Source organism: Sminthopsis crassicaudata, chromosome 5 (genome assembly GCF_048593235.1).
Source record: "Sminthopsis crassicaudata isolate SCR6 chromosome 5, ASM4859323v1, whole genome shotgun sequence".
Taxonomy (NCBI): domain Eukaryota; kingdom Metazoa; phylum Chordata; class Mammalia; order Dasyuromorphia; family Dasyuridae; genus Sminthopsis; species Sminthopsis crassicaudata.
The window spans coordinates 261335099-261578891 of NC_133621.1; the positions used below are offsets into that span (position 1 = coordinate 261335099).

A 243793-nucleotide genomic window follows, 5' to 3' on the forward strand; every position below is an offset into this window, starting at 1 on the left:
GTCTTTTATATTCTTAGCTTAGCCAGTGAGTAGGAAGATACAATTAAAAGGAGGCTAGGAGGATATGGCTTGAGAACAAGAGAAGAGAGAGAAAGCATGGTGTAACAAAAGAGTTCTGAATTTTGAATCACAGGATCTGTAATTTAATCACAAATATGTTGTTATTACTAATATGACTTTGAACAATTAATTTCATCCACCTCGGTCTTTTTCTTCATCTTTAATAGTTGGAATGCATTAACCCTATTCCTCCTAATTCTTAAAACTATGAAAAATAACAATAAATATAGGGACTGGACTTTTATTTTATATAGTATAATAAATTCCCAAATAAGGAAAGACCACCCATCAATGCAACTTCACATTCTGTCTGTAATTAGTCGTCTTATACTGTTACATAAAGAACTTAATAATTAAGTAACTTGCCCACTGTCACAAAGTGTATGACCAAAATGATATTTGAACCCAGGTCTCCTGAGCTCTGAAGTCATCTCTCAATCCATTATATCATTTTGTTTTTGTAAAATAGACACAATAGAAAATATTTTTTTAAAAAACCATATATTTTCCTTATTCCCTTTAAGTTTGCTGATCCCATGATATTGGATGCAAGGTTGGCTTGGGTAGTGATATTTTAGATGATAATGATGGTAGGTAAATAATATGTTAGTCTATAAACCCATCCTGTTTTTTCATTTATTTTCTGTCCATTAAATTTTCCATGTCAGTATTTGCAATATTCTATATGTCCATTTACTTTAATGACTATAATCTTTAAAGAAGGGAAGCATTAGTTTATGTTTCAAATAGATAACCTCCCTGTCCTTCAGTTAAAACCTCCAAATGAATGAAGAAAAATACAGAGTGGTTTGGCTTTATTCAGTGCCAACTCTGGTCCAAGAAAAGCACTTCCCCTAAATATTTTGTGGGTCCTTTTCTATCTGAGTCAGCTGGGATATGTCAGTAAAAGAATAGCTAAGGACAACAAGATGATGGACAATATTAACATGGACAGATAGTGACAGCTTTGTTGGAAGGATCACTGCCAATTGTTACTGAAAGAATTAAACAAATAACTTCAATTATATTGGTCTGTTCTAAATCTATTCTTTTTTCTTCAAGGTTTAAATGGCATTGGGACATAAATCTTCTGAATGTATACATGTATGTATGTGGCTTTATATATATATTTCTCCTCTGTGTTTATCTCTATACTTTTTTAAAAGTAATCTTCATTTTTCAAATGATGTCTACTGGCTCAATAATAATAAAGATTTATAATTTTGTGTCTCATATCTCTGATTCTTTTCATAGAACATTAGAAATAAAAGCTAAGAGGACATTTAATACAAGCACTTCAGTTCACAGGTAGAGAAACTAAGGTCTAAAATAATAAAGTAAACTTGTCCAGGATCACACAGGTACTCACAAAATTTATGTTAGAAGTGAACTTGGAAGTCATTCTGGTCCAATACATAAATGAACAGGATTCTACAATATGTCTGACAAATGGTCTTCTATTCTTGACTGGTAGAACTCAGAAAACAGATACAGATTATTCACATAATAAATCAAAGAACAAAGAGAAGGAAGCATATAAACAAAAATATTTACAGATCTTTTTTTAAAAGAAAAAAAAGGAAATAAAAGAGTGCTCATTGAGTGAGTGATTCTGAACAAATTGTATCCTTTGAATATGATACTATGAAATTGTTAAAGTAACAATTTCAAAGAAAACTGAAAAGACTCGAATGAACAGATGTATGGAGTATGATTAGAAAAACCAGAATAAAAATGTATATAGTCATAGCAACATTGTTTGAGGAAAGAAATCAACTTTGACAGACAAGATCTCTGACCAATGCAAATGACCAAAAATTTATATACTTTTTTTTAAAATTTATGTAATAGAGATTTGTGACTTTGAATGTAATATTTTTCAGGCTTCTCTCACGGCATCCATTTGAAGAAAGGTCCATCATGTCTCATTCTTCCTCAGGCTACTTTCTAGACCTCTTCTACAAAGTGCAAGCTTTTCATTCTAAAGCCTTACTCCAGCCCTGAACTCTATGTTTGTAAGTAATCTCTGTCCTTGTTGACCTCTCATTTTAATTGGATGACTTTTTCCAGAATCCCTCAGGCCAATCATATCTTATGCTTCTATTAAGCTGCAATTCAGATTTCTTCCAGCATCATCCCATAGTAGGTAACACAGTTCCTTATCTTCCCCTTTTCAGCCTCTTTTTATGTCTCATCTTCTACCATTAAAACTTAAACCCTTCAGTTTGGAACTATGCTCAAAAAGTTATCAAACTGTGCATACCCTTTGATCCATCAGTGTTACTGCTGGGCTTATATCTTAAAGACATTTTAAATAAGGGAAAGGGACCTTTATGTGCAAGAATGTTTGTGGCAGCCCTCTTTGCAATGGCCAGAAACTGGAAACTGAGTGTATGCCCATCAATTGGAGATTAGCTGAATAAATTGTGGCATATAAATATTATGGAATAATATTGTTCTGTAAGAAATGACCAGCAGGGTGGTTTCAGAAAGGCTGGAGAGACTTACATGAACTGATGCTGAGTGAAATGAGTAGGACCAGGACATCATTATATATCTCAACAACGATACTGTATGAGGATATATTCTGATGGACGTGGCCATCTTCAACAATGAGATGAACCAAATCAGTTCTAATAGAGCAGTAATGAATTGAACCAGCTACACCCAGCCTAAGAACTCTGGGAGATGACTATGAACCACTACATAGAATTCCCAATCCCTCTTTTTTTGTCCGCCTGCATTTTTGAGTTCTTTCACAAGCTAATTGTACACTATTTCAAAATCCGACTCTTTTTTAACAGCAAAATAACTGTATGGACATGTATACATATATTGTATTTAATTTATACTTTAACATATTTAACATGTATTGGTCAACCTGCCATCAGGGGGAGGGGGGAGGGGAAGGAGGGGGAAAATTGGAACAAAAAGTGTGGCAATTGTCAATGCTGTAAAATGATCCATGTATATATCTGATAAATAAAAAGCTATAATAAAAAAGGAGAATTTAAACTCTGGGAGAACAGGGAATCTCTTCCTTGTTAATTATGTTTGTATTCCTAGCACTTACTTAGCACAATGCCTGAAACATCATAACTGCTGAATGTATATTTATTGGCTAATTATATGTTGTATATAGAGATATAATTTATTGAGATTTTGTTCATTAAGTTCTGAATTTTTACAAAGATGTCCAAAAAAGGAGGACAAGGCTGGACCTCAAAACCAAATCTTTTGATGTTAGTCTTCCTTCTAGTATGCCAAATTGCATAGTGTTTAGCTTCCTGAGACTTTTGATAGAATGCATTTTTTTCTATTTAAAAATATTTTTTTCAATTACATGTCAAGATAGTTTTTAGCATTCATCTTTGTAAGATTTTGAGCTCAAAATATTTTTCTCTTTCTTTTCCCTTTCCCCCTTCCCAAGACAGCAAACAATCTATTATACATGCACAATCATGTTAAAATATTTCCACATTAATCTTGTTGTGAAAGAAGACTCAGAACAAAAGGAAAAAACCCCAAGAAAGAAAAAAAGAACAACAAAAATTAAAATAGTATACTTTGAACTGCATTCAGACTCTGAATGTGGTCAATATTTCCTATCACACCATCCCTTGGAATTAATTGTCTTGGATCATTGCATTGTTCAGAAGAACTAATCATTGCACAGTGTCGCTGTTGATGTGTATGGTGTTCTCCTGATTCTGCTCATTTCACTTAGCATCAGTTCATGTAAGTTTTTCCAGGGTTTTTTTTCTGAAATTCTCCTGGTAATCAGTGATATTCCATTACATTCATATATATAACAACTTGTTCAGCCATTCCCCAACTAATATGCATACCCTCAATTTCCAATTTTTTTCCACCACAAAAAGTCATTATAATTTCTACTGAATCTGTATCCTAAAATGGTCATAAAAAGGGAAAAGGACTCACATGTACAAAAATGTTTTTTGCAGCCTTCTTTGTAGTTCCAGTAGGACCTGGAAAGTGAGTGGATGCTCATCAGATGAAGAATGGCTAAGCAGGCTGATTTTAGAAAAGCCTGGAAAGACTCACACAAACTGATGCTAAGTTAAGTTAGCAGAACCAGGAGAAAATTATATACAGTAACAAGAAGATTATGTGATGATCAACAGTAATGGCTTTGGCTCTTTTCAATAATGAAGCAATTCAAGAAAATTCCAATAGACTTATGATGGAAAGTGCCATCCTCAGCCAGAGAGAAAACTATGGAAATACTGTAGGTTGAAGCCTGGTATTTTCACCTTTTTGTTGTTCTTTGTTTATTTGTTTGCTTTTTCCATTAGAAACACTGCTTATATGATCACACTTACATGGTTGATACAAGACATCCTGCTTCCAAGAAAATAATGTCAACATATTATGGAAATATCTTGATGAGATTTTTAAAACATGCTCAGAATATTCTATAACTGTTTCCAGTCTACTAGCAAAGCAGTAATCGTCAATGAGTTCTTTAGTGGATCATTATTGTGGGAAAAAAGTTTAGGGAATTTTTGAAGCCTCCTCTTCCCTTTCTCTTGATTTGACTTCTCTTTGGCTGATTTCTCCCTGATTATTGGATGAAAGAAGGGAGATAATTCTATAAAAAAAATCTGTCCCATTTGAGATAAACTTGTGGTCCCATAAATATGAGACTTTATTCTCTGTCTTCATGTTTGTTCTAGTGGGAGTTGGAGCCTATAACATTACGAGTTTCAAAAGGCCAGGAGAATCAACCAGGAGAGATTACAAAAGTAGACTCCACATAGTGGAGTCGCAGTGAGCCTGGGTTCAATCGCCAGAGGAGAAATGAATGACCTTTAACACTGCCTTATCAGGCAAAGATGAAACATTTGGCTGTAAACTTGTTAGGATCACTATGATATCCATGCTAAGCCTGAGCCCACTCACCTGGACAACAATAAGGTAGCACACAGGAGCTTGTGCCTCTGAATTATTAGCGAAGAAGAGAAAATATTTGAACTTTTCTTACTGCCATATTTTTTTGTACAATTATCCTTTAGAAGAGCCAATTTATACTAATTGGTTAATGCTAGTTACTGGTGCTAATGTAAAAAGTATATATCTAGAATGGGGACTCCAACTGACTGCAATAACAAAAAATACCTCAATACTTCAAGCTATCTCCTAGAACTTTAAGGGTTAGTCTAATATTGGAAGAATAAATCCAGAAAACATACTCACTACAAAGAGAATTTTAAAAAGTCTTTGCTCTTGAAAAGCAGACATTGTAGCAGGACAAATACCATATAAGATATTGTTTGTCCTTTGTTTTTGAAAAGAATCAGTGGTTTCATGGAGTAATATCTTGACTTCCTTATGAATTGGATCTAGGTGAGGCACAATTACACCAATCTTCAGACTCACTCTGTCTTCCAGAGTCATCAAAATTAAGTGAGAAGACAATAGTAAAGGCAACTAGCAATGGTCTGGGATGCAGAAGAAGAACCTGGTGTCTTCAATGTAGGACCAAGTCCCCATAGCTCTTGTTTCAGCCACCTTCATAACCCTTAGACTAAATTGTTCTTAGGGGAAGTCTTCACTTGCTTAGGATAGACATCTTCCCATCTCACTGACAGGTTTGTGTTAATCTGATTTAGTTTCTTTGCTAAGATGGTTTTACCAAGGAGTGGATGTTGTACAGGTGAAAGCTAAGATACAAATGAACACTGAAGGTGGATGAACAGCCTTGAAAAATCTCAGCAAGTCCTCACCCCAGAGATGCTAGTTCTCCCTGAGTACCCATACAAAGCAGATAGCAAGTAATCTTCAGGGGAAATTATCTAGAAGATGGAGGATAGACCAGAGAAAATAGATGTTTCTTGCAGAAGGTGACATTTGAGTTTATTTTTAAAAGAAGAAAAGGAATCTAAAACATGGAAGTGAGGAAAGAGAGTATTCTAAGTATAGTAGAAAAAAAGCAAGAACAAAGACACACACACACACACACACACACACACACACACACAAAGAGATAGAGGGCATTGTGTAATAAACATACAAAAAAACAAAAACCAGGACAACTGGAACACAGAGAACATGTAATGAATAAAAAAGCTAGAAAGGCAGATAGGGGCCAGATTGTGAAAAGCTTTAAATGCCAAAGTTATCACATCAAAAAACATGTACTCTAAAGAAATCTGTTCCTGTGGATAACTCAGTAAACTCTAGCTGGTCATAATAATGGTAAGCCTACATTATTACTTTCAGCAAAGGATTTAATACTTTCCACCCGGAATATATACAAACGTTCATTTTTTTAATCTCTCACTGCCAATGTAGTCTTTGGTTGTGTATCAAACCAAATTCAAAACCATACAAGTTTTTTTTGGTTTTGTTTTATTCAGAATCTTTAAATCTTCCCCCTTCCAATAAAAAGCCAATAGTCTGAAGGTCTTCAGAGATATACTACAAGGATGTCAGCTTTAAAGGAAATCCCCTAGAACCTACTCACTGTTAAATTCTCTAACAAAATCCCATAGGACATGAATGGTATGAAATCCCTTTTCATTCCAGAGTAATGACAGTTTCTCTCATGTGTTACCTTAAAACAAGGAATGTCCAGGATGAAGTTTTATATCAAGAACTTCTGCCTTTAATATGGATAGATGATCTTCAAAAATTGCAACAGCATTTCTAACAGGTACATTAAATTTCATTACGTTACACTTAAAATGAGTCTCATCTGGTATCCATCTGGCTATCCCTCTATCAGTAAAACTGCTATAGAATTTGTGAGAACTTCCTTGTACACAGAGTCCCACAATGGCTCATATTTTTGCTGCCTAACTACTTAAAATTTGCCTCGAGTGTACATGTGTAGAATAAGAATCACAAAGGACTATATTTTGCCCTTAATTTGGAATGTGAAGAATAAAAATATTTTGGTAGCAAAGATAATTATCTGAGTAAATAATTGAAAAAATCTTATGTTCATGTCTCATTGTCAAAACCATTATATAGAAAATGGAGACAACAAAGCATAGGAAACACAGTGGATATAAGAGCATAAAGTAAAACACCTATATATAATCCAAAATGCTACTACACCTTATGTGGCTTTGGATTTTATTTTACCTGCTGGCCCACAGTTTTTTCATCTGGAAAATGAGATTGAAAAAGATGAGCTTTCCTTTCAAATCAAAATTTATGTTTCTAAAGTTTTCTATGAGATTTGACTTTTTCTAACTCATATCACATATCATTCTGTATACATTTGTTTTTGTGTCTAGTGGTTTCTTGGGAAAATCTAGATGTCATTTCCCTCATCAGAAAGGATCAGTTGAAAGAGTATGAAATGTTTCTACCTATCTATTGTACCCCAACGGTCTAGCAAAACATTTAAAACCTAATAAATATTTAATAAGCATGTTTTTACCCATTCATGGACCCTTCCTTTGCTCTTACTATATTCTCCCTTGTTTCATACTTACTCCAGGGATTTTAAAGTTATATGCCATATCCCCATAACTCTAACAATGTCATCTTGGGCAACTAATTTAAATTCTATGGATTTCAATGTCTTCATCTATTTAAAAAAAACTAAGTAAATAGAAAGAGTGTTGTATTACATGGTATTTCAGGTTATTTCTAGTTCTTGGTCTAAGATCTTATGTACTCAAGCAACAAACAATTATGAAGCACTTTGTGTGTGTGTGTGTTAGATATTGTGTTAAGGTTCTGAGTATATAAAGATAAAAAATTAAAATGTACTTCCCTCACAGAGAATATGTTCTTTTAAGGGAAACAGCATGTGTCCATATAATGTACATACAAAAATATGTATTAGGACAAATTAACTCCAGTAGGAAGACACTTCTAGCTGGAGGAATCAGGAAAATACTCATGTATGTAGTGCCTGAAATAAAGTAGAAACTGTCAGAAAAGAAGCAGAAATTAAAAGATAATCCATTTCAGGAACATGGGTTAAGCTATGCAAAAGCACAGAAACATAAAATCAAGTTTTTGTGTAAACAAAGAAAGAGGGCCAATTTGGCTGGACCAAAGTATGCATTAAAGGAATTAATATAAGATAAATTACAGAATATAATAAAGAAAGCAATCTATAATAAATAATAGAATATATAAGGAAAGAGAAGGCCCTGGACAGAGGACTGAAAAACACCAGCATTTGAGTGAAATGAGCAGGACCAAGAGATCATTATATACTGTAACAACAATACTATATGAAGATCAATTCTGATGGATGTGGCCCTCTTCAACAATGAGATGAACTAAATCAATTCCAATAGATCAGTAATGAACTGAACCAGCTACACCCAGTGAAAGAACTCTGGGAGATGACTATGAACCACTACATAGAATTCCCAATCCCTCTATTTTAGTCCTCCTGCATTTTGGATTTCCTTCACAAGCTAATTGCACACTATTTCAAAGTCCAATTCTTTTTGTACAGCAAAACAACTGTTTGGACATGTATACATATATTGTATTTAATTTATACTTTAACATATTTAACATGTATTGCTCAACCTACCATCTTGGGGGGGAGGGGGGGAAATTAGAACAAAAGGTTTGGCAATTGTCAATACTGTAAAATTACCCATTCATATATCTGGTAAATAAAAACTATTTAAAAATAAAATATAATGGCTGGGTTAACACACACAAAAAGAAAAAAGAAAAAACACCAGCATTTGAGTCTAAAAAGGATAGGCCAGCAATGTAAGCGGAGAATCAACTGAGATCAGTAACATGAAAATCCAGGAAGACGTGAGCAATCAGGATTACAAAAGTGGTCAACATTAAGAAACACTACTGATATGTAGATAAAGTTAAGTCTTGAGAAAGGGATTTAGAAATTAAGAAATTATTGGTAAATTGAAGAGATCTGTTTCACTTCTGTGATGAAGTCAGTGTTTAAAATAATATTTTTCTCTTAAAATATAGAAAAATAAAATGCTAATTTAGCAATATGTCTTTTAATAGGTTATTGTGGAAAGATAAAGATTATTCAAAAATTTTAAAATTTTTATATAAATATAGGTATTTGTTAAATTAAATACTCAAATAGATTTGTGTCCTCATCAATTAGAATTTTTTCTCCACAATGCTAATGGCAACTTATATATGATTCAAGTGAAAACATTCTGGAAACTCTCTTCACTTTCTTTTGATATTATAAGGATTCTAGAGGAATGCTGTTGTATTTCATGTCTTTGACATTCTTTGTCAAATTCTTGCTTTCATTTATAGATTAGGCAGTCAACAGAACTTTAGCAAAAGCATTGTGAGGCATTGTAAGAAGTGGAGGGTGTACAAAGAAAAGCAAAGAGTAATCATTACTGCCCAAAAAAAATCACAAATAAGAAAGACAACATGCAAACAAATATGTACAATAAGGTATAGATAGGATAAAATAGAAATAAACTGCCAAGGGAAAACAGTATTAAGGAGAACTTGGGAAAGGCTTCTTGTACAAGGTCAGATTTTAGATGAGAGTTGAAAGAAGTTAGGAAAACCTGAAGGCTAAGAAATAGAAATAAATAAATATATATATATATATATATATATATATATATATATATATATATATATATATATATATATATATATAATGATCAGACCTGTGCTTAAAGATCAATTTTAAAACTGAGTGGAGGATAGACTATGGTGAAATATGAGTTGACAAGGATACCAACCAGAAGGTTATTGCAATACTCCACTTTCTTTTTTGACCATACTGTTTCTCATGAATTGTTCATTAAAATTCTTCTTTGAAAAAAAATTTCAATTGAATCAAACTAATCATGGGGCTTACCATGGTCTACTACTTAATAATCATTTTTATTTTCTCAGACACCATAGTGCACTGTACTATGCTTTTCCACCATACAACCCTACTAGAATATTAGTATTTAAAAGCAAGTCCTTTTTTCTTTGGGGATGTTTATGGTTGTTAAATTATGAAGATTTCTCAGATTATTAAGCCTACTCTTCTCCTGTTTAATTTCTTAACCAGCCAATTATTCATATGAATACACACACACACACACACACACACACACACACACACACGCACACACACTGATAAGAAAACTCTGGAGATTATACCTTTAAATGAATGTCATAACCTAGACAACAGACATCACTCACACACTTGGTTTTTCCTGTGGGAATGAGTGGGATGGGGGGATTTTTGAGTTCTCATTTTTCCATGAGACTTGGCAAAATTTTGGAGCTTTAGGCAAGCAGCACAATAGAACAATGTCATCTATAAACAAGAACATCTGGAGGACTTAATAATCCATGGGAAATCCCTCTTCAACTTGGAATCTGTGCTGGATCTCCTCCATCTCAGTGGTGAATGCTTTCAGAAAGCACAATATCACCCTGTTTTATACCTTACCTTTTATTTATGATCAGAGGGTTTTCAAACAAGATTATTTCAACAGAGAGAAGAAAGTTACTTTTCTTTGAGCTATTTAAAAGTTGGAATGGATGAGAAACAATAACTTCTTCACTTTCTCTGTAATTCTTTTTAAATGTCTGGTCCATGCTTTTTTTTAATTTTTTTTTTAATTTTTTTTCTTCTTTGTCTAGAGAGATTTGACATTATATAATCTCTATCTGTGTTCTTTCTTTAGTCACAGGCGCAGCAATTTGCCAGGTCAGAAGAGGAAATTCTTCCTATTCAAGACTAATCTTAAAGATAAATGCATGGAGAGGCAGCTAGATGATTCAATGGATAGAGCACCAACCCTGGAATAAGGAGGATCTGAGTTCAAATTCACCTCAGACACTTAGTACTTCTTATCTATATGAAATTAACTTAATCCTAATTGCCTCACATAATGATGATGATGATGATTGCATGGAGGAGAAAAAGAAGGAAGAAGGGGAGTAAATGTCTCCAGATTACCTGATAACCACATGCCCACCTTGATCCTCTGATTGGTCAGTTTTATTATTTATTTTCCAGGATCTTCTTTTCAATCACCTTGCTTCCCTCTCCCCAAAACCAAAGACCATGATCTGGGCAATCAACTTTTTCAGCACTCCTCAGATTCCTAGATACCACATGTTTCTGCTGTGTGAACTCCTGTCCAGTTCTAGAACAAGAAATAGAATCAATGTTACCATTATTCCTGTCAAACTTCTTCTCTGAGACTTCATCCATTATCCCATAATATTCCAAAATAAAATACATTTCTTTGATGACTATTCACCTCCATTTATTATCTCATAAGCTTCTAGAAGCCAGAAACTATTTTTTTCCTTTAGTATTTGGACAAAATCATATTTATATATTTGTACATTTGTGCCTATATTTAACTTAGTTTATAGCCCTTAATAATTTTTCAATTCAATCATTCATAGTACTTTCAAGCTTCAACTTCTTAAAATTGCTTCTTATGAAATGTTTCACATTCCTTCATTCAGGTGCTTAAAAGCTGAAACTTATAGATATTGGACTGAGATTTGGGTTATATTCTAGAGTTAACAGAAACTGTCAAGGTAAAAGAAGTAGGGTTGTTGATCTATTCTTCTATTTGAATTCTCATTGACAAGTGAGTTATTCATCCATGGAGTTGGCAATGATTATATATCATATTATTTTTTTATTTTTCCAAAAAAAATATACTTCATACTTGTATAAAAGAGAGAAAAACACAGAGGGATAGAAAAAGAAATAAGAAAAAAATCAAAATTTCAGAAGAGGAAGGATCATTAAAGAGGCGAATAGAAAAAAAAAAATCACAACATAATTTCTCATGGAGCATCTTTGGAGTATTTATTTTATGTTCATTAAAACTACCTAAGGTTCCCTCCTTTCTACCCCATTATTCATTATTGAATCCTCATGCAGAAGAATTGTCCTTCTTTTTGACATTCCATTTAATCATAAGATCATTATTACTTAAATCTTGAAGAGATCTTAGACTAAAAGTTTTACATCTAAAAGTTCATGAATTGCTCAAAGTTACTGGCTTAACCAATAGCAGAACTAGGTATTGAAATGATTTTTGCAGACTTCCCAGTCAATTCAAAATAAGCTTAATCTCTTTTTTTAGCTATCATGTCTCAGAACTTCAGTTTTCTTCTCTGAAAATGAACACAAGTAGTTGGTCTCCAAAGTTTCTTTCAACTCTAAATCATATGATTTTTAAATCCTGTACCATGGCTACTGGGATAAATAAGTGCTTTGTCTTTATGTGGAACTCACCTTCCTACTATAGACATGTTAAATGAGGAAGGATTAAGTTTATTCCTCTAATCACCATGCATAGAATTAGGACAAATGCATGAAAACTGAAGATGGAGTTTGCCTTAACTTAAAGAACACTTCCTCTCATCAAACAAGCATTTATTAAAGGAGGGATATAATCATTTATATAATGCTTACTATGGGCCAGGCACCGTGCCAAGTGCCTTACATGCAGTCCTCCTTTTGACTCTCACCACAACTTTATAAAATAGGTGCTTTTATTATCTTTCTTTATTTGATGTTTGCGGAAACTAAAATAAACAGATTAAGTGACTTACTTTGGATTATATAGCTAGTAAGTATCTTAGGTTACATTTGAACTTGACTCTAAGAAGTTATTATGGGTAAGCTATAAGTGCTGAAGTAGCAGTGATACACAAGCAAAATGAATATCCATTCACATCCTCTATTAGTTTATATTCTACTGCTTCAAATCCTGCCTCTGCTGTTTACTGCCTATATAAATATTGGGCAGGTCACTTAACTCTGTGAGGTTTCAGTTTTCTCATATATAAAATGAATGTGTTGATTAGGTATCCTTTGAAGTCTCTCCAATTTTAAATGCATACTTTTTTTCTTTTTCCTCTTGCATTCATTTTTTAATATTTTAAAATTATTTTAATTAAGTTATTTATTTTTAATATGCATTGCTTTGTGAATCATGTTGAGAGAAAGTCTCTTTGTAGTATTTCATTTTTCCAATTACACGTAAAGATAGTTTTCAATAGTCATTTTTGTAAGATTTTGAGACCAATTTTTTTCTCCTTGCCTCCCTTCCCTCTCCCTTCTCCAAGACAGCAAGAGATCTTATATAATTTATACATGCACAATCATTTTCCATATTAATCACATTGTGAAAAAAATCAGGACAAAAGGGAAAGACAAGATTTTTTTAAGTGAAAAAATATGTTTCGATCCACAGTTAGCTTCCTTATTTCTTTCTCTGGATATGAATGGCCTTTTCCATCTCAAGTCTATTGGAATTATGTTAAATCATTGCATAACTGAGAAGAGCTAATTTGATCATAGTTGATATCACAATTTTGCTTTTACTGTTTACAATGTTCTCCTTGTCTTGCTCACTTCATTCAGCATCATTTCATATAAGTCTTTCCAATAAGGCTCTTCCTCTTACAAGAAAAGCTGTCCAAAAGAGCTAAACACTGGGTACACAAATACAAAAAACGTGAAAACCATTATCCTGAAGGAGCTCATTTTTTCATAGGAAAAAAAACAAAATAAAAGAGAGATGAGCCGAAAAAATGTATTGGACAAGGAATAACCAGAATTGCTGAGTGCAGCATAAAAGCAAGTGACTGTCAGTTCTGATGGATGCTCCCCTCTCCAACAATGAGATGAACCAAATCAGTTCCAATAGAGCAGTGAAAGAACTACACCTAGTGAAAGAACTCTGGGAGTTGACTATGAGCCACTATATCCCAATCCCTATATTTTTGTCTGCCTACATTTTTTATTTCCTTCACAGGCTAATTGTACACTGTTTCAAAGTCCAATTCTTTTTGTACATCAAAATAACTGTTTGGACATGTATACATATATTGTATTTAACTTATACTTTAACATATTTAACATGTATTGGTCAACCTGCTATCAGGGGGAAGGGGTGGGGGGAAGGAGAGGAAAAGTTGAAACAAAAGGTTTTGCAATTGTCAATGCTGGAAAATTACCTATGAATAAATTTTTGTAAAAATTAATTTAATTAATTTTTTTAAAAAAGCAAATGACTGCTAGATCTCATCTAAGAAAGATATTGTTAATTTGTTTAGGATTTCTGCAACAAAAGAGTAAAGTATTTGACAGGTGATTTAGAATGCTATAGTGATAGTATGAAAATAGTAGAGAATAACAGCCAAGTGAGGTAGGGACATATTGGAAAAGTTATTTTATGAGGTCAGTTAGAAAGTCTGAATTCAAATCTGGAAGATCTGAATTCATATCTGGAAGAGCTAAATTAAAATCTGGTTCCAGATATTTACTAGCTGTGTGACTCTAGGCAAGTCATTCAATTTTCATTTGCCTCAGTCCTTTCATCTGTATGTAAAATGATGATAATAATAATGTCTAATTCCCAGAAAAGCATGAGGATCAAATGAGATTTTAATTATAAAGCACTGTGCCCTATGTAAATGTCAATTGGTTTTGATGTTGGTATGAACTTTAACTAATAAGTAGTTAACCCATCAATAAAATTTTGAAAGCCAGAAGAAAAAAGAGTATTAGCAATTCAATCAAAGATGTTAACAAAAAAAAAAAAAAAAAAAAAAAAAGGAAATGAGAGAGTTTGGCTTGTTCCTTTCTTGAAGAAGCTATTTTGGCCCTTTGGGATCACTATTTACATTTCCTGATGTTCATTAGTCATCTTTTTAATAATGAATTCTAGAGTCTTCCATAAATTGAAGTATAACTCCCCAATATCTATTTTGCTTATTCCTTTTCTTTTTTCTTTCTTTTTCTTCCTTCCTTTCTCTTTCTTTCTTTCTTTCTATCTTCCTTCCTTCCTTCTTTCCTTCCTTTCTTCCTTCCTTCCTTCCTTCCTTCCTTCCTTCCTTCCTTCCTTCCTTCCTTCCTTCCTTCCTTTCTTCTTTCCTTCCTGCCTTTCTCCCTTCCTTCCTTCTTTCCTTCCTTTCTTCCTTCCTTCCTTCTTTCCTTCCTTTCTTCCTTCCTTCCTTCCTTCCTTCTTTTCTTCTTTCCTTCCTTTCTATCTTATTTACTTTTTGGAAGCTTAGACATTTTCTCTTCCATAAGTCTTCTCCCTCTTATAGCATGATCTTTCTAGGACCCTAAGATGTTGGTCATGTGAGCATAGTAACTTGAATTTATCAAAGCCATTTTAATTTGTCTTTCACAACTCTTCATCTTGGATTTTAACTTCCTCTTCTCTTATTTAACTTATCCTCCTATCTTATGGAGCAAAATAGGAACATTTCTCAACATCTTGATGAACTAAAAATGTATAAAACTCTTGAACACAAAGTAATCTAATAGAACAAAATCCCCACCTCCTTTTAAAAGGAGAAATAAAATATAACTAATTATTTAAGGCCATGCTAAAGTAGACAGACAGTTTCATCACCATTGTTAGAACTACTTGTTGTTATGGGATAAGAGAAAAATTCAGTCTTGTCTATATGGTTGCCTCAATGCAGAAATTTGGTCTAAATAGATTTCTTTAACAATTTTTAAAGTATTTGATCACTTTCCCTTCTCTCCTGCCCTTGAACAGTGAATTTTTCTTATTATAAATCATGAAATATGCTCACATTTTCTCCTTTGACTCATTTCCCCTTTTTTTCAATCCCCTTTCCTGTGAAATATTTGATTATCATAAATTGGCAAAAAATGCTATTAATTGTCTGCATGCTCAAAACAAACTTGAAAAGTTATAAAGATTTAATCTGTACCTGAAAAAGTTAAAGCTAATATTCAGCAAGAAAAACCTTTTTTTACCATACTAATAAATTATTTACTTCCGTTTCATCTCCTACCTTTGACATTCATCACATGTCAGTCATCATGTCACTCTGCTGATGAGTACACTTTTCCCAAGAGGTCCCATTCCTATTGGAGGAGAGATTTTCCCAGCTTAATCATTTTTTCTATCTTTTAAAGTCCAAAGATAATGCTCATTAGCAGAGAAAACAGAAACAAAATAAGCTTTCTTATTCTGGGAATCTAGCTAGGAATCTACATTCTGTTAATCTCCCTTTTCCCCTAATATATTATTGGTTTTTAATCCATTCTTTTCCTGCTCTCAGCTTTCCTTTCTAAAATCTGCTTATATGAGTTTCCATGTGAGGTACTATTTGTAATGGACCATGCTCCATTTTTCTATTAATTTTCCATGTCTTTACTTCCATCTTTTGTATATGTCTTTCCAAAGTCCAAATTGTGCGATGAAATCCCTCTTCTTTTTATCAAGCAAAATATTCTGGATTCTTTATATTGATCTTGATATGGGATGGTCTCATCAGCCTGTATTGTTTTTATTGTTCTTTTCTGCATGTCCTTGAGTGTATAATTGAGAACCAAATGTAATGCTTATGTTATGATAAAACCAGAGAAGATTGTAGTGGGTGATTAACTCCCTGGTCCTAAACACAATTCTTCTCTTAATGAAACATAAGATCTTGATTACTGTTGACTCCTCTTGAACTCACTGTTATAATGAACACTATATGAGCTTCCATGCAACATTGGGGGTTGGCCAAAATCTTTCTCTTAAATCTGATTTATTCTAATGGGTACATTTATCTTCTCTGAACATGCATTAAAAGAGGTTATGAAAAATTAGCTTTTCTTTCAATACCTAACCTGAACCTACTTAATAATCAGACAACATCAAGATCAAAAATTCAATACGTTAATAATCTTTATGAAATTTCTACTCATGTATTATTATGACATAAATCTAGCCATTGGTTCTTAAAGATTAAATCAATGCATCATACATTGTAGTAGGATCAAATAAATTCCACTGCTAATGAACTTTATGTATCCTTTGAGAATCAGATTAGCTAATTTAAAAGGATTCATGATCAGAAGGATTATTCAGCTTTAGAAACTCTCTACCAAACAGTTAAGAAATTGTGATCCTGATTGGTTGAAAGAGTATCAATGATGATAAAAATCATAGATCCTTGAAATGTTGACTACTGTACTGAACCAAATATTTTGAATGGAATCTTCAAGTCAAACAACATCTCATTTTAGCAAATGAAGAAAATGAAGTATACGAAAGTTACATCTACAAGCCATTCAGTAGAAGAAAAAAATATGTTATAAAAATTAAAAGTATAAAGTTGGGCACAGTAACTCCTAACTATTGTTCTAATTTCCTCTTCATTAGTGGCGAGTTCTCCCTTTTCATTTTTAAGACTAACAATTTGATTTTCCTCTTTCCTTTTTTTAATCAGATTTACTAAGGGTTTGTCTATTTTGTTGTTTTTTTTCATAGAACCAAATCTTAGTTATATTAATTAATTCAATAGTTTTTGGGTTTTTTTGTTTGTTTGTTTGTTTGTTTTACTTTCAATTTTATTAATCTCTCCTTTTATTTTTAGAATTTCAAGTTTCGTGTTTGTCTGGGTTTTTTTAATTTGTTCCTTTTCTAGCATTTTTAGTTGTAAGCCCAATTCATTGACCTTCACTTTCTCTATTTTATGCAAGTAGGCCTCTAGAGATATAAATTTTCGCCTTATTACTGCTTTGGTTGTATCCCACACATTTTGGTATGATGTCTCATTTTTGTCATTTCATTGGGTGAAGTTATTAATTATGTCTATGATTTCCTGTTTCACCCAATCATTCTTTAGTATGAGATTATTTAGTTTCCAATTATATTTTGGTCTATTTTGCCTTTTTATTGAATGCAATTTTCATTGCTTTGTGGTCTGAAAGGGATGCATTTACTATTTCTGCCTTACTGTATTTGATTTTGAGGTTTTTATGTCCTAGTATATGATCAATTTTTGTATAGGTTCCATGAACTCCTGAGAAGAAAGTGTACTCCTTTCTGTCTCCATTTAGCTTTCTCCAAAGATCTATCATATCAAACTTTTCTAGTATTCTATTTACCTCTTTGACTTCTTTCTTATTTATTTTGTGGTTTGATTTATCTAATTCTGAGAGTGCAAGGTTGAGATCTCCCACTATTATAGTTTTGCTGTCTATTTCTTCTTGCAGATCTCTTAATTTCTCTTTTAAGAATTTAGATGCTGCACCACTTAATGCGTATATGTTTAATGTTGATACTGCTTCATTACTGATGCTACCCTTTAGCAAGATATAATGCCCTTCCTTATCTCTTTTAATTAGATCAATTTTTGTTTTTGCTTGATCTGAGATGAGGATGGCTTTTTTGGCTTCACCTGAAGCATAGTAGATTCTGCTCCATCCTTTTACCTTTATTCTGAATGTATCACCCTATTTCAGGTGTGTTTTCTGTAAACAACATGTTGTAGGATTCTGGCTTTTAATCCAGTCTGCTAACTGCTTCCTCTTTATGAGGCAGTTTGCCCCATTCACATTTATGGTTAAAATGACTAATTCTATATTGCTTGCCATCTTGTTAACCCCTGCTTATGCTTTTCTCCTTTCCTTCCCTCTTACCCCCCTCTCCAGTATTAAACTTGTGAGCACCACTTGCTTTTCACAGCCCTCAATTTTTAGAATCCCTCCCCCACCTTAAAGTTCTTCCCTATTTTACCCCTTTTCCTCACAATTTCTGTATTCCCTTCCCCTTAGCTTACTCCTTCCCTCTCACTTTTCAATGAAGTGGAAGAAGTTTCACCATAAATCGAATATGTCTATTGATAGACATTATGTTCATCTCCCTCCTTTCTTTCTCTCAGATATAATAGGTTACCTTTGACTCTTCATGAGATGTAGTACCACCACTTTACCCTTTTTTATGATATAATTTTCTTTCCACATCTAGTTTCTAGAACAAATTATACATGTGTTTATTATACATATCTTTATGGCACAAATGTAGTTCTCAAGATTTCTTTTTACCTTTTTAGAAATCTCTTGAGTTCTGTATTTGAAGATCAAACTTTTTGTGTAGACCTGGTTTTTTTCATCAAGAATAGATGGAATCCATTTATTTTGTTAAATGTTCATCTTCTTCCCTGGAAAAAAGATGCTCATTTTTCCTGGGTAAGTTATTCTTGACTGCATCCAAGTTCCTTAGCCTTTTGGAATATCATATTCCAGGCCCTTCGCTCCTTTAATGTGGATACTGCTAGATCCTGGGTTATCCTTATTGTGGCTCCTCCATATCTGAATTATTATTTTTTAGCAGCTTCCAATATTTTTTCCATTGTCTGATGGTTCTTGAACTTGGCCACTATATTTCTTGGCGTTTTGAGTTTAGGGTCCCTTTCAGTAAGTGATCGATGAATGTCTATTTTACCCTCTGTTTCTAAAATGTCTGGGCAGTTCTCTTTGATAATTTCCTGGAAAATAGTGTCCAGACTCTTTTTTTTTCCTCATATTTTTCAGGGAGTTCGATTATTCTTAAATTGTCTCTCCTGGATCTGTTTTCCAGGTCTGTTGTCTTCCCAATAAGGTACTTGACATTCTTTTCCATTGTTTCATTTTTCTGGTTTTGCTTGACTACTTCTTGGTTTCTCCTTGAATCATTCAATTCTACTTGTTTGATTCTAATTTTTAATGATGTATTTTCTTCACTTACTTTTTGTAATTATCCAATTGAGTTTTTAAGTGAGTTTTTTTCTTCTAGGGATTTTTTTTCCATTTCATCAGTTTTATTTTATTTTATTTTATTTTATTTTATTAGTTTTATAATTATTCATTTTTGACAGTATATATGCATGAGTAATTTTTTATAACATTATCCCTTGTATTCATTTTTCCAGATTTTCCCCTCCCTCCTTCTACTCCCTCCTCTAGATGACAGGCAATCTCATACATTTTACATGTGTTACAGTATAACCTAGATATAATATATGTGTGTAAATCCAATTTTCTTGTTGCACGTTAAGTATTGGATTCCAAAGGTATAAGTAACCTGGGTAAATAGACAGTAGTGCTAATATTTTACACTTATTTCCCAGTGTTCCTTCTCTGGGTGTAGTTGTTTCTGTTCATCATTGATCAGCTGGAAGTGAGTTGGATCTTCTTTATGTTGAAGATATCCACTTCCATCAGAATACATCTTCATACAGTACATCAATTTTATTTTATAGAGACTTGTTTTCTTTTTCCAACTCACTAATTTTGTTTCTCAATGATTTGATTTCTTTATCCACTCTGTCTTTAAATGTGTGGGATGACTTCTCCATACTCTCTTGCCAAGCTTCCCTTTCCTTTTCCCATTTCTTTTCTAACTCTCTTGTGAGAGCCTTTTTGATTTCCTCTTTGAGAGTCTTGTGTATTGAGGAGCAGCTCATATCCCCCTTAGGGGATTCCTCTGGATGCAATCTGCTTTTAGTCTCCTCAGGGTTTGAAGTCTGCTCTCTATCCATACAGAAGCTGTCAATGGTTAGAGCCCTTTTAAATTTTTTGTTCATTTTGTCAGAGTGGAATCAAAGAAAACAAATTGACAAGAGAAACAATTGGTCTGTTGGTGGGGGATGGGGCTGGATGGTGTTACTGGACTTCCTCTACAGACTGCAGGGAGATAGCAGCAAGGCACGAACAGGACAGTGATAGCTGTGCTGAGTCTGCGCTCTGAGGCTCTAAGAAAGCGCTGAGTCACTCCAGGTGGGGGTGGGGGTAGCCAGGTCCAAGAGACACTAGCTTTCCGGGATTTTATTCTTTACCTCCTGTGTTTCCACCTCCCCTGCAGATCCTAGCTTGCTGCCAAGACGGAATATCCACACTGGGGTAAAGGTTGTTCCACAGAAATGGCAGAGATCTCACCCCTCCCCCTTCAGGTCTGAGCAGTGTGAGCTGCCTGCCTCTCTCTCATTGCTTGCCCTCAGCCTGCGCCCAGTCTGTTCATCCCCTCCCCTGAGCACAAACCTTTTCTGGTGAATTTCAAGGATGTCTTCTGTTGGTAATTATGTGTGGGTTTTTTGTTTTTGTTTTTGTTTTTCCGGTCAAGCATTAATTCTGAGGCTTGTCATGAAGTAATTTCTGAGAGAAAACGGGGAGTTCAAGCAGCTGTCTGCCTCCTCGCCGCCATCTTGGCCAGTGAGTCTCGTTATCTCAAACTGAAATATCTCCATATTAGTAGATAGTTTCCAACAATATGGCATGCCTGGGTTAGAAAACCTGAGTTAAATTCCTCCTTCTGAGAAATATTAGCTATTAAACTCATTTAATATCTTAGTGCTCCCAAGTATCTTTTTAGGATATTCAAGTTGTTCTTGTTCATTTTTCATTCTTGAAGAGAATCAGTGACATCATAAATGATATTCTGACCTCCAAACACATATATTTGTATGTATTTATGTGTCTACATATATTTATATTTATATCATATATACACATAATTGCACATGTGTTTCTGCATATATACACATATAAATATATAATGTGTATGCTGTAGTCTATTGATGTTCATTTATTCACTTATTTAATTTTTATACTCTGTACTTTTTTTTCTTTTCTAAGTTAATATTTCATTTTTTCCCAAATTACATGTAAAAACATTTTAACATTAATTTCTCAGAGCTGAGTTGAAAATTATCTTCTCCCTTTCCCTTTTCTCGCTTCATTGAGAAGATAAGCAACTTGACACAGATAATATATGTGCAGCCATGCAAAACATAATTCCATATTAGTTATATTATGTTCACCTATTCATTCACTTATTAGTTTCTAACATTCTATTCTTTACCACAAGCTGAGTCTGAAAGTGCCATTTTCCTTTCCTTCCTTTTCCCCAATATTTCCTTTGACATTTTAGAATTTTTATTCCACCAAATTAATTTAATTATTAATTTTTGTATATCAATCTGTCTAGGTCTTTAAAGCATGACACTGGTAGTTTCGTATAGAATTACATTTATAAATTACCTTTGGTAGTATAATTATTTTTATTATATCAACATGGACATGAGATAATTGTTCAGAGACACAAATTATGTTAAATAAGGCATAAAACAGGGTGACGTATACTTGTTAAAGTTTTTCATTACTAGCACAAAAAAAGTCTTCTGGAAGAGGCATTATTGATAGATAGAAAGACTATCTCGCGCTCCTGGTTGAAGAAAATTTTGAGCTCATAGAATAAAGGTTCAGAAAACTCAATCTATAGAATCAAAGAATCTCAGAGTTGGAAGGTATTAGAATTAGAATTAGAATTAGAATTAGAATTAGAATTAGAATTAGAATTAGAATTAGAATTAGAATTAGAATTAGGATTAGGATTAGGATTAGGATTAGGATTAGGATTAGAATTAGAATTAGAATGGATTAGAATCCATTCTAAAATATATCCCAAAGGTGCTTATTCAATTTTTACCTAAAGACCACTACTGAAAGTGCTCTCACTTTCTTGGAAATCAACCAGAAAATTCTAGGGCCAGTTTGTACCAGGTTTAGAAGAAGTAATTATTAAATTTTCAACATGAGTATTTACATCCCACGAATCAGCAAATGTTATGAATCAGAGGTGGATTTTTTGTTAAGGAAATGGTGGTAAAAATGTTAATAATTCAGATTAAACTTAATGTTGCATGCATTTTTAAAAACTGGTTGTGAAATACCTGCCAGAATATCACTAGAAACAACCCATTCCATTTTAGATAGCTCAAATTGTTAAAGAGAAGTTATCATAATCACATCTTAATCTGGCTTTATGAGGCTTCCAAATAATTCCTGGTTCTGCCTTTCTTTATATGACATTTTTTTCAAAACTTAAAATTAGATATTAAATTACTTTACCCCTGGAAACTCCCCACAAAGTTTCTCTTAATTTTCAAATTTGATAATCATGAAGCTGATTACCCTCATGGTTGACCTGGATGCTTTCCATGTAGTAACCAAAAATGGAAAATATTAATCTAGATGTGGCTCTACCAGGGAACAATATAGATGAACTAGAAACCACTTTGTCCTGGACCTTGAATGTCTTTTAGTACAGCCTTAGATCAAATAAATTTTCCCTATAGTGATAACTGCTCTATTTTTTTTAAACATATTAATTTCTGAATATATATCTTCCTGTTCCCCTTCTTTAAAAAAGCCTCTACTTTAATTTTTTTAATTTAAATTTAAAAGAATAAAAATTTAAAAACACACTGCAAGAAACAATACACTCATCACATATAACAATACAAACATTATTATTGATTTTTTTTTTCAACAAACATGTCTCACTATAAGATCATACAAACTTACAGTCAACTGAGACACAAAATTCTCCCCCCCCCCAATTGGAACTAGCCATGGCTACTCCATCCTCTATATGTGAAGCTGATTTTTGAATCTGTGGGAAGCTTTGTATTTAACTCTTTAATGTCAATCTTGGATTTTTTTTTCCATTGCTATAATCAAAGTCATCTAGGTAATGCAGATAATAGAATCCTTGGCCAGAATTAGGAAGATCTGAGTTCACATGTGACCTCAGATTCTTATTAACTATGCAGCTCTATACAAATCATCCAATCTCTGATTGTCTTAGTTGCCTCACATGAAAAATGAGAATAATAGCACCTATTTCCCAGAGTGGTGTGAGGATCAAATAAGATAATATTTGTGAAGTGCTTAACATAATGTCTGGCACATGGTAAACACTTAATAAATGATTGCCTATCCATTTCCTTCTTTCTACTCTGTTGAGATCCAATTAAATAAAATAAATAATTATTAAGCACTAATAAGAATTTATTAAGATAGAAATTAAATAATTCTGCTCCAAAAAAGGCTTATATTCTACTGAATGAAACTACATATGAACAAATAAATAAATAAATAAATATGATATATGGGGAAAATAAATAGAAACTTTAGAAGAAGATCAGTAATAACTGGGAAGGATCAAGAAAAACTTTTTGTAGAAGACAGCCCTAAAGGCTAAAATTTGATATAAGTAAAAAATGCTAATGTGTGGAAAGTGAGAATCCCAAGCAAGTTAGTTAATGTCTTACACTTCTTAGCTTTGTATCATCTTCAAATGGAATATACCTTTTAGCTGTGTCTTTTATTCTAGTTTCTTTTAAACATGTTAGCTACCACAGAACCAAGCAGAGATTTCAGAGCACTCTAAAAGAAAGGTCCTTTCAAGATGACATTGAAGCATTACAGGCTGTAGACATTCAATCACTTAGATGTATTATTATATAGCTTATGTTACTATTTTGTCCATAAAAAAAAATGGTTGTTACCCACAAGAAATGAAATTACACATTGGAACAATGTGTGCTTCTATCATTTAGAAATTGTGTGAACTCATTGATAAGAATATACCCTCCAATGACACCATTCACAGCCCATGCTGTTTCCTTTCCCTTTGCTAATGCTAATGTTTGTACTCATTAATACTCTATGGAATAAATCAACTGATAAACATTTATTAAGCACTTATAGTGTACCAATCATTGTTCTAGTGTTGAAGATACAGACAAAAAAATCCAGTCCTTGCCCTCAAGGAGTTCATATTCTAATGGGGAGGCAACATAGATTTTTAAAAAATATATACAATGTAAATGGAAAGTAAACTCTGAGAGCTGGTTATCAGCACTGGGTGAATCTTATCTCAGGAGATGAGCTTTGAGCTGTCTTGAAAAAAATTAGAGAGAGAGAGAAAGAGAGAGAGCATTCCAATCCTGGAGAATAAACAAAAAGCAAAGGAATTAGAGTGTCATGTGTAAAAGATCTCCCCTACATGCTGGAGACATTTTTTAATTTCTTCTCTATATTTTATATTTTGTGAGTATAGCATTCTGTCAGTGCATCTGTTATCCCTCATTCTTAATATATGACCAGCCCTTCCCACATCTTCCATGCATAAAGTTTCTCTGTCATGTCCTTTATATCATAGAAGTTCGTTATTGGAAATAATGCAGCTTGCTTGGTACTACCAATTCTCTCTCACTTGTCATTTAGACAAACTGTAACTGATTTTTCAGAGACAATAGTGTGTCAAGTTTTACAAACATACAGAATCAGTTTGTGATCACTGAAAACACTGTGAATATTCCAAAATGTAATTTAATTCATTTTTGTCTTTCATGTTTGATTCAGGGACCCAAGCCATGATTCTTTCATCCTCTGTCTGTCTCACTGTGTGTGTCTCTCCTTGTATCTCTGTGTCTGTCTCTGTGTCTCTATATCTCTCTCTATCTTGGTATCTTTCTCTTTCTCTCTCTCTCTCTCTCTCTCTCTCTCTCTCTCTCTCTCTCTCTTCTGTCTCTTTCCTTCTGTTTCTCTGTCTCTCCTCTCTGTATGTCTGTCTCTGTCTCTTTCTCTCTCTGACTCTCTGTCTCTCTCCTCTCTCTTCCTCCATTCCTTTTCCTCCTCTCTCCCACCTCCATTTTCTTTCCTTCCTCACTCCCTCTCCTCATATCACAGCATAAACAATTTGCTTTTCTCTCTCTTATACTTTACTATTTTACTAGGACTTCTCAATTTACCCACAAACCACCACATACAAATACATAACATTATGTTAGAGAAAACAGTCTTTAAAAAAACTATAAGAAAAAGCAAGTTAAAGGTCATCTAATCCAAACTCTCACTTTAAATTTGGAGAAACTGAAGGCCTATTCAGGCAGAAATTGAATCCACATCTTCTGCCTCCAAATTCAGTCTTCATTCCACTGTATCATCCTGTTTCTAATTCAAAGTAAACAAATTTCTCTATCTTTTTTGATGACAATTATTAACCTTGAAAAAATCAATTAGCTACCTCTTCTCAAGTAAAATGGAACAGTGATATATGTTCAAGCTCCAAATCTGTGTAATGAAAGTAGTGGGGTTTTTTGTGTTTCTAAGGTCAATTCTTATTGTAGAGCTTAATAGTCCCAGGAGAAAGAAGCAAGACAGACTTCTTTGTTTCAGAAACCTCCAAGAGTATTTTCCCAATAGTGCATATGGTTTTAGAGATATAGGAAAACTTAAGAGATTATAGGACTTGGAGTTAAATGGAACCTAATTTAGTTCAATCTCCTCTAATACAATCCATATATCTATCTTCTTTAATGATAGTTGTTGACCTTAGTTCTCAGTTTGAAGATGAAGAAACTGAAGTCGAGAAAAGTGAGCACAGAGGTAGTAAAGGGCAAAGTCAAGATTTTGACACAGATCTTGTCTCAAACATTATTCTCTTCAACTATAGCTCACTGACTCTTTGGTTCAGAAATCTTATTTCTAATTGAGAAAATCAGCTGTTTATTAAATATTCAGAATCAAATTGTCAACATACTGAAGTACCTATGGTCCTTTTCTAATTTATAGCTAACTAATAAAAATGTCTCAGGGGTGATTTACTCATTTAATACTTTTAAAAACCTTTTCAATGTGGTATAGTTTATAAATGCCAGGGCTGAACTATGCACTCAACATATATTTTTAAAACACCCCAATAGAATAAAATCACAATAACTTTAGGTTCTGTATTAAATGAATTTTGAATGGTGCCTTAAGCTCTAACCAATTCAGTAAGGTTTGTGTATAAACCTTTGTATTATCAGAAAAGAAATCAACCTACTCCTCTAATAAACATAGTGTCTGGCACATAAGTGCTTAATAAATGTTTGTTAGTTTAACTTACCTTGATAAAAAAATTGTGTTTGTGTATGTCTGTATATCTGTGTTTATGTGATTTCCTCCTCATGGGAAATAAATGTCTGCCAGTCTCTAATGTTAAATACCTGTACTCATTTATTACTTTATCCAAAGATACTATAAGAAGTCTGGAAAAGAATACATATCTACTTCCCAGTGCTGAATGCTTAGAATTGACCTACACTAGATTAGACTTTTATGATGAAGGAGTTTTCCAATACTGGACATCTCTACTAGAAGATCTATTTGCATTGACAATGCCTGTAGCTTAATCTCCATCAGTGATCATGTCTATACTGATGCATTAAGCACTAGACAACCCCCAAACAGCATTATTATCTACGTTTATCTGTGTGTGTCTATGAAAGAGATAGAGATAGAGAGACAAAGATTGAAAGAAAGACAAACAGAACAAAGATTCAAGAAAAGAAAAAAAATATGGAAAGAGGGAAAGACATAAAGGATAGAGGGAGGTGGTCACTGGGACATCAAGTTGCAAGAGAACTGTTTAACCTATTTAAGGGAAAATAGAATTTTCCCATTCAATTTTGCACAGCAAATTCTGGATGATCACTGGTCAACTATATTATTATCATGAGAATTCCTTTTGATGTATGAGTTGCACTTAGTTACTTACATCTTTTCTAACTCTAATATTTTATGATTCTGTGGTCCTTCAATTCTTCTGAATTTTATTTTTAGGACACCTGACCATAAAACTTGTAAAGAAAAAAACTATTCTAAAGTAAGATGACTAATTTAAGAGGTAATGTGGCTTAGAAGAAAGAGGCCTGAATTAGAAGTCAAAGGACCTGAATTCTGAATTCCAGCTCTGGTATTCATTTTCTATACAATGTTGGTAAATTTGCCTATCTACTCAGCTTCATTTTCTTAATCTATAAAAAGAATAAGAGCAGAGTGTGTGTTATAATAGATAATATCTAAAGTTTTTTTCAGTTATAAGATTTATGGCAATATGCATGGACTAGAAAAAGACTGGAAATTTCCTCCTGGGAAGCAAGTTCTGGATTTAGTGCCTGGACTTTGTGATACTTTCATCCACATTGGCTGTGATCTAGATAATGGAGGTTGCCAAAGGTTTGACATCTGTTTTTTCAGTTGTACCGCCCTGCTTTCCATGTGATATCAGTGATATTTCAACAATTTTTTTCTCAACTTAAAAATACAAAATAATATAAAAACTGATAAAATTACTGAGTAAGAGAGAAAGAGAATTAAAATTTGTAAATCATATGTTACAGACATTACCTAGTTTTATCCTCATAACAACTCTGGGAGGTATGTGTTATTAATTCTATTGTTCAAATGAGGAGACTAAGGTAGACAGAGATTACAATCACTTAATTAGTAAGAGTTTAATGGTGAATTTGAACTCAGGTCTTCTGACTCTAGGACATGGTTCTCTCTTTTATACCACTTGAAACAAAGTAAGTAAAATCAATTATTTTAATATTTCTATGGATATTTATGCCCATGATATGTTTGCTACAGCAAATTATGTAGATTTCTAGCCATCTGTACTTCCTTATCTCAAGAGATTATTGTCCAGGTGTTCACATAAATTCTTCTCATGAGGTCTATCCAGTATGTCAAGGAACTTTCTTTAGCTTCTCTGATATGCATATATATCATTGAAGCACGTGGTCCATCCATTAGTGATCTTACATTTTCACTGCAGAGGTAGCCCAGCTCCTTTTTTTCAGCTATACATTGCTCTAATGATACCTATCTTACAATTTTTCTTTCTGCAAATCTTAATACACAATGTTCAGCCTACCCATGCTCACTGAGATTATAATTGATCCTGTATCATTTTCTTATCAATCCTATTTATAGTTAATGAATTTTGTCTGGTAATTGGCTATGTCATGATTCTTTGCTTTAATTCAGAATTCAGCTACTTTGTAATAGATTAGTTTAGAAATCCAGTTCTCTTGCTAATCACCTCAAAAATTTCTCCCAATATTGGAGAAATCTGGATTGCCAAAAGGAGTTGGACGTAATATCTTTACACCACAAAGCTATCCTTCAGGATGCTTAGTTTGCTATCTAAAGTAGTCTAGAACCTTATCTTTGACCTTGAAGGTGGACTCAAAGAATCATGTTGCTCTCAATCCCATGATGTCATCTATGCTGTTCTATTCTCTATTCTGTACTCCCCAAAACCTATAAAAGAAGAGCTATTTTTTTGCTCAACATCTTTGGATGGAAAGTAAGGCAACCACTGACATTTTATTCTCACTTTACTGTAAAATATTATCTTGTTTGGGAAAACTGCCTCAGCTTACTTTAATGTTAAATTTTACTCATCCTGCCATCATCTGCTTCTCCATTGTCATTTGGGTGACCTATACTTTTAATTTTTGAAAATTATAATATTATCTAACTTTCAGTTATGCATCATCAGTTGAATTTAATTCAATTTATGTTTATTATGTGTCTCAAATATATGGCAGTGTATTAAATATTATATAAAGACAAAAATTCAAAGATCTTACATTCTAGTGAAGGATGAGTAAGTAGATGCAAAAATATACAAAAAGATTTTCAAAGAGATCATAAGATTATAACTTAAGAGCCAGAAAAGTCTTAGAGGTCATAGAGACTCATATGATTTTTTTTTAAATAAATGAGGAATTAAGACCAAGATTTATCTAGGATAGTGGCTAAAAAGTATCTGAAATTGGGTTTGAACCTGGGTCTCCCTAACTTCATATCTAGTACTTTATCCACTATGTCAAGATATCTCTCATGATGACTAAAAGAGAAGTTGCCAATAATTGGGGGGGGGGGATTAATAAAAATCTCATGCTGGAAGCTGCAAGCCAGCTGAGTTTTGAAGACACTTAGGGATTCTATAAGGTGGAGGGAAAGATGAAGAGCATTATGAACTTGCAAACCAGTTAATTAAAATCTTAGGGGTAAAAGACAGAATATTCTATTAGGCAAATAGCTAATAAGTCAACATGACTATAATATGTGAATAGAACATGAAATAAGACCAAAAAGGTAAATGGGATGTTAGGCTGAGAATTGGGAGTCATTGAAGATTTTTGAGTAGGTATACGTCAAATCTCTTTCACAAATACTATAATTATAAATATTTTTGTAAATCAATAAATATTAAATAAATATTTATGTTACATTTATTATGAATAAATGTTTAACTATAATACTATAATTGTTACATTTATGCTTATATACATATAATAATTGAATCAATAACAATGAATAAAAATACATGAATGAATAAAATAAAATAATGAATAAATATTATGTATATAATTATTAGTTTAGTGCTTGTGGAAGGTAGATTGGAGAGAGGGCAGAGTAATTAGGAGACAATTGTAATAATGTTGTTATTAACATTGTTATCATTTTTTAGTTGTGTCATATTATTGTGTCAAATTCTCCATAACCTTATTTGGGGGTTTCTTGAAAAGATACTGAAATGGTTTGCCATTTCTTTCTCCAGCTCATTTTATAGATAAGGAAACTGAGGTAACTAGAAAGCAGTGACTTGTCTAGAGCCACATAGGTAATAAGTATCTGAAGATGGATTTAAAATCACAAAGATGAATCTACCTGACTCCAGGCCTGATGCTCTTTCTACTATACTACCTGTTATACTAGTTGAGGTAAGAAGAAATTAAAGCCTGAACTAGAGTAGAAACCATAATAAAGGCATAGCTAAATGGTAAGAAATAGAAATAAAGAAGATTGAAAAGGGGATGGATTTGGGGAAAATATGAGCTCCATTTTTATCAACTTGAGTTTGAAATATTTATAAGATATACAGACAGGAATATGAGTTCAGGAAAAAGATGAAAAGTTAGAAATATATACTTGAGAGGTAACAAACATTATTGCTCCAAGAGAGAACACAGTTACTGAGAATATATCTAGGAGACAGAACAGATACATTCAAATGGAAGTTTCAGAAAGGTAGTCTAAAGGCAGATGAAAAATAACTGATAAATAAGCAGGACAAGAAAACAGGTATAAGAATGTAGAATTGATATAAATTCTACATGGAACAATGTAATATCAAATTTTAGAAAATCTGAATTTATCATCTCAGCAAAAGAAAATGGAGGAAAAGTTAGTCAAGAAAAGTGAATTGTTTAGGCTGGGGAAAGGGTGTAATGCATATAATCTTGCACCTGAATATAGAAATAACTAAGTTGAAATCAAGGCTTAGCAAAATCTGTCTACTTGTTTCCTCATCTATAAAATGTCGATAATAATAGCACCTACTTCAAAAGGTTGTTGTGAGGACAAAATGTATTTGTATGATACTTTGCAAAACGAAAAATTATGTATAAATGCTAGCTAAAGTATTGAAATTATGAATGTAACTTTAATGTATAACGTATAATATATTGACCTTTATGCCTTCCAAAGACCTTTCATATTTTAAAAAAAATCCTTCATTATAACAAAGAAATAGAGATAAGCAAAACAAATCTAAACAAAACCCATATCGAATAACATAAACCTTATTTCAGGCCATATCATAGTTGATGACTCATTTATAGAGAGGAAAAAGGCTTGTATCTTTCAATTTTTTGAAGAAAAAAATCTGTTACTACATTGATTAGATTTGTAATGTTTTTCAATAGTTTTCAGTATTTTGATGTTGTTTTCCTTTAAATATCATTTCCTAATATTGTCATCATGATGTAATTTGTTTTCTTCATTCTGATTTCTTAGACTGTCATTGTTCAGTTATTTCAGTCATATCTGGCTCCACTTGGCATTATCTTGGCAAAGATACAAAAACTGGTTTGCCTTTTCCTTCTTCAGCTCATTTTATAGATGAGAACTGAGGTAAATAGTGGCTTGCCCAGTCACACAGCTAGTAAGTGCTGAAGCCAGATTTGAACTCAAGAAGATGAGTCTCCCTAACTTCAGGCTTAGAACTCTGTCCATTTTGCCACATAGATACCTGTACATTATTCAAAGACACTTAAGTATTTTTAAGTTGTCTTCTGCTGATCTATAAGTACCCTCAACCTAAATTTCACTTTGCATCTGAAACCGTACTAAAATTAACACAGCCTTTATTATTAGACATCTTATGTAGCCAGTATCCAGCACAATTCCCTAAACTGAAACACTGTTCAGTTCAATGCTTTTATCTTCCCATATGTGTTCTCTCCCATGAAGAGAATGTTAGCTCCTTGAGGAAAGAGACTGTCTATCTTTCATATTTGCATCTTAAGCACTTAGTACAATAGTCAGCATATAATAAGCAGTTGAAATATTTTTATTCATTCAATCACTTTGCCCTTGCAACTGCTTTTAAATTTTCTGTAACTTTAGTTTCTATAATGTTTGTTTTTAGAATATCTCTATAATTTGTATAATTAAGTATTCTCTCTATAGCCATAATTGGATCTCCCTCCATTCTTTTACATCTTTTTTGTTAATGAAACATTTTATATTTGGTTCAAATATTCATCTGATGTAATATATTGATCTAAATCTAATTTCTGCCAAAGTGCTTTTCATTCTTTCCCAAAGTTTTTCTTGGATATGCAGGGGATAAATAGATATAGCTAAAGATAAAGATGAAGACATATAAACAGATACGCACACACACACACACACACACACATATATATATATAGAAAGATAGATATATAGAACATATATGAATATATATGTGTATGTGTGTAGTAATGTGATTTATGTAATTTAATACATATGCACACAAAATATATAAATATATTTACACATATATATGTATGCATTTACATATAATGTATATGTATTTTAATATTTCTGGGAATGTGTTACTCAATAAAAATATGTTATTTATGAGGAACAATTTTGCTTGACATATTTTTTCAAATTTTTGAACTTCTTAATATTGAGCAAAAAATGTTATTAATATTGTACTCCTGAGTTTGTCCCTAAAGTAATTATGGTTTCTGTCAATTTTCCAAAGGGAATAAAAATGGGATACACAAAATTCCAGATTTTTTAAAAATTAAAATTACTCCCTAGGTGCAGTTGCAAAGTACTTTAAATGACTCTGTATGGAAATTATCAGCTTGAATTTCCTATGTCTCAGACTGAAGCTACTATTGTCTCCTCTGGAGAGAAGAGATGAACCATTCCAAGCCCTTCTATATTTCTCTAAGATTCCAAGGGAGATTGAATTTTTAGCTTTTGGTTGCCTAATGTGTCTTTTGGCAGAAGAGCCCCTTCATGGTGACCGCAACAAAAATTCTTGCCAAAGAGTGTATAAGTAATTATTCTGTGAGGAATTTAATTGCTCTTCATAAACAACTATTCCTCCATTTTTCTACAGACTGGTCATGTCCCTGTAGTCTATAGTGAGTGATGACTTCTTAATTTTCTCCCCTTTTCCCTAAGCTGACTTAGAAGAATGTTAGTGACAAAGTCAATCCAGCAACAAACATTTATTCAGCATTGACTATATTCTAAGCACTGTGCTAAATGGTGAAAATATAAAGAAGACAAGCAACAGATTCTGATCTGAAGATTCACATTTTAATGGAGAAAATAACATGGAACATAATTAAATACTTAGTACAAAACAGATAGCAAATGGTCTTTTAATAGTTTCTAGCTTAGATTTTTCAGGGAGAAAAGGCAAAGGAAACATCTGGGAATATCTATTTTGAACCTGGTTATCCAGAAAATTGCTGAGTCACTCCTATCAAAAAAAAACAAAAACCTGGAATTAGTTATTTGGTATTTCCTCCCCTGGTCTCCCCTTACATTGGTAATCTTTTGAATATAAATTTGAGTTATCATTAACAAATAAGCATTTTAGAACATGAAAATGTATTATATAATAATATAAAGGAAGGAAAACAAAAGAGAAGCCTCAAAATGAACCATTCAAAGATCCTGTGATATAAATCCTTGTTCTCTAGCTGTACAATAAGACAATTCTTTTGATTTAGTGTCTCTGAATATAAGGAATTTTCATGGCTCTTTTTCTTTTATTGAAATCAACTATATGAGACAGCAATCTATATGAGACATCAATTTTGCCTTAGACTTGTGAATAGTTTAATGAGTAGAGTGCCATGTGTCTCTGGAGAAGTCACTTAACCCCACAACTTCATTTTCCTCATCTGTAAAATGGGAATAATAGTTGCATTTACCTCAGAGGATTGGTGTACCAAATGAGATAACCTGTAATGCACTTCACAAATCTTAAAGTATTATTTAATTACTAGGTACAATTTATTATAATTATTAATACTATTAAAACCAGCATTCTCTTCCCATGGGATCTTTCTGCATCCTCACCTCTTCCCTCTTCCTAGACTTTTCCTATACTTCTCTCATCCAAGTGCTAGCCCCTTGGTCCTTTTTAATGTTTTCCATATGCTTACTAGTCTAGAGTACCAGAATTCCCCTGTTCCAACTACTTTATTTTATAGAGGAGAAAAATTAGGCACAAAGAGGTTAAATGACTTGCCAGTATTAAAAAACTTTAATCAAGTCAAGAAGCATTAAAGTATTGACTCCATATCAGGCACAGTTAAATATTGATTTAACTCCATATAAGATATTGTTTTTAATAAAGAGCAAAATAAATAATATAAAAATAAATAAATAAAAGTAAAACAAAATGAAACAAACAAACAAAAAAAGATTCTTCCCTCAAGGAGTTTAATTTTAATGGGGAATGGCAACCACAAAATGAAGATCAAAAGTTGGTGAGGTTTGGGAGGCAGTAGAGTAGGTAGAAAGAAGTTTAAAGAGTCAGGAGCTAAGATCCTAGAGAAGAATGGAGGGATAGCTCCCATGATTAAACTAGAGGCTCTTCTGGAATAAAGGTCTGGTTATAGGATCAGGGAAATGTGAAAAAATATCTGGGTTATTGACACCAACTATCCTCCCACAAATAGACAATATTCTATATTATAGAAAAAAGTGTCAATGAATGCTTTGAAATCTATGGAAGATACAAAATATGAACAATGATTTTTAAGAAAGAAACTAGTGGGATTCCTATCATATGTAAATTTTTGAGTACTCTAGATAGACCGTAGAGTAGTTTTCTTTATTTTCTTGTCCTTTTTGTATTTTGCAACATGGTTTACATAAAAATATGTTTTTCTAGACTTCACCTGTATGATTGCTTATCTTCTAAATGAGTGGGGGAGTGATAGGAGGGAGGGAGAGAGTTTGGAACTCAAAATTAAAAAGTAAATATTTTTAAAAAAAACTAAATTAAAGATCTTCAGTGAGGGAGAATCCACTCCAGTCAGAGGCAACCCATTATTCTTCAGGGTTGACCTAATTGCTAGGAAGTTTTTCCTTACATATCCTTCTCCATTTTATTCTTCCATTTTACTGATGAGAAAACTGAGGTAAACATGGTAAAGTGACTTGTTCTAAGTCACATAGCTGGTGTCTGACATTAGATTTGAACTCAGATCTTCCTGATTCTAGGCCCAGTACACTATCTATTATACCATTTAGCTGCCCCATTATTTACTCTAAAAAAAGTAAACAATAGTGGCCTTGCAGTATTTTCTTTAAAAGATGTTATTTGTCATAAGAAAAAGAGCTCTGCATCAGGAGTAAGAGGACCTGAATTCATATCCTTGCTCTGTTACTGACTTTTTATGTAATATTAGACAAATTATTTAAGTTCTCTATAAAATGAAGAGGCTAACCTCTAAGGTCTTTTTTAGCTCCAACACCATTCTATTACTTAAAGATTTTCAATATACTCTGAATGAAGATTGAAGCATAATGTTTCACTTTATTTTTCTTGCTTTTTTGCAACATGTTTAACATGGAAATATGTTTTTCATGACTTCTATACAATGGGCTTTTAGATTTCTTGTCTTCTTAATGGGTTGGGGAGAAGCAAAAGGGAGGAAGAGGACTTGCAACTCAAAATTAAAAACTGAATGTTGAGAGAGAATCCATTTCTGTGAAAGACAACCCAATTCTCTTTAGGACTAACCTATTTGCTATGAAGTTCTTCCTTTCAATATATGAAGAGAAACAACATTTATTTAGAACTACTCTGGGCCAGATGTGTTAGGCACTAAAGGTATAAATAGAAAAGTTGACAACTCATGCCCTCTGTCAATTGAGAAGAAACTTGAAACCTAAAAGGGGGTTTAGAAACAATTTTACTAAGTTGGTTCTTCGGAGGAGAAAGATGGGAAAAGCTGTGACTGACTTCCCTGAAGGGTCTGTAAGTTTTATACTATATAGAGTTGAAACAAGGTATCAGCTGAGTGTTCTTCACTAGACAGTTTCCAAAAAAAAAAAATCATTTCCAAATAGAGCGCAGAATATTCACAGGTAAGTCTAAATGACAAAACATAAATTTTGGGGGGTGGATCCAAAACAAGACTTGGGTGGGATCCAAGCATTTTTTAAGCAATCTCCAACTCTCTTGGATGATCTCTGGGGTCAGCATGAGCTATGCATAAGTTTTAAGTTAAAAAAAAATTAACTGTAAAAGTCTAGATTAAAACTTTTAACAAATAATAAAATAGTTTCTCTATACCTGAAGAAATATTTATTCTAATTAGTGAAGACAACAAGATAATTATGCAAGGGACTTATGGCCAAAATAAAAAAGAGTCTAGAGAATAGACACACAGGACTGATTAGTGGAACCATGGGGCAGTTAACTGACATGGCCTTTTCCAGAAACAATGGTAGTATGGATTTTATTAATAAGTCTAGAACAAGAGGCAGAAAGTATATGGAAAGATTTGGGTGGGGATAGGGAGAGAGAAAAAAATGTGCCAAAGATGACCAAATGATCTGAATGGATGACTAAATGAGTTGGGAAGCTGACCCCATGCTATGGGGGTCTCTGTTCAACTGAGTACAACAAATATGTTTGCATTCAATCTGGTCTCAATCAAAACCTAAAATTTCCAAAATTATTCCTACTTCTACTTTCTCCAATTAAATAAAACATATCTAATCACTGGTACATAAAGGTAATATTGTTCAATAAAAATGTTGAACAAGCTGATTATAGAAAGGTCTGAAAATATTTACATAAACTGATGCTGAGAGAAACAAGCAAAACCAAGAATACATTGTACATGATAACAGCAAGAATGTCCAATGGTCAACTGTGAAAGTCTTGGTTCTTCTCAGTAGTTCAGTGATGCAAAGCAATCCCAATAGACTACTTTGGACAGAAAATGTCATCTGCAACCTGAAAAAGAACTAAGAAGATTGAATATAAATCAACACATGTTGTGTTCACTTCTTTGCTTTTTTTTTAATCTCTCCCATGGTTTTTCCCTTTAGTTCTGATTTTTCTCTCCCAAAATAATTCATAAAGCTGTGAATTAAAAATAAACTAAAAAAAACAAACTAAAATTTCCCAAAGTATTCCTAATTCTACTTTCTCCAACTAAATAGAACATATCTAATCATTTTTCCAGTAAATAACTCCTAAAATATTTTAAGCAGATTTCAAATTCTCCTTGTTTATCTCCTCCCATCTCTCAGTCTTTTCTTTTCAAGGAAAACATTTTCTCTTCTTTCAATTCATCTGGTGAAACACATGACATAAACTCTTATCCCTTCATCATTCTGGTTATTTCATTCTACATGATCTGTAGCCTAGTTCTTCATGATACCTAGAAGTTTGCCCAATCTCCCAGATGTGGTCTGACTAAATGAAAGTATAATGAAATTATCAACTCTCTGGCCTATGTTTCTCAATTAAATATAATGTTCCATTAGTTTTCTTGACTACCATATCATTCCAACAGCTTCACTTGAAGTCCCAGACTTCATTTCAGATGAACCACTATTTAGACAAATCTTCTCTATTTTGCCCTTGTAGAATTCTTTTTTTTCTCCCATGTCACACTTCATATATGACCCTGTTAAATTTAAACTTATTTAATTCCATCCAATGTTCTGACTTATCAAACTTTTTTGAATCTTAACTCAATCATCCAGTGTGTTAACTATCTCTCCCATTTTGTGTCATGTCATGTTGTGCTTCAAATATGTGCCTTAAAAAGAGAGAATGAGAAGATTCTTGGAAGATGGTGAACTAGATCAGAAGATTTCAAGCTCTGCAGATTTCCCCCCACAAACAAAACAAATTTGAGTCTCAGGTTGAACATAGACCAAGGGGGAAAAAAAGAAGATGTGGGGCAGAACAGGGGTCCCAAGAAGACCAGTAGAAAAACCCAAGGACAGAGAGATCAGTTGAAGGGCAAACATCTCCAGACTAGTTCCTCAAAAACAACCCATGGAAAGCCCTGGATCTAGCTGGAGCTCAGTCCAAACTCCCTCCAGAGAGCATGAGGAGTCCAGAGTATGAGACTGGGACTGAGGTAACCTCTACTGACTAGAAATCCCAGGCTCAGCTATGCTGCAGAGACACAATCCTGGATGAGAAGGTAGCATCACCCAGCAGTGAGACTCAGATGCTGCTGGTTGCTAGCATTTGCAGGAGGCTAGAGCTTTTGTTTTGGGATTCCAGGTCAGAACTGAGAGCTGAAGTTTTAAAGCTAGAGGCAACATCCCCTCCCCCCGAATTATAGATGCTTACACTAATTCTTCTCATTTTAAAAATAATAATAATGAAGAAAGAACCACCCATAGAAACTTGCTTTGGGGATAGGGAAGACCAGGATTCGTCTCCAGAGGAGAACAGTGATATTAAAAAAAAAAACAATAATACTCTACTATCCTAAAAAGTAATGTTAAATAGCTACCTGCCCAAAAAAGAATTTATAGAAACTCAGAAAGAAAAAGATTCAAAAATCAAGTGAGAAAGATTGAGGGAAAATTTAAAATAAATACTAAAGACCATTTAAAAAAAAAACAAGGAGATTATAGAAAATAACATCAAGAACTAGCAAAGGAGATAGTGTCTTACAGAAGAAAATAATTCTTTGAAAATTAGAATCAAACAAGAGGAAGCCAATGAAATTATATGAGACCAAGAAATAACAAAATAAAAATGTTAAGAATGAAAAAAATAAAACAAACATGAAATATCTTATAAGAAAAACAACAGAACTGGAAAATAGATCAAGGAGAGAAAACATAAGAATAATTAGATTACCTGAAAGCTATGGCCAAAAAATTAATCTTGACACATTGATGCAAAAAAATAATTAATGAAAATTATTCTGAAATGACAGAACAGGAGGGGGAAATAGAAATAGAAAAAAAATCTATCCATCACTACTTCAAAGAGATCCTTTGTGGAAAATACATAGGAATATTATTGCCAAATTATTGCCAGATCAAAGAGAAAATTCTGCAAGAAACAAAAAAAACAGGGGGCAGCTAGGTGGTGCAGTGGATAAAGCACCAGCCCTGAAGTCAGGAAGACCTGAGTTCAAATCTGAACCCAGACACTTAATACTTCTTAGCTGTGTGACCCTGGGCAAGTCACTTAACCCCAATTGCCTCAGCAAAAACATACTGGAGCTACAATAAGAATTGTACAGGATTTATCAGTAGTCATAATAAAACTGCAGGTCCTGGAATTGTATATACTAACAATTAAACGAACTAGGCTAACAGTCAAAAATATTGTATCCAGCAAAAATTATTCGTAACAAAAAAGAACATTCAATGAACTTTGAAGATTTTCAGGCCATTCTCTCAAACAAACCTGAACTTAACAGAAATTTAACATATAAGAGCCAATATCAAAGATTTATGTCAAGGAACTCAACATGGACAAATCATTTATGTGTTGTGAATGGAAATGTATACCATATATTTAAAACTGATATCAGTAACTGGGTAGCTCAAAAGAAATATTGGGACAGAGTTGAATATTATCTTTTAAAAAAGCAGAACTGTCTAGGAAAAAGTAAAAATAATAATTATGTTATATAAATGAGGTACAGTGGAAGAATAGACACAGAGGCATTAGAGAGAGGAGGGCTTATGGTTATGAAAACCTCAAATGAAAAAAAAATGAAAAGACAAGCAGGAGATGTTTCATAAAAGAAGTGATACTTAAGCTGAATCTTGAAGGAAACTGGTTATTTTAAGAGAGAAAGGTGAGCAAACATTGAGACATAAAGTCAGCCTCTGCAAAGGTAGGGAGAAAGGAGACAAAATATTCTATGTGAGAGAATGGGTGAAGGTGAGTCATGGACAATAAACCACCCATTTTGGAATATATCTAAATATTAGATATTTTCCTCTGATAATCAGTCTAAATTTACTTGTTTGAAACTACCTCCTAAGTTTTGTCTTCTGGGAGCAAGCAGATAAAACATATTTCTTCCACATGGCAACTTTTCAAGTCCTTGATGAGAGCTTTAATGTTCTGCTTGAATCTTCTTTTTCCCCAGGTTTTTACGGTCCTATTCCTTCAAAAGATTCTCCTATGATACATAGACTAAAGGCCTTTCCTTGTATTGATTGTCCTCCTTTGTATATCTCTAGGTTATCGATGTAACATAGTTACCAATGTACTCAAATCTGTGGCATCCTGAAATGAACACAACAATCCAAATGCGCTCTGGACAGTTCAGAGTACAAAGGGACCATCACTTTTTTTAGCCTGAAATCTATGCCTCTTTAAATGCAGCCTCAAATTACTTTCCAGATCCTATACAACTCTTCAGCTTGAGGAGGTTCAGGGAAAAGAAAAAAGGGGGGGGGGGGAGGAAATCCTGGCTTTATGGTGGAAAGGATTTGAGTTCTCCTCTGCTAGTTTAAGAGAGTTACTGAAAACCTGTGCACTCACCCAGACAATTTGTAGATGAGAAGTTGCAGAGATTTTTAGTGAAACTTGGAATGCTCTGAGTTTGGGATTACAATTCACTTAACTACACTATAGACAAACAGAAAGGCCAGAGACATATATACATACAGAGACAAAGAAACACACACACACAGAGAGAGAGAGAGAGAGAGAGAGAGAGAGAGAGAGAGAGAGAGAGAGAGAGAGAGAGAAAACAATCATTAAGTTCTTATTATGCACTTAAAATTGCATTGTGCTCGGTATACAAGTACAAGCAAATAAAACAGATAGTTCCTACATTTTAATTCTAAAAGACAGTATATAAAGCAGAGCTAAAAAAAAAAAAAAAAAAAAAAAAAAAAAAAAAAAAAAAAAAAAAACAAGCAAGATGATAAAGAAACAATCTGGAACTGTATTAAGCCTGGAGTAAACTAATCATAGCTGGAGCCCCTCTGGAGGAGGGGCCCTATTGAGGAAGTCACAAATTAGGAGACCACAGCGTCAGGGAGAAATTTTCTCCAAGGTGTGAAGGGGACTGGTAAAGGAGTTGAGAAAAATATAAGTTAGTTATTCTTCATCTCCCCCCACAAATTTTCCTTTTACTAGATCATGACCAGTATTCTTAGACCTAGGTGTTAGTTTAACACCAGTATAGTATTCCCCAAGGTTTCTAAATGGGGACCAGAGCCATAAGAGCTGTGAATCTATGATGGTAACCTGGGACCTATTTATTCTCAGGTGTCTCTGACAGATGGTTGTACAAACTCCCAAAAGAAAACTCTGAGAGTGACAGATTCCTCAATTCAGTTTCTCAGGAAATTGAAACACTTTTTTGTCACAAGTTTTCGATGGAAGCTTTGAGCTAAAAACAGCAGAAAGAAATTCCTAATGGATTAAGTGCTGCAAGGGCATGTAACATTTCAAGCCCGCAGAAACAGAGTGGTAAAAGCATTCTCTCTCTCTCTCTCTCCTCTGAGTAATGAGAGAAACCAGATCCCTCTATCAGTGATGGAAATTCTCTGTGATATTGCCTCCATAATTGTTGCTATGAGCTATACACCAGCTGTAAATGTGATAGGGAATGAGATAAATACACTACTGCACACCATTAAGCATGGCAATTGATCATGAAGTTAGGATGTGGCTTTAAAATGTTTGAATTTTTGAATTGGGAGGGACCTAAGATATCTAGTACAATGTGCTCTTTAACAAAGAAGGAAGGTAAGGTCTGGAGATTGTTTAGCTTGCTAGTGGTAAATTCAGAATTAGAATGACAGCCACATATATGATTCAGGAGTCATCCTCCTTCTTCTTTCCCCTATCCACACTCTTGGACACAAGTTTGGGTACAATGTTCTGGGAAAGATAATTGAAACAACAAAACTTCCCTAGGACTCCAGGAAGAGGGATATGAACAAATGAATCAAATGTACCTCAACTGGTTTGCTGAGGAAAACAAATGTTTATAACTGGATATAGCTGGGGCAATTCCCCACTCCTAACACATATAAAAAACTTCCTAAGGAAGGAACAGATTACTGATTATCTTCTTATCCTCTAAATAAATATTATTTTTCTTTCAATATTTGGATTGAATAAGAAATAGGTGCTAATTTAAAGGACATTTTGGAGAAATATGACTAAGACATGTAATATTTCATTTTCTGGGTGACTGCATACTATCATTCAACAGCACTCCACAGAAAAGTCTCTTCAACATCCACTCTGAAGTGTTTTTTTCCTTGCAGTAGCACAAACTGCTTTTAGCAACTGCTTTCTTTATATTTTTTATTAAGTTAATGGGTCATTGTAAAATGAAGAATTCAAAGGAGTAAGAATTATATCATTCCATATAGTTTTCATTAGACTTAGATGGACTGAATACTAAATAGATTTTTAGATAGTAAACATCTGTATAAAAATGTCTGTATACATATATACACATGTACAAAATTTCCTCTTTGGAGTTATTCCAACAAATTGGAACTCTTTTAATTTATTTTTTGTTTGTTTTTGGAGGCAATGCCTAGGCACACAGTTAGTGTTTGAGGTCTTATTTGAACTCACCTCCTTCTGACTCCAAGGCTGATATTCTACCTAAGAGGGAATCCTGAAATTCTAAAAATCCTTGGAGAAAAAACCTTCAACTCTGCCTCAGTGAGGGAACCCACCCCAAGGGACAAACAGTTTCATCCTTGTGATCTAGGTAGAATCGATTCAGTCCTGAAACTCATTAAATTCTGTTAAAATCCCAGCCCAAGCTGATGAGCCAACTCGGCTGTCCCAGCCCCCACTAAGACACTCAATATAAAAGAGCCAAACTAAAACCCTCTCTTTGCAGAGATTCCAAACATGCCAGCTCTATGCTTGGCACACCAAGGAGCCTCTGTCCATTAAAATATTCTTTTCCATTGCCACCCTCTCTTTACCCTCACCTATTTCCCTAACCAGACTTCATGCCTGTCAGGATTTTTAACCTTACTTCAAATCCCCATAATAAACTCTTTTATCAATCTAGGTTTTTGGATCTGTAAATTCCTTTACAGAGAACCTCTGAGCTGCCAAAACTCCCTATCCTTGCACTGAATTCCATAGGGGTGTAGGGGAGTCAAATCTCTCTATTTGGTTCCCTGCACCTCGAACCTGCCACTAGACCTTATCATTTAACTGCCTAACCATAAGAAATCCTAATTTCGTTTTAGCTCTCTAAATCTAAACCTTATCACATTCATTATGTCACTAAATACTCTTAATTTAATTTTTATATTGAATTGTGGGAGGGAAAATAACTCTGAAAGCATCATTTTTTTTTTGAGATGTTGATTAAGCACCTATTATATTCAAAGGCTACATAGAGGCTAGGGATTTGCATTGGGTCAGGATCTGTAATTTCACCCATGCCAAGAATTACCTATGTTGAAATTTCTTCTACTTATGCAGGAAAAATAACCCATAGTAACAGATGATTTTAGAATTACCTGAGGATAATCCTTCTGTAATCACTGATTATAATGGTCTAATCCTGAATTGTTTTTATAAATCCCTCCAATATCAATAATAAATCAACATAATAGCTATTTGTTGTGCTTCTTGATCACTATATTGCTGATTCAGTTCATGTGGATGTTACCCATGGAAGTTTGGTTTGTGTCTTTCTATTATTGAATTGTGTAATGTTCTTTTCTCTAAATTATAATCCTTCTCTGGGAGCAGATTTCTTGGGGACATTCTGGAGGCAGCCTTGGCTTCAGTTCAGTTTCAATAATCACTTCAAATGCAGCCAGGAGTTAAAGTCCAAATCCTTTATTGTCTCTTCCAAAATCTTATCTCTTTCACTTGGGGCTCAACTAGTTTTCTGGAGACCTTCCTTTCTCCTTGGTTCCGGAGAGCTCTCCTCCTACTGTCTCTGAATCCAAAGGTTTGTCCTTCAGCCTCCAGACAGCTTCAGCCTCTCCTCCTCCCAATGTCTCCAGCCAGCCCAAAGCTGGAAGTGGGAATGAATCTTGACTCCTAATCCCAGAGAGTGGGCTTGTGGGTTTCCCTGGGCTTGTGGGAGCTCCTTAAAAGTATGTTCTCTTAAAGGTGTGAATCTTGTGGAATTCTAGTAAGTATATTACTTAACAAGAGAACTGTTAAGTACCATGCTAAATTAGATAATTATTGTCTCTATTCATTCCAGTGACTTAGCACCTTGTAAGAATTCTAACAGAATTGTGTCAGTCCTGTCCAATTTTTCATGATCCAATTTGGCATTGTTTTTTTTTTTTTTGTTTTGTTTTGTTTTTTTAATTATAGCTTTTTTGTTGACAGAACAAATGCATGGGTAACTTTTTACAACATTGTCCCTTGTACTCTCTTCTGTTCCTACTTATCCCATCTCACCCTCTACTCCCTCTCCTAGATGGTAAGCAGTCTTATACATGTTAAACATGTTAAAGTATATACTAGCTATGATATATGTGTGCAGATCCATACAGTTTTCTTGCTGCACAAGAAGAATTGGATTCAAAAGGTAAAAATAACCTGGAAAGAAAAACAAAAATGTAAGTAGTCCATTTGACATTTTCTTGGCAAAGATACAAATTGTGCTTTATCATTTCTTTATTCAGCTCAATTCACAGATGAGAAAACTGAGATAAACAGAGTTAAGTGACTTGCCCAGGGTCATACAGCTAGTAAGTCTCTGAGAGCAGATTTGCACTCTGGTTTCAGGTCCATCCACTGTGCTACCCAGCTGCTTTGATCCTTGGACTTTTTAGCAATTACTGATTTAGTTCCTAATTTTTTGCAATTTCATAGATTCTATCCTGAGATCAACCATTTTCAGATACAGTTGAAAAATCCAATATCATGTATCTTTCAGCAACCTAGACTAGTGCCTGGTGAAGTTATAGCTTTCTTATTCCAAAAGTATTTCTGTAGGTGTTAGATTTATTTAGCATAGACTCTGAGAATTTCTATCAATTTTATTTCTATTTCCTGAACGAAAGCATAAGCTTTTCTGTAGAAGTTTATGGTGATATTTTTATTTAAATAACGTATAAGTTTTGTTAGAGTATATTTCAAATATATTATAGGTTATTTTATAGTTCTGGAAATGTATACACTAAGACCAGTATTACTTAAGTGCTAATTTCTTTAAAAACTTTATTATATATTTTAAAAGTAGATCTGTGGGTTCATGGGCATATCAACTACTGATGATGAAATTTCTACCACCAATCCACATCAATAACTGTTTTGTATCTTATATTCTTTAAAAAGTTGCCTCAGAACACAGACATTCATTGTTAATAAGTCAATAAGCATTTGTTAATTATATATACACCAGGAATTGTACTAATTACTAAGGATACAGCAAAAAAAAAAAAAAAGGAAAAACAAGACTCTTTTCTTAAGAAGCTCATAGCCCATCGGGTTGGCCACATGCAAATGACTATATACAAACAAGTTATTTGCAGGACAATTAGGATAATATGATGGAAGGAACCAACATTAAGGAGAATCAAGATAGGTTTCTTATAGAATGAGATTTTATCTGGGATTTGACAGAAACCAAATAATAGATTTTTTTAAAAATGGAAAGTTCACCCATTAGAAATAGTGAAAATATATTAAGTTAAGAGATGGTGAGAAACAGCAAGGAGACCACTTCACTGGGAAGGTATAAAACAGGAAAGATAGAGAAAAGCCAAGTGATGAAAGGCTTTTAGAGTGAAATAGAAGATTTCATAACCTATATCAGATTGATTGCTGTCTTGGGAAAAGAAGAGATAAAGGAGGGAGGGTGGAAAAAAATCAAAACCCAAAATCTTACAAAAATAAACATTGAAATGTGGTGATTCAAGGCAATTTCAACATACTTGAGATGGAAAATGCCATCTGTATCCAGAGAGTGAATGATGGAGACTGAATGTGAATTGAAGCCTAGTATTTTCAACTTTTTGTTGTTACCATTTCTTTGCTTGTTTTTTTTTTCTTTCTAATTTTTTTTTCTTTTTTGATCTGATTTTTCCATATGGAAAAGATGAAAATATATTTAAAATATATAATCTTGCTTTCTTGGGGAGGGAGAAAAATTTGGAACACAAAATTTTACAAAAATGAATGTTGAAAACTATCTTTACATGTAATTGAAAAAATAAAATCCTATTGAAATATTTTTTAAAAATTTAAAACATAGGATTTTATATTTGATTCTGGAAATAACAGGAGTTAGTTGAAAAGGGGAGAAACATGGTCAACCCTACATTAAGAAAATTACTTTTGATAGCTTAATAGTTGGAGAGATGAGAGTCTTAAGGCAGGATGACCATGCAGAATGCTATTACAGTAGTCTAAGATCATAAATCTACAGTTGGAAAGTATCTTTTAGATCCCAGCTTTTTAAACTGTGGTTCATGGCCACATAACTGAATGTGTCACAAAATTATGATTTGTTATCGGTAAATGTTTGATTTATATACTTTTTTTATATACTTGTATATATTTTTATATATAAAAATTTCCCCAGTGAAAAGTAGCATGAGTGGAAAAAGTTTAAGAAGCTCTGCTCTAGATCATCTAATCTAAATACTTTACTAGTTTAGGAAACTAAAATTTAGTGCTTAAATGATTTTCTCTCAGACACTCAGGCAATAAGTGTCAGAGCCAGGATATTTGATGTCAAAAGTGAAACTAGAAACTGTTCTTCCTGATTCCAAGGCCTTCTCTTTAGCTGTTTTCCATGTTGCTACTACTTATAATAATTACATATTTTTTAAGTTTTAAGAAATATTTCCTTCAAAACAGTATGAAATAGTATATTTTGTATTGATCCTTCTCCTCTTCCTCCTTCTCTTCCTCTCATTTTTCATACAAGAATACTGAATCTCAACTCACTAATGTTTATTTACTTAATTAATAGAACTTGAAGCCAGATTTCAATCCTGTTTCCTGACTGCAGTTCCATTGCTTTCTACTAAGTCACACTGCCTTTAAATAATTTCCTTTGTCCTCAAGCAGCTTCCAATCTAGTAAGATTGTTTTAAGACATAGGCACAAATAACTTATAAATAATTTATAACAAATAAATCAAGATATGATAAGTGATTAAGAAAAAAAATGTAGGGGATTTATTTGTATAGGAAATAGATTACAACAGAAGACAAACAAAAATTCTACATATTTTTATCTGACTATTTCTAGGGTTGCATGCTTTTAAAAATACTCATTTTGGTAGATATTTTGATTATTTTAATCCATTTCCTTTTTCAATGTTAATTTTTCTTCAGGATTTGATATTTTAAAATTTTTTCCCATTTAGATGCATCCATTTCATTAATTAATAATGTGAAAATATTAAAAATATGTATTTAAAGTTGTGATATCATTTAAAAATTTTACCAACAGCGATGCAATCTATAATCAGCTAGTGCTTAATAAGTTAGTCAATAAACATTTATAAAAGTCTACCTATGTGCCAGATACGATACTAAGTGCTAAGGATATAAAAGAGGCAAAAGTAGTCTCTTCCCTATTGGAGCTCGAAATCTGGAGAAACAGTTCACAATGTAATAGAGAAGTTTACATATCATATTTTTTTCTTCTCCAACAATTCTCCAAGGATTCATTTCTATAAAGATGATTGAAAATATTGTTACAGCTATACAATACAAAATCCATATCTGTTTTGCCAAACAATGAGTAATCACCAATAATGATCTCAATATGTAGAATTTAAGCAGGAAAATCTGTAAATTAGCCTTTTTTAACTGTTCAGGTAGTACACATAACAGCTTCACATTCTTTTGTATACTTATCCTTGTTTTTAAGTTGATAAGTAATTACAATCAATTGTATTCTTCCTCCTTCTTTTGTCTTCTGCCTCTTCCTCTTTCTTTTTTTTTTCATCCTCCTCCTCCTCTTTTTCCTTCTTCTTCCCTGCTTCGTCCTCTTCCTCCTCCTCTTTTGCAAAACCTTATGTTCAACATTTTTGTCTCTCTCCCACCTTTCCCCTCTCCTAGACAGAAATCCAATATAGATTAAACATGTGCAATTCTTCTAAACATATTTTCATATTCATCATGCTGCACAAGAAAAATCAGATCAAAAAGGAAAAAAACCACAAGAAAGAAAAAAAGCAATTAACAACAACAAAAAAGATGAAACTATTATGCTTTGACTTACATTCACTCTTCACAGTTCTCTTTTTTGAAGTGGATGGCTCTTTCTATAACAAGCTTATTGGAATTGTCTTGAATCACCTCATGTTGAAAAGAGTCAAGTCCATCACACTTGATCATCACATAATCTTGTTGTTGCTGTGTACAATGTTCTCTTGATTCTTCTCATTTCTTTTAGCATTAATTCATATAAGTCTTGCCAGGCTTTTAAAAAATCAGCCTGTCTGACATTTCTTATGTAATAGTAATATTTCTTTACATTCATATACCAAACTTCTTCAATCATTCCCCAACTGATGGGCATCCATTCAATTTCTAGTTCCTTGGCACTACAGAAAGGGCTGCTACAAACATTTTTGCACATGTAGGTCTTTTTCACTTTTTATATTTTTTTGGGGTATATAGACTCAGTAGAGACACTGCTAGATCAAAGGGTAAGTACAGTTTGGGTATATCAGCCACGCTATTCAATCACTTCCACAGACTCCAAGATGAAATATAAAATCTTCTTTCTGGCTTTTAAAGCCTATTTCTTTCCAACCTTTTTATTCTTCTTCTTATACTTTATTTATCTCCAAGTACTTTGTAATCCAATGATACTATCTTTTTCTTTTTCTTCTTAAGAAACACTCTCTTCCAATTTTAACATTTTCATTGACTGACCTCCATTTCTGTAATTCTTTTTCTTTTTATCTCTGACTATTGGCTTCCCTTAACCTTCAACTTAACCACCAGTTTCTTCTTGCTTAGTATTTCTTTCAAGTCACAGATACAATTCCACTTTCTATATATCTTTCCCTGATACCCTTTAATACTAGCAATTTCTATACGTTATTGTCTCCAGTTTATCCTGTATATAGCTTATTTATGCTATGTTGCATGTTGTCTTGCACATTAGACTCTAAGGTTTTTGAGGACATGAGCTGTTTTTACCTTTTTTTATATCACTGACACTTAACTTAGTGTCAGACACAATTTTTGTGTATTTTTGTATATGTGGACATATTTTGTGGATTTTATATATATGTACACAACAAAATTGATTCATTCATTCATTCATTCAACAAATACATGCTGAATTTCTATATAGGCATTTTCTTCTAAGAATTATAAAGAGTGAGAGCTTTTCTCCAGATTTCCCTTTGGTAATAGTTAAATAAAATGTGAATGAGTAATAAGAATAGAAATTTAGATAAGAAAACAAACAAAATTTTGGATCCAGTCTTCTATTTTATTTAATTTTTTTTTAACTGAAAAATCTGAGAACAAGGCCAGGCCTTGTTCTAGCCTGTTTTTGTTTTTGTTTTTGTTTTTGTTTTGTTGTTGTTGTTGTTGTTGTTTTAACTTGAAACAAGTCACATGATAAAAATGCAGTCTTTAATGTTATTTTAAACAGTCTCTCAAACTTGTTATCTGATAGTGACCTAGACACAGGATTTTTCTTTAGTGTATGTGCCAAATTTATCAAAGAAATGAGACAGCATTCATGGCAGAAAGAAATCTGCTATATATTTTAATGCTATTTTGAAAAAAAAATAATTTGATGCTTAAATTGGAAAGCAAGAGAAAAAAAAATCTAAAACTTTGGGTTCACAAATAGGTTAGTGATCTGCTTTGGTAATAAGAAATTCCTTACTAAAAGTCCCATATTAATGAAATCATACATTCAAATAGCTGAGTGACATAGTGATAAAATTAGAAGATTTGAGTTCAAATCCAACCTTAGATACCCACTAGATGTCTGACCCTAAGCAAATCACTTAACCTCTGCCTGCCTCCATTTTCTCATTTTTAATTGGTTTTTTTTTTAGTTTTCTCAATTTTTGAAATGGGATGTACCATCCAGCATTGTTTTGAGTATTAAATGAAAAAATATTGTATTTATTTATTTATTTATTTATTTATTTATTTATTTATTTATTTTGTTATTATTATTATAGCTTTTTATTAAAAAAAAAAAAAATATATATATATATATATATATATATATATATATATGGGGGGGGGGTAATTTTTCAACATTAACCCTTGCAAAAACTTCTGTTCCAACTTTTCCCCTCATTCCCCTCACCTCCTCCCCTAGATGGCAGGTAGTCCAATTTATGTTAAATATGTTAAAGAATAGAAAGAAAAAAACCTAAGAAGGAAAACAAAAATACACGAAAACAATAATAGAAAGAGTGAAAATGCTATGTTGTGGTCTACACTCAATTCCCATAGTTCTCTCTCTGGGTGTAGATGACTCTTTGCATTACTGAACAATTGGAACTGGTTTGAATCATCTCATTTTTGAAGAGAGCCACATCTATCAGAATTGATCTTCATAGAATCTTGTTGTTGCTGTGTATAATGATCTCTTGGTTCTACTCATTTAACTTCGCATCAATTCATGTAAGTCTCTCCAGGTCTCTCTGAGATCATCTTGCTGGTCATTTCTTACAGAGCAGTAACATTCCATAACATTTATATACCATAATTTATTCAATAATCAATTCTCCAATTGACGGGTATCCATTCAGTTTCCAGTTTCTAGCCACTACAAAGAGAAAATATTTTAAGTAAAGATATTAGCAAAGTGTGCAGCATATATTAGGTTCTAAATAAATGTTTATTCCCTTCCCCAAACCCTCAAATTCACTTTTGAACTATGAAAATAGATTATTGTTGCAGAGAAATCAAGAGAATGCAAGTTAGTCATTGGCTATGGATCATAATTTAAAGTCTAACAAGTCATAGACGTTATTCTAATACTTTCATTTTATATATGAAGAAACTGGATCCCAGAAGGTTGTCATGTTTTAAAAGTCACAATGGTAGTGATAAAGTCAGGATTCTTACTTAAAAGTAAGTTAAAACTGAAATTGGTCTTTTTTTTTTTCCTAGACTTTTTATATTTTAAAACAAATAGGAAAAAAACAAAATAGAAAAGGAAAAATACAGAAAAAAGAAAAAAAATATTGTCTTGTACATATCAAAATATAAGGGAGGATCCAAAATATGTAACAATAAATTTCCATTTCAAGAAAGCATATATAATAGTAGAAAAAATTGTATTCAGAACTGTCCATGTTTTCTTTGCTTCCTTATAGGTTTTCTTTTGTCCTCTATATTTTATTCTTTTTTTCCCCTTTTCCTCCTCCCCATCTCCCCCAAGCAGACTACAGTTAAGCATGGATATATTTATGTATTCATATGTATATACACTCATACACACACATACACATAAATATATACATGTGCATCTACACACATGTATACATATACAAACATACAAATACATCTGAAACAATATTTATATAGCTGTCATATAATATAGATTTGTCTTTTGATTTAATCTTTTTAACTTTAACCATGTGTGAATTTTGTGTTTTTGTTTTTGTTATAATGTGTTAGTCAACATAGAGGCAGCTGGGTAATGCAATGGATAGAATGCAAGAATTGGCGTCAACAAAATATAAGCTCAAATCTAGCCTCATATATTTACTATCTGTGTGATCCTGGTCAAATAGCTTCCATCTAAATTAGTTTCCTTAACTGTGAATTCAGTACAATAATGGCACCTACCTTATGGGGTTGTTATGAAGATCAAACAAGATTCTATTTATAAAACACTTAATACAGTGCCTAACACATAGTTAGTACTTAATAATTATTTGTTTCCTTCCTTATTACATCATCAAAATATCATATATTTTACATCATCAAAATATCAGATTATTTTGGTGTTATATGAATTAGATATCTGAATAACTTATAACATTTTCCCCCAGACATTTTGGTAGCAAGCTAAACTGCTTCTTACTAGCCAGGGAAAGAGAAACAAAGGATCATTTTTTAAAAGTCCAACATAATAGTCCAATTTAATATAAATAAAAGAATAAAGAAATGTTACAATAAGTTGGAAAGAATTGAAAAACGGGAAGTTATGAGACCAAAAAAAAGTTTAGAAGGTGAAAATAATGAAATATATATATATATATATATATATATATATATATATATATATATATATATATAAATGAAATCCAAATCAGAACCAGCTTTCCAGAATGAAATGAAACACAATTTACAAGGGGAAAAGGAAATAAAAGGGAGCAGATTTACATCAAACTTAAGGCCCATCAAAGGGTACTAAACTAGACAGACTTGACATAAGATGCTTCATATAGAGATGTGTGTTGTTAAAAATGGAAAAATAATTAAAAGTAAAGTGGTTAGAATGTAAACTTGAAAGATCTCCAACTAATGAACAGAAGAATTAAGAAAAAAAGCCAATGACCTAAAAGGGTTGGAATAAATGGCACTTGAAATACAACATTTCAAATAAATAAAAATTGGAATTTGATAGTATAACAATAAGGTTCTAGTGAAAAGAGATGAAGGAATACCATATATAACCTTTGTTCCTTTACAAAGTTCATCCTAATATAAAATATTTATATCCCTGGTCACATATGGGGACTTAAATAAAAAGCAGAGACCATTTTCTCTGAAAACTGATTATCTGGACGTTTTTGGAATGAAATAATATTGCTCTCCACTTTTTTTTAAGTTCATGATGTTAAATCTTGATTTGTGTAGCATAAAGGCTTTGAATATAATTTTCTATTTTGAACTTTTAGAAAGAAGTAAAACTAATTAAATCATAAAATAGTATTGGTTCAATTTTAAATTTGGTTGTTAAAATTGTGTTTCCTTTGTTTAAAAAAATTATTTAGGTTGTATGCTCTTCTAAAAATTTCCATATCATTGCTGCCCTAGTGTGATTTATGAATTCAGCTCAGATTCTCTTTTTTGAAGTGAATTAGTTGTATAATAAGTGGCTTTACTTCATTCTTCATTGAGATTGTCTAATAATTTCTCTGTTTGATAACAGAAGAAAATGGTTATCATTTTAAGTTAATATCAAATTTGTTAATTCAAAAATGAAATTCTAATATATATCCCCAAATTTTGTTTTTTAGGCTTCAAAACACACATAGCTGAATTATTTTATTAATAATAATATGGTTTAGAATAATTATTTGCATTTAAACCAATCAACAATTTTTAAGATTCTACTGTGTACCTACCTAGTAAAAAGAGAGAAAGAGAAATACATAGGCAAGAGAAGCAGGGAACAGAGAGACAAATTAAGTAATCAATTTATCCAAAAGACACAATTTAAAGAATGTATTTGACCCTGAATAATTGATGTTAAACACATAGACTAATAAGAGAGTAAAAACCCTGATCCCATGGCCTTCTTCTATTGTGTCCGAAGTATTCTGGATCTTATGTGTTTGAAAACTTTAAATAATCTTGGAACTATAGGCTCTTTTAAACAGAGGGTTCAATTCAAATCTTGGCTATTTCTTATTATTTGTATGATCTTAGCAAGTTGACCTACTTCCAAGGACTTCCATAGTGTCATTCTTAAAATAAAGGAATTGGATTAGATAGCCTTTTAAGACTATGCATCTATGCATGTGTTTTGAAAAGAAGAAGCTTTATAAAACATAATATACACATATATAGGCATACATAGTTTTTAACATTCACCCTTGCAAAAGCTTGTTTTTAAATTTTTTCTCCTTCCCTTCCCCCATTCCATCTCTTAGACAGCAAGTAATCCAATGTTAAACTTGTGCAATTATTCTATATATATTCTATATATTTCCACAATAATCATGATGCAGAAGAAAAATCAGATAAAAAGGGAAAAAAAGAAAAAAGAAAACAAAAAGCAAACAAACAACAACAACAAAAAAAAAAAGATGAGCATATTATGTTGTGATCCACTCTCCATCCCCACAATATGCTCTCTGGGTACAAATGGCTCTCTTCATCACAAATCCATTGGAACTGACCTGAAGCACATAATTGTTAAAAAGATCAAGTCCATCACAGTTGATCATTGCATAATCTTCTTGTTGCTGTGTATAATGTTCTTTTGATGCTACTTACTTCATTTAACATCAGTTCATATAAGTCTCTCCAGGCTTTTCTGAAATCATCCTGCTGATCATTTCTTATAGAACAATAATATTCCATAACATTCATGTACCATAACTCATTCAGCCATTCTCCAACTGATGGGCATCCATTCAGTTTACAATTTCCTTGCCATTATCAAAAGAGCTACTACCAACATTTTGGCACATGAAAGTCCTTTTCCTTTTTTATGATCTCTGGGATACAAGCCCAGTAGAGACACTTCTGGATCTAAGGGTAGGCACAGTTGGATAGCCCTTTGGGCATAGGTCTAAAATGCTCTCCAGAATGGCTGGAACAGTTCAGAACTCCACAACAATGTATCAGTGATTCAGTTTTTCCAGATCCCCTCTAGCATTTATCATTATCTTTTCCTGTCATCTTAGCCAATCTGAGAAGTGTGAAATGGTATCTCAGAGTTGTCTTCGTCTGCATTTTTCTAATCAATAGTGATTAAATCTATGCCTCTATGAATCTTATAGAGGTGCAGGGATGCCCATCAATTGGGAAATGGTTGAATAAATCGTGGTATGTGATTGTGATTTAATACTTCTCTGATATAAGAAGTGATGAGCTTGATGATCTTAGAAAAACTTAAAAATTCTTGTGTGAAATAATGAAATGAGCAAAACTGAGAGAACATTATATATAGTAATAGCAATATTGACTAGCACCCAAGGAACATTGTATACAATAACAGCAATATTGTTTTAATAACAACTTTGAGTGAATGTCATTTTGACTATTTGAAGTTACTTTTCCTAGGTAATCCAGTTGGCAAATGTCAAGGTAGTAGAGTGCTGCACTTGAATCAAAAGGCCTTTTGATTACTGCATCTGACACTGGAATGCTGGGGAGGTACTTTTATGATCTTTATTGGATTAAAGATTTGGAAGTGGAAGAGCCCTTAGAATCCACCTTGTCTAACCCTTTAATTTTACCAGTGAGGAAACTGAAATCCACAGAAGTGACTTGACAAGATCACATAAGTAATAAGCAACAAGCAGAATGTGAATTCTTATCTTCTGACTACAGATCCAGTTTCCTTTTCACTGCAGCCTTCTCGATTTACTCATCTGTAAAAGGATCAGGTGGAACAATGGATAGAGCACTGGACCTGAAATCAAAGGCTAGTTCAAAAACTAGCTCAGATAGATAGTAGTTGTGTTAACCTGACTGAGTTTCTTAAATTCAGTCTGCCTCAGTTTCCTCATCGATATCAAAGGGACAATAATACCTCCCTCCTAGAATTGATAGGAGGATAAAATAAGATAATGTAAGATGCTTTTCAAACCTGAAAGTACCATATGAATGCTAGCTAATAGTGTTATCCTCTAATTTTTATAGATGAAATTGAAACTTGAAAAGGTAAGTAACTTGTCCAAGTTAAAACAGTAGTAAAATCTGAATACTGGTCTTTTTAACTCTAGTCCAATACTCTATCCATACCTCACTTATTCAAAAATAAAAATGTACTTATGTCTTGCTTTCAATTTTAAATATCATTTTCCTCACAAAAATCCAAGGAGGTAAGCAATGCAATCATTTTAAATTCCATGTATAAATAAGTAAAGCTCAGAGAAGAATGACTTTCTCTAATCACCAGCAACTTTTAAAATTGAAACTTAAATCAATCACCTATCAGGCTGTCTCTAGGTAAAACCATGTCAAAAAGTCTGGGTCTCTTCTGCCCTCATTTGACTCTGTGTAATACCAGGATGATCCAACACAAAAATATTGGGTTTCATTGATTTCATTCTCTGAGATAATTGATGTACTCTCTCCTGTACTGTGTTTCTAGTGTCAGGACACCTAAATGTGATTCTTTACTCTATTTTTAATTAAGCAGATAAAGGAAGAGGAAGTTAATTATTGATGAATTCAACTCAGGTGATTTAAATCCCTCAAGTTAGCTCTTATTATCAGAGGTTTTATGACAAGATACTGAGGAAGCTAGGACCATCACAAACTATCATGTTTCAGCTAACAAAGCTCAATACTTGTGTTTCTCCCAAAGAAGAAAGTCTACCTTTGTAACAATGGGCAAATCACTTACCCTCCTTTAATACTCAGTTTCCTCATTTGAAGGATAAGGATAATAATGTACCTCCTATTGCATTGTGTTGTGAGGATCAAATAAGACAACTGTAAAGTGTTCAGTGCAATATAATCGTGATGATGATGATGATGATGATGATGATGATGATGATGATGCTTCTGTCACCTCTAAATCTATTATCTTTTCATAAGGTACTGCCTCTTTGATGTAAAGACATTTTGGTTGCTGAAAGCAACATGAATTCAGCTTGAGAAGAAACTTAGGCCACCTGATAAGAGTGAGTGAAAAGAGATATAGACTTCTGAGAGAAGCAGAGAAAATATTCTCTCTTAGAGGAGAGACTGAATATAGAGATAATTACAAGATCTATTTAAAATATATGACATTAATTATATATATGCATATGTATATAACATATTTATAATGACTCTTTAATTAAGAGTCATTATTATCCATCAGCTCATTAACATATGACTCTTCAGGATTTGATGGTTATAATTGAGACACTATATCAAATAAGGATTTGGAAGTGATGGGACAATTATATAAAGATTGTTGGGTCTTGTCTGAATGAAATGTAGAAATTTTTGATCCTTCATTTCATAAGGTGGATGTGACTCATCAAACATGATGCCCAGATTTGAGGTATTAGTAGCTCCAGGAGATGAGAAGCTCAGTGCAGGGTTTGGAATATTCTAGGGAAAGAACACATCAAAGGCAATGAAAGAAGCTACTTATAAAAAGTGAAATTCATAAGTTTATTGATAGGAAATTTTAATGATGTAGGAAGATGTTTGACTGAAAAAAAAAAAGAATAACTACTAGAGGACTAGAAGCTGACTATAGGAAACTGAAAGGCTGCTTGAGTTCGTTGTCCTTTAGTGCCATCTTGGTTGATTGTTGTCCTTCATTCTCAAAGAGGACCAAAATGATATCACCGTGTTGGAGTCAAAGTACAGTGTGTGAAACTATATATGATAAGATCAATATGATCTTGGAAAGCACAAATAATCTGTATGAATATAGCACCATCTATAGCTGGAGAGAAGGGAACTATTAAGAGAGGTTGAAGGAAAGGGAAAAGATAAAAAAAATTGTTTTTACCAAGGACTATGATGATAATGATGATTTTGCTGGGAGAAACAAAAAAAATTGCAGTGCCCTGACAAAAATCCTCTGTGCTAGAGTGAAGTGATATTGATTCAATTACCCCAAACTAGCAGAAAATAAACTTTGTCTAACAGGAAAGCTATGAGAACCAAAAGAAGGGCAAGTGATAGAAAAGTGTCTTTGCTTAGCAAAGGGTGATATGTGATGCAAACAGAAGAGATGCTGGTGACTCTGGACTCCAGAATCCAAGATTTTGCTTGTCTGCCTCCTTCATTTCTCCCCTTAAGGACCAACGATTTTAATTTATCCTGACTCTGGCTGACCCCTAAATCCTCCAGGGAGCAAGTCCATACTCCACACATCACTACCCATCTACCCACTCTAAGAAAACCCTAAAGGTCTGCAACATGAAGGCAACACACACACACACACACACACACACACACACACAGAGAGAGAGAGAGAGAGAGAGAGAGAGAGAGAGAGAGAGAGAGAGAGAGAGAGAGAGAGAGAGAGAGAGAGAGAAAAGAGATTTGGTTGTCATGTCAAACATGCCATACAAAGATAGTATTATTGCTGCTCTTTATCCCTTGTTCTTGGAGAAGACCATGACATTGGGGAGTTAATGCCATGATATGCAAGTAAACTGAAATGAGGAAGGGTGCAAAGTTACCATCCTTTAATGACCCTAGAAGTCTTTTGAAACTTGTTCCTGTTGTATATGAAAGTAATGATGCACACATTTCCCTTACTAAAGAAATATTTGGCACAACTGATCTTTGGAGTTACTATCTTCAAATAGAAAAGATTAGCTAAGTCTATAATGAGCACATTTAGAATTATTTATTGGCTGGAATAAATAAAATATGAACCTTGTTACAGTTCAAAGCATCATCTGAAGGTAACATGTTTCAGTTTTAATGAAATTGTGCATCTCCCAGCATGAAAACTTCTTTCGCTGATGAGATCCATAAACTGCCTGCAAATTATAGTCTTAGAAACTTGGTGGGGAGTTTTGAAAGGTCTATTGACTTACCAAGTATCTTGTGAATAATATGTGCTTAAAACTGGATCTTGAAATTGTTATCTTTATTACTCCATGTTTTTTGTTGTTCATCCTCCATTCTAAAAGAGAACCAATGGCAGCTAGAGGATGATTTCTTGACTTGGCAAATGAATTGGACTTAAGTGAAGCAGGACAATGCAAAGCAATCAGCTTCACGCTCTCCTACAGGTCATTAGATTTCAGTGGCAAGGCACAAGTCTCTATTCCAAAATTAATCCTCAATTAACTCTTTCAATTATATTCCTCTCAATTATATGCTAAGGTAGTTAATGTATTATAATTCCAATGATTGAAATTAATAATCAAAAACATCACTTTAATATGGCTTTAGGTCATATTCATAATCTATTCATTCTGCTTCAGCTGATAGACCAGCTAGATGGTCTTAAGTGGCTTTCCTAGCATTCCTGACCAGCTGCAATGCCCCTGAATGTGTGACTTTTGACCTATTCTTCTTATGTCTTTTCTTGCATCATAGTATAGTGAGAACTAGAAAGTTATATAGAAGCATTAATTTCCTGTATATGATTACATTTCCATAAGAAGCCCTTTCATGAGTCCCCAATTACTTCAAACTCAGAAATATATTGAGTTTTCCTCCTACCTAAGTCCTTTTTTTTGTTGAAGTTGATAATTTATTTATTTATTATAGCTTTTTATTTACAAGATATATGCATAGGTAGGTAATTTTTCAGCATTGACTCTTTCTAAACCTTTTCCAATTTTTCCCCTCTTCCCCCCACCCCCTCCCCCAGATGGCAGGTAGGCCAATACATGTTAAATATGTTAAAGTATAAATTAAATATAATATATGTATACATATCCATACAGTTATTTTGTTGCACAAGAAGAATCGGACTTTGAAATCATGTATAATTAACCTGTGAAGGAAATCAAAAATACAGGCAGACAAAAATAGAGAGATTAGGAATTCTTTGTAGTGGTTCACAGTCGTCTCCCAGAGTTCTTTCATTGGGTGTAGCTGTTTCAGTTCATTACTACTCTACTGGAATTGATTTGGTTCATCTCATTATTGAAGAGGGCCACGTCCATCAGAATTGATCATCATATAGTATTGTTGTTGAAGTATATAATGCTCTCCTGGTCCTGCTCATTTCACTCAGCATCAGTTCATGTAAGTCTCTCCAGGCCTTTTTGAAATCATCCTATTGGTCATTTCTTACAGAACAATAATATTCCATAATATTCATATACCACAATTTATTCAGCCATTCTCCAACTGACGGGAATCCACTTAGTTTCCAGTTTCTGGCCATTACAAAGAGGGCTGCCACAAACATTCTTGCACATACAGGTCTCTTTCCCTTCTTTAAGATTTCTTTGGGATATAAGCCCAGTAGTAACACTGCTGGATCACAGTTTGATATCTACCTAAGTCTTTACCTGATTTTGTTTTATTTTATCCATATTAAAAAATAAACCAACTGTTAAGGAAAATAAAATTTCCACTTAATTATATCCATACCAATCATTCAGCTCCTATTGTTCTCCTAGATAAACTGCTATCTTTTAAAGACACCATAGTTTCTATTTAACTACAACTGTTTAAAGCTTACTTTATTATGTTTTAAGGTAGATCTAGATGATAAAGTAGACAGAATGCTAGATATGTAATCAGGAAGACTCAATTTAATTTAAAATCTCCCTCAGACAATTAATATGTATGACCTGGTCTGCCTCAGTTTCCTCAACCAAAAGATGAGTTGGGAAAGAAAATAGCAAACCATTTCAGTATCTTTGCAAGAAATACCAAAGGGAGTCTGATGAATTTTTGTGGGTAATTTCAACTATTCTCTAGAACTGAAGCTTTACACTACTCATTCACCTCATCACATCAGCATAAGATAAAATCAATAACGACTTGTCTGTGAAAAATGATGTAAATTATATATATATATATATATATATATATATATATATATATATATATATATATATATATATATATATATATAATAGGAAAAGGAAATGGAACCTATATAATATATGGATAGTCTGAAGATCACAATGGTGTCCATGAAACAGAAAAGAAAAAATGAATAAGAGGAAGATCTCTAGCACGAGTTGTTTCTTTACAAAAAACAAAACTCAGGATAAAAGAATGAAATCATGGAGAAGCTATTTGTACAAGTGAAATGAAAAAGGGAAGGAAAGAAGTAAAGGAAGAAAGAAGGAAGGAAGGGAGTGAGGGAATGAGGGAAGGGAGTGAGGAAGGAAGAGAGGAAAGGGAGGGAGGAAGGGAGGAAGATGAGGAAGGAAGGGAGGGTAGGGAGGAAGAATGGGAAGTAAAGAAGGAAGGGAACAAGGGAGGGAAGGAGTGAGAGAAAAAAAGAGAAAGAGGGAGGGAGAAAGAAGAGAGAGAGCACAGAGAAATTTATTGAGTGTTTACTATTTGTAAGTCACTAAAGTAGTAATCTTAGTAAATTGGTGTAACTCAAAATTTATTATCCTGTCGATCAGCCTAATAATCTCATCAAATCCAGCTCTACCCTATGTCCATCCTCCCAAAATGCATTCTTTGTTGTAAAGGGAGAATCCTGAAATGAAAATGGAAAGATAAGTAGTACAACAGTCATTGGAAACTTTGGATGCCTGGTAAAGGAATCAGTATAATATCCGGTAAGAAGTAACATGAAGGTGTGAGGGATGTAGAAGACTTTTACCCAAAATGACTACTCAGAGATCACTCAAAATAGAAAGCAGAAAGATTCTTTATTAATAAATTCTCATGAGAATGAGCAATTCCACTGCAAGCAGGGAAAGAGAGAAAGCTCGCAGTAGAAGGGCTAAAGAAGTAGTAAAGACATACAGTTTTTATAGTTTCTGTTACAAAGGATTACATCATACGTTGGGGAGCATTAAGAAATAGATACCAAAAGCAGATTAGAACAGAACATTTTCAGTTTCCCTGATTCTGAGAGGAATCATCCATCAAATCTTCAAACTTCAGAATTCTGAGCTGACAGCATTTAATAATCTAAATATTGATAAGGATAAACATCATCATCTCTGGTTAAGTAAATGTGTCTAAAGTTTAATATTGGCTAGCACATACCGTACTTATGTAAGATCACAGAGACATAGGAATAATAATGAAAAAGATAGAATACAGAAAAAGAATTTAAACATTCCTGTAAGTTCTTCACCTTATCTCTCCATTGCATGCAAAGGACTGATTGTTTTTCTTTCTTTTTTGAAAACAGAGTCATATGATTTTTTTTTTTTCTTCTTTGATTATTTCTTCACATTTGGGATAATCAATATTTGAATGTAGTCATCTATAGATAAGCTCTGGTCTCTACATATGGGCCAAAATTATTGAAATAATGATAACATTTGCTAAAACTTAGCAAGCTTTTTAACAGATGTGCTACTATTTAGATTTATATATGAGAACTATTCCTTAAGAAAATTTGTCTTTCTAAGTCAACGCTAGGGAAACTGTGCCTCAATCCCATTGTACTATCTTTACTCCTAACCCAATTAACTACTCCCCTATCATAGAGATAAGGTTAGAATTAGCATCTTATTTAAGATTGAAAATAGTGAGAAATGTAGCAATTATTTCTAATGAAATTATTTCTCCTTGTTTTATGCCTTTAATGATTTTATCAAACAAAGCCTTCCCAGCTCTTACAAGGACAATGAAAATCCTTAAAAATAAATAACTGATAAATAACAAATACAGCATAATTGTGTGATTTGCATCTTTTATGGAAAATGTAGGACTACAGAGATAAGTTCTCCTATAAGTTGCAATTCACAAAAGCTTGAGTATGTCCTTCTTATACTTTACTTAAGGATTCTTTCAATAAGTTTATAGATCTTATATTTTACAAATACAAGAAAGAAGATTTTTAAAAGAGGCTTATATTTATGTCTTCTTAATTGCCTTTTTAAATAGTCATACTAGTGATGACTTTTTTTAATCATTTGGTATTTGTCATTTAAATAATTTTAGATATCTTGACAACTGATCCTTCAGAGATTTCAGACATATTCACTTACAACATGGATTTCCTTCAGATATTTAATCTGATCAAGGTATCAGTTTTAGGAAAAGAAATGTATTGAGGTTAATGGCTTTCCTTTAAAATTTCAGTGTCCTCTTTTCTCCTCTATATTTATTCACTGTAAGGTAGAAAACATGAACAATTCATCAGTATTTAGGGGTTTTGGGGGAGCTGACCTTCTGAGTCACAATTATCACAATTATATAAATAAATCAAAACCAACTATATGGTTGGTATCTTAAAAGAACATAGACTATAAAATGTGTACCTGTATAGAAAGACTGAGGATCTATACCTTGGGCCTGACAAATCAGCATGTGCTCCCACTGTAGCCACACGGTTTTTTTAAGTGTTGTATAATGGAAAATGTAGGCCCCTTTAGACTAAAAGTAAACAATTGCTATAAAGTAGTGAGTTCTCTCTAGACCACAAGTATATTTAAGTAGAAAAATAACATCCTACCATGCAATTACTTTAGCTAGCTGTGTGAGTTTGCCTTAGGCTGGAAAAAAATCTCAATGGTACCAATCTTGCATGGAGAAGGGCTTGGAGTACATGAACTCAGAGAACCTTATAAATAACATAGAATGAATTTGTATACCTGCCAGCCAAATCTATGGCTAGTTCCATCCCAATAGAGTCCTAGAAGTTTTGAGTTAGAAGAAACCTTAAAAGCAATATATTAAAATTCCTAACCAAATGCAAAAACTGTCTCTGCAACACTCTGGAACTCATACATTTCCATTAACAAGTAATTTATTATTGTCAAGATAGTACACTTGTTTTGGAATAGTAGCAATTTTTGTAGCCCTATTCCAAGACCCCTGAAAATAAAAATGGATCATGTAGGCTGAATAAGCCAATAGATATATTCCTATAATCCCTTTTTTATTCTTGGAAGGTCTTATACCAAGAACACATTGTTATAAAGATCTTCTATAACCACCTCCTTGAAAATTACCCACAATAGTGGTACACTCACTAAACTCCCACTGACATTAGCAGACTGAGTCCTAAGAAAGTAGATGACTACTCCCTTCAGGGTTCAAGAGGTAATTTTGAGGAATTTTAGTGCCATTACTCACAAGCCCTATCCAAGGTATTCCCCACTGATTATCAAGTAGTCAGGGAAAATAAATTAATTTTTGGAAAGATGCATTTACAAAGGTAGTATAATGATGACAGACAGAGAGATAGATTATAAGAAAATAAATTAAAAAAAGAGAAAAGACTCTTTAACAAGTACATAGTGAATCTGGGCACAAATGGGCTCAATTTTTGAGAATTCAGGAAGCAAAGGAGTATATTCAAAGCCTCAGATTACAGGAAACCCTATTCTCTTTTTGTAAAGTCCTTATTAATTTATACCAAATACAAATTAATGAACATAGGAATATGGTGTGTTGGAAGTTGCAATGGATTTGGAGTTGGAGAACACATGATATGTTTAGATTCTGTCACCTAATAGCTGCATTATATGCAGCTCCAAGTCTCCTTTCATCTCTGAAAGATTATATCAGAGAATAATCAAAGTTCCTTCTGTCTTCAAGTCTGTAAGTCAATTAATTTCTTTCCTTTTTCTATTCTACTCAACCAACTATAACTCCTACTTATCATTCACAGGTCTTGCCCATGAATATTCTCTCTTTGGTCATATAGTGATATTCAGAAGAAGTAAGATTTTAAAAGTTGCATTAATCAGTTTTCTCCTCTAGTCAACCCAGAAATGAGAGTTTTTGAGTAGAAACCTATCAGTTGAGGAAATAGGTTATGGTATATTTTATGTTACAGAATATTATTTTTGGGAACTTCCGGCCAAGATAGTAGACAGGACACATACATCTATTTAAGCTCCGTCTTGCTCTCAAAATGACAAAGCCTTGGAATTACTGCTTGGCCACAAAAACCCACAAATAATTACCAACAGAAGATATCTTTGAAATTCACCAAGAAAAGGTCCATTTTTCCTTGCAGGCAGGAAAGATCAGGTGCAGGCTGAAGGCAGGCAGTAAAGAGTACAGAAGGCAGCTCATACTGAGCAGACCTGAGGAGGGTGGGGTGTGATCTCAGCCATTTCTGCGGGGAGAACTTTACCACATTGTGGCTACTTTGCCTTGGTAGCAAGCCAGTAGATCAGCAGATAAACACAGAAGGTAAAGACCATAACCCCGAAACACTAAGTAAGATCTCTCAGGACCTGGCCACACCCATCTGGAATGTGTAGGCATTCTCTCAGAGTCTCAGAGTGCAGACACAGCTCAGCCATTGCTGTCCTGTTAGTGCCTCATTGCTGCCCCCTGCAGTCTATAGAGGAAGCTTAGTAATACCATCCAGCCTCCCCCCCCAAAAAAAAAAAGCAGACTGCATTTTTTTTGTTAGTTTGTTTTCTTTGATTCTTCTTTGACAAAATGAGCAAAAAATTTAAACAGGCTCTAACTATTGAAAATTTCTATATGGATAGAGAGCAGAGTTTAAACCCTGAGGAGATTAAAAACAGACTGTCTCCAGATGAATCCCCAAAAAGGGGTATGATGTGATCCTCAACCCACAAGACTCTCATAGAAGAAATTAAAAAGACTCTCACAAGAGAGCTAGAAGAAAAATGAGAAAAGAAAAGAGAAATTTGGAAAGAGGGTCTGGATAAGTCATCCCACTCATTTAAAGACAGAGTGGATAAAGAAATCAAATCTTTGAAAAACAGAATTAGTGAATTGGAAAAGGTAAACAATTCCAAGGAAAACAGAATTAGTGAATTGGAAAAAGAAAATAGTTCTCTAAAAAATAAAATTGGTAAAATGGAAAAAAATTCCATAGAACAAAATAATTCACTTAAAAACTCAATTGGACAATTAGAAAAAGAAATAATAAAGGGAGTGAATAAAAAATTCATTAAAAATCAGAATTGAACAAATGGAATTGAATGAATTGAGGAGACACCAAGTCAAGCAAAACCAAAAAAAAATGAAACAATGGGAAAATGTCAAATACCTTCTTGGGAAAACTACAGACCTGGAAAATAGATCTAGGAGAGATAATTTGAGAATTATTGGACTTCCTGAAAAATATCATGAAAAAAGATCCTGGCCACTATTTTCCAGGAAATTATCAAAGAGAACTGCCCAGATGTTATAGAAACAGAGAGTAAAATAGACATTGAAAGAATTCATCGATCACCTACTGAAAGGGATCGTAAAATCATAACTCCAAGAAATATTGTGGCTAAATTCCAGAATTGTCAGACCAAGGAAAAATATTATAAGCTGCTAGAAAAAAAATCAATTTAAATATAAAGGAGCCACAATAAGGATTACTCAGGATCTAGTAGTGTCCACACATCAAAGGATCGAAGGGCCTGGAATCTGATATTCCAAAGGGCTAAAGAATTTTATATGCAGCCAAAAATAACTTACCCAGCCAAAGTGAACATTTTTCCCCCAGGGAAGAAGATGGACATTCAATGAAATAGGTGAATTTCATCCATTTCTGATGAAAAAACCAGAACTAAACAAACTAAATTTGATCTCCAAATATAGGACTCAAGAGAAACCTAAAAAGGTAAAAAGAAATCATGGGAACTATATTTGTTTTATAAAGATAGATAAAGAATACAAGTATAATTTGTTCTAGAAACTAGAGGTGAAAAAGAAAGTGTACCAGAAAAGGAGTAAAGTGAGGGTAGTACATCTTACAAAGAGGCAAAGGAAACCTATTATAATCTGAGAGAAAGAATGGAGGGGGATGAAAATAGTGTGTATCTTACTCTCATCAAAATTGGCTTAAAGAGAATAACATTAGATATATTCATTTACAGTGATACATACAGAATAAAGAAAAAAGGTTGGAGCAGAATTTACTATGCTTCAGGTAAAATAAAAAAGTAGGGGTAGCCATCCTGATCTCAGATCAAACAAAAGCAAAAATTTATCTAATTAAAAGAGATAAGGAAGGGCACTGTATCTTGCTAAAGGACAGCATAGATAATGAAGCTATATCAATACTAAGCATATATGCACTAAATGGTATAGCATCTAAATTCTTAAAAGAGAAATTAAGAGAGCTGCAAGGAGAAATAGAAAGCAAAATTATAATAGTGGGAGATCTCAACCTTGCACTCTCAGAATTAGAAAAATCAAACCACAAAATAAATAAGAAAGAAGTCAAAGAGGTAAAGAAAATACTAGAAAAGTTAGATATGATAGTTCTTTGGAGAAAACTAAATAGAGACACAAAGTATTACACTTTCTTCTCAGAAGTTCATGGAACCTATACAAAAATTGAATCTAAAAACCTCAAATTCAAATGCAATAAGGTAGAAATAGTAAATGCATTCTTTTCAGATCACAATGCAATGAAAATTACATTCAATAAAAAGCCAGGGGAAAATTGACCAAAAATTAATTGGAAACTAAATAATCTCATACTATAATCTCATACTAGAAACTATAATCTCATACTAGAATGATTGGGTGAAACAGAAAATCATAGACATAATTAATAACTTCACCCAAGAAAATAACAATAATGAGACATCATACCAAAATATGTGGGATGCAGCCAAAGCAGTAATAAGGGGAAATTTTATATCTCTAGAGACCTACTTGTATAAAATAGAGAAAGAAAAGTTCAATGAATTGAGCTTGCAACTAAAAATGCTAGAAAAGGAACAAATTAAAAACCCCCAGTCAAACACTAAACTTGAAATTCTAAAAGTAAAAGAATAGATTAATAAAATTGAAAATTAAAAAACTAATGAATTAATTAATATAACTAAGAGTTGGTTCTATGAAAAAAATAGTGATAAACACTTAGTAAATCTCATTTAAAAAAAACAGGAAAGAGGAAAATCAAATTGTTAGTCTTAAAAATGAAAAGGGAGAACTTGCCACTAATGAAGAGGAAATTAGAGCAATACTTAGGAGTTAGTTACTTTGCCCAATTTTATGCCAATAAATTCAATTACTTAAATGAAATGGAAGAATACCTGTAAAAATATAGCTTGCTCAGATTAACAGAAAAAGTAAATTAGTTAAACAGTCCCATCTTAGAAAAAGAAATAGAACAAGCTGTTAATCAACTCCCTAAGAAAAATTCCCCAGGACTAGATGGATTTACATGCAAATTCTACCAAACATTTAAAGAATAATTAACTCCAATGCTATATAAACTATTTGAAAAAATAGGGATTGAAGGAATCCTAACAAATTCCTTTTATGACACAGACATGGTACTGATACCTAAACCAGGTAAGTTGAAAACAGAGAAAGAAAATTATAGACCAATTTCCCTAATGAATATTGATGCTAAAATCTTGAATAAAATATTAGCAAAAAGATTACAGAAATCATCTCCAGGATAATACACTATGACAAAGTAGCTTTTATACCAGGAATGCAGGGCTGGTTCAGTATTAGGAAAACTATTAGCATAATTTATAATATCAATAACCAAATTAACAAAAACCATATGATCATCTCAATAGATGCAGAAAAAGCATTTGATAAAATCCAACATCCATTCCTACTAAAAACTCTTGAGAGTTTAGGAATAAATGAACTTTTCCTTAAAATAGTCAAGAGCATATATTTAAAACCATCAGTAAGCATCATCAATGATAGGGATAAACTGGAAACATTCCCAGTAAGATCTGGAGTGAAACAAGGTTGCCCACTATCACTATTATTAAATATTGTATTAGAAATGCTAGCCTCAGCAATAAGAGTTGAGAAAGGGTTTAAAGGTAGGTAATGAGGAAACAATTATCACTCTTTGCTGATAATATGATGATATACTTAGAGAACCCCAGAGATTCCATTAAAAAGCTATTAGAAATAATTCACAACTTTAGCAAAGTTGCAGGATACAAAATAAATCCACATAAATCTTCAGCATTTTTATACATTACCAGCAAAATCCAACTGCAAGAGATAGAAAGAGAAATTCCATTCAAAATAACTGTCGCTTGCATAAAATATTTGGGAATCTATCTACTAAAAGGAAGTTAGGAATTATATGAGCAAAATTACAAAACACTTGCCACAAAAATAAAGTCAGATTTAAATAATTGGAAAAATATTAAGTGCTCTTGGATAGGCCAAGTGAATATGATAAAGATGACAATACTTCCTGAACTAATCTATTTAGTGCCTTACCAATCAGAATCCCAAGAAATTATTTTAATGATCTAGAAAAAAATAACAAAATTCACAATGAAGAACAGTCAAGAATTTCAAGGGAATTAATGAAAAAAAAAATCAAATGGAGTTGGCCTAGTTGTACCTGATCTAAAACTATATTATAAAGCAGCAATCACCAAAACCATTTGGTATTGGCTAAGAAATAGATTAGTTTATGAGTGGAATAGATTAGGTTCACAGGACAAAATAATCAATAACTATATCAATCTAGTGTTTGACAAATCCAAAGATCCCGACTTTTGGAATAAGAATTCACTATTTGACAAAAACTGCTGGGAAAACTGAAAATTAGTATGGCAGAAATTAGGCATGGACCAACACTTACCAGACACCAAGATAAAATCAAAATGGGTCCATGATTTAGGCATAAAGAATAAGATTATAAAATAAATTAAAGGAACATAGGATAGTTTACCTCTCAGACTTGTGGAGGAGGAAGGAATTTGTGACCCAAGAAGAACTAGAGATCATTATTGATCACAAAATAAAAAATTTTGATTATATCAAATTAAAAAGCCTTTGTACAAACAAAACTAATGAAAACAAGATTAAAAGGGAATCAACAAACTGGGAGACCATTTTTACATTCCGATAAAGGACTCATTTCCAAAAAATATAGAGAATTGACTCTAATTTATAAGAAATCAAGTCATTCTCCAGTTGATAAATGGTCAAAGCATATGAACAGACAATTTTCAGATGATGAAATTGAAACTATTTCTACTCATATGAAAGGATGTCACAAATCATTATTAATCAGAGAAATGAAAATTAAGACAATTCTGAGATACTACTACACATCTGTCAGATTGGCTAAGACGACAGGAAAAAATAATGATGAATGTTGGAAGGGCTGTGGGAAAACTGGGACACTGATGCATTGTTGATGGAGTTGTGAATGAATCCAACCATTCTGGAGAGCAATCTGGAATTATGCCCAAAAAGTTATCAAACTGTGCATACCCTTTGATCCAGCAGTGCTACTACTGGGCTTATATCCCAAAGAGATACTAAAGAAGGGAAAGGGACCTGTATGTGCCAAAATGTTTGTGGCAGCCCTTTTTGTAGTGATTAGAAACTGGAAAATGAATGGATGCCCATCAATTGGAGAATAGTTGGGTAAATTGTGGTATATGAATGTTATGGAATATTATTGTTCTGTAAGACATGACCAAAAGGATGAATACAGAGAGGTTTGGAAAGACTTATATGAACTGATGCTGAGTGAAATGAGCAGAAGCAGGAGATCATTATATACTTTAACAATACTGTATGAGGATATATTCTGATGGAAGTGGATATCGTTGACAAAGAGAAAATCTAATTCAGTTCCAATTGATGAATGATGGACAGAATCAGCTACACCCAAAGAAGGAACACTGGGAAATGAATGTGGACTACTTGCAATTTTGTTTTTCTTCCCAGGTTATTTTTACCTTCTGAATCCAATTCTTCTTGTGCAACAAGAGAACTGTATGATTCTGCACAAATATATTGTATCTAGGATATACTATAACATATTTAATATATATAACACTGCCTGCCATCTAGGGGAGAGGGTGAAGGGAGGGAAGGGAAAAGTCGGAAGAGAAGTGAGTGCAAGGGATAATGTAAAAAAAAAAAAAAAAATACCCATGCATATGTTCTGTCAATAAAAAGTTGTAATAATAAAAGAATATTAATTTTCTATAAGAAATGATCAGCAGGATGATTTTAGAAAGGCCTGAAGAGGTTTATATGAACTAATGAGTAGAACCAAGAGACACAGTAAAAAAAGGTTATATAATGATCAATTCTGATGGACAGAATTTTCAACAAAGAGATGATTCAGGTCAATTCCAATGGCCATCTGCCCTCAAAGAGAAGACCATAGGGACTTAATTGTTGGCAAATTTTATTTCATCATATATTGAAAGTAATAAGAAATATTCTTCTTTGGGCCTTTTAGTCATTTTGTTTCTTTTTTTCTCAATTTTTTTTCTTTTTGATCTGATTTTTCTTGTGCAGCATGATAAATGTGGAAATATGTATAGAAGAATTGTACATGTTTAACATTGTATTGTTTGCTAAGGGAGGGGATAAGGAAAAAAGGAAGAAAAACTTGGACACAAAGTTTTGTAGGAAGAATGCTGAAGAGATATCTTTGCATGTATTTTCGAAATAAAAAAACTATTACTAAAAAAAGAACTGAAATAAGAAAAAAGAAATCAGAGAAATGAGAGAGGTTAAAAAACTTTTTCCCTCTATTTTCTTTTTTCCCCTTCTGCTTTTATTTGAATGACCTTCATTTGTTATTCGTTATTGGAACCACAAGATTATAAAAAGGGAGAAGGGAGTCCCTCCCACTCAGCTCAGCTATTGTATTCATGATGTAGTCATATATGATGAAGGTTCAGTGTGTAAGCAAAATGAGTCTGTCTCCTCTGATCCTTTTTTTGAGATATAAACTTCATTGATAAAGTCAAGAAAGAAACAACTAATAGTTATATAAAACAAACTAACCACACTTTTTTGACCTTTAAGTAGCTGGATAAATGTTCAGTTCCATTTGAAGAGTTGGAAAATCCCAATTTAAGAGGAATTTGTGGGAAAAGGGAGGAGGGGATGGCTCTTCTCTCCACCCTCTCATTTCCATGGGCTATAACAATTAAATCTGATGAGCCAATGAGAAATAATGTCAGGAACATAGAGAATTACTTGAAAACAATGAAGTTCTCTCTCACTGTTCATCATTCCCTCACCTACTGCTTCTATACTGTTCATCTCATTAGGTTCAGGTCAAAGGGATCCCACCTTCACTACTGCTGATGATACTGTGAGGGCTCAACTCATGCAATCCCAGCTCCTTCTTAGTCTGTCCTTACACAGACTATGTTTTCTTTTTTCAGACCTTTCAAAAGTGACAAGTCCATGTCCTGACTCAAAAATTGTGGCAATCCAAATCTTTCTCAGAGCCTTTTCTTCTGAATTATGAGTCCAAGAAGGTCTACAAGTTTTCAAAGTGCTATAACAAGTTTTATAATTTCAATCTGATCATTAATAATGAATTTCTAGGAATGAATAATGGAAGCTATTTTTACATCCACATTTTGTGTGAAAACTATACCCTAAGAAGGCATCTCGGTAAGGTAAAAAGTTTTGAGGGAAGGTAAGCACAGCTAGGGCCAGGGATAAAGATTTAACACATTTCTTCAGCTTTTGTCTTTTTATGTATGCTTAATTACCTAAAAGGAGGTTGCAATAATGAAAAGATCAATATTTTTATATATAGTGTGCTATAAAAATATATTGAGTTATAAATACTTAAATACTTATTAAATTATTTCATAAGTAAATAATACATAAAAGTATATCATAAAGCACTAATTATCTCTGACCAAAAGAATAATTATATATTATACACGTCACAATGAAACAAAGAAGGTTTTGGTAACCACAGTATTTTTAAACTATTTATAAATGTTCATTTAAGTCAATATCTAAATATAAAGACTTTGTCCAGGGAACAATGAAGCTATAAATTCCTAGGGGAATTGAATTCTATCAGAATTTTCTCACTATAAACTATAGAGGAAAGCATAATAATGCAGGATTTGAGGGCAGGTATCTAGGTTCAAATTCTGACTTTTCTATTTCTGTGACCTTTGTTAAGTCCCTTAACCCTTCTTAAAATAACAAGTTTGAATTAGATGACTTTTAAGCAGCAATATCCTAGCAAATGTTTAAAATCAGCTCTCCAGGAAAAAAAGGATGCATCACACACTTTTAAATGTAATCTGCAATATTGTCATTTTCTCAATCACTTTCTTAAATTAAGCCCTAACTTATAGCATTTACTACTTTGTGAATGTACATATTAACAATAAAATTTAAATTACACCAGAAAGCCAGTCAGAGCTGACTCCACTGTGTCCCTATTCTAGATCTGCCTGCCTGAAGACATGAGTTTCAGTTGAGTAAATGAATCAAAGCTTAAGAGATATAAACATAGGAGTTGGCAAATTTTATTTCATCATATACTTGAAAGTAATAAGAAATTTTCTTCTGTGGGCCATTTAGTCATTTTGCCTGGCAGTAGTCAAGATAGAAATAAGCAAAAAAGACTGATATGAAGATTTATGTAGTTTAGTTTATCCTCCAATATCTTTTGCAAGGAATGAAATAAAGAAATTTTACTGACAACTTAGTGAAATCCTCTGAAATACTTCAACAAATATTTGAGATATAGTGACTTCAATTTGAAAGTCAACTGGAGAGTGTATCAAATAAATACATATATATATATGTATCAAATATATATATGTATCAAATATATATATATGTATCAAATATATATATGTACATACATACATATATATATATATATATATATATATATATATTTGAAAAATGTGCTTCAATGTTAAGAGAAAAAAAGGAAGGAGAGTCTTGAAGTTTGCTTCATTTATATATGTAGTAAATATCTTCTTCAAAAAGAGAATTTGTAACCTTAAACACAACCAGAAAGAACATTTTTAAATGAAATTGTATCTTAATCAATATAAAATAACTATTCACAGATATAGCAATTATTTCTAAATCATCTTTCTCTGTACAATTAGACAATGAACTAGCTAGAGCAAAAATTAAAGTCAACACAAAAGTGTAAAGAAAAGTATTAAACACAATTATAAAAGCTTTAACCTGAATATTTTAAAGAGCAATTCTGGCTGAAAAAATAGGAAGTGGATAAAGGTAAAGATATTGATCACCATTTCTTAAGAAAATTTAATCAACATAAAGGAGTTCTCACAATAAAGAGATTAAAACAAAAAAGATAGAACCAATCTAACTCAGCAAACACTGATTTCTGTGCCAGAGAGATGTAATAGCTAAGGGCCAACTCTGATTAGAGTACAAATCTATCTCAATAACATCACAGAGGATGATAACTTAATATTTACCAGAAGTATTGTGCACATCAAACAGCAGAAACAACAAAAAGCAGTATAAAGTTAAAGAAGTAGCAGAAAACCTGGTACGGATCAGACCCAAGTGAGCCAAATCATTCTCAAAGCATTTACAATGTAAAGTATAAAGAAGATAACAAATAGAAATTAAAATAGATGTGTCAGCACTCCAATATAATTTATTCTTATCAATAACACTTAGAACCGTCTCATTTGAACCAAAAATCCTTAGTCTCTAAAGAACTATTAGAGGAAGTAGAAATGGTTCTTCAAAAGATGGCACAGGAAAAAGTTCAAGCACACAAAATAAATCTATGTCAGAAAAACATGATTTTGAAACCGTCAAAAAATTATTTTCCAATAACTTCAAGAGGTGAAGATAATAATTGACTGGGAGTGAGAGATAACAAGGTTTGTCATTATTAATGGGGTTGAAAACAATTGAGGTATAAAAAATTAATTAAACTACATTTTCTCACTTCCATGAAATAATTTATTAGATCCTATATACATAAAAGCATATGTCCTTGATAAATACATAAAAACAATAGAGAAAACCTATAAATAATTCTATAAAACATACCAGAGCTGCATAGTTATAGAAATGATTAAAAGGAAGAAAGCAAACAATATCCCACTGTTTGTCAGTTTGCTTGTTCATTTTTTTTCAAACAAGCACTTACCTTAGTTAATAATAAAAAAAAAAAGTATTGAATTTTTTCTTCTGATAAGGTGTTTCCCATGAGTATATCGAAATCATCTAAGAAACATCAATAGGTTCAACTACAGAGATATTTTTGTCTTTGTTCCATAAAGCTTTTGTCAATATCACCCAAATAGAGTGTCTTTATTTGAATCCAATCGCACAGGAGAGATTTACCAAACTATATATACAGGAAAGGTCAATGACTTAAAAATTAAGTGGCTATCAGTGTGCTTATATTTCTATAGTCTCTCTAATAATTGGTGCATGTGAGGTAAAACGAGTTAAATTTGCAATTCTCTTATTTCTTATGCTATGATATTTAATTAGATAAATGATTTAGTGATTTAGCTATCATTATCTCTATTTTTGAATGGGCACTGAACATGGATGATGATATAAGACCAAGATTGTAGAGGTAGAAGAAACTAAGATATTTTGAATTTGAAAAATTATGCAGCATTTCTGTGTTTGTTATTTAAACTAAAGTATTTATTATTCCTTTTTAAAAAATAGCCCAGTAATTTCTGGAAGTATTACCCTACCCAGTAAATATTCAGTGATATTTTCAGTGCTAAAAATAACATACAAAAAGAAAGCAGTTCTGATTTTTAAGGAATATACATATTCACATGGGAAAGCAAAACTTCAGAGAGATTTTGTTTTTATTGTTTTATGGCTTTTAATGGAGATTCAGAGAGAGATGATGACTTGATCTACAGGTCAGTCAACTAGAAGTTGAGAAGTCCAGAAGTAATGTTGATATTAACATGATTACAATGCCTCGAACAAGAAGCAGATGGAGGAATTAAAAGTCCCCACATATTGGACAGGGCAGATGTCAGATGACAGATGGCTTGAGTGAATACAGGTTAAGATAGATATGAAGTAGAGTTTGGCCTAGAGTCAGCCAAAAACAATAGAGCAAGCATTTTTATAATCATTCAGTTGCAAATTGAGTACCATATTAGGATTTCAAAAGTTAGGTTGACTAATTCTACCAGGCTCTGAAGACAAGTTTCCTGGAAGGTTCAGTCCAGAAGAGTCTAGTTTAAGTAAGGAGTTGGACAGCAATGGTTGTATGGTTGTATGATTGTAGGGTTGTAGGGTTAATGATTACATAGTGCATATAAGTCTTTCCATGTTCCTCTGCAGTTTTCATTTTAAAATATTCTATTGTAATCATATACCACAATTTTCTCAATCATTTCCCAATTAATGAATATCCATTTCATTTTAGATTTTTGCCTTCCCAAAATGTGCTGCTCTGAATTCAGGAATATATTCAGCCTTTTTTTCAGTCTTTTACACACATATGCCTAGAAGTGAGCTCTCTGGACAAAAGCAATAAGCAGTTCTGCTTTCTGCATTCTTCTAAATTGTCATCTAGAATGCTTTGTACAAAAATAAGACTTTACCAACAATATCTGTTTTTTTTTTCCTATAGTCCCTTGAAAGTTTTTGACATTTCTTTTTTACTGATATCAATAAAGCCTATGAGTTTCTTGATTTGTATTTTTACTATTTATAATTTAGTTATTCAACATGAAGTTTTCTGAAAATTATTTTTATTTAAATATTTGACAACATATTTTGAGAAATGACTTTAGTTTTATATAGTTATTTTGTCATATATATAATATATATATGTCTTTTATAAAATTGTTCACAAGACATAGTTTCTGGCTAATTAGCCAATTTATTAATTATTCTAGTTTAATTGTTGGTGGAGTTGTGAAAGTATCCAGCCATTCTGGAGAGCAATTTGGAACTATGCCCAAAAAATTATCTAACTGTGCATACCCTTTGATCCAGCAGTGCTATTACTGGGCTTATATCCCAAAGAAATACTGAGGAGGGGAAAGGGACCTGTATGTGCCAAAATGTTTGTGGCAGCTCTTTTTCATAGTGGCTAGAAACTGGAAGATGAATGGATGTCCATCAATTGGAGAATGGTTGGGTAAATTATGGTATATGAAGGTTATGGAATATTATTGCTCTGTAAGAAATGACCGGAGCAATACAGAGAGGCTTGGAGAGACTTCAACTTGGAGAGACATCAACTGATGCTGAGTGAAATGAGCAGAACCAGAAGATCGCTGTACACTTCAATGCTGTATGAAGAGGTATTCTGATGGAAGTGGATATCTTCAACATAAAGAAGATCCAACTCACTTCCAGTTGATCAATGATGGACAGAAACAACTACACCCAGAGAAGGAACACTGGGAAGTGAATGTAAATTGTCTATCTACCCAGGTTACTTATACCTTTGGAATCTAATACTTAATGTGCAACAAGAAAAAGGTATTTACACACATATATTATATCTAGGTTATACTGTAACATATGTAAAATGTATGGGATTGCCTGTCATCAAAGGGAGGGAGTAGAGGGAGGGAGGGGATAATTTGGAAAAATTAATACAAGGGATAATGTTATAAAAAATTACTCATGCATATATACTGTCAAAAAATTATAAATAAAAATTTTAAAAAATTATTCTAGTTTATTTTAATTTATTATTTAATGAAAAGTCAATGACACTCTCAATTGTCAAAAACCACTGGAACCCACTCAGTGCTTAAATGCCCTTGAAAAAAATGGGTTTTCTTCAAAATGATAATCAATTTGATTTGTTAAAATAAAAAATAAAAAATTAAGAGAATGAGAAGTAGATTTATTCTAATGAGCATTTGAGTCTTGGTCTGAGAGACTTATCTCTATCCAATCCCGATGATATAATCTAGAAAAAAGAGAGAATCCACTTTTTCCCTGATCTGTCTGAAGAAAATACAATGGGCTAGAATCCAACAATTAAATTAAATTAAATTTTCTTTTCCTTTTGAACATATCTGAATAATCTACAGGGGCTGATTTCTGAGTGAGAAAATAGAAAAAGGGAAAACTTTACTCCTGATTCAATAATTAATTATTAATATAACTGAGAAATAATAATTTCAATGCTTTTGTTGGAGATATTGAATAAACATTTTCCCTAAATATTCAGAGTACTCACTCACTTCAGTGCAGACACAGATCAATTAAAGTAAAGAATTGTTTTTTTTAATGCTTCTATATGGCTGAGAAACTGCTATATGGAATCAGTCTCTGAAGAACCAAAGCTGTTTCACTAAGAAAAATGAAAGGATGATGGGAAGTCACATATAGACTTACAAACATACTTTCAAGATAACTTGTGCAGAAGTAGTAAATATATATGATATCATCTAAAAAACAAATCATTAGGGAAAATGACAGATCAGTCAGGAGTTTCTTGACCACTATTACTGTCACCTTTCCAATCTTCCATCCCCATCGGCAGAGGAAGAACAATATGAAGACAGAAAATACTTATATAAAAACTTCAATGGCATTCTGCCACTGCTGTTAGCCCTCCTAATCTACATGCTAATAATGGTGATGATGCTATCTCCAAGACACTTTTGGCAGAGGACTATTTCATTCCACATTATATTACTATTGATCCTCTCATCCTGTGTTATTATTTCAGTAAAGACAAATCTGAAAAATTCAAATACAGATCCCATTATTTTCTTGTGCTTTTTTTTTTAATTTTTCTCCCCCGTCCCCATCCCCAAAATCTGTACTTAACCATTTTTATTCTTGAATTCTCTGGAAATTTTCCTTTAACTTATCATTTCCAATGCTTGTATAGGTAAGCCAAAAAAAAAGATTAGTTCCTTACACTTAATTCCAACTATATCAGCAGCATCAATAGTTTACATTTATATTGTATCTGAAAGGTTACATGTACTTTTACAAATGTAATCTTTTTTTTCGTGTAATCTCTAAAATAATAACATCTCTGTGACATGAATACTGCAGGTACTATTTTTTCCCTTTTTACAGATGAGAAAACTCAGATTTCAAGATGCTCATCACCTGAAACCCCCTATCTTGAGGCTCACAAAAATTGATTCCAGACCTAATGAAGATGTCTGTTCAATGTTGGCTTTATTGTAGCTCAGAATTCCCAAGGTAAGTGATTATAATCCTTTCAAAGAGATGAATATGTAGAATTGTAGGATTTCTCTCATTCACTTTTCCTTTTACATGGTCATAGTGTCAAAATTATTCTTTTGGCTCTATTATTTTTGTCCTCTTTGATTTGTTTTGGAAAAGAATATATGACTTTTCATACTTTAACAAATCAGTTGATCAATGAGCATTTATTATCCATCTGTTAGTGTCAAGTACTAAGCTAGGTTCTAGAGAGACAGTTGTGAAAATGAGATGCTCTGCCCACAAGGATGTAAACAAATAATGGAGGGACAGTGGCCAAGAAAAGGAATTTTGGTATAAATAATCACAGAGATGGTAAATGAAGCTATGAAGTAGTTGATTACCAATATTTTTCCAGTAGCATTAGTGGTATTGCTTTGAATATTGTTTCCAGAGCCAGAAATGGTCAGAGTAAGGTGGGGTTACTCCTTTAAGTGGTAAGGAAGATCTTGGCCAAAGTTGCTAAATAGTGTGCCATTATATTAATCACTACAAAGTTGAAATATTATCATCATAATTGTATATAATTTGGTAACCTAACAATATAATTATTTTCAACTTATGTGTCCTCAGATTCATGATTCTAGGCACAAGAAATACTTTCAATAAGGAACAAATACCCAGTAATATTTCTACAATTTAAAAAAAAAGTGTTTACCTGGGTTACATTCAAAATACCCATGTAATAACTTTTCACTGTCTCTCTTGGAAAGGAAAAATGGACTCCCTGGTGTCTTTTTTGGCAGGAAATGGTCAAATCCCATGAAAAATTATCTGTATGATCTGCAAACTATCAACAGTAAAAAAAAAAAATCTCATTTTGTTTTCTACATTTCTTTTTTCAATGAGGGGACATGAAATGTAGACATAGAAACTAAGGCTCTTTAATTTTTTGCCATACTGTTTTTTTGAATGACAAATATTGGTTTAAAATGGAGAGGAAAATATATTTCTAAAAAATACATTACCAATAAAAAAGAAGTAAAAAGTTCAGGGCCTCACAGAAGTATATTTTTGCTTCCTATGTAGTTTTTCTGCTGGTAAAATAACCAACAAAAATAATGAACCTCAAAGCCACATGTAATTATGCCTACTTACCCTCCACAGCTGCCAACATTTCATTTTTTTTCCTGACTGGCTATATGAATATATTAAAAGATTTTTTTCCTCTGTGTTGGTGGTAAGACATATCTTCTATGAAATTTATAATTCTGTTTCCAAAGTCCTATATGAAAGTGCACATGCTGCAGAAATGGCAACCTGTAATGTTTGCTGTGGTTTACAATGAATCAAAGCCAGTTGCATGACTCATATCCAATTCTGGGTAGGAAACCTCTGCAAAAGACTTATGATTAGATCTAATATTCTTCCTCAAAACAGAAAAATCAAAAGCATTTCTCCATTACTGATAATCAAGAGCTTTTAACTGAAAAGCAAATTCATTTTAGAAATAGAGAAAGTTTACCTTTCTGGGTACCTTCAGCTCAATTCACAATGGGATCCTAGAGAGAACTTACTCATTGGTTGGATCAGCTTTCATGATCAAAGATCAAAAGCCCGATTATAGTAACAAGAGAATACTGAAGTGGTTCAGCAGAAACCAAGAAAATACCTCTGAGGTCATATTTCAATCATTTACCAATTATTTACAAGATATCCTAGAACTTTCTAAATATCAATTTTCTTTTTAAATATCAACTTTTGTTAGATTATATACAAAAACATATATACACATATACATATATACATAACAATTTCATATTAATTATATTATATGCTTTTTCAAAATATTTTCACTTACCTCTTGATTGACCCTTATAAAAATTACAGGATATGACTGATTATCATGGATTCACAGCTACTCCTTGTGTGACTTTGAGTAAGTTTATTCACCTCTCTCAGCTTTTTATTTATATTTACCAACTCTTATGTGTGTATGTATTGCTTGTTTTCATAATTAGAAGGTAAACTCACTGGGAATAGGGATTACTTCATTCTTTGTACCTGTATCCTCAGCTTAGTATATTTCTTGATATATATATTAGGTAATTAATAAATATGAATTGACTAACAGATTGATGGGAGAATTGGAGTAAATGAAGTCTATTCTTGCTCTGAATCTACAAAACTAAGGAACTACTTCCTTTGTGACATTAGACACTGAAAAAAATAAAGCTTAATCTTCTCATGTGTAAAATGGAAGGCTTCAACTAAATGATCTCTAAAACTCCTTCTATTCTCAATTTATAATCTTTTAATGTTCCTGTATACAAACTGAAATGCAAAAACTTGAAAAACTCCCAAAAATAATATTTATCATCATGGACCAGGAATTAGAATGTCGAGAGATTCCTGGTCTTCTATACTGTGTGCTTGTCATTTTTTCTTTGTTTGTTTGATTTGTTCTGTAAATGTTTTTTAAGTGCTGTGGGAAAATACAAACTGAAAAGTTTCTCCTTTGTGGAGATAGTGAACTCATCTGTAACTGATAAGTTTTGAGAGAGTTATATGTGTTAGTAGCAGTACTTGAAGTCAGGCGATTGTGACTTTAAAGCCATTCCTCTCTATTCATTTTGCCACAGTTTCTCACTGTGCACATATTACTTGCACAAATATACAGTGTGTCCCAAAAGTTTTAGTGCCATTTTAAGCTTATTAAAGCTTCTTACTAAAGCATAAAATTGCACTAAAATTCTTGAAAAACTTTGCATATAGTTAGAAATCTTTATCTGTATACCTATGCATGTGTATATGCTTCTATGTACACTGAGCACCCTGACACAATTGTTCAGCTCCTAGATTTCATCAAACAATAATTCATTTTTATGACTTTGCATGGAATGGAATTTTGTGAAAGCATTAGTATGGTACAATTTGAATATATCAAAAATCCAAAATCATCCGTCTTTTATTTCATAATCCTTTAGTTCTAAAATAACTTTTATATGAGTTTAATTATCTTTATCTCATAGACTATAAATATTCCAAAAAGTTAATTGATTTTCCCTCACAGATGAATATATTAAAAGATTTTTTTCCTCTGTCTTGGTGATAAGACATATCTTCTATGAAATAGAAGTGTATAAATATCAGAGCTGGGATCTGTAGTCAAGTTTTCAGATCTTTCAATCACTCTGAAACTTAAATTTTGTGGCTGTGCCCTTCTTATCTTCAGTGGAGCATCTCATAGTCCAGATAAACTTTTTTTTAACACACTCAACCTTTTTTCCTTTATTATTTATCTCATAGACTATAGATATTCCAAAAAGTTAACTGATTTTTCCTCAATCACACAATGAGTAAATATCAGAGGTGGGATTTTGATTTAACTCTTCAGATCTTTCAACCACACTACTCTGAAACCTAAATTTATTGCTGTGCCCTTCTTATCTTCAGTGGTACATCTTATAGTCCAAATGAACTTTGTTTTGTTCAACATACTCTTACCTTTTTTTCCTTTATTATGTCCTGGACAAATCGTCTTCAGAGTAACTGATGCAACCAGTTGGGAATATATAAGACAAGCATGTTGGACTAAATGATTTCCAAATTTCTTACGAATTATGGGTTTTGAGTAGAATGGTAATTCTTAAATTATTTCTCATAAATTTATTTTTCAAATCATGGTTTTCTTATAAGATACTTCATATCTTCCATATTTTCAGCCTTTTGACCATGCTTTATTGTTTATTGATGTCTCAAAAATATATTAGCTCCCATTTGACCAATTCTAATTTTTAAGAAGTTATTTTATTTAGTAAAGTTTTGTACTTCTTTTAACATATGGTCAATTCTAATCTTTAAGGAATTATTTTCTACAATATATTTTGTGCCTCTTTTACCAAACTCTTGTTTTATTTCATAATTTTCTTACATAGCTCTAATTTTTCATGAATATTTCCTTTGCTACTCTTCATTATATTTTTTAAATAATTTTAAAATGTTTTGTTCTATTTATTCTCTTACTTTAGCACTTCTAGAAATTCTTGTTGGGCTTTTGTCCAATCTACAAATGTTTTTAAAGCTTTGCATATAATTGTTTCCAAGTCACAGTCTTCTTCTGAGTTTGTGTCATGACTTTCCCTGTCACCATAACAGCTTTTTATAGTCAGGTTCTTTTGTTATTATTGTTGTCATTGTTGGTTGTTCATTTTCCCACTCTATTTCTTGACTTTAGGCTCTGCTTATCTCTGGTGGGATATGACTAACTTAAAAATTTTGTCATTCAGTCTAAAAACCTGTAAGTTTTAAGTTCTTGCAAAGTGGCACAATCTGGGGAAAGTTCTGGTTATTATTCTCCTACTATGCCCTCTGGTCCTTACCCAAATAGGGCACCTAATCCCTCTCAACAACAATTATTCCTTTCTGCCCTGGGACTGTGACCTGCAGCTAGGTAATAAGTTACAGAGCCACAAAATGGTTCCCCATCTTGTAGCCAGCTATTCTTTTGCTCCTAGCTAGTCCCCAAACCAGTATAAATGAACTTTTTTTTTCTGTCTTCCTAAGCTTCCCTAGGCTAGAAAAATTAGTCACTAGGTCTTTTTTGTTATCTTTTCTGCTCAGAATTTTATTTGGCATTTTCTGTAATTATCTTGTAGAAAAAAAATTTTTGAGGGGGGTAAGTTTGGCAGTTGTGACACTTCAATATGTCATCTTTTTTTCCAAATCTAATATTTTATAATTCTATGAAAATAACAGCTGAAATAGGTTCCTCTTTATTGAGGACCAAAGAATTGTCACTAAATAAACAGGTAGGTGGACAGAGTGTTAGACATAAAATCAGGAAGACTTGTGTTCAAATCTTGATTCACTCATTTGTATGATACTGGGTAAGTGACTTAACCTTTATATATGCCTCATTTCTAACAAATGAAACATGTTAATATTATCAGTATCCTAGGATTTAAATATAATCAAATTTTATTTATTTGATATAAATATATATGTATATATATACATATATATATAACTATAAATAACTTTGCTAACCTTAAAGTGCTATACTAGCTATTATTATTAAAACAGCCACAACAAAACTTTGTTAGTGAACTCAATAAATATGGAGTTCAGCTCAATTAGCAGCTGTCTGCTTGTTCAAATAGAATCAGAAACCTTTCAAAAGTAATAAAAGGAGGTAGAATGAGGGAGAGAGTATAGAAGAAAAGAGGGAGTTAGAATAACAATTTGGGGTAGACAAGAGAAATATGGGTCAGTGATATTAATTAAAAAAACAATTCCAAACTTCAAATATGTGATTCTACTATTCTCTGGGCTAAAAGAATTCTATTCAACTATTACCTCTTCTTTGGTCTGATATCTTCATTTTCTTTGGGTAGGAGTTCCTACAATAAAAAGGAACCTTATCTTCTCCACTTTTTTCTACCATTTCCTCCATTGTTATCTTATTTCAGGGGGTGGTCCCTAAGACTATCCCTCAAGGTCACATTTCCCAAATGAAAATCATTTTTGATCATGGTTGGGTTTTTTTTAAATCCTTTTACTTCAGTAGTTTTCCCAGTAACACTGCTCACTCAGTCGCCTTTCTTTGAAATTTCTTTTCTTCAGGATCTGTTCTGTGTTCCACCTAATTTTTTTTCCTTCTAGCTATTTCTTTTAAAAGGACTAACTTTCCTCTCCTTAAATCTCTTCCTTCTTTCCAAAGCCTCCTTCTACTTTCTCCTTTCTATGTGTTAAAGAAAGAGGTACTGCTGGATTCCCTTCAAGCATGGTTTATTTTTTTCTCCATTTTACCTTGGAAGTACTCTTGTTTTTGTCTTTCTAAAAACTCCTCCAAGTATCCCCAGAGGATACAAAGAATTCAATTAAGAAAAGTTTTTAAAATTTCAGTCAATAATCCTAATAGCCAAGACTTTTGTCTCAATTTTAATGTCATCATTTTTTCTAAGTGATCTAAAGAAAACTTCCACTACATTAGCTGCTCACAATATTTACTAATAAGGTTCTAATACCCAGTCTACCAGTCTTCACAGCATAAATTAAATTAAAGAGCTAACAATGGGCATTGAAATAGAACAATGGAGACAACCAATATGAGTAATTCAAACCATTAAAATTCACTTCCTCAATTATCTTAGCAACATAGAAATATGTTAATTTTTTTCTCTCACTTTTTGTTTTGAACACTGTATAAAGTTATCTAGAATAGGATTGGATTAAGTTTTATTAGCATAGACTAAGATTTTCTAAGTAATTAGTTAAACGGTTTTTTTTTTCTTTTTTTTTTTTTTTGTCTAGAAGAAAAACACAAGCTAAAGATTAACCAACATTCAAGAAATTTTCTTGAGAAAAATTTGTCAACAAATCTAAAAGTAACATTTTTAAAAGGGATAAAAGATAAAAGGGTAATGACTTTTTCTTATAAGGAATAGAAAAAAAATGTGATTTCATTGGCATAGTTAAGGTCCCAGTGTGTAAATTTCTTCCTTATAGACAGAGCTCACTTTTCTATCTTAAAACTAAGGAAATGAAAAATTAAGTAACTAATTCATGACTGCATAGCTAGTATTTGTCAGAGATAGAACATGAACCTCTATCTTAATGACTCTATCCATTATGCCATGTTTTCTGATTAAAAGATAATTCAATCAAATGTTTTTTTAAAAGTGTCACTCATGTCATTATTCTATCTTCAATGCTTTGCCAATGGCTAGAACCAAAGCTTTTGTGTTGCTCGGTAAAATAACACAAGACACTGGCAAGCTCTTCTATAGGTCATCTAAAAGTTTTACATGAATGCTTTGTTATATTAAATTAGGAAAGTGTATTTTTTTTTCTGTTTTATGGTCATGTGTATGTTACCAATTAGATCTTTCCTGCTGATCTCACAAAACAGCCATTTATAATGTATCCACCATTAACCCAAACTGGAAGCTGCTATGCCAGCTAACTGTGGTAAAGAATAGACATCCAGACAAGATGAGAAACCCCAAGAAATAACCTCCATGGTTGTTTTTTCCATGCTCCCATTATGTTAGAGCATTATACAGTCCCTCAGTCTAATTAATTCCATCTCTAGTTGTTTCAGTCTTTTCTGTTTAGGATATTGAAGCCCAGGAAACAAAATTACTGGTGTGTTATATTGAGATTCTTCTTGAATATTCAAAAGAATCTTGCAAAAGAATATCAGAAATTAATAATATTAAATAAATTTTGATGTGTGATGGTTACTGACAATAGCTGGTGAATTTTAGTACCTGATGTCTAAACTCAAAGGCTGAATAATTCTTTTTTCCTTTTTATAAAGTTATGACACCAAAAATTTATGATGATTGAAATTTTCTTGTATTGAGGAACTGATATTGATACTATTGCTTAAATACAGCTTGTTAGAATTGATTGTCCTCCCTTCTAACTCATCATCTCTCCCCTACTCCAGCAGACATTCACAAACACAGACACATTTTCTACATTTAAGTATGAAGCTTACAATTAAGGTAAGTGTTTAAAAATTGAACATAATTCAGTGACTGTTGATATAGGGTACTGTTATGTATGTAGCTCTTTGTAGTTCTTTGATCTTTAGGGCTTCAAAGAACTTTGCAGAATATTGCAGTGAGGAAAAAAAAAGAATATAGCATCACAGTGATGATATTAGATTGAGGGAATCAAAATGATGAGATTAGGGTTCCTGGTGGTCAGGAAGTTAAATGATGAGGTTAGTGGCAGGTTTGGAGTTCAGGGAACCAAATGAGGAAGTTTGGGTCCCCTAAACCCCCTTAGGATCCATCACAAGGTAAGCAGTTGTGAGAACCCTCTTCTGGTGGCAGAGAGGTCTTTGTAAAGGAATTGACAAACCCGAAAAGCTAGACTGATAAAAATAAGTTTATTATTGGCATTGGGAAGTCAGCCTTTGCTATTAATACAAAGGCTGGATTTCTTAGTGGCAAAGTCCCAACAAAGGAGTAAAGTAGTAGAGAAGTCCTGGCAGAGAAGTAAAGTTTCTAGTAGAGAAATCCCAACAGAGAGGTACAAAGTCTTGTTGGGGAAATAGGTGAGGATAAAGAGAGGGTAACGCTGAAAGAGAATATCATTCCATCAGGCAGAGGTTTGCTACTATTCCAGGGATGGCATATTAGGTCTTCTGCAAGGAGTGAGTTTAAAATCGGCTCTTTTTATAATAGAAGCTACAAGCTGAGGCTTGATCCCAATGGGGGCTGGTCAGCTTGAGCTGGAATTTAGAATTGAATGAATCTTTCTAGGTTTGATCTTAATTCAACAGGAAGCTTAATCAGTAGAGAATGTTATCCATGGGTGTGATGTCTGTCTCTCAGGAAAACAGAATAAAGCTGTTAGAATGTTTCCCTCTGGCAGGGTCCCCTACAGAAGCCGGATTCAAGGAGACTTTCTCCTTGAAGGAGATTTAGAGATTTTTGGGGTTCCCTTGTCAACAGGACATGAGTTCAACTACTTCCTACCTGTGTGACATTGAGTAACCTTACCGTCTCTTAGTCTCAGTTTCTCCATATGTTAAAAAAAGGTATGAGTGAGTCCCTTTTCAGCTTTGTATATATGATCCTATGAACTGATTTGATTCTGGACAGAGGCAGTTCTAGTACTCTTTTCCTCATTTTACAGATGAGGCAATTGAGGCTCAGAAAAATTGAGACTTGATGCAGATCAGAGTTTAATTGGCAGAGCTGCAACTAACTCCCAGGTTTTTCATTCCTGATCCAATAATCTTTTACAGGCTTCCTCTTCAATGCAATAGAAATCAGCCTTTGTCATACAATATTTACAAATGTGGTTTCTTACCCAATTTAAGGCTTTCTTCATTCCTCTTTTGCTCCCTTTATCTTGATTTCATTCCACATTTTCTTTTGAATTCTGTTGTCTTCTTGTATTTAATTATTTAAAATTTTCCTTTTCACACTTTTTCTCCTTTCATACTTTTCATAAATTTCCATGATGATTCTATTAGTTCCACATTTAGCTATCCCCTCCTTTTTTGTAATCAATTGTTCTGTTACTCTCTTAAATTCCAGAGCAGGAGGAATAGCCTAGGAAGCAAAGGCATCAAAGAGACATAAAAAATAATTTCTACTTAAGAGTAGAAGGGGATTAAAACGCATGTTTGCTCTTTCCAGAATCACATCATTTCATTATTTTAAGTTATCTTAGAAATCATCTAGGTCAATGAAAAAAAAATTCCCTCTGTAATATCCCAAATTATCATCTAGTTTCTGCTTGAAGACCATCAATGATGGAAAAGTCAGAACCCACTGAGATTGCATATCCAACTTTTGGATAACTTTGATTGTCTAAAAGCTTATCTTTATGTTGAATCAAAGTCTGACTATAAATTCCACCCACTCTTCCTAATTTTGTCTTCCAAAGGTAAGATAAAATGTTTAATCCTTCCTTCCTCAACATGACAGATTTTCAAGTACCTTAAATACAGCTATTATGTCTCCCTTATGGTTACTCTTTTCTAAGCTAAATATATCTTATTTGTTCCAAATCTTTTATGTTCTATTTTTTCTGTGTTTCTACATTTCTATATTTCTATTTCTATATATATTAAATAAGACTGAAATTTGGAGACAGAATTGAAAGTTTAACAAAATAATCATATTTACAAGTCTTGTCTCATTTTGTATATAAAAAATTAGAGTCTGAAAGATAAATTGACCTATTCAGTATCCCAGGGCTAATTAGAGATATGACTGGGAGGGGAAGCTAGATTTCCATATAACATCATAAGGTACTTGAAGAAGGAATCACATGATGTGATTTAGAGAGGTTGGGACTTATCTGAAACTCAGAAATGTCACTGCCACCTTGCTATCTGATACTTGAAATATGAGTGGTTCCTAGAGTTCTTTCCACCTTTACTGAGAGGATTTTTTTGTATAATTGTTTTTAAAAAGAATTTGAACTTCAGAAAATGCTACAGCAGATTGTTTTATAGAATATGGATGATCTGTGACTAAAAAGGGAGTAAGAGTTAGTTTAAAGGAAACTTGAAATGGTCACCATGATATTCAAAGGAACTGCTTGTCTTATCTGAGGAAAAAAAAATCATAACAAGCTCAAATTCTATTTGTTGAAAGGTGCATCACTAATTATATTTGCATAGAATCATCATGACATTGTGAATAGATTATTGGTCTTGGAATCAAGAAGATCTGAATGTGCTCTTTTCAACAATGAGATGATTCAGGTCAATTCGGATAAACTTGACTTGAGAGAGTCATCTATATCTAGAAAGACGACTAATGGGACTGAATGTGGAACACAACATAGTATTTTCACCTTTTGTTTGTTTGCTTTTTTCCTTTCTCATTTTTTTCTTTTTGATTCAATTTTTCTTGTGCAACATGATAAATGTGGAAATATGTATAGAAGAATTGCACATATTTAACATGTATTTGATTACTTAATATCAGACAGCAAGTGAGGAAAAGGGAGGGGGAAAATTTGGAATGCATTTTTTGCATATATTTGAAAATAAAAAACTACATAAAAAAACCAAGATAGAACTCTTCCCCAAATACTTACTAATTGTAAGATCCTATTATGAAGATCAAATGATACAATAACTTTTCAAACCTTAGAATGATAAATAAATTTCAGCTATTTTATTATTCCATGTTATATATTAAAAGGCTACACAGTAACAATTATTATGTTTAGAAGAATTGCATGTTTGGCCTATCTCAGATTTCTCACCCCTCTAAGGGAGTAGGTGGGGATAAGGGCGGGAGAAAAATTTGGAACAAAAGGATTTGCAGAGGTGAGTGTTGAATATCTTTGCATGTATTTGGAAAAATAAAATATTATTAAAAATAAAAAATTATTAAATTCTGGCTAAGTACACTGATAATGCCAATATTTAAAGTCTATGCATCATCATAATAAAATCTAAAATAAGAATAAAAATATTTTATTTCTAAAAGCAACAATTAATTGACTTTTAAAAGTCCATTTTACTTAGAAAGGAAATGACTAGGGGTGCACAGTTAAATTCATTCTAATAATGTTAACAATATTTTTACATTGGTTCAAAGCTCTCCTGTCAGCCCCAATTAGGACCAGAACTCTGGGAAAGAAAAAAGACACTGACACATACCATATAGTTTGGCTCCAAAAAATGAACACGGGAGCCAAGGCAAAGAATATAGAAAATATTCACAATTTTAAAATGCAGTTTTAAATGATTAGACATGGTTGTGGTTATTCTTTAGTCTTTTCAGTCATGTTTGATTTTTTTTTACCACATCTGGGTTTTTTTTTTGGCAAAGATCCCAGAGTGGTTTACATTTCCCTCTCCATATCATTTTACAAATAAGGAAACTGAGGCAAATAGTTTTAAATGAGTTGCCCAAGGTCACACAATCAGTGTCTGAGGAAAGATTTGAAAACAGGGAGATGAATCTTCTTAACTCCAAACCTAGCATTCTCTCCTTTGTGACACCTAGTTGCCCCCCAATTAGACATGGACAGATTTTCAAAGTGTAACTCTAAGTTCTATAACTACAACCTTTTGAGCTCAGCAATGGACTTTAGAGTTCTTTAGAGGAGCACAGATCCAAAATGAAATTCTAAAATATCATTCCCACCAGGGGTCTGATACTTGAAAGGAGAATCAAAGGATTAATGAAGAGATACCCAACTTTCAAGGAGATGCACATCTAAAATTAGCCCCCCAAGATTGTCAGTGTCAGACAGTACATGAATTCATTAGTGTGGATGTCCTCTCCAATGATTCAGCCCACACTCTTATATTTTTGGTCATGGATCTTCAAGAAAGAGCAGTGAGCTCATGGATTAATGACTGATAGTTCCTTTGAGATATATGTACCCTTATACACCCTAGGTGGCAGCTAGGACCAGGTCTGGAATCAAGAAAACTCATCTCCTGAGTTCAAATCTGGCTTCAGATACTTACTAGCTATATGACCCTGGCCAAGTCACTTAATTCTTTTTGCTTCAATTTCCTTATCTAAAAAATGAGCTAGAAAAGGAAATGGCAAATCACTTCAGTTCTTCTCCCAAGAAAACATCCAATGGGGTCACAAAGAATCAGAAACAACTGAAAAACAACAGCAAAAAACAATTGTGGCATTCAAATTTAATGAATTATTATACTCTAAGAAATTATCAATAAATGAAGAATGCAAAAAGCCATTGGAAGACATATCAACTGATATAAAATGAAGCAAGTAGAACCATATATAAATATGTTGTACAAATATATATGTCTATATACACATATGTAAATATGTATATACACAAACACACAATGACTACCTCTCCCATTATGAGATGAGAAAAAAGACAACAGAGGAAACTGAGCCCTATATAACTGTAATGACTAAGTTTGGAGCTGAAGAAGAAATGAAATATTATTTAGATATAGATATAGTTATATGTGACAAGATCTCTTCCCTCAAAAAGTCACAAAATTTCAGAGTTGAAAGAAATCTTTGAGATTATCCAATATAACTTACATTAAATACAATTCAATTAATCATACTATCTGAACCTATTAATACCACCAACGAACTCCTAATCAATCAATGAGACATTGCTAAGCACTTTACTATATGCTGTACTCTATGCTAAGCACTGCACTAAAATCTTTAACATAGAATAGGATTATTTCTATCCCCATGGTATTGACATAAAGGATAAGGAACACTACCCTGAAAAAAAGGTAGTCATGGATAGAAATGGAAATGGTTAAAGTTCCTATTACAAAAAGTAGTGGAATTGGACCCCTAACACTTCCAAGGGAGGAAGGGAGAGAGGAAGAAAAGGAGGGAGGAAAAGAGGGAGGGTGGAAATAAGGGAAATAGAGAGGGAGGGATGAGACACAGAATAAGACTTGGCAAAGAGAGAGAAAAAATCAAGGAGACAGGAAAGAGGCTTTTATAGAAGTACAAATGACAGGTGATATAGGTCTAAAGTAGGCTTATAACTGTAGAAGTAGAAAGGAAAGGACAGATGGGAAACAAGTTTGTGAAGGAGCAGCATATTGTTCCTAAGGGAGGAAATATGGTCATGTGGCAGTGGTCCATTTTAATCTTCTGTTTAATGTAATCCTAGGCTTCTTTCACATACCATCTAAAACAAAATTAATTTAAGTTCCTGTAGGATTACCATATACTGATTCATTTTTAATCTAAAATACATTAAGATAAAAGCATTGATTTAATATATTTTAAGTCAGCTTAGACTTTTATATACAGAGTTGGTTATAAAAATATCCTCATTAAAATAAGCAAAAAATGCTTAGGTAAAGTAGGGGAAACTGGGCTAATACCTACCTAATGGGAAATAATTTCAAAGCAAAATTCTTAATATGTTCATTCCATAAGATCATTAGATGAATCATGTGGTCTATTGGAAGTTCTGAAGAATTAACAGAAATGACCACAGAAATATTAGAAAATATAGATGAACTATTGTGCATTTCAAGAATAATCCAAATTATCAGTCAATAATTTCAAAAGTGCTAGCGATTCAAGAAATTCATTCAACTCTTAGTACCTATTTAGTAGAAAATTGTATTGTGCCTCTTTTTCCAGGATGCATCTTGCAATGATTTGGATTTTGTGTCTTTCAGGCTTGCCTTTAGTAGGAACAGTGTAAAGATTGATGAATTTATTTTCAGACGACCAGGTTGTGTTCTTATAATTTTAAAGATATTTCAGATTTTCGTACTTCCGTTTTCTCTTCTGTAAAATGAAATGATTGGATTAGAGATCTTCTTAGTTCCTTTCTAGACCTAAATGTATAATTCAGGTACAGTGGTATAAGATGTAGTCTCCTATTGAATGATTAATAAAATAAACTGGCTAGTTTATTTTTTATTACCTTTATCATATAAAACTCTTTTCAAAATATTTTTCAAAGATGGCTATCTACAGAATTCTTGATAAAATTTCAATTTAGTATATCAATTTTTGAAGGTTTTTTAAGCACTTAAAATTATTTATCTCCAATTGATTTTTAACATCAATATTGTTGGCATTTTGATATTTTTCTTAAATAATTATTATTCTTTCCATTAAAAAAAGAAATGGAAACAGATTTCCTTTTAGAAACCCACATTGACAAAGGTGCACAAAGTTAATCCTTAAAAAACAAAAGTTTATATAAGTAAAGCACACAATCTAAAATCCTAACTGTCACTTTGCTTCAAAAGAGCAAAAAAGAAATTCTCAGCACTTGGACCTTTGCAGTTAATTTGAGAAATGTTCTACTACCCTCTAGTGGTTGATAGCTAAATTTCACCCTGTGAATTCATGGTTGTCCTTTCCTTTTAAAAAGGGTGAAAGGAAAATAAATTTTCATTGAATTTATAATTTAAAAGGATCTTAATTACCACCTTTTCCAATCTTTTAATTTTATATATGAGGTAAATGAGATTTAGTGAATTCCCCAGTCACAGAAGTACTAAGGAGTACAAAAGAATTCAAATCTATAATCTCAGACACTAGAACCAAGGCTGTCTCCAATCAAAATGTCTTTCATTTTCACAAAATTATATTCTGATCTTTAATTGAATTTATCTTCTCAACTGACCAATATTTATCCTATATAATTTGAGAATATAAATTCATTTACTTATTAACCAATTGGCATACATAAATGGTAAATAAATGGTACATTATATTGAATGCTGGGTTTGGAATCAAGAAGATATGAGTTCAAATCCAATTTCTGACATCATCTATTTAACCTTGAGTAAATAATTTATTAAATCACTGATTGTACCCCACCATACATAGTACCTACCTTCCCAGGATACTGTGAGGACCAAATAATATAAATAAAGTGCTTAACATAGCACTTGACACATAGTGTTTATTGTTATTTTCCTTCATTATGGAAGAAAAGTGTAACATCAGAGAAGTGATACCATAACATGCAGTGAATTGGATTTAAGTGAGGAAGGTCTGAGCAAAGTCATCTGCCTCAGTTTCCCCTCCAGAGCCATCTGGGTCCAATAGTCTGATATAGATCAGAAGAACTAAGGAATGCTTAATCCTTTTTCCTTAATCTTTTTCCCCTCCAAATCAAGATGTTTCTATTTGAGACTATAATAAGCTTTTAAAAAGGAAAATGTATACTTATATTTATAAATATATGCACATATGTGTCTGTAGGAGGATAAATATATCAACTACTTATACATTTATACATATAAACATATATATACATATATATGTGTGTGTGTGTGTGTGTGTGTGTGTGTATATATATATATATATATATATATATATATATATAAGAGTAACTATATTACCTAAATTCTTCATCTTTGGGTAATCCAGTCCTAAAGTTAATTGATATGGAAGAGAAAGATTTGGCTAAAATTATTTTTTCAAAGTTATATATTGAGCCATGATGTATATAAAAACCTAGAGATGTTAGCCTCCTTGCTGGCAGATCAGTTTAATGAATCTGTGCATAAAAACATTCCATTTGCCTATTCTCTTTCATACCTGTTCCTTGCTCTTTTTTTTTTTTTTTTAATTTCCCCAAGGAAACTATCTGAAATAGAAAAATAATGAGTTTTAACTATTAGTTTTCTTCTTAGAAAAATTAGTTTTATATTTTCAGCTGGTTTTTTCAACATGTACAATTGCTCAATTCTCTCCCTTCTTTATTCCTAAGTTACTTACTACCTTGCCATCCTCCAGAGATTGTTTTCTCTTATGCTGGTAATCTTTTCAAAGTCTTTGCAAAGTGTTTTCTTTCTACCAGACATGCATACATGAGGAAAGATTAGCATATAATCTGGCCATTAATTCTATTTTTTTCGCTATCTTTCTTGATTACCTTTATGGAATTCAGCCACAACAAGGTTAAGTTTATCAAGTTGTTGATTTGAAAACATTTTGGTGAACTCTTATTACAATTAAGATTTTTGAGGGCACACTGGGCAGATTATCAGCATCAGGTATATAATCAGGCTTTTTCTATAGATCCAGTGTAAGGGATTTTAAAATAGTTAATTCTACTGGAGTAAGAGTCAGTCACCAAGTTACCAGTGATTTTTAGCATGATGTGATTGTTTTTAAAGTATCCTGGAAAGTATAAATCAAAAAAGAAAAAGAAAAAATCCTTCTCACCTGTTGAATTATGATTGAATTTCTATCCTGAGCCATTTATCTTTTTAAAGAATCCTTTATGCACTTAATTCCTTTTAAAATTAAAATTTCATTATAAGAGACATTTAAAAACTTTAAATTGCCATTAATGTTATAGCTTAGAATGAATAAGAGCTATGAAAGCTAAAAACCTGAGGAGGTCAAGGAATAACTGGATGGGAGGGGAGGTGTAAGTGGGTAGACAGGTAGGATAGATAGTGAGAGCAATGATTATTAATAATCAATTGTGGGGGAGGATCCAGACTTTTTGCCTGTTCTATTTCCTTGTTTGAAGCTCAGTCTGACAGACTTTACTGACCTCGGCCAAAAATTAATCCCACCTTATCTAGGTGAATTCCTGTCCATTGTGTTCTAATCAACTTTGTATGGGAATTAATTATTTGATTAGATTGCCCTGAAGCCCCGGGGTAATTTAGAAGTAGATGACAATGGACATTGCACCCCCAACACCCTTCATCAGAATAGGTTCCCCTCTTGTTGCAATATTCATTCTCTCATTAATTACTAAACAATCAGAGTTGTCATTCTCAGGAAAAACTATTATTGCAAACTGTGAAAGGTCTTTGGCAATTAAGAGTAGCACTGACCTCTTTTATTAATAAATGATTAATTACCTAGAAATTGTCTCAAGCTTTTAAAATGTCACGATAGATAGATAGAAAGATAGATAGATAGATAGATAGATAGATAGATAGATAGATAGATAGATAGATAGATAGATAGATGCTATTTGCAATATATAATTTGATTTGAGAAGACTAGGGTTCCAAAACAAGTTGTCTAACTTTTCAACAGTTTCTATTAGAACTAACCCTGGGTTGAGCTTGGTCTGAGGAAACTAATAGTCTTTCCTTTGACAGATCTGCCTTCATCTCTTTAAACATCCTGCTCCTCCACACAAAGTCAGATTTAAACTATAATGTTTGGCTAGCTCCCTGGAGGTCTCAAGATCAGTCAGAGTCAGGATCAATCAAAGTTCTTGATCTTTAGAGGCAGAAGTGAAGAAAGCAGACAAGATGTATCCTGGATTCTGGAGTCTGGAGTCTCCAGCCACTCTCCTCCTCGTCCTGCCACCAAGTGACCCCAATTCTCTCCCTCAGCCTTCCAATCCTTGCCTACAATTAGCTCACCATCAAATATTCAGCAAGCACCAGTGGTGAGAAGAGCTGTCACATCATCATCTCATCTAAATATATATAAAGAGAGAGGTATTATCTCACATGGAATAGGTAATTAGCCTTAAGTGCTCTGTTGTCTGATTGAAGCACACCTTTTCAGAACTTTAGCCCTCTACACTAAACAATTGGAATATATAATAATATATTAATATTATAATAATATAATAAAAAATAATTCTGATTAAGCTGGTCTGCTTATTTAGTGCCATACCAACCAAAATACCAAAAAAAAAATCTCTTACAGAACTAGAAAAAAAATGACAAAATTTATTTGGAAGAATAAAAGGTCAAGAATATCAAGGAATTAATAAAAAAAAAAAATTGGTAGCTTAGTAGTACCAAACTTAAAACTATTATTATAAAGCAGTAGTCATTCAAAACCACTTGGTACTGGCTAAGAAATGAGTGAATCAGTGGGATAGATTAGATATACACAACACAATAATCAAGGCCTATAATAATCTAGTATTTGATAAACCCCCAAACTCAAGCTTCTGGAATAAGAACTCATATATGACAAAAATTGTTGGGAAAACTGGAAAATAATATGTCAGAAACTCAGCATAGATCTACATCTCACACCTCATACCAAACCTAAGGTCAAAATTGGTACTAGATTTAGACATAAAGGATGATACCATAAGTAAATTAAGAGAGCAAGGAATAATTTAGCTTTAGAGAAGAAAAGAATTTATGACTAAAGAATAACTAGAGAACATGATGAAAGGCAAAATGTACAACTTTGATTTCATTAAATTAAAAAGGTTTTGCATAAACAAAATCAACAGAAACAAGATTTAAAAGGGAAGTACAAAGCTCAGGGAAAAAAAATCTTTATAGCCAGTGTTTTTGATAAAGATCTTATTTATAAAATATCTAAAGACCTGTGTCAATTTTTTAAGAAAACAAATCATTCCCAGTTCATAAATCAAAGAACAGACATTTTTCAGATGATGAAATTAAAGCCATCTATAGTCATGTGGAAAAATGCTCTAAATCACTATTGATCAGAGAAATGAAAATTGAAACAACTCTGAAGTATCACCCTACACATTTCAGGATTAGCTAAGATGACAGGAAAAGATAATGATAAATGTTGGAAGAAATGTGGGAAAACTGGGACACATATATTGGTGGTGGAGTTGTGAGATGGTCCAACCATTCTGGAGAGCAAAATTCTGGAACTATGCCCAAAGGGCTATCAAGTTGTCCATACTCTTTGACCTAGCATAGCAGTGCCATTACTGGGTCTGTGTCCAAATAAAATTAAGGAAAAAGGAGCCATATATGCAAAAATGTTTATAGCAGCTCCTTTTGTGATAGCAAAGAATTGGAAAATGAGTAGATGTCTATCAATTAAGGAATGGCCAAATAAGTTATGGTATATGAAGATAATATAGCATTATTGCTTTTTAAAAAATGATGAGCGAACTGATTTTAGAAAGACTTGGAAAGATTTACATGAACCTGATGCTGAACAAAACAAGCAGAACCAGGAATAAATTGTGTACATTAACAGTAAGAATATGCAGTCATCACTTATGAAAGACTTGGTTCTTCTCAAAAGTTCAGTGATCCAAAGCAATCCCAATAGACTTTGGAAAGAAATTGCCACCTGCATCCAGAAAAAGAACTAAGGAGATTATGTAAATCAGCACATGCTATATACATTTTTTTTCAGTTTTTTTTTCCTTTTCTCATGTTTTTTTTTTTTCCCCTTTTGCTCTGATTTTTCTCTCCCAACATGATTCATGAGCAGTGTGTATTAAAAATAAAAAAAATTTAAAAACAATAAACAAACAAAAAACATCCCCCCTTTTACCTGTATTTCATTGATACAAGTTTTTCAGGTAAGGGATTACTTGTAGCTAGGATTTACATTGGCCTTAGAGTTAGGAGGACTGAATTCAAATGTGACCTCAGAAATGCATGAGCTGTATATGACTCTGGGCAAGTCACTTAGTCCTGTTTGCCTCAGTTTTCTCATCTGTAAAATGAATTAAAGGAAATAGTAAACTACTTCAGTATCTTTGCCAAGAAAACCCAAAATGGAGTCACAAAGTGTGACATGCATGACTAATCAATAATAATAGCATTTATATAGTGCCTACTATGTACAAGCATTATGCTAAGCATTCCTCATTTGAGCCTTACTTCAACCCTGAGCTTTATTATCCCCATTTCACAGTTGAGTAAATTGAGATAGACAAAAATTAAATGATTAGCTCAGGATCACGTAGCTAGAAATGTTTGAGGTTATTTTTGAACTCAGTCCTTTTTTACTTCAGGCTCAGAGTTCTATGCACTTTCATTAACATTTTGAATTTCAGGAAGTTATCTAGAAATGCTAAGCAATTTAAGGATTTGTCCAGGGTCACATAGCTAGTTCCTCCTATTCCCCAATCAGAAAGTCTAAGGAGGAGGTCCCTATAATTCCAAGAAACATGTAAAGAAGAGAGGAGCAGAGAGCAAGAACAAAAGTCTCTCTCAATGGCCAAATCTTTTTGACAAAGCCCCCTTCCTCTGCTCATCAGAGGGACATAGGAATTATTGCATCATACCAAAATCTTTCCTTATTGAATAAATGCATTCAAAGGAGTATCTAGATGAGTTCAGTTTAGCTTTATGAACGCTCTATGAATTATGCTCTAGCTAGGGAGACTGGAGGAGTGAGAGGTGGAAAAATTAAGCATATTATCCCCATGATAGTTGCAAGGTAAAAAATAAGCGTATATTTATACTATATCTATCTATATGGAAGCAAATAAATATGTATTTCTATTAATATATATGAGCAAATAAATATGTATTTGTAATATATCTATACCTATATATAAGCAAATGAATATGTATTTCTGTTATATGCATATATATATATATATATATATATATATATAAAAGCAAATGAGTATGTATTTCTACTACATATATATGTGTATGTATATATAGCAAATAAGTATGTGTTTCTAATACAAACAGACATACATGCATACACATGTATATATGGAAATATGTATTTCTACTATATAATTATACATATACATATATATGCAAATAAGTATTTCTGCTATACCTATACTACCCATATAGGGGCAAATAAGTATTTCTGCTGTGTGTATATGAGCAAATAAATATGTATTTCTTCTATATATATATTTATACATGTATACTATTCTTGTACAAAACTAGTTGAACCTGAAAATTTTGCTTTGACAGCAAAATATTCTGTCCCTCTGAGCTCACCCATCATTGACATTTAAAAGATATCCTTTCATTCCAGTCACTTTAATGTTATATATACCCTGCCTACTGTTATATTACACATAGTGGATTTCTGGACCTTTGCCATCTACCCTAGCCACCTCACATAAACTTTCCCCCTTGCTCACTCCTTTCCAGTTCTGGGACCACAATCAAATTAATATCCTCATTGCCAGAAAGAACTTGTCTATGAACTCCCTTTCTTAAGTCTCTTCTTAAGTCTGTGATAGTCCAAAGCAAACATCCCTCTCTAAACACTATTCTGCTATATATGTTGTCAACTTCTTCTATTATAATGTAAACTTCTTGAAAATGGGGGTTGGCATCATTTTTGTATTTATACTTAGGGCACAGTTACTTGGCATAAAGTGGTTAATACTTTTTTAATTCTTATCAGTCAAAAAGATCTAGCATGTCTGAGTGGTCAGTAGAGAATTTCATAACACAAGTGGGAAAAAACATGACCCAATAGACAATTTCAACAGTCTGTTACACATCAGTAAACTGTTTTGGCTGGAAACTTACTCTTGTATAAATTGAAAAGGATGATTCTAACTGTCTTCCTTAAATAGTTTGCCAGGATAATATAGTTTTTCTATTAAGAAATATTTTTCCATGCCCAATACATTAATCATTCTTTCCTCATAGAAAATTGCATCATCCTTGTGAAAACACAACCAGATAGATAGATCTCTGTGGTTTCACTCATAGGAATGGGATATTAATTATGCCAATAGACTCTCTTAGAATGCCAAGAGCAGAACTGACCCTAAATTTAATAGTGAACTAGGAAGCTGCTTAGACATGTGAATTTTAAAAATATATATTTCTACATTAGTCATGTTGTAAAAGAAGAAGGATAAAAGGAAAAAAGCCACAAAAAGAAGAAAAAAAGTAAATTATCTGCATTTAGACTCCTTAGTTCTGTTCTTTTTCTGGATAGTATTTCCCATGATGAGTCTTTTAGACTTGTCTTGAATTATTGTATTGCTAAGAAGAGCTAAATCAGTCATGGTTGATTTTCACACAATGTTGCTATTACTGTGTATAATATTCTCTTGGTTCTGCTCACTTGACAGCTTCAGTTCATAGTATTTCCAGGTTTTTTTTTAAATCCTCCTGCTCATTCTTTCTTTTAGAAAAATAGTATTTCATTACATTCATATGCCACAATTTGTTCATCTAGTCTCTAATTGAGAATTTCTCAATTTCTGTAATGTCTGGGCTAGCTTTGAAATAGTCTAATGTCTTTATTGTCTCCTTCACAGTCTGTGTCTGTCACAGTCTGATCCAGTCTGACCCAGTCTGTCTCCTTCACAGCCTGTTCACTTTGACTGACTGTGTCCCCAATTCTCTTAGCCCTTAAATACCCTATTATAATTAACATCATTACAGCATACTGAATATATGCCAACTAGTGTTATTATACTATTATATCACTAGAGAACCATTATCTCATCAATTCCACTGAGTTAACACCTTGTTGTAAATATTCTTGTTTCAAGTATACTTCTCCAGAATTCTGGCCCTCTACAAATTTCTAATTCTTTTCTACCACAAAAAGAAATTCTATAACCATTTTTATATGGGTGTCCTTTTCAATTTTTCATGATCTTTTGGGGATACGTACCTACTAATGGTATTGCTGGATCACTTAAGGGGATGTATGCTTTTTGGTTGTGAGGTTTCTATGCCCTAATGCATGGTCAATTTTTGTGTGGGTGCCATATACTCCTGAGAAAAAGTATAGTCCTTTCCATTTCCATTGAATTTTCTCCAGAGGTTTTTTCATATTTTTTTTCTAAAATTCTATTCACCTTCTTAATTTATTTGTTTATTTTATGTTCAGGTTTATCTAGTTCTGATGGGGAAAGTTGAGGTCCCCTCACTAGTATAGTTTTTGTTATTTTTTTTTTCTGTAACTCACTTAACTTCTAAGAAGTTACAAATTGATGGATATGGGTATAGTGCTGATACAACTTCATTATACCTTTTAACAAGATGTAATTTCCTTCCTTGTCTTTTGAATTAAATCTATTTTTGCTTTTGCATTTTCTGAGAGCAGTTTTGATACCTTGCTTTCTTTGCTTCAGCTAAAGCATGATATATTCTGCTCCAGCTTTTTACCTTTACTCTAGGTGTGTTTCTCTGCTTCAAATGTGTTTCTTAAAAATAACATTGTAGGAATCTAGTTTTTAATCCACTTTGTTCTCTGCTTTCTTTTCGTGGGAGAGTTCATCCCATTCACAGTCACAATTATGATTACTTTGTATTTCTTTTCATCCTATTTCCCCTTTATATGCTTTTTTCTTTCCTTTCATCTTTTCCCTTCTCACCGGTGTTTTTCCTCTGACTTCTATCTTCCTCATTGCCCTCCCTTCCACCATCCCCGCCTTTTCCCTTTTCCTTTCTTCCCTCCCTTCTGTCATTTCACATTTCTTTCCCCTTTCCCCTCCTACTTCCCTATGGGGTAAGATGTTTCTTTTCCCAACTGAATGTATATGTTAGTCCCAATCTGAGCCAAATTTTATGAGAGTAACATCAAAACATGCTCACCTCCTTCCTTCTTTCCCTCTTCTCTTATAGGTTTTTTTTTTTTTTCATACTTCTTTATGTGACATAATTAACTCCATTCTGCCCTTCCTCTTTCCTCTTCTCCTAATATTTTTTTTACCCTCAATTATTTTTGTCATTAAAACAAAGCCAATTTATACTCATACCCTCTTTTTTTTTCTTTCCTATTTACCTTTCTATGCTTTTCTTGAGTCTGTATTTCAAGATCAAATTTTCTGTTCAGCTCTGTTTTTTTTTTGTTTTGTTTTGTTTTTTTTTAACCAGGAAAGTTTAAAAAGTTTTTTGTTTTCACTGAATGTTTATTTTTCCCTAAAAATTTTTCTTCATTTTTGCTGTGTAGTTGATCCTTGGTTGTAATCCAAACTTTTCTGCCTTCCAGAATATTATATTTCAAGCCCTCCAATACTTTAATGTAGAAGCTATTAAAGTCTTGTGTAATACAGACTATGGCTTATTGATATTTTTGTTTCTTTCCATTTACTTGTAGTATTTTCACCTTGATCTAGTAGTTCTAGAGTTTGACTACAATATTCCTTGCAATTTTTATTTTGGGATCTTTTTCAAGAGGTGATTGATAGATTCTTTCAATGACTATTTTGTCCTTTGATTCTAGAGGATAAAATATCAGGGCATATCAGGGCAGTTTCCCTTGATGAATTCTTGAGTCTTTTCAAGCTTTATTTTAAATCATAGTTTTCAGGTAATCCAGTAATTCTTGACTGATTTCTCCTGGATCTATTTTCCAAGTCAATTGTAGTTCCAAAGAGGTATCTTACATTTTTTCTTATATTTTTAATTCTTTTGATTTTATTCAACTGGTTCTTGATGTCTAATAAGAGTTATTAGCTTCCATTTGCCTAATTCTAATTTTTAAGGAACTTTTTCTTAGGTGAGATTTTGTACCTCTCTTTTTTCTATTTGTTCATTTGTACTTTTTTTTTCTTTTTTTTTTCTGTGGGACATTTGGAGTTATGTGACTTGCCCAGGGTCACATAGATAGTGTTAAGTATGAGGCCAGATGGCCTTTCTGTGACAGTAGTCTGCAAGACAGAGCAGTGGTGCCCAGGTGACTGATCTATGATGTGACTAAGAGTCTCCTACTGATTTGTCTGAAATACTGCCTGTGTGGAACTGCATTCCCTTTCCTCAAATGAGACAGACTTTTTCTGAAGTCCTTCTAACTTATCTCAGACTGGAAATAAATTTCACTCTTGTCTTTTTTTGTGAATTCTGCACCACAGAATTCTTCTAGAGGCTTGATTTAACATTGTTTCCAAAATAAACTAGGGAGAATTCAGGCAACTGCCTGGTTTCTCTCTGCCATCTTGACCCTACTTCCTAAATATGATTTAAAGGTCTATGAGAATCTATTAATGTCTTCATTAAGAATTTGGATGCCATAATCTCTGCTTAAAAAATAAAATTATAAAGAGTGAATATAAAGAATGAAAGTCTTTACCTTTAAGAAGTTTAGACTCTAGCAAGAATTTCAAATACAAAACATAATTATCACTATTGCTGGTACTGTTTTTTGTATTTTTGTTGTTAGTCATTTCACTCATTTGGGGTTTACCTGGCAAAAGCACTGGATTGGTTTGCCATTTCCTTTTCCACTCATTTTACAGATGAACCAACTGAGGCAAATAGGGTGAAGTGGCTTGCCCAGCATCACAAAGAAAAAAATTGAACTCAAAGATGAGAATTTCTGATTCCAGACCTGACATTTTATCTATTGCTCCACCTAGCTGCTCATTTTGTGTGTACTCTGAAATTATTTGCTAGATTCAAATACACAAGAAACAGCACCTCTTATCTCTTAATCTAAAATATGATTTTACATAGGATATCCCATCAGCATCTTGAAATCTATGCCCAAAACTAAATTATAATCTCACTAAAATCTGCCCCTCCTGTTCCCCATGAATTTTCCATTTCTGTGGAATTACTTTGGCCAAGTCCTTACTGACTCTGATGCTGCCTCTGTATCTACTATTCTCAGATTATCTATTTACTGGTTGTGTGATCCTGGACAAATGACCTTAACCTTCATGTTGGCTAAGTTGATGAACCAAATATTTTGGCAGATAAAACATACAAACCATGACAAATATTGGAAGAAAGAAAGAAGGAAGTGAAGGGTAGTAAGAAAGAGAAAAGGAAAAGGGGAAAGAAAGGAAGGAGGAAAGAATTAAAGAGAATGAGAGAAAATGTGATGGAAAATGAAAATTGGAAAGTAAAAAATGAAAGAATATGTGTGTGTTAAAAGAGAGGCAAAGACAGGAGAGAAAGGAAGACAAGAGACATAGATACACAGAATTGAGAGAGAGAAGGAGACAGAGAGAGAGACAGAGAGAGACAGAGAGAGACTATTGGATTGTAAACTTTGAGAATCCAGGCGTTCAACTTTTTTGTGTCTTATTTCAACTTTTTATACCTATACCTTAGTAGTATTTTGCAAAAAGTCGGACCTTTACAATATTTTTCTACTTTTCTTTTGCCCTTTTGATATACAAGCTACTGTCAATATTAAGTCTTAATATTTCTTCAGTTTGTTCTATTTCTATTCAATATTGTTGCTATCCTGTATTGGATAATCATCACCACCATAGTTTCATTTTAGGAGGTTACAATGCTACTTTTTTTTCCAATCTGTTTGAGGTTTCATCCTGCTGCCAGAATTATGATTTTTATATATAACCTTGTCACTTCTCTGCTCAAAATTTGGCATTCAAAGTCCTTTGCAATTTAACTCCACCCAGGATTTCTGAACCTTGTCTGATATTACTTCCACAAGGTCTAAATTTGAGGCAAATTGGACAATCTCTATTATTCCCTTTATATATATATATATATATATATATATATATATATATATATATATATATATATATATATATATATATATATGTTGCATTAATATTTTCTTTTGTTTCATATGACTGTTCATCTTTTATTATTAAGTTGTTCATCCTTTAATACCCAACTCCAAAATCATTTCCCCAATAAAGCCTTCTCTGATCCCTGAGATGATAATTACCTTTACTTTCACTTCATATTATACCTCGAGTATTATAGATATCTATTTTGGTGTCTTACTATGTACCAAAATAGTATACTTGGAACTCTTATTAGAATGTAAATTCTTTGCAGTCAGGAAGTGTATCTTATCTAAAGTCTCAGTACCCTCACAAAATACTTTGCACTTAGTAGGAATTTGATTATTTTTTTTTTAAGTTTTGACTAAGTTTGAGAACTTTAGTAGTAAATAGAAGACTGAGAAATGTAAACAGAATTGTCATTTACCCAGGAAATAATCAGGGCAGAAAAAATCCATTGCTATTACCAAAAGAAATATAAAAACCAAGAAATGACTGTTCCTTCTTACTACTCCACATGTACTAGATGAAACACTGTGAAGAGAGTCTCTCCAAGAGGAACCAATGCCTTTAAATTATCTCTGTCCATGAAAGAAAGTCTGTTCTAGCATGTAAACCAAACCTTCAAAATACCAGAAGAAAGAAAAGAATAACAGAGAAATGACTGTAGTTAGCTGTAATAAGTCATTAACCACCATGTTTTCAAAGTTGCATAAAGGCAAACCAATAGCAAAAGGCTTCCTAGTTAGGATCCATATGCAAAAAACAAAACAAAACAAAAACTCAGAATAGCACATAAGTGAGTGATTTTGATGTGTTATTGTATATTTGGGACAATTATATAATTATTTTATTTATATATACTATTATATTAATTATTACAACATATATTAATATTCTGTAATTAGGAATGTATTAAATATGCGTTTAACATATGCATACATACACACTTATACAAAGAGTCCAAATAGATCTCCAATTTTTCAACTAGTCTTTTTAGACTACTAAAAGGTTTAGTGACTTGGCTATTATAACATAGGCAGTATACGTTAGAGACTGGACCTAAACCTGTGTATGCTTGTATGTTGTGTATGTGTAAACATACACACAATATTTAGAAACACGCTCCTCTTAAACTCAATATCAATATGTATATATCATAAATAAAAAATTACTTAATTCTATATGTGCATATGTATGTATATATATTTCATATGTTGTGTGTTTGTGTGCATTTATTTGTGTATTATATTTGTGTGATGCATGTGTACCTGTATATGTATATATTTGAGGGCAGAAAGTTTCACATGTACTCACAAAGACATACATATGTTGGTGGTAAATTTGGAAGGAGGAAGTTTCTGAATTCATAGATTCAAAGACCATTAATGCTAGATGGGACTTTAGAAATTATCTATTCCATCTTTCCCAATTTACAAGAAAGGAACTTTGGCCTAGAAAGGAAAAAAAAAACTATTTGACCTGCCTTTTGAGGGGCAGGATGTAATCATAAAATTGGATATTGATTCCACATAATTTATTTGCTTGGACACTTTTAACATAAGCTACTTTATCCAACTATGTTTAGAATTTGTATCCAGTCTGCTGTTCATCTCTTTCCAGGCAAATTATGGTGCAAGATCTGTAGTCAGATGACTATAATTGGTAGAATTTGGTTAATAACTTTCCATTTCACTTTTTTTTAACATTTAACTCTTTCAGATAATAATTAAATTGTTTATGAGTTGGAGGAAAAATATATCCCTCCTATACAGGTGAACAGGTTTCCAACTACTTTAAATATATTTTATACAAAATAAACAAATCTAGGATGTCCTGTCACTACCAACAGAGTGTTGAATAATTATCCTGTTAATTTTGTCTATGTAGAAAGATTACTTTGGGAGTCACATCATTTTTAATAGTTGTGAATATTCAGGCATTCACTTGACTTCAATAAATTACATATAACCAACTAGTATCAATAGCCTAATTAGAAAATCTAACATTAAGGGTTCAAAGTTAAATATCTAACATGGCTTATCTTTAGTTACTAAAATCAGAACTAGAGTTCAAAAACCCCATATTTTGATGAAAAAACCAAAGCAATTAAATGACTTATTCAGAATAAAACAGATAAGTGGTAAAATTAAAGTCTAGGTAATCTAATTTCAGTTATTTAATCCCTGTTTCCCATTTCTCAATGTCTCCATAGTGATAATTCTATGATTAACAACTAGGAATAATTGTGGGCTTTTTTAATCTTTGTCTATAAAGAAAAGGAAAAAAAAACACTTTTTTTCCAATAAAAATTTCAATAGAGTGACTCTATGTCTCAAGTCAGATTCTATTTGACTATTGATTATCACTGATGAAAGGAAATGTTCATGTTTCTTTGTGCCATTTTTCGTATAACAAGGACATGCTATCAGGAAGGTCAACCACTAAATGAGTACTATGGGAAGCCCAATTTTATTGCCATATTTGACAACTTCAAGATTTAGTTATAATTATTTCAGAACATGGATATCACTGAGAATCTCATTCTGCTCTTCTGTTTTTTATGGGAATTTGTTTAAAAATTCTAAGGCAATGTATTTTCCCAAGGATTTGTAATACAGATTTTCCCCAGAAAAAAAGTATGTTCTCCATAGTTGCCTCTCTGGACCTTTATGTTCTTGACATTGGGATTGAATTTACTCTTAAAAACAAAAATAGATTCAGAGAAAATACAAGACATTGTTCTGTTTTCTGCTGTAGTACTACATATGAGCAGCATGTGGTTTCAAAGTTTATCGATAATCATCTAAGCCAGAAGTTCTGAGATCTTAAAAAGAAAAAAAAAATCTCCTGGTGGCATTTTAAATATAAAGAGCAAAGACAACTAGGATGAACTTTCTAAAGAGGAAAAAAGTCTCTTATTCATGTGGTTTGAATTTTTTAAGCCACACTCTATGGAATGAGCATGGTACAACACAAAGAATGTTTTTTTGTTTGTTTGTTTTTTTTGGGGGGGGGTGGCTAAAGCTATTTTTTTCACAACTGGTTGATGGAAAGTTTATGACAGATTCTAACACAATCATTATCATCATAAAATGGTAATAATTGCAGCTGTTATTTTAGTTAGAATTTGCATAGTGTTTTTAGATTTGCATAATGCAAAAATCATTTTTTTCTCACAACCACTACCACCCTGAGAAATAGGTCTTATTAATCCCCATTTTTTGAATGAGGAAATTGCATAAGAGATAAAGTGATTTATCCTGGGTCATATAGCCAGTAAACTGGTTTTCAACTCAGTCCTTACTGACTCCATCTAGAGTTTTACCCACTGTGCCAATAGGCAGCCACTGCATCTAAGACTCCAACTTTGTTTAATTTAAATTACCAGGCATCTCACCAGCCTATTTGCCACTAGACTGTTACCCAGAGACATTCAACACTGAAACACTACTATTCTAATTGGTGGGTACTTCACATAAACTCCCACACTTAAAACCCTCATTCTTTTTTGGTTGTTGAGTAACAATCAGATGAAATCTGCTACTTCTAATCCAAAAGATGAGCTAATCTGCCCTTCTGTGAATCCATAAACATTCCTATAACTTTCCAAACCACAATACTCTGTCCCAATGCTGTTTCCTATCTACGCTTTCTTTTTTAAAATGCTGAAACAATTTTATTTTTTTAATATTTTCTATTTTTAAAAAACAGAACAGGAAAAAAAAGAAAAACAGAAAAGGATATAAATCAAAAGAAGACAGTAGAGAACATTGTACCTAGCAGAACATCAGAGAAGAGTCAGAGTACATAACAATAAATTTCTAGTGCAAGAAAGGATGTGTAATAGTAAAAGAAATTATATTCATGAATGTCCATCTTTTCTTTGCTTCCTTGTAAGTTGTTCTTTTGTTCTCTGATGCACACTTTTTAGCTTTATTCTTTTTTTCTCCTTTCTCCCCCCCCCCACTTCTCCTAAGCAGGCTATAATTAAGCACAGATACATTTATACATACATACATATATATATATATATATATATATATATATATATACACACATACTGTGTATACACACAGTACATACACACATATATACATATACATTTACACTCATCCACAGACTCACACATATACATATATCTGTATACATACATACATAGAGTGACATGTACATATTTCTACATATAGACATATACACCCTATCTCTGCTAACTTTTCTTCTCTAATTCTGCTCTTTAACTTGCCTTGCCATGACTTAATCTCCCCTCATTCATGGATCCTTCCCTTATCTTTCCCTACCTTTTGCATGCATCCCCCTCCACCAATCTCCCCCTTCTTATTTCTACATAGATTTTGAATGGTACATACCTTTCATGGTATATAAGTGGTGTTGCCTTAGTCCCCCCACTAATAATACTTCTGTCTATTCTTCTTCTGGACTTTATTCACGTAAGTTGTTCTTTTCAGCTACCCAATTACTGTTAGCAATCTTAAATATATGATATACATTTCCATGTGAAAAACAATTTGTCCATGTTAAGTTCCTTGAAATTAATCTTGGATATAGGCTTGGATATGTTAAATTTTCTACTGACTTTGCATTGGGTGAAAGGAAGCCCTGAAAATCTTCAAGTTCATTGAATGTCTTTTCTTCATTGAATATTAAGGATAATTTTGCTGGATATTACATTTTTGGCCAAAAGCAGAGTGCCTAGTTCTACTTTTTCCAGGACTTGCCTTCATTTATTGCAACTATTGATAAGCCTTTACAATTCCAATTGTAGCTCCAGCATATTTAAATTGTTTTTTTCTTGTTTCTTGAAAAATTTTCCTTTTGATCTGAGGTTTTCAAAAATTGGCAGTAATTTTCCTGTTTTCCACAAAGGATCTCTTTAAGGTGGTGAATAGTGGATTTTGTCTTTTTTCAACATTGCTCTCACATTCTATCACTTCAAGACAATTTTTTTGGATTTTTTTTTTTTTTTTTGCATTTTGTATCAAGATTTTTTAGGTCACAGCTTTCAGGTAGCCCAATTATTCTTATATTTTCTCTTTTTCATCTGTTCTCCATATCTGTTGTTTTTCTTATGTTTCATATTCTATTCTTTGTCTTCATTCTTTATATTGTTTTATTATTCCTTGGTTTCTTAAAGCTCTACTGACTTCCCTTTGCCCAATTCTAATTTTCAAAGAGTTATTTTCATCTATAAGATTCTGTATATCTGATAATTCTAATGGATGAAGTTTTTTTTTCAACAGCAAGGTGATTCAATTAAGTCCCAATGGTCTTGTGATGAAAAGAGTCATCTGCACCCAGAAAGAGGACTGTGGGGACTGAGTATGGATCACAACATGGTATTTTCACTTTTTGTTGTTTACATTTTGTTTTTTTCCTTTTTGATCTGATTTTTTCATGTAGCAAGACAATTGTGGAAATAAGTATAGAAGAATTGCATATATTTAACATATATTGGATTATTTGCCATCTAGAGGAGATGGTGAAAGAAAAGGAGAAAAAAAATGGCACACAAGGTTTTGCAAGGGTGAATGTTGAAAATTGTGCATAGGTTTTGAAAACAAAAAGCTTAATAAAAAAAAAAAAAAGATTTTGTGTATCTTTTCTAGTTGGAAAACATTTCCCCCCTAAACTTGTTTTTATTATATATACGTACACATATGTTTGCCTTTCATTTGATTTTTAAAGATTTTTTTGAATTCTATAAATTTTTCTTTGGTCAGGGAGCCATTTTACTTTATTCTTGAGCTACAAGCTTTTTTTTTTTTTTTTTACTTCCTTGTCCTCCTCTAAAGATGTCTTCCCTATTCCCCACAGTAATGTTCTGTTGTTGGGAAGTTCCTTGCCAATTCATTTTTTTTTTTTTTTAATGAGCAATATTAGTACAAGCACTCTGAATGGTGGAGGATAGTGCCTCTAGCTTCCCTTCAGCTCTCCCCTCTGACCTGGTACACTCAACCAAAAGCTTCCCCCCTCTTGCAAGTGCCTAGAGCCAGCAACATACCTGTCCCACTGCCTTTGCAATCACCAAATATACTTCATCCATCGAATCTGTAACAGAAGAGCTGGGCTTGGTGTTCCTAATCAGCTGAAGTTTCCTTGGTCTTCCAGGATTCAGACTCCCAACTACTATGATTCCTGCAGTCTCCAGAACACACTTACAAAGCCCCAGGGCTCCCCACTTGGTGTATCTATGGAGCTAGCCTGCAGGTGGTTGGCCTTCACACTGGTTAATTCCAGCTTGGGATCTGTCTTTGAATTTTCTTGACTTGTACCAGGAGAATCCCAGTTCTGTCCTTGGTTTTTCACCAGTTTATTTTCACTCTGAAGGGCAAGTTTGTTATGTTTGTAGGGGAAATCTGGAAAGCTTGAAATTTACTGACCTAAGAAAACAACTTCACAGAATCCTTCCCCAACAATTTACTTTTTTGTTATAAGTTTTCATTTATTTGTTGACATATAGCTCTAAAAAAGGTGGCCATAAAAAAGCTCATTGTTTCAAATGGATTTATGCTTTTAAACCTAAATCACTGTTTTACTGAATACCTAAATAAAAGCACCCAATACAAGCCTTGGTGGGCTCATTGTTTAGGTTTTGATGGCTCAGAATAAGTGTAAATAGCAATTATTTTCTGTTCTGCCCAGTAATTTAGTGCCTTCCCTTCCCTGATCGATGATTTGTGATGGATAAATAGGGCTTCTTTTGTTTCATTGCCTCAGACAAACAGACCTATTTAAGATCTAATTTAGAGAGACCAAGATCACTTACTCTATTTTAGGTGATCTTCAGTCATATTGACTTTTCTTTTGCTGATAGACTTGAATGACTCTGGAGAGGGTGAAGCTGATGATTTAATGCAGGTCTGCCTCACTTTAATCCAATTCACACACAAGGCAAGACATCACCCTCATGATGTCTTTGGTTCTTTTCTAGAACTAAGGACCAAACAACAATAACATCAGCTGGAGTGGTTTGCCCTTTACTTCTCCAGTTGATTAAGGAAAAAGAGATTAAGCCCAGCATCAAACTCTGCTGGTAAGCTTTTGACACTACATTTGGACTCCATCTTCCCAACTCCATGTCTCCACTTATAGCATTATAATAAGTTTTTCTATGATTCATTAATTCATTCATTCAACGCAAAAAGGGAATTAGATACATATTCAAATAACTATATATAAATATATAAAAAGTACACACAAGGACTGAAAATCATGATTGGGGGGGGAATCATATGCAAGACTTTCTAGATATAGAGAAATACTTTCATCAAAGACATGGAGATAATAATAGTGCTTACTTTGAACTGTTCCTCTGAGTATCAAATGGCATGTTTATGAAAATGTTTAGCACAGTTCCTGGTACATAGTAGGTGATGAGATCCTGGGTCACACTAAGTGGGATTAGCAGAGAAAGTCTGAAATATTGATACAATTACTCCCTGAAGCAAACAAGGAAGGGCACTGATGGGGATCTGCTCAACCTTACAGTCCTATCCCCGCCACCCTTCTCTCCACCCACCCCACCAATGCCACATGGTATCTTTCTCCTTCTTACAGCTAACTATTTTAGAGTGCTAAACTCCTCCACATGGATTTAGCCTGCCAGTCGATACCATATTCCCACTTCATGATATACATCCTTTCTCTTGGTTAATTATGAGTTCCCCTAGGGAATTTCTCTTTTACTATCCCTCAAGGTTATTGTGAGGATCAAATGAGATAATATTTGTATCTTTATTTAGTTTAATGCCAGACACGTAGTAGGTATTACATAAAAGTTATTATTGTTGGACTGTGTCTCTGTCTCTGTGTCTGTCTCTGTCTCTGTCTCTCTCTGTCTCTGTCTCTGTCTGTGTGTGTGGGTGTGTCTGTCTGTCTATTTTTTTAATTATTAAAAATCATTTTCCTTTTAATTTATACTTTAACATATTTAGCGTGTATCGGTCAACCTGCCATCTTGGGGGAAGGGAAGGAGGGAAGGAATTGAAATGGGGGGGTTTGGCAATTGTCAATGCAGTAGGGTTGTCCATGCATATGTCTGGGTAAGTGAATACTATAATTAATTTTAAAAAATAATTTTCCAATCTCTGTGTTCTCCCAAATCTATTTTGTATTTATTCCTGGTATCTATTGCATTTCTTCACTTTGTAATCTCTTTTCCTAAATAAATATCCCTTTTGACAAAAAGGATGGCTATTGTGACTTCATCACATGCCCAAACCCCAACATTTGGTGTCAATTGCTCTCCTCAGCATCAACATTTGGAGCCTGAACATCAATCACATCATTTGGTGATGAACCTCAAAGACATCGTTAGGTACCAAAACCAGAATAACACTCATGTCATTTGGTGTCAATTGCTACCCTGATCACATCAGTAAGTACTATATAAATAATTTTTTCTGCCCCCTGCCTCCTCCAAATCCTCATCTCTTAACAGCAGACAGCAAATCAACTGCAGTTCTCATAGGCAGATGGGTAAAACCATTATTGATTTTTTTTCTGCTCAGTCTCTCTGAGAGACAAAAGGAAAAAGTAAATACTTTATTACCATTCTTAATTGTATCTCCTAGTCCAGTAGTTTTTTTTTTTTTCCTACCTTAACTGCTATTGTCCTGCACATAAAATTAAATAAAGAGTATATACTTGATTAAAGGGAAAGGTATTTTACCGTACAAACTTTATAAAGATGAGGGCCAAGGCCTCTAAATAACTGCTAGAGTTAGGTCTACCCTATCTCTATCTACATGATATGCTACATTATGACTTGATCCCTACTCAATGACAACTTACTACTAGGCTCAGTGGCTGTTGGTACTGCTGTTTGATTCTACCTGGACCTCAGATAGGGCCTTGGGAAAAGATTCCAGATTTGTAAGAGGAAAGTTGAAGAAACAGAGACAGAAATGAAGTGACTTGTTTAGTGTCACACAACTGGTAAGTGTTTGAATTTAGGTCTTCCTGATTCCAGGTCTAGTGTTCTATCTATTCTGTACTACAAACTGTCCCCAAAGTTTTATTATTAATTATTATTATAAGTACTACTGAAATCTAAGGTACTACTGAAGTCTAAGGTCTATAGCTCCTTATTAAAATGAAAAATTTAGATAATATCAAGGGTTATTATAACCTGGGTTTTCATCAGTTTGAGGAGGAAATAACACTAATTTATAAATGAAATTAAGCATCTCTTTTAATTAATTCTAAGAAGGGGATCCATAAGTTTCATAAGACTGCTAGAGAATTCTATGGTACTAATGAATGCAAATCACTTTACAAGAATCATCTCATTTGATCTTTGTAACCTGGGAAGGTAGGTGAGTTCATATTAACCCACTTTTCCAGATCAGGAAATGGAATGACTTATCTAATGTCACACAACTAGTAAATAGCTGAGACTATATTCGGAACTCAACTTACTAATTCCAAAACTCAACTCTCAACAGAACCACTTTGCTATTTTTAAAAGTTCTTACAATCTATGACTTGTGTTTGTCATTGTTCACTTCTTTCAGTTGTGTCTAACTCTTTGTAACCATATTTGGGGTTTTCCTAGCAAAGATATTGGAGTAGTTTGCCATGTCCTTCTCTGGCTCATTTTACAGATAAACAAATTAAGGAAAACAGGACTAAGTGACTTGCTCAGGATCACACAAGTAGTGTCATTGTTCCTAACTACATGTCTAACACCGTATCCACTGTATCACTTGGCTACCGCCATGCTCCAAATTACTATTGATCAGAGAAATGCAAATTAAGACAACTCTGAGGTATTATTATACAGCTCTCAAGACTGGCTAAGATGACAGGAAAAGATAATGAATGTTGGAGGGGGTGTGGGAAAACTGGGACTAATACATTGTGGGTGGAGTTGTGAATGGACCCAACCATTCTGGTGAGCCATTTGGAACTTGTGCATACCCTTTGTTCCAGAGGTGTTACTACTAGGATTATATGCCAAAGAGATCTTAAAGAAGGGAAAGGGACCTGTATGTGCAAGAATGTTTGTGGCAGCCCTCTTTGTAGTGGCTAGAAACTGGAAACTGATGCTAAGTGAAGTGAGCAGAACCAGATCACTGTACATGGCAACAGCAAGATTTTATGATGATCAATTCTGATGGATGTAACTCTGGTCAAAAATAAGATTAGATCAGTTCCAATGATTTTGTGATGAAGAGAGCCATCTACACCCAGAGAGAGGACAGTGGAAACTGAATGTAGATGACAACACAGCATTTTTCACTCTGTTATTGTTTGTTTGCATTTTGTTTTCTTTCTCATTTTTTTCCTTTTGGATTTGATATTTTGTGTGCAGCATATTTATGGAAATATAGAGAGAGGAACATATATTGGATTGCTTGCCTACGGAGGAGGGTGCAGAAGGGAGGGAAAAAGTAGAAAACAGGCTACTGTTTTCTACTAGAAAAGTAGGAGTGAATATCAAAAATTATCCATGTGTATATTTTGAAAATAATTTTAAAAACGAAAATTATCTTTGCATATATTTTGAAAATAAGAACCTATTTAAAATAAAATAAAATGTGTGCATTCATTCTTATAAATCAATAGGGAAAAAAAGCATTATTCTTGGAGTTAAACCCAGATTTAAGTCATAGTTGTGATCCTTACTAATTATGTAACCCCGGTCAAGTCATTTAAATTTTCTCTCAGTTTCTTCGGCTGGTCAGTAGAGATTACTTAGACTTTTTGTATTCTTCTTCAAAAGGTTGTTAGAAGAAAAATTCTTAGGAAACCAAAGAGTGCTGTAGAAAAACACTTTTACATTCATTTTGCACACTGTCCATACTACAAAAATCTTGAGGATCTTTTCCATATGGACAAGTGGAGCCTGAGAAAACTATTCAGAAGGTTTTGGTGTGCTGAAATGGGTGGAGTGGTTTATTCCCATTATGGCTATGTTTAATAGTGCTCACCAAACACATTATTAATAAAAATATTAATAGTTGAACAAAAATTGTTTAATGATGTTCAAAAAAATTACCATAAACATTAGACTTCTAAAATATAAACATTCTTCCCTTTTAAGCATAAATAAGTCTTCTTATGAATATGTCTATATTGAATGAATAAATGAATCAGTCTATAACTGAAGTATATCAGAACTCAAACCTAAAAAAGGTAAGTAAAATATCCAAATAAGATTTTTAAAATAATATATATCTCAAGCAATAATTTAAACTGGAGATTTATTTACTATATATTGGATTGGCCAGTTGGGTTAACATGAGAACTAGTTCTAATATTAATGCATTTTCATACCAAGATGGACAGATGATAAATGAATAACTTGGTGGAAATTTGAGCCATGCAGATAACAAGGAAAGAATTCAGAATTGTCAATAAAATCAAAATGGGTAAGATAGAGAAGCAGTGTGCCTGTGAACACTGATAAAAAATGTGAGGACAAACGGTTAAGGCTAATTAATGTTACCAGTATGGAAAAGAAAAACGTAAAGGACTTCCATCACCAATAGTCATGAATTTAAATTATTGCAGAGATATAATTTTCACTAATTTTGGATCTTGCCAATGGTGAATAAGTATTTGAGAAGGGGATAGCTTAATTCAAGAAACAACATAGTACAGCAGAAATCAGAGGGCTTAAGTTCAATTCTAAATTTTGTTGTGACCCTAATCATTAAATCCATCACTATCAAAAGAATTCAACTAGATGGCATATCTATGTTCTGTCCATATTTTTAAATGGTTCTTTTCTAAACAATAAGCGGAGGGCATGATGAATACAGAAAAGCACAGAATTGCCTGAACTATTATAGTTAGAACCAATTAAAAATATTCAGAATGACTGCAATCATATAAATGGAAAAAAAACAATTACCACAAAATAATTAGCACTAAATGTTATAAAATGAAAAAGATCAAGTTTTGTCCTGATGATATGAAAAGATGCTTTCCCTGCCCAAGTATTTTGTAGTGGGGGGTGAGAGACCATGGAGAAAAAAAAAATTATAAGGGATAGCTTTCTAGAGCTAGAAGGGAAGGAGGGAGGGAGAGAAGAAGAGAGAGAGAGAGAGAGAGAGAGGCTAATAATCCTGTTTTTTAAAAACATGAATAAGGAGATTAGACTAGACTTGTAATTTCATTGGCACATAGAAGTTCAAGATGAGGATACTGACTCAAGCAATGTAGGTCAGCATCTTCCCCGAAATATATTTAACATTAGAGAGATTAAGTGACTTGCCCAGTATATTAGTATGTTTCAGAAGCTTGACATAAATTTAGATGTTGCTGTCTCTGAAGTCAATTTTCTATCTACTATAGCACATTTTGAGTCATTACAAGTAGCCTATTCATTTGCACCTATATCTCTACCCCGCCCTCACCCTTCCAGCACAAATGGGAATTGACACTACTGAGAGAGAAAAGCAGCCTGAAATAAAATAATACTTGCTTTCTATGGTAAAATGGAATATATTTTAGCAATAATTGAAATAATAACACTGGAGAGCTCAATACTGGAGATTATAAAGGAAAACTTTTTAAGATGATAGAATTGTTTTAGGATTTTTTTTAAAAAGGTATTATTTTGTGAAATGTTATAAAATCAACAACCTAAAAGAACTAAAATGCCAACAGACTTAAAGCAGAGAACTTTTATAGGGTTGCAAGACTGGCATAAGACATTATTTGAGCTCATCCAGGGTATTCTATTTCTTCTCCCCCACCCCACCCCCAATATAAAGAAAACAAATATTTTTATTGACCTACCCCATTTAGGCTTTGTTGAAATTCCCAAATTTACCATCATGAAGTCATTTTAAAACTATGATGTGCATTCACTATTATCATCAACTACTCATGGGTCCAAAGAAAATGATACTTTAAAAAACAAACAAACAAAAAAAAAAACCCGTCAACCATTTTTGTCATGTTCTTTATTTGTAGATTCAAATGGAATGCCATACAATTTTTGACAAATTTATCGACTCAAAACCAAATCAAACAAAATAAAAAAGTACATACACAAGGATTTCTTTTTTCAAAAACGGAGCAAAACAAAAATTTACTAAACAAAAGACCATCTTGCTTTGAATTATCAAACCAATACATAGAATACTAATAATATACACATATATACATTAGAAGTATATCGATATAAATATACTATTGATAATCTTGGAACCACAATAAATATCAAGTAAGATTTTAGGCACACGGAATAGAAAAAAATGCAAAATTATTTGCACAATCCTTAAAGAGTCTTGAGTGACTCACTCTTACATCATTTTCACACTGAAAAAAAAGCAAATTTTTACACAAAATATATAGCTACAACTCATACAGTCCCAAGTGGACCCAAGAATCTAGCTTGTATTAGTGTTGCCTTGTTTTTCTGATGCTATTGTTTTATACAGCTATCTATCACATAAGAAAATATTTTGCAAGTTTCTTCAAGCAAATTGCCTACATCCTCAACATCTAACAAAATAAGTACACCCTTATCTACATAATATACCTATAGAGCTGTGCAAAGATACACAAACTTAGTGAACAGCTTCGGAGCTTGTTTGAATACTGGGGATTTACCCTGAAGGCAAAAGGATAATTTTTTTAAGGTACATTATTCGTGAATTGTTGATATTATTAAATCCAGTTATTATTATAAACTGAGGTAACACCTGTTCTTTAAAGATAGAAATATCTTAAAATACAATTGAAAGAATTAAAAAAAAAAAAACTTTGATAACATGAATTAACTAGGTCATTAGAAAGATTTGTTAATAATCCCTTCAGTGCAAATGTAAACCAAAGAACTCAAAAAGGGTTGCTCTGGTTGACTGTATCACGTACTGTTAGGATTAAAGATTGGAGACATGGAACACCTGAGATCGCACTCTGATAAGTGAAGCCTCTGCTGCTTCTCTTAACAGAGCCAATGTTCAGTGACAAAAATTAAATATAAGGTAAGTTCGTTTTTTGTTTGTTTTGTTTTGTTCTCAGGCTACAAGTCAGATTCTGGCATTTTGGGCATGTCTGCCATTAAGTACCCTATTCCATACCGTCCATTGGGAGCTGTGTCATGAATTGGCGAGCCATTTGGCTTTCGATAAATATTATTACCCATATTTGGAGAAGGCACCTCACTTGCTATCTTTCCGTCAATGAGGCTGGCATTATCTCCTTCCAAATTAGAAGGTTCTTTAAGGATCCGTCCTTTCTTATAGCTCACAGATGTTAAATTGACAGAACTGTCCTCAATAGGTTTGAAGAAGCGAACAATGAAGACAATCGGGACAGGAAGTATTGCCACTATCATCAGAATTATACAGAGGGCCAGGCCCCAAGGTGGAAAGGGCAAAAATTTTTCAGTGGCCTAAATGAAAACAAAATAAAGGAAGATAATTTATATAATGCTTATTTTCCACTAAAACATAGCTATAAAACAATGGATATAATTTTATCCCAATGATTTGTATATTGGACTAGTGACTTATAGAAAACAGATGTACATAGAAAACTTTTAGATTTTGCTTTTTTTGAGCACACTTTTTCTTTATCACTTGAGAAAATGTGGCTGCTAGCTATAAAGTCCCATTATTCAAACAGTCCATGGAAAAGACATTATCTGAATTATTTTCCAGTTGAAGAAAAGGTTGATGGGAAAGGAAGGCTCTGAATTATCCAGATTATTTTTATTGGTCTAAATTGCTAGAATTCTCTAGATAGTTAGAAAAAGCATATATTTTATCTTGTACTTTCTGGAAAATCTATAAGTACAGATTTCACTATAGTCATAGCAATAATATACTGATTATAATTACTATATTATATACATATTATAAATCATTTATATACATATTTATATTTATTCATAGACATCTAATGTAAACTTCTAGAACACAGATGGCCCATTATGTACTTAGGCTAAAATATTCCTAAAATTTTGCTACTTAAGTTTTCTAGTGAAGTTTTCTAGAAAGACAAAATAATTCTTACATTCTATTTTATTAATATTGAAAAATAGCTATCAGTCAATATTACTGAGGAAAGAAATAGAGCAATAACCAAATAGCCAAATTAGATTTTACAGATCTGAAGGATAAGAAAATTATTTTCAAGAGCCTTACATAAAAGATGATTCCATTTTGCATAGGATATGCAGAAAACAATATTAAGAGTATTAGAACTGATAGATTTCATTCATGGATTGTTTAAAATGAAATTAATTTCTTTACCTCATCTTTTATCCATGCGTTATAGCCAGGTGGACTTAAAATAATTTGAACCATGCTGGCGATCATTAATGAAAATAGCACTAGTGGAGACACATATTTCCACATATAGTAGTAATATCTGTAAGGAGCAAAGCCCAGCATATTCTTCAGATCATCCATGAACCTAAAAACAACAAATAATTTAAAAAAAGATCCTTTCCAGTAACTGATTCCTTGGGTAAGCAATTCTAGTCGATGAATAACCTGGGATATTCTTAAAAGTAAATCCAAGACCACTTTCCTTAAGAGAAGAGTGCTGGCATTTTCTGCATTAATTTTATTGATCTTATATATGAAAGCCTTTGAAACTACCCTAAAGTCTTTGTTCTCGCTAAGACAGAGGTTGGTTTTCTCATTTAGTCAGCCACAATGGCAAGACACAGTGATGCAGAGCTAGTTTTAAAGTCAAGAAATTTTAGATTAAAATTTAACCCTGCTAAATAAGGATCCTAGATAAGTCACAACTTCACATTGTTCCAGGAATCTCTTAAAGATTCTAATGTCAGAAACCTAATGATAGTACATTGGTGGAAGGGGTTTCCTCAAAGAAGCTCTTCTCACTGATGAAATTCCAAATTTTATCCAGCGTCAATAGTTAATAGTCACTCATGCATTCACTGAGTACTTATTCTGGGTCAAATGCTATGCTAAATGCAACAAATGATTACTGAGATAAATGTGCTGATTCTGTATTAGTTTCTTTGGAGCAACAATTCAAGTGATGAAAAAGGGATAACTGCAATAAGCACCTGCAGTCAATATAAACTTCTATAACAATAAAGTATTAAAGAAAATTTAAAGGCATACTCAGAGCAAGAAAAGCAAAGCAGTTGAGGTTCCACTGAGAATAATCCTAAACATCATGTTCATTCCCAAGAAAGCACTGTATCAGATCTGAGCCATTCTAAATCAAATCATCTTGAATCATCTATTTTATTTAGGAATTTTGTTGAAGTAAGTTTTCTGTGTTTTCAGAAAAATGTCCATCATATGTCCATCCAAAAGCTAATATTTTATTCAATTAAAAGGGTCTTAAGGGTCTGAATGGTTTGTTTGTGTGAAAGGAACCATTCATTGTATAATGGTGTAAAGGTATCAAAGAGGTGCTTACACTGCAACAAATGTCATATCATGTGTCAAGTTTCCTTGTAACTTAAGACCTATAAAGAAAAGTACAAGTTAAATAAGTAGCCCAAGTAGACTCTTATTAGAAATGCAGAGTAGCTTGTGAGATATGCATAAGAAGGGTAGAAATGGGGGAGGGAGAGAAAGGCAAAGAGAAAGAAAGGCACATGGAGAGAGAAAGAGAGAGACAGAGATAAGAGAGAGGGAGAAAGAAAGAGAGAGAGAGAGAGACCAGGAGCTCATACTAAAAACCTTTCTATTTGTTAGGGTTGGACAATAACTTGAATGTTCTGCTGATATAACTTTTGAGAATCCAAGCATTAGGAGTACCTATCATTTTATTTTAAAGATTCCTGTCATTTCCACAATAGCCCAATTTTTTCCTGATGATAGAAATATAGTCCATGAGTCTTTCAAGACTTAAAAAAAAGTAATAAAATAGATTATCTTGAAACTTACTTGTCTATGCCATAAACCGCAGACACAGCAATATTTTCCAAAATGACTACAACCAATAGAGGCAAGGTAGCAGAATAATCATCAAACATTGAGACAAAATAATTTCCAGAACGTTGCACAAATATCAGACCAAGTAAAAATGCTAGAAGACAACATGCAACTGGAGAAAAAGAGCAAACAAGGAAAATAAGTTAATCCTTGAGTTTGGTGATTAAAATTATCAATGAAAATTATTAATAATGGCCCACACTGTTTTGATTAGTGAGTGTTTCCCAAGGCCCACTATATGTAGCCAGTCTCTAGACATTATTCACTTTTCACACTGGCAAAATTATTGCCTTTATCTGTATAGTATTCCAACCATCATCTAGAGCTGGTATACTCATTGTTCATGGAAAGTCAAATCCACTCTTCTATGGCTGCATTCTGTATACCTGTGGTTTTCTTAAAAATAAATCCTCTTCCCTGGAAATAGTAATTATTTTAATGTGCTGTCTCATCTTGTTAGAATACAAACACCTTAAAAATAGTTTATTTGTAAATCCTAGTGCTTATCTAAAAGCGTGTACTTAATAAAAATGTCTTTCCATTCATTTGTAGAATAATTTTTTAAAATGGCAATATCATCTTTTTCTTTTAAACTGGTGTTTACTTTGACTTTTGTTTAAATAAGCCAATGGACTTATTTTATACTTCTAGTTGACTGTAAAATCTGTAACCAATCATCTCCTGTCTGTTATAATAGAATTTATTTTTTTTACGTGATATCTTCCAACCAGTCAGAATGAGGGACTGACTACTGGGCACCAATGCTCTGTATATACCTAAACTGATAATTTTAAAAAGACCAAATTTACATTTTGATCTCACCTAGTTGGTTTAAATCTTAAAGGAAAATTCACTGTATGCCTTGAGAGTTCATACATTGCTTAACATTGACTATCCTGCACCTTTATGACTACTTTAAAATATTTTAATGCCATTACATTAAAAAATACCATTTCATTATTCTTGCATTTCTTATAGAACAAGTTTATGATTTCTTGTAAAATTGTACATAGAGATTTTCTCTATGGGGATCACCTCTGTTGAAACAAATGATAATTCCTTTATGTCTCAGCAGATTATGGCTTCCCTGAGCTATTATAGGCAGAAATATACCATCTTCTTATGGACTCTCTGAAGTGAACTGAACTGACCTGGCTACCACAGACATTCATTCATCACCAGATAAACACTCAAAGCCTTTTAAGATTGGGATGGCATGCCAGAGCTAACCTAGCCTCACAGACCTAAGTAAAGTGTTTGGTCATCAAGCACATGAACAATAAAACTTTTTTTTTTTTTTTTTTTTTTTTTTTTTTAAGAAGAAATGACTACTCTTTGATCCAGCAGTGTTATTAAGGAGGAAAACCCACATGTGCAAAAAACTTTTGTAGCAGCTCTTTTTGTGGTGGTAAGGAAGTAGAAATTGAGTGGATGTTCTTCAATTGGGGAATGGCTAAGTAAGTTATGGCACATAAATGTAATGGAATATTGTTGTTCTTTAAGAAATGATAAGCAGATTCAGAAAAGCCTAGATAGATTTACATGAACTGAATTTGAGTGAAATGAGCAAAACCAGTAAAACATTAATAGTAATATCAAGATTACATGATAATCAACTATAACAGACTTAGCTCTTTTCATAATAAAATGATTCAAAACATCTACATCTAGAGAGAAAACTATGGAGACTGAATTTAAATTGAGTATTACTGCTTTTTTGTTTGCTTGCTTTTCTTTTTTTATGATTTTTCATTTTTGTTCTAGTTTTTCTTTTACAATATGACTAATATATGGCAGAAACTACGCACGGACCCACATTTAACACCACATACTAAGATAAGATCAAAATGGGTCAAAGATTTAGGCATAAAGAATGAAATCATAAATAAATTGGAGGAACATGGGATGGTTTACCTCTCGGACTTGTGGAGGAGGAAGGAGTTTGTGTCCAAGGGAGAAGTAGAGACCATTATTGATCACAAAATAGAAAATTTTGATTATACCAAATTAAAAAGTTTCTGCACAAACAAAACTAATGCAAACAAGATTAGAAGGGAATAACAAATTGGGAAAACATTTTTATAGTTAAAGGTTCTGATAAAGGTCTCATCTCCAAAATATACAGAGAATTGACTTTAATTTAGAAGAAATCAAGCCATTCTCCAATTGATAAATGGTCAAAGGATATGAACAGACAATTTTCAGATGATGAAATTAATACTATTTCCACTCATATGAAAGTGTTCCAAATCACTATTGATCAGAAAAAATGCAAATTAAGACAACTCTGAGATATCATTACACACCTGTCAGATTGGCTAAAATGACAAGAACAAATAACGATGAATGTTGGAGGGGCTGTGGGAAAACTGGGACACTGATGCATTGTTGGTGGAGTTGTGAAAGAATCCAACCATTCTGGAGAGCAATCTGGAATTATGCCCAAAAAGTTATCAAACTGTGCATACCCTTTGACCCAGCAATGCTACTACTGGGCTTATATCCCAAGGAAATACTAAAGAAGGGAAAGGGACCTGTATGTGCCAAAATGTTTGTGGCAGCCCTTTTCATTGTGACTAGAAACTGGAAAATGAATGGATATCCATCAATTGGAGAATGTTTGGGTAAATTATGGTATATGAATGTTATGGAATATTATTGTTCTGTAAGAAATGACCAACAGGAGGAAGACAGAGAAGCTTGGAGAGACTTACATCAACTGATGCTGAGTGAAACGAGCAGAACTAGGGGATCATTATACACTTCAACAATGAGTATTGAAGGATGAGGATGTAATCTGATGGAAGTGGATATCTTCAACATAGAAAAGAGCTAATCCAATTTCAATTGATCAAAGATGGACAGAATTAGCTACATCCAGAAAAGGAACACTGGGAAATGAGTGTAAGCTGTGAGCATTTTGTTTTGTTTTGTTTTGTTTTGTTTCTCTTCCCAAATTATTTTTACCTTCCGAATACAATCCTTCCTTTGCAACAACAACAACAAAATTCGATTCTGCACATATATATTGTACCTAGGATATACTATAAGATATTTAATATGAATGGGAATGTCTGCCATCTAGGGGAGGGGGTGGAGGGAAGGAGGGGAAAAACTCGGAACAGAAGGGAGTACAAGGGGTAATGTTGTAAAAAAAAAATTAACTATGCATATGTACTGTTCAAAGAAAATGTTATAATTATAAAAATTAATTAAAAAACCAATATGACTAATATGAATATATGTTTTAAATGACTGTAAATGTGTATATATATATATATGTGTGTGTGTGTGCGTGTGTGTGTGTGTGTGTGTGTGTGTGTGTTACTATATCTATTGCTTGCCACCTTGGGGAGGGAGGAGGGAAGGTAAAAATTTGGAATTCAAAATCTTAGAAAAAATGAATATTTAAAACTATCATTATATGTCATTGGGGGAACAAAATACTACTAAGAGAAATAATAAAATAAATTAAAAAGAGGAATTGACAATTAAAAAGTTGAGGCAGTTGAAACCATCTTCATAATTCAATGAATCATTAAAATACATGAGACTCACCAGCAAGTATTTCCTTCCTAAGTTTGAAGGCATCAACAACTGGTGTAATGATGCCTTCAATGGTCCCAAACATGCTTCCAAGTCCTAGGTTTATGAGCATGAGAAAGAACATCACCGACCAGAAGGGAGAGGCAGGGAAATGGGTCATTGCTTCAGTGAAAGCAATAAAGGCTAACCCTGTCCCCTGTACAGCCTGTTAAGAGAGACAACCAAGAAAATATCAAATTAATGGAGAATAAAAAAAGCAATAGGACATCCAACTTTGCATGACAAGATTTTACTTCTAAATAATGGAATAGAGGAACAGAAATAAATTTACTTAATTTTCCCTATCATTTTCTTAGATTCAGATCCTGCTATTCTTTCCAACTAAAAATTACATTATTTTGATGAATTAATCTTTCCTATAAAAAGTATGGTGCAAGAGACCCTTTTTTATTCCTGTGATAATAATTTAGAAATAGGAATCAAAATTCACTGTTGCAGTTAAACCTGTACTTTGACATATTGTTTGATTGCTCTACAATGAAAAGTGTATGTCTATATCTATTTCTACAAATGAAAATTACAAAATATTTTTCTCTTGAACTTTCTCGTGACTTAACTAATCAGCAAATATTCATAACAATTTTTCAAATAAAAAACAACTGAATGCAAATTAAATGAAATTCAAATAAACAAAAATTTTCTAGAAGAGTGACAATATACCCTTTCCTACTTCCAAAAAGAAGAAAGTGGTCTACCTCTGCTAACTTTTCCTCATCTTCAATGAATGGAGCTTATGAATTTGTTTTCTTAATACTTTGGCTATGAAGAGTGTGGGCATCACTTTGTTTATGATAATAACAATAATTTAAAGGATCTGTCAAACAAAACTTTCTGTCTTTTATGACTAACTCCTAAGTTATATAATAATAATAAAGCTCTTTTGACCAAAGAACACTTCAGCTGATTACTTCAGAGGCCTAAGGACTTAAAACTCTAATCATTCTCAATAGAGTTTTCTAAAGAAAAATCTAGCCATAAAAATGTAAAACTTGGAAGGGAAAAAAATCCTTCCTATCCAAATTCTTTGGCTTTAACATTACTTTCCAGTTATTTCAGAATCCACAAAATCAACTGCTTAATATCTAGAATGCCAAAAGAGTTTATCATATCACCGTGGTTTACCACTTGGTAACATTGCATTTGATTTAAGAAAGAACAGAAACCCAATCCTTGATATTCAGCAATCTCTCTTGCTTTAATAATGATAGTAATATAAGAATAAAATTGTCAGTACTCCTGTTGAGGATTTCTACAATATTTTTCTCTTCTTAAAAGACATAAGTAACAGCAATTATAAAGTGTATAAAAACAACACTACAATGACACCAAGGACTAAGTGACCATAAAGACCAATCTCAACCCCTTACAAGTTATTTTCATTATTTCAGTAGACAGATCACAGACTACAGGTGTGGATGGTTATACACAATGGCAAATAAAGCCTTTTCTTAATTATCCTTTCATTGTTATAATGGAGAAAGAACATTTGTGTAGGGAGAAAGGGGGAAGTTACTGTACCATTTAGAAATTACCATAGAACACAGTGTGTATGTATATAAGCTATGCATGCATGTGGGTATATACATTTATGCATACAGTGTATATATGCATATATACAAAGTACACGTGTATTACAGATATATATGTACAGATGAATATATAAAACATACTTTGTATGTATATATCTAATTAACATATAGATTATATATATACATATTATGTATGGATATATATGTGTTAATGCACTGTGTGTGTCTATACACACATACATACAACATTAACCAATTAAGTTATTTCCTTGAAAAAAAAAGTTGCATATCATATATATGCTTGCTTATTATCTAAATCTGCCAAAGAATCTAATAAAAGAAAATATATATTAATTTTATAATTCATACCACCTAGAGAAATTATTTGATAATTCTAATTATTCATCTTTTGGTTCTATCAAAAAATCATATGTGAAATGGCTAACATTAGAAATGTGATCAAAGTAGAAAAATACATTTAAAATAAGAGACATGGAAGTGATGGCAAAAATGTTAACAAAATATTCAGATTAAACAAGCTTTCACATAAAAAGCATAAAATCTATAAGCTCATTAGTTTAATATATATTTGTTTTCTTCATCAATCAGAGAAGTATTTTTCAAATTATTTATAGTTTGATATATTAACTTTACTTGCTTCATATAGCATATTTTCATAAAGTACTTTCAAATAATAAATAGCCAATAGCATCTCATTTTGGATTATAAATATGTGTATGTGTTTAAAGACACATATACATATACAATCATTGACTACAGTTTTCCTATTATGAAGATCATTCAAGACAAAAACAGACTGAACTGAGTAACTTCACTGATGATTTTATCTAAGAATGAATTCTCAGATTCTAATGGAGAAAAATCCCCATTTTTCTTGCCTTTAAATGATCTTAATTTTCCCTTTGCTATCCCAAGACAAATGACTTGACAGCTATAAAGTATCAATTCTACTTAACCTCTTTCTGAACTGAAAGAAATTAAGTTCCTGGTGGGTTATTCACTTCTGACTCCTCAGACTTAATCATATCTTCCTCATTTTGTATTTTTGAGTTGTATATACACAAAGATTGATTGAAAAAGCTAACTGGTTTCTCATGTTACTTCTTCCTAGAATAAAAACTAATACATATCATATAATCCACTTACATCATTAAGCATAAAAGAAAAAAAAAATCATATAATAATTTACCTTTGAAATTTGGTATGACCAAGTTGTTCTTTTTTGCACAAATTTAAAAAAAAAAAGGACTATGAATCTGTGTGATCTCATTTTGTGTTTGTCTTTTTATGTTCTAACATCTTTTTTCCTTTTGTTATAGATCTGCAACTTATAGTCTTAAAATTGCCTGGCACTCTAAGAAATTAAATGATTTATCTAGGGTCCCAGTAAACTAGTGTGAATGAGTAAAAAAGGCTTGAACTCTTGTCTTGATAGTACTAAGGCTGACTCTGTAGCCACTATACCAAGTTGCCTTTCCTACACTCTACAACTAGATTACTAGAATAAATACAAAAATTGTAGCTAGGTATCAAGGTAATATTTTAGCATCTGTTCTAGTTTAGGCAGAGTAAAGAGAAATAGTCTGTTGAGATGGAATATCAGTTCCCCACTGTGACCCCATGACGTCAAATAAACAGAAGGCTACCATATTGTTAGATGGACTCCCTATGGCAAACTTACAGGAATAAATGGTCACAAAGAGATGATAACTGATTACATGAGTGAGATCACACACTGATTCATTGGAGATCACAGAGCACCAAGCTTGAAGTCATGAAGACATAGATCTAAATCTTCTATGATATTAAAAACCCACTCTAGGTGCCTCATGCAAACACTTGAGAATTATCTACCATTACATAGATATGGTGCTATCTGTAATAGAGAAGGGAGCTCCTATATTGGAAAGCCCTAAGCTGATAAACTCTTTCACATATGGCTAAAACAATTTCAATATTAAATACCAAAACTTTATGATTAACAAATTTGCCAGAACACCTTAATTACTAATGTTTATGCAATAAACAATATATATATACATATATATGTGTGTGTATATACACATATATATATATACACACACACATATATATGTGTGTGTATAAATATATACATAAATATTATACATATTTAAATATGATGTAACTACAGAGTGGCTATTGTGTTTATTCATTTATTTGCACTCAAGTGTTACTCCTTTTTTTTTTCAAAGAATAAAGTAAAATAAAATAAAAGGCCACTCACTTTATTAAGCTCATCTTCAATGTGACAGGGGCTAAGATGAAGCTTAGGGAATTCCTTTTCTTTCACCTTTTTAATGACATCATAAACTAAAGGATAATCTTGAGGAGTTATATCTGACAAGTTGATATGAACAGGAAATAGAGATTGGCTAATATTGTCTGTTTTCAGAAGATTAGCAATTATCTCAGTATTTCTGTAAAAGAATAAAATATTATTATCCTGGGAACAAATGCATCCCTGAACAAATTATATTGTCAAAGTATGAAAGAGAATGAATATTCATACTGGATAATGCATTTCTCATTTATGACGTTTGCTTTGAAGCCCAGAACAGCAAACACTACCAATGTAGCCAGGATAGAAGTGAAAAAATTGATGAAGGACACCAGGACAGCATCAAATTGGCAGTTGTTGTCTCTCTTGTTGTAGCTTGAGAAGGCAATGACTCCACCAAATCCCAGCCCTAAGGCAAAAAACACCTGAATAGCAGCTTCTCTCCAGACCTTGGGCTCCAACATTATTCCAAGCTATTTAAAATGAGATAGTAAAAGTCAGCTAACAAAATATAATTGGGGAATAGATCTATAATTAACAATTATTAAAATATATTATGACTATGGGAATCAGAGAGAATATTGACACATATATATATAAAAAAGCTTATCTTCCACTTTTTAGAGGGGGAGAAAAAAACATTGCATGTCAATACTGATCCAAATTTTTACTCCTACTTCCTCATGTAGAGAGTCATTTCAAGTCCCCTCTATTAAAAACTTTCAAAGAGACACAACACTCAAAATATTCTGAAAAATCTTTTCAGCCTTAGAAGATAATTTAATTTCTAAATAAAAATAAATCAAGTCCTCCCAAAGTTCTATGGTTTAAAAATTGATTTGGTTCAGTAACTGGTATGTGATTAAAAAAACTAACTTAATTCAAAAGCCTTATGGCAAAGTACACTTCTTGCAGGGGTAGACTAGAAGTGAGGAATAATCCATGTAATAAGAGTAAGATAACTGTTTTATCTTGATCAGATTTCTTTTTATTTTTTGAAAGGAGATCTCTACTGGAATTAACATAGTAGTAAATCAGTGGGAAGGGACAGTGATGTCAAAGAAGGGTGTATATTTGTTTATTTTGTGAGGCAAACAGGATTAAGTGGTTTTCCCAGTGTCACACAGTTAGTAAATGTTAAATGTCTGAGTTTACATTTGAATTTAGCTCCCTCTGACCCCAGTGCTTGTTTTTCAGGTACTGTGCCACTCTACATCTGTCTTTCACATGAATTAATTTAATGGCAATAGAAATTCAGACAAGTTGGACTTCCCACAAATCTCAAACTCTTTCATTCATTAAGATTATATATTTAAGCTGAAAGAAACCTCAGAGGTCCACTTCCTCATTTTTGGATTTTTTTCCTGGGTCATGCTAACTCTAAGTCTAGTGTCACATCCACTACCTTCTCTTTCATTCAAGAAATATTGACATACTGTACATTTAAATGAGAGGTACCAGCCAAGATTAACAATCACTGTGATGAGTACTTATAGTACAATGCTTTAGCTGAATCCCATTTCAAGTGGGCTGTCTGTCTCTTGATGAAATGGCTGAGAATCTATTTACCAAAGCTCATTATGGTTCAGTTTTATTGTGGTTACACTAGAATTAGGGTGATTATTTTCTTACTAATAACCATTGCAAATGAATTTAGATACATCAAAATCTTCTTCATTTGCTCAATGAAATAATTACTTTGAAAAAATATCCATCTAATTAAATACAAAACATAAAAAATGCTGTGTATTAATATATACATCTCTTGACTTCCCAATCAGACTCGTTAAACAAAATTCCTGGAGTGATACAATGCCAGGCGCACAAAGAATGAATATTCTTTGGTCACTAGATGGAGCTAAATACTCTCTTAAAATAGTAATTCCATATATTCATGTTGAATTCAAGATTTCTGAAATAGTTGTTTGATTCTTTCTTACTAATTCAAGAATTTGTTTTCTTTTTCCTTCTTTTTTCTATACACACGGGACTGAGCAGAGACTATGTGACCATTTGTCAGATATGTACAGGTTGTTCCTTTCAAAGGCAGATTAGATTAGATGGCTACTACTCAAAGTTGTATGATCTTTTTACTACAAAACTTCAGATGGTATAGAACAATACATATTGTTCTACCTCCAGTCACAGGAAGACAGAACTGGAGATGGAAGAGGCCACTCCTCTCATTTTATACATGTAGACATTAAGAGGGTTAAATAACTTGCCCTTGCCTGGGCTTACACAGGGAGTAAAAAGAAGAAATCTGGAATCCTGGCAACTAACATGATTCTACTGCCCCCCCAGGCCTCCATAGAGAGGGAAATGACTATGGAGGAAGCAGGGGTTATCAGAAGGAGAGGGAAGCATCAAAAAGCCTTCCCAATCCACAGCAGGCTGCCAACCCCATAGAACTTTATAAAGAGACACATGGAGAAAGATGGTCCTCCTCCTTCCCTGACTCCTCCAGCTGCCCATAGCACACATGCGTACACACACACACACACACACACACACACACACACACATACACACACATACACACACATACACTATACTCACACACAAATATACACATATACATATACATATATATATACACACTCATACACATATATCTTTATATATATATACACACACACACATAACACTGTATATACCATAATACGTTATATGAACATAGACATAGCTACAACATGAATATACATATATTCATATATACACATTTAATTATTTATATTCATTCTCACTTATATACATACATATATACTCACATACAAACATATACATTCACACACATATACTCACCTTAATACATACATTAACAAAACAAATAAAAACAATCAAACACGTAAAAAAGAAAGTAAGGATTTCTCCTCTCAAACTATATCTTAGTTATAGAAATAAATAAAATAGATACTCAAACCTTTATTGTTATTCCATGTCAAACTGGCAGCCATGCCAACTCATTTTAAGTATTTGATGTGTTTGGAACCTAGCTAGCTGCAGTGAACAACAGCCATTTAAAAATGGAAAATACAGGCTTTGCCTTCTATATTGACTAAGTTGAAAAGTAATTCAGCAGCTAAAATCTAGAATTGTAATAATTATATAGCCTGTATGGAACAGCATGGAACAATGGGGAAACAAATTGAAGATTTGGATTCTAATTCTACTTTAAATACTTATTTGCTATGTAACCTTGTCACTCAACATCTCTATTACCTCAATTTCCTCAATTGTAAAATGGGATAACAATAGGAACCTACTTCACAGGTAAGAGGTAATTTGCAAGCCTAAATGTAGTTGGTGTTAATTATTGTTTATTGTTGTAGTCCAGAAGTAGTAATTAAGTTGACTATAATCTACATAAGTATATTATATAATATATAAGTATAATATATTCTGAGTTCAAATCTGGCAACAGATATTCACTAATTATATGATTCTGGGCAAGGCCCTTAGCCCTATTTGCCTCAGTTTGCTCACCTGCAAAGTGAGGTGGAGCAACAAAGCACAAACTATTTAATATCTTTGCCAAGAATACCTCAAATGGGATCCCAAGGAGCTGAACATAACTGAGACAAATGAGCAATAACAATAATCATATGTATATAACCAGTTTTTATTCATAGGAGATAAATGAAGAATTCTATATTCTGTCAGCAAAAAAAAAATTAAATTATTTTTAGAAATATAGAATCTTTCCCTTCACATTTTAAACATCAATTCCTTCATTTTTGTCATTATCTTTTTTAAAAGCATAACACATTTCCGTTATATTTATGTTTCAAGAATGGGAAAAGGATCAAAAGCTAAATTCTACAGTCTGAGATTTTACTTCTGAAATGTTCTTAAATCATTTGAAATCTTAAATAACTAGAGTAATTTTAGGTGATTTTAGAGAATACAACTACATTGATATTAAAGTCCTAAATCCTAATACTGAATCTTGAATACAAGACATATTTCAATGACCAATAAGATGTGTTATAATGTCAACCATTTAGGAAACCCACAATCTAAAATTTTAAAAATACCACTTGTAAGAAAATCAACTTCCTAAATCAAGCTCTGATGGCCTTTAACATTCAAAGCATTTCTAACAATAAATATAATACACTTATGAAGTAAGTCTTATTACCTTAGGGGTAAACATGTGACGGATGCCATCAAGCGAACCTTTTAAAAGCAGCGCTCTGATTAGAAAGCATATGAGTACCACATATGGGAAGAGAGAACTAAAATACATGACCTAGAGGGGAAAAAAAACATTATTATGTAACAAACAGACTATAACATGATGAATAATGGTTGTGTTAAGCTGAAAACTCAATTCTACTAATCTTATATAGAAAATATCAAGAAGTTTTCTATTTCCTTACTTCAATTAATCTGTAACAATAATATTTATATCTCATATCCATAACCACAACCCTGGGATGTTGGTGATATTATCCCCCATAATTTAGATGAGAACATTGTGACAGACACTAAATGCCAGGTCCAGTAGTATATGCCAAGGAAATGCTTAGGATCGCACTTGGGTTCAGTGCTATTTCCAAAGGGCCCCTCATTCCTCACTCCAGTGAATCCATTGGTCTATTCTGACAATAAACGCTATCCTTAGAGGAAAAATCATGTTGAATTAGAAGAATTTTCTATAGACTGTAATATAGCAAAAATGTCTTCCCCCTCCAAAAAAAAATAGTATGGTATACTATATTCTCTATAAAATAAAAGAGCATTAAGAGCTAATAACAGATGTAGTCAACACTTTATGTCCACATAAGTGTTTGAGAAATGCAATTCTTAAATCATTTCACATTTTTATTATTCAGTCACATGTGTATATGCATGCACACACACACATACACACACATCTTTCATTTTTTTATCAGTTTTCCCAAAACAAAGTTTTTTTTCTTTACTTAATTTAGGAATTCTTTAAATCTTTTAAAATCCTCAGTAGTTTTTGAAGTGTGTTCATTAAAAATTAATAATTTAATCATTCATGTCTTTGTTTTGTCATTAAATAAGCAGCATGGGTAGAGTGGTAATGGTTGTTGATTTCCACCACCCCCTCTTTAAATCAAGCACTTAATTTGAGTGGAGCTCCAAATAACTTCTCTGATTAAAATGTCAAAAATCCAGCTTACACACCAAAGAAACATGGATAAATGCTCAGTTTCCTTCTTGTCTCTTCAAAAATATGTTTCTTCAGTAAATGCAGGCATGACCAAAAAGCATTTCAACTATCTTTGTTTATGGGATCAGTGGATCAAGAACCCACAATTATGGGACTTGTCCTGTGTCTCTACTGTAGAGTAATCATTACAAATTAAATTTATTAGACAAGTTAGAGATAGGATGAAACCTGTGATTTTATTGGAATAGAGCAAGGCTTCTTAAATTTTTTTCACTAGCTATCTATTTTTGCCTAAGAAATTTTTTACATGATGCCCAGTAAGTAAGTATATCAAATAGATATGCAAATCAAACACTTACTCATACATCATAATTTCACAACCCCCACTTTCATTTACAAGACCCCATATGTGATCATGAATCAGTTTATGGGTACAAGAGAACTTCAAATGAGGAAATGAGATGCCTGACCTCTGTCTTCCTCAATTTTTTCATCTATCAAATGGAAAAAATAGCAACTATATATCCTAGAGTTGCTGTGAGGATAAAATGAGTTTATGTTTGTAAAACACTTTGCAAATCTTAAATTTGTTGCACAGAATTATTATATGAATAATTATGAATTTAAGTAAAGTGCCTGAATTTGTTATATGAATAATTGATTATGAACATTAGTTCTTATTATTTTCTTTATTGCTATTAATGTAGGTTGACACATTTTTACAACTTAAAGTCTAAGAGAAGTACACCAAGAGAAAATTGTATGTTTATATATGAATAAAATAAATGAAAATAAAATGAAAATGAAATAAAAACTTTTTTTTTCATTTTCTAATACCTTTATAAATTATATTCTTGGTACAAAAGTAAAACTCATTCTATCTGCTATAATACATTAAATACTTAGAAGCATTATGGAATAATAGGATAAAGAGGAATAACTCACTTAATGGTTGAAATCATATAAATCTTTTGAATATTTAAGTTGTCCCTTTTCTAAGTACCTATGGTATCTTCAGCAAGTGACCGTGCTTTTGTGAATTTTCATCTCTCAAATGATAGCAATAAAAATCTAGTTCAAAGCAGGTTTTCTTGATTAAAATGTCAATATCTAGTAAACTTGGACTAATCTGTATTTGGAAGGGGGAAAAAAAACAGTTTTATAAATGTTTTCTGTAGCAATAGAATGAAACAAATGTCAATGACCAATCCTGGTCTTGGAGAAGAGAGTAGGAAAAGGCTATCTCGCTCTTTTTCTTGAAGAGGTAAGAGACTATGGACGCCAAACACTCACAGACACAAAGTCAGGTGGCCTAATGATTTTGTTTTGCTATAAGAGAGAATTTTTGCTGGGCGTAGAAATTAGAGCATACTTATAAAATAGAATAGAGTATATGATACACAGGCTTAGAGAGGGTTAGTCAGGTGTGCCCAAACACCCTATAATGAGTCAAAAACCCTTCCCTATGTTTTGACATTGAAGAAAAGAAATCAACAAAACTTTAATTTTTAAAAAATAAATTTTTACAAGTCTCGTAGTTTTTATCTCTTTTAAGGGAAAATAACTAACTGCACATAGTTTTAAAAATAGTTTAGCATTATCCAGATAACAGGAATTTTTTTTCTTTGCAAGAGAAGAAAAATCAGTGAAAATGTGGTGAGAGAGTGATGACTGCTCTTTTAGTGGCTGGTAAGACACATGGGATTCATCTATAGAGGCGTATGAAGGAAAACAGTTCTGATAGCAAGTATGTTTTAACAGACCAATCTTCTTATCAGCTAAAATAGGGTGAGAAAATTCTTTCACACTCAGCATCTCCATGGAAAGTAATGAAAAGGAATGTTTCTAAAATACTCAGTATGATATTAGGCCAAATGAAAGAGTTTGTTATGTTTTCTGTAAAAAGATCTCAGCTTTATAAATTGCAAAGTACCAGCACAGTGCCTGGCATATAGTGAGTGCTTAATAAATGTTTTTTTCATCCATTCATTCATTTGGAAATCCTCCTCCAATGCTTCTTTATGGCACTGAGGGGAAACTAAATTCTACAAGGGCAATGGTGTCACAAACCTTTCCAGATCCTGGAAAGGATTGTTGCTGGTGGTGGTACTGTTGGGGCTGGTATAGTTGGTGTTTCTGTTCAGATAATCAAGATGACTTTCTTTATGGTTGAACCAATATCCCACAAATGTAGCCCCAAAGACTATGCTGAATGATCAGAGTTGTTCTCCCTAGTCAGTGCTTAGAGAATACTATTTTGGAAATAAAGCTGAAATGATTACGAAGCTGCCCTGAGCAAGCACAACTATGGTCTTCCATTGGATATCTAAAGGGTCTGCCTACTATGCTACATCTTAAATTTGTAATAACATGATCATCATTGTCCTTAATATTAATAGTACTGTCACTTACTATTATAAGCCCAAAAATAGAAAATAAGAAAATTAATTCTAGGTCAGATTCATTGTTTAGCCATTGGAGGGCAATAGTTCTAATACTATGGTTAGTAGTCCTCTGTCCCCCCAAACAGTTTTCCAATTCCTAACCCTTTACTAATTGATTTGTCTCAAACTTTTTAACATTTTTCCCCATATTTATTAGTCCATATGCTTTTGGAGCAGGAGCTCTATCTGTCATGTGGGCTAAGCTAGCTTTTTGAAATGCTCTTGGAAACTTATTGGCTAAGAAGAACAAAGCTCACATCTTTTACACAGCTTCCTGGTGGTACAAAAGTCAGCACAAGATGGTTTTAATATCTTTCAAGGAAAAATTTGCCTAGCCTACTCAACAGTTGTTGTTCCAACCACATGCCTCCTGGGACAGTTGTTGACTGCTCTATAAAAGTGTCACTTGATACTTCAATGTGATCACAATGTAAATATACTCCCTCTAAGGTAGATTTTTACCCTAGACATTTCTTCTAGTTCAGATCAACAGTTAAGAAGATCATAGGATCATAACTAAGCTCAACTCTCCCTTATACAGACGAGAAAACTGAGATACAGTAAGGTTAATCTTATCCATGGTCACTTGGCTAGCAAAAAAAAATGTTAAGGAGGAGCTGAATGCAAGTCTGCTTCACTCCAGGCCCACTACACTCACTGACCATTCACTACTTTACTTTTCATTTTCATCATTTTAGCCTACATTTCTTATTATTATTATTCTTAGTTCTAATATTTTACTTTTTTCCAGATTTTTTTTTTTTCTGAACTACCACTAGCCATAAGATCTCAAACTTCTCACAATAGTCAAAGTGAAAGTGAATGTACTATAAGGGTATAAAAATATGGTCTTATAGAATGGATTTCAAGTATTCTACGACTGTAAGAGTCTCATACTCATCTTTAAATAACAAAAATTATTCGATAGACTATCAGCCTCAAACCCAGAAGATCTGAATTCTATGGGGACACAAACTGGTTGTGTGACCTTTAGCAATCACTGAACTTTTCAGTGTCTTAGCCGTACTCTAAAACCATCATTTGTAGAGAAGTTTATGCAAACTACCTTCTCAATAGGTAAATTGTTTCCTGACTCAAAAAGGTTTCTATATCAAAAAAAAAAAGCACAATTTCTTGCCCTAAAACATCAATATCTTGAGTTCCAAAGGTGAAAATGTAGCATAGGTGTTAAGCAATTTTAGAAGCCTATGTTTTCTTGGCTCTGATCACACTTTAAAAGAATGTGAAGAAACTAGGAAGAAAGGATGACAATGTAGATAAAAGTGATCCAGTGATGAAAGGCCAAAAGCATTTGGTTAATAAAGTCTAGAAAATGAAAAGCTATGGTGAATGGGACAAGTTCTTTACAACTAATAAAGGGCTAGATGTCAATGAAAATCAGAAATAGACTGAATATTTAAAAAAAAAAACCTATCATGGCAATTTGTATAATAAAACATTTAGAATAAACTAAGGAAATCAGTAGAGATCCTATCTCTGGAGTTCTTTAAAAAAAAGTTTCCTATACTAGACAGATTATTTAAATGCATAAAAACTACCAAACAAGTTCTATGATTTCTTGAAAAACCTTTCATAGATAGTCTTAAGAGGTATCATATATAGAGAGCAGGTCTTGAAACCAGAGGGTATGACTCTAAATCCCACTTTCTGAAACTTACTGGCTATAAAACATTGGACAAGTCACTTAGTTTCTGATGGTCTAAGCAAAAATAATAGAAATATCATGCATTATTTATGTATATTATGTAATCACATGTTTATTCTATCATTATATTATTTGATCTTTACAATATGAAATACAGGCTATTACTATCTCCATTTCACTGAAGTGGAAATGGAGGTTGAAAGGTTAAGTGTCTTGTTAGGGCTATTTAGATAATTATTAAGTGTTTGAGGCAAACTTGAGCTCAAATTTTTCCTGACTCCACATCCAGCACTCTAAACCACTTTCTAAGTCGCAAATAAAATGCCTCTACATTAGCAAGACTTTTCTCCCCATATCAATGAACTCCCAGGTCCCATACTTATTCTATCTCTTTTTAGGGAAGGAATTGTTATGTTTAGAAGAATTGTGTATGTTTAACCTATATTGGATTGCTTGCTGCTTGCTGTCTTAGGGATCAGGAGAAAGTTGGAGAAAAATTTGGAAAGCAAGTATAAGCAAAGATGTATGCTGAAGCAAAGATGTATGCTGAAAACTATTGTTTCATGTATTTGGAAAAATGAAGTACTATTTTAAAAAAAAATTTAAGATTCAAATGAAAGTGAATGATTTAAAACAGCTGTTTTAGTAAATTTCTAGTAAATTATGCCTCTTAACAAACAATATAAAAACTGAGACAGGATCCCTTAAAAATCTGCTTGACTGACTTATCTAGATTAATTCTCTACCTTTCAATTACAAGGTCTGAGAACAAGGACTCTTGAGCCTTTTTGTAAATCTCCAGCATTTAGCACAGTACCCAGCAAACTGGAGTTTAATAAATGTTTATTGACTGACTGGATATTTGTTCTAAATAGTTACATTTTCACATAAATTCACATAATTTTCTAATATCATAGGGATTGTTTTTTTTTTTTTTCACCTCATAAAGATGTGTCTGTTGTCTTAACATGAGAATAGGGGGTAGCTAGCTCAACTCTGTCTTATTACTATGATAATCAGCATGTTGTCTTATTCTTTATGACCATCCTTAATTCACAATGAGTTGTTTTCTCCCCAAAAGTAAAGGTTTCTTTGAGCATTCAATGCTCAATATTTCCATATAGTTTAAAAATTAGAATAGAGAAACCCTATCTATCTGGCAGCAAGTCATCTCTGCTCATTGAGAACCCTGTCTCAACTTTGAGTCTCTGTGTCTTGTCAATACTATTCTTATTCACAGTGCTTGAGAATAAGTCTGACTATAAGTGGAGTGACAACAAGAAACCACCTTTGTAGTAACACCGAAGTCAGCAAATGCTTGCCCTGGCATTTTGAGATCAGAATAATTTTGTCTTTTTTTCTGAACTTGTGTCTAGTTAATTATTAGAATTAGAATTATAGAAAGTATAAACCCTGACTTCATTTTTTTTAATTGTGGCAACAATTCTATCATTTCACTGCTGTAAAATCATACTTGTGCAATGCATTTCCCCTAAATTTACAATAAGGATTATATATAAACTGCATTGATCACAATTTCTCTATTTTTACATAATTTAGAACAAAATTTCCTTGATAAATATACCCAGTAATGAACATTCTTCGCAGATATCCAAAAATGCAAAGTAAACTTCTGGTTTTAATTGTGGCGATTTTTATATAAGTAAGCAATGAATAAGCATGATTATTATCTCTTTAAAAAAAACATACAACATATATATATATATATATATATATATATATATATATATATATATATATATATATAAAACTTGCTCTTTGTAACCTGCAAGAATATAATTGTAAAGTACATTGTCACACAGTTCAGGGCATTTCAATTAAAGATTATTATTGAGCATAGTTAGTTACACAATGAAATTTCATTAGATTTGAAAGTTAATCAGATTTAAAAATTAATTTTAGAACTATATTTCTATCCTTATAATATAAGCAAAATGTGTTTAAGAGTAACAAACTACTAATTTTAGAACTGAAAATGTTTAACATTACCCAAGAATTATATAAATATAATTGGAAATAATATTATGAAAATATAAAGTTATCTTAAATAAAATTACTACAACCAATGTCAGATTTTCTATAATATTTACTTATCCCATCCTTTCCATTATTTTTAGATGATGAAATATTGAAACGTTGGAGGTGATGCAAAGTAAATAGGATTAAATAGGAAAGTAGTTTGGTGAATCAATTTTTAAAAAGATCTGTCTTTAAAATTCTGAGGATTTAAAATTTAATATTCTTTTAATTAGACAAAAATACTGCTTATTCTTATAATTTCTGTCTATTTTATACTTCTTGTGCACAATGAAATTGAAACTCTTGATAAATTTCAAGCCAAAAATGCTTGTTAGGGTGAGACATGAGGGCCCCAAATTCTAAAAGTAGATCCATCCCTAGAGAATTCAAATACCTTAGGAGCCCCTTGGGGAAGGGGAGAAGTTTCTGCAGGCCACCATTCAAAATATACTTTCAGGACCATCACTTGAACCAAACAAAGAAATTCAAATTAAAGATATTTACAATGCTGTAAATTAACATAAGGAGAGAGGAGAGAAAGAAAGGGACAGGAGAAGGGAAAAGAAAAAAGGAAAGGGAAAGGAGAAGGGTAAAGAAGAAGGGAAAAGGGAAAGGGAAAGGAGAAGGGAAAAGGAAAAGGGAAAGAAAGAGAAAGGAGAAAGAAAAAGGAGAAGGGGAGAAAAGACAAGGAAAAGGAAAGGAAAGAAGGAAGAAAGAAGGGAAGGAAGAGGGGAGGGAAGGAAAGGAAGGAGGAAAGGAAAGAGGGAAGGGAAGAAAGAAAAGAAAAAAGAAAAGGTAGGAGGGAAGGGAAGGAGAGAAGGAAAAGCAGGAAGGAGGAGGGAAGGGAGAAAGGGGAGGGAAGAAAGGAAGAGAAGGGAAGGTGAAAAAAGGAGGAAGAGAGGAAGGGACAATCAGGCAGAGAGTGACAAAAACAGATTGAGACAGAAAACAAGAAACAACCAATTACTTTCACCCTAATCCTCCCATTCTTATAATCTTATAAAAGCATTCTTAACATTCTGCTTTTCACTAGTTCTCAAGGTGGAATGAATCCTGACCTCTCTTCCAGTTTCTCCTACAAATATAAAAGATAGCATGTGAGGAGGGGTGTGGTGCCCAGGAAGGAGAAGCTCTCCACCTGCTAGCTAGGGCAGGAAGCCAAAAGAAGAGTACTAACTTTGCCTGAAGACTGAATGCCTTTGATCATTGCCAAACACACCAAAACCCAAGCAGACAGCAAGCAGAGGGTCATCTTCCAGTTGAGGCCCCCACTTTCCGAGATGGAGTCAGAAACATTCAAGGCTTCTCTATACCAGTAATAGATTGTGGCAGAACTTTTCTCACATTCTGGTTCCACAACTGAAGGTAGGGGAAAAAATGAAAAAAAAAAAAAAAAAAAAAAAAAAAAAGAAAAGGAAAGAAAAAAAAAAAAAAAAAGAGAAAGTTATTTCAGATTTGAAATCTCTGGTAATTATATTAGAAATGGTCAAAGAATATTTCCCTAAAAAGTGTTTTTCTTACTTTTTGAAACAATTTTTTGTTTTCATGGAATGGAAATTCAGTATGAGATTTTTTTTTTAACCCAAAGCTATGGGGAAGAGGAGATAGGAAAGCATTTATCAAATGCTTAACATCTGCCAAGCACTATATAGTAAAGATTTTACAAATATCTCATTTGATCATTGCTAATGACCCTGGCTTGGTTAATAACTGTTATTATCTTCATTCAACAGTTGAGGGAACTGAGACAAAGGTTAAGTGACTTGTGACTTAAGCTAGTAAATGCTTAATCTGAATCTGACTCAGGTATTCCTGAATCTGGGTATTCTATCCACTATGCCATCTAACTGCTCTAAAAATCCACTATATACACTATAATCATGTATATTAATAGAAATTCACTCAAACATTCCAGAATTTTGCAATACAAATCAGAACCAAGACCAGCATTTTAAAAGGTAGCAAAAAGATACTTGTTCTCCTTATTGATCTATTATTTACAAAAGAGAAGAACAGCATTTAAAACTGAAAGATAACTTTGCTTTCATATTCTATGACATGTCATCTTTTTGGCCTCATGTCTAAATGTACATGTCCATTAAACTAAACTTGAAGGTTCTAGAAATGCATCACTCTATTTTTGTTGGCTTCTAAGGTTTACCTTGCTCTATTCAACCAATTCAACCATCATTTAGAAAATACTTAATTGGGTCCAAAGGTCCATTCAAATTATTGTTCTGGATGCTCAGTATGTTATCAGTATGTTAGTCTATTAGTAAATTTAATTTGCAATTTTAAAGCACACCATAGCAGAAAACACAAAGTAAAGTAGTACAGGGTTTTGTTTTTTTAAGAGCTAGAAAAGCCTTTCCAGGATTAAAAAGCAATGACAATTTTGATATAGACAATCCATGTGTTTACTTAATATTGTCTTTCTAAAAGAAAGACTAAAGGTTTTATTAAGCAAATGAAGTCTTCGCTGACACCACCTTTTGAACCACTAACTTATGCCAAACATGTCTACTCTCAAAAAACCAATCCACTTTTACCACTAAAAATATTCACAGTTCATGAAACTCCATCCCTAAAGTAATTTTTAAAGGAGGAACTCTCTGAAAATTTTACAATTTGGGTTTTTGAGGTCAGCTCATAGCACTTTGTAGTATGCATATGTTTCATGTATAAAATTTTGGACTTTTTGTAAGAAAGACTTGGGGATTCAAATACTAAGAACACTGACAATGTTGCTGGATAAATAATTTGACTATGTAGCTAAGTTTTATCATTGATAAAATGAGGGTATATTAGACACTGAAGCCATTAAACAGGTACCCTTCTGTTGCATATTTCTAGTTCCTTGAAGAAAGTGTCTATTTTGCTTTCCTAATATTTGAATCCCCAGCACTTAGTATACTACTTATATATAAATATAAAAACACTTAGTAAATGTTTAATTTATTTATGGACTGATGGCCCATTCTAATTGTGACTCTATGATTCTAATTATTGATGTATAATTTGGCCATGAACATAACTGTGTATATAGAGAAAGAGAAACAGAGACAGAAGAGAGAGACACTATATTTACCTCACAGAAATTACCATAGCACTAGCTTTTAATTTTTGAGATAATAGCGTCCTAGTGATAAATCAATACATTCTCATGATAAATATGAATCTCATTATGATCATAGAATTATCATCAGTCTCTGCTTCCAGGAGATAATTTGGAACAGAAGCAATATTTTCTATTTTAAAGTTTCTGAGCATTCCTATTCTTACTTTTCCAGGCCTAAACATTGTCCCTAGCATATTTAACAAAAGTGCTTCCAATTCTGTACAACAAAAATCATGACAATAAACCTGTAGGTGAAAATCAATTGATCTAAATATCTGGTCTTTTTGTTACCTTCTTGATAAAATATATGGATACTTGGCAGGTTTATTCTTTTGGACCAAAAGAACTTTAATAATAACGGCGATTAACAAATTGTTCAAATAAGCAAAATATTACACCCACTTTGTGCTAGTGCCAAAACCAATTATATAGAGAAATGATGTAATTTAATATGTAATTTGCCCTAAAACCACTTTTACTCAATAAAACATGTTATTTTGGCTAAATTATCTATTAATTTCTACTCTGCTTGTATGGAAAAGCTAAATATTTTTCTTTAAAGTAATCTTAGGAAAAAATTCTTAGATTCCCCCCTCATGACAAGAAGGTAACAGTATGCATCTTAAGCATCACACAAATTATATCAATCCTGTTTCAGAAGGACTTTGAAGTTAAAATCTATATCACAAAGTTGAGAGATTAACTGTCCAATGAATCCAGTTAGCCAATTTTGGCTTTCACCCTGATTTTTCTCAGCTAATTCATGCAAAAAGTGAGGTATTTTTTTTTTCCTCTATCATTCTTTATGATGTCCTAAATTATCTAAAAATCTGGTTTCCTCAAGCATAGACCTATAAAATTGTATAGCCAAGACTTTAAAAAAAAAAAGCTAGAGAAAACTATAGTGATTTGAAATACTTGAAATAAAATGAATATTTGTGGTTTCTTCTAGTTTTCATAAGAATGTGCATTTGGATCAAAAAGAGGAGACAGAGATGAAGGCTAACACTGGCAATCTCTTGTAGTGGTACAAAGTATAATAAATAGACCATGCTGAAAATCCTAAATGCTTTTGAGTAATTAGTAAAAGTAGGCTCCCAGAAAAGAAAAACATTAAGAAAATACTATTTTACTCTCTCTCTCTCTTCTTTGCTAAGAGTGCAGAATATTGCATTTGCTGTCATACATGACTGGCTTTGCTTCTCCCTCCTTTTTTAATCCTTCTTTGAAGGGATAGTTTATTCAATAAGAAATGAAGAGGGATATTCAAAAAATAGAAATGTTATAAAAACAACGATCAAAATTAAGATTTTTTCCCCACATAATTTCATTTTTTGATGGTTTGTCCTATGAATTATTTATTATTTAGGATTCATAGTTGAACAAGTTTTTTTTTCCCCTTTTTTGGTTTAGCTTTTGTTTATTGTCAATGATGTCAATGAAATTTTTTAAGTACGACCACAAAGAGTTAAGAACAGAATATGTATAGTCATGTTTTCTGATAAGTATAACACAATTTTGTCCTGATTATCTTAATACATAATTTTTTTATTCTTCTTAAATTCATTAAGCAGCCAAAAAAAAAAAAAAAATGTAGATTTCTTACAAGTGTGAGAAGCATTTTTCACCAGAGGGCACTCATTCCATGGAAGGGGATGTTGAAAAGATTGTGAAAAATAGAACAAGCTCCAGCCAATAATAACATTGTAGTAGAGGGCCACAAAGAAACACACCTACAAGAGAAAATAATCCCATTAATATGCTGTCAGACACCATAGCTTTGAATTAGCTGCTTTTGCTAATCTCCTCTTCTCTCCATCTCCCTTTCTCTTTTTCCTTTCTTCCCTTCCCTTCCCCCTCCCCCTCCTGCACTTCCTCCCTCCCTTCTTGAAATTCTTCATTACAAGGGATGGTTCACTGGGTTGAAAAAGGAGAAACAAGGCATATCTGGAAATAAAAGATATAAAAATAGAAAGATTCATAACAGTAAAGTCATCTAAGTCTAGATGTGATGACCTCACATTAAATATATTTTAATTAATTTTTTTTCAATATGTCTAAACTTTTGATAGCCTTCCTTTTTCATGATTTGGAATATTTAATATTTTACAAAAAATTTAATAACATCCAAATACCATTCCCTAAAGAACATGTGTTAACTGGATTCATAACTAAAAATCTATAATTGTTAAGATTTCTATTTTAACATACATCCTACTTATTTAAAAGAATTAGATATAATTCTACTCATTCAAAAGAATTAGAAAAAGTTAAATCCTTGCTTTAAAATAACATCTTTCTCTTCCTATTAAAAGATTAAAGATTAAATAAAAAGTAAAATAAAGATTAGTAAAAATTAAAATTAAATGAAAAGATACACATCACTTACTACACAACTTGCGTATCCAATTCCAACCAATTTAGGGCTGATAAAATTCCACACACCAATACTTCCTTTGCGAATTTTTTGCCCAACAGCAAGTTCCAGGAAAAAAAGTGGTATGCCTATTATCAGCAACAATACTAAATATGGAATAAGATATGCACCTATAAAGAAAACACAAATAAGACAGAGTAAAGTTGACAGTTGCTGATAATTTTTTTTTTAAATCAGATTGAGGCTTATCTTCAAATTCCTAAAAAGTATGAAATTAGGAACATTTTGAAAGGAATACAAAACTCACTCTTTCAAGGCAGAAAAAGAAGTAATTGCTATAAAGCATTTCTTGTGAAAATGTTATGAATTAGCACCAGCAGCATGAATTTACACACAGTTTGTTAAAGTCCTTAAACTTAACTTGTTTACTAAAGTAGGTTAAACCTATCTCTTGTAATCCTCTTTAAACAGTTACTTTTATTTATAGAAAATACAAATGTAAATTTCAGTTTACTCTAGGTTTTTTAAAGGACCATAAATGCCAGACCAGCAAAGTAACACATTTTAAGGTATAAATTATGACAAATTTTCACCAATGGAACCTAGAAGAAAAACCAAATGAGGATTAGGATTACATGAATATTCCCTAAAGCAGAGAACACATTATATATGTGAAATCCTTCCAGTGTCACCTTATTGATGAGGTTCACTCTTATTGCAATGAAATAATAGTAACTTAAACATATAATGCTTTTAGATTCTAATGTCAAATATAATTATATACACATATGCATAGATATGAACATAGATTGTACTATGCATGTATAAATATTTATGTATATATATATATATATATAGTTATAGCTGCATTGTGTGCCTATGTGTATATACATGTGCAAATATGCATAAGTATATTAATCTCATATAATCTATGGGTATACACATCATCAAATTTATGCATAAGTATATTAATTTCATATAATCTATGGGTATAGACACCATCAAATTTATATATATATATATATATATATATATATATATATACATAGATACACATGCACACACTCTCAAACGGAATTATATTTATCTATGTAATAAATTGGTATTTTGTATCTTATGCTCCTCCTTTGGCAGTCTAATGATGCCATTGATATAAGACTTAATATTTGAATAGAAACAGCTGAATTGGAAAGGTTCTACTTCAAATCACTAGAATATCAAGTCAACTCTACCTTTGACAATTCCTAGCTATGCAATTATGGCAAGATCACTTCAGTGCTATAAACTTCAGTTTTCTTATTTGGAAAAATGTGGATAATTAACATATATGGTAGTAATCTCTGAGGTTTTGTGGGAGACGTAAATAAGATACTGTATCAAAAATTGTTCATTGAGAGAGCATGATTTCATGGCAAGAAAGTCAAGGTAAAAATCAGGGAAAAAAAAACAAAAAACTGGTTGAATTCTGGGGGCATAGCCAAGATGGCAAAGAAGTCAGGAAGCTACTCCAACTTTCCCAATTTCTCTCGAAGACCACATGAAACCAAGCTTCTGAACAGAATCTGAAAATGAAACCATTTTATAGCTCAAGATAGACTAGAAGAAGTTCAAAACAAAGTCAGGCTCACTGGGATGAAAAGGGTGTTCAGCCCAATTCAGAAAGTGTTAGGAAAAACAAGTAGGAGTAAGAAGATATCACAGCAGATAAGCATCTGAGACCCTCAGCCATGGCTCAGTAGTGGAGCAGACTGGGGAGACAGCCTGAAGCCCCAGCTCAGAAGGCAAATTCAGAGAAACCAGCCTATTTCCTGAAAAGCAAGTAGGACTATCCCCTACTGTGAGCAAGCCACCAAACACAAGAGCCCTCTGTGCTCAAAACTGAAGCTCAGAACTTCACAAGAAGCTTGGGACAAGCACCTCCATACTCCAGGAGCAGAGCCGACCATAAAAGTCATAAAATAGGAAAAAAGAAATAAAGAAAATGAGCAAGAACAGAAAAAAATTTTAATTACAGAAGTCTATTGTAGTGATCAACTCAGAGAAGGACTAAATGTCTACAGAGGAAATCTCAAGAAGTGATGTGAATTGTCTCAAGCCCAAAGAGGCTTCTTGGAAGTGACTCATAAGAGACTTTAAAAGGCAAATAAAAGAGGAAGAAGAAAAAATGAGAGAGAGGCAAGTAGAGAGTCAACAGCTTGGAAAAGGCAGGCAATTCCTTTTAAAAAAATACAATTGGCCAAATTAAAAAAAAAAAAAAATGTTTCTTCACTGAAGAAATGATACTTTGAAAAGTAGAATTAATTAAAAGAAAAAAGTTACAAAAACAAGAAAATCACACATTAAAAACTAGAACAGGGCAAATGGAAGGTAATGACTTTATGAGACATAAAGAATCAATCAAACTTAAAAAAAAATGAAAAAAATTTAAGAAAATGTAAAATCCCTCACTGGAAAAATTATTTGGTCTACCTGGGCCTGGATAGCATTCTTCAAGAGATCCTCAAGGAAAACAGCCCTGATATAGTAGAATCAGAGGGCAAAATAGTCATTGAAAAAACCCATCACCTCTGGGAAGAGAAATCACAAGGAAAACTTCAAGAAACATTATTATAAAACTCCAGAAGTATATTCTCAAGGAGAAAAAAAAAAACAAACCTGCAAGCTGCCAGAAAACAAACAAACAAACAAAAAAACCCAATTTAAGTACTAAAGAGTCACAGTCAGGATTACCCAGTATCTGGTAGCTTCTACACTAAAGGATCAGAGGGCCTGGAATATCATATTCCAGAAGACAAACCTGGAATTCCAACCAAGAATCAACTACCCAACAAGACTTGAGAGTTTATCTTTCAGGGGAGGAGATGGATCTTCAATGAAGTAAAAGACTTTCCATCATTTCTGTTGGGGGGGGGGGGAAACAGACTAAAAATCCAGAAGCTGATCTTCAAATATAGCACTACTCAAGAGAAGTACAGAAAGATAAAAAGGGGGGTTGGGGGGATTATTTATTTATTTATTTGAAGGTTAAGCTGTTTATAACTCTAGAAAAATGATGCCTGTAACTCTTGAGAACTATATGTACTTATTGGGGCAGTTATACATGAATGGAGGATATGCATATAGTTTAACTCTTGTGTGATGATACTAAATAAAAAGACATTAAGAGTTGGAAAAAAAAAAAGAATTGTATTGGGAGAAGAGGAAAGGGGAGGTATAATAAGATCACATATAGAGGTACAAAAGAGCTAATACAATAGAGGGAAAGAATTAAAGTTTAATCTCATCAGTTTTGGCTCAAAGAGGGAATAACTGGATCATTCAGTTTGGTATAGGAATTTATCTTACCCTATAAAGAAGAGAAGAAAGGGGGGGAAAAGGGAGAAAGAAAGGTTAGGGCTAAGGTGGACTAGACACAAAACACTACTAAGGAGGGATAGGATGAAAAGAGAACAAAAGTATATACAGGAGAGAAAATAAGATGGAAGGAAATACAGAGCTGGTAATCAAAACTGTGAACTCTGCCATAAAACAGAAGCGAAGAGTGAAGTGAATAAAAAATTTTAAAAAATAGAATCCTACAATATGTTGTTTACAAGAAACATATCTGAAACAGAAGCAAAGGGAGTGCCCACAGATTGAAGAATAAACTTGAAGTACATGATTTGTGGAATGTTACTGCACAGCACATTCTGAGCATGATCAACAAAGTAGCATGGAAATATTTAGGTGAACCAGCACAAAGTAACACTAAGTGGAACCAAGAATACACATATAATGACAATAATAAAAATAGAAAGGACAACAAAACAGTTCTAGAAACTAAATATTGAGAAACTACAAACAGTTAAGCTATAATGACACTGGACAGGTCAATTCACCTCCCTAAGCTTCAATCCCCCATATGTTAAAATGGAAATAAAATAATATCATATACCTCATAGGGATATCATAACATCCCACTGAGATAAAATGGGGAAGGGCACTCTGCAAATACCAAAGCTCTATATTAAACTGTTAGCTGTTACTATTATATATTCCTCACTATCTATAGTTTTGATTCTCTTGGTGCTATGTGAACTAGAGATAACATTATACTGATTTATAGAGAAGAATTATCCTGTTCAAATCTATACCCCAATTTGCTCTCACTACAGAAACTTCACTCAGCTCTAGAAAAAGAATGAATGACCATTACATCTATTTTCTAGAAAAAGAATGAATGACTATTACAGCTACCTTCTAGAAAAGTTTTAGAATCTTAGGGACAGTGGCTTTATCTGCAGAGAAAATAGTCAGGGGTTTTCGTAAATATAAGCTTTTCTTGGGGTACCAAGAACAGTCTTAGAGCTCCCATTTAAAAAAACAGTTCCATTATTCTCTTTCCTCTGATAAACTCTAGAATCCATCTTTGATTTGTAAGTAGATTTTACTAACTACTTGAAAATGCTCCAAGGTTTTAAAACAATGCTTATTTCCAAAGTAAAAAATTTAAAAATTCAATTTTTTTCTTAAAAACAACTAGATTCTGGGCTTCTGATGTGTCCACTTGTTACTTATGATGATTAAATATCAAAAGGTATTTAAGAAGTGAATATAGACTTACCTCCTCCATTCTTCTGACACAAGTATGGAAATCTCCACACATTCCCTAAACCAACAGAAAATCCAACCTGTGCCAAGATATATTGTAGCTTGCTATTCCAAGCTGGCCTTTTACCACCATCACCTTTTTCACTCTCAGAGCTTTTTTCACCATCCATGTCTTTTTCTTCTGGATCATCAACAATCAGTTCACTCTTCTTAAAAGCATCATCAGCAGAATCTTCATTGGAAAGGAGATCTTTGACAGATTCAATAATATCATCGTCTAATTCTCTTTTGACCACCTTGCTATTTTTAGGCATTGGAAGATGAAGCTCTGTGGTTTAGGGGTGAATCAAAAAAAAATTTTTTTCCCACGTAATATGAAGAAAAAGGCTGGAGAAACTTTTAAAATAATCCACGATGATTAAGACTGGAGGTTTCTGAATTTATATGTTCAAGGTCCCATGTATACCTGTAAATTTTTCAAATAAGAAATATTTAACAATTACTTGTTGATATAACTCAAATTATGATTGCCCTTTTTTGTATTTTTTTTTTGAATTAAAATTAGTTCAACATAAAGCTGGAAAGCTAAACTAACCCTCTAGAGCAGCAAGAATTTTTTTTCCTTTTCTAAATTTTATTATATTTAAAAATGGAAAACTCATTCTTACCTTGCAGAATCATATAAATATAGTCAGTTAGGTAGACTTAGCTGATCTTTTAAGCAACTATTATATGCCAGGCACTGTCCTAAGCACTCCACAAATATTTCATTTGATCTTCACAATAATTCTGTTGAGGGATACAGAGATAGAGAGAGACAGAGAGAGAGAGAGAGAGAGAGAGAGAGAGAGAGAGAGAGAGAGAGAGAGAGAGAGAGAAGAAGAAGAAGAAGAAGAAGAAGAAGAAGAAGAAGAAGAAGAAGAAGAAGAAGAAGAAGAAGAAGAAGAAGAAGAAGAAGAAGAAGAAGAAGAAGAAGAAGAAGAAGAAGAAGAAGAAGAAGAAGAAGAAGAAGAAGAAGAAAAGAAGAAGAAGAAAAGAAGAAGAAAAGAAGAAGAAAAGAAGAAGAAGAAGAAAAGAAGAAGAAGAAGAAGAAGAAAAGAAGAAGAAGAAGAAGAAGAAGAAGAAGAAGAAGAAGAAGAAGAAGAAGAAGAAGAGACAGAGACAGCAAGAGAAATTAAGAGAAGAGAGAGAAGAAAAGCAGGAAGCTGAGAGGAAGTGGGGAGCTGGTCTTGGAATACAGAAGACCCAGATTTATGCCTTTTCTGACACCCCTGTGTAAATCACATCACCTTTTGATACACTCAAGCAGCATTCAACAGAAGGTGTCAACCTGCAATGGTAGTAAAACCCACTTCTTTTAGTATAATATGAAATAATGTAATTGAAAATCCAATTAAAAAACTATCATTCAGTGTGCTTCCACTATCCACTCTGCTTTGGAATATGCCCCAGTACATTCTATGGCTTGAATATCATTGTCAGTCCCTCCTTTCTTTTTCTTTTGCATTAAGTTTTACCCGATTCTCTTTCACATGACCTTAGGCATCTTTTATCCTACTCTCTATTACACTCAAATCTATAAGGGTGTGTCTTTGTAGACACCTACAATAACTGGGGCTTTAACAAACAGGATTTATACCTGAAAATAAATGTTTTCATTGGAAGTAGTTGCCTTGAAAAGCATATAATTATTGCAGTGAAGCAGTCATGGCTCAAAAAGACTCAGTAAATCTAACTTCTGAAACTTTCTTTAGCACCAATTTAAAAGCAACAAGCTAAATCTTGTTTTTCAATTAACATATGACACACATTCATTTCCAATCTATCCTGTATAAAGTGTTATGGTGGGTATAGCAGTGTCAACAGTAGCATGATATGACTTAATCATACACCCACATATTTAAAAATTGGCCATCTAATCCAGTTGGGTCTAATTCAAAGAGAAATAAGGGCAACGAATTCATACATAAAGATCCCCTCTCCCTACCAGGAGCTACATATTAAACATTTTTATTAAAGCTTTTTATTTTCAAAACATACGCATGCATAATTTTTCAACATTGATCCTTGCAAAACCTTGCATTCCAAATTTTTTCCCTTTCTTCCCTCCACTCCCTCCCTTAGATGGCAAGTAATCCAATGTATGTTAAACATGTTAACTTAATTTTAAAATATATTTTTATTTATTTTGTTAAATATAACTCAATCACATTTTAATCTAGGAAAGGCCTCACTTCTGATCTTGTGCAATCCCTTTATTTTACAGCTGAGGAACTTGAAGCATAGGGAGAGTAATGGACTTGTCCAGGATCACAAAGGTTTTGAGTAAAAAACAAGGAAAACTCAAGTCCTGTGCCATCTATCCAGCATTTGTTACAGGGAAATTCCTTACTGTTTGCCGTGCAATAAAAAGATGGGAAGGATGGAAAAGTAGGAAGAAGAGGAGATAAAGAATAGAGACATAGAAGAAGCATTTATGAAGTGCTATTATATACTTGGAACTGTACTAGGTTTCATGTGATTTTCAACCATCCTCACAAGTAGACACTACTATATTATTATCTCCATTTTATTGTTCAAGAAACATTTTTTTTGTTAAGTGTCTTACTCAGGGGTCATAAAGAGCTCCTAAGTGTCCAAGTCTGAAATTATGGCTTTGGTCTTCCTAATTCTAGGTCCATCTAATTGCCTTTTTGGACAGGAAGAAAAATAAGTGGACTTATTTTATATTCTAATTCAAAACTGGAATAAAATTCAGAGGCCACCTAACAAAAAACAAAGCCACACCACTAATTAGGGTTAAAGATGGAATTAAAATGCAAACATCCAATCCAGAATTCTGTACATCTTTTTTTTTTTTTTTCCCCTACCAGTCCTAAGGATATTCTCACTTTTTCCTCAATAAGTTCAAGTGTATAGTTTATAGTCTTTTTCCACCCAAACTCTTGCCATAATACTGTTAAACTTTTTTTTTAAATTTTATTTTTGTGTGTACGCAAGTAGAAAGACAAAGAGATATAGATAGAGAAGATAGATACATATATACATAGATTAGTCTCAAATATTTCAGCCTTCCAATTCTTAATTACTCAAACTCTATTTCCCTTAGTTGTGTACTGGAACAGTCACACCCTGCAGCTTCCCATCACCCATAAATTTTACATTTCCTCAATAAATTAACAGCCATTTATTAAGCACCAGTAATAGGCCAGGCACTTTACAAAGTACTGAGGATATAAATAAAAAGAATGAAGCAATGCTCACTCTCAAGAAAGAGACATTTTAACCAGGAAGATATACTTATCAACAGATTCTATGATCAAGAAGTCGTCTTCCTCCAATGGTTTATTCCTCTAAACCTATTCCTCCACTCCTGATCCCTCTACTTTTCCCAGGCTTACTCCTTCTCAGGATGCACACTCTTTGTTTTCCAAACTCTACCCCTAAAAATGAACCAGTTCATCTTTATACTTCCCTTTCTAATGGAATCCCTTGCTCTTTTGTGCAAAGAACCTAGTCTCATATTTTACCAAGAAAATTAAGACCATTAACTTCGAGATTTTTCTCCCTTATAATATAACTCATTAAAAAACATACCCCACTAAACATAAGAGACTTTCCCAATAAATAGAGGGGTAAATCAAGGACACTGCTATTTCTTGATAGGTTTATAAATGTTAGCAATAAAAAGGAAAGAAAATAGCAGCATAAAAATAGACAAAGAAGAGATTACCTATTAATTGTTGATATAGTTTATTTTAAATCTCCTAGGCAATCAGCAAAAAAAAAAAAAAAAAATCAAAAGTTTTTAATAGTTTCAATAAAGTTGAATGTCAATCAGTTGGAAAAGGAATAGAATCTTAGGGAAATGACTCCTTAAAAACTAGAACTGAGCAAGGGGAAACCAGGGAAGTTATACAAAACCAAAAAATAATAAAACAAAATATAAAGAATTAAAGAAGAGAACGTAAGGCCCCTCTCCTAAGAAAAAACAGATCTGGGAAACAGATTAAGAAGAGAAATTGTAAGAATAATCAAACTACTTAAAAGCTAGAATAAAAAAATAAAGAATTTGATACAATAATACAAGAAATAAAATTGTCTTGAAGTATTTAAACAAGAGGGGAGAGCAGAAATAAAAATAAAAATAAATCCAAACATCTGAAAGAAATTCTACAAGGAAAATCTACATTATACATACATACATCAAACATATACCATACCCAGATTCTGAAAACCTCATATCAAGGAGAAAATATTATGAACAGCAAAGAAAAACAATTAAATACAGCAGTACCATATAGGCTCAAACAAGATCTATTGCCTGACTTTCTAGACTTTATTGCAATAAGACCTGAACTTAAAATAAATTTTGACATAAAGTCCAAGAGAAATATAGAAATATAGGGTAAATATCAAAGACTAATTACAAAGAATTCAGTAAGGTTAAACTATTGATGTTTTATATGTGGAAATGTAAACCACCAGATAAAGTTGAGTATGATGTGATTCTAAAAGCAAAACTACAGGAAAAGGTAAAAAGAAATTATGTTATACTAATGAGGTGCAAAGGAAGAACTGACCCAGAGAAATGGGGAGAAGGGGTGATAGTTCTGGAACCCAGCTCTCATCAGGAACAATACATATATATGTACAAGAACATAAAAGCCTTCTAACTTTGGGGATAGGGAGGTTGGAGAGGATAAGGAGCAATAAAGGGATTTTTAGAGAAAACCCTACTCACAGGTCAGGTTAAAGAGAAGAATATATGCATTTAGAAGGGAATAAAAGTCTTAAATTTATAAAGAAATAAGGGTGAGGAAAAAAGATAAGGGATGGAGTAAAAGAGGTATGCAGAATGGTATAAAGGAGGGATAGAAGAGGGAGAGAATAAGGAAGGGATCCTTGGAGGCAGGGTAGATTAAGCAAATTGAAAGGGAAGGTAGGAGGTAGATAATAAAAGCAAAGGAGTTAGAAGAGATAGGAAATGATAAAGATCAGCAGTAAAATTTATCAGGTTTAAAATAAGGAGTAGTAATCATTGATCTTAAAATTGATTTAGTCAAAAGAGAAAAACAGGGAAATGACACTATTTCAGCCATATTAATATTGTTTTAGACTATTTGAAATAACTAGTCATTATAAGTTTGGAATATTGCTTTGGTTTAAGAAATGTTGAGTTGGTAGATTTAGAAAAATATGGATTTTGATTTATGAAGGAAGATGCACCTTCACAGAAAGAGAGGACAAACCAATGTAGTGTGGTATAACCTATATTTATAAAATGTATACAATTATAGACCCAAGGTGCCATATATGTAAATAGATCCATGCATAATTGTAGCCTTCTTGAGAGGTGGGGTGAGGAAAGGAAGAAAAAAATAATAAAGTAAAAAATGTACAGTGGAAACCACAACAAAAAAAACCTACAAGTAAACAAAAGATGGATAGCTCTGAACACAATGTATAGTATTTATTGTTTTATATTTCTAATCCTCTCATGTTCTTCTGTGAACATGACAGTGGTTGTTTTTTTTTTTTGTACTTAAGTTTTAAATACATTAATTAAAAATAATAATTGGCATTTATATAACATGTTAATATTTACAAAGTGCTTTCCGGTCATTATTTCATTTGAACCATACAATACACCTAAGATAAATAGTGAGGAGAAAGTCTAGAATAGAAGGGAAAAACAGGGAAAGGAATAAGAGAAGGGGGAAAATGATAAAAGGGAAGGCACATTGAGAATGGAGAGAAAGTAGAATAAATAGAGGGGAGAGACTAAGGATAATTGCATATAGGAAGGGATTTTCAGGGGTGGAAAAATGGCATTCCAGACATAACAAACATTGTCAACAAAGGCATAAAAGGCAGATTTCATACAGGTAAACAGAGGCAGAGATAGCTGAGGGCTGAAGCAAGTCACCTAATATAGTTGGACTTAAGATAATTCTGAATACCAAAAACAACATATGATCTTAGGCAATAAAAAGCTGAGGAAGATTATTGAGCAAACATGAGGTGAGCAGATCTGTGATAATTCTAACAATAATATGGAAGATATATTAAGATGGAGACAAATTGCTTGCTATCATTTATCTGAATAATTGGAATTGATTTGAATCATCTCAATTGCTGAAGAGAGCCACGTCCATCAGAATTGATCATTGTATAATCTCCTGGTTCTACTCATTTCATTTACATCAGTTCATGTAAGTCTCCCTAGGCCTCTCTGAAATCATTCTGCTGATCATTTCTTACAGAACAATAATATTCCACAACATTCATATACCATGACTTATTCTACCTTTCTTCAATTGATGGACATCCACTCAGTTACCAGTTTCTTGCCACTATAAAAAGGGCTGCCACAAACATTTTTGCACCCTTTCCCTCCTTTTAAGATCTCTTTGGGATATAAACCCAGTAGAAAGAAGAATATAAACTTTAAAAAGAAAAGCTTTAGGAAAAGAAATAAGCTCAACTTTAGGAAATGGGTTTAAGGTGCTCAATAATATGCAAGTGGAGATAGCCTAGACTCATTTGGGAGTAACAAGTCTAAAACTCAAATAAGATGTTAGGATTGGCTGAGGAAGTTCTGGTATAGAGGTGGAAGTTGAAATGATGGAAATGAATGCCATTGTCCAGGAAGAGAATACAGACCAGAAAAGACGAGAAAAAAAGAGCCAAGGAGACAATCTTCCCTACCATCATTCCACCTTGAAAGAATGAAGGTCACAAAGAGGAATTGGAGAGGGGACTTATTAGATTGGTGAAAAAATAACCCGGAGAGATCAGAATATATGAAGCCAAGAAAGAATATATAGATGATCAAGGTTCTTAACCACTGACTCCCAAAGGATCCATGATTATTTCAGGAGTCTGTAGACTTGGATGGGAAAGAAGAAAAAAAATTTTTGCATTTTTATTTTTACTAACCTCCAACTAAAACTTGGCACTTCTTTCAATTATGATTTTTAAAACAAGTTCAAAAACCTCTGATCTAAGAGGATAGGATGGACAATAGTGGAGTTGCAACGCGAAATTTTGGGTCCCTAGAGAAAACATGAAAAAAAAAAAGTGCCTTCAAATTAACTCTCTAATTCATGATGTGAAAATATGGCAAGAAGTAATTAAAATACATTTAGTTGAGTGGGAAGGAGAATTAGTTACTAAAAGAGTTTACAGATGGATGTGGTTAACAATGTGAGCCATCTGGCAGCTTCCAATTTTAACTAATTATTATTTCTGACTAAGTGCTAAGCTCAGTTGTTTCTATACTGATCTATAAACATTTGGATTAATACAATTTGAAACAACTCTCCAGTCCTTCCATTGATCAATGATCTCATTTACATTGGTTTCCCCCTGCAAAGAAAATACCTAGACTGTCTACCTACTTTGTGTGCTTCTAAGTTCAAAGTTTTCCAATCAATCTACTATAGTGTGTTCATACTTCTCCCAAAGTCAAGTTCTTCCTAGAGGGGTAAGGATTCCTACTATCTTCCTCAAAACACCAAAAAAGAAAAGTAACTTGTACTTCATCCCATTCTGCTGTCTTCTAGTATCTATAATATTTAGATTGCAAACTCATCAAGGGCAAGTACTGTTCCCTTTTAACTCAATGTATTCTCAGTGCTTATTTAGGACTGTAGGTACTTAATAAATGTTGAATAGGATTACAATAGAATTATAGATCCTTACATACATTTATTAAATTATGGAACCTAGAATTGAGTCTGTGGATCATTTAGTCTTGACACTTTTACTTGACAGATAAGGAAAAAGATGATTATGGGAAAAACTGGATTAGATACTATTTTGCAACTGTCTCTCTGTCTCTGTCTCCCTCTCTTTACCCCTTTCCTGATTTCCTTTCCATTTCCTACATTAACTGACTATTAAGCAACACCCAATCCGCTTCACTGAAGTTGAAGACCTCAATTTGAATACCTTCTCTACTATTTCAGTATAATTATGTGGCCAAATCACTTAAGTGGCAGTTCTAAGATTACACCAGTTCCTCTTGACTCCCAATGGTTGCATGCCTAGAAGTTTTTTTGTGAACATTTACCGTCTTAAAACTATAGCTAATTATTTTTAAAATTTTGTTAATGTTTGGATGGCTGGTTATCCTTTGTTTTGGAAAAAGGAGCAAAATGACATTACTGGGTTAGAGTCAAGTTAAGTAGGCTTTAAACATGAGCTTGGAATGCTCCACTACAGGTCAGACACAAATCATCCTTAATGAACATTTAGGGTGGATTCTCTAACTGAGCACACATCACTTTTTTTCCTATTTTTTTTTTCTGAGTGAATTCAATTCTGCTTTGCTCATCATAGAACACTTTCTCTGATGAGGGCACTCTGCCATGCTGGGTAGTCCTGTGCATTCAATGTCTCCCATGTTGTACAATCAATTCTAAAGTTCTTAAGAGAGACCTTGAGAGTATCCCTTTATCACTTTTCTGATCAACTTGTGAGCACTTGCCCTGTGTGAGTATTCCACTTTTTGAATGTTTGGATTTAGCATAAAAGGCAACAACTTGAAAAAGTGATCTAACAAAATACTGTTTATTTTTATAACCTCTACATTAGTCCTTTAAGAGCAAGATTTGTGAGAGAAATAAAAACAAATAGAAATACTGAGAATGGGAGACAAAGAGATAGTCAAGAGACTATATCATGATTTGGGTTTCTCTGTTCAAAGATGGGAGAGATGAAAGTGAAAATAAAACAATTAGGAGTTGATTACAATGTGAATCATTATAATGAGAGGCAAAAGACTGGAAGGGCAGGTAAAGTAGGTAGAGGTCCTGAGATAAGATCAATGCAAGATTTTCTGACTGCATGGGCAACATGAGAAAGTCAACCCTCCCTTCTCATCTCTCAAAAAGACTGCAGTTATAAACTGGGTGACAGAAAATACAGTGATGCCCTCAACAGAAACTAAGAACTTTGAAAAAGGGAGAGTTTAGAGAAAATGATTGGAGACATGGAGTTTGAGATGCCTCCAGGTCATTCAAGTGGATATTCCTGCAATCCATTGTTGGTGAAAAACTAATTCATAAAACAGATTAGGTACTGCCTGGTGTTCTCTCCATAGAGACAATAGAACTCACAGAAGCTAAGATTTCCCAAAATAGAGGATGTAGAGAAAGAACTGGAGATATTTCCAGGGTCAGATTTCCATCAGCATTTCAGGAAGTAAATTCAAAACAAAAAATATGATATATTTTAGCTAAGGTACTCAGTGAATAAAACACTGGACCTGGAGTCAAGAAGACCAAAATTTAAGTCCAGCCTTAGACACTTATTAGCTGTGTAACTGTAAACATGTCACTTAACCTCTGTTTCCTTATCTGTAAAATGGGGATAATAACAGCACCTACTTCACAAGAGGATTGTTGCAAGGATCAGATGAGATAACATCAACCTCCTCTGTATTGCAAATTAGAAGTTTGTTTCTAAAAGTTGATTCTATATATAGTAAGACTAACAACAGTAATAATATTAGGAGTAGCCAGCCTTTCTCTAATGCTTTAAGATTTCATTGCACCAACTGAATGACAAAAATGTTCAGCTATGCAATCTTTAACTTCAAAGTGGCTTTCAACAATAACCTCTAGTTATTCCAGTGCCATAGGCCTAAGATATAGCCTTTGTCTTCATTGCTGTTCAGAACACTTCCAAATGAGGTCTGAATCAGATTAAAATGTTAATTGGGAAATATTTTAAAATAAATAAATAAAAAGCATATAGATAAGGTTACCAGGTCTTTTCCTAAATCAATATGTGGTCTGAAGGATCTTTCCATGTAATGTTCTTTTCTCTAAATTATAATCGTTCTCTTGGAGCAGATCTCTTGGGGAGCTTCTGGAAGCAGCCTTAGTTTCAGTTCAGTTTCAATAACCTCAAATGCAGTCAGAAGTTAAAGTCCAGATCCTTTATTGTGTCCTTCAAAATCCTGAATCTTTTCCTGGGCCTGGTTAGCTGTCTTAGAGGCCTATCTCTCTCCTTGGTTCCCGAGAGCTCTTGTCCAAATGTCTCCAGCCAGCACAAAGGTAGAAGTTGGAATAAATCTTGACTCTGCCTCCAAGAGTGGGATTGTGGATTTCTCTGGGATTATGAATCTCCCAGAAGTCAGGAAGTCAATCCTAGTTATGAATCTCCCAAAGTCCCCTCTGGCCCTGAGAGCTTCTTGCTTATATGCTGCACACCAATCATTTCATCACTAGGAAACCATTATTTGTTGTAGGATTAAATCAATGCTAAATTAGATTGAACCATTGTCTCCTCAATTCCATTCAGTACCTTGTTTCAAGTTCTGGCCCATAACATCTCCTTGTAGGATCAGATCAATCATTCTGAACCCTGCTAAATTAGATAATCATTGTCTCTATCCATTCCAGTCAGTAACTTAGCACTTTGTAAGAATTCTAACACTTACATAAGGCTTAGCGACCCCTATTTCTATTTGGATTTGACACCTGTGTTCTAGGGAATTCTCAGATGAAGAAATTCCCTCCCAGGACTCCTTCTTTATCATACATAATATCCTTAATACACATTAAAGGAGACTATGATAGAACTTAGCTACACTGAAAAGAAAATGGGAGAAAAACAAAAAGGCAACATAAATGAGTCTCCTTTTCAGAAATGGATCTTTTCTGGGAGAAAAAAAAAAGCTTAGAAAATTAATGCTTATTTGCATCAATTAACTCATTAATTAGAATCTTATTTTCTATTGATTTACAAAATAAAATTCATAGTGTATTCCTAAAGAAAAAATATCTGGTTCAAAGACAAAAATCATACTAAAGATTTCAATAAATCGTATTAAATTATATACTTAAAGAAAAATTATAATTTTCTTGTGGCACACTGATGATCATAATGCTTAAAAATGAATAAATATTTAATTAAATAATAAGCATTAATATTAAAAATGATAAATAATACTTTTTAAAAGTATAAATATAAAACTAAACTGCAAATATATATGTAAAATTTCCAAATATTGAGTTCCTTTGCAGCTTAATTCATGTGAAAAAGATATATGTCCCTATACTATGATCAACATTTTCCAAACCACCCAAAACTCTGCTCCCCCCCCTTATTAATAAGTCCCTTATTGTTGCTCAGTCATTTTCAGCCATATCCAACTCTTCACAATGCCAACTTGGCAAAGATACTGGAATAATTTGCCATTTCCAAGCTCAGTTTATAGATAAAGAAACTTCGGTAGAGGTGAAGTGACCTGCTCAGGGTCACACAGCTAATATGTTTCTGAGGCCATATTTGAACTCAGGAAGATTGAATCTTCCTGATTCCAGGCCTGGCAGCACTCTTTCCATTGTGCCATCCAGCTGCCCTCCAGCTGCCATCCAGCTGCCTATTTAGTCCATTAGATTTAATTACTCACTATCCTTTTAAATGTTTTAAGAAATCTTTTATCTCATGGTAAGCTTCAAAATCCCACTATAATCATTTAGTTAACTGTTTATGTTACAAGATACTGCATAATCAGTTAATTTTACTTCCTGTCAATGAAATGTTGTCTTGACAGAATAACTAGGAATACTATTTGGCCAAAAGATAGTGTCCTGAATACTCAAAAGGTATATAAACTAAGGTTGGAGAGGTAGATTGGAGCCAGTTATCGAAGTACTCAAATGTCACTAGATGCAATAGGAAACCACCAAAAGAATTTTAGGAGAGGACCATATCTTAAAATAATTTTGAAATTATTAGAAGGCTAGAAGGGAAAAGATGATGTGCTGGCTATATCAGTAGTCCCAAACAAAGGTAAAGACATCGTCAGTGGAGAAATGGGGCAGATTTGAGAGTTACAAAACACTGATTCTGAGTTACAAAGCACTGATTCCATTTATCACATGTTATTGTCCTAGTGTTACAAGCTTCCCTGACATTACAATCATTACTATCTGATACCAAGAGCTGATTAAATTTGGAATTTCATTTATTATCTTCATCATCAATATGAAAATTAGCAATAATGAAAGTCTCATAACAAATAATAACCAGATATATTCACATCTGTTAAATGGAGATTATTCCAATATTAAAGGAGACAATTGAAGACAGATTCTTTTTTTAAGAATTCTTATGACAGAAAAACATTGAGAGAAGAGGATCTAAAAAAAGAAAGCTTAAATGGAGTAAGACGGAGAGAAAATCAGAAGTCCAGAGTATAGTAATAAGAATGAAGACCTGGCTGACCTTAGTGTCTTATAACAGGGAGCCTGGAAAAAAATGCGTTCAGGGGGAGACTCCAAAAGAACAGAGTGTAGTCTATCATAAGAAGTTTTAACTTATAAAATGCACAGGTGTCTTTGGAGAAAATGTCATGTGGAATCCAGATAAGCATTGCTCTGGACACAGAACAAGTTCCATTTGGATCACAGAATTAAAAGCAGTGGGTAAAAGTTGCAAAGGAACAAATAATAGCTAGCACATTTATATAGTGCCTAGAACATGCCAGCATTATATTAAGCACATTATAAATATTAACTCATGTTATACTCAAAACAATCCTGGGAAGTAGATGCTATTATTATAGACATTTTATAGTTGAGGAAACTCAGTGAGAAAAAACATTAAATGACATCCACAGTCACACTGTGTCTGACACTGAATTGTAATCGAGTTTGCCTGATTTCAGGCCCAGAATTCGATTTATTTAACAACCTAGCTATTTGCTACTAGATGTGACATTAAAAAAAAATTGCCTAAAACATCTGGAATATCCAAAAGTCCGTGGGATTCCACAGAGAAAGTTGACTCTTTTTCAGTTACATCCCTACACCCAGATTTTCAAAGAAAGGAAGAATGACTACTTGTTAAATTTGTTGTTGAGGAGATCCATGTTTAGGTATGGGTTTAACTAGATGAACTCTTGAGATTTCATTCAGAATCTGATTTATTTAAAATTTATTTTTCTCATCTCTAAGTTCCCTTGTAAGAAATGACAATTTGACATCCATAAAAATACTGGCCCAATCCTACATCTATATAGTTAGTACACATGTGGGTAGTAGAGTAGGATAGAGAACTATACTCTAATCTCTTTCCACTTTATACCCTACACCAATCAAACTGGACAATAAACTTTCCTTGCCATTACATCCCTTGCCTATAAGCCCTCATGGGTTTCCCCTTACACCAGAAAGTACTTTTTTTTTTTCACCTCAATCCCTCATTCAAAATTCTGTTTAGCTTAGTCTACTTCCCATCTAAACCTTTTCTCAATTATTTCCTCCAAATTTGTAAATGGTTTTCCTTCCAACTAAAATCTCCTTTCATTTATTATCAATGCACAGATTGTAGTTCCCTAGTACAATGCAAGCTCCTTGAATGTAAGTTGTGTCGTTTTTGATTTTATATACCCAACACAGTTCCTTAAACATAGAAGGCATTTAATAAATGTTAGCTGAATTGAATTGGAAAAAATGTAGATACTTTGCTAGAACACCAGAATTTCATTTTAAACTATCTTGTTTATCTTCTACTTAGATATTACTGGGAACAGTAATTCACTACATCTCATGACAACAAATAATTTGTTAAAAGAGAGACAGTGGCCAAGACAAAGGGACAGAAAGTACAGATAAACAATGGGCAATGATATATAGGACTTTAAAGTTTTAAAAGTGATTATGCCAGAGGTGTCAAACACCAGATGGACAATTACTTCTGAGCTCTGCTGGAATCATTGTGAAATATTTAACAAAACGAAAAGTATACTCGAACATTATTTAATGTCAATGTGTTTTTCTAAGTCATGATATCATCATATTTGATCCTTAATCTTGAGGGGTATTATTATTCTCTTTAAAGACGAGGGGACTTGACACTTGAAAAGTAGTAACTTGCCTAGTCACACAGTTGGTGTCTTGAGTTTGGATCCAAGTCCATGTTCTATCCAATATTGTCACTTATGTGTCTGTTTTTAATCACAAGAAGCACACTAGTACAGAATAGAAACATGTACCCAGGTTCAATTCACTTGCTACTGTCTCACTATCATCTGCTATTCCCTAATAGAATTTTTCAGAATTTCTGAAACAGGTTTCTATTAAGTTCCAGCAAAGCCATAATCTGCCAAAATATCTATAGATCTTTTTACTGCAGACAAATGAAACTGTGCTTCAAACCCCTTAAATCTGCCTTCATAGGTGTTTCTGTAAAATATCTTATTTGGCAATAACAATCAGTTAATGTTGGTGTGACATGATGACCCAGCCCCAGAAAATATTAACATTTGGCCAAAGGAAAGAAAGCACAAGCAAAAATGAACATAATTTGCAATGGAAAGGGGGGAAGAATTAAATAAGAATTAAATACCTGTTATATCCCAGGCACTGTGCTTTAAGCACTTTAAGCACAAGCACTTTAAAAATGGTGTTTCATTTGGTAAGAAAAAAAAAGAAAAAAGAAAGCAAGGAGTGAAAATGACAGAAACTAAAACTATTTCCCTCTCAATTTGAAACAGGACTGCACGCCTACCCAACCTTGGCATGTGCCTTCTCTGCAGTAATGTATTAAGCAAATGAATTAATCATTCAAAATTACCAAAGAGTCAATGTAACATGTTTTAAATCACTACTAAAACTGGAACTGCCTCTATAATGTCATTCTGATGATTCCCCAGTCAGGCTATACAAGAAATAGTTGGCATTTGGGCAGTCTATATGCATAAGGCATATATGGTTATACTGGGAAATTTTCAAGCTTATATTTGTAGTTATATAGAAAAAAAAGAAAGAAAGAAAAAGAGATAGTGAGTAGTAAAAAAGAGTAACCCAATGCACAAGGACCCATTAGGCTGCAGGGGTGGTGCTTATTCCATCAATCAACAAACATTTGTTAAAAGCTTACTGGCACCAAGCATTGCAGTAAGTATTAGAGAAACAAAGAAAAACAAAAACTGCAATTATAAAAACAAAATCAGTCTCTGTCCTCTATTCTAATTTATCTAGGGTAAAATTAATACTAACAAAATCTTAAGCTGTTATGTATAACATCACCCTCAAAAAAAAAAAAAAAAAAAAAAAAAACACCACCGCCCCATCCCCCAATTCAAACCTCAGAGGATTTGTATTAGGGAAATAAATTCCAGTACTTAAGATATGTTTGTCAGCATTCGAACACATTTAAATTAGGCAATACTAAGTATGTTAAAGGAATCTTAAAATCCGTATATGTCAGAGGTACAATCACTTATTAAACAAAAAGCCTATTCTTTCTTCTCTAGCTTCATTAAGTAGTCAGATTTTTTTTCAACATGTTATGGGGACATTATAAAATCTGAAGTGCTGATCACCTTAACATTTTTCATATCTTAAGATCAATGTACAACATTGCTCAAACAACATAGTAAGTGTGTGTGAGGGGGAGAATTTCTGAATAGGAAAAATGTCTTGTTCTCATGATGCTATCATTTCTTGGATTCTCCAAATATGACTTTAAAAAAAAAAAGCACTTTTATACTTTGTGACTAGAGTCAATATGCTCCATTGAAAATAAACCAAAGAATTAAAGAAAATTTCATTGCAACGAGTATATAGATTTTGTTCATTGTGTGGAAGGGGAGAAAGAGCTGATTAAGATAACTAATTTAAATAAAAGAGTGGAATATAAATGTCTTTGTATATTCTTATCAGACTAAGTAGGGTGGGGCAAACTTGGATAGAGAATTGTAAAATAAAAATAAAATTCCCATTATTGTATTTCAATTCGACTTTGTCATGTAATTTACAGACCCTTTGTATTTTATTTTATGCATTTACAAGCATGATTATATAAAGATCCATGTTTCGCCAAATCGCAGAGGATCATGAAATAAAAAAGGTTTTGTTTCAATTACCACAAGAAACTCAAAATTGCATCAGAAAATAATAATGGTGATGCGTAGTAAGCCTACCGTAGCAAAACCTTAGTGGGCGGGTACAAAGCAAATCCTTAAAAAAAAAAAAATCAGACTAAAAGCATTCAGAATCCTCAATCTACTTTCTCCTCCTCAGACCTGTAGCCTACTGACGGACAACAGGGAGGAAAAAAGGGTGGTCTGGCTTTAAAATGGAAGGAGTGGGGGACACAAATCACAAGATTAAAAAAAAAAAAAAAAAAAAAAAAAAAACCCGAGGACACCTCATTTGCATAAGCACCCAAACATTGCTGATGTCACTGTGCACCAGTCTTGATCCCGCCAGATTTACTCCAGCCATTCTCTGAGAAGGGATGCAACGAAATGGGATGAGGGTGAGGAGGAGGGCGAGGGAGGAGCCAATAGACCTAAGCATCTGTTCCAAGCAGTCATCTTTTAACTTCGAGTAAATATCTGCAAACTCCCATCCACCATTAATAAACTTAAATATGTGGGGATTTGCCCTTATCACCAGCCCTACATCCCCAACCATCTGTTAGAATAAAAAAATAAAAAAAAAAAAAAATTTTAAAAAAGCTTTCGAATCGGGGTCTTGGAGATCTGTTAATTTTACCCAAAGGCCATTCCTTAAATGGAAGGGGCGTTGAAATAGCTCCGGGGCTCTCCTAGACTGACAGTTATTTCAGCCCCACGCAACACATACTACTAAACTGAAATGTGAATGAATTGAATCCTCTATCCCTGCCCATCCACCCACCCTCACCCACCCACGCACGCACCGGGATCGGGCTCCAGATTGACAACGTGGCCAGTCGCCGCTTTCCCTCGCTCCCCTCCCCGATCCTTCTGGAGAAGCACATTTAGAACTGACCCTCTTCCAACTTGGGTGCATCAAAAGGGTCCCGGCTAATGGGGGGAAGGAAACGGCTTTCCCGGAGCCGATGCAAAGGCTGGCTCTGGCGAATGAGGGACGAGAAGGCTCTCCCCTTTCTCCGCCCCAGCTCTCAGCAGCACACAGCACACCCTCCTCTCGATTCATAGGGGAAACTCAAAGCGAAGCCACTTTGTGGGCCCAGCCCAAGCCGTTAGTCCTCCCAGAAGATGCTACGGGGAATTTCCATGGGAGGCAGACACTCTCCTCATGACCCCTAGGTTTGTACACAGATACTCGTGGGAGCGAGCGTACACACACATACACACACACACACACACACACACACACGCAGAAAGGATCACGCGCCCTTCCCCGGGGAGTCATTTGGTGCTCCCCAAATCCTCGTCTCCCTTATCCAACCCCTCCTCCCTCCCTCGCCCTCTGCGAGCCCCTTGGGGCGCAGAGTCCGGGGAGCCAAGGCCCTACATCTCCCTACCATGCCACTGGGTCCGGGGCAGACTCCCAGGAGCGGCACGGGAGGCGGCGGCGGCAGTGGGAGCGGCACGGGTGGCGGCGGCGGCGGCGGCGGCAGGGGGAGCGGCAGCGGCAGCGGCAGCGGTGGGGGCAGCAGCAGCAGGGTCCCGCAGGCCGGCAGCGGCGGGGGGCGCCGGTGGAGGAGGCTGCGGCTGCGGCTCTCGGAAGGCCGGCGGCGGGGCTGACTGCTGTGGGCAGGCGGCCGTCTGGTGCGCGGTCTGCAGAGACTGAGTAGACGTGTAGAAATTGATTTGTGTGCTCGAGTGGGTCGGCGTGTGGGTGTAGGTGCAGGTGTAGGTGTGGGTGTGAGTGTAGGTGTGGGTGTGGGTGTAGGTGTACGCGTGTGTGTCGGTGAAGGCGAGGGAGCGCAGGATGAGCGAGTGTGTGTATGTGTGAGTGTGTGTGTATGTGTGTGACGGAGGCGCACATGGGCTCGGCCCTCCCATGAAGCGGCTGTTTAAAGGCTGCGAGAGGGAGGAGGAGGGGGACCGAGAGGGAGGAGGGAAAGGGGGAGGGGGCGACCAAGCTGGCGGGCGAGCCGAGGCGAGGCTGAGCCGAGGAGCCGCACCTCCGTCCGCCGCCCGCCGGGCTTGACGCAGAGACGTCCGCAGCGCCCACCCGCAGTATCCTCCCTGCGCCCTGGTTACAGGGCACGCAGAGCGGAGGGTGGACCGGGGATGCTGGAGCCGCGGACAGACGGCGGTAGCATCCTGCCCTGAACAACTCAACCTCTTCTTCACCCCTCTATCTCCCCACAAAAAAAAAAAAAAAAAAAAAAAAAAAAAAAAAAAAGATCCGGGGGATTCTCTCTCCCTAGGCCAATTGGAACAGTCAGGGGATGACCTCCACACCTTGTGAAATCGAAGACCAGTAAGAGATTCTTCGGGCCTTACTATATATATAAAGGATACTGAGCGAGGAAAACTCAAACAATCGTACACAAAAATGGATCAAGTGTCTATTGTGTTGTCTATAGCTTTGGCTGTACAAAGACAATCGATCCCTCCCCCTATGGTGGAGATGGCTTGTTCATATTAACCATCTTAGTATCACGGTGTCTGCTCTCTCCCCCAAACTTACATTTTGAAAAAAAAATTGCATTTATTCACTCTGTATTTCTGTTTATGTATCGTTTGCATTTGGATGTATTTGTTTCCCCGTTAGATTGTAAGATGCTGAAGAGTGGGAATTGTTTAATTTCTTTGTGACTTGTGTCACCAATGATTCAATAATTATGAATACTAAATAAGTGCTTAATATAAATGCATTCTGAGGTTTTTATAGAGGAATAGAGAAAATTATATATATGTATAGTATATATACACACATATAAATGATACATACAAGGAAGGGGGTGGGGCTATCAGCTAGAAAATCAATAAAAGCTTAATGGAGAAGGAATTTCAAAACAGTGAAACAAGAGACTCAAAGTAATAAAGATGAGTGCTTTTTAGACATGTAAGACATGTATTTATCAAGTACCTACTCTGTACTAGGCTCTCAGCTAGGACTGGGAACACAAGTATAAAAGAGCCCGCCTTTGTCAATGACAAGACGTTTACATTCTAAAGTAGAACCATACATGTACAATCATATTTTATACATATATACAGATACATATACATACACACATATGTGTGTGTGTAGAGAGACAGACAGACAGAAACACAGAGACAGAAAGCCAGAATAAGAGGAAAAAGAGAATACACACATCAACATGTGTATATGTTGAATTTGAAGTGTCTATAGAATATCCTGTTTCAAACATCCAGTAAGCAATTAAAAACGTGGGACTGGAGGTCAGGAGAGTGTCTGGGGCTGGATGTATACTTTTATGAGTCATCTACATAGAGATAAACTCAGGGGAATGCATAAGGTGGCAGAGAATGTAAAAAAAGAAAAGCAGATCCAGGACAAAACCACTGGTGACCCAAGATGGAAAAGGAGTAGTCTGACAGCTAAAGGGGCATTCCCAGAGAGGTCATAGTCACAACCCAGAGTGGAGAGCAGGAGAGCATCTCCAAGAAGAGATAATGAGTGAGCCATAATGTGAAATGTTAGAAGGAAGAGGATTGATAAGAAGTTTTCAGATTTTTCAATTGAGGGATTATCTTTAAATTGGGAGAGAGCAGCTTCAACTGAGTATAATAACTGAAGCCTGATTTGAAAGGCCTGAGATACAGTGGAAGCAATGATTGTGGACAGCTTTTTTCATAAAACAGAAGATATATGTATGTGTATATGTATATACACATACATATATATATACAATATATATGCATACATATACATGTATTTGTTTGTGTGTGTATATATATATATATATATATATATATATATATATATATATATATATGTGCCAAAATTACTTGAGAAGATAGCAGGATCTAGTGAAGGGTTTTCAGAAGAGAATGTTTGTAGATAGCATAGAAGGCACAAGTTAGATAGCCACTGAAGTTTAAAGACAGAGAAACAGTCAGTCAACAAGCATTTAATAAGCACATACTATGTGCTAGGCATTGTAATTAGGGTTACAAAGAAAAAAAAAAACAACAACAACAACCAAAAAATCCAGTTCCTGCTCTCAAGAAGCTCAGTCTAATAAAGATGACAACATGAAAAAAATATGTACAAACAATATATGTTGCATATGTAGTTTGTACATATTTGTTCTATTATGAATATTCATAATAGAACAACACAAATATGCAATATACATCAAATAATATATAAGCAATAAATCAGAATCTCAAAAAAAAAGGCACACAAAAATGAAGGGGAATTGGGGAGGGCTTCTTATAGAAGGGTATACTTTAGCTGAAATTTGAAGGAAGCTAGAGAAGCTAGAAGATGGGAAAGATAGAAAGGAGCCAGGTTATGTAAGTTTTTTTTTAATAGTTTTTATTCACCAGATGTATGCATGAGTAATTTTACAACTTTGACAATTGCCAAACCCCTTGTTCTATTTTTTCCCCTCCTTCCCCCCACCCCAGATGGCAGGTTGACCAATTACATATTACATGTGTTAAAGTATAAATTAAATACAATATATGTATATATGTCCAAATAATTATTTTGCTGTATGCAAAAAGAATCGGACTTTGAAATAGTGTACAATTAGCCTGTGAAGGAAATCCAAAATGCAGGCCGACAAAAATAGAGGGATTGGGAATTCTATGTAGTGGTTCATAGTCATCTCCCAGAGTTCTTTCCCTGGGTGTAGCTGGTTCAGTTCATTACTGCTCTATTGGAACTGATTTGGTTCATCTCATTGTTGAAAATGGCCCCATCCATCAGAATTGATCATATAGTATTGTTTGTTGAAGGGTTATGTAAGTTTTTAAAGAAAATAAGTGGATTTGAGTAGGAGGTGATCCTGAATATAATAAGCGACCACTAGAGTTTATTGAATAAAAGAGTGATTATGGTCACTATTTAAGGAAGATCAATTTGACAGCTGAGTAGAGGATGGATTGGATTGGGAAAATATTTGAGGCTAGTTGAGACCAATTAGAAGGTTCTTCCAATAGTTTAGGGACTAAATGAGCTGGTGTGGTGGTTATGTCAGAGGGAATGTTATAAAGGTTGGAAGGAAGGAAGGAGAGGATGGAAGGATAGATTTAACAACTGTTTGGGAAGAGTGAGAGTGAGAAGTCAAGTGACCTGGGTAATTGGGAGGATACTGGTATCTTCAATGGTGAGAGAAATTACTTTGCTACTAATAACAAAGTATCAAATTATGGTTGTGGGGTTTTTCCTCTCTATTTTTTCATTCAGAGTTGAGTCCTTGCAGTCTCAGACTGAGCTGATGAGGATTAGCCCAAAACACAGAGAACATTCTCCTCAATTTTGGAAAAGTTTCAGTCTCTATTCAACTAAAAGAGTTTACTTTATTCTCTATTCAACTAAAAGAGTTAATTATACTAAAAGTGTAATTAGAATCTAATTTAGGTGAATTCCAGCCCTAAAGTATTAAGATTATGCCTACTTCCCCTACTATAGTTTAACTTAAATTGTCTGAGTAAAGATCATTTCTCCCAAAGCTGGAGGCTGCTGAAAGTCTACCCTCTCAAAGATTGCTCACCAATCAGGCTTTATCTCCACCTCTCAGGGCACCTACTTTTCCAAAAATATTTATTTAAGCATTTGATGAGGTCACCTTTTTTTGTCTTTGTTAACTGAGAAAAATCATTTACCACTTATGTATTGATTACTTAACAAAATAATTACTTCCCCAATTGATGAATGATCAAACAATATAGACAGTTTTTAGATGATGAAATTAAAGTCATCTATAGTCATATGAAAAAAAAATGCCCTAAATCACTATTGATTAGAGAAATACAAATTAAAACAACTCTGAGGTACCACAAACCAACTCACACCTCTCAGATTGACTAAGATGGCAGGAAAAGATAATTATAATGGATGGGATGTGGAAAAACTGGGACACTAATGTATTGTTGGTGGAGTTCTAAAATGATCCAATCATTCTAGAGAGCAATATGGAACTATGCCCAAAGAGCTATCAAACTGTCCATATCCTTTGATCCAGCAGTGCATCTACTAGGCTTTTAACCCAAGGAAATCATAAAAGAAGAGAAAGGATCCACATGTGCAAAAATGTCTGTAGCAACTTTTTTTGTGATAGCAAAGAACTGGAAAATGAATAGATGCTCATCAATTGGCAAATGGCTGGATAAGTTGTGGTATGTGAAAATAATGGATTATTATTGTTCTGTAAAAAAAATGATGAACTGAATTTAGAAAGGTCTGGAAAGATTTACATGTTTCACTGAATGAAACAAGAACCAAGAATACCTTGTGCACAATAATAGTAAAAATGTGCAATTACTAACTATGAAAGATGTGGTTCTTCTCAATGGTTCAGTTATCCAAAGCAATCCCAATAGACTTTGGACAGAAAATGCCATCAGCTTCCAGAAAAAGATCTAAGGAGACTGAATGTAAATCAACACATGCTATGTTCACTTCCTTTTTTCTGTTTTTTTTTTTTTTCTCTTCCATAGTTTTTTTTTTTTTCCCTTTTGCTCTGATTTTTCTTTTCCAACATGATTCAAAAGCAATGTGTATTAAAAATAAATGGATAAAAATGATTCCTAATTACCTAGAAAATCTGTCTCTCAGGGTTTTCATTCATCTCAACAGTAATAGTAAAGTTTGGAAAAGAACAGTAAAGAAAGTAAAGATAAATCAGTTTTTGATGTGTTAAGTTTAAGAAGTCTACAGAACATTCAGTTTGTGATAATTAATAAGCAATTGGAGATGCAAGACTAGTGGTCAGGAGAGAGATTAGGGCTAGATAAGCAGATCTGATAATCATCTTCACAGAAAGGATAATTAACATTGATGAAATCACTAAGCAAAATAAAATTTAGAGAGAAGAATGAAAGGGACAACAACAAAAAAAAAAAACTTTGGGGGATCCTTAGTTGTATACTAGAACAAGTTTAATTGGACTTCTAAGAATAGTGTGAGCAAATTCTGGGAATTGGAACTTGATTTATTGTTTTGGTTATTACCTATACTTAAAATGAAGAAAAAGCCAAATAGTATAGGTTAACTTTAAAATTATTGTTTTGATTACTTTTTTTCCCAGAATGCTTGTTGGTATTTTTTCTCCCTCAAAATCTGAATCCCTTGGGGACACCACCATTAGAAGGCAATCTAGATGAAGATCTAACAAAGAAGACAGAGCAGTCCAACCAGCTGGAGGAGAGCTAATAGAGTCATTCCTTCCATATCCTGACTTTCTCAGCTTTTGTATGTCTCAGGTTGGCACAAGAATTAAATGGAATGTTTTGAGTGTTTTTGTGAAAGCCCAGAGGACACTTGAAGACTGTCAGATGACACAGAACCTATGACCAAATAGTTAACCCAATTTTACAATAAGGTATTATAAACACCGCATAAAAACAAAAAAAAAAAAAAATCACATTTCTCCAGTAAGAAGACAAGGCCAACAAATTTTATGGGGACATAGAGGTACTAAACTACTAATCCCCACAATGTGGAAAGGATAATTGTAGAGAAATAACGACTGAAAGGCTGTAGATGTTCTTGGAAAATACAGAGAGGTGCCTCAGGGATGCAATTACCCTTTCATTCATCATGAATATCCCACTCATAGCCACCCCCCTTCACTCTTCTCTATGCAAGAGTTTGTTTCTCTAGATTCCTTTCCACATGCTTAATAGAAATAAAAGTGTGATAACCTGGGTGCTTTTTATGGTTCTTGGGTTATGGGGAATTTAGCAAATCAGTTCTTCTCAGTTGAGGACAGTCATGAGATTTGAGGTCAGGGCATGGTTTTGCCATTTGCTTGCTTATGAGATCATCTGTAAGCTCTCAAGGGCTTGAATATCCTCATTTATAAAATCTAGGGGGTGTATTAGATGATCTCAAAAATCATAAGTCCTTTTTCTATGATCCTATTTTAACAGGCATTTGAACCAGGCATAGGATAATGTAAATTCCAGAATTCCTTATTCCAAGAAGGAAGATCTCCCTACTGTGAAGAAAAAATAAAGATATGTTCATACTTGAAAAACTATGGAGATTTACTAGAAAAATACCTTACAATGCACAAAGGATAAGCCTCCCTTTGAAAATGGTGTAAGCTCCCTCTAAACTTTATGAAGACTTAAATCTTGATATTTTGGAATTCTTTCAAAACTTGTAACCCAAGGGGTCAAAGGAGAAAAAAAAATAAAACTAATACTTTTAGGTGCAGAAGGCTCATTGTTCATTTTGGGGGTTTTGGGGGTTTATTTTGTTTTTTCCTTTCTACTCCCTAATATTTAACCAGTCATTAAAAATTGCTTTCTTGGTACTTTTTGACTTTTTCAAGATTTCGTCCAATTTTGACACTTTCTAGCCAATAACATAAGCATAACATGGTAGGGATGATGGATTTAAAGCTTTCATGCATTGAAAAATCGCTGGAAAAGAAATCATAAGACCCGATTTTCAGGTCAAGACATTGTTACTAATCCCTAGATTTCAAAGCTGCCTAATGTTCTGAATTCAGCTTCTCCTCCCATACTACCCTAAAAAGGTAGGAGGCTTGACCTCCTGGAATTGATCCCAATTGCCCCAAGTAAGTTTTAGAATAAATTTTTTTGACAGCTATGACTTATAGGCTCAGAAAAAAATAAGAATTAGCATCTTACATAGCCCAAATCTAGTTCTAGAGCTTATTTCTTCAGAGACATTGGAATCTAGTCTCAAAGTTAAACCCAGATAAGATACAAAGGGCTGTAATAGTGGTCCAGGAGACCAAGGTGACTCAAACATGAGATTTTTCACAACTGCCAGAGCCCTCCTCCCATCCCTTCCCCTGTCACTTTGTATCTACTTTGTATATACCTACATAAGTATTTATTATTTCCTCTCTACCTATATGGTCTATATAGACTATAATGTTTCCTAAGGCAAGGATGAATTTTCACTTTTCCATCTGTATGCCCAACACTTAGTAATAGAAGATACTTTATAAGTGCTAATTGATTAAAATGAATGCTTGTTGAGTGATTCATTTAAACATCCAACTTGTAAATCAATCAATTAAGTTAAGTTGTTAAGTTCCTGTTTATAAATATAGGACATTGTACCTAAATTCTGAGGATATTAATGCAAAAGTGCAATAAATCGCTGCCTTTGAAGAACTCCTAATGAGGTGGGGAAGTGAAGAAAGGGAGGCAGATAGAATATGTATGTGCATTATCAGATACAAAATAGATATGAGAAATATTAGGAAGCAGGGAGGGACACTAGCAAGAAAGGTTTTATCCTTGAACTGAACCATGAAAGAATCTGGAGATTCAAAGAGAAAGTGGGGAGAAAGATGTAATGGTGTGTTTTAGGAAGAGTAAGAAGGCCAATTGAAAAGATTTCTATTCAACTAGGAGAGTCAGGGAAACCTGGGTTAAAATTGCAGCGTTCTTGGTCAAAAATGTGACCATCTCTGAGACTCAGTTTTCACATCCATAAAATGGACATAAGAATTCTTCATTAACCTTCACAAAGTTGTCTTTAAAATATTGTAAGTTTTCTTTAGTTCTATAAATTTAAGTTGTTATTTATCTTGGAATAGAAAATCCAGTCTGTAAGAAGAGCAGAGGAAATGACCTTACTTCACCTACTTACTACTTTTCCCCCAACTTGTTCACTAATGCTTAAAATTCCATAGGAGGCAGCATGGTATAATTATAGTTGTAATGAATTTAGAGCCAAAACTCCTGAAATGTTGGTGCTGCTACTTATCAATTTGATCTTGGTAAGTTATTTAACTTCTCTAGACTTCAGTTTATTAATTTGTAAATGTGGGGGCAGACTCTAACAACCTTTCTAGTTTTGTGATTTTATTTTTCCCCCTGAGGCTGGGGTTAAGTGACTTGCTTAGGGTCACACAGCTAGGAAGTGTTAAGTGTCTGAGACCAAATTTGAACTCGGGGACGCCTTAATTCAAGGCTGGTGCTCTATCCACTGCGCCACCTAACTGCCCCATTTTGTGATCTTTTCCTAATTCTTGCACATACTAGGTGCTCAATCAGTATTTGTTGAACAAATACTTTTGATTTGGCCAGTTATGAATGTCTGGCATATGTCTTATTCTTCCTTCTAGATGAACATGTTATATTCTCAAGAGGAATAATAGAACCTTCAAAAAGATGGAGTGAAATAATTTTTCAGTTTATGATAACTTTGAATGACTTCAGGAAAGATTTCACAGGTAAAAAGGGAAATGTCAGACAGTGTCTGAGCAAGCCAGTTGGGGATACAGCAGCCCCAACCCCTGGATCCTAGCTCAACAGGACAGTGCACAGTAAGACAGTGGTGAAGGCAAATTTCCAGCTCCAGAAACCAGGTGACAACCCAGCAAAGTTTTCTCAGTACAAATAGCTTGGGACAGTACCCATTTAATCATATGATTCCATTAGCCATAATGCCTCTGTTTTGCATATTTTTATAGATTGGAATCTAACCACTTGAAAAATGGGAAATGTTTGGGATTTTCCATCAATATGTATGATCGATTTTACATTTTATCTACCTAAAACCCCTTACATATTGTGTGTAGACATATTCACCAAATTAATAAAAACTTTTGGGACTATTTTAGTCATTGTGATTTGGTTAGCTTCTACTACATTGAATTAGGAAAAAAAATACTATTTGTTTTAAGGAAGCCTTTGCTATTGTATTTGAGGGGCAAAGCTAACAAGTAATGATAAAAATGTGTATTTATACTTGAGAATGAATGATAAAGTCATTGATTAAAATAAAAAACTCAGTGCAAAGCAAAAGCTTAGGATGGAAGATAATAAATTTGTCAATATGACATGTTGATAAAGATACCCACTAGGCAGCTGAAGATTTAAATCTGAATTTCAAAAAAAAATTAGGAAGACAATAAGGAATCAGTAATGGAAATAGAAAAATGGTACCAAAGTAGGAAAAGGAACAGAAGAAAATGATGTCTGATGTCAAGAAAATATATGTATACAGGTTAATTAAATAACAATTAACTAATCAAATCAATTAACAAGCATTAATTAAGTGCAAACCATGTGCTAGGTATTTCATTAAGAAGCTGGGACAAAGATAAAAAGGGGAAAAACCCCACTTTCTAGAGGGGAAGCAACACAATATATCAGAGTGTTTCTTGAAAACCCCACTGTTATTATGAAAAGGGGGCCACATAGATGTTTAACTAAAATGAAGTCACTCCAAAATTGTTCCTTTATTATTCAACCAAGATACCAACACCTAATAATCTAAACCCTTTTTGTTGTGTCCTTGAATTTATATAACATAAATAAACATGGACAAAATAAAAGGGTTGAGGAAGTTTAGAGGGGAAAAGGAATTAGCAACTGGAAATGGGGTAGAGAGGGTTGTTAGAAAGGATCTCACATAGAAGATGATGCTTCAACAGAGTAGTATTTAAAAAGACTTTATTGATTTTTGTCTCTAAAAATATCGATTTCTCCTAATATCCTTCTCTCTCCCCTTTCCCAAAAATCATTTATTATAACAAAGAGTTTTTGTTTTTGTTTTTTAGAGAAAGAAGATTTTTCTTTTTCTTAAAAGGGTAATTTAGGGGTTGATTGATTCTCAAGGGTATGAAATCTTAACCCATTTTATTTATAGATGAGGACGTTTAGGCAGGAATGGTTTATGACTTGTCTGGGATCACACAGATTCAAGATTTCAGTTTAGGCCTCCAAGTCCCCCTGACTTTTATGGTGGAAGAGAGTAGTTGATTATATTGTAAAGTTTTAATGAGTTGAAAAAGTCCCTATCAGGTAGCTTCATTCTTTGAAGGCTTTATTGTAAGTGGTCAAAAAAGAGGAAGATGGGGAAGGAGAGAGGGAATTGCTAAGTATGGATTAGAAGGATTAACTAGTAGCAGTGAGAGTCCAGATGGTTTTAAAAAGCACTGTTTTACCAACCCATGAGGTAGGTAGCTAGTGGAACTATTACCCTCTTCACACCTAGTAGGGACCCTAATTTAAACTGATTGCTTGGACTACTTGGGCGGGAAAGTCACAGAGAGCTAGAGTATATAAATAATAATAATCCAAGAGTACAAGAGGGAATTTGCTCCTATCTCCATTATTTGGGACTTATAACTATGTGAATATGGACAAACTTCTCTGATTCTTAGTTGCCTTATCTATGAAATGAAGGGGTTGAACTAGCTGGCTCTGAGGTTGTCTAGGTCAGAGCTTCTTAAACTATTTTTTTTTTCACTCTAGATCCCTTTTTGACTGAGAAATTTTCTGCCACCTCATCTCGAACCTGAGCTGAGGTATTTCTGGAAGCTCAGTGCAAAGGGCACATATGTGTCCAGAACCAAGGCTGCAGTGAAATCACATGATGCAACACTACAGAAAAGCATCTTGGATTCATTACACATTTGATTTTGAATTAAAATTAAAAAAACGTTCACTGTTGCCAAATTTTTCATGACCCCATATTGGGGTTGCATATGGGTTGCAACCCACAGTTTAACCCAAGTTCGTGAACTTGGAATCAATTCACATTACCCCAATTGCTTCACCAAAAAGAAAAAAAAAATAAAATTTCTGCTTCAACTTTATTATTGTCATTTACTTGAAAAGAACAGATCATATAACTAGACCGAACCTGCAAAATTAAACTGAGAAATTAATAATAGACTTATTATTATCTAGTTAGTACCTGTTCTGTCTTTGCAAATTCCAGCTTGAGGTATTAACTATAGCTTCAGTGTTTACTGGCTACTTTCCTGTTTTACCTGATTCAAACCTTTCCCTTCTGCCATCTGTTCCTTGGTGGATGTATCATCATCTTTATTTACTCTTTGAAATGCCGAAAATGATGTCCAGAGTTCAGAGTTTATTTCAGTAGTACCTATGCTCTGAAAAAAAAACTAGTATTTTTTTCCATCTCATATGTTTGCATTATTATGTGGCAGCAGTACCTATCAACAAATCTTTGATAATTTTTATCAAGGTGTTAACCCCTTTATCTCAAACTCCACCAACAGAGCATTAGTGTCCTAATTTTTCACAATCCCTTTTAGCATTTATCATTTATCTTTTCTGTCATGTTGACCAGTTTAATAGTTATGAGGGAGTGTATCAGAGTGGTTTTAATTTGCCATTTTTCTAATATTACTATTGATATCTTTGATATCTTCTTCTGAAAATTGCCCATGTTATTTGACCCATTATTAACTTGAAAATGGATTTTATTTTATATTTGGTCACAATTCTCTATGTATTTGAAAAAGGAGGCCTTTGTCTTTTAATATATTTTGTTAAATATTTCTCAATTATATTTTAATCTGATTCAGTCATTCTCGGGATGGTTGCTGAAGTATTTGATACTTTGGCCTAGGATACTGAGATATGAAGGGACTCACCCAGGGTCACACAATAGAGGCAGGATTTAAACCTGAGTATTCCTAAGGTTAGTCAGTTGATTAGCATTTATTATATGCTATGTGCTAGGCAGTATACTAAGCACTCCAAAAGCTCCCAATCTAATGAGACAGTCCATCTCTTAAATGAGATAATATTTGTAAAAGTCCTTAGCACAGTATCATACACAGCAGATGCTATATAAATGCCTATTCTCCTCCCTCTTCCCTTATTTTTTTCAACTGTGTCAAAATGACTCTCAAATATGAGCAAAACAAACCATGTTCAGATGTGTCCAAATAATCTCTAGGTGAGATTTGACCTAAAAAGAGAATTGTAATTATTGAGAAGCTCTTAGCAAACCTAGTCATTGAGTTTAAATTCTGGATCACAGGTCACAAAAAATAATAAAACTGCTTAAATGTTACAAGATGTAAAATGGAGAATTTTTATATTAAATTTTAAAGTTTTGCAAAAGATGGCAGAAAAAAGCCAGAAGGTTACCTGAGCTCTCTCTAGTTTCCCTCAGAAATCACATTAATTCAAGCCTCTCAACAGATTCTGAAGCAATAGAACCTGCAAAAAGAGGGAATGAAACAATTTTCCATTTTAAGATAACTTAGAAGAAGACTTCAGGAAAGAGCTGTCTTACTTAAGTAAAAGCAGAACACGGTGTTCAGGCAACTAGATGGGAAGGCAACAGCACAAGTCAACAAGTGAGGCATTCTGGCTCAATGGGACAGTAACACAACATGCCAGTGGTGGAGCCTGTAGCCCCCCCCAAAAAAAACAACAGGCACGCCCAGGTTGATCTATCCCTACACAGTGAGCAAGTTACCAAAGACCTGAGGTCCCACGCACTTAAAGCTAGTGACCTTGTCTCTGTCCCCCCAGACATACCATAGAAAGTTGCTATGATGACATAGAATGTCACAACATCAAGTCAAGAAAATTGGACAAAATGCCTATATGCAAAAACTCAAGGGAGCTATATGAATTGGTCTCAAGCCCAGAAGCTTTCTTGGAAGAGCTCATAAAGGGTTTTAAAAGTCAAACAAGAAAGGTAGAAGAAAAATTGGAAAAAGAAATGAGTGGTATACAAGAAAGTTAACAGGTTGGGGGAAAAAAAAGGAAAAAAAATTAGCTGAAAAATTAATTCCTTAAAAAACAAGGAATTTTATTAGCCAATGGACAAAAAAAAATTACAGAAGAAATTTTTGTAGAAGACACAACTCTTTAAAAAAAAGAGAATTAGCCAAATGAAAAGAGTAAAAAAAAAAGTTCACTTAAGAAAATCATGCCTTTTTAAAATTATAATTGAACAAATGGAAACTAATAATGTTACGAGACATCAAGAATCATTTAAACAAAATTTTAAAAATGAAAAAATAGAAGGAAATACAAAGCACATCATTAGAAAAACAACCAACCCTGGAAAATAGATTTAAGAGAGTTAATTTAGGAAGTATTGGGCTACTTGAAAGCCATGATCAAAATAAGAGCTTGGACAGCATTTTTCAATAAATTATCAAGGAAAACTGCCCTGATGTACAAGAATCAAAAGGTAAAATAATTGTTGAAAGAATCCTTTGATCACCTTCTTAAAGAAGATCCCAAAAACAAATGTTGTAATCAAATTCCAGGATTATATGTTTAGGAGAAAATTCTGCAAGTAGTCAGAAAGAAACAATTAAAATGTAGAGGAGCCATAGTCAAGATTACCCAGAACTCAGAAGTTTTTAAATGAAAGGATTGGGCCTGGATTATCATATTCTTGAAGGCAAAGGAGCTTGGACTATAATCCAGAATGAACTACCCAGCAAAATTGAGTATATTCAGTAATTTCTATTGAAAATACCAGAACTAAAGAAAATTTGATCTTCAAATATAAAATTCAAAAAAAGCATAAAAAGGTAAACAGAAAAGGAAAACAAAAACATGTTATTCTAAAACTAAACTGTTTCTTACATGGGAAGAACTATTAAGACTCTTGAGCCATTCTTGAGAACTGTATCTCTATATAGGACAGTTTGAAGGTATATACATAGAAGAGGTAGGAATAAACAGACTTTGATGTGATGATATTAAAAAAGAAGAAATTAAGGGCTGTAAAAAAGTATTTTACTGGGAGAAAAGGAAAGGACAGGTAAAATAGAAATTAAATTTCATCACATGAAGAGGCACAATACATCTATTACAAGTAGATGGAAAGAAGAAAGGGGATGAGCCTTGTTTAAAATCACAAGTAAGGATAAGCACTCATTATTTGACAAAAACTACTGGAAAAACTGAAAAATAATATGGTAGAAACTAGACATTGACGAACATCTAAAACCTCATACCAAAATAAGATCAAAATGAGTACAGGAGATACCATAAGCAAATTAGGAAAGCAAGGAATAATTTGTGTGTTGTCAGATCTATGGAATTTTTTTTTGCCAAACAGGAGATAAAAAAAACATTGTGAAATCCAAAATGGATAATTTTGATTATATTAAATTACACTTTTACACAAAGCAAGCCAATGCAAGCAATAGAAGGGAAACAGCTGGGAAACAATTTTTACAGCCAATGTTTCTGATAAAAGTTTTCTGATAAAATATATATAAAACTAAGTCAGATTTATAGGAATACAAGTTTTTTCCCAATTGATACATGGTCAAAAGATCTGAACAGGCAATTTTCAGATAAGGAAACCAAAGCTATCCAAAATCATGTGAAAAAATGCTCTAAGTCACTATTGATTAGAGAAATGCAATGCAAAACAATTCTGAAGTAATACACCTATCAGATTGGTTAACATGACAGAAAAGGAAAATGATTGGAAATAATGTGGGAAATAATGTGGGAAAATTGGTAACATTAACACATTGCTGGTAGAATTTTGAACTGACCCAACCATTTTGGAGAGCAATTTGGAACTATAACCAAAGGACTACAAAAGTGTTCTCACCTTTTGATTCAGCATTATTTATATGGGGTCTCTATCCCAGTGAGCTTATAAAAAAGGGAAAAGACCCACATGTACAAAAATATTTATAGCAGCTCTCTTTGTGGTAGAAAAGAATTGAAAATTGAGGGGATTATCCATAAATTGGACAATGGCTGAACAAATTGTGGTATATGAATTGTAATGGGACACTATTGTTCTATAAGAAAAGATAAGCAGACAAATGTCAGAAAAACCAGAAAATATAAACAGAAAGATTTCAGAAAAACCTGTAAAAATTTATATGGACTGAAGCTGAGTGAAGTGAGTAGAAACAGGTGGTAACAGCAACATTGTGTGATTATCAACTTTGTTAGACTTAGCTTTTCATCAATATCATGCTCTAAGACAATTCCAAAAGACTCATCATGGAAAATGCTATCCACATCCAGAGAAAGAACTATGGAGTCTGAATTCAGAACAAAGGATACTATTTTTTCATTTTTGGTATTCATGTTTTTTTTCTTATAGTTTCCCCTTTTGTTCTGATTCTTTTTTCACAACATGACTAATGTAAAACTATGTGTAATACAATCATACAATATGTACAACATGATTGCTTGGGGAGTGGGGCAGGAAAGGAGAGAGAAAAAGTGGAAATCAAACTCTTATAAAAGTAAATGTGGGGGGGGGGGAAGTTTTTATATACAACCAATGCCATGAAGATTAGAAAAAAGAAAAGCAGAAAGCTAGGATTTTGTTTCTTTTATTAAAAGTATCTCTAATAAAGGTTTCACTTCTCAAATATAAGAGAATTGAGTCAAATGTATAAGAATACAAGTCATTCTGCAATTTATAAATGGTCAAAGAATAATAATAGGCAATTTTCAAATTATCTATAGTCATATAAAAATGCTCTAAGTCACTATTGACTAGAGAAATGCAAAGTAATTCACCTCTGAAGTTGCACCTCACATCTATGAGATTGGCTAATATTATAGAAAAGAAAAATGACAAATGTTGGAAGTGATGAACTGATCCAACTATTCTGGAGAGCAATTTGGAACTATGACCAGAGGGCTGTAAAGCCATATGTTCCCTTTGACCCAGCAATACTACTACTAACTAGGTCTTTATCCCAAAGATAATTTTTTAAAAGTGTAGTTTCTCTATGTACAAAAATATTTATAGCAATTTTTTGATGGCAAATAAATATAAATTGAAGGGATAATCATCAATTGGGGAATGGCTGAACAAGTGGTATATGATTTTGATAAGATACTATTGTGATATAAGAAATGATGACCACGATGTTTTCAGAAAAACTTGGAAAGATTTACATGGACTGATAGAATATGAAGTAAGCAAAACCAGAATATTACATATAGTAACAGCAGTATCGTACAATGATCAATGCATAATGATATTGAGAATGACGATCAAGCTATTTTCAGTAATCCAATGATTCAAGACAATCCCAAACAATTTGTAATGAAAAATTAATGAAAAAATCCACACCTCCAGAGGATGAACTGATGGACACTAAACTGATGGACTAGTGCATTTAGTAATGCAGATTAAAATCATACTTTTTTACTATTTTGCTTTTCTTGCATTTTTTGGCCTGTATTTACTTTTGCAACATGCTAACATGAAAATCTGTTTTTATGACTTCACACATATAATTGATATCAAATTGCTTACTGTTTCAAAGGGGGGAAGGGGAAAAGGAATATGAAAGTCAAAAATTTTTAAATGAATGTTAAAATTTGTTTTTATATGTAAATTCAGAAAAAATAAAATATCATTCAAAACAATTCATACCCAAAGGATGCTTGAAGATTTAATTTTTTAAATTTTTGATATTTTCCAAATGTTTATTATTTATTTTTTTAAAGCCTTTTTATTTTCAAAATGTATACAAAGATAATTTTTCAACATTGACCCTTATATAGCTTTGTGTATCAGATTTTCGCCTCCTTGTCCCTACCCTCTCCCTTAGATGCCAAGCAGTCTGATATATATTATACATGTTAAAATATATGTTAAATCTAATATGTGTAAACATATTTCTACAATTCTCTTGTTGCACAAGAAAAATCAGATCAAAAAGAAAAAATGAGTAAGAAAACAAAATGCAAGCGAACAACAGGAAAAAAAGTGAGAATGTTATGTTGTGATCCACATTCAGTTCCTATAGTTCTCTCTCTGGGTGTATATGGCTCTCTTCATCACAAGATCATTGGAATTGGCATCAATCATCTCATTGTTGGAAAAAGTTTCATTCATCAGAATTGATCATCATATAATATAATATAATATAACATATAATTGCTGTGTACAATGATTTCCTGGTTCTGTTCATTTCACTTAACATCAATTCATGTAAGTCTCCACAGGCCTCTCTGAAATTATCCTGCTGATTATTTCTTGCACAACAATAATATTCCATAACATTCATGTACCACAGTTTATTCAGCCATTCTCCAGTTGAGGGGCATCCACTCAGTTTCCAGTTTCTGGCCACTACAAAGAAGGCTGCCACAAACATTTTTGCACATACGGGTCCCTTTCCCTCCTTTAAGATCTTTTTATGACATAAGCCCACTAGAAACATTGCTGGGTCAAAGGGTATGCACAATTTGATAACTTTTGGAGAATAGTTCCAAATTGTTCTCCAGAATGGCTGGATCTGTTCACAATTCCACCAATAATGGATTCATGTCCCAGTTTTCCCACATCCCCTCCAACATTTATCATTATCTTTTTTGAAGATTTTTATAATCCATTACATACAGTAATTCATTTTACTTTTTTAATAATTCTCAGAGCTGGCAGAAATATTGTTGTATAGTCATTCTTAATACACCACGCCTAGATTTTCAGAATAATCAGAATTGCAGAATTGCAGAATTGATTCAAAGGCGATGGAAAGATACATGATGGGTAGAAGAAATTTGCAGTATATTACCAATAAAGATCTACACATGAGAAAGGCAAAGTTGTACAAATAGAGAGTTGGATTTGGACTCTGAAGACCTGGGTGCGAATTCAAATTCTGCTACTTGCTGTTTGTGTAACCATGACCAAGGGCCTTAAGGTCCTCATCTCTAATGTAAGGGGATGATCAGGCTAGATGATTTCTAAGGTCCTTTTCAATTTTAGGTCTAATATGATCCTGTAGTTCCACAAAATTATAGATTTAGATATTTCATCTTCATCATTAGAGATATCATCAGAGACATGAAGGACATGAAGGCAGAGAAAGGAAATTGGCTAAGCAATCAAGTAATGAGACCAAGGCATAATAAATGATTCATTAGCTTGAGTCCTGCTCAATGGAAGGAAGATTTGCAGCTTCTTGGTGATCACTGGAAAGATATGAACAAAATGTTTGAGATAGTATGGTTGGATTATAATCAAGTCTGGTGGCAGTAATATCCACACACATCAATAAGATCCATCACGGAATACTAAACTGCAAAGTTTTAGTGCTACTGACACTTTTTTTGTACTTGGGCAACCCTAGCCAATACAAATGATGGAGCACCAGATCCAGAGTCAAGAAGACCTGAGGAATTAGGAAGATGAAAACTTTATACATTCTTGATCAACCCTTTTCCAGGGTTGATATGTTAGGTATGGAGTCAGAAGACTCATCTTCCTGAGTTCAAATCTAATCTTAGACATCTACTAGTTGTATGACCCTGGGCAAGTCACTTAAAAAAAAAAAAAAAAACCCTGTTTGCCTCAGTTTCCTCATCTGTAAAATGATATATAGAAGGAAATGGCAAACCACTCTAGTATCTTTGCTGAGAAAACTCTAAATGAGATTGCAAAGAGTTATACATGTCTGAAAAAGACTGAGCAACAAACAAACTACTTGGGAAAGTCTGTCTACATGACATAGTAGGTGCTATAAGAGATTAGATGCAGAAGCATATGCATAGATATATTTATATAACTCACTCTATAAAGATGTGAACAAATACACATTTATGTACTTTGTTTCTTTAGTATTTGACTTGACTATAAGAAACAAAATATAGCAGAGAACAAAGAAAAACAAATGATAATAAATTCAAATAATCATTGTAGCCTAAAATAAGCCATTAGAATTACTCCAGGCACTGGATAACAAGATTATAGCTCTTGAAATGGAAAGGACCTTAAAAGGTAATCTATCTTTAAATTATATATATATATATATGTATATATAAATATATACATATATATATATATGATATCTCTAAATTAAAATATTAAATTAAATTAAACAATCTTAAATCTTAAAAGATAAGCTAGGTGGCATAATGGATAGAGCACCAGAAGTCAGGAGAACCTGAGTTCAAATTTGAGCTCGGACACTTAAACATTTACTGGTTGTGTGACCCTGAGAAAATCACTTAACTCTAATTGCCTTGCAAAATAAAATTTAAAAAAATTTCACAGTATAATGCTCTAATTTATCAGATGAGGAAACAGAAGCCCAGAGAGGCCAAACAACTTCAACCATTGTGCATTTATGAGACACATGCTGTGTTCTAGGCACTGTACTAGGCTCTAGGGAGAAAAAGACAAAAATAAAACAGCCTCAGTTCTCAAGGAGCTTATATTGTATTGGAAGAAAACTACATATGTGCATATACGTAAATCCAACATATAATAGAGTCAGGCCATAACATTGAGGCCCAGTGAAAGAAACAACTATTAAATAATCAACTACTTAGGAAATTAAGGGCTATTTCCTTTTTAAAGAAATGTCAGTCCTTGTCCCAAAATTTGCCCCATTTAGATCATCTTATCTAGGTAAAGTTATTGCCTCACCTAAACTATAGAACTTTACAAAGAATTTAATCTTTTTTTTTTTTTCCCTGAGGCTATTGGGGTTAAGTGATTCCTGGCTGGGCAAGTCCTACAGCTAGGAAGTGTTAAAAGTCTGAGGTTAAATTTGAACTCAGGTCCTCCTAAATTCAGGGGTGGTGCCACCTAGTGGCCCCCAAAGAATCTAATCTAATCTAATCTAATTAAATTTGCCTTTTTTGTTCCATTCAGTCAGATCATTTTTGTCCAGATTTTGTCCTAGGACTACTAGGCAGGGGTACTCTGGATAAGAGATAAGTCTCTTTATTCTTGATTGAGTGATTAGAGTCTTGTCTCTTAGCTCCTCATTAATATAATATAAATCCTGAAGAAAATACATTAAAAACAGAATTGGCTAAAAAGTATTAAGCTCATTTAAAAAAAATTCTCTAAAAATGTGAAAATTAACCACTCTCTGAGACATCAATAAACAAAAAAAAAGTTAAAAGAATAAAAAAGGAAAAAAATCTGAGTATCACATAAAACAATTGAGTTACAAAATAATTGAGGAGGGGTAGTAGTGTAAGAATTATTGCATTATGTAAAAATTGCAATCAAAGAACCTTTCAAGAAATTATCAAGGAAAATTGTCCCAATATCTTCAAGGGGCAAAATAGATATTTAAAGAATCCATCAATCAGCTTCTGAAAGAGATCCCAAAATGAAAATTCCCAGGGATATTATAGCCAAATTCCAGAATTCCCAGGTCAAAAAAATTACTGCAGCCAGAAATAAACAATTCAAATAGTGTGGAGTCACATTCAAGGCCACACAAGTTTTAGCAGCTTCTATGTTAAAGGAGTAGAGGACTTGGAATTTGATATTTTAGAAGGCAAAGAAGCTGGAATTGCAACTAAAATAACTGAATTTAATCCTTCAGGAAGAAACTATAGATGACTTTCAAGCATTACTGAGGAAAGGATGAACACTGAATAGAAATTATGGCATTCAAACACAAGTCTTAAAAGAAGCATGAAAGAGAAACCATAAGGAATTTAACAAGGTTAAATTGTTTATGTTCTTAAGATAATACATGCAACTCTAAAGAACATTATTATCATTACAGTACTTAGAAGGAGTCTACATAAATATAGGGTCTATGTGAGTCATTTATGTTGGGATGACCACACACACACACACACACACACAAATAGGAGAAAGAGGGACACAATGGGAAGAAAAAGGAAGAATGGAGGAAAAAAAAATCTCACATAAAAGAGGCATCCAAGAAAGAACTTTTACTTTGAATGGGAAAATGGGGAGGTGGCAGTCAACACTTATACTAAAACAAAGAGGAAAGAATATGTGTTCATATTTGGTTTAGATATAGAAATCCATCTTATTCAATAGGAAAATAGGAGAGGAAGGGATAATTTAAAAAAGGAGAGTATATTAAGGGAGGCAGTGATCAGAAGCAAAATAAGACTTTTGAAAAGAGACAGTAAAAATACAGAAGGATAGACAGAAGAAAATAGGATGGAGGAAAATACACAGTAATTTTAACTGTGAATGAGTGGCATGAATTCAGCTATAATACAGAAATATATAGCAAAATGGATTAGAAACCAGAATCACAGAATGATGTTGTTTAAAAAAGACACAACTTGAAACAGAAAGACACACATATAGAATTAAAATCAGGGACTAGAGCAGATTGTATTTTTGCTTGCTTCATCTGAAGTAAAAAAAAGGAATCAGAAACAAACTTGATCTCAGAGAAAAAATAGACTTAAAAGATGAGGGAAAAATCACATTTTGTTAAAAGCCATCATAACAATGAAGCAATATCAAAAATCTTTACAAAAGTTTCTCTCATAAAGCCTAGAACAACAGGACCACCAGAGGAAAACTAGCACACATTGCCAAATATGAAGCATGCTTTCCATGGAATAACAGCAATTGAACATCAACTCTGTATTCTAATTAAATTCACCAACATAAAATTATAATATTCTTGAGTTAAAGGGGTTAGCAAAGATTAAGTAAGATTCATGTGGTGCCATGAAGAGGGAGAATTCAAAAGTGAATAGTAATAATAATAGCATTTATATATTGCATCCTATAAGTAAGACACTATACTAAAATGCTTTATAAATATTGTCTCAATTTATTCTCAATTTACCTTGGGGGGAGGGTAAATGAAATAAAGGGCTAATGGATTATGTCCTCAGAAAGTATAACTTGGGAGGGAATTCTAGAAAGATGGTGGAGGAGGTTAGAAAATTCCAAACTCCCCACAAACAAAATTATGCCTCAGGTTAAATTTAGATTGATGAAAAATATTTAAGACTTGGGGAAGAATAGGAAATGTCAGGACAACCAGAGAAGCTAGGAACAAAGATCCCAGGATGGAGGTTTGACCTGGTGTGAAACGAAACAGCAAATGGAGAACCTTTGGGTTAGGTGAGTTTGGAGGTAGCTTCAGCCCTAATTGCAGAAACATTTACCTTTCAGACACTATGGAGAATCGGAGATTTGAATCTGGCAAGACTGAGAAGACCAGTGGATCAGGGAAGTTGCTGGCAATGTGCACTTCCAGGAATGTAGAGTTCCCAATTTTGTCTTCCAGCTAGCCAGGAGAACTGAATGAAGACTTGAAGCCAGAGCCACCATTTACACACACACACACACACACACACACACACATACACACACACCCCACCCTCTATCCTACAATTATCTTTATTCTAAAGTGAGCCAGCAAAAAAGAAAGAACTCAGCAATAGAAAGTTAATATAGGAATAGGAAAATTCAGGATTCATCTCAAAAAAAAAAAAGCTTCTCCTACTCCAAAGAGTAACATTAAATGGTTACTTGACCCCCCCCCAAAAAAAAATCACAGAACTAAAAACAAAAAAAAATATTGGAAATTAAATGAGATTGGGGAGAGAGGGAAGAAAACAATCCCAAAAAAAATATGAAAAGAAAATCAACTAGAAAAGAGAAAATGACTCTGAAAAATAGAATTAATCAAGGAGAAGCCAGTGAAGTTATGAGATCAAGAAAAAATTAAACAAAATATAAAGAATGAAAATAATAGAAGAGAATGTGAGACATCACAGAAAAAAAAAAAACAGATCTGGAGAATAAATCAAAAAGAGAAAATATAAGAATAATTGGACTGCCTGAAAGCTGAGATGAAAAAAAAAAGAACCTTGATATAATAATTCAAGTTTATAATAATTGGGGCAGCTAGGTGGTGCAGTGGATTAGCCCTGAAGTCAGGAGGACCTGAGTTCAAATTTGTCCTCAGATACTTAACACTTCCTAGCTGTGTGATCGTGGGCAAGTCACTTAACCCCAATTGCCTCAGAAGAAAATGAAATAAAAGAAAATAATAAAAGAAAATTGTTTGTGTAAGTGATAGAACATCAGAGGGAAAAGTAGAATTTTTTTTAAAATCCACGAATCACTATCTGAAAGAGATTCTATAAGGAAAACATACAGGAATCTATAAAACCCAATATCAAAGACTAATTTTAAGAGATTCAATAAGAACGACTTATTTATATATGTGGAAATTTAAACCATATTGCTAAGAATCATTAGTTTAGCTGGGTAGTCCAAAAGAAACACTGGGGTAGAAATGAGTATGATCTAATCACAAAAAGCAGAATCATGTAGGAAGAGGCCCAGAAACAGTCATTAGTCATTAGGATACAAAAGAGGTATAAGAGCAAAAACCAACATAGATGTATTAGATGGGGAAGGAAGGCTAGTAGTTCTGAAACCCTACTTCCATTGGGAATTGGTTAAGAAGAAAATAATACATAAACATACATGCACACATGTGCATCTATATGCATATGTGTGTATGTATGTATATATACATATGTATACATATATGTATATATACATATATACATATACATATATATATATATACTATGAAGGATATACCATGAAGTATATAACAATCTCCAAAATCTATAAAGAAATAAGAAGGGAGGGAATAGAATGGGGGGTGGTTATAGAAGGATGTCTAGATTAATGGGAGTGGAATAAAATATGTAGCTTAGTGGGAAATGAATAATGAGGGAGGAAAAGGGTGGTAGAGAGGATACAGGAGGGATTCTTGAGTTGGAAGGATGTGGGGAGTAGCCAGTTATAAATCCTTTGAAAGGCTAAAGTAAGGTGAGGCTGCTTGGAGGACTTTAGGGAACTTAGCAAGGCCAGTTTCTCAGATTATTGGCTGATAGATTGATATGAACAAAGGATATTTTGAGACAGGATGCTTTAAAAAATGAAAACAGGATGGACCTTGATAGAACAAGGAAATGTGATAGCCTTAGTTAAACTTTCTGTGGTTTTCTAGCATTTGTAGTATAACAAAGAAAAATATGCTTATGGTGGGATTTAACAGGGAAGCAGTAGGAAATAAAGACAGTTCAAGATGTAAGCTTGAACTCTCTTGGACCCACTCATATTTATTTCACTTTGTACTTATTCATCTCTAAAACCAACTGCTGGCAGAGGGAAGTTAAGTAATAGCAAGGCAAGTTTTCAGGTAAAGTAAAGTAGAAGAATTAGGAAGAATAGAAAACAAGAGGTTATACGTATATGCACATATACATACACATGTATGTACATATGTGTATGTACCTGTGTGTTTGTGTAAACATAAATATATCCATGCTTAACAGAAATGGGGAGGGATAAAAAGTGCACAGCAAAGAACAAAAGAAAACCTACTAGGAAGCAAAGAAACATGGACAGTTTTGAATACAATGTATTTTATTATTATACATGTTTTCTTAAAATGAAAATTTATTATGATATATTTTGAATATTCTCATGTTTTACTGTGCACATGACAATGGGTTCTTTTTACTTCTTTATTTTCTATTTGTTTTAAATTTTTAAAAGAAAAATATATAACTTGATTATGTCATAAAAAACAACAAAATCTAGAAAATATAATGTAAATGCTGTAAACAAAAAGGAAGAATAAAGTCTTTTGAAAATAAATCTTCTCTATACTTTAATACAGAGAAATTATGACTCAGAAAACCAAAACAATATCCACTTTATGTATCTGCAATGAGTCATAAATCTTTCTGGACCTTTACATTCATAATTCAAAAGTGAACATTCCAACATTCATTCCTAGGAAACTAACTGATATTCAAAGGTATAACAGAATGGACTTTTAAACAAGAAAAGTACTGAGGCAATATTAGAGCAATAACTGAATTAATAATAATTGGAACAATAGCAATTAAAATTCAAGTTTATATTCTAATAATTAAAATCACGAGATAGGATTATCATATCCTTGAGTTATAAGGGTCACCAAAAGTTAAGTAAACATTGTGGTACAGTAGAGTGTGTGCTGAGGTCTGGGTTTGGGTCCCAGCACTGTCATTTCTTAGTTATGTAAAGGTGGAAGAATTATTTAAGTTTTCTAGCCTTTGTTTCTTCATCTGTAAAATGAGGCAATTGGTCTACATGGCTTTTAAGATTCCTTCTTGTTCTAAATCTATGAAACTCAATGGATTTTAAAGGTAATCTAGTATTATCTCTTGCCTCACACTGGAATCCCTATATCTAATGGATGGCCATCCAACTTTTGCTTGAACAGTTCTAGGGACATGAATCTCATTATTCACATTCAATTTTTTTTGGAAATTTGTGATTATTAAAAAGTTCTGCATTTATTCAGATAAAATCTGCCTTATGAAACCCATTGGCCTTAGTTTGTTCCTTTGGAGCCATTTCCACATAACAAGCTTTAAATGTTCACTCTAAGGCTTACTTCTTGGCAGGTTAAATCATCCTCAGTTTCTTCAACCTTTTTTTTTTTTTTTAATACTTATAATTTGAGGAAGGTTGACATTTGACATGCAGTTTCATTGGCATGTGGGATTTCCAGTTTTAAACTTCCTTCCATTTAATGCGGATCAATATATTTTCTGTAATTTACAGAGAGCTGCTTGAGACACAGAGATTAGGGGCTAATGTATGTCAGAGGCAGGCTTGACCCTTAATCTTCCTGAGACTGATGTTGATTCTCTACCCACTATTGCCTTCCAAACAAATGATATAATGTTGAGAATTCTCTTCATGCAGTCCCTCTCCTTAGCACAGATATATACCAATTTATTTATGGCCCACTTAAAAATGTGATTTCCATAATTGAACATTCCAATGAAGATCTTACTAGGACTGAGAAAAGTGATACAATTACCTCCATTGTTCTGGGCACTATTATACTTTGGTTAATATACTTTAAAATTGCATTATCTTTTTTGACAGCCATATCATTTTGTTAGCCCATCTGGAACTTAATGTCAACTAGAAACCCTAAAGTCTTTACTCCATCTGGCACTTATTATGATTTTTTTAAACTCTAAATGCAGGAATTTACAATTATCTTTGTTAATAATATTCATTTCATTAGATTTAGTCCATTTGGCTGAGTCCTGCCAAGATGTTTATGGATATTGATTATTTTGTGTAGATATCCAGGTGTGGCATTATGAGGCAAATGTGCTGGATTTGGAGTCAAAGAATTTGAATTCAGATTCTGGCATTGTATGAATTTGAACAAGTCACTTAATCACTATGACCTATTTTTCTCATCTATAAAAGTTGGGGGTGGGTGGTGGAAGAAAAGTGAATTAGAGATCTTTGATCAATCAACAGAAGTAGTAAGCAATTATTATGTGCCAGAAATTATACTCTAACATATGCTAGGAAATGCAAATACAAAAAAACCTCTTGCTCTCAAGGAACTTATTCTATAAGGGGATAAAAAACATATTCATGGATAAATTAATAAAAGAAATATACAAAATAAATAAGTGAAGAGAGAAGGTAAATAAAGATGAGGGAATGATTAGGACGATTAGAGGAAAGAGGTAGCCCTGAGAAGGGCCATAAGAAAGCAGAGCCAAAAGAGATCAGATCAAGACCATTAGAACATTAGCTTGCTTACCAATAAGTAAGCACAGCAGGACTCTTCCTGGGACAATAAATCATTGCATCAGTAAACATTTATTAAGTCCTACATTCAGACTGCATGATATAGTAGATAAGAGAGCTAGCCTCCAAGTCAGGAAAACCTAGAATCAATACTCTATCCTAGTTGCATGTCTAAGCAAGTTACTAAATCTCTCAGTGAATTAGGACTAGATAACTTTCTATAAATTACTAAGAGGTGGTGCTAGCCTGTTTTACTAGAGAGTTTCATTCCCTGGACTTTCCTACATCAACAATCCTTATGATCTTTCTAGCTTAAAATTCTATGATATGATAAACCACTTCAATTCAACAAGCACAAATAACTCTAGAGGGAAAGGCTCAAATAATGCTCCATGATAATAGAGAATTTGTATATATATATATATATATATATATATATATATATATTTGAATACTAAGCACTTAGTTCAATGCCTAGATCACAGTTTGTTGTTGCTGTTCAATTATTTTAGTCATAGGGGGCAGCTAGGTGGCGCAGTGGATAGAGCACCAGCCTTGAATTCAGGAGGACCTGAGTTCAAATCTGATCTCAGACACTTAACACTTCCTAGCTGTGTGACCCTGGGCAAGTCACTTCACCCCAGCCTCAGGAAAAACAAACAAAAAACAACAACAATTTTTTTAGTCATATCCAACTCTTTGGGACCCCACTTGGGGTTTTCTTGACAAGGAACTAGAATGGTGTCTAGCATTATCCAGTTCATTTGACAGATGAGAAAATGAAGCAAACAAATTTGCCCAGAATCACATACGCTAATAAATGTCTGAGGTCATATTAGAACTCAGGAAAATTAAGTCTTCTTGACTCTAGGCTGGATATTCTATTCACTTTGCCACCCTTAGTACAGTGCAGGGATTTAATAAATGTTTATTGATAAATTGGTCAATTAATTGATTAAGATGAAGTGGCTCTACAGATAATGGGAGTTGAGGAAACAGATGAGAAAGATATTGGTTGAAGAGATAGATGGAACAAAGGATATCAATACAAGCTGAAGTCCCAAAACATAAAGAGAAGAATTCATCTCTAAAATAAGATGTAGAGGAAGACAGAACTTTCAAAAGAAGGTTATAGTAGAGAACCATCAGCATCTGTACTAGATAAAGTAAACCTAAAAATGGGAGAGATCATTGAGTGATGATAGTAGAGAGACAGTGAAAAAGTAGCAATTAGTATTAAGAATCATACCTGTTCTTCCTCCTGGCTTACAGGAGCAAAAGTACAAGGATTTCTGTAAAAACTTATCTTTTGTGGCAAGCCAGGTTTTCATGGTTGCAAGGAACTGGCTTAATCTGAAGGTTGCTTTGTTAACTAGAGAAGGGAGGTTTTAAATGGCCCAATGGACGTGTAGAGTGAAGGGGGTTAGATTGCATTTGTATAGATGGGCCTGAGGGAGTAGAGACTGATAGCCAGGGCCAGGACTAAGAAGCCTAATTCTCTTGGGGATTTCAAAATGAGCCATAGGAGAAAAAAATTACCATGTCCTTTGATAGTAGCAATTGTATTACTAATTTAATGAAAAATTTCTGGGTCAATTCAGTGGTGAGGTGAGAGAATGGGGATGTCAGGACAAATGATTCTCTCCCGATGATAAAGGCAAAAATGAATGGAGTTTTGTAATCTATAAAAAAGTAAGATATATTTGACCATCTCCAATTCGTTATCAGTCTACTCTATTCATTTTCTTCTGAATCTTGTTGATATGATATTTTCCATTAATCAGCTGTTTTTATTCAGTACTGGATTATAATCATAGTCTTATAATTTGAGTTCTAGCAATTTTTAGGTAAATTGATAATCTTTTGTGATGTTTTTAAAAATAACAATTTTTTACTATTTATTCACAGGAAAATGGGCTGTAATTTTAATTTTTTTTCAATTTTAATACATTTTGCCCATTAGTCAGCCTTTATGCCATCTCTCATTTATTCAATAAACTCTCATTTATTCAATTGTTATTTCTGTGCAGATGATTCTTGGATCTGTAATATCCAACTCTGTTCTTTCTCCCAAGTTCAAATGATAGATGTGAATATCAATTCCTAATTCATGGACACTTCCATCTGGATATCCAACACCAAACTCAACATATGCATAGCAGAATTTATCATTCCCCCCAAATCTCCCCTTCCCAGTCACTCAAGGTAGCAGCCTCAGTGGCATTCTTGACTCCTCGCTCGTGTTCATTTCAAATATCTAAACTTTTTCCAAGTCTTGTCATCTCTATAACACCTCTTTTATACATCCCTTTCCTTTTCATTCATTCTGTCATCAGGCCTGTCCTTGTACCTTCATTCCTGGAATATTGCAATAGTATTCTGGTTGACTTCCCTGCTTTAAATCTTTCCTTTTTGAATCTATCCTCCACTCCAGTGTCAAAATGCATTAGAAAAATCTATAGAACCTACATGTCACCCACCCACTCACCCTAATTCAATAAATTTCAGTGGCTATTATATCCTTAATCAAATATAAAAGTCACTGACTTTTGAACACTTTGAAGCCTGATGATTTTCTATCTGTTTAGTTTTCTTAATCTTTATGCCCTTTTCCCACATATTCCCTAACTCTATGCTTTTTCATTGGATATTTCTTATGTTGTAAAATTAGAGATTTAAATTCAGTTGCTAAACTTTTCTCATTGGTGAAAATTCATTACTTAATATTTCACATGGACCTGCATGAAGACTAAAAAGCTTGAGAGAAAAGATTTGAATTTCTCAACAGAGTTCCATGAAGGGAGAGAAAGATTCTAGGAAGAAAATGACATGTAGAGATACTTATTATATCTGGTAACACTTCCCCTGTTTAACTCTTTATCTCTTAATGCCTGAGCTCTCTATAAAGATTCAAATGAAATCACGTTTTTGTTTTTTTTTCCAAAGGGTCTTTCCCAGTTCCTCCTACTGTTAGTTCCTTCATCTATTGCCTTACATTTACATTATAAGTATCTTAAATATACAATTTTTAATGTTGTTGATCATATTTGAATGTGAGTTTTTTGAGTACTTACTATAATCTTTTTTAACCTTTTTTTGTAGTCTATCACTTAGTATAGTGCTGGGATATGATAAGTTTTTAATAAATATTTTTAGACAGACTTTTAAAAATAGGTTTTCAGAGAGGTTTTACTCAAAGATTTTAAGTGATTTTTCTCAATATAAATATTTTTCTTATTCTAATTTGATTTTCTTATGTTTGTGCAAAGATTTTTATTTTATGTAGTAAGAATTCAAATTATTCAGATACATGTTAGATCAGATGACTTTTGAGGCCTTTTTCAATTTTCTAACTATGATGAGCAGCTATATGTGATGACCAATTTGGGAACAACAGTTCAAAGGTTTCCCTCTCTCTTCCTCCCCCTCCCCCAATCTAGGTCCTAAATCTAAGGTTAGGCTTATTATAAAATTGAGGCTGATGACTTCATTAAGTTTGTTAGAAATAGCTACTATTTTCCTGCTCCCACAAGCAAAATTTTTCTACCACCTTGATTATTGCCAATTTGTGAGTATCTCATATCACCTTGACATTAAATCTTTTTTTCCCAAATTTTCCCCAAAATTCCTCTCCCCTCTATTCTCTCAAATAAGGAACTTGGTTCTAACTCAACTGGGATAGTTGAGATCAATCATTCACTATAAAATTCCTCTGCTTTCTTTTTCGTCTCAAAACCTCAAGTTCATTCTCTCACTCCAGAGTCTCTTATGAGGTATTTTTTCCTCCTTGAAAAAGCTAACCCCTCTACATATGCCTTTTAAAACTGTACTTTCCTATCCTTCCTGACCTATTGTCCCTTTAATCATCTATATCTGTCAGCCTCTCCCTATAAACTTGTCCTCCCTTTCCCTACTACCACCTTCAGATATGCCCCAATCTTCCCCCATCCTTTAAAAAAAAGAAAAAAGAAAAACATTTGACTCTACCATCTCTGCAAACTATTATTCTATATTTCATTTCCCTTTCTCAATTAAATTCCTAAATGTGACTTTAAAAAGTTCAAGAGACACAGTTTTTAGGTAATTAATTATTTTATTGATAATGCTAACATTTTAGTAAGAGAAAAGTCACTGACACTCTTGAATGTCAAAGACCAATGGCCATGGGGTCATAATTTATATGCATTTGGAAAATTGGGTAAGGTTCTAAGGGTGGTGATTAACTCTGGTGATAGATAGATAGATAGATAGATAGATAGATAGATAGATAGATAGATATAGAAAATTGATATTCTGATGAGAGGTGGGGCTTTAGATTCTAGTGAGGATCTTGAAGTATATGACTGAGCACACAAATCTTGGTCAAAGATACTTAATAATTTACATCACCTGTCTGAAAAAGGAAGAATCCACATTTTCCCAGACCCAATGAGCAGGAACCCACCCATTCATCTAAATGTAGAATTTCTTTACTGTCTTTTATTAGATCATAACCATCTTGGATGGATAAGTCTCTACCTAAGATTTACCATATTGGTTGATTTTTAAATGAAGTGGAAAAAGTGAAAACCTTAGTTCTAATACAGTAATTAATTATTTATATATGAAAGAAATAATCATTTTTCTCTTAGACAAAGATGTCCAGTTGCCCAGAGCTTAACACAGTATCCATCTTATAGTAAGTACTTAATAAATGGTGATTGACTGATTGGTTTTTCATGCTGCTTGTTTCTAATATCTATCACCACTCCCCCAGTCTTTGTGGTTTAACTTTTGAAACAACTTTTACTTCTTAAAAGTAATCTCCTAATTGTCATATCTATAATCTTTTCTTAGTCCTCATCTTTCTTGGATATTTCCAATACATTTGACCCTGCTCATCAAATTTCCTGCTGAGTACTTTCTTCTTCTTGAGTTTTATGACATTACTTTCTGCTCCTGTCTCCTTCTCTCAGTCTCTTTTGATCCCTCATGAAGCATTTTTGTGCTCCCTAACTATGAATATTACACAAGATTCTGTCTTTTCCTCTTTTCTCTTTTTTCACTCTTTGTCTCAGTAACCCCATCAGCTCATTGAAAACCAGAGGCACAGAAGATTAAAGTTTATTGACAAAATAAAGATGTGGTTTAAGAATATGGTTAGTTTTACTGACCTGAGTTTCATTTTGTTTTGTTTTACTAGTGGTTTATTTTTTTTTATATTTTTTGTCTTTCCTTCCTAAGTTTGATATAGCATAGTGCTTAGCTCATAGTAGATGTTAATGTTTAATGAATTGCATTGAAAAATAAATAAAAAACCTAGCTACTTCCTCTTATCAGGTATTTACTTTGTATTGGCAAGGACTGCTATTTCCCATTTCTTCCTTCCAGAGATCATAATAGGTTTGACTTTCCTCTAGTCACTTTAAATAGAAATAGTTCATCCAATCCATCCCTTTCATTTTCATCTATAGAATATGCCTTTATTTCTCCCTCTTTTGCAATTCTCTCTTCACAAAAATAGGAACACTCAAACCAAAGTAATTATGTTTATTATATAGCTCAGAAAGTTAAAAACGAACTAAACATAGATTTAAAAAGTAAAGTGAATGAAACTGAATTTGGAATTCCAAACTTTGGCATTGAAATCAACCTTTGCCTTTTGAGCCAGAGGGAAAGGAATGGATTCAGGCACTTTACTATCTGCAACTCTGAAAGGAGAGAGTTCAGCACTTAGTGGACAGGACTTTTGTTCCCACCTCAAGCTGATCTGTCTGGCCATGATCGGCAAAGATGGCAGTGACAACAGAGTCCAGTCACCCTTACATACTATCCATGACAGTCACCTCATGCTCATTCAGCCTCTTTGCTCTCTCATACAACTTCCAATTAAATTTCTCCTCAAAGTCCCCCTCCAATCTTGTGTCCCCTTGCAAATATTACCTAACAAGATAAGCCTCTCAAGAATAGTCACTTTAAAAGCACAACCCCTTTTTTATCTATAACTCACAGCAAGCCAAAGTATTTTTTTCAGCAACCTGAAATTCATCCCAGCTGCATTTTTCAAAAAAGTGTTTAGCATTATATTTAATAGTTTCTTTCAAGAGATGGCCTATGAGAAGGAGAGGAGAAGGGTTATATTTAGAAATTAAGCTGACATAAATGGAAAAGATTAAAAAAGTAAAGAACATAAAATCTTATAATGGGATTTGTATTTCCATCTATGACTTTTCACCAGGAATAAAATGCATTTAACAAGAACTAAAAAGAATGTGTTTGCTTTGCATGTTACAAATTCATGAAAAGGGTTTTGAATTGAAATAAAAAGGGGTGGGATAAACCTAACTATATATCTACTAACCTACATACTATAAAGAATAGCTACAAGTTGTTATTTTGAAAAAAAATTCATGAGAGAAAAACATCCAAGAAAGTTAGTAGAAGTATAAATCCATGGTCTCAAATGCTACACACAAATGATCAAAAGAAAAAGTAAGATGAAATGAAGGTCCTAATACAAGAAGGCAAATTTAAGATTATCAAGCAGAAAAAACATACATACACACACATACATATGTAATATACAACATAGGTTATGTGTCTAAATATGTGTATATAAACTATTCAATGATGCTTGATAATGGGTATACACATTCACATGCATATTCCTATTATCTATACATACATGATATACATAGTATATATTCATGTACATGTGATTTATATGAATATATACATATGTGTATATATCATGCATCACATGTATAAAATCCATACATATATCACTGAGATTTGGTGGTATAAGATGACCAATGACTAGAAAAGGATATATGTAATTTTGAAAAAGTTGTCTATTAAAAATGGAAAAATGGAAAATGTTATATATTAGGAGATGTATTTGGTATGAGGAAATCCAAGGAGCAGAAGGAAAAAGTATTGTGGAGAGCATTGGGATGAAGATCAAGAAAAATAGAAAAAGAAGTATTGTTAGGATTCTTACCAGGAGCTAAGTTGGTTGTCTAATTTAGCATGGTACTTAACAGTTCTCTAGTTTTTCACAGCTTTAAGAGAGCATATAAAAGGACAAGCCTACTGGAAGCTCGAGGAGATTCAGAGTCAAGATTCATTCCCATCTCCACTTTTGTTCTGGCTGGAGACATTTCAACAAGAGCTCTTGGGAACCAAGGAAAGAGGAAGGCCTCCAGAAAACTAGCCGAACCCCAAGAAAAGGAGATAAGATTTTGGAAGAGACAATAAAGGAGTTGTCTTTAACTCCTGGCTGCATTTGGGACTATTGAACTGAACTGAAACTAAGGCTGCCTCCAGAAGCAAACCGGAGTGGGTGAGGTCAGTGGGTGCAGTTTCCAGAGGCCTCAGCTCACAGGAACTCTCTTTCCTAGCACTGAGGAAGGATTCTATGGCTTTAGTACACTTACTGCCATAGTGGAATAGGGACATTCCTCACAATTCCGGGGCAGAAAAAGAGTGCTTATGTTCAGGACATTAGACGGATCTCTGAAAATAACTTAGGATCTCAAAATGAAAACTTCCAGAAATATTATAGCCAAATTCCAGAATTCTCAAGAAAAGGAGAAAATATTACAAGCATCCCAAAAGAAACAATTCAAGTACAGTGGAGCCACAATCAGAATAATACAAAATTTAACAACTTCTACATTAATGAATCAGAGGTCTTGGAATATGATACTCCAGAGAGCAATGGAGCTATGATTACACCCAAAAATCACCTAACCAGCAAAACTGAGTATAATCCTTTAAGAGAAAAGGTAGAAATCCAATGAAATACAGGATTTTCAAGCACTTTTGATAAAAAGACCAGAACTGAATAGAAAATTTGATTTTTCAAATACAGGACTCAGGAGCAATATAAGGAGGCAACCAGGAAAGGAATATCATAAGAGACTTATATAAATATGGAAGGATGATATTTATAACTCATTAGAACTCTCATTATTATGACAGTTAGAAGGAGTGTATGTAAAGGTGTGAGTTAAAGATGAAGGAGTAATATCTAAAAATTAAATTAAATTAAATAATAAAAGAGGAATCTACTAGGAGAATAGAAAAAAGAGGTTGAATGGCACAAATTGCTTAAAAGAGGTAAGAAAAAGGTTTGAAGGGGGAGAAGAGGAGGAGTGTGAATCTTATTCTCATATCTAATTTGGCTCAAAAATGAAATAGCATACACGCTCAATATGGAAGAAATCTATCTTACCGTAAAGAAAAATAAGAGAGGAAGGAGGAGGGCAATAGAAGAGAGGGCATGTTGAAGAAGGGGGTGGTTAATAGTGAAAAAAACAGTTTTAAGAAGAGTTAAGGTGAAAGGAGAGAGAGAATAGAGTAAAAATGGAGGATACAGTTAGCAAGAGAAAAGAATTTTGAAGGGGGTTTCTCTGATGAAGGCCTTATTTCTCATATATAAGGGACTGAGTCAAATTTATAAAAATAAAAATTGATGATCAAAAGATATGAACTATGCTCAAAGGGCTTATTGAATTGGCAATTGAAAAGAAATATGCCTATCTTTTGTCCTAATTGTGCCACTATTAAGCAAGAATCCCCAAAACATTTCTTTAAAGGAAAAGAATCTACATGTACAAAACTATTTATAGCAGCTCTCTTCTCAGGTCAAAAAATTGAAATTTGAGGTGATGCCTGAACTGAGGGAATGGCTGAATATGGTATGTGATTATGATGGAATATTATTTTCTATGGGAAATGAGCAGGATGCTCTCAGAAAAACCTGTAAAATTCTCCATGAACTCAAGCAAAGTGAAATGTACTGTGTAAGAAGTTAACAGCAATATTATGGGCTATGAATGATTTTATTATTCTCAGCAATACAATGATCCATGTCTATTCTGAAGGACTTATGATAAAAAATATTATTCCTACCTAGAGAAAGAATTGATTATGTCTGAATACATGCTCTTTAGGGTTTTTGTGGGGTGGGGGTTATGTTTTCTTTCACAACCTGATTTTTATGGAAATATTTTTGCATAACTTTACATATGCCTCCTTTAAAGGGAGCGGGTGGGATGGGGAAGAAAAACATCTGGAACTCAATTTTTAAAACAAATATAAAAATTATTTTACATGTAACTAGGGAAAATAAAATATTATATATTTTTGAAAAGGAGGGCAAAGAAAAGGAAAATAAATTCCTACCTAGTCTAATGTATTACTATAGACAAAGGTTGAATTGACCTTTATGCATCATTTCAGTGAGTGTATACTGAGAAGTCATATGGAAGCTTCCTGGAACTTTAAGGACATGGGGGATTCAGCTTTTGAATGAGTTCAAGATGAGCTCATAGGCAAGTTCAAATTCTTCCTCAGACCTTACTTAGCTGTGTGACTCTGCATAAGAGCCCAGTTTCCTCATCTGTAAAGTGAGGATAATAAACAATTTATATCTTCTATGAAAAATAGGGATCTACTGAAGTTTCTTGAGCACTAGAGTGATATGTTCATACATGTGCATTAGGAAGTTTATTTTGACAGATTTAAAAAATCCCATGTGACTCCTTTTTTCTATATTGGGGGTAGGGAAGATTAGAAATAGAGCTGATTTCCATAAAAACTGGCTGATTAACATGCCAGCTGCTGAAAAAATTTGTGAAACCAGCTTCATGCTGGCAAGCAATAACACAGGCTGTCTTAGTTGGCAGTCTGTGGGAAAATATATCTGAAAAACATGGAAGATATTCTGTTCAATGAAATGAAAAGTACAAAAATCATTTGTTTAAGGTTTGGGGATACTTCAATTGACTAATGGTAAAGTTCTTAAGAATATGCAGCAATATAAAAATATTGTCCATTATAAAAATAGATCCCCTTTTCTCAAGAAAAAGAATATTTGATTTTTAGAACACAGTGCTCATATTAGGAAATATGAAAATTAATTCCCTGATTTGCTTGTTAACCTCCCCAATTATCCAGGTAACCAGAAGAACTGTATGAGGACTGGTTACATTGGTTTTACATTGGTTTTACATTGGTTTAACAGACTAACAATCCTTTGTGGTAACAGAGTAAACCTAGCTATACAGACATGTAGAAAATCAGCAACCTTGAAGCTACTTATGCAAACTCTGAGTCATTATGTAATTTATATAGATTATGTAGCTCTTCAAGAGACATTCTTATTTACAAAGACTTCTTGTTTTATGTTGTTCAAGCCTCGAATTGTCAAGGCTGATTTCTTGGGAATGGGAATTTACTATTTTTCACCTTTCTCCCTGAATTCCCTGCCTTCCTTTGTTTGGAAATTATAAATAGCTCACCCTTTCCAAATGGGGCCTTGACCTTGTCATAACATAGACATTGTTTCAGCTTTCAAACTTATTTTCAGGCAATAAAATGCATTTATGATTTGTGTTATCTGTGATTGGATTCTGGTTCATTCCAGATTCCCAATTTGAGGGCCTATGATTTCTTCTATTTAACTTTTCATAACAGCTCTAGTGTCAGACATGAGATAGGCTGAGGAACTTTTTCTCACAAATTCACATTCAGACAAGAGCGTTGGTTGATGTCCTTGCCCTGATCTACGTTTCTTGTCTAAGACTCTGATGGATCACTCCAGAAAGTTTCTTCTTGAGATGCCCTCTAGGTAAAGTGATTTCTAGTCTCTCTCTACACCTTGGTTTCTGATCTTGGCTCTGAGATCCTGGTTTCTAGTCTCTATCTTCTGCAATGATAATTCCACTGATTTCTGATCTTAGGGTAATTTCCGTCTATTTCTGATCTCAGCTTTGATATCTTGATCTAAAACCATGGGTAATAGCTTTCAGTACTGCAGGAAAGGTTTAAGTGTCTTGATAATACAAAAGCAGGAGGGTTTAAACATGAGGAATTTTAATCAGATGTATGTATATTTTAAATTGAAATGATAGATTTATAGAGTATGCAAATATGAGAACATTCAGCACTATTTAGAAATCCTTGAGTTGGCAATTGTTCATTGTATCATTGGATAAAGAACAGAGAAAGATCTCTCTCTCCTTGCCTCCCTTTCTTATTTCTTTACCTGCCTCTGCCTCTTTTCCTTAATCTCTTTCTCTTTCTCTTTTTCTCTCTTGCCCCTCTCATCACTTCTCATATCAATTGGTCAAGAAAGAGGCAGTGGAGGAAAAACTCAATGAAGCAAATATTATTTGGGAGTAATCTTTAGTACTGGGATCATTACCTCACAATTACTGATTTATTTTTCTTATGTGTTTGTCAGAGGTTGTCATTGTGAACAAGGAGTTTAGAAGGAAAATAGTTTGTTAAAAGACACAAAAAATGCTGAAGAAAATAATACCTTGAAAAAAGCAGACTAAGCTAAATGATAAATTAAGTACAAAAAGCCAATGAAGAGAAGAATGCCTTAAAAAGCAAAATTGGCCAAATGGAAATATAGGCACAAAAATTTACTGAAGAAAAAAATTCCTTTAAAAATAGAATTGGCAAAATGGGGGGGGGGGAAATCCACTGAAGGAAACAACAACTTTAAAAGTGGAATTAAAGAGATGGAAAAGGAGGTGCAAAAGCTCAAAGAAAATAATTCCCTATAAATTAAAATTGAGCAAACTGAAATGATTTTACAAGAATGAAAAAAAAAGAAGACAATGTGAATGAAATATCTCATTAGAAAAACAACTGATCTGGAAAATAGATCCAGGAGAGATAATTTTAAAAATATTCTTTCCTTTGTTTTCCTGAGGTAATTGGATTTAAGTGATTTGCTTGGGGTCACACAGGTAGGAAATATTAAGTGTCTGAGTTCAAGGCCAGTGCTCTATCAGCTGTGACATCTAGCTGCCCCTAATTTAAAAAAAATTGAAGTACCTGAGAGTCATGATCAAAAAAAAAAAAAAGAACATATACATATATATGTATATATATACATATATATGTGTGTGTGTGTGCGTGTGTGTATTTTAAAAGTTAGTGAGGAAAACTGAAAAAAGAACCCAAATATATTTTAAGAAATTGGTCAGGAAAACTGATCTGATATTCTAGAACCAGAGGATAAAATAGGAATTTTTAAAAATCCATCAATCACCCTAAAATTCCAAAATAAAAGCTTCTTGTAACATTAAAGCCAAATTCCAGAGCTCCCAGGTCAAGAAAATAATATTTCAAGGAACCAGAAAGAAACAATTAAAGTATTGTGGAATCACAGTCAGGATAACACAAGATTTAATAAATTCTGCATTATAGGATTGGAGGGCTTGGAATATGATATTCTATTGTTTATCCTTCATTCTTGAAGCAGACCATGATACCAGAGATGTGATACTATGACATATAAGTGAAATGGATTTAAGTTAGGGAGGGTTGTGCAAGGTCACCTGAACCCCACTTTCTTCTCTAGAGACATTTGGGTCCAGTGGCCAGATGTAGAACAGAACAACTGAAAATGGTCCTGGACAGAATAGGAGACCTTGACTTTTTTAAGCTAAGGTCCTCAACAGGTCTCAGTTTGGCAGGCCACACCCATTCACTGATTAAAGATAGGTAGCAATTGAAGCAAAGAATCTTCTCTTTTAACCTGGTCCATAAAGAATCTAAAATAAACAAATCAGAAAAGGTAAGACCCTCAGGGTTTCTGGTCAAAGAAGAAAGGGAAATCAGAGGAGAATTAATGACACTCAACTGTACATTTCTACATGGGAGAATGGTACTTATAACTCAAAACACGTTTCTCATCATTATGGCAGTCAGAAAGAGTATAGAAAGAGGGCACAGTTCTGAGCTGAATATGGAAATAGTATCTTAAAAAATAAAATTAAGAAGTGAGACTTCTTAATGTACTGGGAGAAAGGGAAAGGGAGAGGTAGAATGGAGTAAATTATCACACATACAAGAATAAAGAAAAAGCTTTAACAGTGGAAGGAAATGGGGGGAAGTAAGGGAGAGTGAGTAACTCAGAACCTCACACCAGAATTGGCTCAAAGAGGGAATAGCATACACACTTAATTGGGTATAGAAAACTATCTTGCCCTACAGCATGGGAAGGGAACCTTTTTTCTTGACAATTTTGCAGGCCTTATATGGCCCACAGGCCAAACATTCTCTGTCCCTCTCATACAATATAGTAGATGGGAAGGGAATAAGAGAGGAGTGATGATAGAAAGTAGTGAAGATTGTGCGAGGGTTGAGTCCTACCTTTTGAGAAGGAACAGAGTGAAAGGAGAAAGAAAATAGAATAAATGGGGAAGGAGTGGAGATAGTGAACAAGAGTTCATTGTGAAAAAAAAAATGAAGTTTGTCTGATAAAGGTCTCATTTCTCTCTGTCTTTTTTTTTTTTTTTCCTGAGGCTGGGGTTAAGTGACTTGCCCAGAGTCACACAGCTAGGAAATGTTAAGTGTCTGAACCAGATTTGAACTCGGGTCCTCCTGAATTCAAGGCTGGTGTTCTATCCACTGAGCCACCTAGCTGCCTAAGGTCTCATTTCTCAAACATACAAAGAACCGAGTCTAACTTATAAAAAATAAGAGCCATTCCCCAATTGACAAATGATCCAAATATATGAAGTTTTCATAAGCCTAGATAGTAATAGCCATATGAAAAAAATGTCCTAACTCATTATTGTTTAGAGAAATGTAAATTAAAACAATTCTAAAGTGCTACACCCATCAGTGGCTAATAGGACAGAAAAAGGAAATGCAAATATTGGAAGTGAAGTGGGTAAAATGTAGCATTAATGCACCATCAGTGAAGTTATGAACTGATCAAACCTTTCTATAGAACAATTTGGAACTATGTCCAAAGGGCTAAAAAACATGCATTCCCTTTGATCTAGCAATACTACCTACTAGGTCTGTATTCCAAAATAGATGTTTTTGTTTTGTTTTGTTTTGTTTTTTACACCATAAATTTATTTATTCATTTTAAAGTAATTTGTAAACTTGAACATACTATGTAAGTCTGAGCTATTATTATTGTCATTGTTTTTAAATAAATGGAACAAATGGAATTCCTTTTAAAAATATCTTGTTTTTAGGGATAATGTTAAAAAAATTACTCATGCATATATACTGTCAAAAATGTATAATTATAAAATTAATTTTAAAAAATCTTGTTTTCTTTTTTAAAAAAGCTTTTTCTTTTTTATTATTATTATAGTTTTTAATTGATAAACCATATGCATGGGTAGTTTTTCAACATTGACCCTTGCAAATACTTCTGTTCCAACTTTTCCCCTCCTTCCCTCCACCCTCTTACCTAGATGGCAGACAGTCCCATAGATGTTAAACATGTTAAATTATATCTTAAATACAATATATGTATACATATTTATGCAGTTATCTTGTTGCACAAGAAAAATTGGATTTAGAAAGAAGGTAAAAATAACCTGGGAAGAAAAACAAAAGTGCAAGCAAAAACAACATTAAGAGTTCAAATGCTATTTTGTGGTCCACACTCATTTTCCGGTGTTCTTTCACTGGGTGTAGCTGGTTCTGTTCATCACTGATCAATTGGAATTGATTTGGATCCTCTCATTACTGAAGATAGCCACTTTCATCATAATTTATTCTCGTATAGTATTGTTGAAGTGTATAATGATCTTCTGGTTCTACTCATTTCACTTAGCAACAGTTCATGTAAGTTTATCCAAGTCTCTCTGTATTCATCCTGCTGGTCATTTCTTATAGAACAATAATATTCCATAACATTCACATACCAAATTTACACAGCCATTCTTCAATTGATGGGCATCCACTCAATTTCTAGTTTTTAGCCACTACAAAAAGGGCTGCCACAAACATTTTGGCATATGCAGGTCAAAACATGTGTGTACCCCCAGGGCATACTGTACAAACAGATATTATTTCCACATTATATAATAAACTCAAAAGTTGATTTTTCCATCGATGTAATGGAAATATTACATAAGTTATTCTTCTCTAAGAAAACTGATTGCATCAAAATTATTTTCTTCAAAATAAAACTGAAGGTACTTCTGATTTTGTTTTTTTTTCTTTTTTATAAAATTTACTTATTTATTGAAAACAAATACAAAATAGAGAAAATAATGATAAGGTGCACAACAGAATATGAGAGGTTTCAAAATATGAAACACTAAATTATAAATAATGTGTAAGAGGAAGTAATGACAGAGGAATTAGAGGGGGGAGAAGGAATGGTTAATTCTGAAATCCTATTCTCATTGGAAAGGAGTTAAAGAGGAAGCGCACACATATATATGTGTGTATGTTTGTATGTATGTATATATATATGTATATATATATATACATATATGTATAAAAGTCTTCTAAATTTATAAAGAAATAACAGTGTGAGGGAATAAGATAAAAAGTGGTACCAAAAAAGTATTTAAATTAATGAGAATGGAATAAGTGGGGACAGAGAGGTTAGAGGGAGAAGACAGGGAGAGTTCGTTGGAAGGTCAGATTAAGTAATAGGGAAGGTAATAGGTAGAAGTAAAGCAGAGTAGTCAGCAGCGATGAGAAATAAGAGATATATGAAAACATAATAATAATGATCAGAAGTAGAATTAGAGGGGAAAAAAGCAGAAATAGTAATTGATGTCAAAGTTAAAGCTAAAATAGATTTAATCAAAAGACAAAAATAGGAAAACTATTATATGTCAGCCATATTAAGCAATATCTTATTAAAATAAGAATAGGTAGAAGGTTAGAATACTGCTATGGTATGGAAAATGGTGAGTTGATATATTTAGAAAAATATGGAAATACTTGGATTTATATAGACAATATTAATCCAATTTTAGAGAAAGAAAGGTAAACAAGCCTAGAATGGCCTTGCATGACTACACACACACATACACATACACACACATATATAGTGTGTGTATAACTATGTAATATAATTTATATATACATATGTGTATAAATGTACATGTCTACATATATTTATATATAAATATATCAGTGCTTAATTGTAGCCTTCTTGGGAGAGATGGAAGAAGAGGAAAAAGGAAAGGAAAACTAAAGCAAAAAGTTCACAGCAGAGAACAAAAAGAAACCTACAAGGAAGCAAAGAAAAGATAGATGGGTCTTCACACAATGTGTAGTATTTAATAAATCCTTTGCTACAAATGAAGTTAACTTTGTAATGTTTATGCAAGTTAATTTGTGTATCATAAATCATCTTATAAAAAGTGTTCTGCAGCCTATATTTTTATGTGAGGATTAGATACTTTTCTGTCTTTGCTCCTGTAGAGAAAAACATTGATTAATTTAATTAACTTGGAATTAATTTAAATTAAATTAAGTGGTATTCACTACACACCTGTCAGATTGGCTAAGATGACAGGAACAAATAATGACAAATGTTGGAGGGGATGTGGGGAAACTGGGACACTAATACATTGCTGGTGGAGTTGTGAAAGAATCCAGCCATTCTGGAGAGCAATCTGGAATTATGCCCAAAAAGTTATCAAACTGTGCATACCCTTTGACCCAGCAGCGCTACTACTGGGATTATATCCCAAAGAAATACTAAATAGCAGAAAGGGACCTGTATGTGCCAAAATGTTTGTGGCAGCTCTTTTTGTTGTAGCTAGAAACTGGAAGATGAATGGATGTCCATCAGTTGGAGAATGGTTGGGTAAATTGTGGTATATGAAAGTTATGGAATATTATTGCTCAGTAAGAAATGACCAGCAGGAGGAATACAGAGAGGGTTGGAGAGACTTAAATCAACTGATGCTGAGTGAAATGAGCAGAACCAGAAGATCACTATACACTTCAACAACGAAACTGTATGAGGATTGTAGCGAGCTGTCGTCTCTAGAAGCTGCCGGATCGCTCTCTGGGAAGAGATCTGCTGTGTCTACTCAAATCTTTCAGACAGATTCTTCTTCCTGTAGTGAACCGTTGTCTCCAGGCAGTTGCTGTTAACTCTTGTCCAAAGAAGTGACTTCCCTTCCTGCAGAGAGCCCCGTCAAGCCTGATGCAATTCAGAGTCTTCCTTCTTGAATCCTGGCTCTGAATCTCCTCCAGCTCTTATCCTTCTCCAGGCCGATCTGCTCTCTGCGCCCAGTGCTGTGTCTTTTATCCTCCCAGAGAATGGGCGTGGGATAATGCAAGGGCTTCTGGGAAGAACCACCCCAGCCAATGAGCTTGCCCCCTCTATCAAGTCAACCTGAGTTCTCACCTTGTAATTGTCCAGAAAACCTGAGTTCTCACTTAGTAATCCTAACATCTCCCCCTTTCTTTTGATTTAGAACATAGGACAGTCATGACCTTGAAACATAAATCCATCAATATGGGAAGTATTACAGATAATTACATAAATGACCTTGAAACATAAATCCATCAATATGAGAAGTATTACAGATAATTACATAAATTACATAAGCACAAAGTAACATAGTAACATAACACATGCTAGAAGTATATAACATAATCATAATCAAATAATCATAAATTGAAAATTTATAAATGTCCATAAGTCCATTGTCCATTAGTCTCATCTTGTGTGAGGAAGTCCAATGATTCCTGCTGGTTTTTAAAGTTCTTTAACAGTCTTCTTATTATCCATGCTCTTTCAGTGTCAGATGTTTCTTAGATCTTCTCCTTTATTTTGAGGTCTTTCTCTTTTTCTGTCTCTCTCTGGTGGACAAGGCGAATATGACTCGTTGGCACCCATCTGATTCCTTCTCCTGCTGAAGAAATACAAGCAAACCCTCTCTCCCAGGCAGTTAACCTATCTAATTACCTTTTATTTACCACTTTCTAAATCTCTTCTCATCATCTGGCAATTACATTGGAATTGTTTGCACTGGACACAGCCCTGTTGGTTTAAAAGGCCTGTATTCTCCCCAAGTGTAATCCATTTTTGCAATCTGATTGCCTTTTGACTCACTTATCAGGTAATCCCTTTCTGCCATGTGATTGCTTTTCTGCTGGTTGATTAAATCAGAGTCCTGGCCTTCTAAAGGTTCTTTGGATGTAACATCAGCTGCCATCATGCCCCAAGTCTTTTTTGCCTGGGGCCCTGGACCTGGGCCCCTCATCCCATTTCCCTGAATTATTCTACACTCTGATGCCCAATGGAGTCCTCTGTTGCATTTTGGACATGGGGTTTTAGGTCTTCTTTCACCCTGTCTTCTCACTGTATCTCCATACCTACACTGAGCTCTTAGATGTCCAATTTTTCCACATTGAAAACATCGCCGAGTTTCTCTAGAAGTCCCTTGCCAGGAGGAACCCTGTCTTTCCATGTTCATCATTGTCCGGGTGTAAAAAGCATTTGTTCCCACTGTAGCACAGCATCTTATGATCTCCTCTAAAGGAGCATCTTTGTCTAATCCCCATATAATTCTTTTGCAAATCTCATTGGCATTTTCCTTAGCCAGATGTCTGGTCATTATTTCTGTAGCTGAATTTTCTCCAATAGTTCTTTTGACAGCAGTTTGCAAACGTCCCACAAAATCTGCAAAAGGTTCATTGGGACCTTGCTGTATTTTAGTGAAAGCCTCTCCACGATCTTTCTGTCCAGGAAGGACACCCCAAGCTTTTATTGCAGCCTTAGCAATTTGCTCATATATTGTCATGGTATAATTAATCTGTTCCGAATTCTCTCCATATTGACCTTCACCAGCTAAGTGCTCAAAAGTGAATTGTGTGTTAACTCCTATTTCCAAATTGCATCTGACTTGAATTTTACATAATTCATGAAATTCCGCAAGCCATAATAAATTTTCTCCAGGTTCCAGACATGTCCTTGCTATGGATTTCCAATCATTCGGGGTTAGGACTTCATAAGACAAACCATCTAGTAACATTTTGACATAAGCTGATGTAGCCCCATAAAGGGTACAACCTTTTTTCAAATCCTTAATTTTATTCAAATCTAAAGGTGCATATCTTCTCCTTTTTTTACCTACAGAGTCAGTATTTTCAATCACAGGATATGCATGTATAAAATCACTTATATCCTGTCCTTCTCTCTTAGCTTTAACCAATGCTTTTTCTAATCTTGTCATAGGCTTAGGCTTCTTCACAGGCAATTCTGTTTGTGTTTCTGCCTCTTCCCCTCTTTCTTCCTCCATCTCTGAAGGTGGGGCTGATGTGGGCCTGTCAATAATCTGTTCTCTAGGCAGGGTTGAAGCTTCTTCAAGAGAATCATACCATAATTCCTCATTTAAATCCTCTTGCTCTAGGGAAAGATCTTGATCTTTCCTTTTTTCCTCACACTTCCTCCTCTGTTCATTTTTAAAACTTTTCCTTCTCCTACAACTTGCTTGATAGTTTAAGGCTAATTGAACTATGTTGTAGATATAAAATACTTCTGCAGAAATTGAACGAGGCCCATTTTTTGCTTGAAATTCTTTCATTTCATATCCCACTAGCTTCCATTTATCTACATCTATCTTTTCTTCCTCTAAGAACCAAGGGGATGTGCGTCTTAATGCAGCCAAGAGTTTAGCAATCTGTACCCAGGTTACAAGTAAACTCTGCTCCTCAATTATCTTGATTATACTCTCTATAGTACCACTCCTGAATGGGGGTGGAGCTGAGGTTGCTTCTGGGGCTGGGGTTGAGTCGGCTGAGGTCCAGGGATTGAATTTAGCTAACATGTGCCCCATTTCAGCTATAAGAGATTCCTGGTTTAGCCCTTAACAAGTTAAGTTCCTTATTTATCTATTAGCACGCTCACTTAATCTTTAACAAAGTTTCCTCGTTACTCACGGTTCTGGGTCAGAGAGACTGAGATCTGGATGGGAGGCTTTTCCACTGGAATCAGGTCCGTGTCTGTCCCTGTTCAGGCGCCAAATTGCGAGGGTCTGGTCTAGCTCCTCTTGTCAGGATAAGCAAAAGTCCTTGCCCCACGTTGGGCGCCAAATGTAGCGAGCTGTCGTCTCTAGAAGCTGCCGGATCGCTCTCTGGGAAGAGATCTGCTGTGTCTACTCAAATCTTTCAGACAGATTCTTCTTCCTGTAGTGAACCGTTGTCTCCAGGCAGTTGCTGTTAACTCTTGTCCAAAGAAGTGACTTCCCTTCCTGCAGAGAGCCCCGTCAAGCCTGATGCAATTCAGAGTCTTCCTTCTTGAATCCTGGCTCTGAATCTCCTCCAGCTCTTATCCTTCTCCAGGCCGATCTGCTCTCTGCGCCCAGTGCTGTGTCTTTTATCCTCCCAGAGAATGGGCGTGGGATAATGCAAGGGCTTCTGGGAAGAACCACCCCAGCCAATGAGCTTGCCCCCTCTATCAAGTCAACCTGAGTTCTCACCTTGTAATTGTCCAGAAAACCTGAGTTCTCACTTAGTAATCCTAACAGAGGATGTATTCTGATGGAAGTGGAAATCTTCAACATAAAGAAGATCCAACTCACTTCCAGTTGATCAATGATGGACAGAGGTAGATACACCCAGAGAAGAAACACTGGGAGGGGAATGTAAATTGTTAGCACTAATATCTGTCTGCCCAGGTTGCATGTACCTTCGGATTCTAATGTTTATTGTGCAACAAGAAAATGATATTCACACACATGTATTGTACTTAGACTATATTGTAACACATATAAAATGTATGGTATTGCCTGTCGTCGGGGGGAGGGAATAAGGGAGGGGGGGTAATTTGGAAAAATGAATACAAGGGATAATATTATAAAATATATATATATATATATATATAATAAAAAAAATTAAAAAAAAAAAAAAAAAAAAAAAAAAAAAAAAAAAAAAAAGAAATGACCAGCAGGATGATTTCAGAAAGGCCTGGAGAGACTTACATTAACCCATGCTGAGTGAAATGAACAGGACCAGATCATCATTATATACTCCAATAACAATTCTATATGATGATCAGTTCTAATGGACATGGCTCTCTTTAACAATGAGATGAACCAAATCAGTTCCATTTGTTCAATAAGGAAGAGAACCAGCTACACCCAGTGAAAGAACTCAGGGAAATGAGTATGAACCACTATATAGCATTTCCACTCCCTCTGTTTTTGTCTGCTTGCATTTTTTATTTCCTTCTCGGGTTATTTTTACCTTGTTTCTAAGTCCGATTTTTCTTGTGCAGCAAAATAACTGTATGGATATGTATACATATATTGTGCTTAACATATACTGTCACATATTTAACATGTATTGGTCTACCTGCCATCTAGGGGAGGTGGAGGGAAGGAGGGGAAAAGTTGGAACAGAAGGTTTTGCAAGGGTCAATGATGAAAAATTACCCATGCATATATCTTGCAAATAAAAAGCTATAATAATAATAATAATAATAATAATAATAATAATAAGTAATATAGTATTCCAAACATAGCAGCTAATTCTTATGTAATTCTTATTATAGCTCCCTGGTATTTTTTTTTTTTTCTTCTCTTGTTGCTTCCAATATTTTCTCCTTAATCTGGGAGCTCTGAACTTGGCTATAATATTTCTGTAAGTTTTAAGTGGTAATTGGTGGATTTTTTTTCTTTCTATTTCTGCATTGCCTTATTGTTCTAGAACTTCAGGGCAATTAAAAAAATTAATTTCTTAAAAAAAATAAATAAATAAATAAATTAAGTGGTATTTAGATTTGAAGTTCTAAAATTAGCAATTAAAATAGAAACTTAAAAGTAAACAATTAAGTAAAAATTTGAGAAAACAACAAGATTAAATGTACATATATTATGGAATTTGAAAGGATTTAAGAGTTCTACTTTCTGTAATATTTTTAAATATTTGGTTTATATTTGGTTGTCTTAAGTGTATCAATGTAGCAGTAACCTTTTAGTTTGCTGTTTCAGTGTTTATTATGTCAAGTAGAATTTAGACAAAGAGGAAAACAGCATAGGGTATTTATAATTTAAATTCTCTAAAGGTTCAAGGTGAAGTATGGGCCCTTAATTTGTTTTCTTTATAACTTATTAATAAGATCACAGCTATGAGGTCTGAACTAGTTTTCAGCATCTGGACTGAATTCTGCCTTAAAAACCTGTGTAGTCAAAATCTTTTGATTAATCCCTTATCCCCAAAATAGGGGAGAAATGGAGAATTATGCTAAAGATTGGTAGCTAAGCCAAGAAAAGCCACTATTCAACAGTCTTTAAAAGGAAAAGGCAATGTTTTATCCTTCTGAATGTCAATTCTCTGACATGTCTCATTTGAATTTTAGAGAGGGGAACATCTCTCTCTGCTCTTATCCAGAAGTATAGTGGCTATAGGCACAGGGCAATGAGTACATGTGCCTGTCTAAGCAAGTTTCAAATCAAGAGACTCAAATCCCTAAGTCTCTTCTGCTTTGAGTTTCTTTTCCTGAGCATAGATGAATGGATAGCAGATTTAAGAGTTGGAAGAAGTCCTGGAATATGTGTCACCATGCACACCCTTTGAAGTAATCACTGAAGTCCCCAGTTCATCCTTGGTGGCTACCTTATGGGTTCAATCTTTTAGAGCGTTGGCTAATAAGAAGGAAGGAATGAAGAAGGAAGGAAGGAAGGAAGGGAGGAAGGAAAAAAATTAAAAAGTGGAAAAGAAGAGTTGAGAGAAAGAAAAGGGAAGAAAAGGCAAGAAGAAAGAAAAAAAGGAGGGGGAAAAGTAGGCAGTAAGGAGGAAGAAAAAGAGGGAGAACAGAAGGAAGAAGGAAGAGAAGGATGAAAAAAACAATGAAAGGAGGGAGAAAGGAATATATGTGTTTTTAAATATCAATAAAATATAATGTTAATGAGAGGGAGTATGAAATAGTGAATAGTCTTTAGAATAAGGAAGACCTGAGGTTCAGCTCCCATCTATATTGGCTAAATGACCCTGCACAAGTCACTTCCCCTCTTAATGCTCTGGGCAGCTCTCTATGAAAGTATTAATCTGAATCACAGAACTACTTTCTTTCAGAATTTCATAAAATGATGAAATTGATAAGTATTTGGAAATCCTATCAAACCTTGCTATGAATTATTTTAAAGATAAACACTCAGGTCTTAAAAGATCAGATAACTAAAATATAATTTATAACCAAGTCTTTCATTACTTACTCTCCCAATCTTCCTGAAAATACATTACATAATATCAACAAATTAATATTTATTAAGTGCTAAGCACTGGAAATACAAAGTGGGGTGAAAGATAGTCCACCATCCTCAAGGAGCTTGCAATCAAGTGAGAAAGATAATATACAAGCAAATATATTCAAAACAAGTAATATATAGGATAAATACAAAATAATTAGCAGAGGGAAAGCACTAGAATTAAGAGTAGTTGGGGAAAGCTTTCTGTAAAAGATGGGATTTCAGTTGGAACTTACAGGAAAACAAAAAGGACAACAGACCAAGTTGAACTTTATATTCAAAGTTCTGTAATTTTTTTGTGCAAGTCCTCCAGTCACTTCTTTTGACTGGCATCCTTTGATAATTTAGTTCTTTAATAGTTGCCCCAGATAACAAAATTATCACTTAGTGACTAGTCTGGTTATGGGCCCATCTCCAGACATGGTTGAGTTGGTAACTTGAACAATAAAAATGGCTTATTTAATTAATCTATCATTTGTTGTGATATAATTATTGTTTAGAAACTTCCTTGTCCTATCTTTTCCAAAGAAAATAAGTGAGAAATATATTGGAATAAGAGCACTTAGAAAATCATTTTTTTGAGACTAACAAAGTCAATACATAATTGAATATGGTATTGTACTATAAATGAAAACTATTATTGTCTAAGACAAAAGATAAAATGACCCCCCTGGAATGAAGGTGCTTCTTTTAGATGCTAATGACTTCTTTGCTCAAAATTATGAATGGGAACATGTTTTCTATCTATTTCCATCTGGGTTTGAAGAAATAAAATACTAAAATTAATTCTGGCTCTCTCTATAAGCTACATTTAATGAATAATTGACCACTTTTTTCTGTGCCATCTGATTTTATATAAAATGTTGATTGACATGTTTATAGACTAAAACAATGTATATATGTGTATTTGTGCATTTGTAATGCATATGAGGATATATCTATATCAATCTGTCTCTTTGTCTGTCTTTGCCTAAGTTTGTCTTTCTGTCTATCTAAACTATCTATCCTATATGTTTACATTCATGGATATCCATTGAAGGTAAATGAGACACTAGGATAAAGTAGCTGGTCTTGGTATCAGGTTTAAGTTTTGACTCTGGTTCTTATAATCTATGTGGCCACAACCTTGGGCATGTTGTCCTATTGAACTTTCCAAGGTTGGAGAAAGGAGACTGAACATCACAAATTCTCCCAAACTGATGTAACCACAAATCTACAACTTTCCCCCCCCTCACCATACCCCCTTTTCTACCAACTCTCAAAGAAATTAAATTCTTTTGTTTTCAAAACATGCTTTTGAAAACGTGTCTTTATCAAACTTGGGATAGATAGTACTTGACCCTTGTTCATGCATGTTCTAAATTAAGCTCTTCCTTCCCATCTCTTCCCCATACTAACTTCTCTTTAAGAATATAGATTAAGGAAATGATGGACACTGAGTTAGATTTAAATGCTTGAAGTTTTCACCTTTCTTACCTATTTCTGTTTTCTTAACAGCTTACTCTTGCTTCCTGATTTCCATATGGAAAAAAAGGGATTGAAATTTCTTTAAAGAAATTTAATTGTAACAGGTAGGTTTGAACAATAGCATTCCTTAGTCACAAAAGGAAAGAGGTTATTGATAGCCCTTCATTTCAAATTTTCAACGAATTAAGTTGTCTCCCATGCCTAAGCTCTGTAACCAAATTGATTTTGCCATTAATGGTATTGACCTCATTTAACTAATCATAACTTGTTCTCTGGCTACAAAGTCCTGTTATTTGTTCTGTATTTATATAAAAGAGTTGTCAACATCATTTATGGGCTTAGCTTTGGTGAGGAAGCTGAATTTATATTTACTGGTAAACAAATACTTTACTAATAAATTTATCATGGTCAGAACATTATGCCTTACCTTTACCTTAATTTTAACTGTTAAATTACTTTTTTCAGACTTCTTACACCTTAATCTACCACCAATGCCTTTAGCTTCTTTGCTGTTTCTTGTCCAAGACACTCCATTTCTATACTTTATGCATTCATTCCCCCAACTCTTTACATATTCATTAGCTTCCTTTTCCTGCCTTACCTGGCTTTCCCCCTCAAATATCAGCTAAAATTCCACCTACAACAAAAATTTCCCATTCCCTTATTATCACTATTGCCTTCTCTCTGAGATTATGTTCAATTTACCCTATTAATATCTTTGTACAGAATTATTTGCATTTTGTGTCTCTCACTGAACTGTAAATCCCTTGAGGGAATGAACCTTCCTTTGCAGCACTTTCCCCCCCTTCCTTTGGCTTCCAAATAGCTTGGTAGTGTAAAGATACTCTACTCCCTGGTGTCCACTTTCATCCCCCAAGGATGGCAGAAATCTTTAAGGCAACATTAGAACAGTGATTAGCAAGAGCACTATATTTCTCATTACAGAACTGCTGGATTTCTGAACTAACTTCAGTAACAAAGAACCATGACTCAGGTAGTTACAGGATAAAATCAATTAGCTGTAAATAGGATTAATTAACAGTTGATATCAGTCCGATTATTTCAGTAGAAAGGACAGATTATGAAAAGCTTTAAAAAACAAGTTTTTATCTTTGATAAATTTGATAAAGATTCATTGGAATTTGTTAGGTAAAGGGGTGATATGGTCAGATGGATATTTTAGAAAAATCACTTTGGAAGCCAAATGAAGGATGGATTGTAGTGAGGCAAACATGAAGACCAACCAGAAGGCTACTGCAGTAGACTAGGTATGAGGGGATGAGGGCCCGTACCAGGGGAGTAGCTGTGTGAATAGAAAAAAGAGAACATAAAGAGGTGCTATGAAAATGTGAACTCTCCTGACTATCTGAATTGAATGGCTGCAATAATGGTGTTTCCTAAAGTATTATTACTACCACTTTGAGAGTGGAAGCACCTGCAATGAATTTATAAAGCCAGTCAGGAGGAGGAGGAAGATGGGAGGCAGATTCAGGAAGTATAGCTCATTTTGGTAGAGAGAAGGGACAGTTATGAATTTTGAGAGAAGTGACAGTTATGAACTCAAAAGAAAACCATACCCTGCAATCCCAGCTTAGCAGAGCACCAAATAGCTATATCTAAAGGGAATTCCATGAAAACTCTACAAAGGAAGAAAACTTCCAGGGCCAGGAATTGAGAGCTACCCCTTTAGTATGTTTTCTACTGCTTACTACTGTTCATGTACATAGTGTTCATGAGTGTTAGGTATATTTATGGGAGACTGTGCCTCAGAATGTAAGGGGAATAATTTTTACCAACTGTTATTTCCAGACCATCATAGTAAAGACCTTTTCTAAAAGCTAATTGAGGTCAGAGCTAATGGGGAACATACCAGTAGGAGCTTAGGAATAATCACATGATAAAGCAGACCTTTAAATTTACCCTAAGAATCCTGATCCAAAATAATAGCAATTACTCTTTAGGAATTCCAAGCCATAGATATTAGTACAGGAAGAGTGGCTTTAACGAGGTGGCTACAAATAACAAGCAGCATAAAGACAGGGTCTAAATATGTGAGACCAGCAAGAGGAAATATGGTAACTTCATAAAACCAGAAAAACCCAGAATCCCTCTCAAATACAACTATAAAATTTGATAATGGTTAATCAAATAATTATCCAAGTGACCACTATGAAGTTAGGTACAAAAAAATACAAAACTTCTTATACAACATACTATATGGTGCCTGTCACACACTTGGCATGAAAATTTAACTTATGGTACAAGATAGCAAATAAAGAGACACACAAGCCAGCTAGAATTCAGGGAATGAAAGAATTTTAAAAATGAAGGTAGAAGTGGACCTTTTCTATAAAAGAATGGACTTATAATTTGACATTTGCAATGCTAGGTTTTCTTTTTTTTGTTATAACTTTTTATTGACAGAACATATGCTTGGATAATTTTTTACATTATCGCTTGTACTCACTTCTGTTCTGACTTTTCCCTTCCTCCCTCCATCCTCTCCCCTAGATGGTAGGTAACAGTCTTATACATGTTAAATATGTTATAGTATTATCCTAGATACAATATATGTGTGCCGAATTGAATTTCTTGTTGCACAGTAAGAATTGGATTCAGAAGGTAAAAAACCTGGGAAGAAAAACAAAAATGCAAATAGTTTACACTCATTTCTCAGTGTTCCTTTTCTGGGTATAGCTGATTCTGTCCATCATTGATCAATTGGAACTGAATTAAGTGCTAGATTTTCTACAAGATTCTTTTCAAGTTATGGTTTTTAAAAGCTTTGAAATGTATAGGAGATATTCATATTTATCTTTAGAGACTTGTTCTCTTCTCATTTTAAATAAATGAGTCACAAAGAGAAATATCTCTTGAGAGGATACATAAGGAAAAAAAAAGAAAAAAATAGTTGATGTTACAGTGGGAAGATCAGAATTCTAGGGTTAAAAAAACCTTCAGAAGAATATCATCTGGACTTTTTTTAGAAGCAAAAAAATAGTGTTTTTTGGTTTGTTTGTTTTTTTAATGGAAGCAAATTCAGTTTCTGTACATTCATTCTGCTCCCACCTGCCAGCCATTTCTGGGCATGTCTTTCAGAGCATCACAGAAAAGGGTCTCCAATCAGCTGCTCCACACCAGACAACCAAAACTTCTTGAGTCATTTTCTCCATTTAATAGTACAAAAAAAGCAACACAAACAATCTAAATCATGATTGGAAGAGTTTTCTGCACTCTGTACATCAAGACTTCAAAAATCTTATGACAGGATTTTCAATTTAGATCTGGAAGGGACTTTGGAGGTCATTAAGTCCAATCCTCTTATTATAAAGATGATTCAGGTTCAGAAAGATGTAGTAAATTGCCCAGGGTCATATAGGTGGAAAGATTCTGAAGCAAGTTTTAAAGCCAGATTTTTCTGACTTTCAAACTATTCCCCTTTGCCAGCTAATGAGCTAGCTGATTTTGTGCTGCAATGGTTAGCAATCTAGACCCTTAATTTAGTAATTTAAATTTAAATTTCAGTAGAAACTGAAAAAAAATTATAGGAATTTTAGTGTGGGGTACAGAGAGTCAACCAGGTGAAACAATTGTTAAGTGCAATGGGTTTGATTTTGGGTAAGTCACCTAAATTATAAGAAGTCATAGTTTCCTTCTCTGTAAAATGTTCATTAATATTTTATCATTATTATTAATAGCTATTATTTATATAGCACTTAGTATGTGCTAGGCACTGTGCTAAGCAGTTTGCAATTATTTCATTTTATTCTCACAGCGACCCTGAAAGTTAGATGACATTATTTCTAGATGGAAAAACTGAAGCTAACACAAGTTAAGTGATTTGCCCAGCTAATAAGGATCTGAGACTAGGTGTGAATTCCCAGTTTTCCTGACTGTAAACCCAGCTCTCTATCCATTATAACAACACTGAGAGTCTCTGCTTCACAAGATTGATACAAGGATAAAGTGATCTAAAGCATGAGAAGTGTTTTATTGCTATAAAGTATTACTATAAAACTTTAAGTTAACATTATTTTTGACTTCAAAAGGTCCACAATTTCAGTGGTATATATGCTACTTTCACCGCATTGTAATTCTTTTCCTGCTTTAATAATAGTAGCTAGTATTTATATTATGTTTTCTACATTCTACATTCATTATCTCATTTAAAGATCCCAATCACCTTGTGAGGCTACTATCAGGGCCTATTTTTCAAATGAGAAAACTAAGGTATAGAAAGGATAAGTGATGTGCTTATGTTTACATAGCAAGTAAGGAAGATTTTGAACTCAGTTCTTTTCAACCACAAGTCCCATAAATCCACTATAATGTAGACAAGCACATTTATCCAGATTAGGAGGGGACTTCAGGCAATTGACTCAACAGAAATCAATGTTTTGGCATTAGGCATTCGGGTTCACTTCCAAAACAAGATAAATGTTAGCATAAGACTGCAGTGAGAGATTATTGTTTTTATCTATTAAAAACCAGACTTGATATATGGGTACTTTTCAATCATTTAATAACATTTTTTTAAATTAGCCTTTTAAGCAAGTTTATGCATTTTGGATTAAGTGCTAATGACAATATTTTTCAAGCATTTGCATTTAACATTTCTATCTTAGTTAACAGAATTGTGAAACAGATTTTTACTGGTTTAAGTTACTCCTGGTCTTTGAATTGGATACTTAAATAAATACTATTAACCCTTTAAAGTCAATATTCAGCACACATCAAAGCAATACTTCATGAATAGTTCAGTGGTGGCCTGCAAATAGTAAAACTACCAAATTTATAATCTATACCTAGAGAGGCAGTGTAGTTCACTGGAATGAGCACTGGATTTGGAGTCAAAGTTTCCTCATCTATAAAATGGTAGTTGCCGCAGGTAAATGGTGCAGTGGATAGGATTCTGGGCATAGCATCAGTAAGAGTCATCTAGATTCAAATCTGGCCTCAAATAATTACCAATTATGTGACCTTGGACAAGTCACTTAACTTATTTTCCTTAGTTTGGTCATCTGTAAAAACCATCTGGAGAAGAAAATGGCAAGCCACTCCAGTATTTTTCCAAGAAAATCCCAAATGGGGTCACAAAGAGTCAGACAAAACCAAAAATTACCTGAACAACAGTAAAAATAGGGCTAATAATAATAAAACCTGTTTTCAAAGGATCCAATATAAAGTGTTTTGCAAACCTTAAAGCATTATATATTAGCTATAATTATTATTCAGAGCAGATCTGGGAGATCTTTGGACAGGGCAGGGGGAAGAAGAAAATACATAATACCTTGAGGCAGCAAGGTAATTACTATTACTATAAAGAATATTAATAATAAAAAATAACTAGCATTTACATATTGATTTGTTTGCAAAGAGCTTTTCAAATGTTTTATGGTGTATAGTAGATGCTTAATAAATGTTGAGTGATAGACTGAACAATAACAATAATAATAGTAACAAATTTATAGAAGTTTAATCTCACTTGATAAGAATTTAAGCAAATTTGATTCAACAACTCTGGGAGGTATTACACATGAGAAAACTGAGCTGGACAGTGGGTAAGTAACTTGCTTAGAATCATTCAGCTGGTTAATGTCTTGATGCAGAATTTGAATGCAGTCTCCCTGACTCCTGATGCAAATGGTACAGAAATGGCACTGGTTTGATGGTCATAGATCCTGGATGAAATCAATGATCTCTGATGTCGCTTACAATCTTATATCTATGAACTATGAGTATTCAATCTTTGGACCTGCTTAGAAAGGCTAGAAATATGTCAAAAAGCCATAGGAACACTGATTTAGAATAGATATAGATTTTAGAAAGCATACCCTTCATTTTAAAGATGAAAAAAATCAAAACTCTGGACATCAGGTGCCAAGACAGCAGAGGAAGGAATGCTCTGAAGCCTCCCCAAATTCCCCTCCAAAAACTTAGGAAACCACCTCAGAATTGATCCAGGAGCAGGGAATTATCTTACCAGTCTGCCAGGAAAGGTCCGTCTCACTGCAGTGGAAAGATAGCAAGGTCCAAGAGCAGCCAGCCTCACAGCAAACCTACTGTAGGGCCCCAAGCCTGGGGTAGCCCCCCAGTAGGGTCCCCTCCCTCCCACAAACCAGTAGCCCCTAGGAAAGTGAGTAATCTGTGCAGCTCAGGAAGGCCTCACCCCCAGTACAGGCCACCAACTAGGCCATTGCTGACCAGTGGTGAGGCCCTGCCCCAGGGGTCTGCCAGCAGGGAGACCAGACCCTGTTCATAAAATTTTTCCTCCTGGGCTTGCTAATAGACGCCTTGTTTCCATAGCCACCCAAGAGCAGGGCTCCACCCTTAGGACAGATCAGCAATAAGATCCATTGTCCAGGGACAATAATCATAAAGATTGTTACTCTAGCAACCTAGTAGTAAGGCTGCACTCTTGGGAGAGACCAGCAGCTAATCCCCCATCCCTAGAGAAAGCTATAGGGAGCTTAGTTCCAGGCAGAAGGGAAGCCTACCCTCCAGAGACAACTTTAATGCTCAGAAACTTGGCATTAAGACCTAGATCTCCAGCACAAAAAACTTGGCTCAGTGCAGGACCAAAAAAAAAAAAAAAAAAAAAAAAAACAAAACCCAATTCTCACATAAAAATACCAAATCACCAAAAAAAAAAAAAAAAAAAAGGCAGAAAAATTAGTAAAAAACAATAATAGAAATTGATTCTAGAAAGTTATGATGTAACAAGAAATCAAAGCATAAATTTAGAAATGTGAAGCCTCAAAAAAAAAAAATGTAATTTGGTCTCAAACCCTAAAAAGAATTCCTGAAAGAGCTTTAAAAGAATTTTACAGCACCAGTTAGAGAAGTAGAAGAAAAAATGGGGAGAAATGATAGTACTACCAAAGAATCATGAAAAATGAGTTACCAGCATAGAAAAAAGATATATAAGAATTTACCAAGGAAAATAACTACCTAAAAATAGAATTGATCTAATAGAAAAGGAAGTAAAAAAAATAACTTAAAAATTAGAATTGAGCAAGTAGAATATAATACTCTATTATCCATGAAATACAACAAAATAAAAGTTTAAAAATATGAAATTTCTCATTGGAAAAACACCTGATCTGGAATATAGATCTAGGAAAGATAATAAAAGAATTATTGAACTACCTGAAAGTCATGATTTAAAAAAAAAAGTCTGGATAACATCTTTCTTTCAAGAAATTATCAAAGAAAATTGTTCTGGTATTTTAGAACCAGAGGACAAAATAGAAATTGAAAGAATACATGCATTACCTCCCAAAAGAGATTTCAAAATGAAAACTCCCAGGAACATCATAGCCAAATCCTAGAATTCATAGATGGAGGGGAAATTGCTGTAAGCACAGTATTCAAATACTGTGGAGCTACAATTAAAATTACATGGAATACATTAAAGAACTATAAGTCTTGGAATATTATACATCAGAAGGCAAGATGTTAAATGCACAACTAAAAATCACCTACCTAGCAAAGTTAAATTTAATCTTTGGGGACAAGGGGAGGAATGGATATTTAATCAAATAGAGGACTTTCAAGCAGTTCTAATTTAAAGACCAGAGCTGAATAAAAAATTTGACCTCTAAATACAAAACAGGAAACATAAAAAAGTAAATAAAAAAAGAGAAAAAGGGCCACCATGTCATATATAAGGATTCCCATTGGACTATATTGACTTAGAAAACCCAATATTAGTATTATTAACATATTTCTCAATTATTATTTTAGTGCAGTGACACTGGCTTCCTAGGTGTTTCACAAACAAGGTACTCCATATCTTGAGGGTCTATTTCTCAACATTTTAGCATTCTCTCTGGCTGTCTCTGGTGTCTGGAAAGCCCTTCATCCTTTGCTATACTTACTGATCTCCCTGGATTCCTTTAAGTCCAAATTAAAAACTTATCTAATATGAGAAAACTTCCCCAACCTATCTTAATTCCAGTGTCTTTCTTCTGTTAATTATCTCCTATTTATCTTATAAGTACTTAGTAAATGTTGATTGATTGGTTGGTTCCTGCCTCACTTAGGAGCATTGTGGGCTTTTTGCTAGTTGCCAGACTTATAGTTGACACCTTTGCTGTAAGTCATATGGAATGTGTACAGGGATCACTCTCTGGGATTGCCAGAAAGTATTTTCCCTATTTTTTATGTAGCCTTATAAATTGAGAGGATTGTGGAAGTTCCAGGGAAAGAGTTGGGCTATCAAAAGAAATTTATACTATATATATATATATAGTCTTTTCTCTATATGGAAGGGCTTTCAAGAGTAGCATGGAAGAACATTAGAGATCCTATTAAAATGTTAGGGCAAAGTCTCCTGTTTACAGTTTCCACTGAGTCTATCCTTTGTGAAATAAAATCCATTCATTAACTTTAGGGGAGCTGAGAGCTGGTATCACTTTTGAGGAAGTTTTATATGCCTTCTCAGTCGTTTTCTGTATGGCACAAATAAGTCAGATACTAAAGTTTCTAGACTTCCCCAGATGGGAGCAAACAAGTCAGATTTGAGAAGGATTTGTCAATCCGTGCTAGAGTCATGATATCAGAATGGATTCTTTTATATTATACTTTAATGTCCTTCTGGTGTCTAGATACAGAAACAGACAGATGGAAGGATGAATGAGCAGAAGACAGACAGAGACAGAGAGAGAGGCAGAGACAGAGACAGAGAGAGAGAGAGAAAAAAAAAGAGAGAGAGAGAAAAGAGAGAGAGAGAACAGAGAGAGAGAAAAGAGAGAGAGAGAAAAAGAGAGAGAGAGAGAGAGAGAGAGAGAGAGAGAGAGAGAGAGAGAGAGAGAGAGAGAGAGAGAGAGAGAGAGAGAGAGAAGGGTGAGGGAGGAAAGGTGATATAGATGGAAAGTTTTTATTTTCCTAAAATTACTTATTTGTCCAGATGTAGTCATTCTGACTTCTTGAGTGTGAAGTATCTATCAATAGTGTTAATGCCTTTTACACTGATCATCTGACAGTTTCTGAGCCAGTTCTCAGTCTTGAAAATTCACCTGCTGTCCCAAAATCTCCAGATCTGTTACTCCATTCCCAACACGTGAATAAGTAATTAAATTAGAAGAAAATCTGTTTCTAGGCTTGACGTTTTCATCAACCATATTGCAATGGTGCTTTCTTGGAATTTATCTTCCACTCTTTAAATTTTAGAGTTACTTCTTCCCTAGGGATAAATAACAAATATTTGTATAGCACTTTAAAAGTTTCAAGCACTTTCTAGATCTCATTTGAACTTCACAATAATCCCAGCTGGGAGAGGGAAATAAGACACTTTACAAGGACAGCCCTTTTTGTAGTGTCAAGAAACTGGACATTGAGGATGCCCATCAATTGGAGAATGGCTGAATAAATTATGGTCTATGAATGTTGTGGAATATTATTGTTCTGTAAGAAATAACCAGCAGGATGAATACAGAGAGGCCTGGAGAGACTGACATGAACTAATGCTGAGTGAAATGAGTAGAACTAGGAGATCATTATACATGGCAACGAGAATGATCAAATACAATAATCAATTCTAATGAAGGTGGTTCTCTTCAACAAGATGATTCAAAGCAGTTTCAATTGTTCAATGTTGAAGAGAGCTACCTACACTCAAAAAGAGGACTGTGGGAACTGAGTGTGCACCACAATATAGTATTTTCATTCTTTCTGCTGTTGTTTGCTTGCATTCTTTCTCATTTTTTTTCTTTCTTTACCTGATTTTTCTTGTTCAGCAAGATAACTGTATAAATATGTGTGTGTGTGTATATTGGATTTAACATATATTTTAACATATTTAACATGTATTGGACTACCTGCCATCTAGGGGAGGGGCTGGGGAAAAGGAAGGGAAAATGCAAAGGTCAATGTTGAAAAATTACCCATGCATATATTTTGTAAATAAAAAGCTTTAATTAAAAAAGACACTTTATAAGTATAAGTATTTTCATTTTATAGATGAAGAAATGAAAGAAAATGTAAGAGACTTACCAACTGGCATACAATTAATAAAAAGTGACATTTGAACTCAGAGCTCTCTAGCTGCAGGTTCAGCCTTCTGAATGAGTAAATCTGCTTCCTAGCTCTGCATCCTAAAAGCTTTGGTTCATCAAACTAAAATTTAAATTTAACATTAAAAATGTTAGGATAGTGTTCTAAGATCACAAAAATAGATAGAATTTTTTGCTTAGAATTTTATCTTAGAGCAGCTAGATGGCACAGTGGATAGAGCACCAAGCTTAGAGCCTAGAAGCTTTGAGGTCACAGTATAAGTGTATAAATCTAAGGTACTTCAAAAACCATTCTTTTCTCATTTTATTGATGAGTAAACCATAACTCAGAGGAGTTTAAAAGACATACCTATAATTTTATATGTGTTTTCTTAATGGGGTAGGGATGGAGATCAGGGAGAAAATCTGGGAGTCTGAGACCCAGAAACTTATAGATTAGCTGTGTAATTACTAATCTAGTTTTGCAGTCTCTAGGGAAATTATGGATCAAAATGTGAGAGCAGAAGATTTGGGAGCAAGATGGTCATGTACTTATGTACCTTTCTCCACCAGGAGTCAGCCAACTTAGCTCTTGGGCTTGTCTGTACAGTGGTATGTTGTTCTCACAAGCATTTGGCAAGAAATGAAAACCAAGAGGCTATTTGAATGCCAGTCTGTCTGAGGAACGTAATTATATTAAACAGCATCTGGATTCTTTGACTTTTTATTTCCTGTGTTGTGTAAGCTTTGCAATCCTTAACATCGCCCTTGTCTATATTTATCATTCTCTCAACCTCCCTCAAAATTTCAAAAGGAGAGTGTTCTCTTTTAATTCTACTCTTCTTAAGACTAGATTAGAGACAAAAGCTCAAATTGCTTTTTTGTGACCTCTTTCTTTTTTATATAGTTTTAATTTTTTTTCCAAATACATGCAAAGATTGTTTTCAACATTGACCTTTGCAAAACCTTGTGTTCCAAATTTTTCTCCCTTCCTTTCCTCCATCCTCCCACCCCCGCTCCAGATAGCAAATTCAATATAGGTTAAACATGAGCAATTCTTCTAAAACATATTTTTATTCATATGACTCCATTCTAAACAGATTTAACAATTGTTTCTAGATGCTGCCTTTCTGTAGGGAGTCTTCTCAGCTGTAAGGGATGCAATGAAATAATTAGTTGAGAGTTGGAGTTGAAGGATAGAAGTTTAAATATTGACTGCTACATAACATCTATGACCTTGGCCAAATGACTTTCTAGGTATTATGTTAGACCCCCCCTGTTAGACAAGTGTTAAACCCCCTTCCCCAAATTAACTAATCAGAGACATCTTTAGGTACAAAGAAAAAGTATTTATTTAGTCACTGCAGGAAGAAGCCCAGCACACCTGGGAAGCATCTCATCTCCCAAAATGTAGCTGACCTGACAAGCTGGGAACAGTAAAGCTGGTTAAATAGCAAAAGACCCAAGTTGTTTCATTGGATAGACTAAAAAGAAGTAACCATGACTGACCTGGAAGACCTGAGTTCAAAGACTTCAGACATTTATTAGCTCTGTGATCCTGGGCAAGTCACTTAATTCTGTTTGCCTCGGTTTCCTCATCTGTAAAATGAGCTGGAGAAGGAAATAACAATCTATTCCAGTATCTTTGACAAAAAAAAATGAAATTATGAAGAGTTGGACATAACTAAAATAACTAAACAACAAAAATTATTTTATCTTTATAGGAAGCTCCTAATGAGTAATTTTTATTAATTCAGTAGTAACAGCATCTAATTTTAGAAATTTGTTTAGGACACTGAGAGGTTAATAATTTGCCCAGTCATACAATCAACATGTATCATAGACAACTCCATGAAGCTGTTTTTGACTCTAATATCTCTTTGTATCTCCTGTGTCTTCTCCATCTTCCACCTCTTTTTTTCTGAGAATTCTATAATCAAACCAATGCTACTATGGGTCTTGCAAAAGGAATGTCAGTTTGCTATCCCTTTTCAACTCACCATCTTTGAAACTTCACAGGCCATCATCACACCCTTCCCTAGCCACTATATTGGATTGCCCATTAGAATTTAGATTCCTTGCCCTAAAAAAGACACAGAAGAAGATACCCCCTTGTTCTTTATAGAAGTGGAGAGTCCTTGGTTTTGAAACTTTGCTTGCTTTCCAATTTGCTCAACATTTTTTCCAATAGTTGAGTCTTTACATTAGGGGATGCAGTTCTTGATTTAATCAAATCGTATGTTACTGGGTTGCATTGTTTCTATGTCTTTTATACCTAATATGTTCCACTAATCAACTTTTCTATTTTCTTGCTATTGTTCAATTGTTTTCAATTATGTCTAACTTTTTGAGATTTTGTTTTGTTTGTTTGTTTGTTTTTCTAGGCAGATTAGGAGAATAAATCCAGAGCATATGCTAAACACATATAGCTGATTGTGATAAAAATTTTTGTGGGGATGGCATATCAGGTATATGGGTTAGTATTTTAAAATAGTCTCTGATCACTTTTTTGTTAACAAGAGTTCTCTGATTTTCTTCCTTGTCTTTGGTTTTCCTCCCCCTTTCATATATTATATTATGTTAATCTCTGTGTTTTCAAAATTATGTCACCTCAAAAAAAAATTCATTCCTAGACTTGATCTAGTATAACTGCTTTTCTCATGACTATTTCTTCAAGGACATTAACATAAAATGGGATATTATAACACTGGTAAGAGTTCAAACAGTATATCCATTCTCTTTGATGGCAAAAATTGTGGATCTTTTTGATTTTTCATTTTTGCTTACTTTTCCCAAATTGTATCCTTCAATGTCTTGAGAAAAATTGTGGCCCTTGAAAAGTTTTCTATATACTTTTTCCCTTCCCTTATTTCTCATTCTTTTAAGGCAATACTTTTATAATCTTCTTGTGACAACTTACATTTTAAAAGAAATACTTGGAAATGTCAAGTGAATAAAATCATTGATGAATAAATTCAAACAAATCCATGTGAAATATATTTTATTTAATTAGATTTAATAAACATACAAGTATACATACTATATTAATGTGTGTAAATATATATAATTTTATAAATCTTTTTTCAGTTTTAATTAATCTTTCATATAATCCAGTTAATCTGGAGCATTTTTCCCCCTTTAAATACAATCACGCTTGCCAAGAAAATTTGTATGCGTCTACAAAACTTCAGTCAAATGTTAGAAAGGATTAGGAAAGCCATAATTGGAAAAATGAGTTTAAGATTCCTATCCTATTATAATGTACTTGTCTGAAATAAATTAAAACATCTAAGTAGATTGTTAAAAATGCTTAGGTTATGATTTATTTTCTTCTAAGACATGAAGATTAATAGCATAATACCTGCTTTTATGTTTTAAAATATTTCCTTCTCAACCTACAATTTCTACATATATATATATATATGTATATATATATATATATATATAGTTTTTGTAGAGTAATTGAAAGTTTAAAATGATTTTCTCTGCAACAATTCCATAACAAAAAAAATTAATTCAAATATTATCTTCATTTTACAGGTTAGAAAACAAATGTTTTGAGGGGTTCAGTGGCCCATTGTCTCACAGCTAATCAGCTAAAGGAGTGTAAATTCAAACCTCAATCTACTGAATTTAAATTCAATCAATTAATCTACAAGTATATTATTTTGGAGCACAGGTTGTTTTCAAATATACAAATGAGATAATAAAATCTGGTAAAAATAATAAAATCTGGTAAACATTCTGTAGCATCTTGATTCTCTTCCATTTGACACTAGATGACACCATTTTGCTGAGTTTTCAGATCATTATTTCATTCACTGGACACTCATTGACAATTTATTGTGTTCAGCATTGAATTGTGTATTTGTGGTCACACTTAAGTTCTTAGGTAATAATCACTAGGTTGGTTTCTGAGATGATATTTATTTGTCCAACTGCACCAACTTGCATGGGCAGTTAATTAATTGCCCAACTAAACTGTCTGTTGATTCATAAGGATAAATGACTAAGGCATAAATGAGTTTCAGCTATTGGATGGATTGCCCACAGTGACAAAAATGAAAAATCCTTGAATGGCTTAAACATTATGTATCAGGTTATATGAATAATCCAGAAAAGGGTATGTTATGACAATTTAAAAAAACAAACAATTTTATAATCTAATCATAAGGCATACATAAAGCATGAGATTTTCATATTATTCTAGTATTATGTAAACTCCTAGAGAGTGGGTACTGTTTCATTTTCCTGGTCCTATCAAGTAGCTTAGAATATGGTATATATTAAGTGTGTTTGGTTAGAAGGGCCACTTAAGTGATATAGGGAGAATGCTATAGGATTTGAGAGGAAGAGAACGAAATTTTTTTTCCAGTTGTGATAATCAGTGACAATTTCATAAAACAGGTAGATTGAGTTTGGACATTGAAGATCAATGGACAGCTGGTTGCTACAGTAGAAAGAATATTGGTCCTGAAGTCAGGAGTATCTAAATTCAAATCCTGCTTGTGTGATCCTAATCAAGTCACTTAATCTCTAAATGCTTTAATTTCTTTATTTGTAAAATGGGAGTAATAATCCTCCCTCCTTTTCAGGGTTGCTGAGAGGACAAAAAGTGACAATATTTGTAAAAAGTGACAATATTCAACATTTTGAACTATTATATTAATTCTAGCTGTTTATAATCACAGAATCTAATCTAGGCTCTGGGTATGCAAAGACATACCCAGTTCTTAGAGGGTCACTGCCCTCAAAGAACTTATTTTCCATGGAGAAAGATAATATGGTCCTACATAAGACTCAGAAGAATAAATACAAGATAAATAGATTGTTAAATAGAGTAAATAGACTAGGTTAAGGAAGAAAAGTACTAGAAATTGGAGGGAGGGAAATAAGGAAAGACTTTGTATAGAAGGTGGAGTTTAAATTGAATCTGAAGGAATTAGAGGATTCTATGAGGTAGAATTGAAGATGGAGGGTATTCCAGGAATGGGAATCTACCAGTGGAAAGACACAGACATGAAGAGTTGGAATATTGTTTCTAAAGAACAAAACCAACTTGTCTAGATTTTAAATTTTTAAAAGAAAAGTAATGTGTAATGAAACTGGAAGATAGGATCACAGGATTTTATAGATTTATAAGGTCTGAAAATGGTCATAAGCCATGAAGTCAATACACTCAAATTTATCAATAAAAAACCCAAGAGAAATGGAGCCAAAGACAACTGAATGTTTTTTCCAACTGTATAGATCTGATTTTATTTGTATGAAAATTTGCAAAACATTTCCATGTTAGTTTTTTTTTTAATTTTTTTTTATTCATTTTTCCAAATTATCCCCTCCCTCCTTCCACTCCCTCCCCCCCCCATAGCAGGTAATCCTATACATTTTACATGTGTTACAATATAACCTAGATACAATATATGTGTGTAAATACCATTTTCTTGTTGCACATTAATTATTAGCTTCCGAAGGTATAAGTAACCTGGGTAGATAGACAGTAGTGCTAACAATTTACATTCATTTCCCAGTGTTCCTTCTCTGGGTATAGTTATTTCTGTCCATCATTGATCAACTGGAAGTGAGTTGGATCTTCTTTATGCTGAAGATTTCCACTTCCATCAGAATACATCCTCATACAGTATTGTTGTTGAAGTGTATAGTGATCTTCTGGTTCTGCTCATTTCACTCAGCAACAGTTGATTTAAGTCTCTCCAGGCCTCTCTGTATTCCTCCTGCTGGTCATTTCTTACAGAGCAATAATATTCCATACCATGTTAGTTTTGTTATAAAACAAACAGAAAAATAAAAAAGTGAAAAAAAAAATGATGCTTCAATCTGTCCCCAGACTCAGGTTTTTCTCTGGAGGTGAGTGGCATTTTTCATCACAAGTTCTTTAGACTTGTATCATTGTCTGGATCAGAATAGTTAAGTTTTTCACCGTTGATCATCATTACAATATTGCTGTTACTATATACAATATTTTCCTGGTTGTGCTCGCTTCACTTTGCATCAACTCATAGAAAGCTTCCCAAATTTTTCTGAAATTCTTCCATGCAGATAATTTTTGCATTAAATATTAAAGGAATTAGTGAGACTAGAGTTTATTGAGTAGGGGTATAACCTATCAAACCTATTTTTAAGGAAAATCACTTTGGCACTAGCAGTTGGGATGGATTTAATGGGGAAGAAATTTGAAGCAAGGGGGCTAAGTAGAAGTCCATCGCAATAGGATAATTGAGAATTGTTTAGGGTCAGATTTGACCACAGTTTTTAAAAGTAGATAAGGAGAGATTGGAATAATAGTGCAGAAATAGAATGGCAAGATGCGACAACTAATTGGTTGTGTCAAGGGAGGAAGAATCAAGAGTTGATAATAATGTCAAAGTTTCAAACCTGAAAGACTAGTATTTCCAATTAAAATAGGGAAGTTTGGAAGAAGAGAAAGTGGTGGAGGGTGGGATCAGGAGTAGGAAAGGAGAGAAATGAGTTTTCTTTTGGATATAGTGAGGTTGCTATGTTTATGGAACATACAGCTTGAAATGTGCACAAGAAATATAATGATATGGGACTAAAGCTAAGTGAAGGGCCTAGAGCTCAATTTGTATATAGTGAGAAATTCATGAAAACTGATGAGGTCACTAAGTAAGAATGTATCGAGAGAAAAGAAAGGAGACTAGAAATCAAAAATTAGAGGACAGAGTTATAATTAGTAATTTTGGCATCTGACACAAGTTTTTTTCAAAAAGTGTCCAGAACAAACAGTAGAAAATATACCCAAACATTATCATTTTTTTTTAAAGATAAAATCATTCTGGGCGATGGAGATGGGAAAGATCCTGTGGTCCAAGGCTCAATTGTATATGAACATTCCAAGTATCCCCATGGCTGAGGAGGGGAAGGTCCCAGAATACTGGTTCCTAAACATTAGACCTGGAATATCAAAATTCCACTGCTAGAAAGGTCTTTCAGGAGAAGGTAGTGGCTTTATGGAATTAATAAGGAGGAAATTTGTCTAGGGCATAGTCATGCAAAGAGAGACAGAGAAAGAGAAAGAGATATATACATAGAGACAGAGACAGAAATACATATATAGAGACAAAGAGATAAAAGAAAGAGATAGAGACAGAAAGAATGAGTCGAAGAGATGTGACGAAATACATATCAGCTAGTTTTCTAGTAAAATTACTCTTGCTAACTAGGTGGACAAAGTAGGTGGTGAACCTACCGTAGTTTTGAGATTTTATTGATGTAAACATTCCCTCCAATAAAAAAGATCATGACCCATCTTTGCCTGCCTGTGTTGTATAAAGCTTTACACAATATAGGAAGACAAATAACAGGCAGACTTTCATATCAGTATCACATTTCCTAGTTGTTGCTCAGTTATTTCAATTATGAAATAACTCTTTTTAAACCCATCTAAAATCTTAGCAAAGATAATGCGGTTTGTCATTTCCTTCTTTAGTTCATTTTACAGATGAGGAAACAGAAGCAAATAGATAAGTGACTTGCAGAAGGTCACACAGCTAGTAAATGTCTGGACTGGATTTGAACTCAGGTCTTCTTGAATCCAGATTTGGCAGAATATTCATATTAATATTTACTTTTTATTGATAACATAAAATTATGAAAAAAAAAATTTTTGAGTGTAGTGGTCCAAAACTGGAAACTGAGTGGATACTCATCAACTGGAGAATGGCTGAATAAATTGTGGTATATGAATGGTTATGGCATATTATTGTTCTATAAGAAATGACCAACATGATGATTTCAGAAAGGCCTGGAGAGATTTACATGAACTGATGCTGATTGAGATGAGCAGGACCAGGAGATCGTTGTATACTTCAACAACAATACTATATGATGATCAATTCTAATGGACATGGCTCTCCAATAATAAGATGAACCAAATCAGTTCCATTTGCTGAAAAATGAATAGAACCAGATACACCCAGCAAAAAAAAAAAAAAAAAAAAAAAAAAAAAAACAAACTCTGGGAAATGAGGGTGAAACACTACCTAGCATTTCCAATCCCTCTGTTTTTGTCCACTTGCAGTTTTGATTTCCTTCACAAGTTAATTGTACACTATTTAAAAGTCTGATTCTTCTTGTGCAGCAAAATAACTATATGGACATGTATACATATATCGTATTTAACATATACTTTAACATATTTAACATGTATTGGTCCACCTGCCATCTGAGAGATGGGGTGGGAGGAAGGAGGGGAAAAATTGGAACAAAAAGTCTGGCAATTGTTGAAAAAATTATCCATGCATATATCTTATAAATAAAAAGCTACATAAATAAAAAAAAATACGTAGGAAAAATTTTTCAGAATATGCTGTTATTTACTATTTTTAAAAAACTGCACTTTTCTTTCTGTAGGCTTGATTTCTTTTTTTTTTCTTTTTCTTGGATTCACATATTGAAATCCTCTAGTCCTTCATTATGTCCTTCATGGATGAAAAATTTGAGTCTTGGGAGAAGTACAAGAGAACCAGTTCATACAAGCACTTGAAGGAAGATTGTTACATCTTGGTAGCATTTACTTCAGAAATAATTGCAGAAATGCTATTTATTAATCAGGGTTTGATATATTGTTTAGTTGATTGTCTAAACTTAAGAAGCTAATGGAGAAAATGTTAATTATATACAATAAACTTAAAAATGTGTCTGATTATGGTGCAATGAATAGAGCATCAATTATGGAGTCAGGAGGACCTGAGTTCGAATTTAGCCTCAGGCACTTAACACTTTCTGTGTGACCCTAGGCAAGTAAATAAACCCCAATTGCTTCTCCCCCCCCAAAAAAAATCTGTTTGATGCACAATTCCTGCTCCCTCTGGAGAATCTCTCATGAAACATTTCCTAGCACACTATTCTCCAGGTATAGTAAGACAAGGCATTAAGTATCACAGCTAAGATTTGATTCTAATTGAGCACTCTTTCTGATGAGACATGCCATTATTTTAATTTGCTTAAATTACAAAATGAAAACCATAAACAGAGCACTAAAATCTAAAGCCAAATCTAAAGCTGAATGGCAATAAGAATTTGAAGATAAGTGTGTTTAAGTGATTTACACAGTCAGCATTTGAACTCAGCCTTTGACTCTACTGCTAAAAGACAATTTTCTGGAGTATTCATATAAAGCAAGTGCTCATGTGGAGGTCAAAGGAATTGATACAAGGACACTCAAGGTTTCTCTGAAGAACTTTAGCATAGACTGTCAGACATGGGAAATGCTGGCACTGCACTGGTCCAGCATGATATATCTATATCAAAAAAGGTGCTGTGTTCTATGAGCAAAAGATAATTGCACAGCTCAAAGCAAATAAGAGCTATGCAAATCCAGAGCCGACTCCATTCCAAATGTTCTAATGGACTAAACATATGCCTAGTCAACAAAGAAGTCTTTCTAACATACATACATTTTAAAAATCAATTTATAAGATTTGCTATCTTTTTTATTTATTAAAATTTACAGTGCTTTATAAATATGGTCTTATTTTATTTTTACCACCCTGATAGGTATTATTATTACTATTATTATTATTTTACAGATGAGGAAACTGAAGCAAAAAGAGATTAAGGGATTTTTTTTAGGATTATACAGCTAATAAATATAAGAACTGACTTTGAATACGGGACTCAGGATCAAATACTTTATCCACTGGGCTATATGCCGCTGCTTCTAAAAGTATGCTCTGAGATGGTAAAATGAAGATTATGTGTCAAAGTTAATATCAAAGTTAAATTTGGGAGATATTACAAAATTCTATTTTGATAACTTTCAGTAATGACATTTTTAGTCATGCTTTTGCATTCCCTATATGCTCTGAAACTATTTTTTCTTCATTAATTGTTCCCACTGTATTTGGGCAAGCAGCAAAGCTATAATCACTTCCATGTCAAAGGCTCATTTTATATTCATTTAAAAATAGATAAAGATCTGACAATATTCCAAATACGGATAGCAAAATGATTATATTTTAAGATTTTTTTCCTGTACTTCCTTCTCCATTCATACTTAGGTTTCAGTTTATAAGTTTATGCTTATTTAACAAACTGGGCACACTCTCCCATGACTTATTTCTAACTGACCCCAGTCACTATATTCCACGGTGATCATTCTTTGCCATCTACCCTGCTCTCATATCTTCTCTCTATCACCTCCTTCATCTTTTCTGCTGGAAACTGTAATGACATCAATACAGACACGCTGTTAGAAGAAACATTAGTTTCTCTAGCTTTGCTTACCATCCCAGACAGGGATCTTAACCAAAGTAGCCTTTTATGGCCACTACCTTCCTACTATATTTATCTCCTTATACTAGAATTTTCACTTTTTTTATGGTAGGGTTTTTTAAGTCCTTACATTGAAGTCATTAAGTAGCATAATAACATGGTTTTCTGCTTTACTAGTGACAATTTATCTAGCTGGTTGTAACTATAGCTAGCATTTCCATAATACTTTACGATTTGCAAAAAATAAAAATAAAAATAAAAGTTTTCCAAAGAACTTTTTCTTTAAAAATTTAAACTTAATTTTATATTTATGGATTAAAACAATTATTTCCATAACAGTGTAATGAGAAAAATGATGTACGTGAAAGTGTAAAGCTATTATGTTATAACTTTGATATTTGTTTTAAACATTAATAAGGTTATCATGTAAATTTCTTTTTTCTCTTTTTTCTTCATTTTCTCTGCCCTAGAGATGGCTACCATTAGATACACACAAATATATATCTATATATGTGTATATATATATATATATATATATATATATATATATATATATATATGTATATATATATATATATGTATATACATATATATATATGGAGAGAGAGGCAGATACATAAATACATACACACAAATGTAAAATCATTCTATACAAGCTTCTATTTTTCACTTCTTTCTCTGGAAGCAGTGTCTTCCTTTATATATACTTTGTAGTTAATTTAAATATTTGTAATATTCAAAATGACTTATCTACTCAAAGTTGTTTTTTAAACAATATGGCTGTTATTATATAGAAGCAGAGCTTTTCATATATTATCTCTTTTTATATTCATTGCCACTCTAGGAGGTAGGTGCTATTATAATTAACTGACATTTACAGGACTTATGCTGGTTCTCACAACATGGCCAAAAGAGTTTAATATTTGTGACCTCAGAACTTACCACAATGTTTGCCATATATTAAGTGCTTATCAAATGTTTTTTTATCACTCACTCATTGAACAAAGATTAGTCAAATGCTGTTTTGTATAATCTATGAATTAAGAGTACAAAAAAGAATAAACATCATAATTCCTCCTCAGAAGATCACAGATCAAAACATGAGAAAGAAACCTGTGAACCCAAAAGTATGGAAAAAGGGAAAAAAATATGAAAAAAAATTGGTTTGATTAGAATACACAGAAATGGAGAATCAAATAGAATAAAGCTGTGAAAGATATTTAGGTGATGTAGTAGACAGTGGTGCTTGCCCTAGAGTCAGGAGAACCTGAATTTAAATTCAGCCTCATTGGGATTTTGGGTAAGTCACTTAAACATTTTGCCTCAGTTTCCTTGTCTGTAAAATGAGCTAGAGAAGGAAATGACAATTCCAGTATCTTTATCAGGAAAACCCCCAAAGGGCCAGGCAGCGAGAAGCTCAGTGGATAGAGAATTGGCCCCAAAGTGAGTTCAAATCCAGCTTCAGACACTTAATACTTTCTAGCTGTGTGACCCTAGACAAGTCACTTAACCCCAGTTGCCTAAGCAAAAAAAAAGAAAAAAAAGGGGGGGGCACTAAGAGTCAGATATGACTGAACGAAAACAGCACAAAAAGCTGTGAAAGCAGCTTAGAGACAGAACATGAAGATGTTTAAATTCCAGACTAGAGAAATTTGTATTTTATTTTCTAGATAATAAGAATGCTTTGAAGGTTTTTGAGAAGGAGAATAGCATAGTTATACCTATACATTAGGAAGATTAATTACAAAGTTGTGTGAGAGATGGATTGGAGAGGGATGACATGGGAGGTAAGAATAGATATAATAGGTAATTATAATAGAATGAGAGAGACTTAATGAGTATCTGAACTAGTGAGGGCAATCTAAGAGGAGAGGAGGAAACAGATGGGAATTAAATTGTACCTTACCTGGGGTAGGGCTGACTGATGCCAGTAATTGGACAGAAGAAGAGCAATTCTTACCTAGAGGGGGAAGGAACCAAATGAGCATACACATATAATATAAGGGTTTTCCATGAAAGTTTTTTCTCTAAGGGTATCATGACATAAAACATAAAGTACTAGACTTGGATATAGGAAGAAAGGTTTTTGAATCATGCTGCTGATACTTACTCTCTGTGTCAATATGGACAACTTCTTTTTACCTCTTGGAGCCTTAGTTAATAGGATAAAAATGTTCTTTATACCTACCTAGCAGGTTCTGTGAGGTGATGCTGTGTGTATGGTGTTTTATAAATCAGAAAAGATCTCTCTCTTTCTGTCTTTATCTAGTCCAATCCAATAAACATTTATTCTGTATCTACTATGTGCCTGCTATAAACACTAGTAAAACAATAAAAACTTAGTCCTTTCTTTCAAGGAGTTTAAGAGTGGGAAACAAGCAATAGAAAAAGAGACAGAGAAAAGTGGGTGTGGGAAATCAGGAGTAGCTGGCTGGAGCACCTTGTTCCATAGAGTCAAATCCAAGAAGAGAAACAGATGCAGAGTGGAATGAGCCACAAAGTTCAGTTTCTGCTTTCTACAAAGGAAGGCATCAGGAAAGGTTTGGTACTTTACCCTCCAGCCTTCTAATCAGAAGGGAGAAGAAGCTGAGGGAGATGATGTCAGTAAAGAGGAATTAGTTCTGGTAAGAACTACAAGTTCTTACCAGAATAGAAGAGAATAGAATAGAAGTGAGTAGCTTTACCTAGAAGAACATCTTAGTAGAGTTGAAACCAGGGAGGGCAGTTGATGTAGAGTGGGGGGGAGCCCCTTTGTGTCTTTCTGTCTCTGTCTTTCTTCATTAAGTGACTGACTGATGCAAAATTTTATAACTAATGTCAGAAGCTAACAAAAAATATTTCAAGTTCTGAGACTAGCTCTTCTCTATCCAAGAACACACACAAAAAAAGATATATACATATATATATGTATATATATGTGTGTGTGTGTGTGTACATATATACGTATTTCCATACATATATGCACAAACACGTATATACATGAATGTAATTACGAGCTTCAAGGATCTGTTTTTATCTGTTTGGCTTTCTTTCTGTTTGTATATATTTACATATATGCATACACACATGGTAACTAGGTGGCACAGTGGATAGAGTGCCAGAATGTGAAGCCAGGAAGACTCATTTTCACAAGTTCGAATATTAGCCATATAACCCTCTACAAATCACTCAATCCTGTTTGCCTCAGTTTTCTCAACTGTAAAATGAGATGGGAAGGAAATGGCAAACCATTCTATATCTCTATCAGGAAAACCTGAAATGGAGTCACAAAAACTTGAACATGACCGAAAAGATTGAATAACAACAATATGTAATACATCTCTGTCAGGTATTTATTGCTCTATGTGCATAGAAGTGATGGTTAAAGATGTAACAGTGAATAAAATAGATAAGAGAAAAAGTGTAGTATGGACCAGAGATAGAATCTGAGAAAAAGCAATTAAATGGGCGGGAAGAGAAGCAAGAAAGCAGGACATAGTGTCAAGAAGGAGAGGGTGAATGAAAGTATTAAGATATTGCAGAAAGATCAAGAGAATGAGGGCTGAGGGGGAAAATGGATTTGGAAATAAAAAAGGATTTCATTCTAGTTAGGATTTGGAAACAAGTCAAACTGTAAGGGTTTCAGGAATGAGTGAACAGGTTGTGAGCAATAGTTAGCATAATAATTCTTTTTAGAACCTTATTAGTAAAAGAGAGGTAAGATTATTATTATTACTTTAATAAGTTAGAGGGCCAAGGAAATATTATTGTTAGAGAAAAGATGGAGGAGGAGGAAGAGGAAGAGGAAGAGGAAGGGAAGGAATAGATAAACCCACTGAACAGTGCATATGAAAAGAGCAACCACAAAACAATCAGAATTAAATGTTTCAAAATTATAAAGAACTAAGTTGGTCCCAAGTAAGATTATAAGAAAACCTTCCCTCTTCCTTCCTCCTTTGTGAGGTGGTGATACATAATTGTGCATATACACATACACACACATATAAATAAATACATATATATATATGTATATATAATAGTACTGTATTATATTTTAAAGATAGCTCATAATTTTGTAATGGATGAAAACAGGAAAGTTCAATTATACTCCTAAAGGAGAGGATTGTTCAATTGCTATTTCTAATAGTTTCCTTGTCCATTTGAAATTAAGAAATTGAGAGCTCAGTAACAATTTAAACTTATAATTTTTCCTTTATGCTTATTTTCTATTTTTGAATCATTTTAGTAACAGCATTATGAATTCATTCCCTTTTAGTGTTTAAATCTAGATCTACTATGGTGGATTTCCAGAGAGGCATGGTCAGACAATGAGAAGTCATGAAGGTTAATGCTCTGAATCTACAGAAAATAAAGCAAGAGTTTTCAAGTTTAATTTTTGAATTAAAAACATAATTAATGCCAGAATGTGATAAAATTTTAATAAAACATCCTTTAAAAAGTAATCTCAATTTAAAAAGTTTATCTCTTGAGTTACAGGACCTGGCTAAGACCAAAAATATAAAGACTGGTAGTGCAGTCTAGTGGAAAAAGCATTTAATTTGGAAGCCAGGGTGGGGGGGAACAACTTAAATTCAAGTTCAGGTTTCCATTTTACTAATGTTATGACCTCTGATTTGTTATATAGGCTGTCATTCTCCTTATCTATAAAATATAGGGTTGGCGTTGATGTCCTCTGAAGTCCCTTTCAACTTTCATTATGTATTTTATGATTATCTTCCAGATCTTTAAAATAATGCCCTTCTGATACATCTAGATGAGAACTTGTATCAAGACATAAATTACTCATAATCTTAATGGCTAGTAGGCCTTTATACTATGATGAAGTTGCACAAAAACTGTGCTTTGATAGATTGAAAACACTTGACCATACACCCTTAAATTATCAAGAAAGTTGAGAAGGAATAGGGATTTCAGGCATTGGAATAAATAGAGTTCTATGTGAAACCTCTAAGAAAGCTCTGCCTTAGGGAAATTCTTAGAGTGGAGGGAGGAAAAGAGGTCTCTACTTTGGCTTTGTCCAGATCTCCCCTTTCTTCTACCCTTTGATCAGAAGAGCTGACCTTGTAAGCTTTGAAGGGTCCCAGAAGATTTTGGACTTTCTACTAAAGGACTTGGGGCTTCTCTTCTCCCTATCAAGGAGAATTTTAGACTTCTCATTTTCATATTGAAAAATCTTGAACATCCCATTCTTCCATCAGAGAATTTTAGACTTCCCATCTTTCTGTTGGATATTACATGCCTTGGATGTTACATGCACTAGATATACTCTTAGCTTTCTAAATATCTC

General features: G+C 33.5%; 1 protein-coding gene across 4 annotated transcripts; it reads right to left on the reverse strand.

The window, feature by feature from the left end:
* Positions 1-86685: 86685 nt before the first annotated feature.
* Positions 86686-224486, reverse strand: SLC6A15 (solute carrier family 6 member 15). Of its 4 annotated transcripts, XM_074270888.1 has the most exons (15): positions 224241-224486; positions 149849-150301; positions 145258-145415; positions 144475-144601; positions 140928-141109; positions 132596-132706; positions 128686-128927; positions 128401-128593; positions 124558-124750; positions 120952-121111; positions 119329-119491; positions 118214-118466; positions 95331-95386; positions 91571-91758; positions 86686-87075 (listed from the first exon to the last, which is right to left on the reverse strand). In XM_074270888.1, the coding sequence occupies exons 2-13, from the start codon at positions 150147-150149 to the stop codon at positions 95370-95372; spliced, it is 2100 nt and encodes a 699-aa protein (XP_074126989.1). In that variant the 5' UTR covers positions 150150-150301; positions 224241-224486; the 3' UTR covers positions 86686-87075; positions 91571-91758; positions 95331-95369. The 4 variants fall into 4 exon arrangements, with proteins under 4 accessions (XP_074126989.1, XP_074126988.1, XP_074126985.1 ...); XM_074270887.1 differs by lacking the exon at positions 95331-95386; XM_074270884.1 differs by lacking the exons at positions 86686-87075; positions 91571-91758; positions 95331-95386 and having other exon boundaries at positions 117013-118466; positions 224241-224485.
* Between the last annotated feature and the right edge of the window lie 19307 nt (positions 224487-243793).

What these genes read in the sequence shown, in the direction of transcription:
- SLC6A15 (XM_074270884.1), bottom strand. Translation starts at nt 150,149, where the DNA reads ATGCCTAAAAATAGCAAGGTGGTCAAAAGAGAATTAGACGATGATATT. An exon ending in GAAAAATGCTTCTCACACTT is followed by an intron (nt 141,110 to 144,474) that starts GTAAGAAATCTA and finishes CCCTACCTTCAG; the next exon opens with TTGTGGAACCAGAATGTGAG. An exon ending in TAGGAAGGAAATACTTGCTG is followed by an intron (nt 121,112 to 124,557) that starts GTGAGTCTCATG and finishes CTTTTTCTCCAG; the next exon opens with TTGCATGTTGTCTTCTAGCA.